Genomic DNA, 286,866 nt, shown 5'->3' with positions numbered 1-286,866 from the left:
GTGGAGCGGAAGGAAAAAGTGTGGTAGAAAAAGGTGCACAAGCAACCGGGATAACCGCAGCCTGGAAAGGATTGTTAAGAAAAGGCCATTCAGAAATGTGGAGGAGATTCACAAGGAGTGGACTGCTGCTGGAGTCATTGCTTCAAGAGCCACCACACACAGACGTGTCCAGGACATGGGCTACAAGTGTCGCATTCCTTGTGTCAGCCACTCATGACCTATAGACAATGCCAGAAGCGTCTTACCTGGGCCAAGGAGAAGAAGAACCGGACTGTTGTCAGTGGTCCAAGGTGTTGTGTTCAGATGAAAGTAAATTTTGCATTTCATTTGGAAATCAAGGTCCCAGAGTCTGGAGGAAGAGTGGAGAGGCCACAATCCAAGCTGCTGGAGGTCTAGTGTGAAGTCTCCACAGTCAGTGGAGCCATGTCATCTGCTGGTGTAGGTCCTCATCTCAACATGCTTAGCATGTCAATCTCCGCAAGGAAAAACAATACTTCTTGGATACAGATCCAACAATGCAGACGAGCTGAATGCTGCTATCAAAGCAACCTGGGCTTCCATAGCCCCTCAGCAGCGCCACAGGCTGATCGCCTCCATGTCACGCCGCATTTATGCAGTAATTGATGCAAAAGGAGCCCTGACCAAGTATTGAGTGCATTTACGGCACATACATTCCAGTAGGACAACATTTCAGATTTTACAATCATTTTTCAAGCTGGTGTTATAAAGTAATCTAATTTACTGAGTTAATGACTTTTCATTGGCTGTAAGCCATAATCATCAACATTAACAGAAATAAACACGTGAAATAGATCACTCTGTGTGTAATGACTCTATATAATATATGAGGGTCACTTTTTGTATTGAAGAATTGAAATAAGTTAACTTGTTGATGATATTCTTATTTTGTGAGAAGCACCTGTACATACGGAAGCTGGCAGAGCAGGGTATGGCAGGACGTCTCTGTACTACAGAGGGTTAATAGACCTCCAGTCCTCTTCCCCACCCATGTTCCCAGGCTCTGCAGACACCTTGGCCAGCAGATCATTAACCCAACTGCTCTTGACTTTTGGCCAAGACTCCTGCTCTGAGGGGGAAGGGAAGGAGCCGGCTTCCTGTGAGAAGTTGATTTTCAGGCAGAGTGGATAATAATCCCTGGAGTCACCTGAAGAGAGGCCCTGATATAACAGTGTCCTAAAGGTGAGGGAGCAGCCATGGTGGCCCTGCATGTGGTCAACAGCCATGTCCACAAGTGGGGGCAGATGACAGTATGAGATTGCCGCTTACACTAAAGTATTACTGCAAAAGTCTGCACTTATTTGCCCCCCACCCTATGTGTTTGGTCACATGTGGAAGCCGCAGCAAGTGACACTAACCTAAACTCAGGTCGGCGGAGTCCTCACCATAAATCTGCAGCAATGAATCTGCATGAAAATCAGAACGGGATACAGAAATCTACATCCACAGACGCCATATTACATACATACAGTGCCTTCTGAAAGTATTCGGCCCCCTGGAACTTATCAACCTCTTCCCACATATCAGGCTTCAAACATAAAGATACCAAATGTAAATTTTTGGTGAAGAAACACAATTGTGAAGTTGAATGAAATTTATTGGTTATTTAAAATTTTTGTGGAAATTCAAAAACTGAAAAGTGGGGCGAGCAATATTATTCGGCCCCTTTACTTTCAGTGCAGAAGTTCATTGTGGATCTCTGAATGATCCAATGTTGTCCTAAATGCCTAATGATGATAAATATAATCCACCTGTGTGTAATCAAGTCTCCGTATAAATGCACCTGCTCTGTGATAGTCTCAGGGTTCTGTGTGAAGCACAGAGAGCATCATGAAGACCAAGGAACACAACAGGCAGGTCCGTGATACTGTTGTGCAGAAGTTTAAAGCTGGATTTGGATACAAAATGATTTCCAAAACGTTAAACATCCCAAGGAGCACTGTGCAAGCGATCATATAGAAATGTAAGGAGTATCATACCACTGCAGATCTACCAAGACCCGGCCGTCCCTCTAAACTTTCATCTCAAACAAGGAGAAGACTGATCAGAGATGCAGCCGAGAGGCCCATGATCACTCTGGATGAACTGCAGAGATCTACAGCTGAGGTGGGACAGTCTGCCCATAGGACAACAATCAGTCGTACACTGCACAAATCTGGCCTTTATGGAAGAGTGGCAAGAAGAAAGCCATTTCTCAAAGATATCCATAAACAACAAGCCACCTGGGAGACACCAAACATGTGGAAGAAGGTGCTCTGGTCAGATGAAACCAAAATCAAACTTTTTGGCAACAATGCCAAATGATATGTTTGGTGTAAAGGCAACACAGCTCATCACCCTGAACACACCATCCCCAATGTCAAACATGCTGGTGGCAGCATCATGGTTTGGGTCTGCTTTTCTTCAGCAGGGACAGGGAACATGGATAAAATTGATGGGAAGATGGATGGAGCCAAATACAGGACCATTCTTGAAGAAAACCTGTTGGAGTCTGCAAAAGACCTGAGAGTGGGACGGAGATTTGTCTTCCAACAAGACAATGATCCCAAACATAAAGCAAAATCTACAATGGAATGGTTCTCAAATAAACGTATCCAGGTGTTAGAATGGCCAAGTCACAGTAGACCTCAAACCAATCGAGAATCTGTGGAAAGAGCTGAAAACTGCTGATCACAAACGATCTCCATCAAACCTCACTGAGCTCGAGCTGTTTGCCAAGGAAGAATGGGCGAGAATGTCAGTCTCTCGATGTACAAAACTGATAGAGACAAACCCCAAGGGACTTGTAATCGCAGCAAAAGGTGGCGCAACAAAGTATTAAGTTACAGGGGCCGAATAATATTGCACACCCCACTTTTCAGTTTTTGAATTTCCACAAAAATGTAAAATAACCAATAAATTTCGTTCAACTTCACAATTGTGTTCCACTTGTTGATTCTTCACCAAAAATTTACATTTGGTATCTTTATGTTTGAAGCATGATATGTGGGAAAAGCTTGAAAAGTTCCAGGGGGCCGAATACTTTCGCAAGGCACTGTAACTACTACAGATGCCATATTACATACATGCAAATCGCCTCTTCAGTGAAAAAGAGGACTTAACTCTATAGCGCCACCTGTTTGAAGTAGCGATTCTACAAGTCACAATCAACCCTTTAACGAGTCGTGCAATATGACTTAGGATAAAAGCCAAATCAGTATCTCAATTCGCAGACACGGTGTTTCGGGCTGTTGGCCCTCGTCAGTGCGAAGCATGAGAACTGATTTGGCTAGGAGACAGGCTCTGGACTGAGATCTAAGGGGTAACGTTTCTCCTTTTGGACAGTGACATACCAGCTCTGACTTGTCAAGGTAAGGAGGCTTATTTGCCGTGCAATGCTCCTCTGGGAAATTTAATATGCTAATTGCTTCTTCAGAGAAAAAGAGGACTTAACTCTATAGCGCCACCTGTTGGAAGCAGTGATCCTACAAGTCACAATCAACCCTTTAACGAATCTTACAATACATACATACACTACTACAGACGCCATAATACATATATACACTACCTCAGATGCCATATTACACACATAGACTTCTACAGGTGCCATATTACATACATAGACTACTACAGGTGCCATATTACATACATACACTACTACAGGTGCCATATTACATACATACACTACTACAGGTGCCATATTACATACATAGACTACTACAGGTGCCATATTATATACATACACTACTACAGATGCCATATTACATACATAGACTACTACAGGTGCCATATTACATACATAGACTACTACAGGTGCCATATTACATACATACACTACTACAGGTGCCATATTACATACATACACTACTACAGGTGCCATATTACATACATAGACTACTACAGGTGCCATATTATATACATACACTACTACAGATGCCATATTACATACATAGACTACTACAGGTGCCATATTACATACATACACTACTACAGATGCCATATTACATACATACACTACTACAGGTGCCATATTACATACATACACTACTACAGACGCCATAATACATATATACACTACCTCAGATGCCATATTACACACATAGACTTCTACAGGTGCCATATTACATACATACACTACTACAGGTGCCATATTACATACATACACTACTACAGGTGCCATATTACATACATACACTACTACAGGTGCCATATTACATACATAGACTACTACAGGTGCCATATTACATACATACACTACTACAGACGCTATAATACATACATACACTACCTCAGATGCCATATTACATACATACACTACTACAGGTGCCATATTACATACATACACTTCTACAGGTGCCATATTACATACATACACTACTACAGGTGCCATATTACATACATACACTACTACAGACGCCATAATACATATATACACTACCTCAGATGCCATATTACATACATACACTACTACAGGTGCCATATTACATACATACACTTCTACAGGTGCCATATTACATACATACACTACTACAGGTGCCATATTACACACATAGACTACTACAGACACCATATTACATACATACACTTCTACAGATGCCGTATTACACACATACACTACTACAGATGCCATATTACATACATACACTACTACAGATACCATATTACATACATAGACTACTACAGATGCCATATTACATACATACACTACTACAGATGCCATATTACATATATACACTACCTCAGATGCCATATTACACACATATACTACTACAGATACCATATTACATACATACACTACTACAGATGCCATATTACATACATACACTACTACAGATACCATATTACATATATACACTACCTCAGATGCCATATTACACACATATACTACTACAGATACCATATTACATACATACACTACTAAAGACACCATATTACATACATACACTACTACAGATACCATATTACATACATACACTACTACAGACACCATATTACATACATACACTACTACAGATACCATATTACATACATACACTACTACAGATGCCATATTACATACATACACTACTACAGATACCATATTACATATATACACTACCTCAGATGCCATATTACACACATAGACTTCTACAGGTGCCATATTACATACATAGACTACTACAGGTGCCATATTACATACATACACTACTACAGATGCCATATTACATACATACACTACTACAGACACCATATTACACACATACACTACTACAGATGCCATATTACATATATACACTACTACAGATGCCATATTACATATATACACTACCTCAGATGCCATATTACATACATAGACTACTACAGACGCCATATTACATACATACACTACCTCAGATGCCATATTACATACATAGACTACTACAGATACCATATTACATATATACACTACTACAGATGCCATAATACATATATACACTACTACAGATGCCATATTACACACATACACTATTACAGATGCCATATTACATATATACACTACTACAGGTGCCATATTACACACATACACTACTACAGATGCCATATTACACACATACACTACTACAGGTGCCATATTACATACATACACTACTACAGATGCCATATTACATACATACACTACTACAGATGCCATATTACATACATACACTACTACAGGTGCCATATTACATACATACACTTCTACAGGTGCCATATTACATACATACACTACTACAGATGCCATATTACATATATACACTACTACAGATGCCATATTACATATATACACTACCTCAGATGCCATATTACACACATACACTACTACAGATGCCATATTACATATATACACTACCTCAGATGCCATATTACATACATAGACTACTACAGACGCCATATTACATACATACACTACCTCAGATGCCATATTACATGCATAGACTACTACAGATACCATATTACATACATACACTACTACAGATGCCATATTACATACATACACTACTACAGATGCCATATTACATACATACACTACTACAGGTGCCATATTACATACATACACTACTACAGATGCCATATTACATACATAGACTACTACAGACGCCATATTACATACATACACTACCTCAGATGCCATATTACATACATAGACTACTACAGACGCCATATTACATACATACACTACTACAGATGCCATATTACATATATACACTACTACAGATGCCATATTACATATATACACTACCTCAGATGCCATATTACACACATACACTACTACAGATGCCATATTACATATATACACTACTACAGACACCATATTACATATATACACTACCTCAGATGCCATATTACATACATAGACTACTACAGACGCCATATTACATACATACACTACCTCAGATGCCATATTACATACATAGACTACTACAGATACCATATTACATACATACACTACTACAGATGCCATATTACATACATACACTACTACAGATGCCATATTACATACATACACTTCTACAGATGCCATATTACATACATAGACTTCTACAGGTGCCATATTACATACATACACTACTACAGATGCCATATTACATATATACACTACTACAGATGCCATATTACATATATACACTACCTCAGATGCCATATTACACACATACACTACTACAGATGCCATATTACATATATACACTACCTCAGATGCCATATTACATACATAGACTACTACAGACGCCATATTACATACATACACTACCTCAGATGCCATATTACATACATAGACTACTACAGATACCATATTACATACATACACTACTACAGATGCCATATTACATATATACACTACTACAGATGCCATATTACACACATACACTATTACAGATGCCATATTACATATATACACTACTACAGATGCCATATTACATACATACACTACTACAGGTGCCATATTACATACATACACTACTACAGGTGCCATATTACATACATACACTACTACAGGTGCCATATTACATACATACACTACTACAGATATCATATTACATACATAGACTACTACATATGCCATATTACATACATAGACTACTACAGGTGCCATATTACATACATAGACTACTACAGGTGCCATATTACACACATACACTACTACAGATGCCATATTACATACATACACTACTATAGGTGCCATATTACATACATACACTACTACAGGTGCCATATTACATACATAGACTACTACAGGTGCCATATTACATACATACACTACTACAGATGCCATATTACATACATACACTACTACAGGTGCCTTATTACATACATATACTACTACAGGTGCCATATTACATACATACACTACTACAGATGCCATATTACATACATATACTACTACAGGTGCCATATTACATACATACACTACTACAGGTGCCATATTACCTACATACACTACTACAGATGCCATATTACATAGATGTACTACTACAGGTGCCATATTACATACATACACTACTACAGATGCCATATTACATACATATACTACTACAGATGCCATATTACATACATATACTACTTCAGGTGCCATATTACATACATATACTACTACAGATGCCATATTACACACATACAATACTACAGATGCCATATTACATACATATACTACTACAGGTGCCATATTACATACATACACTACTACAGGTGACATATTACATACATACACTTCTACAAATGCCATATTACATACATTCACTACTACAGATGCCATATTACATACATATACTACTACAGGTGCCATATTACACACATACACTACTACAGATGCCATATTACATAAATACACTACTACAGATGCCATATTACATACATACACTTCTACAGATGCCATATTACATACATACACTACTACAGGTGCCATATTACATACATACACTACTACAGGTGCCATATTACATACATACACTTCTACAGATGCCATATTACACACATAGCCTACTACAGACACCATATTACTCACGTAGACTACTACAGGTGCCATATTACATACATAGACTACTACAGACACCATATTACATACATACACTACTACAGGTGCCATATTACATACATACACTACTACAGACGCCATATTACATCCATACACTACTACAGGTGCCATATTACATCCATACACTACTACAGATGCCATATTACATACATACACTACTACAGATGCCATATTACATACATACACTACTACAGGTGCCATATTACATACATACACTACTACAGACACCATATTACACACATAGACTACTACAGGTGCCATATTACATACATACACTACTACAGATGCCATATTACATACATACACTACTACAGGTGCCATATTACACACATAGACTACTACAGATGCCATATTACATACATACACTACTACAGGTGCCATATTACATACATACACTACTACAGGTGCCATATTACACACATAGACTACTACAGACGCCATATTACATACATACACTACTACAGGTGCCATATTACATCCATACACTACTACAGATGCCATATTACATACATACACTACTACAGATGCCATATTACATACATACACTACTACAGGTGCCATATTACATACATACACTACTACAGACACCATATTACACACATAGACTACTACAGGTGCCATATTACATACATACACTACTACAGATGCCATATTACATACATACACTACTACAGGTGCCATATTACATACATACACTACTACAGGTGCCATATTACATATATACACTACTACAGATGCCATATTACATATATACACTACCTCAGATGCCATATTACACACATACACTACTACAGATGCCATATTACATATATACACTACCTCAGATGCCATATTACATACATAGACTACTACAGACGCCATATTACATACATACACTACCTCAGATGCCATATTACATGCATAGACTACTACAGATACCATATTACATACATACACTACTACAGATGCCATATTACATACATACACTACTACAGATGCCATATTACATACATACACTACTACAGGTGCCATATTACATACATACACTACTACAGATGCCATATTACATACATAGACTACTACAGACGCCATATTACATACATACACTACCTCAGATGCCATATTACATACATAGACTACTACAGACGCCATATTACATACATACACTACTACAGATGCCATATTACATATATACACTACCTCAGATGCCATATTACATACATAGACTACTACAGGTGCCATATTACATACATACACTACTACAGGTGCCATATTACATACATACACTACTACAGATGCCATATTACACACATACACTACTACAGATGCCATATTACATATATACACTACCTCAGATGCCATATTACATACATAGACTACTACAGATGCCATATTACATACATACACTACTATAGATGCCTTATTACATACATACACTACTACAGGTGCCATATTACATACATACACTACTACAGATGCCATATTACACACATAGACTTCTACAGGTGCCATATTACATACATAGACTACTACAGGTGCCATATTACATACATACACTACTACAGATGCCATATTACATACATACACTACTACAGACACCATATTACACACATACACTACTACAGATGCCAGATTACATACATACACTACTACAGATGCCATATTACATACATACACTACTACAGATGCCAGATTACATACATATACTACTACAGGTGCCATATTACATACATACACTACTACAGGTGCCATATTACATACATACACTACTACAGATGCCATATTACATACATATACTACTACAGATGCCATATTACATACATATACTACTACAGATGCCATATTACATACATACACTACTACAGGTGCCATATTACATACATACACTACTACAGATGCCATATTACATACATACACTACTACAGATGCCATATTACATACATAGACTACTACAGGTGCCATATTACATACATACACTACTACAGGTGCCATATTACATACATACACTACTACAGATGCCATATTACATACATACACTACTACAGATGCCATATTACATACATAGACTACTACAGATGCCATATTACATACATACACTACTACAGATGCCATATTACATACATACACTACTACAGATGCCATATTACATACATACACTACTACAGATGCCATATTACATATATACACTACTACAGGTGCCATATTACATACATATACTACTACAGGTGCCATATTACATACATACACTACTACAGATACCATATTACACACATAGACTACATCAGATGCCATATTACATACATACACTACTATAGATGCCATATTACATACATACACTACTACAGATGCCATATTACATACATACACTTCTACAGATGCCATATTACATACATAGACTACAACAGATACCATATTACATACATACACTGCTACAGATGCCATATTACATACATACACTTCTACAGACACCATATTACATCCATAGACTTCTAGTGACGCCATATTACATCCATACACTTCTGCAGGTGCCATATTACATACATACATACATACACTTCTACAGATGCCATATTACATCCATACACCTCTGCAGGTGCCATATTACATACATACGTGCACTTCTACAGGTGCCAGAAACAAACACTGATGGGTGTACAGTCTATGCCTTGAGCAGGACGCTGCTTGAACAATGTATCACGATCCTTTGATAAAGCTACTGCGAAACCCGTGTCGGCGTCTGTGGGAAGTTCTGTTGGTGTACATGAGGGGTAAGTCATGGACGCTCTGTGATACACTGGTCATCTATTACCACCTGAATTCCTGAATTTGTGGCACAGATTGGTTGTCTAGTATGCAGCATTTACAGTTAGGTCCATATATATTTGGACAGAGACAACATTTTTCTTATTTTGGTTATAGACATTACCACAATGAATTTTAAACAAAACAATTCAGATGCAGTTGAAGTTCAGACTTTCAGCTTTCATTTGAGGGTATCCACATTAAAATTGGATGAAGGGTTTGGGAGTTTCAGCTCCTTAACATGTGCCACCCTGTTTTTAAAGGGACCAAAAGTAATTGGACAATTGACTCCAAGGCTATTTCATGGACAGGTGTGGGTAATCCCTTCGTTATGTCATTCTCAATTAAGCAGATAAAAGGCCTGGAGTTGATTTGAGGTGTGGTGTTTGCATTTGGAAGGTTTTGCTGTGAAGTAAACATGCGGTCAAAGGAGCTCTCCATGCAGGTGAAACAAGCCATCCTTAAGCTGCGAAAACAGAAAAAACCCATCTGAAAAATTGCTACACTATTAGGAGTGGCAAAATCTACAGTTTGGTGCATCCTGAGAAAGAAAGAAAGCACTGGTGAACTCATCAATGCAAAAAGACCTGGGCGCCCACGGAAGACAACAGTGGTGGATGATCGCAGAATAATCTCCATGGTGAAGAGAAACCCCTTCACAACAGCCAACCAAGTGACCAACACTCTCCAGGAGGTCGGCGTATCAATATCCAAATTTACCATAAAGAGAAGACTGCATGAAAGTAACTACAGAGGGTTCACTGCACGGTGCAAGCCACTCATAAGCATCAAGAATAAAAAGGCTAAAAAACATCTAAAAAGCCGCACAGGTCTGGAAGAACATTCTGTGGACAGATGAAACCAAGATCAACCTCTACCAGAATGATGGAAAGAGAAAAGTATGGCGAAGGCGTGGTCCAGCTCATGATCCACAGCATACCACATCATCTGTAAAACACGGCGGAGGCAGTGTGATGGCTTGGGCATGCATGGCTGCCAGTGGCACTGGGTCACTAGTGGTTATGGATGATGTGACACAGGAATGAATTCTGAGGTCTTCAGAGCCGCCATACTGTGTGCTCAGATCCAGCCAAATGCAGCAGAACTGATTGGTCGTCGCTTCATACTACAGATGGACAATGACCCAAAACATAAAGCCAAAGCAACCCAGGAGTTTATTAAAGCAAAGAAGTGGAATATTCTGAATGGCCAAGTCAGTCACCTGATCTCAGCCCAACTGAGCAGCATTTCACTTGTTAAAGACTAAACTTCAGACAGAAAGGCCACAAACAAACAGCAACTGAAAACCACCGCAGTGAAGGCCTGGCAGAGCATCAAAAAGGAGGAAACACAGCGTCTGGTGATGTCCATGAGTTCAAGACTTCAGGCAGTCATTGCCAACAAAGGGTTTTCAACCAAGTACTAGAAATGAACATTTTATTTACAATTATTTAATCTGTCCAATTAATTTTGGTCCCTTTAAAAACAGGGTGGCACTTGTTAAGGAGCTGAAACTCCTAAACCCTTCATCCAATTGTAATGAGGATACCCTCAAATGAAAGCTGAAAGTCTGAACTTCAACTGCATCTGAATTGTTTTGTTTAAAATTCATTGTGGTAATGTCTATAACCAAAATTAGAAAAATGTTGTCTCTGTCCAAATATATATGGACCTAACTGTATATCCCGGAGATGTACCATTATTATCATTATTATTAGGGATTTTCATGGCATTGTGACTTTATTATATTTTACTATCACAATTATTAACTCTCCTGCACTGATTATATTTATTATGGAATTACTACCATGAATATACTGCAGCGTATGGTTAATATTATCACTGTCTCTATGTAATAATCACTCATTTGTGGATTATTATCTTATTGATTGCTGCTTCTTTCAGATTATTTCATTTTATTATTATTAATTAATTGTTACGCTTCCTTTTTTCTCATTACGAGAATCCTTCTAATTGGACCTTTGTAATTATTTATATTTTTTTATTAATACGCACCGTTTCTATGCTACCTTTGGTAGTTTATGACTCCATATTTCTGTTTGTTTTTTTTTGCTTAGTATTAATATTTTCGTAATTTCCACTGTTTTTCTCCAGTAATTTTGTTATTGGGGGATTATGCTATTTATACAATGTCTGTAACATCGGGAGGGTGATATATACAGTATATCTCTGGGATACACGGATGTACACCACCCTATAGAAGTCAACGCCATTCCCTAGCATAAGCCACATGTCGGGATAATCCGGACCCCTCCTTTGCTCCAGGGCAGGTTGGGGGGTCTTCCACAGTATTAGTGCAGAGCTGGATGTGGAGGAATGTGCACGGTTATTGCCGGCTGTCAGGCTGTTATTGTTAGGGGCCACATATTGTGTATGTTATGTGTGATGTTCTGCAGCTGCCGGGGGTCTGGTCCTGGTGCACACTGGGGGGGGGGGGGAGAGGAACGAAATCTCCTGTACATCTGGAGCGTTGGGGGCTATGGTCACAAGATGGTGACCGGAGGGGCATGTGGTCAGTGTATGAGGGCCCACTAGGAGGTGATGTCACAGCGCTGATGACATCATAAAACACCACACCAAGAGGTGGCAGCGCTGTCATGGAACGACACAGGACTTCCGTGTAGATTTCCTCCCGCCATTTATGTGCTATTATAGGTCATGTGATATCGTGTATAGTGGGTGCCCTCCGTGTCCAGTATTATTTCCAGGTAGCCTTATGCCCTTAAAGCAACGCTGCACCTGTTCATCAATGTCAAACAATAGACGCCGTTGTACATATTATGCAATTTATTGCATCACATAGCTACTCTCCTGTGTAATATATGGGAATAGTGATGACATAATATACTCATGTCCGAGCTGCTGATTATAGGAGATCCTTTGTTATCATCCTGAATGAATTAAATGTGCACTGAGTTGCTGGAGATATGGTTGGGTTAAAGGGCAGCATGGGGTCATCATGAGTATGCCCCCTGTCGCATCCTGAAGACTGAAATTATGGCACTTTTCTACCAGTAGGAGACAGACCACATAAAGCAAAGCAGACAGGAAGAAGGAGGAGTGCAGTGCGGCACCATAGCTAGCTAGCAGTGGGGGTGAGTAACACTCACTATTGGGATGCGTTACCCTACAGAGGGCCACAGAGGAGCAAATAAGAGTCTCCGGCCTGAGCTGCAGTTGGTGTAGTTTACCCTGGGAGGAGGAGGAGATCGTCCCGCCTGGATGGGAGCAAGAGCATTACTGAGAGAGGTTCAGGTCTTCCAACACAGAGAGGACATAGAGAGGCTTATCTCTAAAGCAAGTAGGGCAGGTGTTTGTCTCTTTATTTCTGTGCAGGAAGTGGTGGTGGGTCTTTATCTCTCTACAGGAAGTGGTGGTAAGTTTTTTTCTCTACAGGAAGTGGGGAGAAGTCTTTGTCTCTCTACAGGAAGTGGGGGCAAGTCTTTGTCTCTACAGGAAATGGAGATGGGTCTTTATCTCTACAGAAAGTGGGAGAAGTCTGTCTCTACAGGAAATGGGGCGGGTCTTTGTTTCTCTACAGGAAGTGAGGGCAAGTCTTTGTTTCTCTAGAGGAAATGGGGGAGTCTGTCTCTTTACAGGAAGTGGGGGCAAGTCTGTCTCTATACAGGAAATGAGGTGGGTTTTTGACTCTCTACAGGAAGTGGGGGCAAGTCTGTCTCTACAGGAAGTGGTGATGGGTCTTTGTCTCTATAGGAAGTGGAGACAAGTCTGTCTCCCTACAGGAAGTGAGGACAAGCCTGTCTGTTTACAAAAAGTGGGGGTGCCGTTACAGGAATTAAGGGGGTGTCTTTGTCTCTGTAAATGAAGTGGGGATGAGTCTTTTTCTCTACAGGAACTCGGGGCAGGTCTTTGTCTCTGCAAGAAGTGGTGGTGTGTCTTTATCTCTAGAGGAAGTGGAGACAAGACTTTGTCTCTTTGTAGGAAGTGGGCATGTGTTTCTCTACAGGAAGTAGAGGCAGGTCTTTAGCTCTCAAAGGGAAGTTAGGCGGGCCTTTGTCTCTCTGCAGCAAGTGGGGCAAGTCTTTGTTTCTTTCCAGGAAGTGGGGGCAAGTCTTTGTCTCTCTTCAGGATGGGGTGGTGGGTCTTTATATCTCTACAGGAAGTGGAGGCAGGTCTTTATCTCCCAACAGGAGGTGGGGTGGTTCTTTGTCTCTCTACAGCAAGTAAGGCAAGTCTTTGTCTCTCTACCGGAAGTGGTGGTGGATCTTTATCTCTGCAGGAAGTGGTGGTAAGTTTTTGTCTCTCTACAGGAAGTGAGGGTGGGTCTGTGTCTCTCTACAGGAAGTAGGGGTGGGTCTTTATCTCTACAGGAAGTGGAGGCGGGTCTGTGTCTCTCTACAGGAAGTAGGGGTGGGTCTTTATCTCTACAGGAAGTGAGGGTGGGTCTGTGTCTCTCTACAGGAAGTAGGGGTGGGTCTTTATCTCTACAGGAAGGGAGGGTGGGTCTGTGTCTCTCTACAGGAAGTAGGGGTGGGTCTTTATCTCTACAGGAAGTGGAGGCGGGTCCGTGTCTCTCTACAGGAAGTAGGGGTGGGTCTTTATCGCTACAGGAAGTGAGGGTGGGTCTGTGTCTCTCTACAGGAAGTGGGGGTGGGTCTTTATCTCTGCAGGAAGTGGTCGTAAGTTTTTGTCTCTCTACAGGAAGTGGAGGCAGGTCTGTGTCTCTCTACAGGAAGTAGGGGTGGGTCATTATCTCTACAGGAAGTGAGGGTGGGTCTTTGTCTCTCTACAGGAAGTGATGGTGGATCTTTATCTCTGCAGGAAGTGGTCGTAAGTTTTTGTCTCTACAGGAAGTGAGGGTGGATCTGTGTCTCTCTACAGGAAGTAGGGGTGGGTCTTTATCTCTACAGGAAGTGGAGGTGGGTCTTTGTCTCTCTACAGGAAGTGGGGGTGTTTCCTTAGTTCTCTAAGTGAAGTGTGTGAGTGTTTTTTACTCTAGGAGAAGTGGTGGCAGGTGTTTTATTTTTCTACATGGATTGTGGTGGATCTTTGTTTCTCTACATATGATGGGGTGGGTCTTTGTCTCGGTACAGGAAGTGAGGAAGGGTCTTTGTTACCGTACATGGAGTGTAGAATTATCTTTTTTTCTGTACATGGAGTAGGGTGGATCTTTATTTCTATAGAAAACCTAGGGACAGATCTTTCTCTCTCTACAGGGATTGTGAGGATCTATGGATGAAGTGGGGAGAGTCTTTGTTTCTCTACATAAAGTGAGGGCAGGTCTTGGATGTATACATGCATAATAGAGAAGTGGGGTAAAAAAAAAGTTCTTGTACCTATAGTGCAGGCAGACTTCCGATGATGAAAAACCATCTACTGAAAAGATTAGATGGTGAATTATAGAGCACGAGAATGAGGAGAGTTCTTGGATATTTTAGGCTGCTAAGGTCTGTAAAGCAGTTTTAAGGGCACCAGAATGATGATTTTTTTGGGTAAAATGTGGCCTACACTTTAGCTAGACGTGGACTGATGGTTGAACAACAGTTGAACACACAATGGTCTGGTGAACACTCGTTACACATTTTAGTCCATACTGACCACTACACTTGTATAAACTGGTTCTACATATTCCGTGACACGGGAGACAGCCGAACAATGTTCCTCTCATCATTCTGGGAACATTCTTCCTTAGAAAGTTCTTTTGTGGATTAACAGCTGTCAGATGAAACTTTTAAACCCGCCTGACTCCATTCCAACCAAATTGATCGTTTGTTGTGTGAAGATTAATAGAGCGACGGTCATTTTTGCTGACCGATGGAACACATTAATTGTCAGATAGGAGTCTGCCATTTGCCAAATTGTCATCATATAGTCACTTATTGACAAACAATTCTATAGTCATTAGTCCAAGAGTGGTTTTCATTAGAGAACAATCGAAAAATACCAAAGACCAGAATTAAGGTATATTAACGAAGTTGGACTAGCACGGCACAAAGAACAGCAGAACTGGATGTACTGTTTGGCATCTATAATAACGGCAGTATATAATAATGGAGCTGGATATGCTGGATGACAAGTGTAACAGCAAAGAACAGTGGAGATGGATATGCCAAAATAAGTGGCACAGCAAGGAGCAGTGGAGATGGACATGCTGGACGGCATGCGGAACAGTAGAGCTGAGTGTGCAGATGAGCACTTTGGAACAGTAGAGCTGAGTGTGCAGATGAGCACTTTGGAACAGTAGAGCTGAGTGTGCAGATGAGCACTTTGGAACAGTAGAGCTTAGTGTGCAGACGAGCACTTTGGAACAGTAGAGCTGAGTGTGCAGATGAGCACTTTGGAACAGTAGAGCTGAGTGTGCAGATGAGCACTTTGGAACAGTAGAGCTGAGTGTGCAGACGAGCACTTTGGAACAGTACAGCTGAGTGTACCTACAGGCAGTGTGATACAGAAGCGACGCGTACACAGACAGGCACCTTCTTACAGCAGGACTGTGCAGGCACCTTGGATCAGCAGAGCCAAGTTTGCAGAGAGGCACTACCTGAAAACTCAGGTGACATCCTGATAATTTGCCTTAATCCTCCATGTGCCATGATTACTTATTCTATGCCGTGGAAATGAGTCCTGGCAGAACCTAACAGAAAATACAACCAAACACCAGTTCAGGGGGCCACAACTTCGCATGAATTACCACGTTTTATACCCTCATTGGTCCTTAACTTTGGAGATGATCCACTCTACAAGAAGGAGCTGATTCTGATAGTTCCCTTTAAAGTGGAAGTGGTGTCACCCCTTGTGGTTAAAAATGTTAGTTATGAAAGTAATAAAAAGGCTCAGCTGAACTACTGACGGCCATGGCATTTACACAGGCTCTGACTGTTAATCCCCCGATGGGCATTTGATGCATTATATACAGCCTGGGCACCTGCCATAGTATGAATATGTACTATCCTCCATAATCACCACCTCTGTGATCACTGAAGGTCCATAGTGATGACCTCCATAACCGCCACCTCTGTGATCACTGGAGGCCCATAGTGATGACCTCCATAACCACCACCTCTGCAATCATTGGAGGTCCATAGTGATGACCTCCATAACTGCCACCTCTACGATCCTCGCTTCGGTGGATGGGGTTCCACCAATTCAACCCCGCAGGCAACTTTCCATTTATGTTGGTGTAAAATCACACACAAAGGTAAGGTAATATTTGCATGTAGCTGTAGAGCAGCCCCCAGAATCCATGTTTCAGGTCGAGCCTCGACATCCCAGTCCGACCCTGCGTCTACACTGTATGGACTTCTAGGAGGTCATCACTATGGACTTCCAGTGATCGAATCTTTCAGTAATTCCTCTTTACTTCTTGAAATGGAGAACATATTCCTAAAAACAAACCCCGGAGAATTCTGTCCAAGCCTAGAGACAATGAGGGATCATGAGAGGGATCACATTACCGCACGGCTTTGTCTTAGGTCTTTTGACAAGAAAAGACCAGAGTTTGGAGAAGTTGACATTCCAGGCCCACGCCCTGCGCCCCAGACAATTGGGTCTGTAAACAAAGTCCTTGTTCTTCTGGAATACAGACCCTGACAGTCATTAATTCAGAATAAACACAGGTATGTGCCACAATCCCCTCTAATATTAACTCATTGTTTGCCAGAGGCTCCTCAGCCCCAGGACCTGTCCTGTTCATCTCCAGACTTGTCTGAAGCATCAGTGGAGGTCTGGGTGGGTCACTCAAAGACACATGATGAGCCAGTGAGATGTAGATATGGAGGAAATGAGGCTGTATGTAGGCAGAAGAGTATACAGACGTTACACACAAGATCATATATCCACCTGTCCGGAAAAGTGATGACGAGAAACCAGAGCACGTATGGTCAGATAGATGAGGCTGGCCATAGACCAAAAACAGGGATCAGGGGGAGAAGACGGAGACCTCTATCAACATCAAATTTCTGAGGAACATAGTTTCCAAAATGGGGTGACTTCTTCTGGATTTCTTTGGCACTGATACCTCAGGGGCTCTGTAAATACAACATGGCACCTGAAAACCAGGTCAAGAAGCGGACTAGATATAGGATATTTCTTCTCACTGCAGAATCGGGGATGTTCACGCGGAGCTGCGCTTCTTTGTTTTTAGGATTTTAAGATTGAACATTTACCTCCTCTTTGCCCGAAGAGGTCTCAGACGTCCTTAATGCTGCTTTATGGATGGGGTGATTAATGGCGCATTTCTAAAATAGCAGCCCCTCAGAACTGAACCAATCAGAAAAAAATCTGCTAAACCTAAAAACCTTTAACGCCCTAAAAAATAAATATGTTATTTATAAAATGCTGCGGCTGTAAAGTAGACGTCGGCTGTGTCCTGTGTGGAAGAGCAGAAAAATTGTACGTCTGAAAGCTGAAAATGTTTCCAACTGTTCTATAACTTACAAGTTTTTTTTCCTTTATAGGTAATCGCTAATTTACTATTAATGTAAAGTACAATGTGTCCTGAAAACACAAGAACTAAATCACTAAGATACGTCATGTGACACCATCAGGCGGTGTCTGATTGGCTCCAAATTTATTCTGCAGCTGGATAATGTCATGAAGAGCAAGGAGTCCCGTGGTCGGAAAGTGAACATTTCTACTACACACAGACGAACTGATCATCGCCTGCATGTAGCAGAAGCCATCAAAGTATTGCAGCTTCTATTGAAGCATGCAAAAAGTAACAATTTTTTTTTAAAAGAATATAAGGCTATGTGCACACGTTGCGGATTTCTGTGTGGATTTTTCCGCTCAGTTTTTGAAAAATCCGCAGGTAATACGGACTGCGTTTTACCTGCAGATTTACCGCGGATTTTAAGCATTTTTTGTGCAGATTTCTGGTGGTCACCAGATACTGATGATGGAGGTGACGGGCGGTCACCAGATACTGATCATGGAGGCAACGGGAGGTCACCAGATACTGATGATGGAGGGGACAGGTGGTCACCAGATACTGATGATGGAGGCGACGGGAGGTCACCAGATACTGATGATGGAGGGGACAGGTGGTCACCAGATACTGATGATGGAGGGGACAGGTGGTCACCAGATACTGATGATGGAGGTGGCGGGAGGTCACCAGATACTGATGATGGAGGGGACAGGTGGTCACCAGATACTGATGATGGAGGCAACGGGAGGTCACCAGATACTGATGATGGAGGGGACAGGTGGTCATCAGATACTGATGATGAAGCTGACGGGTGGATAAGTCTTCCTCTATTTTTTACTTTGTTGTCCTGCAGTGTTTCTCCCACCTGCCTATAACTTTTGCACATTCCGGTTTATATAAATTACATGACTGTTGTGAGTAGATATGATCGTGCATTGTGTCCTCATAATCTCCCGTCTTCTCCTCCCTCTGACTAACCACGTAGGAAAATCTATAATGCTCTCAGCAGCTATTAACATGCATTTCCTCCTGGAACCCTGCGCTGCTTAGAACAATGGCCATTAAGATGTCGGTTTCCTGCGCGTTGCCTGGTATAACCTCCCGCCGCCCCTCCTCCGCCGCCAGCCTTCATGTCATCTCAGTCCACTATTGAGGAGCATGACTCCGGTCACACAGACGCTGTAATGGAGACGGTTCCTGCACGGCGCTGATAAATAATACAGCAGACCCCACGTTACTGCGCAGACAGCGAATGTTAGCGCTTTGGAAGGTTTCCAGTCTTACAGATCTACTGCGCTGGTCACCAGGGGCGGCGGGACCCAGATTATGTATAGGGCAGATTTGGTCATCTGGTTGCCACATCTTTTGAGAATGTTCTGCACTTTTTTCTTCCTTTGACACAGATAATCACAGTATCTGGCTGCAAAAGTTCTCTAAAATGACCAAAAATTGGCCCATCTATGGCCGACAATTTTGAAAACTGGACTAGTTCTCTCCAGAACTCAACTTTATCCTGGCAGCCAAAAATGTCTTTCTTGGACAACCCAATAAGCCCATCCATACTCTCTGCCTTATCTGTGTCTCCAAAACAGCTACCGATCCCTTAGACTGGCATTTGTGACTGTCAGGACCAAACCACGGTCCATCAAGGTTGAGGGTGCTTGAAAACGCACAAAGTCAAGGTGTCCTGCAGTAGGGTTTCTGGGATGCTCACCGTCGCCACACCATAATTCCACAATCGGAGGATAATCATTGAGCAAAGAACTTCTGGAATCAAAACACGTGCAATATATTAAAGGTCCAATTCTCCATCCTTTGCTGTTCCAGGTAGGAATCTGCCCTCTCCTTCCGAAACATCTACTATTTCTTTTCATTTATTGCCCCTTACCCAACCATGTCAGCCAATTTTTTTCTACATTTTGCTTCACACTTGGCTCCAAGTAGACAGAAGGTGTACACAAAAATTATCATTGGGAAGAAGCACATTACCTCAGGTAACATCTAGAACAGGAGGGTATGAACGATCTTGTGAACCTCATGGTCATTATTACATGTACATGAAAGCAAACAAGCCGAACCATCTTCTCGATTGTCCATCCAGGCTCACTCTGAGCAAGTTATTGTTCCCTGTACAAGGACCTTACAGAGTGTTGTTTCATGTTGGAGACATAGCCCTCGCTTCTGCTTAGTCTCGATCTGACGATTCTTCAGGTTGTAGCAAGATATGTCGCACCAGAAGGTATCTGAGGAGACGTCCCTCACAATGATGGGAACCCCCTATAACTTATTGTTTTTGTGAGTCTATAAGTCGCCCTATCATCTCCAAACATTCCAAGGAACAATGCTTTCTCTGCAGTACATCAGCAGAAGGTGGAGAGGAAATCATGGTCCACATTGCATCTTTTTCACTTTTTGTAAAAAGTTAGAAGTTTGGGTCTCCTTCACTGTGTTCAGATTCCACCGGTTGGGTGAAGTCTTTTAAGAAACTAGTTTGAACCCTTGGTTTTCCAGTTCCAGGTTATCCAGTAAGTGTTGGTTTGGTTCAGGTTTTTCCTAAAATAGAGCATTATTCTGATGGTTTCATCCAATTTCTAGTTTTCAGCATATTCTAATATCCTTTATGGTCAGACCTTTTGTTTCTGACTTCGATCTTGACCAGTTCTGAGTACTCTCAAGCTGACTCCCAAGAGGCCTGATTACCAGCCCCCTAGAATCTGTCCACCTTCATTAGATTTTTTTGATTTCCAGGCCGAAGACACATCACATTACATTGTAATGGGCTGGGTGATGGAACCACAGTGTCAGGGACCAAGGAAAGCCTGGAGGGGCGTAACTACAAGTCTCAACTAATCCAACCTCGGATACACAGCAGCATATGATACCGAGAACCAAGGACAGACAAAGGAGGTGGACCAGGTGCTACACCAGGACTGACCTTGGGTAGATGGCAGCTGACCCCTAGCTGACTGGTAGCTGGGACAGCCCAAAAAAAGATTAACTATTGGAAGGTGCTGCTGGAACGGCTGACATGGAGATGAGTACTGTCAAGTGCAGCTGGACCGTCTGACATAGAGATGAGCACTGGCAGGTGCAGTTGGACCGGTTGACATAGAGATGAGAACTGGCAGGTGCAGCTGGACCAGCTGACATAGAGATGAGAAATGGCAGGTGCAGCTGGACCCGCTGATATGGAGATGTGCACTAGCAGGTGCAGGTGGGCACAGCTGAAAGACAGGCTGGCGAGAACGGTTGGTAGACAGGCAGCTATACAGGAATACAAGCACTGGTACCTCTAGAACTAAGTTTACCAGTTCTTGGAAGACAGCTGGGGCATTACAGAGTCTAAACGGCATGACGCGGTACTCGTAAAGGCTGTTGTGGGTGTCAAAGGCTGTCTTCCATTCATCTCCATGGTGAATCCGAATCAGATTATACGCCCCTCATAGGTTGAGTTTTGTGAAGACTCTGGAACCCTTAAAGTGCCCCTGTCAGCAGGACTGTGCTCAGTAACTACAGACAGTGTCAGGTCGGCGCTGTTATTCTGATTACAATGATACCTGGTGATGAAATCCGTCTTGTGGTTGTTGTGGAATCTTTATTTGTAGTTTTCAGCTACTGAGATTCTCGTGCTCTGGGGCGGCCTGTGGGTGGTGCTGTTGTCACATGTGGGTGGGGCTGTGGGTGGGGCTTTATGTGGTGCTCTGCTTACATATTCATCTGTATGACGGGTCACTAATCCCTCACTGACCTGCCTCCTATTTTACATACTGTATTTGTTTTTTTTGTTTTTTTTTAAATTACATTCATCATTCTGGCAGCTGTGCCATTTTGCTAGAGGGAAAAAAAAAATAGTCTCCACCAAGATGGCGTCGTCTGCACATGCGCAGTAGCATCTATCACCTTTCCGAATTATGCTACTGCGCAGGCACGGCCGATGCCATTTTGAGGAAGAATTTTTTTTTCTCAAGCAATTTATATCACTAAATAAAATAAAAATATGGAAATTATAGATCTGATCATGCTACAGCGTAGGTGCCGCCGCCAGCATGGTGAATGTGATTTTTTTAAAACCATAACAAATACAGTATCTAAAATAGGCTGTCATAAGCCATACAGATGAATATGTAAGCAGAAAATCACATAAAACCCCGCCCACAGCTCCGCCCCAGTGCACGAGCATATCATTAACTGAAAACTGAAAATAAAGATTAAACAACAACCACAAGACAGATTTCATCACCAGGTATCATTGTAATCAGTATAACAGCGCCGACCTGACACTGTCTGTAGGTTACTCAGCACAATCCTGCTGACAGGTTCCTTTTAAGAAGATCAAATAGCTTGGAGACGAGAGGCTGAGGATACTTATTCTTAACCGTGATTTGGTTAAGGCACCTATAGTCGATGCAGGGTCACAAAGAAGAACCCTGCTCCGGTCGGAGAGGAAGATTTCCGGATAAATCCCCTGGCAATGTTTTCTTCTATATACTCGGACATAGCACGACTCTCAGCCTGTAACAGGGGATAGATATGCCGTATGGGGGAAGTTGGAGGCCGGGCAGGACAAATACACACAAAAAAAGACTTAACCCCAGTGGAATACTTCTCTGGACTTCCAGTCCAGGACTGGCTTGTGTTTTTGCAGTCATGGCAGACCTAAAAGCCGAGGGTGAGACAAACTGGACAGCACATACAGAGGAATCTTTTCTTAGTGCACCATTCCTACCCAAAGTTCCACTGGTTCGGTCACGTAAAGGATGGCCACCGAAGAAACCATCAACGGATCCTGTAGACGTCGGACCGGGAACTTATATTGCTCCATGAGAGCCTGTTGGATGAAAGGTAGGCTGATTCAACGATGAGTAGCTGGATGGCCCTAAAGAAGGTACTGTAGATGAGGCAGGCACTGATGGAACAGCTTGACTGACTGACGTAGAGATGCGCACTGGTAAGTGCAGTTGGACTGGCTGATGTACAGATGAACACTGGCAGGTGCGGCTGGACTGACTGACGTAGAGATGCGCACTGGCAGGTGCAGTTGGACTGGCTGATGTACAGATGAACACTGGCAGGTGCGGCTGGACTGACTGACGTAGAGATGCGCACTGGCAGGTGCAGCTGGGCTGGCTGATGTACAGATGAACACTGGCAGGTGCGGCTGGACCGACTGACGTAGAGATGCGCACTGGCAGGTACAGCTGGGCTGGCTGACTTGAAGATGAGCACTGGCAGGTGCAGCTGAAGCGGCTGATGTACAGAAGAGATCTGGCAGGTGGGCACAGCTGATAGCCAGGCGGTCATGGTTGGTAGACAGGCTGACGGTCATGGCTGATAGACAGAGTACTGAGACCTGAGAATGAACAAGAGTGTTTAGGAACAAACTTACAACATTGCACAGGCACCTGCATGCTGGAGGAGGCACCTTAAATAGTAAGTGTCTTCCAACCATTGGCTTGGGACACTTTTAGGAGGATGCTCGCGGCCCCTTTAAGAGAGGGGAAGTGTGGGCGCATGCACTAGGAACAGTGCCCAGGGACTCGTGCGTGGTTTGCACACACTGGGTGACTGCAGACATGGAAAGAGGAGACAGAGCAGGACAGGAGCCGCGGGGGTGAATATGCTGGCGTCTCTACCGAGAGGGGCAGGAGGCAGAGACGCCGGCACTACAGACATCTTGGTATGACGGGCAGGGCTAGACTAAGTCCTTGCTTCAGTTATAAACTTGTGTCAGCTTCTTCCATGGCGCCAATCTGCACATGCTCCACCAGGATATGGGCGGATGACTCTGCACTGAGCATGTGCATCAGTAGGACATTAGCGGCGGCATTCCCACAACACTCCTGACATCGTCTCCTTGCTATAGGTCTTCATAGTCACATGATAACGGATAATTTATGTATAATGGAGGGAGTTTTATATAACGGGATACATTTTAATAAAAATATCTCGCTTCAGTCATTTTCTATCAGGTCTCCAGGGGAACAGGGGTTGATGAAGGTCCCGTCCCTCCAACCTGGTGTCTTACGTCTGCGCCCCATTAGTCCAGCTCTGTATATACTACATGACAGGCCAGATTGCCAAGAATTATGTAGCCATGTTCCTCTCAGCAGGGCCCCCCATGGAGAGATGACCTGCAGCTGCTTGATGGAGTCTTTAACCCTTCGACCTCTAGGCACCTCCTTGGGTGATGCTATCTGGAGATGACGGCGGCCATGCTCCCTGCAGTGATTGATGGGACAGACTCCCTTCCGTGTAATGGGAGATGCACTCAGCCATGTGACAGAGGCCTGAGGAAGAAGGGTTGGATCCTGTGTCCCCACCTGGGGCCTCCTGTACTAGCACAAATCTCACTCATCCAGTCACCATTTGTGGAGTCCAAAGGTCGTCCAACGTCACCTATCACCACACACGGTGTGATAATATCCTGCCCACGGGATCCTACATGGTGACCCCTGAGTATATACATTATGAGAGTGTGGGAGTGACAGAGGGTGTAAATGTAAAGCTGTAAGGGACAGAAGGTGTAAGAGAAAGACTCTTAGAGTCACAAGAGGGACAAGACGGTTTCTCTGGGACTTTGGAAGGATATGAAGCTGGAATTCAAAGACTGTGAGTGACAGAGGGTGTAAGTAACAGACTAAGTGGCCAAGGGTGAAAGTGAGTGATTGAATGTGAATCCACAACTGTAGCAGAAGATGCAAAAGAGGGGACTTGTGTGTGACACGTGAGCCCCTCTGACTGCGTGACATAAGCTGTGAGTGACAGTGGGTGAAAATGAAAGGATGTAGTAACAGAAGGTGTAAACGAGAGGCTCCGAGCACTACAGGGCACAAATGACAGGTTCTGTGGGACATTGTGACAATCTGTGAGTGAATGAGGATGAAAATGAAAATACTGTAAGTGACAGAGGGTGTAAATGACTGGGCGTAAATGAGTGCCTGAGACACAGAGAGGGTGCAAATGAGAAGCTCTGGAAGATGAAGCTTGAGAATGAGATGACCTGATAGAAAGGTGAAAATATAAGGATCTGAGTGACAGAGGGTGTAAAGGAGATGGCCTCCGAGAAGTGTCTGAGAGACAGAGGGACTACATGAGAGGGACCAGGAGACGGAGGAAACACATGGAGAGGGACCAGGAAACTGACGGACCGCATGAGAGGGACCAGGAGACGGAGGGACTGCATGAGAGAGACCAGGAGATGGATGGAGTACATGAGAGGGACCAAGAGACGAGGGAACACATTAGAGGGACCAGGAGATGGAGGGAACACATGAGAGGGACCAGGAGACGGAGGGACTACATGAGAGAGATCAGGAGATGGATGGAGTACATGAGAGGGACCAAGAGACGAGGGAACACATTAGAGGGACCAGGAGATGGAGGGAACACATGAGAGGGACCAGGAGACGGAGGGACTACATGAGAGAGATCAGGAGATGGATGGAGTACATGAGAGAGACCAGGAGATGGATGGAGTACATGAGAGGGACCAAGAGACGAGGGAACACATTAGAGGGACCAGGAGATGGAGGGAACACATGAGAGGGACCAGGAGACGGAGGGACTACATGAGAGAGATCAGGAGATGGATGGAGTACATGAGAGGGACCAAGAGACGAGGGAACACATTAGAGGGACCAGGAGATGGAGGGAACACATGAGAGGGACCAGGAGATGGATGGAGTACATGAGAGAGACCAGGAGATGGATGGAGTACATGAGAGAGACCAGGAGATGGATGGAGTACATGAGAGAGACCAGGAGATGGATGGAGTACATGAGAGGGACCGCATGAGAGGGACCAGGACATAGAGGGAGTGCATGAGAGGGACCAGGAGATGGAGGGAGTGCATGAGAGAGACCAGGAGATGGATGGAGTACATGAGAGGGACCGCATGAGAGGGACCAGGACATAGAGGGAGTACATGAGAGGGACCAGGAGATGGAGGGAGTGCATTAGAGTGACCGGTGGCTGAACTTAAATCTATTGGGCCCCAATGCAAACTCTGTAATGGAGCCCCCAACTATCATGAGTGTTCATTGTATTGGTCTATTCATGGGGACCTTTTCAGCTCTTGAGGGTCCGGGGCCCGGGTGCGAGTAGAACCCCTGCACCCACCGTAGATCCTGGGGGGACTGAGCAACAGAGGATGGAAATAAGAGGATTTTGGAGATAGAAGAAATGGCCTTGAGAGACAGAATGTCCCTGAGCCACCAGTAGTGAATTAGACAGAGGGGCGATGGGGACGATTTGGCACCGTGATCACCCAGTGTCGGAGAAAAAGTCAGGGCTAGCACTAAGTTCACATTGTGGTCATGGGTGGTGCTGGGGGTGTGGTTAAAGTATTCAGGGGTGGTGCTGAGGGTGTGGCCTAGGTAGTCAGGGGTGGGAAATGGGGAGGGGCTTGTATCACAGTTTAGAATCCTCTATAAATATACTATAAAATAATAGTTCACTGGAGTAGTCACAGCAACCAATCAGTGAAGGACAGAGAATGAAGCATTCTGGGATATCGGACATGCATCTCATTTTTGCCTATCCTGTGCCGTGTAACTGGGCTGTGAGGGAAAATTGCCACCAAGCATCTGACTCTGCCAGCGGCGTGTGACTGTTCTTCCCGCAGAATCCTGACACCTAGTGGTGGAGAAAGGCACTGCGGGAAATCATTTCATTACAACCAAAAGGAAAAATGGAGAAAAAACATAAAAAATAAATAATTATATAACAATTCTACTCACTGCACCATGTGACCACACAGGAGAGGATTAGATACACGGCTCAGCAGTCAGTATCACACAGGAGAGGATTAGATACACGGCTCAGCAGTCAGTATCACACAGGAGAGGATTAGATACACAGCTCAGTAGACAGTATCACACAGGAGAGGATTAGATACACAGCTCAGTAGACAGTATCACACAGGAGAGGATTAGATACACGGCTCAGTAGACAGTATCACACAGGGTAGGATTAGATACACGGCTCAGCAGACAGTATCACACAGGATATGATTAGATACACGGCTCAGCAGACAGTATCACCATACCTCCCAACTTTTGAAGATGGGAAAGAGGGACAAAGTTTGCGGTGCGCAACGCGCGCCGCGGCAAATTTTAGGCCACACCTCTGACCACACCCATTCATAATTAGTCACACCCATATCCACGTCCCAACCACACCCATTTAGCACTGCCGATCACACTGTTTCATATACAATAATTGTAAACAAAAAAATATGGCCACACAGTGCTCCATACTGTATGATGACCACACATGATGCTCCATACTGTATAATGGCCTCACATGATGCTCCATACTGTATAATGGCCTCACATGATGCTCCATACTGTATAATGGCCACACATGATGCTCCATACTGTATAATGACCGCACATGATGCTCCATACTGTATAATGGCCACACATGATGCTCCATACTGTATAATGACCCCACATGATGCTCCATACTGTATAATGACCCCACATGATGCTCCATACTGTATAATGGCCACACATGATGCTCCATACTGTATAATGGCCTCACATGATGCCCCATACTGTATAATGACCCCACATGATGCTCCATACTGTATAATGGCCACACATGATGCCCCATACTGTATAATGACCACACATGATGCTCCATACTGTATAATGGCCGCACATGATGCTCCATACTGTATAATGGCCGCACATGATGCTCCATACCGTATAATGACCCCACATGATGCTCCATACTGTATAATGACTGCACATGATGCTCCATACTGTATATTGGCCGCACATGATGCTCTATACTGTATAATGACCGCACATGATGCTCCATACTGTATATTGGCTGCACATGATGCTCCATACTGTATAATGGCCCCACATGATGCTCCATACTGTATAATGACCCCACATGATTCTCCATACTGTAATGACCGCACATGATGCTCCATACTGTATAATGACCCCACATGATGCTCCATACTGTATAATGACCGCACATGATGCTCCATACTGTATACTGGCTGCACATGATACTTCGTACCATATAATGGCCACACATAGCTACTCCTACACACGCGGCTGCGCTCCGTACACCTCGCACACACATGGCTCTGCTCCGTACACCTTGCACACACACGGCTCTGCTCCGTACACCTCGCACACACGGCTCTGCTCCCTACACCTCGCACACACATGGCTCTGCTCCGTACACCTCGCACACACACGGCTCTGCTCCGTACACCTCGCACACACACGGCTCTGCTCCGTACACCTCGCACACACACGGCTCTGCTCCGTACACCTCGCACACATGGCTCTGCTCCGTACACCTCGCACACACACGGCTCTGCTCCGTACACCTTGCACACACACGGCTCTGCTCCGTACACCTCGCACACACATGGCTCTGCTCCGTACACCTCGCACACACACGGCTCTGCTCCGTACACCTCGCACACACATGGCTCTGCTCCGTACACCTCGCACACACACGGCTCTGCTCCGTACACCTCGCACACACACGGCTCTGCTCCGTACACCTCGCACACACACAGCTCTGCTACATCCACACTGAACACCTCCTGACCCCACACAAGGCCTTACTTACCTCATCCTGCGGCTGCAGCACCATGTGGCAAGTTGGCAACCAGCACAGGCAGCCGAGTCCTGCAATCCACGGAGGTCCCGATCATGTGACCCCTGACTCCTCCCCTCCTGTGTCCTCATCACAGGTCCTGTGAACAGAAAGCAGGCAGCCATACGGAAGGGTAAGTGTTGTGAATTCTGCTTTTGGGTTCCCTCCGGTGGTAGTAGGTGGTAATGCAGTTGTCCCTGGGTTGCAGTCCTGGTCAGGTGTATCTGCTGATTGCAGTTCTGACTGGGGTATTTAGGTGTGCAGGATTCATTAGTCCTTGCCAGCTGTCAATTGTTGTTGGGAGGTGTGTGACCTCTTCCTGGTTCCTCCTGCCTTTCTGCCAAATCAGCAAAGATAAGTGTCTGGTTTTTTTTTTTCTGTGGGACACATTCTGTGTGCTTCATAATTCAGTGCAATTCTTTGTGTTTTCTTGTCCAGCTTAGATTGTGTCAGTATTTTCTCAGTCTTGTTGGATTCTCTGGGGTTGCAGATATTCATTCCACGTCTTTAGTTAGATTGTGGAATTTTTTGTATTATCTGCGGTGGATATTTTTGGAAGGGTTTTATTACTGACCGCCTAGTAATCTGTCCTATCCTTTCCTATTTAGCTAGAGTGGCCTCTTTTGCTAAATCCTGTTTTCTACCTGCGTGTGTCTTTTCTTCTCCTACTCAGTCATTATTCGTGGGGGGCTGCCTATCCTTTGGGGTTCTGCTCTGAGGCAAGGTAGTATTCCTATTTCCATCTATAGGGGTATTTAGTCCTCCGGCTGTGTCAAGGTGTCAGTAGTCAGTATCACACAGGATAGGATTAGATACACAGCTCAGTAGTCAGTATCACACAGGAGAGGATTAGATACACGGCTCAGCAGTCAGTATCATACAGGATAGGATTAGATATACAGCTCAGCAGTCAGTATCACACAGGAGAGGATTAGATACACGACTCAGCAGACAGTATCACACAGGATAAGATTAGATACACGGCTCAGCAGTCAGTATCACACAGGATAGGATTAGATACACAGCTCAGCAGACAGTATCACACAGGATAGGATTAGATATACAGCTCAGCAGTCAGTATCACACAGGAGAGGATTAGATACACAGCTCAGCAGTCAGTATCACACAGGATAGGATTAGATATACAGCTCAGCAGTCAGTATCACACAGGAGAGGATTAGATACACGACTCAGCAGACAGTATCACACAGGATAGGATTACATACACGGCTCAGCAGTCAGTATCACACAGGACAGGATTAGATACACGGCTCAGCAGTCAGTATCACACATGATGGGATTAGATACACAGCTCAGCAGTCAGTATCACACAGGAGAGGATTAGATACACGACTCAGCAGTCAGTATCACACAGGAGAGGATTAGATACACGGCTCAGCAGACAGTATCACACAGGATAGGATTAGATACACAGCTCAGCAGACAGTATCACACAGGAGAGGATTAGATACACAGCTCAGCAGTCAGTATCACACAGGAGAGGATTAGATACACAGCTCAGCAGACAGTATCACACAGGAGAGGATTAGATACACGGCTCAGCAGACAGTATCACACAGGAGAGGATTAGATACAGAGGCTCTTTGTTCTCAGTGTGGGGATTACTTAGACCTTTTCTGTTAGGATTCTGCCTCCACCCGGATGTGATTGTTATGATCCAGTCCTTCTCTGGTCATGTGATGTGATCCACCAGGATCTGCTTGGTTGCTGGGAGTCTGGTGGGATCTCATCTGCAGCTCTCTGAGGTTTTCCGGCTGCTGACAGTCAGTGATGGATGATCCCCCAGGATTTATGGGGCTCAGGGGAGGGGAGGCCCCTCATAGAGAGGATGTAGATGAATCTACAGGTCAGAGGTCACCGCCATCATAGGTTTTATCTGAAAAGCTACATGAAAGGGAAGGCAGTGAACTTCCTGCCAGTGACCCCATCAATATCGGTGTTTCCCTCCCCAGCGGGGGGGGGGGTTGGGGGGGGGTCAGTGCCGCCATCATGGCAAGGCCTCAGTCACATCCCCATAGTGTGAGCTGTGGGCACTGAGGATGAGGATGATGGAGAAACCCATCCCGAAAGTTCTGTGCCGAGACTCCACAATCCTTGTAGAGTGGCTGGGTGTGTGGACTTGTGCTCTGGGGGCCACAGGTAACCGATATGTTGTAAGGGGTCACAGAAATTGTTTAACGCCCCAAACATGTCCCGGTTCTACATGTCCTATGTTGTAAATAATGTCATGTACGTTATGCTGCTATATGTGTATTATAGTTCAGGTAAAGCGTAGTAATTTAGTAAGCCCACTAGAGGGGGGCATATTAGCTCACTTAGGATACGATAAGTAATAGTTAATTAAGGAGGGGTCAACTGGGATAAGTTAGTGAGCTTCCTGATTTTTTCAGCCAGTAGGGCCAGGGAGTTGTCTGTGATAAGTTAAAACTGGACTCTGTCTCTCTTTGTGTGGAGCCAGCAGGAGTGAACCCACAGCAGACTAGAGGGGACCCTGATGGTGCAGAAGACATTACAGAAGGTACGCTACAAATGGGACAGTGTATGCATGTGATAAAGGGCCAGGGGCGCTCCAGCAGCTATCAATGCGGGCCACGACTACGGCCCTGGACCCTCTAAAGGCCCCGTCTCACACAGCGACGCTGCAGCGATACAGACAACGATGCTGATCGCTGCAGCGTCGCTGTTGTGTCGCTGTGTGGTCGCTGGGGAGCTGTCACACAGACAGCTCTCTCCAGCGACCAACGATCAGGGGAACGACTTCGGCACCGTTGAAACTGTCTTCAACGATGCCGAAGCCCCCCTGCAGCACCCGGGTAACCAGGGTAAACATCGGGTTACTAAGCGCAGGGCCGCGCTTAGTAACCCGATGTTTACCCTGGTTACCAAAAAAAACAAACACTACATACTCACCATCTGTTGCCCGTCAGGTCCCTCGCCGTCTGCTTCCTGCTCTGACTGCCGCCGTACTGTGAGAGCAGAGCGCAGCGGTGACGTCACTGCTGCGCTCTGCTCTCACTTTACGGCGGCAGTCAGAGCAGGAAGCAGACGGCGAGGGACCTGACGGGCAACAGATGGTGAGTATGTACTGTTTGGTTTTTTTTACATTTACGCTGGTAACCAGGGTAAACATCGGGTTACTAAGCGCGGCCCTGCGCTTAGTAACCCGATGTTTACCCTGGTTACCAGTGAAGACATGGCTGAATACGTGTCACACACACCGATTCAGCGATGTCAGCGGGACCTCAACGACCAAAAAAAGGTCCAGGCCATTCCGACACGACCAGCGATCTCACAGCAGGGGCCTGATCGCTGGTACGTGTCACACATAGCGAGATCGCTACTGAGGTCGCTGTTGCGTCACAAAACTTGTGACTCAGCAGCGATCTCGCTATGTGAGACGGGGCCTTAACAGTGTCACAGATCACAGACCACCAGTCTGAAATAGGGGGGGTTATATACAGGAGACAGGGGGTACACAGACATTTCCTTCACAATACCAGTCACCACCAGAGCTGCACTCACTGTTCTGCTGTTACATCGTGTCTTATCCTCCAGGTCTTTTATTAAATAAAATAAAAATACTTTACATGACAATAACCAAGATACATTACAAATAAAACACAACAGAACAAAACATAAGAACAAAGCTCCAATCAGACGACAACAAACGACAAAAATCACAAAGAAATAAACCGGAAATGGAACAAAAATGGAGAAAGTTCATGACCTACAAATCAGGGACGAAAAAGGAAAAAAAACCAATAAAATAAAGAAAGCAAAAACAAACAAAATACCGTACTTATAACTTACATGAATACCTGTAAAAAATTATAAATAATAAATAGTATAAAATCATGTAAGACCCCCGGCCCAGCTTCATTCATACTACTCTATACAACCCAACTACATTCACACCGTCCTATATACAATATTATATACAATATATACACTATAAACACATTATACTAAACCAAACACTATACAACACCGCAAACACAACAAAACCCTACTGGTCCCACTGCCTCACCTTACAGCCCCCCCTTACACCACCACATTCACCCCACCACAAACCTAATCACAACACAGTGTACAAAATTAACATTTGTTTTTTTGTTTTTTTTTATTTATTAATTTTTAATTTTTTATTTTTATTTTTTTTAAATATATATACACACACCTACTCTAACTATCCCGCCACCCCTGATCCAGCTCTGGCCACAAAGTTCAGGAATTATCCGAGCTAGGATCAGGCCCCAAAGTTTTTCCCCAGGTGGGGCCTGGGCCAGGCCAGATCAGTCTCTTATCACCGCCGTTGAACCCCCCAATCCCCCCACCCAACCTAACTAAGACCCTCTATTATACACACTATATACAATATATACAATACACTATATACAACATATACATAAACCAACATCACAGAACACAACCTACATACTCACCACCCAAGGCTCAAGTTCGATGCCTGCAAACCTTCTATTCAAGGAACAGAAATACAAAACAAAAATCTAGGGTGTAAAGATATCAGCCCACCACCAGGATATAGGAGTGCTAACGGACTAAGGCACCCCGAAGGAGAAACCCCTCCAGAGATGGGCCGCCCTCCGCGCACCCAGTCTTTCGCACTCCAGAGAACGCACCTTCACCAGGGCACCTAGGATGCTGCTACAAACTTCATCTACACGGAGGATTTTACTCTGCGTCGAAACTAAAACTCGTGCGTTCCACGTGAAGTACCTGACCACTGCGCTGACTAAGAATAAAGTGGCTCGGTCCCTTCTCCCGAGGTCTCTGAACGCTCCATAGGCCCACTCGGCATAGGACAATGTGGCCAGCCGCGGCCAACCAATGGAAGCGCCCACCCTGTTGTACACCTCTGTATTAAAGGGACAATGAAGCGGGAAGTGCTCCATGCTTTCCAGCATGGTAGCGCAATCCTCACGGGGACAATTCCTGTCCACGGAGCTCCTGTGCTTCAAATTGTCCCTCACATACAACTTACCTTGGAAGCAGCGCCAAGTCAAGTCCGAATACTTCTTGGGGATCCTACTAGAATTTAACAAACTTAACCCAACATCTAGATCCCGACTCGGGCAGTCCCTGAGGACCAATGGTCTCTGAAAATGCGAAAGCAAGACCCGCATGTCGAGGAGTTTCCTCGGGAGGGACCTCACTTCCCACATTCCCAGACCCCACCGGCGCATCATTTTCAGAACCGGGGTAACATAAGCCGGGAGATGCCCGTGCGGTGTGCGAAGATCCTTCAATCTTCCCCCTGTCTCCCATTCCTGGAAGAAAGGCTGAAACCATCCTTTGCAGGAGAATACCCATGGAGGAGCCCTCTCTTTCCAGAGGTTTGCCACATTAACTTTCAAAAAGGTGTTCACTAGAAACACCACGGGGTTCACCATATTCAACCCCCCTAGTCTCCTCGTGCGATAAGTGACCTCCCGTTTGACTAGGTTTAGTCTATTCCCCCATAACATCTGGAAGAACAGACTGTAGACCCGTGTCCAGAGAGGCTCCGGCAAGACACAGACGCTGCCCAGGTAGATTAACAAGGGGAGCAGGAAAGCTTTGCACAGGTCAACCCTTTCCCTCAGGGTCAAAGACCAACCCTTCCATTGGTCCACTTTTTGGGCGACACCCTTGATTCTGCCTTCCCAGTTTTTTGTGGGGTAATCACCCTGGCCAAATTCGATGCCTAGGACTTTGGCATGTTCTTGGGGTTCGGGGAGGGTGTCCGGAAGATCAAACGTGGGATCCCCGCCTCCCAGCCAGAGACTCTCACACTTGTCCTGGTTGACCTTGGACCCGGATGCCTCCGAGTAGCTCTCCACTTCTGACATCACCACCATCGCCTCCTCTTGCGAAGAAACAAAGACAGTAACGTCGTCCGCGTAGGCCACTACCCTCAGGATAGCCTCTGGCGCCAACCCACCCATCCTCACCCCCGCCAACGGTCCACAATCAACCCTTCTGAGGAAGGGATCGATCGCAAAGGACTAAGAGGGCAGCCCTGGCGGACACCAGATCCCACCCCGAAAGGTTGTCCAATCCACCCATTTACCAGAGGGAAAGTCTCAGCCCCTGCGTACAAGGTCTTAAGCCAGTCCACAAACCCTCCAGGCAGACCATACCTCAAAAGAGTGGACCAGAGGTACTCGTGGTCGACCCGATCAAAGGCTTTTGCCTGATCCAGGGTCAGCAAGAACCCCTTCCAAAGGCCCGCCCTGCCTTGCTCCACGGCCTCTCGGACACCCAGAACAGCACTGAAAGTGCTACGGCCAGGAATGCAACAGTGCTGGGCCTCCGAAAGGAGCCGCGGTGCAAACTTCACCAGCCTATTGAAGAGTTTCTTAGCCAAAACCTTCCTGTCCACATTGAGAAGTGATATGGGATGCCAATTCTCAATGCGTGACGGATCCTTACCCTTTGACAAAATGATCAAAGCCGACCTCCTTAATGATCTCGGCAGAGTGCCCGAGGAGAGACACTCATTAAACACCTGAGTCAAGAGGGGGACCAAGGAGTCCCTAAAGGTCTTAAAGAACTCGGATGTTAAGCCATCCGGACCTGGCGATTTTTTGGGCCGGAGCCCATCGATCGCCAGTCTCACTTCCTCTTCTTTGATCGCTTCTGCCAAACCGCCCAGCGAGAGGTCAGCCCCTGGCTCAGGAACAGCTTCAGCCAGGAAAGCCGACATCCTGTCACGATCCAGTTCCTTCCTTCCCAAGAGGTGCGAGTAGTATGAACTGACGACCTCCAAGATCCCTGATCTGTACCTTCTCAGGGATCCCGTACTGTCCATCAGCCCGGTCACTATCTTACTATTCACTGACATCTTGCAGCTTCTGTAAGGGTTGGGCGAGTAGTACTTCCCGTAATCCCTCTCAAAAACCAAAGATGCGTGCCTATCGTACTGACACCTCTTTAGCAAGGATTTCACACTGGAGATCGCCTCGCAGCTACCCCCAGTCGAGACAAGTTGCTCGAGTTTCCTCCTCAGGCTCTGATACAGGCGATCCCTGTTCAGGCTTCTGAGGTTCGAGAGTTCCGTAAGAATCTCGCCACCCGATGTTTGAACATCTCCCACCACTCCGACTTAGTGTTACTTAGGCCCAGCAGCGGTACCTGGCTCTGAAGAAATTCCTCAAAGGACCGTCTTACAGCTTCTTCCTCAAGGAGTGACGAATTCAGCTTCCAATAACCTCTTCCCATCCGAGGAGTCTCTGTAACGCTCAGAGAAAACATAATCAAACAGTGATCGGAGAATTCCACCTCCACAACCAACAACGGCGAGGAGACAGCATCCTCCTTCAAATAAAACCTGTCTATCCTAGACCTGCACTGACTACCTCTAAAAAAGGTGAACCCCGCGTGGCCTGTGTTGTGCCATATGTGGACATCCACCAGGCGTGCCTCACTTACTATCCTATTTAGCGCGACGCAATCGTAAGCCAGCCGGTCTCCGGAACCTCCTCTATCACAGGGTCTCGTGACGTTGTTGAAATCCCCTCCAAAGACCACCTGCCGACTCGAAAATAAGAAAGGTTTGATCTTCATGAAGAGACACTTGCGGTCCCACTTGGACTGGGGACCGTAGATGTTAATGAGCCGAAGCTCCTGTCCCCCAATGGAGACATCTAGGATCAAGCATCTCCCCATTTCTAACTCGATCAATTGTCTGCATTCAACCGCTGCGGTCTTAAAAAGGACCGCCACCCCGCTATACGGCTCGGCCGCAAGAGACCAGTAGGAGGGCCCGTGCCTCCACTCCCGCTTTGCTTTATGCATGGTTGATAGGTCGGTCAACCTGGTCTCCTGCAAAAACAAAATGTCGGCGTCAAGATGGCCGAGAAAATGAAAGGCCGTGTACCTTGCCACATCTGACTTTATGCTGGCAACATTAATGGTTGCCAGCGTCAATGGGGTGGGTGCCGCCATCATGATTGATTGAATTAGATAGCCTTTTTCTTCCCACCCCCAACAGTTTCACCCTCTTCCTCTGACAATGATGAGTTTTTAGTGCGCTTAAGACAAACAGACTCATCCATTCTCTCCTTACATACACTCTGGCCCTTGTCTGGTGGTCCTGAGTTAGTCCCCCCCCCCCCAGAAGGCTTTGTATTTGCCCCCTGAGAAGAAGACCCAGCGACCTCCTGAGCCCCAACAACCTTGTCCGCAACCTCCGGCCCCGGGTCCCCATCGCCCCGCTCTGGAGGGGAGTCCTGGAGGGCCCGGAACCGGTTAGAGAGATCCACCAGAGGGGGGGCGGCTGGACCTTCCAATGGCACCTGGATCAGGGCTACGGAGTCAGAGGGGTCGCACTCCAAGGAGGAGGCTCGAGGCCCGGACCCCCTCTTATCCTTAGTTGTTTTCCTGTTACCCTTTTTCTTTTGCTGTGACCACTCCCCATCTCCCTCATCCAGACTGTCACCGGATGAAGGTTCCTGGGCAGACATGGCGTCCTTTTGCTCCTCCCTTTCAAGTCTCTTGACTTCCTCGCTCAATTCGCCGTCTTTAGGATCCTCAGCTGCAAGTGAAGCACCCGGGTCAGAGTTTAGGGTCATTACTCCCTGCCCCCTGTTCCCATAGCGCTGCTGCTGCCGCCTGATATTGGATGGCGGCAGCCTGCTCCTCACCGGTTCCCTGCCTCCTCCGCCTCTGCTGGTCCCTTCACCGGCGAGATTAGTCCCGGCTTTCGCCTGTCCCGCACTCGCCGCTTTCAGGACTGCATTGGCAAAGGAACGCGGACAGCGACTGAACGGGTGACCGAGGTCACCACACAGGTTACACCTAATCCTGCCACAGGGTGCGTTGGGGCGCTCTTGGAGGCGATCTAAGGCCACCTCCCCATTTACTCTTGGTAAGTGCTGCTCCTGTTGCAGATTTTGTACATGTAGACCATTTGGTCCTGATACAGATAGATTATATTTGGAGCTGGCTCTTCCTTTGTACTTGTTAACTATGTATTATGCATTTGTGGGGTATAGGTGGTGTCGTTGATCTAGCACATCATCCGGTTTTAGTCTTATTTTTGTGTAATATATATTGACATGGTTTTGTAATAAAATGTACTATTTTAACCCTGAAATACTCCTGCCTCCTCCGATTTTTCATGGTTATATGGAGTAGGGTCATTTGGCTCTTTATGGCGTAATTGTACGCAGTATTTAAAACACTATGTGGTTTTCTGGTATTGTGTTTGTACTAATCCTGCCACAGGTAGCAGCGAGATGGCCGAGGTCCCCAAACAGTGCGCATTTCTGGGTGGTACACTGCGCACTGAAGTGTGTGGGGCTGCCGCACCTGTGACAGACCTTAGGCTGCCCCCGGTAGAAAATCAAGATCCTGTCCCTCCCAAAAAATGTTGAGGAAGGGATATGGGTAACGGTGTTTCCTGAAACCTTAAATTTCACCATGAAGGTCCAGGCTCCTGACCAGATACCATGCTCATCGAGGGTCTTCTCGGGAATACCGACGATGTCGCCGTATCGTCCAACCCAGGTGGAGATGTCGACACAGGAAAGTGACTCGTTACTGGTCAAAACGGTCACCTTCCTGACTGAGTTCTGGCGGGATATTGCTACAGCGAGGAAACCCTGCCATTCGGGGCGACCCTGAGCCAGCTCATGGCGAGACCAGAAAAGCTCAAGGCCCTCCGGTCTCACGAAGCTGACATCGAAGTAGGAGGTCCCATAGGGATGGATCAAGGCGAAGATGTCATATGCCGCGAAGCCCATCCCCAGCAGGAGCTCAGCAACCTTTGACCGATCAGGACAGGCATCCTTACTTATCCACTGGAGACGGGCCACGTTCCTACGGTTACTCCTCTGCCCCGGTGTCGGCAGAGACCAGACAGTCTCTGCACCTCTATCTCGGAAGGCGGAAAGACCGTGTCTCTTGATCCAGAAAGACAGATCAACCTCCCTCCCCTCTACATTGATAGAACTCTCCCCTTTCCTCAGGGCGTCCAGGAAGCGCTGTTGCAAGTCACCATCCTCAGGGTCACCAGACAAGGGCGCACTACTACCCCCAGCAGTGACAGCTCCTGAATAGCTTGGGGCTGAAGCCCCCGCCACCGCTGGGGGGGCAGCGGGACCACTACCTGCTTCCCCTCCACCAACACCAGTAATGTTCTCCTCATTCACTCCGCCACTACTCCCATCATTCACTCCACCACTACTCCCATCATTCACTCCACCACTACTCCCATCATTCACTCCACCACTACTCCCATCATTCACTCCACCACTACTCCCATCATTGACTCCACCACTACTCCCACCATTCACTCCACCACTACTCCCACCATTCTCCACCACTACTCCCATCATTCCCCTCACCACTTCCCATCACTTTTTTACCAGTATTGTCACCACCATTTGTCCCAGTGTTCTCTGCACCTTCCACAGTAACATCCATTCCTTCCTCACTTGTGTCTGGCTTCTCTGCACTCACACCTGCTGGACCGGGGGAGGGGTGCAGCACCACACCTGTTTTCCCTTCATTGGTGTTTTGTTGTGTCTCTGGAGCGCCTTGCCCCCCTACTGCAGCAGTTTGTATTTTATTATTCTGGGCCCGCTGCTTGTTGGGGGGCGCCGCCTGCCCCGCACCCACAGACTTCGGGGTCCTGGTGTCACGTTTGGGTGCTGGAGCACTTTGTCCCCCCGTCACAGCAGGGCGCCCAGTGTTCCCTGCAGCTGATTTTTCCTGTTTTTTTTTTCTTTTTGGACTCGCTGCTCCCCCATCGCAGCCGCGTGCCTCTTCTCTGTTGAGGCACACTGCGCCCCTGTCACAACAGTGCGCCCCCCTTTCGCCGCACCAAGTTTCTCGGACCTGCCCCCCACAGCCCCGGCGTCGGCCGGCTCAGCCGTAGTGAGCAGGGATGGAGTCTGCCCACACCGTCCCCCTTTCGCAATGGCGTGGACATCCCCCTCGCCCCCCTCAGCCCCGGTGATAACCGGCTTAGCTGCAGAGGGCAGAGAGGGAAACTCCTCGGGGTCCCCTATGTCCGGCGCCGTGAGTACCTCCACAGCCTCGCCCCCTGCACTGTTCCCCGCACAGACGGCAGCACCGCCGGACGTCCTCCTCCTCTCCCCACCTTGCCTATGCCCCGGACCCACTGCAGAGCCCGTGCCTTTAGGTTTGGTGGGGTTTACACAGGAGGTGGTAGGTGTAACATCATCCATCAGTACATATCTGTAACTCACCACCTCCCGTGCAGTCTCCTTCGTTGTCTTCTTCCTCTTCTTTGTTTCCTCTGCTGGCTCGTCCTCACCAAAGGAGAAGCGGTCCAGGTTCACTGGAGACTCCAGCTGTCGGATCTCCTGTAGCAGACCGCCCTCCTCCTCTTCCTCCGCTGACACTCCAGCCTGTGCTGTCGGAGTCCTCTGCCGTGCCGGGAGGCCGCTTCCCTGTTGTCGGCTCTGCGACTCACTCTCCCGGCTGGTTCCAGCTTGTAGGACTCCAGTCACAACCACATCGGCGTCCTCCTCCTCCTCCTCGTCGCTTAGGACGCCGGCTGGCGGTTCTCCTGAGGTATTTAACCCCTTCATTTCTGAGAACCGCCGCTGGTTCTTAAACCTCTCCAGGAAGGGACCTGCACTTTTCTCAATCCCCTCCCGGAGGAGCACTAACCGGGCCACCTCATCTCTGAGGGCTCTGAACCTCTGGGAGGTCGCGGGTTTCTCCTTGTTAGAGGCTCGGGTGTTCAGGATCCGAGCCTCCCGCAGCTTCTCCTTCAGCCCGGTCAGTGCTTTGCCGGCGTCCTCGTACTCACGTAGCATGGCGACCACTCGGGAGGAGAAGGTACTCGTGGACTCGCCGGAGCTCCTCTCCCCCCAGGATGTTCCTGGGCTCTCCTTCCTGGGGCCTGGGGTGCCCCTGTCTCCCTCTCTGGGCGGACGATGAGCCGTCTCAGGGTTGGAGTAGGTGGGTATGTTTCTCCTCACCCGTCCCGACCTCCTCAGTCCCTCTTGGGCCGGTTGCTGCTGCTGCTCTCTGTCCCCCGCCGGCACAGACCGGGGAACAGAAGCCTGGGAAGCCATGCCGGCCTCCCAGGAAGCCTGCCTCTCCCTGGGGAGAAGAGAGGCAGACTCTGGGCCTCCTGCTGGAAGTGCTGGAGCTCACAAGACAGGTGCTGCGCCTAGCAGGGTGTGACTGATTGTGGGCACCTGTCCTCCAGTCACCCCCAGAGCTGCACTCACTATTCTGCTGTTACATCATGTCTTTTCCTCCAGAGCTGCACTCACTATTCTGCTGTTACATCATGTCATATCCTCCAGTCACTTCCAGAGCTGCACTTACTATTCTGCTGTTACATCTTGTCTTATCCTCCAGAGCTGCGGTCACTATTGTGCTGTTGCATCTTGTCTTATCCTCCAGTCAGCTCCAGAGCTGAACTCACTATTCTGCTGTTACATCGTGTCTTAACCTCCAGAGCTGCAGTCACGATTCTGCTGTTACATCTTATCTTATCCTCCAGAGCTGCACTCACTATTCTGCTGTTACATCATGTCATATCCTCCAGTCACTTCCAGAGCTGCAGTCACTATTCTGCTCTTACATCAGGTCTTATCCTCTGGTCCCCTTCAGAGCTGCACTCATTATTCTTGCACTGGGGACAGATATGGCGGCCTGTCTCAGACCATCACTATCCAGTGTTACGATGTAAAGACAGAAGCAGCAGGTGGCAGCTGAGAGTCAGGGTCTTCTCCTGAGAGCTAACAGAAAGGAAGCACATCAGGTGGTCCCAGTGACAGGAGAGCTCCCGCCAGGCACCATTGTGACGGGTACTGATTGGCGTGGGGTAACCGCAGCTTGTACCACCTTCGGGGGCTGCGGCGACCAGTGATATCTGTGTGCAAGAGAGACACAAATAGCCAGGGCCATGTTCATCGCTGACTAACAAGCTGTCACATCCACGCTGCTGCCGATCGCTGGCGGCCAGAACATCGAGTGCGATGGCTGTGGGGACCTATTTATAGGTCTGTGGGGGCTATTCTGTCAAATCTGAGCAAAACTCCAGAAAACTGGGTCAGAACTTGTAAATACTCCTCATGTTTTTCTTCCTGGTGAATGAACTCAGAGAAGGATCTGTGACTGCCATGATGGGAGCAGTGGCGCCTCCAGCAGTCAGCAGGCAGGCACTGCAGCCACAGAATGGCATGTTCAGACGACCTGTCAATCACAGCTGCAGCTCTGCCGCCTTCTGCAGCGCATCTCACCGGTTACCGTCGGTCCTCCTATCTCCTGTCGGTTAAGGCACATCCTCCCGCGTCTCTCCATATGAAATAGCGGCTTATATTTAGGGTTATCTAGATTGCCTAGGTCCTGATATCCGCCATGGCCCCCTGGTGCTGACGCCAGATCTCCTCCAGAGTCAGCGTCAGAGGATCAGCTCATCCACAGTAGCATGACCTGGGACAGTACAGACCTTGATGTGAGGGTCTGGAGGGGACACTTCTGCACCTGAACGTGCTCTTTGTATTATTTGCCAAACAGTGCACATGCATATGCAAACCAGTGTACACCGGGAACACCCCATGAGTCCCGCTGTATACCGGGAACACCGATGAGTCTTGCTGTATACTGAGTACACCACAGCAAGACCCACCGTATATTGGGGACCCCCACAAGACCCGCCGTATAACAGGAACATCCTACAAGTCCCTCTGTATACCGGGAACACAACACAAGTCCCGCTGTATTAGCAATCTAGAAAGAATAGACTGATATCTATATGTTGACTTTTGAATTTAAGCATTTCTTTATGGTTGGTCAAGAAAACAAACTTTTGGTTGTGTAATCCTGTAATATTGTCTTGTAAGTTGACATTTGTTATAACATTGTGCTCTTATCCTTGATGACTAGTGATGTTTACTGATATGCTAATTATGCATTGTGTAGGCTAGATAGTTTGTTGACTATGAAAACAGAGGAGGAAAAACTATGCAAATAAACTAAATAATCAATTAATGCTACTTGATCTCATCTACATTCTTACCTTTTATGTAAATACTTGATGAAGGACACTAGTTAAGTATAAAAATAGATTACATGCCTCTGTATAGAGAGACAGAGACAGACAGAGATTTAAGGCCCCGTCTCACATAGCGAGATCGCTAGCGAGATCGCTGCTGAGTCACTAGTTTTGTGACGCAACAGCGACCTCAGTAGCGATCTCGCTATGTGTGACACGTACCAGCGACCCGGCCCCTGCTGCGAGATCGCTGGTCGTGTCGGAATGGCGTGGACCTTTTTTTTGGTCGTTGAGGTCCCGCTGACATCGCTGAATCGGTGTGTGTGACACCGATCCAGCGATGTCTTCACTGGTAACCAGGGTAAACATCGGGTTACTAAGCGCAGGGCCGCGCTTAGTAACCCGATGTTTACCCTGGTTACCAGCGTAAATGTAAAAAAAAACAAACAGTACATACTCACCATCTGATGTCCGTCAGGTCCCTTGGCGTCTGCTTCCTGCTCTGACTGAGCCGCCGTAAAGTGAGAGCACAGCAGTGACGTCACCGCTGCGCTCTGCTCTCACTGTACGGCGGCTCAGTCAGAGCAGGAAGCAGACGGCAAGGGACCTGACGGGCAACAGATGGTGAGTATGTAGTGTTTGCTTTTTTTGGTAACCAGGGTAAACATCGGGTTACTAAGCGCGGCCCTGCGCTTAGTAACCCGATGTTTACCCTGGTTACCCGGGTGCTGCAGGGGGACTTCGGCATCGTTGAAGACAGTTTCAACGATGCCGAAGTCGTTCCCCTGATCGTTGGTCGCTGGAGAGAGCTGTCTGTGTGACAGCTCCCCAGCGACCACACAGCGACACAACAGCGACGCTGCAGCGATCAGCATCGTTGTCTGTATCGCTGCAGCGTCGCTGTGTGAGACGGGGCCTTTAGCCTTGACATCCAAACATCCAAGGGACCAGAGACAGGGCAGCAGCCAATACATCATGGCTCTATCACGAGGGACACGGATCTATCATTCTACAGGATACAACCTAGGGGACCTCGGCTCCGATTGGAAGAATAGAGATCTGCTCCATTGACCATCGCTGAATTATGGATACAATCTGAAAACCGGGATTGGGACCTGCCGGTCGCCTGGCTCCATGGAGATGTTTGGAGAAGCCAGGTTGTGACCCTTGGGTCAACTGGCCTTGCACCTCAATAAACTGTCATCTTTCTAACCTTGTTGTTACCTCCTCTGTGTGCATGCCACATGTGGGGTAGTTGACCTTGGAAGATGAAGCCAGGTTGTGATCCTCTAGTCAACTGACACTTGTACCTGAATGGACTGTCATCTTCCTACGCTTCTCATTGCCTCCTCTCTGCGTGCGTGTCACATGTGGGCTGAAGTAACAGCTGTCATTATCACGGTGAGTCAGTGGAAGGGTGAGACTCTCTAATGTGCACCATTTTGGGGTAATTTGCTGGGACTGTTCTACGTGTTATCTGCTTGTTGTGAAGTTCAATAAAGCGTTGCCACGCTGTTTTACCCTCACCTTGTGTTGTCTGAGTAGTGTTATGCCCAGTTTAAAGGGAGAGCAAGCGTTCGGTGGGACGATCCCTGGTCCATGCGGTTTAGGCTAGCGGACCTGGGCACTCGCCGACCCCTGTGACTCCACACCCGGCCTAAACCGGGAAAACCTCACAAGACCTGCCATACCGGGAACACCCCACAAGCCCTGCCATATACTGGGAAACCCATACAAGACCCGGCCTATACCAGGAAAACCCCACAAGACCCCCCATATACTGGGAACAGCCCACAAGAGCCACTGTATACCAGGAACATCCCACAAGTCCCATCGTATACTGAGAACCCCCCACAAGACCCACTGTATACCAGGACACCCCACAAGACCCTTCGTATACTGAAGATACCCCACAGACTTTACAAGTTTTATAACCCAGGAAGTAACTTTTGCTAGAAAACGTCTTATGTCTTCATATCTTGGGATCTTGTCTCGTCATCTGTCTGGACATTGGCCTCGATCAGGCTTTTCCTACATCTGTATCAGGAGTGCTTTCAGTGGCAGCACAGGGCAAAACTTCCCCAATGTTTCTCCCATTTCTGTTAATATTACAGAACTGCAAATCCAAACTGATGATCTGTGGTACAGAAGGCAGAAACACTACCAGTGAGCCACGAGCTGCACTTATATCTATTAGAGAAGTTTCTCTGCCTAAAAACTGGAATAGCATTTCTCCTGACAAGAATAATGCACTGATATTACAGGTAGATCACAGTATATTATAGATTAATAATGCAGAAACGTATTTCAGATTTTTTTTTTAATGAAAATGCAAAAAAAAAATTTTAAAAGTGTGAAAATAATAACAAAAATCATAACACACCTTTGAAATAAACATCACAAAATGGTAATAATGGTATCTCTGCAGTCATACCACATGAAGCAATTAATTCAAGGGGATCGGTAAATGGCGTTAATAAAAATGGCGCAATTGTTTTTTATTCTGTATTTAGCTGATAACAAAAGTGAATATTAATGTAACACTTATATGTTATGGCAAAATTGCGCCTCAAAAAAAAAAAAGACCCGACAATGAAAAGATTGTGGCTCCTGAATTTGGCGAAAGAAAATTATTCTGCTCGTCTGAACAGGGGCGTCGCCAACATTGTAAAAAGCATCATAACCTTCGTGGCATAGAGCCGACTTCACTCACAGCACATTTTTTTTCTTGCCAAGGAATGACAAACATGGAAAAAAAATATCAGGAGAATATTTCTATACCTTTTTTGCTCTTTTTACATATGGGTGAAAGGTTGTTTTTATTCTATATAAGTGTTAATTTGGGGTAATATCTATTCCATAAGTGTGTGCAATGTATACATGAATGTGTTTAGTGTGTGTGTAATGTGTGGCTTGCAAAAGTATTCACTCCCCTTGGCTTTTATTTTTCCCTATTTTGTTACATTCCAACCTGTGTGACCACACAGCATTTAATCTTAATTATCCAGACATAATTTCAGTAGGCCAGGAGACATAGGCTATTATCTTTATATTGACTTTTGAATTTGTGTGCCTTTCTTTGCTTAGGGTACTGTCTCACAGTGCAATTTTGATCGCTACGACGGCACGATTCGTGACGTCGCAGCGTCGTATGATTATCGCTCCAGCGTCGTAGACTGCGGTCACACGTTGCAATCACGGCGCTGGAGCGATGCCGAAGTCCCCGGGTAACCAGGGTAAACATCGGGTTACTAAGCGCAGGGCCGCGCTTAGTAACCCGATGTTTACCCTGGTTACCAGCGTAAACGTAAAAAAAACAAACAGTACATACTTACATTCCGGTGTCTGTCCCCCGGCGCTCTGCTTCTCTCCACTGTGTAAGCGCCATAGCCGGAAAGCACAGCGGTGACGTCACCGCGTCACCGCTGTGCTCGCTTTCCGGCTGGCAGGCGCTCACAGTGCAGAGAAGCTGAGACGCCGGAGGACAGACACCGGAATGTAAGTATGTACTGTTTGTTTTTTTTACATTTACGCTGGTAACCAGGGTAAACATCGGGTTACTAAGCGCGGCCCTGCGCTTAGTAACCCGATGTTTACCCTGGTTACAAGCGAACACATCGCTGGATCGCTGTCACACACAACGATCCAGCGATGTCAGCGGGTGATCAAGCGACGAAAGAAAGTTCCATACGATCTGCTACGACGTACGATTCTCAGCAGGGTCCCTGATCGCTGCTGCGTGTCAGACACAGCGATATCGTATGGATATCGCTAGAACGTCACGAATCGTACCGTCGTAGCGATCAAAATTGCACTGTGTGACAGTACCCTTAGGGTACCGTCACACAGTGCCATTTTCATCGCTACGACGGCACGATTCGTGACGTTGCAGCGTCGTATGATTATCGCTCCAGCGTCGTAGACTGCGGTCACACGTTGCAATACACAGCGCTGGAGCGATAATTTCATGACGTATTTGCGATGTAGAAGCCGTTGGTTACTGTGCGCACATCGTATACAACCTGTGTCACACAATGCAATCATGCCGCCACAGCGGGACACTAGACGACGAAAGAAAGTTTCAAACGATCTGTTACGACGTACGATTCTCAGCGGGGATCCGGATCGCAGTAGCGTGTCAGACACAGCGATATCGTAAATGCATCGCTGGAACGTCACGAATCGTGCCGTTGTAGCGATCAAAATTGCACTGTGTGACGGTACCCTTAGTCAAGAAGCACAGACTATTGTTCATACGAGCCTGGATATTGACGTTTGAGTTGCTGTTTGTTGCAACTTATTGTCTGTTATCTCTGCAGGACAGGGGTGCGGGTCATTGAATAATCAATATTTGATAAAACAGTATGATTGACCATTGTGTGGGATCCTGTGGCTTATTGCCTTGCAAAACAGAGGAGGAACTATGCATAGTGATGAAATACTTAAAGAATGCAAGTTAATCTCATCACACCCTCATATTGATGGCTTGAAGGACAACAGTTGTAAACTATACAAAGGGGATATGCCTCTGTAAGAAGAGATCCAGAGAACCAGAGACTCTACAAAACCACATCCAGGAACACTCTACAGAACAGCAGCCAGAACATCATGGCTACATCACAAGGGACACAGATTTGACACTCTTCAGGATGCCAGATTAGGGGACCACAGCCCTGGCTTAAATAATACAGATCTGCTCCATTGACCACCACTGAACCCATGGATGTTTGGGGTAGTCAGGATTTGGACCCAATGGTCACCGGAGCCCCATTGTATGTTTGGGAAAGCCAGGAATGGGACCCACCGGTCACCTGGTTCCAAGAACATGTTTGTAGAAGCCAGGCTGTGACCCTCTGGTCACCTGGTCTCATACCTCAATGGTGTTTCAGCTTCCTAAAGCTTGTCATTACCCCCTCTCTGTGTGTGCCACAGGTGTGGTAGTCAGCCCTGAAAGCTCCGAAGTCACAGCTGCTCTTATCCCAGTGAGTCAGCGGAAGGGAGACTGTAATGTGCACCATCTTGGGTATTTGCTGTGACTGTTCTGTGTTATTGTCTGTTTGTGGTTTAATAAATTACGGTATTTCCACACTGTTTTACACTCACCCTGTGTTGTCTGAGTAGTATTATGCCCATGGTAAAAAATAATAATAAATAATAATAATAATAATAATTTGGTGGGATGAGACCTAGTTCATGCGGTCTTGAGCCAGTGGACTAGAGCAACCACTGACCCCTGTGTCTCCACAACCTTTATGTAAATATTTTTGTAATCCGATTTGTGTGTGATGCATCAGCACTAAATAGTCTACGTTGATGAAGTGGTGAAAAAAATATAGGCATAAATTAAATTTATTGGATCAAATAACTAAAACTTGGCATATGCATATGTATATGTGACAATTACCTTCATAAGTCCCATGTTTAGTGACAGGACGTCCCCCTGTGTGCAATCTAAGTGTCACATGTATGTCACTATATACACTTTACCTTCTCTGAAAGGCCACAGAGGCTGCAACATCATTAACAAGAGGCACCAATAACAAAACAAACCATGCATGAAGACCAAGTAGATCTCCAAACAACACCATGAAGACCCAGGAGATCTTCAAACAACACCATGAAGACCAAGTAAATCTCCAAACTACACCATGAAGACCAAGGAAATCTCCAAACTACACCATGAAGACCAAAGATATCTCCAAACAAGTCAGGGACACAGTTGTTGAGAAGTACAAGTCTGTGTTGGGTCATAAAAAAATCTTCCAGTCTCTGATGATCCCACGGAGCACCATCAAATCCATTATCATCAAATGGAAGGAACATGGAACCACAACAAACCTGCCACCCAAAACTGCACCCACCAAAACTGTCAGCCTGGGCAAGGAGAGCATTAATCAGAGGCAGCACAGAGACCAAAGGTAACCCTGAAGGAGCTGCAGAGTTCCCACGCAGAGACTGGAGTATCTATCCATACAACAACAATAAGCCATACACTCCATAGAGGTGGCCTTTATGGAAGAAAAAAAGCCTTTACTTACACACAAAAACTGTAGGGCTCATTTTGAGTTTGCCAAAAGACATGTGGGAGACTCCTCAAATGTATGGAGGAAGGTGCTGTGGTCAGAGACCAAAATTCAACTTTTTGACCACCAAGGTAAACGCTATGGTGCCAAACCAACATAGTTTATCACCATCAACAAGAACACCATCCCCACAATGAAGCATGGTGGTAGCAGAATCATGCTGTGGGGATGTTTTTTGGCAGCAGGGACAGGGAAAATGGTCCGAGTCGAGAGGAAGATGGATGGTGAGGAATACAGGGATATCCTTGAGCAAAACCTGTTTCAGTCCGTCAGTGATTTGAGACTGGGATGGAGGTTCACCTTCCAACAAGAAAATGACCCAAAGCATACTGCTAAAACAACACTCGAGTGGTGTAAGGGGAAACTTGTTAATGTTCTTGAGTGGCCGAGTCACAGTCCAGATCTAAATCCACTGGAGAATCTGTGGTCAGACATGAAGATTGCTATTCACCAGAGGAAACATCTAACGTGAAGGAGCTGAAGCAGTTTTGCCTTGAGGAATGGGCAAAACTCCCAGTGACCAGAAGTGGAAATCTCATAGAGACTTATCCAAAGTGACTTCAGCTGGAATTGCTGCAAAAGGAGGCTCCACAAAGTACTGACTTTAGGGGGGTGAATAGTTATGCACACTGAAGTTTTCAGTTATTTTTTTTCTATTTGTTGTTTGCTTCACAATAAACATAAAACCAAATGTTCACAGTTGTCTGCATTTTCTTTAGATGGACTGATGCAAACTGAAAAAAACAGTGACATTCCTGGTTGTGAAGTAGCAAAACACAAAAGGGTGAACACTTTCACAAGCCACTGTATATGCATTTGAATATGTGTATTTCAAGTATGCGTGCATGTGTGTAATGTGTATGTACTTTATATTTATGTGTAATGTATATATACATTACATGTGTACCTCATATCTGAGTATCAGTGTGTATGTTTGTCATGTATGCATGAGTGGGTATTACATACAGTATGTGTGTACTATATATACACACGTGTGTGAATTTCATATACATTGTATACATGTTAGTTTGCATTTCATATACTGTATATGTGTGTAATGTGTGTATTTGCCTATTTCTTGTGTGTACTGTATACGTGTAATGTATGTATTTGATATAAAAGTCTGTTGCATATGTGGAAGGGACGTGATGAGGTCCTACACACAGGTCCTGCACAGGGGCCCTTTGCTGTACTGTACGTGTGAGGTCAGTGGCTGCAGAACTACAAACCCCAGCAGGCCCACTTGGAGAGATGCCAAACCCTGCATTATACGGGGGATGCAGCAAGCTCAATATGTATTCCAATGAGGGAAGCTGCAGATCGCTTGCGACCATTAGTTGGATACAGTGACAGTATACAGACGAGCACGTAGAATACAGGGGGCTCTCATGGGGTCGGTTCATGCTCCTTAGAGGACAGTGCGTTGGTGCGGTTCTCTATGTTCCTGTTTGGCAAATATCCTGACTTCTGGTCCACGACAGAAGCGCCTATAAAGCACCTGCCGGAATGCGTGGGACTCCCAGTAGTGCACACATACATCCATGATATGGTCCTTTGCATGGTGGATCACCTCACAGATCCCGTTACTTCTGACTTTTTTTACGAGAGGAAACTGAATCCGAGAGAGATCAGCATGACAGCTGCGAGGAGCCGCTCTGAACGTGTCAGGTCAAAGATGGGGCTTAAGGAAGCTGCTGAGAATACAGACCCCACAGCTGTGCCAAAGACCCTGACAACCCGGTGACAGACATGGATCTGGAGAATTCCTTGGAAGGGCAGGGAGTTCAGACCGAGACTGCAATACCCAAAATTACCAAGATTACATGGTGGTGGTGAAAAGTCTAACTGTTCCCAGAGACCCCAAAATAATGAAGAGCCTCAGGTAGCCTGAGGGTGATGATCCCAAGAATCTTCAGGTAGATTGAGGGATGTGATCCCAGGAACCTTGGGTAGTCTGAGGGTGATGATCCCATCTGAGAAACCTCCTGATGGACAGAGGGTGGTGATCCCAGGAACCTTGTGTAGACTGAGGGTGGGGATAACAGAAACCTCTGGATGGACAGAGGGTGGTGATCCCAGGTACCTCGTGTGGTCTGTGGGTAGTGATCCCAGGAACCTCTGGTAATCTGAGGGTGGTGATCTCAGGAACCTTGGGTAGACTGAGGATGGTGATCCTATCTCAGAAACCTCTAAATGGACAGATGGTGGTGATCCCAGGAATCTAGAAGTAGACTGAGGATGGTGATCAAGGGAACCTTGGGTAAATGGAGGGTGGAGGTCCCAGGAACCTCAGGTAGACTGTGAGTGGTAATCCCAGGAACCTAGGGTAGTCTGAGGGTGGTGATCCCATCTCAGAAACTTCCAGTTGATAAGAGGGTGGTGTTCCCAGGAACCTCGGGTAGACTGAGAGTGCTGATCCCAGGAACCTCTGAATAGACTGATGGTTCTGATCCCATCCCAGGAATCTCAGGTAGACTGAAGGTTAGGATTCCAGGATCCTAGATTGAGGCTAGCGATTCCAGGAACCCAAGCAGATTGAGGGTGGTGATCCTAGAATCCTCTGAATAGACTAAAAGTGGTGAACCCAGAGCCTTCAGATAGACTGAGGTTGGTGACCCCATCAAAAAACTCCGGATGGACAGAGGGTGGTGATCCCAGGATCCTCTGGCTAGAATGATGGTGGTGATCCCAGGAACCTCTGGGTAGATTCTTCTTCATCTGGTGTCTAGGTACTGGATACCTTCCCTTAAAACTCTAGTTGTAATATAGATAGACCCCGACCCCAAAAGAATGACCACTGCCAGGAATTCACTAGGGACTTTGTCAAAGTTTTAGTGTAGGGTGTGTACATTTATGCAACCGCACTATTTTACTTCTTTATTTTCTTCTACTCTAAAAGATTTCAGTTTGTTACAATGGATTTCTACAGATTATGGGCGACATTAAAGGGGGGAAAAGTTATGAAACTATTCTTCTTGGTAAGATTTTCTTACATGACAAATACTTGGTATTATAACAAGGGTGTGCAGACTTTTTTTATCCACTGTATTTAGGTAATTAAGCTTAGACCTGTGGGCAGCATGGTGGCTTAGTGGTTAGCATTGCAGCACTGAAGTCCTGGGTTCAAGCCCCACCAAGGACAACATCTGCAAGGAGTTTGTATGTTCTCCCCGTGTTTGCGTGGGTTTCCTCCGGGTACTCCAGTTTCCTCCCACATTCCAAAGACATACTGATAAGGAATTTAGATTGTGAGCCCCATTGGGGACAGCGATGATAATGTGTGCAAACTGTAATGCGCTGCGGAATGTTAGCGCTATATAAAAATAAAGATTATTATTAGACCTGCCTCCTTTTAGGGTCCACTATATGGTGGAGTACCAGGAAGATAACATTCTGCACTTAGGGGTGTAATATCTTGACATATGCCAAACTTAGACTAGGGAGCATGCGTGATCAGACAATGGGGGCATGCAATGGTCATAGTCATTAGCAACCCTCCCATCAAACCATTGATTGTAAGCAAAGGTGATTGGGGTCTGGTTGTGTGAGATGCCTCCATTCCCCGATAATCCATGAGTTCTTGTCTCCAGGAACTGTATCATGATCTTCTCTGGAAGGGAGCCAGGAGTGGTGTGAGGGACACGATGGAGGGTTCAGTGCCTGGAAGAAGCCGCATCTCAGATGTGTCACTTCCCAGATCTGTTACCTACTTGGATCAGCAGTAGAGAGCTTTGGGGAGCAGAGTTTGCCAGCTGGCAGAGGACAGTAGATTTCTTCCTTATTCATCCCCTTTGATCTTCTAAGAGCTCACCCTGGAGAGCTGAGTGGGGTCATTAATGGATCCAGTCGTGAAGTGTCATCACAGAGGAGCTCCTCCCATGTCTCATTGTGGACAAGGTCCTAATGGGGTACAGGACACGCCAACATTCGTCTTCCAATTTTCAGAGTCGTTAATAATCACTTGTCATCGTCAGATTGAAAAGATGAGACATCCGAGCCAGAGACACGACGACTGGTGCAAAGGCGTAAACTGCTCAGATTCAGCGAGGCGCATCCCCCAGGCTGGCAGCATTAACTCCTCCTGCCATGTGTCCACAAGACCCCGTATTGTTGTAGATATTAGGCCCCAACCAATCATATTACATGCATGTGACCGGCGGGAGTCACTGAGCAGATGATTGGTGCTTGGCGGGACGCCGAGACTTTCTGCTGGGAGAGCTGCCGCATTCACAGCCTGGACACAAAACTGGGGCTGACACATTACAGAAACATTGTATCGAACCCTTAAAGGGAACCTGTTGTAAATGGCTCCACCCTCTGAGTTGCATCCTTCTAAAATGAGTTTGCATGGAATAATTCAAAAAAATGGAATTTACTCCTGTCTCACAATAAGTGTAATTTGCGTCAAATGTTCTGAGGAGCCCTCCTGCGATGTTCTATATTGTCATGATGGATGTTGGTGATGCTATCGGCTTTATTGTCATCTCCGCTTCATCGTCCTCTATTCTCTGCCTCATCATCCTCTACTCCCCGTTTCATCGTCAGCTCCTCTCCTTTTCATTATCTGCTCTCCACTTCATCGTCCTCTACTCTCAGTTCATCGTCATCACCTCTCTGCTTCAGTCATCTCCTCTCAGCTTCATCCTCTATTCTCCGCTTCATCATCCTCTACTCCCCGTTTCATCGTCATCTCCTCTATCTGCTCTCAGCTTCATTATCTCCTCTCCGCTTCATCATCCTCTATTCTCCGCTTCATCCTCTACTCTCCATTTCATCGTCATCTCCTCTCAGCTTCATTATCTCCTCTCCGCTTCATCGTCCTCTACTATCTGCTCCATCGTCCTCTACTCTAAGCTTCATCGTCATCACCTCTCAGCTTCATCCTCTATTCTTCGCTTCATCATCCTCTACTCCGTTTCATCATCAGCTCCACTCCGCTATCTCCTCTCTGCTTCATCGTCCTCTACTCTCTGCTCCATTGTCCCCTACTCTCAGCTTCATCGTCATCCCCTCTGCTTCAGTCATCTCCTCTCAGCTTCATCCTCTATTCTCCGCTTCATCATCCTCTACTCTCCATTTCATCGTCATCTCCTCTCCGCTATCTCTTCAGCTTCATGGTCATCTCTTCTCAGCCTTGTCATCTTCCCTCCGCTTCATCGTCCTCTACTCACCGCTTCATCTTCATCTCTCAGCTTCATCGCCCTCTCCCCTCCGCTTCATCATCTCCTCTCTGCTTCATCAACATCTCCCCTCAGCCTTGTTATCTCCTCTCGGCTTCATAGTCATCTCCCCTCAGCTTTATCCTCTACTCTCTGCTTCGTCATCTCCTCAGCTTCGTCATATTCCCTCAGCTTTGTCATCTCCTCTCTGCTTCATCGTCATTTTTTCTCAGCTTCATCGTCATCTCCCCTCAGCTTCATTGTCATTTCCCCTCAGCTTTATCCTTTACTCTCCGCTTCATCATCTCCTCAGCTTTGTCATCTCCTCTGCTTCATCGTCCTCTACTCTCCACTTCATCGTCCTCTGCTCTCCGCTTCATCATCTCCTCAGCTTCGTCATCTCCCCTCAGCTTTGTCATCTCCTCTCAGCTTCATCGTCCTCTGCTCTCCGATTCATTGTCATCTCCTCTCAGCTTCATGGTCATCTCCCCTCAGATCGATCATCATCTACTCTCCGCTCCATCGTCATCACTAAGGCGCTGGCACATTACTGAGATGGTCCAGCGGCCCCGAATAAGTGACCCCAAAAGATAGGACAGAATGAGACCGTGATCGCCCTTCCTGGGTCCAGCGCAGACTCTGCACCGCTGCTCCTGACCATGTGTTTTGGTTGTAGCCAATCAATAAGATCAAGGGCCCATGCCATCCACTAAACTCAGTGATTGACTGCAGCGGTGATGTGCGCTGTAAAGAAAATGTCACTCTTGCAGTTAAAAGGGAGGAGAGTGCAATCATTTTTAAAAGTAAAAAAAAAACCTTTAAACAAAGCAAAGAGCAACTTACATAAAAGATGGAGAAGATGAGGAAAAGTCCCTGCAGCCGCAAAGAGAAGAGTCCGAGTCTGCAACCAAGAGGGCGAGGAAGGGAAGAAGTTCTGAAAAACCCACAAACCCCCCAGCAGCAGCCAGAAACCCGAGATTGTCCTCTCACAAAGAGAAGCTGCAGCTCCATCTCCCTTCTTTCCACCTTCTATTACTGATAGAATGCAGCTCTGGGTGTGAGTGGAGCAGAGGATGAGAATGCAGCTCTGGATGTGAGTAAGCAGAGGATTTTCAGTCTTTCCCTGGATCAGTGTTACTGCAGGGTAATCCTGTGGGAAAGGCCTCGGTGCTGCGGGGCCCGGTGCCAGGACAGCAGACTTGCTGGCACAGACCTCCTTCACAGGGGGGTAGTGTTACGGCGCAGGGCCAGAATCTGTAAGGCAAGATGCTGTGCCATCACAATGAGACACACTCTGCAGCTGCGAGACGGCATGGGAAAGGCTCTGCCGGGGATCAGGGGGTTCCTGTGACCTCCAGCTCCACCGCCAAACCTCACGGTATAGAAATCTCCGTGTAACGCAGAGCGGCACCGATCACTGTCATTACACTCCTGCTCCAGTTACAGCCAGAGCTGCGGTACAACCATCAGTGCGGTGCTGGCAGATGAAGCCATCTAGATGAGAGGCCCTGTGTGCTCCATGGGAATGCAGCTTTGGTTGTAACTGGAGGAAGCACAGACGTCTCCACATGGCGGATTAATCCAAGAGGCGGTGATGACTCAGCAGTCTACACTAAAGGCTGCTCCACCTGTACCTAAACGGCTCTATTTACACCGGAGGTCAGAGCTGAATGTCTCCCTAGGTGTCTGGTTGTGCGCAATCCCACGTGGCCGACTACGACTACCGGCCCAGAAAAGACACAAATTTGTGATGTCATCAGACAGGTGACATGACATCATCACTTGTCCTCCATGGTATTCTAAATGATGACATCATCCTTCATGCTCCTGGCCGATGACATCACTGAATAAGTCACATGACTGCTGACAGAATACACCTGCCACAGGAAGAATTTGTGACCTTCTGATGTCACCAAAAAAGACATAATGACTCCGTTACTATGCGGTGACATCATAGCACAGGTCAAGTGACCACTACTGTGAGATGACATCATAGCACACGTGTGATGACACAGCATTTTATCTTAACCAGATGTGTTTTATCAGTAAGCCAGGAGGAATAGACTGTTATCTATATGTTGACTTTCAAATTTATGTGTTTGTTCTTTGGTTGGTCAAGAAAACACAGACTTTTGTCCATATGAGCCTGTAATATTGACTCTTAAGTTGACTTTTGTTGTAACATATTGTGCGGTTATGCTGGATGACAGAGACCAGGATAATTGAACAATTTTTGCTGATATGTTCATTACACATTGTCTAGGCCAGCTAGCTTGTTGACTTGCAAAACAGAGGAGGAGAAGCTCAGCAAATACAGTGGCACCCAAAAGTTCAGCATTTTTTTTTTTTAAAGTATGATTACTTCTGTCTGGTTGTTTTGATGCCATTTTCCTGGGGATGAATTGAAAGTGTATGAAGTTGTCATCATAGAAGACCTTAATTTTAACCAAAATGCTTTAGAATATCTGTTAAAGAAAACTGTTGGCCAAAAGTTTTGTATCTACTATTTATTGATCACAACATAGAGAATATTTAATTGTTTCAATGCCATAACTTAGTATTTTGTAGCGTAACCTCTTGCTGTAATTACTGCACCCCACTGACGGGGCATTGAAGCCACTCGGGTATAAGACATCCTGAGGGATCTTGTTCCATTCCATTTGCAAACAATTTGTCTTTATTGCTCTGGGTACGGGACCCAACTTGTCACCATAACTCATCTCAAAGCTGCTCTAGAAGGGTGTAAATCAGGTGATTGGCTTGGAAATTGCAACAGGAGAACATTGTCTTTGCTGGAGTTTCCAGCCCCTGCCTATTTTGGTTTTACCATGTGGCAGAATTACATTCTCCAGTATATCCTTGTACATGGTAGCGTTCATATTTCCATCAATTCTATGCAGAGGGCCATCAGCAGATGCAGAAAGGCAGCACCAAACCATGACATTGCCACCACCATGATTCACTGTAGGCATTTGGTAGCTTTTGTTTTACAAATGGGTGGTAGATCTACTGCTTGCCATCACTACCAAACACATTGGACTTGGACTCAACCGACCACAACACCTTAGACCAATTTGACTCATTCCATTGGCCGTGTTCTTTGGCAACTAAAGTCGGACCTTCCCGTTGTTTGCAGAGAAGAAAGGCTTCTGGAGTGGACCTCGTGCATTCACCTACAGCTCTGAGCTGTCGCCCCACAGTTTGCGACTCACTTTGACCCCAGCACTTTTATGGACATCAGATACTGACTCTTAATAATGTGATCACCCTTGGAGGAAGTTTTCAGTAGTCGTCCACTTCTAGGTGTCAGCTGTTCCATAACTTTCTTTTCCTTTCTTTATTCTACGTGACACTTGATTTTGAGAGCAGTTGAATTCCATGGTTCCCTCTTTTTGTCTTTTGTCTGACTTCACTCTCAGAATAATTACCTTCCTGACATCTGGTGATAAATCTGTCTTTGCCATGATTTAACCGAAAAATACAAAAACAAAAAAAAAAAAAAATTTTTAAGCCAAAATTCGACTACCCATGTCAAAATATGCTAAACATTTGGCCCAGCAAATGTTTAAAACTAAAACATAAAGGGATAAAACAATGTCAAACACAATTTTCACGCTTATAGCTGACAACCATTTGCTTTTGTTTTTCTAAAATCACCAGAAAAATGTAATCACAACAACCAGACAGAAGGAATCACACTTTAAAAAAAATGCAAAACTTTTGGCTGCTACTGTAGATTAAATAATCAAACAATGAGACTTAATCTCATCACCTCTTCCCATTTACCTGTGAATAATGGCTTGAAGAACAGTTGTGAACTATAAAAAGGGGATATGCCTCTGTAACAAAACATCCAGAGATCCAGTAAAACCACATCCAAGAACACGCTACAGGACAGCAGCCAGAACATCATGGCTCCATCACGAGGGACGTAGATTTGACATTCTACCTGATGCCAGCTTAGGGGACCCCGGCCCCGGCTGAAAGAATACAGATCTGCTCCATTGGCCATCACTGAACCATTGATACGTTTGAGGTAGTCAGGATTTGGACCCACCGGTCACCTGAGCCACATGGATACGTTTGGAAAAGCCAGGAATGAGACCCACAGGTCACCTGGATCCATGTAGATGTTCGGAAAAGCCAAGTTGTGACCTACCGGTCAACTGGCTTTGTACCTGAATGGACTGTCATCTTCCTACGCCTGCCGTTACCTCCTCTCTCTGTGCTTGCCACAGATGGGGTAGTCGGCCCTGGAATCTCTGAAGTAACAGCTGCCATTATCCTGGCGAGTCAGCGGAAGGGTAAGACACTAATGTGATCATGTTGGGTATTTGCTGGGACTGTTCTATGTGTTATCTGTCTGTTTTGTGGTTTAATAAAGTATTGCCACACTGTTTTACCGTCAGCCTGTGTTGTCTGAGTAGTATTATGCCCATGGTAAAAGGAGAGTGGGAGTTCCTTGGGATGAGTCCTGGTCCATGGGGTCTCGAGCCAGCGGACTAGCGCACCCGCTGACCCCCCCGTATCTTCACAACACGTGACTGGTTCCAATTGGTGACATCACATATACAATGCTGTGTGCCGGATGGATGATGAGAGATATGAGCCCAGAGACAGACAGACACATTTATTATCTGTAAACATTGGAACATGAGATGTACCGCCTCTGTGAGGAGCGATGTGCCGCCTCTGTGCGGAGGACGCACCACATGACAGGATCCTCCGCATGTGCTTGCTCCACACGTGGAACACGCGATGGCCGGGGTCAGTGTCCCGTGCTGGGGGAGCTGCAGCCGTGTGCAGTCACAGTGTCTCAGTCTCTTCACTCACGACCAGCAGACACACGCACACACGCTCTGCTGCCCGGTCCGGTGCACGCATGTTGTATGTACAGCCGAGCATGCAGCATCCGGGCTCCGCCGTCACGTCTCCGCTGGCTGTGAAAACGTGACTTTCTGTTTTCATAAAGTACATGGATATAGGGGGCGCTCTGTGCCTGCAACAGAGAGAGAGCTGCAGTTACTGCACCCTCAGGGGTGGGACCTCGCTGCGGGGGCGACACTTACTTCAATCACCTCGATCTTCTGTAATGGTCACTTATCCTGGAACCAAAGACACAGAATCAGAAGAGATAACATACAATGAGGCCTGCAGCACATGACAGGGGGCTGCTGAGGCCGACGGACGGGAGAGGGGGCCGCTGAACCCAACAGATGGGACAGGGGGCCGCTGAACCCCCAGACGGGAGAGGGGTTCACATGCCAGACATAGAAGAGAGCGCTTCACATGCATGAGGTGGGGTGGACCGTCATGTTATGGCCCCGTCATACAGACCCCCGTTACCTCTGTCCTTCCCATTCTCCATCTTCTCCTCTTCGTCATTAGCTCCATCTTCAGCTATAAGGGAGGGAGGCACTTATGTGTACAGTCATGGGCACTCGAAAACACCGGGGGTACACTACGGACACGTACACCAGGGGCCGCTCCCTCCGGGGACACGTCCACTCACCTGAGTGTAGCTCCTTCACCAGGGAAGACATTGTGTTTGTGATGGAATCAGCTGCCACCAGCAGATCGCTGCGCAGATTTCTCCTGGTACCTGAGAAGTGCAGGACACAAGTCTGCAGTGTGGCTACAGATCAATGGTGGTGGCCACGAGCGGCTGGCTGCCCATAGCCCCGTCTATTGGGCTACTTCCCATCATATATGGCCACTCACCATGTGTAAACGCTTCCTGTACATCTCCCAGCCCGGCTATGGAGTCCTGAGGTCCGTGAGTCGGGGTGGAGCTGGCTGACGTGGAGCGCACTGGCATAGGCATGGAGCGATTGGCAACATGACTTGGAGAAGAACGAGGAGAGCCGGACGCTTGTGCCTACAATACAGAAGAAGATGGGACATATGGATGCTACAATGTGGTGTGCAGAGAAGGAGCTACAGGGGGTAAGAAACCAATACTAGAGGAGCGAGTCCGCGAGACCTCCGGGACTATGCACGAGTGTCAGGAACATGAGATATTTGATTGTGTATTATCACGCACACCGAGCTCTGCTACAACCAAGAGCAGAGAACAGACGCTGTGAGCCATTCCAACCTCCACTTTTCTCACTGTGCTATGTGTGTAATTCAAAACCCTCCCTAGAGTTTATGGCTGTAGCTGCAGATACCAGTCTTTGTGAAAACCACTCATTCCCCCCTCCCATCTAATACAAGTTGGAACTGGTGTAAAGCCCGGAGTTTCTTTGTTCGATTAAAGTTATATATAGTGGCACCAATTTGGGCTACAGAGATAAGAATTATATATTCTGGATGTCCATCGGTAGATCTATCACCTACTGAAAGCGCTAGAAGCTAGACGCAACGAGTGCAAAGTGCGGATTTCTCGGTAAGCGGTTCCGGTAATTGCTCCGTGTTCACACTTAAAGGTACGCCCCTGACTTGGGGAACATCATGAGCATGGTGTCATACTTATGCGAGGTTCACACAGCACGTTATGCATAAGAATAGTCACCACAGCTGTAAGTAAAGAGGAGGTTTCAGCTTCTAAGTGATGTCACCACAGGGGGAGTGCCTGGGTTTTGGGCTAAGAATATCTTAGTGAGACAGCATTCCAGCAGCATCTTGTGTCCAGAGTCCAGCTGCTTTCTACATATGTGCTATGCATCTAGATGTTTTTATCCTCCTAAGCCACAGGCCAGCCAAGAGGATACCATGACATAACGATCTGTAAGTGTTCTATTGAATTTTAATTCCTTTTTTATTTGTAATCTGCAATGTATATATGAATTGTCTTCTTTATAATATCTTTTATACTTTGTAAACACTGCCTACCATTTTATGGAGTAAAATATATAATTTACTAGCTTGTCTCTCCCTGAACTGTCGCTTCCTCTGAAGTGAATTACGCTACTGATTCGGGTTGGCTCCGGTCCCGTTAATCCTTAGGAAATCGGAGCTGGTGGCAGCATACTTTGTTCTGTGCATTTGGGAATCTTGCAGCGTCTATATGGGGATCTTGACATCAAGTCTGCTATATAGGAAGAATTGGACTCCATTTGAATCGTTAAGCACTATGTCATTTCCCATGTGTTTGTATAATTTTTCCCTTGCTCCAATCGTATTGTTGGACATGAGTGGGTCAGGTAGCTTATACGCTGTATATGCACCGCGCACGGTTTTTTGTCTGTTTTTAGGTCCATAGCGCACATTACCTGCTCTTTTTCATCTTGCCAGAACATCTTCCCTTGTCCAAGATGTCTGCCGCGATAGCGCGCATGCGCGGTGGCCTCTCAGGCAGACCGCGCCCCCTAAGGCATCAGCAAACAGCGACGCCCAGACTTCTGACGTCACGGGAGGTTTTCTCCTCTCTGTGCGTCGCTGTGATGGCCGGAAGAGGCGCGAAGTCTGGCGTGGGGACCCTCCCGCATGCGCCGCATATATCGCCGGGCAATTAGTTATGCATTAGCTGGGACCTATATAACCTCGGTATTTTTCAGTATCCACACAGCCCCCCGAGGAAGCACATCACGCGAAACGCGCGTCGGGGCTTCTTGTTGGATACTGACTGCACGGGAACGCACATATGGGTAAGCCTAACAGATGGTAGGTTGCAATAGCGCCTTTCTAGTTACTTATGCACTTTACAGGTACCACTGTAGTATGTAGGGATATATATTAGGGTTGGGGGCAGATATGTATGAGCCAGTGGCTGTTACACTTTTAATGCAAATGCCTTTTTTTGTCCCCTCCCTGGCAATACCCAGTACTATGCCTTGCTATTTTTCAGCGATATATTGATATACAGTGTTAGGGCTGCTCACTGGCTATACCCTTACCAATTTATGTGTACGTTCTCATGCGGTTGGTTTTCCTTGTAGTCATTCACCTCATTCCCATCATCCTTTTATACAATGTATCTTTAAATTTTGTATGAGATTTGTCAAATAAATTATTTCACTTGTTTATTCAATAAGTGTCATTTATTTTCATGGGGCATCAGGCTCTTGGTAGTGGATAGGATTCTAATCATTTGGGGAGTTATGCCCCTTTGTTTCCCGTATTGGAGTGCAATGGGCATTCCATGTGCATGGGATTGTTATATTTACTATTATATCCGTAGACTCGGTTTTTGTACAATATTTGGGAATCTTTGTAGCGACAACGGCATTGATAATTATTGTTCCTGCCTATGTGGGAGTAGTTATATCACCCTCGCTGCAGTGTGCCCAATAGCCAGTACATAGCAGGCAGCCTTTCTGGCGACTAATTACCCTAGGTGCAGTACCTAATCTGATCTGAGGGTAAAGGGGGCGCCAGAGAGCTGCAAGTTCCAAACCGGAAGTGGGAAGTGGGATATAGATAAATCCCCTTCAGAAGAAACCAGGGGCAATCAAACAACCCCAGTTCGTGACAAATTGGTGTGAGTAGTGGGGACGATAAAGGTATCCTCCCCGGGATCCCTGACATATTGTTGGGATCCGTGACATATTGTTGACAGCACGGTGTGAACCCTGACAACGAGTAAGGAAGGACATGTCAGGACTAGGAGAGTGTGGAACTACAGGAACACCATGATATGATCTGCGCGATACAGACAGATGGCGGGAACAGCAAACAGATCTGTAATAATGACAGCACGAGCCGATAATAACAAACACACAGATGGAGAGGAAAATACGGGAAGGCTTCCCAGCAAACAGGCGGAGAAAATCCAAGAGCGAGACCGGAGGATGAGAATGGCATCTAAAGAAGGAAAGAAGGATGACCGGGGGTCCTCCAGTGTACGGTATGAGGAGGGAAGGAAGGATGACCGGGGGTCCTCCAGTGTACGGTATGAGGAGGGAAGGAAGGATGACCGGGGGTCCTCCAGTGTACGGTATGAGGAGGGAAGGAAGGATGACCGGGGAGTCCTCCACTGTACAGTATAAGGAGGGAAGGAAGGATGACCGGGGGTCCTCCACTGTACAGTATAAGGAGGGAAGGAAGGATGACCGGGGGTCCTCCACTGTACAGTATAAGGAGGGAAGGAAGGATGACCGGGGGTCCTCCACTGTACAGTATAAGGAGGGAAGGAAGGATGACCGGGGGATCCTCCACGGTACGGTATAAGGAAGGAAGGAAGGAAGGATGACCGGGGGATCCTCCACTGTACGGTATAAGGAAGGAATGATGACCGGGGGGGTTCTCCACTGTATGGTATAAGGAAGGAAGGATGACCGGGGAGTCCTCCACTGTACAGTATAAGGAGGGAAGGAAGGATGACCGGGGGATCCTCCACGGTACGGTATAAGGAGGGAAGGAAGGAAGGAAGGAAGGATGACCGGGGGATCCTCCACTGTACGGTATAAGGAAGGAATGATGACCGGGGGGGTTCTCCACTGTACGGTATAAGGAGGGAAGGAAGGATGACCGGGGGATCCTCCACGGTACGGTATAAGGAGGGAAGGAAGGAAGGAAGGATGACCGGGGGATCCTCCACTGTACGGTATAAGGAAGGAAGGATGACCGGGGAGTCCTCCACTGTACGGTATAAGGAGGGAAGGAAGGATGACCGGGGGATCCTCCACGGTACGGTATAAGGAGGGAAGGAAGGAAAGATGACCGGGGGATCCTCCACTGTACAGTATGAGGAGGGAAGGAAGGATGACCGGGGGGGTTCTCCACTGTACGGTATAAGGAAGGAAGGAAGGATGACCGGGGAGTCCTCCACTGTACAGTATAAGGAATGAAGGAAGGATGACCGGGGGATCCTCCACTGTACGGTATAAGGAAGGAAGGAAGGATGACCGGGGGATCCTCCACTGTACGGTATAAGGAAGGAAGGAAGGATGACCGGGGGTCCTCCACTGTACAGTATAAGGAGGGAAGGAAGGATGACCGGGGGTCCTCCACTGTACAGTATAAGGAGGGAAGGAAGGATGACCGGGGGATCCTCCACGGTACGGTATAAGGAGGGAAGGAAGGAAGGAAGGATGACCGGGGGATCCTCCACTGTACGGTATAAGGAAGGAATGATGACCGGGGGGGTTCTCCACTGTACGGTATAAGGAAGGAAGGAAGGAAGGATGACCGGGGAGTCCTCCACTGTACGGTATAAGGAGGGAAGGAAGGATGACCGGGGGATCCTCCACGGTACGGTATAAGGAGGGAAGGAAGGAAAGATGACCAGGGGATCCTCCACTGTACAGTATGAGGAGGGAAGGAAGGATGACCGGGGGGGTTCTCCACTGTACGGTATAAGGAAGGAAGGAAGGATGACCGGGGAGTCCTCCACTGTACAGTATAAGGAGGGAAGGAAGGATGACCGGGGGATCCTCCACTGTACGGTATAAGGAAGGAAGGAAGGATGACCGGGGGATCCTCCACTGTACAGTATAAGGAGGGAAGGAAGGATGACCGGGGGTCCTCCACTGTACAGTATAAGGAGGGAAGGAAGGATGACCGGGGAGTCCTCCACTGTACAGTATAAGGAGGGAAGGAAGGATGACCGGGGGATCCTCCACTGTACGGTATAAGGAAGGAAGGAAGGATGACCGGGGGTCCTCCACTGTACAGTATAAGGAGGGAAGGAAGGATGACCGGGGGTCCTCCACTGTACAGTATAAGGAGGGAAGGAAGGATGACCGGGGGATCCTCCACGGTACGGTATAAGGAGGGAAGGAAGGAAGGATGACCGGGGGATCCTCCACTGTACGGTATAAGGAAGGAATGATGACCGGGGGGGTTCTCCACTGTACGGTATAAGGAAGGAAGGAAGGAAGGATGACCGGGGAGTCCTCCACTGTACGGTATAAGGAGGGAAGGAAGGATGACCGGGGGATCCTCCACGGTACGGTATAAGGAGGGAAGGAAGGAAGGATGACCGGGGAGTCCTCCACTGTACGGTATAAGGAGGGAAGGAAGGATGACCGGGGGGGTTCTCCACTGTACGGTATAAGGAAGGAAGGAAGGATGACCGGGGAGTCCTCCACTGTACAGTATAAGGAGGGAAGGAAGGATGACCGGGGGATCCTCCACTGTACGGTATAAGGAAGGAAGGAAGGATGACCGGGGGATCCTCCACTGTACGGTATAAGGAAGGATGACCGGGGGTCCTCCACTGTACAGTATAAGGAGGGAAGGAAGGATGACCGGGGGTCCTCCACTGTACAGTATAAGGAGGGAAGGAAGGATGACCAGGGAGTCCTCCACTGTACAGTATAAGGAGGGAAGGAAGGATGACCGGGGGATCCTCCACTGTACGGTATAAGGAAGGAAGGAAGGATGACCGGGGGATCCTCCACTGTACGGTATAAGGAAGGAAGGAAGGATGACCGGGGGATCCTCCACTGTACGGTATAAGGAAGGAAGGAAGGAAGGATGACCGGGGGTCCTCCACTGTACAGTATAAGGAGGGAAGGAAGGATGACCGGGGGTCCTCCACTGTACAGTATAAGGAGGGAAGGAAGGATGACCGGGGAGTCCTCCACTGTACAGTATAAGGAGGGAAGGAAGGATGACCGGGGGATCCCCCACTGTACGGTATAAGGAAGGAAGGAAGGAAGGATGACCGGGGGTCCTCCACTGTACAGTATAAGGAGGGAAGGAAGGATGACCGGGGAGTCCTCCACTGTACAGTATAAGGAGGGAAGGAAGGATGACCGGGGGATTATCCACTATACGGTATAAGGAGGGAAGGAAGGATGACCGGGGGTCCTCCACTGTACAGTATAAGGAGGGAAGGAAGGATGACCGGGGGATTATCCACTATACGGTATAAGGAGGGAAGGAAGGATGACCGGGGGTCCTCCACTGTACAGTATAAGGAGGGAAGGAAGGATGACCGGGGGATTATCCACTATACGGTATAAGGAGGGAAGGAAGGATGACCGGGGGATCCTCCACTATACGGTATAAGGAGGGAAGGAAGGATGACTGGGGAGGGTCCTCCACTGTACGGTTATAAGGATGATCGATGAGTCCTCCTCTCTATGGTATGAACACCGGGGAGTCCTCCTCTCTATAGTATAATGATGACCGGGCAAGTCCTCCTCTCTATCGTATGATAATGACTTGGGAGTCCCCCTCTCTATGGTATGATGATGACCGGGCAGTCCCTCCTCTCTATGGTATGAGGAGGACAGGGAAGTCCTCTCTACGGTATAAGGATACCCGGAGAGTCCTCCTCTCTATGGTATAATGATGACCGGGCAGTCCCTCCTCTCTATGGTATGATGACCGGGCAGTCCTCCTCTCTATGGTATGATGACCACCGGGGAGTCCTCCTCTCTATAGTATGATGATGATCGGGCAGTCCCTCCTCTCTATGGTATGATGACCGGGCAGTCCTCCTCTCTAGAGTATGATGATGACCGGGCAGTCGTCCTCTCTATGGTATGAGGATGATCAATGAATCCTCCTCTCTATGGTATAATGATGACCGGGGAGTCCTCCTCTCTATGGTATGACGATGATCAGGGAGTCCTCCTCTCTATGGTATGATGATGATCGGGCAGTCCCTCCTCTCTATGGTATGATGATGACCGGGCCGTCCTCCTCTCTATGGTATGAGGATGATCGATGAATCTTCCTCTCTATGGTATAATGATGACCGGGCAGATCCTCCTCTCTATGGTATAATGATGACCAGGCAGTCCTCCTCTCTATAGTATGATGATGATCGGGGAGTCCTCCTCTCTATGGTATGATGATGACCGGGCAGTCCTTCTCTCTATGGTATGAGGATGATCGATGAATCTTCCCTTCCTCTCTCTGGCATCTCACATAACATTGCGGCTGTAGTCGTCTGCTCCTCTTTATTACTGCCGCCTCCACAATGGAGGTTTCCTCCTGTAACTGTGCAGCACTACAGGATGAGATCACATGTGAGGAGCGCCACCTGGTGGCACTGTGAAGACCTGCAGATGACGGATGTTTTACGGTATTTTTCTTTCTGCAGATCACCAGCCGGACCTCCACCTTCACCTCCACACTTGCAGCTGTTGGTGGCCCGTCCTGCCAGATGTCCCCGGTGCCACGTGGCGCTCTCACGCTCCGCGCCGCAGCTCCCGGAGCCTCCTCTTCTCTTAGGTGTTTCTTATATTGATGGATAAAATCTGAAAAGGGCCCTAAAGTCTGTTCTCCAATCATGGGAGTGGAGCCAGCAGTGTAAAGCATGGAGGTTATGCTCCTTTGTCATTGGGGGGCAGGACGGAGGCGCTCCTATATATGACCCTCGATATATTCACTGCCTTAGACAATTCCTATAATCCGGCACCCAGTGCTCTGGAAATCCCCCGCTAGTCTCTCTTGGAGACCCCCCACATTTAGCCCCTGGGGAGATCAAGCAGGACATTGTGCAGCATTTTTACAATTCTGCGGATGCAGCCTGCAGTGTAAAGTATGGAGGTTTTCTTTATGGTTGCTGTGGCCATGTCCTGGATCATGGATCCGTATAAGAATGGGAGAGACCATTTTCATGGAGACAGACCATAGCCAAGAGCACTGGAGAGGAAACCTCCATGCTTTACACTGCAGGCTGCACTGACGTGAAAATGGTGCAAAATCCAGAGTGCTGAGAAGTAGGGACGCAAGGTAAAGCCCCGAGACTGCACCCACAAATATGGCAGGGGAAGGTAAGCACAGCCCCTCGCCAGCCGAGCAGCCCCCCGCCAGCCGAGCAGCCCCCCGCCAGCCGAGCAGCCCCCCGCCAGCCGAGCCCCTCATTAGCAGCGCCATATTATAGGAGAATAGGAGAAAGGCTCTAGTCACATCCAGAGCTGCATTCATACGTCTGCTGTAACCCTGTAATGTACAGCACGCTTCTGGCTGCAGCTCCCACAATGCACCACAACGGAGGAGGCTTTGGATGTGACCGGAGTAGGATATAAAGCGTACTGGGCTGCGGAGCATGCGGGGTGTCAGTGCAGTCACATGCAGAGCACAGCCGGCGGCAGCACTGGCGCGGGGTATGCGGTCACTTACTGCCTGCTTCTGCTCCTCCTCCTGCGGCGACAAAGAACAAACACAATCAGTGTCACAGAGGCGAAACCAGATCACGTCACCGCCTGCGGGGTACAACAACGGGGGGCAGGTCACAGGAGAATGAGGGGATCTGGTGTGGAGAAGATCACAGGACATGAGAATAAGGGGATCTGGTGTTCAGCGGATAACAGGACAGGAGAATAAGGGGATCTGGTCTGGAGCAGGTCACAGGATAGGAGAATAAGTGGAACTGGTGTGGAGCGGATCACAGGACAGGAGAATAAGGAGATCTGGGGTGGAGCGGATCACAGGACAGGAGAATAAGGAGATCTGGGGTGGAGCAGGTCACAGGACAGGAGAATAAGGGGATCTGGTGTGGAGCAGGTCACAGGACAGGAGAATAAGAGGATCTGGTGTTGAGCGGATAACAGGACAGGAGAATAAGGGGATCTGGTGTGGAGCAGGTCACAGGACAGGATAATAAGGGGATCTGGTGAGGAGCGAATCACAGGACAGGAGAATAAGGGGATCTGGTGTGGAGCGGATCACAGGACAGGAGAATAAGAGGATCTGGTGTGGAGAAGATCACAGGACATGAGAAAAAGGAGATCTGGGGTGGAGCGGATCACAGGACAGGAGAATAAGGAGATCTTACATAGTTATTAAGGTTGAAGGAAGACTGTAAGTCCATCTAGATCTGGTGAGGAGCGAATCACAGGACAGGAGAATAAGGGGATGTGGTGAGGAGCACGTCACAGGACAGGAGAATAAGGGGATCTGGTGTGGAGCGGATCACAGGACAGGAGAATAAGGAGATCTGGTGTGGAGCAGGTCACAGGACAGGAGAATAAGGGGATCTGGTGTGGAGCAGATCACAGGACAGGAGAATAAGGGGATCTGGTGTGGAGAAGATCACAGGACATGAAAATAAGGAGATCTGGTGAGGAGCGGATCACAGGACAGGAGAATAAGAGGATCTGGTGTGGAGAAGATCACACAACCTCATAATGATGGGATCGAATGTGGAGCAGACCACAGGACAGGAGAATAAGGAGATCTGGTGAGGAGCGAATCACAGGAGAGGAGAATAAGGAGATCTGGTGTGGAGCAGGTCACAGGACAGGAGAATAAGGGGATCTGATGTGGAGCAGGTCAAAGGACAGGAGAATAACAGGATCTGGTGTGGAGCGGATCACAGGACAGGAGAATAAGGGGATCTGGTGTGGAGCGGATCACAGGACAGGAGAAAAAGGGGATCTGGTGTGGAGAAGATCACAGGACATGAAAATAAGGGGATCTGGGGTGGAGCGAATCACGGGACAGGAGAATAAGGGGATCTGGGGTGGAGAAAATCACAGGACAGGAGAATACGGGGTTCTGGTGTGGAGCAGGTCACAGGACAGGAGAATACGGGGATCTGGTGTGGAGCAGGTCACAGGACAGGAGAATACGGGGATCTGGTGTGGAGAAGATCATGCAACCTCATAATGATGGGATCGAATGTGGAGCATATCACAAGACAATTAGGAGATCTGGTGTGGAGCGGATCACAGGGCAGGAGAATAAGAGGATCTGGTGTGGAGCAGGTCACTGGACAGGAGAATAAGGGGATCTGGTGTGGAGCAGGTCACAGGACAGGAGAATAAGGGTATCTGGTGTGAAGCGGATCACAGGACAGAAGAATAAAGGGATCTGATATGGAGCAGGTCACAGGACAGAAGAATATGGGGATCTGGTGTGGAGCGGATAACAGGACAGGAGAATATGGGGATCTGGTGTGGAGCGGATAACAGGACAGGAGAATAAGGGGATCTGGTGTGGAGTGGATCACAGGACAGGAGAATAAGGGGATCTGGTGTGGAGTGGATCACAGGACAGGAGAAGAAGGGGATCTGGTGTGGATCAGATCACATGACAGGAGAATAAGGAGATATGGAGTGGAGCAGATCACAGGACAGGAGAATTAGGGGATCTCGTGAGGAGCAGATCATAAGACAGGAGAATAAGATCTGGTGTGGAGGAGCAGACCGCACGATGCAGGATGTACATAACGAGAGGAGGAGCAGATCGTACGATGCAGGATGTACATAACGAGAGGAGGAGCAGATCGTACGATGCAGGATGTACATAACGAGAGGAGGAGCAGATCGTACGATGCAGGATGTACATAACGAGAGGAGGAACAGATCGCACGATGCGGGATGTACATAATGAGAGGAGGAGCAGATCGTACGATGCAGGATGTACATAACGAGAGGAGGAGCAGATCGTACGATGCAGGATGTACATAACGAGAGGAGGAGCAGATCGTACGATTCAGGATGTACATAACGAGAGGGGGAGGGAGGAGCAGATCGCACGATGCAGGATGTACATAACGAGAGGAGGAGCAGATCGTACGATGCAGGATGTACATAATGAGAGGAGGAGCAGATCGCACGATGCAGGATGTACATAACGAGAGGAGGAGCAGATCGCACGATGCAGGATGTACATAACAAGAGGAGGAGGAGCAGATCGTACGATGCAGGATGTACATAACGAGAGGAGGAGCAGATCGTACGATGCAGGATGTACATAACGAGAGGAGGAGCAGATCGTACAATGCAGGATGCACATAACGAGAGGAGGAGTAGATCGTACGATGCAGGATGTACATAACGAGAGGAGGAGTAGATCGTACGATGCAGAATGTACATAACGAGAGGAGGAGGAGCAGATCGTACGATGCAGGATGTACATAACGAGAGGAGGAGGAGCAGATTGTACGATGCGGGATGTACATAACGAGAGGAGGAGCAGATCGTACGATTCAGGATGTACATAACGAGAGGGGGAGGGAGGAGCAGATCGCACGATGCAGGATGTACATAACGAGAGGAGGAGCAGATCGCACGATGCAGGATGTACATAACAAGAGGAGGAGGAGCAGATCGTACGATGCAGGATGTACATAACGAGAGGAGGAGCAGATCATACGATGCAGGATGTACATAACGAGAGGGGGAGGGAGGAGCAGATCGCACGATGCAGGATGTACATAACGAGAGGAGGAGCAGATCGTACGATGCAGGATGTACATAACGAGAGGAGGAGCAGATCGTACGATGCAGGATGTACATAACGAGAGGAGGAGCAGATCGTACGATGCAGGATGCACATAACGAGAGGAGGAGTAGATCGTACGATGCAAGATGTACATAACGAGAGGAGGAGCAGATCGTACGATGCAGGATGTACATAACGAGAGGAGGAGTAGATCGTACGATGCAGGATGTACATAACGAGAGGAGGAGGAGCAGATCGTACGATGCAGGATGTACATAACGAGAGGAGGAGCATATCGTACGATGCAGAATGTACATAACGAGAGGAGGAGCAGCAGATCTCACGATGCAGGATGTACATAACGAGAGGAGGAGGGAGGAGCAGATCGCACGTGGCAGGATGTACATAACGAGAGAAGGAGCAGATCGTACGATGCAGGATGTACATGAGAGGAGGAGCAGATCGTACGATGCAGGATGTACATGAGAGGAGGAGGAGCAGATCGCACGATAAGGGATGTACGTAACGAGAGGAGGAGGAGCAGATCGCACGATGAGGGATGTACATAACGAGAGGAGAAGGAGAAGATCGCACGATGAGAGATGTACATAACGAGAGGAGGAGGAGCAGATCTCACAATGCAGGATGTACATAACAAGAGGAGGAGGAGCAGATCGCACGATGCGGGATGTACTGTTATGATCCGGTGACCTTGGAGCCGCATGAAACTTTCTCTGGAGTCAGTGGAACCTGTACTGACCGCAAATCCTGAACTAACACCGCAACTAGAAGTAGCCGTGGGGTGTGCCTAACAAACCCTAGACACCTCGACACAGCCGGAGGACTAAATACCCCTATAGATGGAAATAGGAATACTACCTTGCCTCAGAGCAGAACCCCAAAGGATAGGCAGCCCCCCACGAATAATGACTGTGAGTAGGAGAAGAAAAAGACACACGCAGGTAGAAAACAGGATTTAGCAAAAGAGGCCACTCTAGCTAAATAGGAAAGGATAGGACAGAATACTAGGCGGTCAGTAATAAAACCCTTCCAAAAATATCCACCGCAGATAATACAAAAAATTCCACAATCTAACTAAAGACGTGGAATGAATATCTGCAACCCCAGAGAATCCAACTAGACTGAGAAAATACTGACACAATCTAAGCTGGACAAGAAAACACAAAAGAATAGCACTGAATTATGAAGCACACAGCATGTGTGCCACAGAAAAAAAACCAGACACTTATCTTTGCTGATTTGGCAAAAAGGAAGGAGGAACCAGGCAGAGGTCCAACACCTCCCAACAACAATTGACAACTGGCAAGGACTAATGAATCCTGCACACCTAAATACCCCAGTCAGAACTGCAATCAGCAGACACACCTGACCAGGACTGCAACCCAGGGACAACTGCATTACCACCTGCTACCACCGGAGGGAACCCAAAAGCAGAATTCACAACAGTACCCCCCCTTGAGGAGGGGTCACCGAACCCTCACCAGCGCCCCCAGACAGATCGGGACGAGCCAGATGAAAGGCACAGACCAAATCAGCAGCATGGACATCAGAAGCAAAAACCCAAGAATTATCCTCCTGGCCATAACCCTTCCATTTGACAAGGTACTGAAGCCTCCGCCTCGAAAAATGAGAATCCAAAATCTTCTCAACCACATACTCCAACTCCCCATCAACCAACACAGGGGCCGGAGGATCAACAGAGGGAACAACGGGCACCACATATTTCCGCAATAAAGATCTATGGAAGACATTATGGATAGCAAAAGAGACCGGAAGCGCCAATCGAAAAGACACCGGATTAATAATCCCAGAAATCCTATAAGGACCAATAAACCGAGGCTTAAACTTAGGGGAAGAAACCTTCATAGGAACATGACGGGAAGACAACCAAACTAGATCCCCAACCCGAAGCCGGGAACCAACACACCGACGACGGTTAGCAAAACATTGAGCCTCCTCCTGAGACAACACCAAATTGTCCACCACATGAGCCCAAATCTGCTGCAACCTGTCAACCACAGAATCCACACCAGGACAATCAGAAGGCTCAACCTGCCCAGAAGAAAAACGAGGATGAAAAACAAAATTACAAAAAAAAGGCGAAACCAAAGTAGCCGAACTAGCCCGATTATTAAGGGCAAACTCGGCCAATGGCAAAAAGGCCACCCAATCATCCTGATCAGCAGACACAAAGCATCTCAAATAAGTCTCCAAAGTCTGATTAGTTCGCTCGGTCTGGCCATTTGTCTGAGGATGAAATGCAGAAGAAAAAGACAAATCAATGCCCAGCCTAGCACAAAAGGCCCGCCAAAACCTAGAAACAAACTGGGAACCTCTGTCGGACACAATATTCTCCAGAATACCGTGCAAACGAACCACATGCTGAAAAAACAACGGAACCAACTCTGAAGAGGAAGGCAATTTAGGCAAAGGCACCAAATGAACCATCTTAGAAAACCGGTCACAAACAACCCAGATAACCGACATCCTCTGGAAAACCGGAAGATCAGAAATAAAATCCATAGAAATATGCGTCCAGGGCCTCTCAGGGACCGGCAATGGCAAAAGTAACCCACTAGCACGGGAACAACAAGGCTTGGCCCGCGCACAAGTCCCACAGGACTGCACAAAAGAACGCACATCACGTGACAAAGAAGGCCACCAAAAGGACCTACCAACCAAATCTCTGGTACCAAAAATACCAGGATGACCAGCCAACACAGAACAGTGAACCTCAGAAATCACTCTACTAGTCCATCTGTCAGGAACAAACAATTTCCCCACAGGACAGCGGTCAGGTCTATCAGCCTGAAATTCCTGAAGAACCCGCCATAAATCAGGGGAAATGGCAGAAAGGACCACCCCTTCTTTCAGAATGCCGACCGGTTCAAGGACCTCAGGAGAATCAGGCAAAAAACTCCTAGAAAGGGCATCAGCCTTAATATTCTTAGAACCCGGAAGATATGAAACCACAAAATCAAAACGGGAAAAAAACAAGGACCATCGAGCCTGTCTAGGACTCAGCCGTTTAGCAGACTCGAGGTAAATCAGATTCTTATGATCGGTCAGGACCACAATACGGTGCTTAGCTCCCTCAAGCCAATGTCGCCACTCCTCAAACGCCCACTTCATAGCCAACAACTCCCGATTGCCGACATCATAATTGCGTTCAGCAGGCGAAAACTTGCGGGAGAAGAAGGCACACGGTTTCATCAAGGAACCAACAGAATCCCTCTGAGACAAAACGGCCCCTGCCCCAATCTCAGAAGCGTCAATCTCAACCTGAAACGGAAGAGAAACATCCGGTTGGCGCAACACCGGAGCAGAAGTAAATCGGCGTTTAAGCTCCTGAAAGGCAGAGACAGCCGCAGAGGACCAATTCGCCACATCAGCGCCTTTCTTCGTCAAACCGGTCAAGGGTTTAACCACGCTGGAGAAGTTAGCAATGAAACGGCGATAAAAATTTGCAAAACCCAAAAATTTCTGAAGGCTCTTCACGGATGTGGGTTGAATCCAATCATGAATGGCCTGAACCTTAACTGGATCCATCTCCATAGATGAGGGAGAAAAAATAAAGCCCAAAAAAGAAACCTTCTGCACCCCAAAGAGGCACTTAGACCCCTTCACAAACAAAGCATTGTCACGAAGGATCTGAAATACCATCCTGACCTGTTCCACATGAGACTCCCAATCATCGGAAAAAATCAAAATATCGTCCAAATATACAATCAAGAATTTATCAATATAAGTCTGGAAGATATCATGCATGAAGGATTGAAAAACAGATGGAGCATTAGTGAGCCCGAATGGCATCACAAGGTATTCAAAATGGCCTTCAGGCGTATTAAACGCAGTTTTCCATTCATCACCCTGCTTAATACGAACAAGATTATATGCCCCCCGAAGGTCAATCTTCGTAAACCAACTAGCCCCCTTAATACTAGCAAACAAATAGGAAAGCAAAGGTAAAGGGTATTGAAACTTGACCGTGATCTTATTCAAGAGGCGATAATCAATACAAGGTCTCAAGGAGCCATCCTTCTTAGCAACAAAAAAAAACCTGCTCCCAAAGGTGAAGGAGATGGCCGAATATGCCCTTTCTCCAAAGACTCCTTAACATAACTCCGCATGGCGGTATGTTCAGGCACAGACAGGTTGAAAAGTCAGCCCTTAGGAAACTTACTGCCTGGAATCAAGTCAATCGCACAATCACAGTCCCTGTGCGGTGGAAGGGAACTGGACTTGGGCTCATCGAATACATCCTGAAAGTCAGACAAAAACTCTGGAATTTCAGAAGAGGAAGAAGAGGAGATTGAAATCAAAGGAACATCATTATGAACCCCCTGACAACCCCAACTAGTCACAGACATAGACTTCCAATCCAACACAGGATTATGTACCTGCAACCACGGAAAACCCAGCACGATAACATCATGCAAATTATGCAACACCAGAAATCGACAATCTTCCTGATGGGCTGGCGCCATGTGCATGGTCACCTGTGTCCAAAACTGGGGCTTATTTTTAGCCAAAGGTGTAGCATCAATCCCCCTTAAAGGAATAGGGTTCTGCAAAGGCTGCAAGGGAAAACCACAACGCCTGGCAAACTCAAAATCCATTAAGTTCAAGGCGGCGCCTGAATCCACAAACGCCATGACAGAAAATGATGACAATGAGCAGATCAAGGACACCGATAACAGAAATTTAGGTTGTACAGTACTGATGGTAGCGATCCTCTTTGTCCGCTTAGGGCAGACTGAAATGACATGAGAAGCGTCGCCACAATAATAACACAACCTATTCTGACGTCTGAATCCTTGTCGTTCCGTTCTAGACAAAATCCTATCACACTGCATTGGCTCAGGACTTTGCTCTAAGGACGACGCCACAGCGCGCACAGTTCGACGCTCCTGCAAGCGCCGATCAATCTGAATGGCCAGAGACATAGAATCACTCAGACCGGAAGGCGTGGGAAACCCCACCATAACATCTTTAACGGATTCAGAAAGACCCTTTCTGAAAATTGCCGCCAAAGCATCATCATTCCATTTAGTCAACAGACCATTTTCTAAATTTCTGACAATACAATTCTGCCGCCTCTTGACCCTGAGAAAGGGTCAACAAGGTCTTCTCCGCTTGATCCACAGAATTCGGTTCATCATATAATAATCCTAAAGCATGAAAAAAGGAATCTACATTAAGTAAAGCAGGATTCCCAGATTCCAGGGAAAATGCCCAATTCTGTGGATCGCCACGCAGCAGGGAGATGACAATTTTAACCTGCTGAATGGAATCACCGGAGGATCGCGGTCTCAGAGCAAAAAACAGTTTACAATTATTTTTAAAACTCAAAAATTTGGACCTGTCACCAAAAAACAAATCAGGAGTAGGAATCTTTGGCTCTAAAACAGGAGTCTGAACAATATAATCAGAAATACCCTGTACCCTAGCAGCAAGCTGGTCTACCCGAGAAGCTAATTCCTGAACATCCATGCTGGCACAAGACTCCTCAGCCACCCATAGATAAAGAGGGAAGAAAAGACAAAGCAAACTGCAAAAAAAAAAATGGCTCAACACCTTTCTTCCCTTCTTCTGAGATGCATTTAACTCATTCTTGGCCAGTTGTACTGTTATGATCCGGTGACCTTGGAGCCGCATGAAACTTTCTCTGGAGTCGGTGGAACCTGTACTGACCGCAAATCCTGAACTAACACCGCAACTAGAAGTAGCCGTGGGGTGTGCCTAACAAACCCTAGACACCTCGACACAGCCGGAGGACTAAATACCCCTATAGATGGAAATAGGAATACTACCTTGCCTCAGAGCAGAACCCCAAAGGATAGGCAGCCCCCCACGAATAATGACTGTGAGTAGGAGAAGAAAAGACACACGCAGGTAGAAAACAGGATTTAGCAAAAGAGGCCACTCTAGCTAAATAGGAAAGGATAGGACAGAATACTAGGCGGTCAGTAATAAAACCCTTCCAAAAATATCCACCGCAGATAATACAAAAAATTCCACAATCTAACTAAAGACGTGGAATGAATATCTGCAACCCCAGAGAATCCAACTAGACTGAGAAAATACTGACACAATCTAAGCTGGACAAGAAAACACAAAAGAATAGCACTGAATTATGAAGCACACAGCATGTGTGCCACAGAAAAAAAACCAGACACTTATCTTTGCTGATTTGGCAAAAATGAAGGAGGAACCAGGCAGAGGTCCAACACCTCCCAACAACAATTGACAACTGGCAAGGACTAATGAATCCTGCACACCTAAATACCCCAGTCAGAACTGCAATCAGCAGACACACCTGACCAGGACTGAAACCCAGGGACAACTGCATTACCACCTGCTACCACCGGAGGGAACCCAAAAGCAGAATTCACAACAATGTACATAACGAGAGGAGGAGGAGCAGATCGCACGATGCGGGATGTACATAACGAGAGGAGGAGCAGATCGTACGATGAGGGATGTACATAACGAGAGGAGGAGGAGCAGATCTCACGATGCAGGATGTATATAACGAGAGGAGGAGGAGCAGATCGCACTATGCAGGATGTACATAACGAGAGGAGGAGCAGATCGCACTATGCGGGATGTACATAACGAGAGGAGGAGGAGCAGATCGTATGATGCAGAATGTACATAACAAGAGGAGGAGCAGATCGTACGATGCAGGATGTACATAACGAGAGGAGGAGGAGCAGATCGTACGATGCAGGATGTACATAACGAGAGGAGGAGCAGATCGTACGATGCAGGATGCACATAACAAGAGGAGGAGCAGATCGTACGATGCAGGATGTACATAACGAGAGGAGGAGCAGATCGTACGATGCAGGATGTACATAACGAGAGGAGGAGCAGATCGTACGATGCGGGATGCACATAACAAGAGGAGGAGCAGATCGTACGATGCAGGATGTACAAAACGAGAGGAGGAGCAGATCGTACGATGCAGGATGTACATAACGAGAGGAGGAGCAGATCGTACGATGCAGGATGTACATAACGAGAGGAGGAGCAGATCGTACGATGCAGGATGTACATAACGAGAGGAGGAGCAGATCGTACGATGCAGGATGTACATAACGAGAGGAGGAGCAGATCGTACGATGCAGGATGTACATAACGAGAGGAGGAGGAGCAGATCGTACGATGCAGGATGTACATAACGAGAGGAGGAGCAGATCGTACGATGCAGGATGCACATAACAAGAGGAGGAGCAGATCGTACGATGCAGGATGTACATAACGAGAGGAGGAGCAGATCGTACGATGCAGGATGTACATAACGAGAGGAGGAGCAGATCGTACGATGCAGGATGTACATAACGAGAGGAGGAGCAGATCGTACGATGCAGGATGTACATAACGAGAGGAGGAGCAGATCGTACGATGCAGGATGTACATAACGAGAGGAGGAGCAGATCGTACGATGCAGGATGTACATAACGAGAGGAGGAGCAGATCGTACGATGCAGGATGCACATAACAAGAGGAGGAGCAGATCGTACGATGCAGGATGTACATAACGAGAGGAGGAGCAGATCGTACGATGCAGGATGTACATAACGAGAGGAGGAGCAGATCGCATGATGCGGGATGTACATAACGAGAGGAGGAGGAGCAGATCTCACGATGTGGGATGTACATTACGAGAGGAGGAGCAGATCGCACGATGCAGGATGTACATAACAGGTACAATCAGGGAATCTATTGTGGAATCACTGGATCTAGTTTGAATGCAGTGTACAATATATGATCTATGTACTGCTATACACAGGATCATACAGACAATCTGCCGGCACCAGGGGGCAGTGTGTGACCGAAGTGTATAGAGAGGTAGAGCCATATACCAGGGGACGCCGTGACGTATCCGGGATCAGAGGTGGAAGCACCATATCATACCTGATGTGAGACCCCCGGGGCAGTGGATCCAGCGCACACTACAGAGGGTACATAACCCAGCCGCGCCTGCACTGTCTCATATCCAGTGGGAGCAGATATGATGTGTATCCACCTCAGGGACCCCATTGATGCCCCCATTATATACGAGATACAGGATAAATCTGCTGCAGGACATTTATATACATGTAATCTGGACCATGATGCACTGCAGTCGGGGGCTGTGGTGGCCGTAGGTTATCATTTTGCAGATGTAGAACATAGTTTGAGCCAAGATACATCATCGGTACGAGTCCTCAGCCCCCGCTGGCCAGACCGGAGGTCTCCCAGTGCTGCCTGCGGTCCGTCCCCATCACTGCATGCCATGGATTCCCTCATTTATCAGGATCGGTCCTAGTGGGCGTTGCCCTCATCCTAAACACCGGCTGACTCCGCCCCCGCGCTGTCATGTAATCACAGCCGACTGTCATGTGACGTGATATTCGGGATGCGGAGGGTCCTTACCTTCAGCAGCTTCATCAGCCCCTCCAGCTGCACCATGAGCTCCCGCCGGCTTTCCTGCAGAGCGGACATTCTCTGCTCCAGCTCATCCTTCCTCTGCCTGCGGACAGGACGGACACGTTAGTGCTGGAGGCTGACCCTGCTGAGGTTGGGACATGGCAGGAGTTAATAGATCATCGGGCCACAGATATCAGCCTCCGAGATCATATGCTCAGATATATGTGGTGGCAGATAAATGGTTAATAGCTTTCTATCTATAAGAGGCTAATAGACAAATAATGGGTTAATGCAAGTCCCTCCCACTGAAAATGGGCGTGGCTACAAATACAATGGCACGGTAGTTGCGGGGGTCACAAACGGCAGGTGACAGTGCCCCTCTCCCACTCACCGGAGCAGCCTCAGCTCGGCCAGCAGGGTGGGGTTCTGCTGCGCTTTCTCGGGGGTGGGCTGTGACGCCTGCTCGTGCTCCAGGCGCAGCCGCTGAATCTCCTGCAGGATCTCCCTGTAATGAGAGACGTCCATTACTCAGCAAAGCCGCCACCCTCGCGGAGCGTCGTCCACACGCAGATTGTACGGTCACATAATCCTCCTCCTGCTCCCTCCACGGGGCAACTTCGTAGTTTCCCACTGTCGGGCTGCTTCTGCCTGGTCCCTTCTTGGGGTCACCTCTGCCTGCAGACTGCTCCCTAACAGAGGCTGCTCCTAGTCCCCGCCTGCAGTCTGCTCCCTCCCTGGGGCCACCTCCGCCTGCAGTCTGCTCCCTCCCTGGGGCCACCTCCACCTGCAGTCTGCTCCCTCCCTGGGGCCACCTCCGCCTGCAGTCTGCTCCCTCCCTGGGGCCACCTCCACCTGCAGTCTGCTCCCTCCCTGGGGCCACCTCCGCCTGCAGTCTGCTCCCTCCCTGGGGCCACCTCCACCTGCAGTCTGCTACCTCCCTGGGGCCACCTCCGCCTGCAGTCTGCTACCTCCCTGGGGCCACCTCCACCTGCAGTCTGCTCCCTCCCTGGGGCCACCTCTGCCTGCAGTCTGCTCCCTCCCTGGGGCCACCTCTGCCTGCAGTCTGCTCCCTCCCTGGGGCCACCTCTGCCTGCAGTCTGCTCCCTCCCTGGGGCCACCTCTGCCTGCAGTCTGCTACCTCCCTGGGGCCACCTCCACCTGCAGTCTGCTCCCTCCCTGGGGCCACCTCTGCCTGCAGTCTGCTACCTCCCTGGGGCCACCTCCCCCTGCAGTCTGCTCCCTCCCTGGGGCCACCTCCGCCTGCAGTCTGCTACCTCCCTGGGGCCACCTCCGCCTGCAGTCTGCTACCTCCCTGGGGCCACCTCCGCCTGCAGTCTGCTACCTCCCTGGTGCTGCCCCCACCTGCAGTCTGCTCCCTCCCTGGTGCCTACCCACAGTCTGCTCACTCCCTGCGGCCACCCCAGCCTGCAGTCTGCTCCCTCCCTGGGGCCACCCCAGCCTGCAGTCTGCTCCCTCCCTGGGGCCACATCCGCCTGCAGTCTGCTCCCTCCCTGGGGCCACCTCTGCCTGCAGTCTGCTACCTCCCTGGTGCTGCCCCCACCTGCAGTCTGCTCCCTCCCTGGTGCCTACCCACAGTCTGCTCACTCCCTGCGGCCACCCCAGCCTGCAGTCTGCTCCCTCCCTGGGGCCACCTCCGCCTGCAGTCTGCTCCCTCCCTGGTGCTGCCCCCACCTGCAGTCTGCTCTCTCACTGGTGCTGCCCCCACCTGCAGTCTGCTCCCCCCCGGTGCCTGCCCACAGTCTGCTCACTCCCTGCGGCCACCCCAGCCTGCAGTCTGCTCACTCCCTGGGGCCACTTCGCCTGCTCCCTCTCCCAGGTTGCCCCATTCGGTTGCCTTCTTGTGGCCACCTGTGGCTGCTCCTCGCCCGCAGCTTGCTCCCTTTCCAGGGCCACCCGCAATCTGCTCCCACCCTGGGGCTACCCTCACTTGCAGTATGCTCCCGTGCGGCTCTCGCCTGTTGTCCGCTCACCCCCGTGTGGCTCTCGCCTGTTCTCCGCTCACCCCCGCGGCTCTCGCCTGTTCTGCCCTCACCCCAGTGCCACTCTCGCCTGTACTCCGCTCACCCCCGTGCCACTCTCGCCAGTACTCCGCTCACCCACCGTGCCACTCTCGCCTGTACTCCGCTCACCCCCAGTGCCACTTTTGCCTGTTCTCCGTTCACCCCCATGCGGCTCTCACCTGTTCTCTGCTCACCCCCAGTGCCACTCTCGCCTGTACTCCGCTCACCCCCCGTGCCACTCTCGCCTGTACTCCGCTCACCCCCCGTGCCACTCTCGCCTGTACTCCGCTCACCCCCGTGCCACTCTTGCCTGTACTCCGTTCACTCCCATGCCACTCTCGCCTGTTCTCCGCTCACCCCCTCCCGTACAGCTCTCACCTGTTCTTGTTCTCCAGCTCGGCAATCAGCTGCCGCTGCTGTTTGTTGGCATCGAAGTTAAAGCTGGGCTCAGTGGGTGGTCGCGGCTGTGGAGGAGAGAATAACATGGCTGATCCTCTAGTCACTTCTAGAGCTGCAGATACAAATCAATTCAGTCTCATTGTTAAAGAGAACCTGTCAGGTCAGATAGCGCTGTTATGCTGCAGATATGGGGTTAATCTACAGGTTAATAGCATAGCATTATAATGCTGTTGAGCTGCAGTACTGAACGCACGTGCGGCTTCTGGGAGAAAATGATCTTGATTCCATCGGGGAGCTGCTGGCTGTCAGTCACTAAACTGCTGTAAGCACGCTTTGGCACTATGAATGACAGCTGTCTCTGCACAGATGTGCTGCACTGTGAGCTGTCAATCATAGTGCCAGGGCGTACGAGCTGTCAATCATAGTGCCAGGGCGTACGAGCTGTCAATCATAGTGCCAGGGCGTACGAGCTGTCAATCATAGTGCGAGGGAGTACGAGCTGTCAATCATAGTGCGAGGGAGTACGAGCTGTCAATCATAGTGCGAGGGAGTACGAGCTGTCAATCATAGTGCGAGGGAGTAAGAGCTGTCAAGCATAGTGCCAGGGCGTACGAGCTGTCAATCATAGTGCCAGGGCGTACAAGCTGTCAATCATAGTGCCAGGGTGTACAAGCTGTCAATCATAGTGCCAGGGAGAACGAGCTGTCAGTCATAGTGCCAGGGCGTACGCTGTCAATCATAGTGCCAGGCAGTACGAGCTGTCAATCATAGTGCGAGGGAGTACGAGCTGTCAATCATAGTGCGAGGGAGTATGAGCTGTCAATCATAGTGCGAGGGAGTACGAGCTGTCAATCATAGTGCGAGGGAGTAAGAGCTGTCAAGCATAGTGCCAGGGCGTACGAGCTGTCAATCATAGTGCCAGGGCGTACAAGCTGTCAATCATAGTGCCAGGGTGTACAAGCTGTCAATCATAGTGCCAGGGAGAACGAGCTGTCAGTCATAGTGCCAGGGCGTACGCTGTCAATCATAGTGCCAGGCAGTACGAGCTGTCAATCATAGTGCCAGGGCGTACGAGCTGTCAATCATAGTGCCAGGCAGTACGAGCTGTCAGTCATAGTGCCAGGGTGTACGAGCTGTCAATCATAGTGCCAGGGCGTACGAGCTGTCAATCATAGTGCCAGGCAGTACGAGCTGTCAGTCATAGTGCCAGGGTGTACGAGCTGTCAATCATAGTGCCAGGGCGTACGAGCTGTCAATCATAGTGCCAGGGTGTACTTACGGCAGTATAGGGAGCGGTGCTGTATGTGGAGACTGCAGTCGCTCTGTGCTCCGCCCCATGACTGACAGCTGGCGGCTCCCGGGAGGAAATAAGATCATTTTCTCCCAGGTGCCGCATGTTCAGTACTGCGGCAGGGCAGCATTCTAACACTAATAACCTGCAGATTAACCCTATATCTGCAGGTTAATAGCGTTTTCCAACCCGCCAGGTTCCCGTTGATCATCGAACTGATTAGAATGTAAATTTTAATAAAGAATAAATTAAATTCTCTAAAATGATAAAAATATGGCAGTAATTCGTGCGTCGTCCCCTGAGGATCACATCCTAAAATCTTTGATCTGACTGGTGTCGAGCTCGGAGGGCCGGCCGACCCCCATGGTGGGGTAATACAACAATCAGTGGCGCTGTATGAACCTGACCCATCATTGACCCCAAAGGTTCAGCACTGTGCAGGATTTAGAACAGACCCCCACGTTTCACCCAAATAGCAGCTTCATCATGAGCGCGGTGCCCCATTCCCTGATGAAGCATGTATCTGGGCGAAACATGAGGAGGCCGGCTTTTACGTCGCTCTAATTACTGACACATTTTTGCCTTGTTACATGAGAGAAATTCATTATTAAAAGTTAAGTTCTAATCGATTTTGTAAATAGGGGAATTCTCTTCTTCCTGCTACAGGTATTGAGTTAGGAGGGCAGCTCTGGATGTGACTGGAGCAGAAGACATGATGATAATATGAGTAGAATAGAGGACGCAGCATGGATGAACTTTGCATTCGATGCAGCTCTGGATGTGGCTGGAGTATAAGGTCACTACACATGGAGACGACACACTGCCATGGTCAGTTACTCACAGAGTTCCCGGCCTCGGCGGCGAGCCTGGCGGCGTATCGAGCGATGAGACGATGCTCCTCGTCTAGCCGACTGGGACTGTCCAACACACTGCGGATGGAAACACAATCACTCCCATCATCCTCAGCAGCTGACAGTCTTGTATAGCAGGCGTCACTCCCATCATCCCTCAGCCAGCCCATATATGCAGTGTAGGAGACCTCCGAAGGCACCGACGAGACCCCCACAGAGGAGCCATGTGGGGTCAGGCAGAGAGGTGTGAGGACTTGTGGGGGCACCACCACCCTCCAGCACTTAATGGGCGCAGCCACGTCCCCTGGGGAGGATGGAGACCGGCGTCATACCGTGCCAGGACGAGGTGGCGTTACACACTGTGACGCCCCTGCAGCTCTGCACAGTCTCATCTGTATTTGATTCTAGGAGGTGCAGAATACACCAGGTTCTCCTTTCCCTGGGGTCAGACTGGTACTGCCGTCCAGACAACCAGTGTGCGGGGTTAATGACTAATCCTCCAGTCACAGCTAGAGCTGCGTCTAGAATTCTGCATGGCCGAATGAGAGCGGTAAAAGCTACATCTCCCACAATGCAGCCAGCAGCAGAATGGCGAGTGCAGCTCCGGATGTGACTGGAGCAGACCTGATGGGGTACATTTGGTGTAACAATGGGGGTGAGAACAGACATGCAAAAATAAACGTGACTGATAACATGATGGGCAAGACATGGCGCCAGCGATGGGGAGGCCCCGCCCCGTGACGGGCGAGACTGCTGCCAGATGGGTGACAATGACCGGACACCGTCCCTTTAAATATTGTTTGCAATGTGATGATCCGTAGACTCGCGACTGGGCGCCACCTATCACTGACCGTGTGCCGCTGCGGAGCCGGGCCACATAGTCCGCTATCAGGGCATGCTCGTCCGGTAGGCGGCTGCCAGTGTCCATGGTGTGCTGGGACCTGGGGGACAATATTAAAAGGAGGAGTGAGATGGGGGCCCCCGGGGGCCACGTGACGGCGGATAACACAATGGCATGCAATGTGGAGGCCCTGAGTGTACAATGAACCCGTGACTTTACCTCCTGCCACCACGGTGAAGAATCCCCAGCTTCGCCCTGACCCGTGGGTGGCAGTGACCCCATCACGGAGGAGCCCACACCCGGGTACGACTCTATGTGCGCCCCAACACCAGGCTGTGCTGCCATCACTGCCCCTCGACAGAGCACAGGCGGCCATCCTGAGAGCTAGCAGGAAAGCAGCAGAGGAGAGCGGCTATGGTGGGAGCTTTCACCACGGTGGGTGGCAGTGACCCCATCACGGAGGAGCCCGCACCCGGGTACGACTATGTGATGCCCCAACACCAGGCTGTGCTGCCCATCACTGCCCCTCCATAGAGCACAGGCGGCCATCCTGAGAGTTAGCAGGAAAGCAGCAGAGGAGAGCGGCTATGGTGGGAGCTTTCACCGCGGTGGGTGGCAGTGACCCCATCACGGAGGAGCCCGCACCCGGGTACAACCCTATGTGACGCCCTAACACCAGGCTGTGCTGCCCATCACTGCCCCTCCATAGAGCACAGGCGGCCATCCTGAGAGCTAGCAGGAAAGCAGCAGAGGAGAGCGGCTATGGTGGGAGCTTTCACCGCGGTGGGTGGCACCAGCATTGCCACAGTGGCCGCTACATAGGAGGGGCCGGGGCCAGCGACACACCATATCGGCCTCCCCAAAATATAACAGACCCCCAGTGCCATCTTAAAGGGCCAGCACAGACAGAAATAAACCAGTAATCACAGTGTGCTGGAGGAGGTTTCTCAACTCCCAGCTTGCCGCCAGCAAATGGAAACATCCAGAGGCTGAACACCCACCCCCCAAACACTTCTCACAGCTGAGGGTTTGTTACAGAGGATGGAGTCCGGACCACCAGGATAAACAACGAGAAGGTAGTGAGATCGCAAAACGCACAGGATGCTATAAAGAGCCTCCGATCGGCCCCGCAGAGGTCGGCCTACGCCGGACACAACTGTAACAAACCCTCCGCTGTGTAAAGTATCAGGTCAGGGCGCGACTTCAGCCTTTACATGCAAACCTGGCAGGGGGGTCCGTCCTTCACTCCTGTCCTCCATCTATCAGACCAACACCATAGTCAGACCATGTAAGACAGCTGATAACGGAGGACAATAACTCAGCCTGACAACAGACAAAAACAGAAGTAAAGCCCCCGTCTCACATAGCGAGATCGCTGCTGAGTCACTAGTTTTGTGACGCAACAGCGACCTCAGTAGCGATCTTGCTATGTGTGACACGTACCAGCGATCAGGCCCCTGCTGCGAGATCGCTGGTCGTGTCGGAATGGCCTGGACCTTTTTTTGGTCGTTGAGGTCCCGCTGACATCGCTGAATCTGTGTGTGTGACACCGATCCAGCGATGTCTTCACTGGTAACCAGGGTAAACATCGGGTTACTAAGCGCGGCCCTGCGCTTAGTAACCCGATGTTTACCCTGGTTACCCGGGTGCTGCAGGGGGACTTCGGCATCGTTGAAGACAGTTTCAACGATGCCGAAGTCGTTCCCCTGATCGTTGGTCGCTGGAGAGAGCGGTCTGTGTGACAGCTCCCCAGCGACCACACAGCGACTTACCAACGATCACGGCCAGGTCGTATCGCTGCTCGTGATCGTTGGTAAATCGCTATGTGAGACGGGGCCTTAAGATAATACACTAACAGTTGTTGTACCTTATAATACCAGGGGAGCAAAGACTTTTTTTTTTAATATCCACTGTAGTAAAGATGTATACAGTATACCTCCCACTATATATATATATATATATATATATATATATATATATATATACACACACACACACACACTGTATATATATATAAATATGCAATGCTGAAAAAAATAAAGGGAACACTAAAATCCCACTTCCTAGATATCACTGAATGAAATATTCCAGTTGTAAATCTTTATTCATTGCATAGTGGAATGTGTTCAGAACAATAAAACATAGCAATTATCAATGTAAATCACAACTAATATCCCACGGAGGTCTGGAGTTGGAATGATACTCAAAATCAAAGTGGAAAATGAAGTTACAGGCTGATCCAACTTCAGTGGAAATGCCTCAAGACAAGGAAATGATGCTCAGTAGTGTGTGTGGCCTCCACGTGCCTGTATGATCTCCCTACAATGCCTGGGCACGCTCCTGATGAGGCGGTGGATGGTCTCCTGAGGGATCTCCTCCCAGACCTGGACTAAAGCATCCGTCAACTCCTGGACAGTCTGTGGTGCAGCATGACAGTGGTGGATGGTGTGACACATGATGCCCCAGATGTGGTCAATCGGATTCAGGTCTGGGGAACGCGCAGGCCAGTCCATAGCTTCAATGACTTCATCTTGCAGGAACTGCTGACACACTCCAGCCACATGAGGTCTGGCATTTTTCTGCATTAGGAGGAACCCAGGGCCAACCGCACCAGCATATAGTCTCACAAGGAGTCTGAGGATCTCTACTCGGGACCTAATGGCAGTCAGGCTACCTCTAGCGAGCACATGGGGGCTGTGCATCTCCAAAGAAATGCCACCCCACACCAATACTGACCCACTGCCAAACCGGTCATGCTGAAGGAAGTTGCAGGCAGCAGATCGCTCTCCACGGTGTCTCCCGACTGTCACATGTGCTCAGTGTGAACCTGCTTTCATCTGTGAAGAGCACAGGGCGCCAGTGGTGAATTTTCCAATCCTGGTGTTCAGTGGCACATGCCAAGCGTCCTGCACGGTGTTGGGCTGTGAGCACAACCCCCATCTGTGGACGTCGGGCACTCAGACCATCCTCATGGAGTCGGTTTCTAACAGTTTGTGCAGACACATGCACATTTGTGGCCTCTGGCAGTGGTCCTCCTGTTCCTACTTGCACAAAGGCTGAGGTAGCAGTCCTGCTGCTGGATGGTTGCCCTCCTACGGCCCCCTCCATGTCTCCTGGTGTACTGGCCTGTCTCCTGGTAGCACCTCCAGCCTCTGGACACTACGCTGACAGACACCGCAAACCTTCTTGCCACAGCTCGCATTGATGTGCCATCCTGGATGAGCTGCACTACCTGAGCCACTTGTGTGTGTTGTAGAGTCCGTCTCATGCTACCACGAGTGTGAAAGCACAACCAACATTCAAAAGTGACCAAAACATCAGCCAGAAAGCATTGGTACTGAGATGTGGTCTGTGGTCCCCACCTGCAGAACCTCTCCTTTATTGAGGGTGTCTTGATAATTGCCAATAATTTCCATCTGTTGTCTATTCCATTTGCACAGCAGCATGTGAAATTGATTGTCAATCAGTGTTGCTTCCTAAGTGGACAGTTTGATTTCACAGAAGTTTGATGTACTTGGAGCTATAGTCTGTTGGTTAAGGGTTCCCTTTATTTTTTTGAGCAGTGTATATTCACCTATGTACATTGGCGCCCCCCATCTCCCACCCGCAGACGGTGGCGACTCCTCCATGCTTCTTCCTACCTCTTAGTTGGCGTCGGGGCTCCGGACGAGATGTGCGTGACCATAGCGTCGTTCATGTTGGATAGAGGGTGAGCCGGGCTGAACGGGATGGGAAGAAAGGAGAAATGTAAAAAAATAACAGAAACTGAAAATCCAGTATATCACAGCGCCATAAAGCGAGACATGATCCGGACCCCAACATATCAAAATGTGAAGAGAAAATTAGACCCCAAAATTCTGAGCCCCAGAAATGTTCAAAAGTAAGAAAGTGGGAGTGAAGGGAAGAAGAAGGATGAGGCGCGTCTCCCCCGACTACAGAACGTACAGCGGACGGCGGTCTCCGGATTAACCCCTTGTATCCTGCACGACAGCAGATGTCAATTCATACAAGTCAAATCTGGACAGGACTCAATGTAAAGGATATGAGGGGACAAACCTCACCCTGCAACACGAAGCTGGGGGACACAGCGACCCCCTCCATGCAGCCGACAGTACACAGCACAAACAGGGTTAATGACAATGCGGAGCACGCAGGGTTAATGATAACGGGGTCCGGGGGGGGACACTGACCTGGCAGCTGTGAGGACTCGCCGCTCCCTGCTCTCAGCATCCTACAGTACAGCGAGCGGCGTCTCTACGGAAACCACAGGTCATGTGACCACGGGGGCTCCATCAGGAGAGGAGAGAAAACCAGCATCACTGACAGGAGGAGCCGAGACCCCTATATACAGAGAGCAAAGACCACCTATATACAGAGAGCAAAGACCACCTATATACAGAGAGCCGAGACCACCTATATACAGAGAGCCGAGACCACCTATATACAGAGAGCCGAGACCCCTATTTACAGAGAGCAAAGACCACCTATATACAGAGAGCCGAGACCACCTATATACAGAGAGCCGAGACCCCTATATACAGAGAGCCGAGACCACCTATATACAGAGAGGCGAGACCCCTATATACAGAGAGCCGAGACCACCTATATACAGAGAGCCGAGACCACCTATATACAGAGAGCCGAGACCCCTATATACAGAGAGCCGAGACCACCTATATACAGAGAGGCGAGACCCCTATATACAGAGAGCCGAGACCACCTATATACAGAGAGGCGAGACCACCTGTATACAGTGAGCGGAGATCACCTTGATGCAGACATCTGAGACCACCTATACACAGAGCCTAGACCACCTACATACACAGAACTGAGACCACCTATGCAGTGACCACCTATATACAGAGAGCCGAGACCACCTATATACAGAGAGCCGAGACCCCTATATACAGAGAGCCGAGACCCCTATATACAGAGAGCCGAGACCACCTATATACAGAGAGGCGAGACCCCTATATACAGAGAGCCGAGACCACCTATATACAGAGAGGCGAGACCACCTATATACAGAGAGCAAAGACCACCTATATACAGAGAGCCGAGACCACCTATATACAGAGAGCCGAGACCCCTATATACAGAGAGCCGAGACCACCTATATACAGAGAGGCGAGACCCCTATATACAGAGAGCCGAGACCACCTGTATACAGTGAGCGGAGATCACCTTGATGCAGACATCTGAGACCACCTATACACAGAGCCTAGACCACCTACATACACAGAACTGAGACCACCTATGCAGTGACCCAAGACCACCTATATAAAGAGAGCCAAGATCACCTATACAGAGAGCCGAGACCACCTATATACCGACAGTCAAGATCACAGAGAGCAGAGACCACTTACAGTGGCATGTAAAAGTTTGTGCACCCCTGGTCAAAATAACTGTTATTGTGAATTTGTGAGCAGTTAAGCAAGCTGAAGATGAAATGATCTAAGAGGTCTAAAGTTACAGACGACACATTTATTTCCTGTGTATTGTAGGCAAATATATATAATTTTCAACTCTTACATTTTAAAAATTACAAAAAGTAAAATGGGCCGATGCACAAGTTTGGAGATTTGGCACCCTTGGGAATTTGTGAGCTCAGATAACTTTGACCAAAGTTTTAGACCTTAATTGGCCTGTTGGGGTTTGGCTTGTTCACCATTATGGTTAGGAAAGGCCGGTGATGAAAATTTCCCAGCTTTTTAAAAACCCAGACCCCTCTAACCTTGTGCCAAAAAAATAGCAGCCACGGGGTCTTCTAAGCAGGCCCACAAAGCAGTAGAAGGCAATAAGAAGATAGTTAAGTATTTTCAAGTTGCCCTTTTCTCAGTTCGAAATGTAATTAAGAAATGCAGTTAACAGGAACAGTGGAGGTCAAGGTAAAGTCTGGAAGACTAAGCAAAGTTTCAGTGAGAGCTTCTCGTAGGATTGCTAGAGAGGCAAAACAGAACCCTCGCTTGACTGAAAAATACCTTCAGAAAGATTTTGCAGACTCTGGAGTTGTGGTACACTGTTCTACTGTTCAGAGACATCTGCATAAATATGGCCATCATGGAAGAGTCATCAGAAGAAAACCTCTCCTGCGTCCTCACCATAAAATTCAGCATCAGCAGTATGCCAAAAACCATCTAAACAAGCCTATTGCATTTTGGAAACAAGTCCTGTGGACCAATGAGGTTAAAATAGAACTCTTTGGCCACAATGATCAAAGGTATGTGCGGAGAAAAAAGGGCACAGGATTTTATAGGAAAAGAACATCTAGCCAACCATTAAAGGTGTTGTCCACTACTAAGTCAGCCACTTCTTGATCAAAATGTTTGTCATCCATAAAATAATAAAGCTCATACTCCCCTCCGGTGTCGGCACTCACAGTCCCGGGGCTCACGTGTGGTTGTTGTGACGTTGGCACCCAATCGTCCTCACCTTAGGACAAATCGAACATGAGGGATGCAGCTGATCTCAGACTTCTTCTTTCTGCTCAATTCGACAGGAGGCTGGGACAGTGATACCAGGGTTGATTGGGCACCGGCATCACGTGTCACAACAACAGCATGGGAGCCCCAAGAGACAGAGTGCAAGAAAGGCACCGGCATGGGAAGGGAGTATAAGCTTTATTATTTTATGGGGGCAAGCGAGAGGTATTAGAAGAAGTTATCCAAGTAGTGGACAACTTCTTAAATCATGGGGGTAGATCAATCATGCTTTGGGGTTGTGCTGCAGCCAATGGCACGGGGGAACATTTCCCAGGTAGAGGAAAGAATGGATTCAATAAAACTTCAAGAAATTCTTAATGCAAACATAACACCACGTGTAAAAAAGCTGAATATGAAAAGAAGAAGATGGCTTCTACAAATCGAGAATGGTCCTACACACACGTCAAAATCCACAATACACGACCTCAAAAGGAGCAAGCTGAAGGTTTTACAATGGCCCTCACAGTCCCCTGATCAGGAATCATACAGAACAGGAGGAATTCTCCAAGGAAGAATGGAGGAAAATCCCTCAAGCAAGAACTGACTCGTGTCTGGCTACAAAAAGTGTTTACGAGCTGTGATATTTGCAAAAGGGGGCGCTACTAGATACTAACTGTGCTCTAGTCTGCTGGCCCTGCCGTCTTTAGAAAGACTCCCATGGACCAGGGCTCACACCACCGAACGCGCGCTCTCATTTCCCGTGGGCAGAACACTACTCAGACAACACAGGGTGAGGGTAACACAGTGTGTCAATAATTTATTGAACCGCAACACCCAGTAGCATACAGAACAGTCCCAGCAATTACCCCAACAGGGTGTAAATTACAGAATCTCACCCTTCAGCTGACTCGCCGGGATTAGAGATGCTTCCAGGGCCGGCTACTGCTAACAGTGGCACCCTGCTTTTGGCGAGCCCCAACAGAGAGGAGGTAACGACAAGCTTAGGAGCTAACCTAAAGCAGTGAGGTATGTGGCCAGGTGACCTGATTGTCCCACAGTGGATTCTTCAAGACGTGTCTGAGGGTTCAGTGATGGTCAATTGAGCAGATCTGTATTCTTCCAGCTGGGGCCGAGGTCCCCTAAGTGGATATCCCCACTTGGAACACAGGCAAAGTCTCCTTATATAGTTCACACTTGTGTCCTTTAAGCCATCATTTACAGGTTAAGGGGCAGATGTGATGAGGTTAACTAGCATTGTTTGATTGTTTATAGTTTTTCTTTCAATGTTTGCAAGTCAACAAACTGCATGGCCCTGGTGTTATGATTTGGTGGCCCAGGAGCAGCATTGGACATACTCTGGAGAAGGTGGTATCTATACTGACCGCGGATCCTGAACTTAACACCGCAACTATAAGTAGCCGTGGGATGTACCTACTGATCCTAGACACCTCGACACAGCCGGAGGACTAATTAACCCTATAGATAGAAAAGGGAAAACTATCTCACCTCAGAGAAAATTCCCAAAGGATAGGCAGCCCCCCACAAATATTGACTGTGAGAGGAGAGGAAAAAAAATATACAGGCTGAAAACAGGATTTAGCAAAGGAGGCCAATCTAGCTAAATAGGAAAGATAGGACAGAGAACTATGCGGTCGGTATTAAAATACTAGGAAATATCCACCACAGAAAATACAAAAATCTCCACATCTAACTAAAGATATGGAGGGTATATCTGCCTCTCCAGAGATTCCACCTTGACTGCATAAATCCTTACACAGATTAAGCTGGACAAGAAAAAACATGAAATGCACTGAACAATGAGGCCCACAACATGTGGGCTGCAAACCAGCAGAACTTATCTTGGTGAAAAGACCAGGAAGCAGGAGAAACCATGAAGGGATGTGAATCCTCCAGAATACAATGGACAACTGGCACTGACCAAAGGGTGAGGCCAGACTAAATAGCCCAGTCCAGAGTGGACACACCTGATAACTGCTGTGAAGGACAGACAGCAGCGCTACCACTTATAACCACCGGAGGGAGCCCAAGAACAGAATTCACAACAGTACCCCCCCCTTGAGGAGGGGTCACCGAACCCTCACCAGAGCCCCCAGGCCCATCAGGACGAGCCAAATGGAAAGCACAAACCAAATCGTCAGCATGAACATCAGAGGCAACAACCCAAGAATTATCCTCCTGGCCATAACCCTTCCAACTAAACAAGATACTGAAGCCTCCGCCTTGAAAAACGAGAATCCAAGATCTTCTCAACAACATACTCCAACTCCCCATCAATCAGCACCGGGGCAGGAGGATCAACAGAGGGAACGACAGGTACCACATATTTCCGCAACAAAGATCTATGAAAAACATTGTGGATGGAAAAAGAGGCTGGAAGGGCCAAACGAAAAGACACTGGATTGATAATCTCAGAAATCCTATAAGGACCAATAAACCGAGGCTTGAACTTAGGGGAAGAAACCTTCATAGGAACATGACGGGAAGACAACCAGACCAAATCCCCAACCCGAAGCCGGGAACCCACACGCCGCCGACGGTTAGCAAAACGCTGAGCCTCCTCCTGAGACAAGACCAAATTGTCCACAACATGAGCCCAAATTTGCTGCAACCTGTCAACCACAGAGTCCACCCCAGGACAATCAGAAGGCTCAACCTGCCCCGAAGAAAAACGAGGATGAAACCCAGAATTACAAAAAAAAGGTGAAACCAAGGTAGCAGAACTAGCCCGATTATTAAGGGCAAACTCGGCCAATGGCAAGAAAGCCACCCAATCATCCTGATCGGCAGACACAAAGCATCTCAAATAAGTTTCCAAAGTCTGGTTAGTTCGCTCGGTTTGGCCATTTGTCTGAGGATGAAATGCGGAAGAAAAAGACAAATCAATGCCCAGCCTAGCACAAAAGGCCCGCCAAAACCTGGAAACAAACTGGGAACCTCTATCGGACACAATATTCTCCGGAATGCCATGCAAACGAACCACATGCTGAAAAAACAACGGAACCAACTCAGAAGAGGAAGGTAATTTAGGCAAAGGTACCAAATGAACCATCTTAGAAAACCGGTCACAAACCACCCAGATAACCGACATCCTCTGGGAAACCGGAAGATCTGAAATAAAATCCATAGAAATATGCGTCCAAGGCCTCTCAGGGACCGGCAAAGGCAAAAGCAACCCACTGGCGCGTGAGCAGCAAGGTTTGGCCCGCGCACAAGTCCCACAGGACTGCACAAAGGAGTGCACATCCCGTGACAAAGAAGGCCACCAAAATGACCTACTAACCAAATCTCTGGTACCAAAAATCCCAGGATGGCCAGCCAACACAGAACAGTGAACCTCAGAAATCACTTTGCTAGTCCATCAATCAGGAACAAACAGTTTCCCCACTGGACAGCGGTCAGGTTTATCAGCCTGAAATTCCTGAAGAACCCATCGTAAATCAGGGGAGATGGCAGAAAGAATCACCCCCTCCTTCAGAATGCCGACCGGCTCAAGGACCCCAGGAGAATCCGGCAAAAAGCTCCTAGAGAGGGCATCAGCCTTAACATTCATAGAACCCGGAAGATACGAGACAACAAAATCAAAACGGGAGAAAAACAGGGACCATCGGGCCTGTCTAGGATTCAGCCGTTTGGCAGACTCGAGGTAAATCAGATTCTTATGATGGGTCAAGACCACAATACGATGTTTAGCCCCCTCAAGCCAATGTCGCCACGCCTCAAATGCCCACTTCATAGCCAATAACTCACGATTACCGACATCATAATTGCGTTCCGCAGGCAAAAATTTTCAAGAGAAGAAGGCACACGGTTTCATCAAGGAGCCATCAGAATTCCTCTGAGACAAAACGGCCCCTGCCCCAATCTCAGAAGCGTCAACCTCAACCTGAAAAGGAAGAGAAACATCCGGCTGATGCAACACAGGGGCAGAAGTAAATCGGCGTTTAAACTCCTGAAAGGCAGAAACGGACGCAGAGGACCAATTCGTCACATCCGCGCCTTTCTTCGTCAAATCGGTCAGGGGTTTAACCACACTGGAGAAGTTGGCAATGAAACGGCGATAAAAATTAGCAAAGCCCAAAAATTTCTGAAGGCTCTTCACGGATGTGGGCTGGATCCAATCATGAATGGCCTGAACCTTAACCGGATCCATTTCTATAGATGAGGGAGAAAAAATGAAGCCCAAAAAAGAAACCTTCTGTACTCCAAAGAGGCACTTAGACCCCTTCACAAACAAGGCATTATCACAAAGGATCTGAAATACCATCCTGACTTGTTTCAGATGAGACTCCCAATCATCCGAAAAAATCAAAATATCATCCAAATATACAATCATGAATTTATCAAGATAATTCCGAAATATATCATGCATGAAAGACTGAAACACAGATGGAGCATTAGAGAGTCCGAATGGCATCACAAGGTATTCAAAATGGCCTTCGGGCGTATTAAACGCAGTTTTCCATTCGTCACCCTGCTTAATACGAACAAGATTATATGCCCCCCGAAGGTCAATCTTCGTAAACCAACTAGCACCCTTAATCCTGGCAAACAAATCAGAGAGCAAAGGCAAAGGGTATTGGAATTTGACCGTGATCTTATTCAAGAGGCGATAATCAATACAGGGTCTCAAGGAGCCATCCTTCTTGGCAACAAAAAAGAAACCTGCTCCCAATGGTGAAGAAGATGGCCGAATATGCCCCTTCTCCAAAGACTCCTTAACATATCTCCGCATGGCGGCATGTTCTGGCACAGACAGGTTGAAAAGTCGGCCCTTAGGGAACTTACAGCCTGGAATCAAGTCAATAGCACAATCACAGTCCCTATGCGGTGGAAGGGAACTGGACTTGGGCTCATCAAAAACATCCTGGAAATCTGACAAAAACTCAGGAACTTCAGAAGAGGGGGAGGAGGCAATTGACATCAAAGAAACGTCATCATGAACCCCCTGACAACCCCAACTAGTCACAGACATAGATTTCCAATCTAACACCGGATTATGCACCTGTAACCATGGAAACCCCAGCACAGTAGCATCATGCAAATTATGCAACACCAGAAAACGACAATCTTCCTGATGGGCTGGCGCCATGCACATGGTTAACTGTGTCCAAAACTGAGGTTTATTTTTAGCCAATGGTGTAGCATCAATGCCCCTCAAAGGAATAGGACTCTGCAAAGGCTGCAAGAGGAAACCACAACGTCTGGCAAATTCTAAGTCCATTAAATTTAAAGCGGCGCCTGAATCCACAAATGCCATGACAGAAAATGACGATAATGAGCAGATCAGGGTCACAGATAACAGAAATTTAGGTTGTACAGTACTGATGGTAACAGAACTAGCGATTCTCTTGACACACTTAGGGCAATCAGAAATAACATGAGCAGAATCGCCGCAGTAAAAACACAACCTATTCTGACGTCTGAATCCTTGTCGTTCAGCTCTAGACACAATCCTATCACATTGCATAGGCTCAGGACTCCACTTGGAAGACAACGCCATAGTGTGCACAACTCTGCGCTCACGCAAGCGCCGATCAATTTGAACGGCCAGAGACATAGAATCACTCAAACCAGCAGGCGTGGGGAACCCCACCATAACATCTTTAATGGATTCAGAAAGACCCTTTCTGAAAATTGCCGCCAAAGCATCCTCATTCCACTTAGTAAGCACAGACCATTTTCTAAATTTCTGGCAATATGATTCTGCCGCTTCTTGATCCTGACACAGGGCCAACAAGGTCTTCTCAGCATGATCCACTGAATTAGGTTCATCATACAATAACCCAAGCGCCTGAAAAAAGGTGTCTACATTAAGCAACGCCGGATTCCCAGGTTCCAGGGCAAATGCCCAATCCTGAGGGTCACCACGCAGCAGAGATATAACAATTTTAACCTGCTGGATGGGATCACCAGAGGAACGGGGCTTCAGAGCAAAAAACAGTTTACAGTTATTTTTAAAGCTCAGAAATTTAGACCTGTCCCCAAAAAACAGATCAGGAGTTGGAATTCTAGGCTCTAAAACAGGAGTCTGCACGATATAATCAGAAATACCCTGTACTCTAGCAGCAAGTTGATCCACACGAGAAGCAAGTCCCTGAACATCCATACCAGCGTCAAACTCCTGAACCACCCAGAGGTAAAGAGGGAAGAAAAACAAACACAACAGAGTACAGAAAAAAAAAATGGCTCAGCACTTTCTTTCCCTTCTTCTGAGATGCGGTTAACTCATTGTTGGCCAGTTGTACTGTTATGATCTGGTGGCCCAGGAGCAGCATTGGACGTACTCTGGAGAAGGTGGTATCTATACTGACCGCGGATCCTGAACTTAACACCGCAACTAGAAGTAGCCGTGGGATGTACCTACTGATCCTAGACACCTCGACACAGCCGGAGGACTAATTAACCCTATAGATAGAAAAGGGAAAACTATCTCACCTCAGAGAAAATTCCCAAAGGATAGGCAGCCCCCCACAAATATTGACTGTGAGAGGAGAGGAAAAAACATATACAGGCTGAAAACAGGATTTAGCAAAGGAGGCCAATCTAGCTAAATAGGAAAGATAGGACAGAGAACTATGCGGTCAGTATTAAAATACTAGGAAATATCCACCACAGAAAATACAAAAATCTCCACATCTAACTAAAGATATGGAGGGTATATCTGCCTCTCCAGAGATTCCACCTTGACTGCATAAATCCTTACACAGATTAAGCTGGACAAGAAAAAACATGAAATGCACTGAACAATGAGGCCCACAACATGTGGGCTGCAAACCAGCAGAACTTATCTTGGTGAAAAGACCAGGAAGCAGGAGAAACCATGAAGGGATGTGAATCCTCCAGAATACAATGGACAACTGGCACTGACCAAAGGGTGAGGCCAGACTAAATAGCCCAGTCCAGAGTGGACACACCTGATAACTGCTGTGAAGGACAGACAGCAGCGCTACCACTTATAACCACCGGAGGGAGCCCAAGAACAGAATTCACAACAGCCTGGTACAATGTGTATTCAACATATTAGCAAACATCATTGTTCAGTGACCCTGCATCCCTGTTTTGCAAAGATAACCGTACAATAAACTGTAGGAGCTGTAAATAACAACCATTCGTCAATTTACAAATATCAATTCAACCTACAAGAATAGTCAGTACTTCAGACAACAGTCTATGATACTGGGTCTATGGAATTAACGTCTGGTATGATTAAGAAGAAATGCTGTGTTGTCACAATAACCATGCAGGGTGCTCAAATGTTTGCATTGACCCATTTTCCTTTTTGTAATTGTTAAAATGTCAAAGATCACAAAATATATTTTTTGCTTTAACTTTTGGCATTTTAGAGATAATTTCATCTTCAACTTGCTTAACTGTTCACAATAACAGTAATTTAGTCCAGGGGTGCCCAAACATTTACATGTCACTGTATATACAGAGAGCTGAGACCACCTATATACAGACAGCTAATACCAACTATACATAGAGAGTCAAGACCACATATATACAGACAGCTGAGACCACCTACAGTTGAAACCAGAATTTTCCATCCACTATATAAAAAGACACATGTGCAGGTTTTTCTCTATATCTGACATGAAATCAGAATAAACCTTGGGTACAATTTCCAGATACCTGAAGGTGCTTCGTTCATCTGTACAAACAACTATATGCAATTACAAATAAGAGGGGAATGTCCAGCCATCCTACCGCTCAGGAAGAAGACGGGTTCTGCGTCCAAGAGATGAACAGGCTTTGGTCCGACGTGCATTATCAACCACCCAAGGACAAAAGCAAAAGACCTTGTGAAGATGACGGCGGAAGCTGGTATGATTATGTCAATATCCACAGTGAAAGAGTACTGTATCAACATGGGCTGAAAGGCCACTCTGCCAGAAAGAAGCCATTACGCCAAAAGAAACAAATCCAGATTAATGTATGCAAATACACACAGGAACAAAGACATTTATTTTTAGACACGTCCTTTGGTCTGATGAAACTAAAATTTAACTTTTTGGGCATAATGACCATCGTTACGTTTCTAGGAAAAAGGGAGACGCTTGGAAGCCTAAGAACACCATCCCAACTGTGAAATATGGTGGTGGCAGCATCATGTTGTGGGATTGTTTTGCTGCAGAAGGGACTGATGCAGTGCACAAAATAGATGGCATCATGAGAAAAGAAGATTATGTAGTAATACTGAAACAACATCTCAAGACATCAGCCAGGTAATCCTAATTGACCTAAAACGTAAAGATTTATTCTGATTTCATGTCAGATATTGAGAAAAACTGCAGATGTCTTTATATATAGTGGATGGAAACTTCTGTTTTCAACTGTATATACAGACAGCCCAGACCCCCTACACACACCAGGGCAGAGACCACCTATAGTGCCATGAAAAAGTCTTCATACCCCGTGAAGTTTACCACATTTTTCACGTTACTGCCACAAACTTGCATGTATTTTATTAGGATTTTCTGTGATATAAAGTAACAGGTATTTGTAATGTACTCTACCGTTCAAAAGTTTAGGGTCACTTAGAAATTTCCTTATTTTTGAAAGAAAAGCACAGTTTTTTCCAATGAAGCCAACATTAAATGATTCAGAAATACACTCTATGCATTGTTAATGTAGTAAATGACTATTCTAGCTGCAAACGTCTGGTTTGTAATGCAATACCTTCATAGGTGTATAGAGGCCCATTTCCAACAACCATCACTCCAGTGTTCTTATGGTACTTTGTTTTTGCTAACTGTGTAAGAAGGCTAATGGATGGTGAGAATACCCTTGAAAATCATTGTGCAAGTATGTTAGCACAGCTGAAAACAGTTTGGCTGATTAGAGAACCTATAAAACTGACCTTCCTTTGAGCTAGTTGAGAATCTGGAGCATTACATTTGTTGGTTCCATTAAACTCTCAAAATGGTCAGAAAAAAAGAACTGTCATGTGAAACTCGACAGTCTATACTTGTTCTTAGAAATTAAGGCTATTCCATGAGAGAAATTGCCAAGAAACTGAAGATTTCCTACAACGGTGTGTACTACTCCCTTCAGAGGAGAACACAAACCGGCTCTAACCAGAGCAGAAAGAGAAGTGGGAGGCCCCGCTGTACAACTGAGCAGCAAGACAAGTACATTAGAGTCTGTAGTGTGAGAAATCGACGCCTCACAGGTCCTCAACTGGCAGGTTCATTAAATAGTACACGCAAAACGCCAGTGTCAACGTCTACAGTGAAGAGGCGACTCCGGGATGCTGGCCTTCAGGGCAGAGTGGCAAAGAAAAAGCCATATCTGAGACTGGTTAATAAAAGGAAAAGAATAATATGGGCAAAAGAACACAGACATTGGACAGAGGAAGACTGGAAAAAAGTGTTATGGACAGAAGAGTCCAAGATTGAGGTGTTTGGATCACACATCATTACTTCAAATAAAAATCTTTTTTTCGAGCCTTGTCAATGTCTGGACTAGATTTACAATTCGTTTGGCCACTCATTTGATTAATAAAAGTATGAGTTATCATGGGAAACACAAAATTGTCTGGGTGACCCTAAACTTTGGAACGGTAATGCATAAAGGTAGAGATACGGGGTTTCCAAGTTATCCAAATATAAATCTCAACATTGTTCCATGCATTAGTATTCAGCCCCCTGAGTCAGTACTTTGTAGGACCACCTTTCGCTGCAATTACTGCTGCAGGCTTTGGGGTCGGTCTCTCCAGCTTTGCACATCTAGAGGTGACATTTTGCCTCTTCTTCTTTGCACACTCGCTCTCGCTCAGTGACATAGGATGGAGACTAGAGATGAGCGGACACTTGGCTGTTCGGGTCCGGTGGGTTCGGCCAAACATTTACAAAATGTTTGGGTTCGGGTACCAGAACAGTACCCGGACCCCATTCACTTGAATGGGGGACCGAACATCCAGTGTTTGCCAGGCTGTCATGTGCATGACAGCGCAGCCAACACCGCTTCTGATCGGCGGTGAAATCATCCCCGCCGGTCACAGAGCCGCAGTTCCCACGCTGTCAAAAGACAGCATGAGCCAGCAGATGTGATCGGAGGTAAAAAGTTCATCTCTGGTAACTGGTGTCAGCTGATGGGACTACTGCTCCCATCATCCAACAGCTGATACCGGTAATAACAGGGAGAGCAGGAGTGGATGATGGGAATATTTATCAGAAAGGCGCCTGCGCTGTAAATAAATCATTAAAGGCGTGGGTTCCCCTGTATTTTTTGATAACCAGCCAGGCAAAACTCACTGATCTAACCCTCCATTGTAGCTCTGGCAGGATGTTTAGGGTCGTTCTCCTGCTGGAAGGTGACCTGAAGACCTGGAAGGTGACCTGAAGACCCAGTCTGACGTTGCCTTCATCCTCTAACAGGTTTTCCTCCAGGATTGCCCTGTATTTAGCTCCATCCATCTTCCCATCAACTCTGACCAGCTTCCCTGTCCATGCTGAAGAAAAGCTTCCCAACAGCAGGATGCTGCCGCCACGTGTGACGGTGGGGATGGTGTTTTCAGGATGATGTGCAGTGAAAGTTTTCCACCACACATAGCGATTTGTATTTAGCCTAAAAAAGTTCTCCTTTCGTCTCATCTGACCAGAGCTCCATCCTCCCCATACTCGCTGTATCCCCGTCATGGCTTTTTACAAACTGCAAATGAGACTTCTTATGGCTTTCTTCTTGCTGCTCTTCCATAAAGGCCAGACATGTGTAGTATACTAACTAATGGTTGTTCTGTGGTCAGATTCTCCCCCCTGAGCTGTGGATCTCTGCAGCTCCTCCTCAGTGACTATGGACCTCTTGGCTATTTCTCTAATCAGTGCTCTCCTTGCTTGGGATATCAGGTTGGGTGGACGGCCATGTCTCGGTACATTTGCAGTTGTGCCATACTCGTTCCATTTTTGGATGATGGATTGAACAGTGCTCCTTGAGATTTTCACAGATTGGGCTGCTTTTTTATAACCTAACCCTGCTATCCTCTTCTCCACAACTTTATCCCTGACCTGTCTGGTGGGCTCCTTGGATTTTGTGAAGCTGCTTGATCTCTAATGTTCTCACACAAACCTCTGAGGCCTTCACGGAACAGCTGTAGTTATACCAAGAAGAAATCACACCCATGTGGTCGCAGTGTACCAATTATGTGATTTCTGGGTACAACACAACACAAACCAAGGAGAACAACAGAAAAAGGCACAATAGATGCAAGAGCCAAATACATAAAATGCAGCAGAAACTCGAGGAGCAGAAGATACACAAAGAGCAAAAGCACAATGTAGGAAGCTGCGCGGTGCATCCCATGCAGCATACGGCAGAAAAGCCAATGTTGGACACACAATCATTGCAGTTTATTGTGGGGCTGATCACACACACAGCATAAATCACACGCCGACACAGTCCGTACACCCCGATTCCTATCACGCTGCCACCGCTCATCAAAGACACGGAAGATGAGTCCCCAAAATATGTTACTGTCAGACAAAAGGTCACACATTTTCTGAAGGGCTACAGATTCTTTTCGAGCATACAAAGTCAAACTTATTAGAGATTTTAAGCTTTAATATAAAAACATACCGTGCTCACAATAAATATATGGAAAGGTAAAAATAAAATGACACAAATATGCAAAACAGTTTTACGATAAAAATGGAGAAAGTACAGAAATACCTAAACGTTTCTATGTGCAGTTATCATCTGTTTTCCTTGAGGGAAGGAGAAGTGACTCATGGAGCACATCAGCCTCCCGGGCCGCCCTCACATGTGAACCATTTCGCTTTGTGCCACCGGGTTTTTATAGTCCAGACCACAGTCTCTAAGGCTACGTTCACATTTGCGGTCTGGGCCGCAGCGTCGGGCGCCGCAGCGTCGCCGCATGCGTCATGCTCCCCTATATTTAACATGGGGGCACATGGACATGCGTCGCACTTGCTTTTTGCGCCGCATGCGTCCCTGCGGCGCCCGCATCCGGGCGCAGAGGACGCAGCACGTTGCATTTTTGCTGCGTCCAAAATCAATGAAAAAAAGGACGCATGCGGCGCAAAACGCAGCGTTGTGCATGCGTTTTGCTGCGTTTTTGTTTGCGTTGTGCGTTGCGGCGCCGACGCTGCGGCGCACAACGCAAATGTGAACGTAGCCTTATATCCAGGAACTAAAAGCGGATAGGATCAGGCTCAACCACTGTAAGGTGTTCGGGGTAAAATGGCAGGACAATACAAAAAATCTAACCCTGGCATATTCCAAAAAAGTGAAGACCGAACTGTTGCTTTCAAAGTTTTTTTAAATATATCTTGTGCAAAAGAGAATGGTATCCAGGAAGACCCAGATTAACCCCTTTATAAGATGCTGTTTGTGACTGGATGACGGTCTGAGCTGTGGCATTAGAAATATCCTGAGTCTAGTACAGACCATGTGGCTAACTCCTCTGAACATCAGGGGTCCAGGAGCAGAGGAGCCATAGTGGGCACCTCCAGAAAAAGCCCCGCTGTGCTTACAGTACTGGTAAATCCAGTGTCACCCTTATGTCACCTAAATGGAACTCTGCTGCTGTTATGCTTTCCCTTGATTATATATTTCCTTCACACTCTATATAGGGCCGCTCGTCATCACGCACTGTACTGTACATAGGGACGCTCGTCATCACACACTGTACTGTACATAGGGACGCTCGTCATCACACACTGTACTGTACATAGGGACGCTCGTCATCACACACTGTACTGTACATAGGGACGCTCGTCATCACACACTGTACTGTACATAGGGACGCTCGTCATCACACCCTGTACTGTACATAGGGACGCTCGTCATCACACACTGTACTGTACATAGGGACGCTCGTCATCACACACTGTACTCGTCATCACACACTGTACTGTACATAGAGACGCTCGTCCTCATCAGGGGTTAATCTGACTGGGGGCTCAGCAACAGCTTAAAAGAGTTTTTGTTGTTTGATTGGTTCCTGCTATCTCTCCTCATGAACAGGTCTGATATGATTGGCCCAGAGCAAAGGCGCCAAAATGTAAACTATAAATAGATCCTGTGAATGGTCAAAAGCGCACCATGACTTTACGGACACACTGTAGACGCCCCCATCACACACACTACTGTATATAGGGACGCTCGTTGTCATCACACACTGTACTGTTGGTAAAATATGTGAAGGATTTCTGAGGGATGTTATTCTGGATTATCTCAGAGAATAACTGTGTAACTCCATATCTGCATGGGTTTATGAGGAATCGCTCCTGTCTACTTTAATGAAGTGGTAATCAATAGACTGGACCAAGGTGAGTCATTGGACATGGAATATCTTCATTTTTCCAAAGCGTTTGATGCCGTGCCACACAAGAGGTTGGTACACAAAATGAGAATGCTTGGTCTGAGGGAAAATGTGTGTAAATGGGTAAGTAACTGGCTTAGTGATAAAAGCAGAGGGTGGTTATAAATAGTATAACTGGGTCTCTGTGACCAGTGGGGCCTGGCAGGGGTCGGTGTTGGGACCTCTTCTCTTCATCACATTTATTAACGATCTGGTAGAAGGTTTACACAGTAAAATATTGATATTTGCAGATGATACAAAACTATGTAAAGCAGTCAGTACAAGAGAAGATCGTATTCTGCTACAGATGGATCTGGATAAGTTGGAAACTTGGGCCGAGAGGTGGCAGATGTGGTATAACAATGATAAATGTAAGGTTATACACATGGGAAGAAGGAATCAATATCACCATTACACACTGAACGGGAAACCACTGGGTAAATCTGACATGGAGATGGACTTGGGGATCCTAATTAATGATAAACTTACCTGGAGCAGCCAGTGCCAGGCAGCAGCTGCCAAGGCAAACAGGATTATGGGGTGCATTAAAAGAGGTCTGGATACACATGATGAGAGCATTATACTGCCTCTGTACAAATCCCTAGTTAGACCGCACATGGAGTACTGTGTCCAGTTTTGGGCACCGGTGCTCAGGAAGGATATAATGGAACTAGAGCGAGTACAAAGGAGGGCAACAAAATTAATAAAGGGGATGGGAGAACTACAATGCCCAGAGAGATTAACAAAATTAGGATTATTTAGTCTAGAAAAAAGACGACTGAGGGGCGATCTAATAACCATGTATAAGTATATAAGGGGACAATACAAATATCTCTCCGAGGATCTGTTTATACCAAGGAAGGTGACGGGCACAAGGGGGCATTCTTTGCATCTGGAGGAGAGAAGGTTTTTCCACCAACATAGAAGAGGATTCTTTACTGTTAGGGCAGTGAGAATCTGGAATTGCTTGCCTGAGGAGGTGGTGATGGCGAACTCAGTCGAGGGGTTCAAGAGAGGCCTGGATGTCTTCCTGGAGCAGAACAATATTGTATCATACAATTATTAGGTTCTGTAGAAGGACGTAGATCTGGGGATTTATTCTGACGGAATATAGGCTGAACTGGATGGACACATGGCTTTTTTCGGCCTTGCTAACTATGTTACTACATTACTGTACATAGGGACGCTTGTCGTCATCACACACACACCACATATTATTACACAGCATTATATTGATTATACCTCCACGATTTGAATTAACCCAATGAACACTGGCAGCAGTGAGTGCTGTGTGGCCGCTCAGCTGTCTCTTCCTCCTCCGGAGGTCTCGCCCCGTCTCACCTTTCCGTCTTAGTGTTTCCCCCTACAGTCGGAGTGACGCCTCCAGTCAAAGTCTACCTGCACAGGTAATATTTTACAGACACCGTCCTCCTTATTCCAGCACATAATGACAGCTCAGGGTGTTGTTTATGTGCGGAGCACTGGTGACAGGAGAGGATCTGGTGCAGTGTGTCAGTGCTATACTACCCTGCATGACCCCACAATCCCAGGCAGCTCTCCCTCCCAGATCACAGCGTCCTTATACAGAGGGAAGGTCATTCGTCCGCTGGGTATAAGGAGCCCGAGTCGTGTCTCCCGCTGATGTTTAATGTGACCGCCATATACAGGGGTGGTCTTATCTCACTGCTTGTCACTGACCGGCCGGGCATAAAACGGGCACAAATTGGTCATGTGCGCTCTGAGAACGATACAACGTAACACAGGAAGGAATCGTAACCTTGTGCTACTCCAGTCACATCCAAAGCTGCACTCACAATTCTGCCACCGGCCATCACTATACTCCCATAATACTTCCTGTGGTGTTACACGGTGCGGATGCATTTTTCTACAATGGACTATTTGGGGTTAGACTGGGATCTGCTGTGTATAGGTGCACTGTTCTGGGGGTAATGTAGGGGTCTATATGTACAGGAGAATCTGCTAGATTATCTACAAATAGGTGAAGGGCAGCAAACCCATCCTCCAATGTTCCACGTGGGAGGCACAAGACGGCCATACTAAATATATGTGTGGGAGTCACTAACAACGGACTGACGAAGAGTCACTAATCTGATGGGTCGTGTATAACCTACCATCTATAGATAGAAGGCAGATGGACTGATGACCCCACTCTTCACAGAAGGACCCCCATCATTAACATGTACACATACAAACTGGATGGAAAGTTGTGGAAACAGAGGTTGCATACAGCAATGAGAGCGGTCCTGATGTCTGAGATTTTTGGAAAGGTCTTGATGTCAAAGGATGCAAATCTAGAACTTAACCGAGAAAAGATATCAGACCCTAAAGATAAAAATCTCAGAAATAGAGAGGAATCTGCTCCCTCCACATCACATATCTTAAGACTAGAAAAACAGGGGTGTAGTGAGACCCCATTACAGTCCCTTTCTAAGACCATTAATATCCTTATCCTATTCCCACTGATCCCCCTTCCTATTTGCACTTTCTTTCCCTTCCTTCCTGAGCATTAGAGCCCCCTTCCTACTCCCCATTAAAGCCCCTTTAAGTTTATTATCTTCTCTTTATGCATATTAATATTTCCTTCCTGTATCCAGTACCTTACCATTCTTATGCCCACTACAATCCCCTTCCTATATCTAGTAACTTCCCTTTCTTATACCAATTACCTTCTACTTTTACAAAATGACCCCTTACAATTTACAGTACCTTCCTCTTATGCTCATAATGGTTCCCTTCATATACCCATGACCTTCTCCTTATACATATAAATGTCCTCATCCTATACTCATTACAGCCACCATCCTTTGCCCATTATTGCCCCCTTCACTCCATTACCTTATATTTCCTACGCCCATTACGGTCTTCTCACCTTCTTACACCCACAACGGTTCCCTTCCTATATCCATTACATTTTCCTTATGCATACTAATGTCCCTTTCCTATGCCCATTTCAACCCCCATCCTATGCCTATTACATCGCCCATCCTGTGCCCATTACTGCACCCATCTCATGCCCATTAATGGGTGTTCCCGGGATACGGCAGCAGGCCTTGTGGGGTGTTCCTAGTATACGGCGGGCCTTGTGGGGTGTTCCTGGTATGCACTGTGGCAGCTTCTTGCAGTAATTTTGTTGTTCGGACCCTGGACAGGTCTCGTTTTGAGTACGCGGCTGTAAACGAGACATCCTGGGATACAATTATATCATAATATAAGGGTCGGAGTCTCTGAACCTGGGGAGGAGGGGGTCCGTCATCTATCAGTGCGAGGGTCACGCTGTACAGAAACAGGACAGATCCTGAGTTTGCAGCAGAGATCAGAGTGCAGTCACCATCTATAGGGGACTGGAGACCCCGGAACAGAGCCCCCCCAGTCAGGGCCAGCGTCCTGTACTCACACTATGTGGGAGAGGTCCAGTGGTTTTTCGGGGTGCTCTGGGAACACCGGATGAGGCAATTCTCTCGTTGGGACGCAGCCAAGTGATTTACTGATCGCGTGACTTAACTTCTTCGCTGGCGACTTCTGTAGACAGAAAAACCACAAAGGAAACGTCACAATATGCGAGTACTACTACCCCCACCAGACACTGCCTCACCTACCACTTATATCAGCTGTCACTGGGGCGTGGGACATGGGACCCCACCGGAGAGAGGGACAGGGGACCCCACCGGAGAGAGGGACAGGGGACCCCACCGGAGAGAGGGACAGAGGGCCCCACCGGAGTGATGGACATGGGGCCCCACCGGAGAGAGGGGACAGGGGGCCCCACCGGAGAGAGGAGCGAGGGACAGGGGGCCCCACCGGAGTGATGGACAGGGGGCCCCATCGGAAAGAGGGACAGGGGGCCCCATTGGAAAGAGGGGCAAAGGATATGGGACCCCACCGGAGAGAGGAGGCAGGATGGGTGATCGTACATAACAGGACACAGGGGTAATAGTTCTTGCACATGGCGGCCCACTGAACCCCTGAAGTTTTCCTGTGATAGTGTTCTGCTGCCGCTTGCTCCCCGCCTGCAGTGTGTCCCTGACATCGGGAGCCGATCACACATCGAGGAGGAGGACAAGGAGGAGCACAAAGAGGAGGATGAGGAACGCTGCCAGTCACATGAAGAGAGCAGAGATAGCACAGAGAGGAGAGTGAGAGCACCCCGCCGGTCAGAAGTGTGCAGAGAGCGCCCCCAGCTGGTGACAGGCATGCAGTAGAAATGACAGCGGCCGTCACTTTACAGAAACATATAACTAATCCACGTGGTCCTGGAGGGGCTCCTGACTGTACTCGCCCCACGTCCTGAGAGCATCTCACCTACTCCTGCACTACACTGTATTCTGCAGGCAGAACATTAACCAGAACATTTTTATATTTTGTGCTTTCATTTTTTCCTCCTCTTCTTTCAGGAGCCATAACCTTGTTATTTTCCCTCCACCGCGGTGACAGAAGACTTTGTTTTGTGGATTGAATTATAAATGTGAACGACGGCAAATAACTTATGAAATAACAGAAAAATCCACAGAAAAATCCACAATTCAGCTGGTGATTTATGCCATTAATTCTGGGGTAAAAAGGATTCTCCATGTCAAAGATTACAGCAGGTCTTGTGTGGTGTCCCCAGTATAAGGCGGGTCTTGTGGGGTGTCCCCGGTATACGTCGGGTCTTGTGGGGTGTCCCCGGTATACGGCGGGTCTTGTGGGGTGTCCCCGGTATACGGCGGGTCTTGTGAGGCGTCCCGGTATACCGGGTCTTGTGGGGCATCCCGGTATACGGCAGGTCTTGAGGGGCGTCCCCGGTATACGGCGAGTCTTGTGGGGCGTCCCCGGTATACGGCGAGTCTTGTGGAGTATCCCCGGTATACGGCAGGTCTTGTGGGGTATCCCCGGTATACCGCGGGTCTTGTGGGGTTCTTCCCGGTATAAGGCGGTGTGAAGAAATCAGAGAATATTAATTGTTTTTGCAAACCAAGAAGAACTGACTTATCTGTATATTGACTTGTGGATTTAAGTGTTTCTGTCTGGTGGTCAAGAAGACAGACTTGCAAACTGAAATACTATTTAACATACTGTGTAAGTCTGTAATAGTGACTTGTACATAGTGTGTGTTTATCTTTGTTTATTGTGTGCTGATAATTGTGTATTGTATTCTTTAACCAGTTTGATGACTTCGAAGGTCGATAGGGAAAGGCTGTGAGGGCGACTGAAGCACACTGGATAATTCTAAAAAATAGCTTACAGGCCTCGGTTATAAAAAGACTCAGAGGGCAGATCTCAAAAACACAGAGCCCGCTAGTCGCCTTGTTCCATGGATATGGTCAGATAAGCCAAGTGGTGACTCTCGTGTCAACTGGCTTTGCACCTTGTATGGACTCTATGGACTGTTCTCTGTCATCTCCTTATGCTTGTTATTACCTCTTCTCTATGTGTGTATCACAGGTGGAGTAGTGACCCTGGGAGCTCTGGCGTAACATCTACCATTATCCCGGCGAGTCAGCGGAAGGGTGAGACCCTGTAATGTGCACCATCTTGGGGTAATTCCTGGGATTGTTCCGTTTGCTATTGTGTGTTGTGGTTCAATAAAGTATTGCCACACTATTTTACTCTAACCCTATGTTGTCTGTGTAGTGTATTACCCACCGGGAGAAGATAGAGCGGGCGTTCAGTGGTATGAGCCCCGGTCCATGCAGTCTTGCTAAAGGCAGCCTGGCCAGCGGAAAAGAGCACCCACTTACCCCCGTTTCTCCACAGACGGGTCTTGTGGGGAGTCCCCGGTATACGGCGAGCCTTGTGGGGTGTCCTCGGTATACGGCAGGTCTTGGGTGTCCCCGGTATACGGCGGGTCTTGTGGAGTGACCCCGGTATACAGCAGGTCTTGTGAGGGAGCTCCCAGTATATGACAGGTCCTGTGGGAGGCTCCCTGTATAAGGCAGGTCCTGTGGGAGGCTCCCCGTATATGGCAGGTCCAGGTGTATGGCAGGTCCTGTGGGAGGCTCCCCGTATACGGCAGGTCCTGTGGGAGGCTCCCTGTATTCGGCAGGTCCTATGGGAGGCTCCTCGTATACAGCCAGTCCTGTGGGAGGCTCCCCGTATACGGCAGGTCCTGTGGGAGGCTCCCTGTATTCGGCAGGTCCTATGGGAGGCTCCTCGTATACAGCCGGTCCTGTGGGAGGCTCACCGTATACAGCAGGTCCTCTGGGAGGCTCACCGCATACAGCAGGTCCTGTGGAAGGCTCCCCATATACGGCAGGTCCTGTGGAGGGTTCCAGGTGTACGTCAGGTCTTGTGGAGGGTTCCAGGTGTATGGCAGGTCTTGTGGGAGGCTCTCTGTATACGGCAGGTCCTGTGGGAGGCTCCCCGTATACGGCAGGTCCTGTGGAGGGTTCCAGGTGTATGGCACGCCCTGTGGGAGGCTCCCCGTATACGGCAGGTCCTGTAGGAGGCTTCCTGTATACAGCAGGTCCTGTGGGAGGCTACCCGTATACGGCAGGTCCTGTAGGAGGCTTCCTGTATACAGCAGGTCCTGTGGGAGGCTACCCGTATACGACAGGTCCTGTGGAGGGTTCCAGTTGTATGGCAGGTCTTGTAGGAGGCTCCCCGTATACGGCAGGTCCTGTGGAGGGTTCCAGGTGTATGGCACGCCCTGTGGGAGGCTCCCCGTATACGGCAGGTCCTGTAGGAGGCTCCCCGTATACGGCAGGTCCTGTAGGAGGCTCCCCGTATACGGCAGGTCCTGTAGAGGGTTCCAGTTGTATGGCAGGTCTTGTAGGAGGCTCCCCGTATACGGCAGGTCCTGGAAGGGCTCCCGGTATATGGTGTGCGGGGGCTTTCCTCCATCACACCAGTTCAGAAGGGACAGGACTTTCTTACACGTCACGTTCAGTTGCCATTTTCTACTTCTCTTTTTGCTTTCAGGGAGTTGAAACACCCAGACACATTGTAACAAATCTGCAGCTTTGAGTAGAAAGAGTGCAGCCTGGAGTCCAGGACCGGACAGAGCGGATGATGGAGCCGATAGGGCACGGTGGGAGGAAGCCTGGAAATGCCCCGAAGAAGCCACTAATATTGCACGCTAGTTAACCCCTTTCTGCAGGCACCAGGGAGGGGTCACAGATTATGGGCCCCAAAGTGACATGTGGCCCCCCCCGAAAGTGCACAGAGGACGACTCACCCAGGACGAGTGCTCCTTCATCTGGTGCTGGTTGCTGTGCGGCCCTCTGGCGTGGCCCCTCCAGAAGCAGCTCTGGCACAGCTGGTAATGGTGGCACTGCTGGCAGCGATAGCGGAAGCCCATCATACTCTCACAGCGGCAGTACGAGCACTCCACCGGATGGAAGACTGCGGGCAGGAGAGAGGGGGTTAACGGGGCGGAGCCAGACAGAGCAAAGGTCCGCCGCACAGTATGAGGGGCAGAGCTAGGGTCTGCCATACAATAGCCAGCGTAGAGGGGGCAGAGCCGGGGACCGCAGAGGGGGCAGAGCCGGGGACCGCAGAGGGGGCAGAGCCGGGGACCGCAGAGGGGGAAGAGCCGGGGACCGCAGAGGGGGCAGAGCCGGGGACCGCAGAGGGGGCAGAGCCGGGGACCGCAGAGGGGGCAGAGCCGGGGACCGCAGAGGGGGCAGAGCCGGGGACCGCAGAGGGGGAAGAGCCGGGGACCGCAGAGGGGGAAGAGCCGGGGACCGCAGAGGGGGCAGAGCCGGGGACCGCAGAGGGGGCAGAGCTGGGAACCGCAGGATACGCAGAGGGGGCAGAGTTGGGGACCGCAGAGATGGCAGAGCCGGGGACCGCAGAGGGGGCAGAGCCGGGGACCGCAGAGGGGGCAGAGCCGGGGACCGCAGAGATGGCAGAGCCGGGGACCGCAGAGGGGGCAGAGCCAGGGACCGCAGAGGGGGCAGAGCCGGGGACCGCAGAGGGGGCAGAGCCGGGGACCGCAGAGGGGGCAGAGCTGGGAACCGCAGGATACGCAGAGGGGGCAGAGTTGGGGACCGCAGAGATGGCAGAGCCGGGGACCGCAGAGGGGGCAGAGCCGGGGACCGCAGAGGGGGCAGAGCCGGGGACCGCAGAGGGGGCAGAGCCGGGGACCGCAGAGGGGGCAGAGCCAGGGACTGCAGAGGGGGCAGAGCAGGGGGCCGCAGAGGGGGCAGAGCCAGGGACCGCAGAGGGGGCAGAGCCAGGGACCGCAGAGGGGGCAGAGCCAGGGACAGCAGAGGGGGCAGAGCCAGGGACCGCAGAGAGGGCAGAGACGGGGACTGCAGGATACACAGAGGAGGCAGAGCTGGGAACCACAGGAAACGCAGAGGGGGCAGAGCCGGGGACCGCAGAGGAGGCAGAGCAGGGGGCAGCATAGGGGGCAGAGCAGGGGGTCAGAGGGGGCAGAGTAGGGGGCCACAGGATACGCAGAGGGGACAGAGCCGGGGACCGCAGAGGGGGCAGAGCCGGGGACAACAGGATACGCAGAGGGGACAGAGCCGGGGACCGCAGAGGGGGCAGAGCCGGGGATCGCAGGATACACAGAGGGGGCAGAGCTGGGAACCACAGGAAACACAGAGGGAGCAGAGCCGGGGACAGCAGAGGAGGCAGAGCAGGGGGCCGCATAGGGGCCACAGAGGGGGCAGAGCCGGGGACCACAGGATATGCAAAGGGGGCAGAGCTGGGAACTGCAGGATACGCAGAGGGGGCAGAGTCGGGGACTGCAGAGGGGGCAGAGCAGGGGGCCGCAGAGGGGGCAGAGCAGGGGGCAGCAGAGGGGGCAGAGCAGGGGGCCGCAGAGGGGGCAGAGCCGGGCCTGCAGAGCTGGGAACCGCAGGCTATGCAGAGGGGGCAGAGACGGTGGTCACAGGCTACCCAGAGAGGGCAGAGCTGGGAGAAGCAGAGGGGACAGAGCCGGGAACAGCAGAGGGGGCAGAGCCGGGAACAGCAGAGGGGGCAGAGCTGGGGACCGCAGCCATACAAGTACTTGCTCCACTACTTCCAGCAGCACAGAGTATTGTCAGCACTGGTCTCACTCACCGTTCTCTACATGGGCCAGCCGATGCATCAGAGGTAGCCAGACGAGGCACTGAGGAGGGGGGTCGGCCATGACGGTGTCTAAGAACATGTTCAGGGCGATCTTCTTCTGTGAGACACGAGAGCAATTTACTGACTGATAGAGGCAGAAACACTCAGACATATAAGCCACGCCCCCTGATACACACGCACCCCCCCCATACACACACCACACCCCAGTATACACATCGCGCACCTCGTATACACACCGCATCCCCCATATACATGCCGCGTTATATCACTGTGACGACACAGCACTTTATCTTAATTAACCAGACGACTATTTTCAGTAATCCAGGAGGAATAGACTGTTATCTATATGTTGACTCTAGAATTCATGTTTGTTCTTCAGTTGATTAAGAACCATACACTGTTGTCATACAAGTCATTGATTTGTGATATTTTTGAATGGCTGATGTTTGCCTCTTATATCCCCTCCTACAGCTTATTGTCTGCTGTCTCTGCAATACAGTGATGCAGGGTCATTGAGCAATGGATGTTTGCTTAATACGTTGAATGACCATTGTGTGGGTCCTATGGCTCGTTGACTTGCAAAACAGAGTCAAACAGTCAAACAATGCAAGATAATTTCATCACATCTTCCTCTTGACCTTTGGATGCTTGCTTGAAGAACAACAGTTGTGAGCTATATAAGAGGGATATGCCTTTAACAGATACAAAGAATCAGACTCTTTACAAAACCACAGCCAGGAACAGTCTACAGGACAGCAGCCAAGACATCACGGCTCCATCACGAGGGATGTAGATTTGACATTCCACAGGATGCCAGCTTAGGGGACCACAGCCCCAGCTGGAAGAATACAGATCTGCTCCATTGACCATCACTGAATCCCCAGACACGTCTTGAAGAATCCAGGCTGGGACAACCGGGTCACCTGGCCACATATCTAACTGCTTTCGGTTAGCTTCCTAAGCTTGTCGTTACCTCTTTTCTGTGGGGGAAAGCCAAAAGCGAGGATCCACTGGTGGGGGTAGTTGGCCCTGGAAGCAGCTCTAATCCCGGCGAGTCAGCAGAGGGGTGATAACCAAGATCGAGCAGATTACAGAGTATTTGCTGGGACTGTTCTATGTGTTATTGTCTGTTCATGGTATAATAAAGCATTGCCACACTATTTTACCCTCACCCTGTACCCTCACCACTGACTGCCAGTAAATAGAGATCACACCTTGCAGTTTCACGTCCTGACAGGAAGCAGAGATCCTGACACCAGAGAAGCAGTGCTGTGGAGCCGAGCATTATACCGCCATTAAGCTCCATGTACGCAGAGCTAACGTGGTCATTTAAAAGGGAACGCTGCTGTGACGACACAGCATTTATTCCTAATTATCCAGATGTATTTCATCAGTAGGCCCAGAGACATGAGCTATTGTTCTTATCACACTTTTATTGTCAAGTGAATTAATGTTTGTTGTCTGGCTGCTGATTTGCTATTGTATCTGTCCTAGTATTGTTCTACTATCCTTGGGAAACAAAGGCACAGGATAATTGAACAATGTTTGTGAATATGTTGATGACCCATTGATGCTCTGCAAATATGAAGCACAATCTATGCATGTTGTTTGAACACTCCAGCAGTGAGGGAGGGCCTCCTTCCACCTTCCCCCAAGCCTGCGGAAAAATGCCCGAATGAGAGTTGTGAACTATAAAAAGGAGGATCTGACTTTATTTAGAGAGACTCTACATTACAGTAGCCATGACATCATGGCTCCAACTGAAGAAACACAAAGAGCCCTCAAAGAGGTTTGGAGAAGCCAGGTTGTGACCCTCAGGTCACCTGGTCTTGTACATCAATGGACTGTCAGCTCCCTAAACTTGTCGTTACCTCGTCTCTCTTTGCATGCCACAGGTGTGGTAGTCGGCCCTGGAAGCTCTTAAGTAACTGCCATTATCCCGGCAAGTCAGCGGAAGGGTGAGACTCTAATGTGCATCATCTTGGGTATTTTGCTGGGACTGTTATGTGTTTTTGCCTGTTTTGTGTTTCAGCACCCATGCACAGCTCTGGCCCCAGCACCCCTGCACAGCTCCAGCCCCAGCATCCCTGCACAGATCCAACCCCAGCACCCTTGCACAGATCCGACCCCAGCACCCCTGCAGAGATCCAACCCCAGCACAGATCTGAACCCAGCACCCCTGCACAGATCCGACCCCAGCACAGATCTGACCCCAGCACAGCTCCAGACCCAGCACCACTGCACAGCTCAGACCCCAGCACAGCCCTGGCCCCAGCATCCCTGCACAGCTCCAGCCCCAGCATCCCTGCACAGATCCAACCCCAGCACCCTTGCACAGATCCGACCCCAGCACCCCTGCAGAGATCCAACCCCAGCACCCCTGCACAGATCCGAACCCAGCACCCCTGCACAGCTCCGCCCCAGCACCCCTGCACAGATCCGACCCAGTACAGCCCTGGCCCCAGCACCCTGCCCAGCTCCGGCCCAAGCACCCCTGCACAGCTCCGGCCCCAGCACCCCTGCACAGCTCCGGCCCCAGCACCCCTGCACAGCTCCGACCCCAGCACCCCTGCACAGCTCCGGCCCCAGCACCCCTGCACAGCTCCGGCCCCAGCACCCCTGCACAGCTCTGGCCCCAGCACCCCTGCACAGCTCTGGCCCCAGCACCCCTGCACAGCTCTGGCCCCAGCACCCCTGCACAGCTCTGGCCCCAGCACCCCTGCACAGCTCTGGCCCCAGCACCCCTGCACAGCTCTGGCCCCAGCACCCCTGCACAGCTCTGACCCCAGCACCGCTCCAGACCCAGCACCACTGCACAGCTCCGACCCAGTACAGCCCTGGCCCCAGCACCCTGCCCAGCTCCGGCCCAAGCACCCCTGCACAGCTCCGGCCCCAGCACCCCTGCACAGCTCTGGCCCCAGCACCCCTGCACAGCTCCGACCCCAGCACCCCTGCACAGCTCCGACCCCAGCACCCCTGCACAGCTCTGGCCCCAGCACCCCTGCACAGCTCCGGCCCCAGCACCCCTGCACAGCTCTGACCCCAGCACCCCTGCACAGCTCTGGCCCCAGCACCACTGCACAGCTCCGACCCAGTACAGCCCTGGCCCCAGCACCCTGCCCAGCTCCGGCCCAAGCACCCCTGCACAGCTCCGGCCCCAGCACCCCTGCACAGCTCCGGCCCCAGCACCCCTGCACAGCTCCGACCCCAGCACCCCTGCACAGCTCTGGCCCCAGCATCCCTGCACAGCTCCGGCCCCAGCATCCCTGCACAGCTCTGGCCCCAGCACCCCTGCACAGCTCTGGCCCCAGCACAGCTCTGACCCCAGCACCCCTGCACAGCTCTGGCCCCAGCACCCCTGCACAGCTCCGGCCCCAGCACCCCTGCACAGCTCTGGCCCCAGCACCCCAGCACAGCTCTGACCCCAGCACCCCTGCACAGCTCTGACCCCAGCACCCCTGCACAGCTCCGGCCCCAGCAGCCATGCCCAGCTCCGGCCCCAGCACCCCTGCATAGCTCCGGACCCCCTGCACAGCTCCGACACCCCTGCACAGCTCCGACCCCTCGCATTCAGCTCCCCTTACCTGCGGAGGGAAGCAGGACCGCGCTGAGTGCTCCGTGTAACCGAAGGACGGACCCTCGAACACGGTGGTCGGGAGCTTTAGCACTTCCCTCAGGAACTGGTCGAACTTGGTGAAGACCATGAAGCCGCTGGAGTCGGACACTTGGGAGAATATGTCTGAGGACACAAGAAGGGAGGAGGCGGGGTCATGTGCTAGCTCCTCCCACAGTGGCGGGTTAGTACGCCCCCCTCTTGATCACCGGGTGTCAGTAAGGCGTCCAATCATCTGCTGCCTCCTCCAGTCACAGCTAAAGCTTGAAAGTTCCCCATTTAGATCATGTCTTCTACTCCAATCACAGCCAAAGCTGCAGTCACAATGGTGGTGACCCCAACTGGCCCCATGGTGACCTGCGGGCGTTAATCACTACCTGGATGACTGGAGGAGAAGGCACGATGCCATTCAGGATCTGCATGAGGGTAAGGAGGGATTTGGTGCAGCTTTGGCTGTGACTGGAGCAAACGTGATCTTTTAGGATTAGTATCAGTGGGATTAGATCTGACGTGGGGTTAGAGGGCAGAGCCTTGCAGCTTTGGCTGTGACTGGAGCACAGAACTGACGGGCGGGATAATGTTAATTGTATCTAGCGGTTATCTAAGGCGGCGGCGATGCCTTGAGTGCAGCTTTGGATGTGAGTTGAGTAGAATCAGATGACAGGTAGTAGCTCCCGTCCTGGACCACTGGGACGCCCCCTACAGGTAGAAAATGGACACAACATTGAGAGCCCCTTAGTGGAGGTCGTGCACGCCACACAGAGGCCGGACCCCCGGACCGCAGCCCCCACAGGGGCCCGGACCCCCAGACAACAGCCCCCACAGGGGCCAGACACCTGGACCACAGCCCCAACAGGGGCCGGACCTTCGAACCACAGCCCCCACAGGGGCCGGACCCCCAGACCGCAGCCCCCACAGGGGCCGGACCCCCGGACCACAGCCCCTACAGGGGCCGGACCCCGGACCGCAGCCCCCAAAGGGGCAAGACACACGGACCGCAGCCCCCACAGGGGCCGGACACCCGGACCACAGCCCCCACAGGGGCCGAACCCTCGGACCGCAGCCCCCACAGGGGCCGGACCCTCGGGCCGCAGCCCCCACAGGGGCCGGCCCCCGGACATCAGCCCCCACAGGGGCCGGACCCTCGGACCGCAGCCCCCACAGGGGCAAGACCCCCGGACGGCAGCTCCCACAGGAGCCGGACCCTCGGATCGCAGCCCCCACAGGGGCCGGACCCTCGGACAGCAACCCCCACAGGGGCCGGACCCTCGGACAGCAGCCCCCACAGGGGCCGGACCCTCGGACAGCAGCCCCCACAGGGGCCGGACCCTCGGACAGCAGCCCCCACAGGGGCCGGACCCTCGGACAGCAGCCCCCACAGGGGCCGGACCCTCGGACTGCAGCTCCCACAGGGGCCGGACCCTCAGACTGCAGCCCCCACAGGGGCCGGACCCTCGGACAGCAGCCCCCCCAGGGGCCGGAACCTCGGACCGCAGCCCGGACCCCAGCTCCCATAGCGGCAGGACCCTCGGACAGCAGCCCCCACAGGAGCAGGACCCTCGGTCCGCAACCCCCACAGGGGCCAGACCGCAGCCCCCACAGGGGCCGGTGAGATTATCAGTGTCTGTACCAGTATAATGCCGAATTATCAGTGTCCGTACCTGTATGATGCCGGATTATCAGTGTCTGTACCTGTATGATGCCGGATTATCAGTGTCTGTACTTGTATGATGCCGGATTATCAGTGTCTATATCTGTATAATGCCAGATTATCAGTGTCTGTACCTGTACGATGCTGGATTATCAGTGTCTGTACCTGTATGATGCCAGATTATCAGTGTCTGTACCTGTATGATGCCGTGTTATCAGTGTCTATATCTGTATAATGCCGGATTATCAGTGTCTGTACCTGTATGATGCCGGATTATCAGTGTCTGTACCTGTATGATGCCGTGTTATCAGTGTCTGTACCTGTATGATGCCGTGTTATCAGTGTCTATATCTGTATAATGCCGGATTATCAGTGTCCGTACCTGTATGATGCCGGATTATCAGTGTCTGTACCTGTATGATGCCGGATTATCAGTGTCTGTACTTGTATGATGCCGGATTATCAGTGTCTATATCTGTATAATGCCAGATTATCAGTGTCTGTACCTGTACGATGCTGGATTATCAGTGTATGTACCTGTATGATGCCGGATTATCAGTGTCTGTACCTGTATGATGCCAGATTATCAGTGTCTGTACCTGTATGATGCCGTGTTATCAGTGTCTATATCTGTATAATGCCGGATTATCAGTGTCTGTACCTGTATGATGCCGGATTATCAGTGTCTGTACCTGTATGATGCCGGATTATCAGTGTCTGTACCTGTATGATGCCGGATTATCAGTGTCTGTACCTGTATGATGCCGGATTATCAGTGTCTGTACCTGTATAATGCCGGATTATCAGTGTCTGTACCTGTATGATGCCGGATTATCAGTGTCTGTACCTGTATGATGCCGTGTTATCAGTGTCTATATCTGTATAATGCCGGATTATCAGTGTCTGTACCTGTATGATGCCGGATTATCAGTGTCTGTACCTGTATGATGCCGGATTATCAGTGTCTGTACCTGTATGATGCCGGATTATCAGTGTCTGTACCTGTATGATGCCGGATTATCAGTGTCTGTACCTGTATGATGCCAGATTATCAGTGTCTGTACCTGTATGATGCCGTGTTATCAGTGTCTATATCTGTATAATGCCGGATTATCAGTGTCTGTACCTGTATGATGCCGGATTATCAGTGTCTGTACCTGTATGATGCCGGATTATCAGTGTCTGTACCTGTATGATGCCGGATTATCAGTGTCTGTACCTGTATGATGCCGGATTATCAGTGTCTGTACCTGTATGATGCCAGATTATCAGTGTCTGTACCTGTATGATGCCGTGTTATCAGTGTCTATATCTGTATAATGCCGGATTATCAGTGTCTGTACCTGTATGATGCCGGATTATCAGTGTCTGTACCTGTATGATGCCAGATTATCAGTGTCTGTACCTGTATAATGCCAGATTATCAGTGTCTGTACCTGTATGATGCCGGATTATCAGTGTCTGTACCTGTATGATGCCGTATTATTGTCAAGGTGAAAATATATTTTCTTATATACCTTTGTACTTTTATATATTTTATACTGTGAAACAATAAGTTTTCCCCTGCTAATGCAAATGTAATTGTATTTAAAGATGGCCGCCAGTGTTCAGTTTCGTTTCAGTTTAGTGTCCGAAGGCTTAAGATTCATTTCCTCAGAAACGAAACTTAAGGAATGTGAAGAAAAGGAGGAATCCACCAGAAGACGTCAGAACAAATCAGAAAGACTGGATGCTAGCTTAAACCCCGCCTAATGCACGCCTTCCCCTAACACTCAATACAGTATTGTGTATTTTAGAATAAAGTCAGTTGTTGTGACCGTTGCAGACATGAGTAGATGCACGGGCATTCAATTGAGATTGAATCAGCACCTTGTCTGAGTCATTCTTACCCGGTACCAAATGCTCGGCTCATACTTTAATTTGGAATGACTGGTGAAGGAAGGGTATTTGTCGTTACGACCCCGACATTATCAGTGTCTATATCTGTATAATGCCGGATTATCAGTGTCTGTACCTGTATGATGCCGGGTTATCAGTGTCTGTACCTGTATGATGCCGGGTTATCAGTGTCTGTACCTGTATAATGCCGGATTATCAGTGTCTGTACCTGTATGATGCCAGGTTATCAGTGTCTGTACCTGTATGATGCCAGGTTATCAGTGTCTGTACCTGTATGATGCCGGATTATCAGTGTCTGTACCTGTATGATGCCAGGTTATCAGTGTCTGTACCTGTATGATGCCAGGTTATCAGTGTCTGTACCTGTATGATGCCAGATTATCAGTGTCTGTACCTGTATAATGCCGGATTATCAGTGTCTGTACCTGTATGATGCCGTGGTTATCAGTGTCTGTACCTGTATGATGCCAGGTTATCAGTGTCTGTACCTGTATAATGCCGGATTATCAGTGTCTGTACCTGTATGATGCCGTATTATCAGTGTCTATATCTGTATAATGCCGGATTATCAGTGTCTGTACCTGTATGATGCCGGATTATCAGTGTCTGTACCTGTATGATGCCGGATTATCAGTGTTTGTACCTGTACGATGCCGGATTATCAGTGTCTGTACCTGTATGATGCCGGATTATCAGTGTCTGTACCTGTATGATGCCAGGTTATCAGTGTCTGTACCTGTATGATGCCAGGTTATCAGTGTCTGTACCTGTATGATGCCAGATTATCAGTGTCTGTACCTGTATAATGCCGGATTATCAGTGTCTGTACCTGTATGATGCCAGATTATCAGTGTCTGTACCTGTATGATGCCGGATTATCAGTGTCTGTACCTGTATGATGCCAGATTATCAGTGTCTGTACCTGTATGATGCCAGATTATCAGTGTCTGTACCTGTATGATGCCGGATTATCAGTGTCTGTACCTGTATAATGCCAGATTATCAGTGTCTATATCTGTATAATGCCAGATTATCAGTGTCTGTACCTGTATGATGCCGGATTATCAGTGTCTGTACCTGTATGATGCCGGATTATCAGTGTCTGTACCTGTACGATGCCGGATTATCAGTGTTTTAGCATCCGTTGATATAGAGATACAGTACGATGCCGGTTTATCAGCATCTGCATCTCTATATTCCCAGATTATTGGTGTCTCCGTCTCTATATTGCTGGATTATCACGGTGTACACAGTCCAGGCTGCAGGTGTTGGCACCGTGAAATTGTTCCAGTAAATTATTACAATTCCCCATGTTTTCTTATACACAGGTTTATTTCCTTTGTGTGTTTTGGAACAACAGAAAAAATAGAAAAAAAAGACAAATTGAAGATAATTTCACACAAAACCCCAAAAATGGTCCGGACATAAATTGTTGGCACCCTCCTCAATATTTAGTTGCCCCCTTTGCAATAAATAACTGCAATCCATCGCTTCCTAGAACCATCCACAAGCTTCTTCCTCCTCTCAGCCGGGAACTTGGACGTCTCTTCTTACAATCTGCTCCCGGTCTCATATTTTGTCTTCTCCCAACAGCGATTGTAAGATCTCTCCACAGGGGATCTATGGGCTTTAGATCCCGTCTCATTGCTGTCACTTCACAACTCTCCAGCGCTTTGTTTCCATCCATTTCTGGGGGCTTCATGAAGGATGTTTGGGGTCATTGTCCTCCTGGAAGATCCATGATCTAGGACACAAACCCAGCATTTTTACACTGTGCACTACATTGCCACCCAAAGTCCTTTGGTAGTCTTCAGATTTCATGATGTCTTGCACACAGTCAAGGCCCCCAGTGCCAGAGGCAGCAAAACAACCCCAAATCATCTGTGAACCTCCACCATATCTGACTGTAGGTACTGTGTTCTTTTCTTTGCAGGCCTCATTCTGTTTTTGGTAAACGGTAGAATGATGTGCTTCACCAAAAAGCTCCACAGAGATTTGTTAATCACGTACATTTTGCCATGGGTTGTAAACTTCTAGGTTATGTTGTGCACCATGGACGAAGGAACATCACGATATCTGGAGATGGATTTGTAACCTTGAGAATAATATTGCTCAACAATTTTGGTTCTCGTGTCCTCAGACAGTTCTCTTCTCCTCATTCTGTTCTCCTCAAACCGTTCTCTTCTCTTCTTTCTGTTCTCCTCAGACAGTTCTTTTCTCCTCTTTCTGTTCTCCTCAAACCGTTCTCTTCTCCACTTTCTGTTCTCCCCAGAGTTCTCTTCTCTTTCTGTTCTCCTCAGACAGTTCTCTTCTCCTCTTTCTGTTCTCCTCAAACCGTTCTCTTCTCCACTTTCTGTTCTCCTCAGAGTTCTCTTCTCTTTCTGTTCTCCTCAGACAGTTCCCTTCTCTTTCTGTTCTCCTCAGTTCTTTTCTCTTTGTTCTCCTCAGCCAGTTCTCTTCTCTTTCTGTTCTCCTCAAACCGTTCTCTTCTCTACTTTCTGTTCTCCTCAGAGTTCTCTTCTCTTTCTGTTCTCCTCAGAGTTCTCTTTTCTTTCTGTTCTCCTCAGACAGTTCTCTTCTCTTTCTTTTCTCCTCAAACCGTTCTCTTCTCTACTTTCTGTTCTCCTCAGAGTTCTCTTCTCTTTCTGTTCTCCTCAAACCGTTCTCTTCTCTACTTTCTGTTCTGTTCTCCTCAGAGTTCTCTTCTCTTTCTGTTCTCCTCAGACAGTTCTCTTCTCTTTCTGTTCTCCTCAGAGTTCTCTTCTCTTTCTGTTCTCCTCAGACAGTTCTCTTTTCTTTCTGTTCTCCTCAGAGTTCTCTTCTCTTTCTGTTCTCCTCAGACAGTTCTCTTTTCTTTCTGTTCTCCTCAGAGTTCTCTTCTCTTTCTGTTCTCCTCAGACAGTTCTCTTCTCTTTCTGTTCTCATCAGACAGTTCTCTTCTCTTTCTGTTCTCATCAGACAGTTCTCTTCTCTTTCTGTTCTCCTCAGACAGTTCTCTTCTTTCTGTTCTCCTCAGACAGTTCTCTTCTCTTTCTGTTCTCCTCAGACAGTTCTCTTCTCTTTCTGTTCTCCTCAGACAGTTCTCTTCTCCTCTTTCTGTTCTCCTCAGACAGTTTTCTTCTCTTTCTGTTCTCCTCAGACAGTTCTCTTCTCTTTCTGTTCTCCTCACACAGCTCTCTTCTCTTTCTGTCTCCTCAGACAGTTCTCTTCTCCTCTTTATGTTCTCCATGCTTAGCACACAGACGCACAATACAAAGACTGAGTCAACGTCTTCCCTTTTTATCTGGTTTCAGGTGTGATTTTCATATTGCCCACACCTGTTACTTGCCACAGGCGAGTGTGAACAAGCATCACCGGCTAGTAAAAAAAAAAGTTGTTTAGCCACAATTTTGTCTGGCTCTTTATGTCTAATTTTCCTGTTTTTTTCTCAGTTTTTTTTGTGTATAACAAAACACGGGGACTTCCAATAATAATATGGGAGAAATACTTCACTTAATGGGTTCGGGGGGTCTCCCGGGTTTGGGGCCCCTGACGTTTGGGGGGAGTCTCCTGTGTTACGTGGTTACGGAGCAGAGATGGTGAGGTTAGTAGCGGATTATTAGCGACTCTACGCACCAACCTGGCAGCGCCGCGTCCAGCAGAGGGCGCTCTGGAGTCTAATGGGAGATAAAATAGCAGGTGAGAGGTCAGCGACACTACACAGGAGGGAGGGGAACTACAAGACCCAGGAGGTGCTGACTGGAGACTCTCACCCATCAAGATGAGATCAACAGTGACTGTGGCTGCTGAGACATGCTTGGACTTGTAGTCCGACAGTTCTCAGCCCCGGGGCGGATTGTGGCCCCTACATGAGACGTACCGGCAGCGCCTCCTCCTGGACTCATCATGTACTGATCATGAGTTACTCCGTGCCTACTCCAGTCCCTGCCAGAGCTGCACGTCAGGCCTTTTACTCCGTTCACAGCCAGAGCTGCACTTTAACTTGTGCTTGTACATTCATTCACAGCTGCGTTTACAATTCTGAAGTGATGTCATTACTGCAAGAGCTGCGCTCAGCGACTACAAATACCTTCTACTCCATTCACAGCCTGAGCTGCAGCTATAATTTTGCAATCAAGTCTTTGACTTCACACAAAGTCAGAGCTGCACCTCTGCAATCACGACTTCTACTCTAGTCACTACCAGAGCTGCACTTACCATTCTGCTCCCATATGGTCCATTATTCTCTAGCCATAACCAGAACACTCTGCAGACTTACATTTCACCACGTTCACGCCAAAGCTGCACCTACAATTTTCCTGTTAGATTATGCAGATCATGCATAATGCTCCAGTTGCATCCAGAGCTGCACTCCCAGTTCTGCCAGTGTCCTCACAGCTTTCTGGTATCTGCCACTCCCCATACTTTATCCAGAACTTTCCTACTTGAAGTGTTCAGTGCCGTGCGACTGAGGCTGCAGAGTTGCGGGTGCAGCTCTGGCTGTGACTGGAGTAGAGGACCGCATGTAGATCAGGATCAGCACAATCAGAGGAGGTGGCGGAGAATATCGGACCTGTAACTGCCGGTAGTCATACCCTGTGCTGCCACCAGAGGGCACCTGTGAGCGGACACCACTACATAGGGGGGCACCGCACGCTCTCGCTCACTCACATCTCAACTTGTCCAGGATCTTCCCGCCACACATGGTCGCCAGGATCGCCTTCACCGAGAAAACCGTCAGCTTCCCGTGTCCTTCACTACAACAGAGCACAAGACCGTCACCGGGCGGGATGGATCCCACAGAGTCAGATCCCAGATTACAGCCCCCCAATCATGTTCCCCTTCCACATCCCATGCACCGCCTCCTGGGGGCCTCGCTGTGTCTAACCCCTTTAGATGCTGCAGGTGTCATTTAAGGGGTTAAGCTGTGAAGATCGGTGTGACCGTGAATCTGACACTCGCGCATGTCGCACACGTATGCAAAGCATCATGGGACTCAGTGACTGACCTGTCGTAGGCAGCGATCATGAAGTTGAGCAGAAGGCTGATCGACTGATCGACGCTGATCTGGTGGGTGGACGGGAGCCGCTTGTTCAGCTGGTAGTAGATGGAGGAGATGATGGTCTCCAGCCGCGACACGTTCATCTCCGCCATGTGATCCAGCGTGTTCAGACCGTTGTCCCGGAACGCCTCAATCATGTTCCAGATATCAACCAGGTGAACTGTGAGACGGGAAAAAGCAACAGGTGAGCGAGAAGGATGGAGCGAGCGTGCACAGTACAGGAGATCGAGGAGGATGGAGCGAGTATGCACAGTACAGGAGAGCGAGGAGGATGGAGCGAGTGTGCACAGTACAGGAGAGCGAGGAGGATGGAGCGAGTGTGCACAGTACAGGAGAGCGAGGAGGATGGAGCGAGCATGCACAGTACAGGAGATCGAGGAGGATGGAGCGAGTATGCACAGTACAGGAGAGCGAGGAGGATGGAGCGAGTATGCACAGTACAGGAGAGCGAGGAGGATGGAGCGAGTGTGCACAGTACAGGAGAGCGAGGAGGATGGAGCGAGCATGCACAGTACAGGAGGCGAGGAGGATGGAGCGAGCATGCACAGTACAGGAGAGAGAGGAGGCGGGGAGGATGGAGCGAGTGTGCACAGTACAGGAGAGCGAGGAGGGATGGAGCGAGCGTGCACAGTATAGGAGAGCGAGGCGGGGAGGAGGATGGAGCGAGCGTGCACAGTACAGGAGATTGAGGAGGATGGAGCGAGCGTGCACAGTACAGGAGATCGAGGAGGATGGAGCGAGCGTGCACAGTACAGGAGATCGAGGAGGATGGAGCGAGCGTGCACAGTATAGGAGATCGAGGAGGATGGAGCGAGCATGCACAGTACAGGAGAGCGAGGAGGCGGGGAGGATGGAGCGAGTGTGCACAGTACAGGAGAGCGAGGAGGGATGGAGCGAGCGTGCACAGTACAGGAGAGCGAGGCGGGGAGGAGGATGGAGCGAGCGTGCACAGTACAGGAGAGCGAGAAGGATGGAGCGAGCGTGCACAGTACAGGAGAGCGAGGAGGCGGGGAGGATGGAGCGAGCGTGCACAGTAAAGGAGAGCGAGGAGGCGGGGAGGATGGAGCGAGCGTGCACAGTACAGGAGAGCGAGAAAGCAGGGTGGATGGAGCGAGCGTACACAGTACAGGAGAGCGAGAAGGCAGGGAGGATGGAGCGAGCGTGCACAGTACAGGAGAGTGAGAAGGCAGGGAGGATGGAGCGAGCGTGCACAGTACAGGAGATCGAGGAGGCGGGGAGGATGGAGCGAGTGTGCACAGTACAGGAGAGCGAGGCGGGGAGGAGGATGGAGCGAGCATGCACAGTACAGGAGGCGAGGAGGATGGAGCGAGCATGCACAGTACAGGAGAGCGAGAAGGATGGAGCGAGCGTGCACAGTACAGGAGAGCGAGGAGGTGGGGAGGATGGAGCGAGTGTGCACAGTACAGGAGAGCGAGGTGGGGAGGAGGATAGAGCGAGCATGCACAGTACAGGAGGCGAGGAGGATGGAGCGAGCATGCACAGTACAGGAGAGCGCGGAGGCGGGGGAGGATGGAGCGAGAGTGCACAGTACAGGAGAGCGAGGAAGGATGGAGCGAGTGTGCACAGTACAGGAGAGCGAGGAGGATGGAGCGAGCATGCACAGTACAGGAGGCGAGAAGGATGGAGCGAGCATGCACAGTACAGGAGAGCGCGGAGGTGGGGGAGGATGGAGCGAGAGTGCACAGTACAGGAGAGCCAGGAGGCGAGGAAGGATGGAGCGAGTGTGCACAGTACAGGAGAGAGAGGAGGATGGAGCGAGCATGCACAGTACAGGAGGCGAGGAGGATGGAGCGAGCATGCACAGTACAGGAGAGCGAGGAGGAGAGGAAGGTTGGAGCGAGTGTGCACAGTACAGGAGAGCGCGGGGGAGGATGGAGCGAGCGTGCACAGTACAGGAGAGCGGAGGCAGGGAGGATGGAGCGAGTGTGCACAGTACAGGAGAGCGAGGAGGCGGGGGAGGATGGAGCAAGCGTACACAGTACAGGAGAGCAAGGAGGCGAGGAAGGATGAAGCGAGCGTGCACAATACAGGAGAGCGCGGAGGCAGGGGAGGATGGAGCGAGCATGCACAGTACAGAAGAGCGAGGAGGCGGGGGAGGATGGAGCGACCGTGCACAGTACAGGAGAGCGAGGAAGGATGGAGCGAGTGTGCACAGTACAATAGAGCGAGGAGGCGGGGAGGATGGAGCGAGCGTGCACAGTACAGGAGCGAGGAGGCGGGAAAGGATGGAGCGAGCGTGCATAATACAGGAGAGCTAGGAGGCAGGGGAGGATGGAGCGAGCGTGCACAGTACAGGAGAGCGACAAGGCGAGAAGGATGGAGCGAGTGTGCACAGTACAGGAGAGTGAGGAGGCAGGGGAGGATGGAGCGAGCGTGCACAGTACAGGAGAGCGGGGAGGATGGAGCAAGCGTGCACAGTACAGGAGAGCGACGAGGCGGGGAGGATGGAGCGAGCGTGCACAGTACAGGAGAGCAAGGAGGCGGGGGAGGATGGAGCGAGCATGCACAGTACAGGAGAGCAATGAGGCGGGGGAGGATGGAGCGAGCGTGCACAGTACAGGAGAGCGAGGAGGCGGGGGAGGATGGAGCGAGCGTGCACAGTACAGGAGAGCAAGGAGGCGGGGGAGGATGGAGCGAGCGTGCACAGTACAGGAGAGCGAGGAGGCGGGGAGGATGGAGCGAGCGTGCACAGTACAGGAGAGCGAGGAGGCGGGGAAGGATGGAGCGAGTGCACAGAACAGGAGAGCGAGGAGGCGGGGGAAGGATGGAGCGAGTGCACAGTACAGAAGATCGAGGAGGCAGGGAGGATGGAGCGAGCGTGCACAGTACAGGAGAGTGGGGAGGATGGAGCAAGCGTGCACAGTACAGGAGAGCGACGAGGCGGGGAGGATGGAGTGAGCGTGCACAGTACAGGAGAGCAAGGAGGCGGGGGAGGATGGAGCGAGCGTGCACAGTACAGGAGAGCAAGGAGGCGGGGGAGGATGGAGCGAGCGTGCACAGTACAGGAGAGCGAGGAGGCGGGGGAGGATGGAGCGAGCGTGCACAGTACAGGAGAGCAAGGAGGCGGGGGAGGATGGAGCGAGCGTGCACAGTACAGGAGAGCGAGGAGGCGGGGAGGATGGAGCGAGCGTGCACAGTGCAGGAGAGCGAGGAGGCGGGGAAGGATGGAGCGAGTGCACAGTACAGGAGAGCGAGGAGGCGGGGGAAGGATGGAGCGAGTGTGCACAGTACAGGAGGGCGAGGAGGCGGGGGAGGATGGAGAGAGTGTGCACAGTACAGGAGAGCGAGGAGGCGGGGAGGATGGAGCGAGTGTGCACAGTACAGGAGAGCGAGGAGGTGGGGAAAGGATGGAGCGAGCGTGCACAGTACAGAAGATCGAGGAGGCGGGGAGCATGGAGCGAGCGTGCACAGTACAGGAGAGTGAGGAGGCGGGGGAAGGATGGAGCGAGCGTGCACAGTACAGGAGAGCGAGGAGGTGGGGGAAGGATGGAGCGAGCGTGCACAGTACAGAAGATCGAGGAGGCAGGGAGGATGGAGCGAGCGTGCACAGTACAGGAGAGTGAGGAGGCGGGGGAAGGATGGAGCAAGCGTGCACAGGACAGGAGAGCGAGGAGGTGGGGGAAGGATGGAGCGAGCGTGCACAGTACAGAAGATCGAGGAGGTGAGGGAGGATGGAGCGAGCGTGCACAGTTCAGGAGAGCGAGGAGGTGGGGGAGGATGGAGCGAGCGTGCACGGTACAGGAGAGCAAGGAGGAGGGGGAGGATGGAGTGAGTATGCACAGTACAGAAGAGCGAGGAGGTGGGGGGAGGATGGAGCGAGCGTGCATGGTACAGGTGAGCGAGAAGGCGGGGGAGATGGAGCGAGTGTGCACAGTACAAAAAAGCGAGGAGACTGGGGAAGGATGGAGCAAGTGTGCACAGTACAGGTGAGCAAGAAGGCGGGAGGAGGATGGAACATGTGTGCACAGTACAGAACAGCGACGAAGCAGGGGAGGATGGAGTGAGAACGCACACGACAGGTGAGCAAGGAGGCGGGGACTCGGGAGGATGAAGCAAGTGTGCATAGTACAGGAGAGTGAGGAGGTGGGGGAGGATGGAGCAAGCGTGCACAGTACAGGAGAGCGAGGAGGTGGGGGAGGATGGAGCGAGCGTGCACAGTACAGGAGAGCGAGGAGGTGGGGGAGGATGGAGCGAGCGTGCACGGTACAGGAAAGCCAGGAGGTGGGGGAGGATGGAGCGAGTATGTATAGTACAGGAGAGCGAGGAGGTGGGGGGAGGATCGAGCGAGCGTGCACAGTACAGGTGAGCGAGAAGGCAGGGGGAGAATAGAGCGAGCATACACAGTACAGGAGAGTGAGGAGGCGGGGGAGGAAGGAGGAAGTGTGCATGCGACAGGTGAGCAAGGAGGCGGGGAGGATGGAGCGAGCACGCACAGTACAGGAGAGCGAGGATGTGGAGGAGGATGGAGCAAGTGTGCACAGTACAGAAGAGCGATGAGACAGGGAGGATGGAGGGAGCGCGCATGCGACAGGTGAGCGAGGAGGCGGGGGTGGATGGAGCGAGTGCGCACAGTACAGGAGAATGAGGATGTGGAGGAGGATGGAGCGAGTGTGCACAGTATAGGTGAGAGAAGGTGGGGGGAGGATTGAGCAAGTGTGCACGAAACAGGTCAGAGAGGAGGTGGGGGGAGGATGGAGCAAGCGTGCACGGTACAGGTGAGTGAGCAGGTGGGGGAGGATGGAGCGAGTGTGCACAGTACAGGAGAGCGAGGAGGCGGGGAAGATGGAGTGAGCGTGCACAGTACAGGAGAGCGAGGAGGCGGGGAGGATGGAGTGACCATGTACAGTACACGTGAGTGAGAAGGTGGGGGAGGATGGAGTGAGCATGCACAGTACAGGAGAGCGAGGAGGCGGGGAGGATGGAGCGAGTGTGCACAGTACAGGAGAGCGATGAGGCGGGGAGGATAGAGCGAGTGTGCACACTACAGGAGAGCGAGGAGGATGGTGTGAGTGTGCACAGTACAAAAAAGCGAGGAGGCGGGCAGGATGGAGTGAGCGTGCACAGTACAGGAGAGCGAGGAGGTGGGGGAGGATGGAGCGAGAGTGCACAGTACAGGAGAGCCAGGAGGCGAGGAAGGATGGAGCGAGTGTGCACAGTACAGGAGAGAGAGGAGGATGGAGCGAGCATGCACAGTACAGGAGGCGAGGAGGATGGAGCGAGCATGCACAGTACAGGAGAGCGAGGAGGAGAGGAAGGTTGGAGCGAGTGTGCACAGTACAGGAGAGCGCGGGGGAGGATGGAGCGAGCGTGCACAGTACAGGAGAGCGGAGGCAGGGAGGATGGAGCGAGTGTGCACAGTACAGGAGAGCGAGGAGGCGGGGGAGGATGGAGCGAGCGTGCACAGTACAGGAGAGCAAGGAGGCGAGGAAGGATGAAGCGAGCGTGCACAATACAGGAGAGCGCGGAGGCAGGGGAGGATGGAGCGAGCATGCACAGTACAGAAGAGCGAGGAGGCGGGGGAGGATGGAGCGACCGTGCACAGTACAGGAGAGCGAGGAAGGATGGAGCGAGTGTGCACAGTACAATAGAGCGAGGAGGCGGGGAGGATGGAGCGAGCGTGCACAGTACAGGAGCGAGGAGGCGGGAAAGGATGGAGCGAGCGTGCATAATACAGGAGAGCTAGGAGGCAGGGGAGGATGGAGCAAGCGTGCACAGTACCGGAGAGCGAGGAGGCGGGGGAGGATGGAGCAAGCGTGCACAGTACAAGAGAGCGAGGCGGGGAGGATGGAGCGAGCGTGCACAGTACAGGAGAGCGAGGAGGCGAGAAGGATGGAGCGAGTGTGCACAGTACAGGAGAGTGAGGAGGCAGGGGAGGATGGAGCGAGCGTGCACAGTACAGGAGAGCGGGGAGGATGGAGCAAGCGTGCACAGTACAGGAGAGCGACGAGGCAGGGAGGATGGAGCGAGCGTGCACAGTACAGGAGAGCAAGGAGGCGGGGGAGGATGGAGCGAGCATGCACAGTACAGGAGAGCAATGAGGCGGGGGAGGATGGAGCGAGCGTGCACAGTACAGGAGAGCGAGGAGGCGGGGGAGGATGGAGCGAGCGTGCACAGTACAGGAGAGCAAGGAGGCGGGGGAGGATGGAGCGAGCGTGCACAGTACAGGAGAGCGAGGAGGCGGGGAAGGATGGAGCGAGTGCACAGTACAGGAGAGCGAGGAGGCGGGGGAAGGATGGAGCGAGTGCACAGTACAGAAGATCGAGGAGGCAGGGAGGATGGAGCGAGCGTGCACAGTACAGGAGAGCGGGGAGGATGGAGCAAGCGTGCACAGTACAGGAGAGCGACGAGGCGGGGAGGATGGAGTGAGCGTGCACAGTACAGGAGAGCAAGGAGGCGGGGGAAGGATGGAGCAAGCGTGCACAGGACAGGAGAGCGAGGAGGTGGGGGAAGGATGGAGCGAGCGTGCACAGGACAGGAGAGCGAGGAGGTGGGGGAGGATGGAGCGAGCGTGCACAGTTCAGGAGAGCGAGGAGGTGGGGGAGGATGGAGCGAGCGTGCACGGTACAGGAGAGCAAGGAGGAGGGGGAGGATGGAGTGAGTATGCACAGTACAGAAGAGCGAGGAGGTGGGGGGAGGATGGAGCGAGCGTGCATGGTACAGGTGAGCGAGAAGGCGGGGGAGATGGAGCGAGTGTGCACAGTACAAAAAAGCGAGGAGACTGGGGAAGGATGGAGCAAGTGTGCACAGTACAGGTGAGCAAGAAGGCGGGAGGAGGATGGAACATGTGTGCACAGTACAGAACAGCGACGAAGCAGGGGAGGATGGAGTGAGAACGCACACGACAGGTGAGCAAGGAGGCGGGGACTCGGGAGGATGAAGCAAGTGTGCATAGTACAGGAGAGTGAGGAGGTGGGGGTGGATGGAGCAAGCGTGCACAGTACAGGAGAGCGAGGAGGTGGGGGAGGATGGAGCGAGCGTGCACGGTACAGGAAAGCCAGGAGGTGGGGGAGGATGGAGCGAGTATGTATAGTACAGGAGAGCGAGGAGGTGGGGGGAGGATCGAGCGAGCGTGCACAGTACAGGTGAGCGAGAAGGCAGGGGGAGAATAGAGCGAGCATACACAGTACAGGAGAGTGAGGAGGCGGGGGAGGAAGGAGGAAGTGTGCATGCGACAGGTGAGCAAGGAGGCGGGGAGGATGGAGCGAGCACGCACAGTACAGGAGAGCGAGGATGTGGAGGAGGATGGAGCGAGTGTGCACAGTACAGAAGAGCGATGAGACAGGGAGGATGGAGGGAGCGCGCATGCGACAGGTGAGCGAGGAGGCGGGGGTGGATGGAGCGAGTGCGCACAGTACAGGAGAATGAGGATGTGGAGGAGGATGGAGCGAGTGTGCACAGTATAGGTGAGAGAAGGTGGGGGGAGGATTGAGCAAGTGTGCACGAAACAGGTCAGAGAGGAGGTGGGGGGAGGATGGAGCAAGCGTGCACGGTACAGGTGAGTGAGCAGGTGGGGGAGGATGGAGCGAGTGTGCACAGTACAGGAGAGCGAGGAGGCGGGGAAGATGGAGTGAGCGTGCACAGTACAGGAGAGCGAGGAGGCGGGGAGGATGGAGTGACCATGTACAGTACACGTGAGTGAGAAGGTGGGGGAGGATGGAGTGAGCATGCACAGTACAGGAGAGCGAGGAGGCGAGGAAGGATGGAGCGAGTGTGCACAGTACAGGAGAGCGAGGAGGATGGAGCGAGCATGCACAGTACAGGAGGCGAGGAGGATGGAGCGAGTATGCACAGTACAGGAGAGCGAGGAGGTGGGGGGAGGATGGAGCGAGCGTGCACAGTACCTGAGAGTGAGGAGGCAGGGGAGGAAGGAGCAAGTGTGCATGCGACAGGTGAGCGAGGAGGCGGGGGGAGGATGGAGCAAGCGTGCACAGTACAGTGAGCGAGGAGGCGGGGGAGAAAGGAGTTAGAGCGCACGTGACAGGTGAGCAAGGAGGCTGGGGAGAATGAAATGAGCACTTGCGACAGGTGAGCAAGGAAAGGAGGGAGAGCTCGTTAGGTGAGTGAGGAGGCGGGGAAGGACTGAGCGAGCGCGCATGCAACAAGTGAGCGAGGAGACTGGAGGGGGGGGGGGGTTGAGCAAGCGCACATGCGGGGGAGGATCCTGACAGTTGAGGAGGAAAGGGGGGAGAGTGCGACAGGTGAGGAGGAAAGGAGGAGAGCAGGACAGTGGAGAAGGAAAGGGAGAGAGCGTGACAGATGAGGGTGGAAAGGGGGAAGACTGCGACAGGTGAGCGTGGAAAGGGGGAGAGCGCGAAAGGTGAGGAGGAAAAGGGGGAGAGTGCGACAGGTGAGGAGGAAAGGGGGAGAGCACGACAGGGGAGGAGGAAAGGGGGAGTGTGCGACAGATGAGGAGGATAGGGAGACAGCACGACAGGGGAGGAGGAAAGGGGGAGTGCGCAACAGATGAGGAGGATAGGGAGAGAGCACGACAGATGAGGGTGGAAAGGGGGAAGACCGACAGGTGAGCGTGGAAAGGGGGAGAGCGCGAAAGGTGAGGAGGAAAAGGGGGAGAGTGCGACAGGTGATGAGGAAAAGGGGAGTGTGCGACAGATGAGGAGGATAGGGAGAGAGCACGACAGATGAGGAGGATAGGGAGAGAGCACGACAGATGAGGTATAAAGAGCGGAGAGCGCAACGAAAGGTGTGAGAGTGTGATGTGAGATGGAAAGGAAGGAGAGCGTGACAGGTGAAGTGGAATGGGGGAGAATGCGACAGGTGAACAAAGAAAGGAGGGAGAGAACGATAAGTGAGCGAGGAAAGGTTGGAGCACGTGCAACAGGTGAACAAAGAAAGGGGGAGGGTGGAGCGCGTAACAGGTAAGTGAGTAAAGGGGGGTGGAAGGCAGGGCAAGAGCGCATGACAGGAGAGTGAGACCTAATACTTCTCACAGCTGGAGATTTGTGACAGTTTTGTCCAGATATCAGTGCACACATCTCCCTCCGGTGCAGATGGTTTGTTACACTGTATCAGTGCAGAGTTCAGGCTCTTCTGCTCAGAGCATTTTCGAAATTGGATAAAACTGTAACAAACCCTCAGCTGTAAGAAAACAAGGTCAGGACAAGTTATCGACCTCTGCTTGACGTCAATGAATATAAAGTCTGCATCCAGAGAATGGAGCAGAATTAGGCAAGAAGAGGCCACGCTCAGAGCCTCAAAGTTACTGATACTCACGGTTACACCTCTTCTGCACGAATCGCAGCTTGCACGCCGTCCGGTAGGTGGACAGACGAATCACGTCAAAGTTCTGAGCCCCTAGGAAAAAACAGGGCAGATGTCAGCAACAGGACCGTCCTCCGGGGGGGAAGAGTACAGGATAAGACGAGACAGGACCGGTCTCCAGGGGGCAGAGCACAGGACAGGACAAGATGGGACCATCCTCCGGGGGGCAGAGCTCAGGACAGGACGAGACAGGACCGGCCTACGGGGGGCAGAGCTCAGGGCAGGACAAGACAGGACCGTCCTCCGGGGGGCAGAGTACAGATTAAGACGAGACAGGACCGGCCTCCAGGGGGCAGAGTACAGGATAAGACGAGACAGGACCGGACTACAAGGGGCAGAGTACAGGACAGGACAAGACAGGACCGGCCTCCAGGGGGCAGAGTACAGGACAGGACAAGACAGGACCGGCCTCCAGGGGGCAGAGTACAGCATAAGACAACACAGGACCGTCCTCCAGGGGGCAGAGTACAGGACAAGACGAGACAGGATCGGCCTCCACGGGCAGAGTACAGGACAGGACAAGACAGGACCGTCCTCCGGGGGGCAGAGTACAGATTAAGACGAGACAGGACCGTCCTCCGGGGGGCAGAGTACAGGATAAGACGAGACAGGACCGGCCTCCAGGGGGCAGAGTACAGGATAAGACGAGACAGGACCGGACTACAAGGGGCAGAGTACAGGACAGGACAAGACAGGACCAGCCTCCAGGGGGCAGAGTACAGGACAGGACAAGACAGGACCGGCCTCCAGGGGGCAGAGTACAGCATAAGACGACACAGGACCGGCCTCCAGGGGGCAGAGTACAGGACAAGACGAGACAGGATCGGCCTCCACGGGCAGAGTACAGGACAGGACAAGACAGGACTGTCCTCCGGGGGGCAGAGTACAGATTAAGACGAGACAGGACCGTCCTCCGGGGGGCAGAGTACAGATTAAGACGAGACAGGACCGTCCTCCGGGGGGCAGAGTACAGGATAAGACGAGACAGGACCGGCCTCCAGGGGGCAGAGTACAGGATAAGACGAGACAGGACCGGACTACAAGGGGCAGAGTACAGGACAGGACAAGACAGGACCGGCCTCCAGGGGGCAGAGTACAGCATAAGACGACACAGGACCGGCCTCCAGGGGGCAGAGTACAGGACAAGACGAGACAGGATCGGCCTACAGGGGGCAGAGTACAGGACAGGACGAGACAGGACCAGCCTACAGGGGGCAGAGTACAGGATAAGACGAGACAGGACCGGCCTACAGGGGGCAGAGTACAGGACAGGACGAGACAGGACCGGCCTACAGGGGGCAGAGTACAGGACAAGACGAGACAGGTTCGGCTTCTACGGGGCAGAGAACAGGACAGGACGAGACAGAACTGGCCTACAGGGGGCAGAGTACAGGACAGGACAAGACAGGACCGGCCTACAGGGGGCAGAGTACAGGACAGGACAAGACAGGACCGGCCTCCAGGGGGCAGAGTACAGGACAGGATCGGCCTCCACAGGGCAGAGTACAGGACAAGACGAGACAGGACCGGCCTCCAGGGGGCAGAGTACAGGATAAGACGAGACAGGACCGGACTACAAGGGGCAGAGTACAGGACAGGACAAGACAGGACCGTCCTCCGGGGGGCAGAGTACAGGACAAGACGAGACAGGACCGGCCTCCAGGGGGCAGAGTACAGGATAAGACGAGACAGGACCGGACTACAAGGGGCAGAGTACAGGACAGGACAAGACAGGACCGGCCTCCAGGGGGCAGAGTACAGCATAAGACGACACAGGACCGGCCTCCAGGGGGCAGAGTACAGCATAAGACGACACAGGACCGACCTCCAGGGGGCAGAGTACAGGACAGGACAAGACAGGACCGGCCTCCAGGGGGCAGAGTACAGCATAAGACGACACAGGACCGGCCTACAGGGGCAGAGTACAGGACAGGACGAGACAGGACCAGCCTACAGGGGGCAGAGTACAGGATAAGACGAGACAGGACCGGCCTACAGGGGGCAGAGCACAGGACAGGACAAGATGGGACCATCCTCCGGGGGGCAGAGCTCAGGACAGGACGAGACAGGACCGGCCTACGGGGGGCAGAGCTCAGGGCAGGACAAGACAGGACCGTCCTCCGGGGGGCAGAGTACAGATTAAGACGAGACAGGACCGGCCTCCAGGGGGCAGAGTACAGGATAAGACGAGACAGGACCGGACTACAAGGGGCAGAGTACAGGACAGGACAAGACAGGACCGGCCTCCAGGGGGCAGAGTACAGGACAGGACAAGACAGGACCGGCCTCCAGGGGGCAGAGTACAGCATAAGACAACACAGGACCGGCCTCCAGGGGGCAGAGTACAGGACAAGACGAGACAGGATCGGCCTCCACGGGCAGAGTACAGGACAGGACAAGACAGGACCGTCCTCCGGGGGGCAGAGTACAGATTAAGACGAGACAGGACCGTCCTCCGGGGGGCAGAGTACAGGATAAGACGAGACAGGACCGGCCTCCAGGGGGCAGAGTACAGGATAAGACGAGACAGGACCGGACTACAAGGGGCAGAGTACAGGACAGGACAAGACAGGACCAGCCTCCAGGGGGCAGAGTACAGGACAGGACAAGACAGGACCGGCCTCCAGGGGGCAGAGTACAGCATAAGACGACACAGGACCGGCCTCCAGGGGGCAGAGTACAGGACAAGACGAGACAGGATCGGCCTCCACGGGCAGAGTACAGGACAGGACAAGACAGGACCGTCCTCCGGGGGGCAGAGTACAGATTAAGACGAGACAGGACCGTCCTCCGGGGGGCAGAGTACAGATTAAGACGAGACAGGACCGTCCTCCGGGGGGCAGAGTACAGGATAAGACGAGACAGGACCGGCCTCCAGGGGGCAGAGTACAGGATAAGACGAGACAGGACCGGACTACAAGGGGCAGAGTACAGGACAGGACAAGACAGGACCGGCCTCCAGGGGGCAGAGTACAGCATAAGACGACACAGGACCGGCCTCCAGGGGGCAGAGTACAGGACAAGACGAGACAGGATCGGCCTACAGGGGGCAGAGTACAGGACAGGACGAGACAGGACCAGCCTACAGGGGGCAGAGTACAGGATAAGACGAGACAGGACCGGCCTACAGGGGGCAGAGTACAGGACAGGACGAGACAGGACCGGCCTACAGGGGGCAGAGTACAGGACAAGACGAGACAGGTTCGGCTTCTACGGGGCAGAGAACAGGACAGGACGAGACAGAACTGGCCTACAGGGGGCAGAGTACAGGACAGGACAAGACAGGACCGGCCTACAGGGGGCAGAGTACAGGACAGGACAAGACAGGACCGGCCTCCAGGGGGCAGAGTACAGGACAGGATCGGCCTCCACAGGGCAGAGTACAGGACAAGACGAGACAGGACCGGCCTCCAGGGGGCAGAGTACAGGATAAGACGAGACAGGACCGGACTACAAGGGGCAGAGTACAGGACAGGACAAGACAGGACCGTCCTCCGGGGGGCAGAGTACAGGACAAGACGAGACAGGACCGGCCTCCAGGGGGCAGAGTACAGGATAAGACGAGACAGGACCGGACTACAAGGGGCAGAGTACAGGACAGGACAAGACAGGACCGGCCTCCAGGGGGCAGAGTACAGCATAAGACGACACAGGACCGGCCTCCAGGGGGCAGAGTACAGCATAAGACGACACAGGACCGACCTCCAGGGGGCAGAGTACAGGACAGGACAAGACACAGGACCGGCCTCCAGGGGGCAGAGTACAGCATAAGACGACACAGGACCGGCCTACAGGGGCAGAGTACAGGACAGGACGAGACAGGACCAGCCTACAGGGGGCAGAGTACAGGATAAGACGAGACAGGACCGGCCTACAGGGGGCAGAGTACAGGACAAGACGAGACAGGTTCGGCTTCTACGGGGCAGAGAACAGGACAGGACGAGACAGAACTGGCCTACAGGGGGCAGAGTACAGGACAGGACAAGACAGGACCGGCCTCCAGGGGGCAGAGTACAGGACAGGATCGGCCTCCACAGGGCAGAGTACAGGACAGGACAAGACAGGACCGGCCTCCAGGGGGCAGAGTACAGGACAGGACGAGGCAGGACCGGCCTCCACAGGGCAGATTACAGGACAGGACGAGACAGGACCGGCCTACAGGGGGCAGAGTACAGGACAAGACAGGATCGGCCTCCACGGGGCAGAGTACAGGACAGGATGAGAGAGGACCGGCCTCCACGGGGCAGAGTACAGGATAAGACGAGACAGGACCGGCCTACAGGGGGCAGAGTACAGGACAGGACGAGACAGGACCGGCCTCCAGGGGGCAGAGTACAGGACAAGACAGGATCGGCCTCCACGGGGCAGAGTACAGGACAGGATGAGAGAGGACCGGCCTCCACGGGGCAGAGTACAGGATAAGACGAGACAGGACCGGCCTACAGGGGGCAGAGTACAGGACAGGACGAGACAGGACCAGCCTACAGGGGGCAGAGTACAGGATAAGACGAGACAGGACCGGCCTGCAGGGGGCAGAATACAGAACAGGACAAGACAGGAATAGAATTCAGGGGACAAAGTACAGGAGAAGACGAGACAGGAACAGCCTCCAGAGGACAAAGTACAAAACAGGAAGAGAGACAGGACCGGCATCCAGGGTGCAGAGGACAGGACAAGAAAGGACCGGCCTCCAGGGGGCACAGTACAGGTTAAGATGAGATAGGACCAGTCTCCAAGGGGCAGAGTACAGGAAAGGAAGAAACAGGACCGGCCTCCAGGGGGCAGAGCACAGGACAGGACTGGCCTACAGGGGGCAGAGCACAGGACAGGACGAGACAGGACCAGCCTCAAGGGGGCAGAGTACGTGACAGGACAAGACAGGAAAGCTTCCAGTACAAAAACAGGACTTGACAGGACCAGCTTCTGGGGGGCAGAGCACAGGACAGAACGAGACAGGACCGGCCTCCAGGGGGCACAGTACAGGTTAAGACGAGATAGGACCAGTCTCCAGGGGGCAGAGTACAGGAAAGGACAAAACAGGACCGGCCTCCAGGGGGCAGAGTACAGGACAGGACGAGACAGGACCGGATTCCAGTACAAAAACAGGACTTGACAGGACCAGCCTCCAGGGGGCAGAGTACAGGACAGTACAAGACAGGATCGGCCTCCAGGGGGCAGAGTACAGGACAGGACCAGCCTCCAGGGGGCAAAGTACAGGACAGGACCGGCCTCGAGGGGGCAGACCACAGGACAGGACCGGCTTCCAGGGGGCAGAGGAAAGGATGAAACAGGACCGGCCTCCAGGGGGCAGAGTACAGGGCAGGACGAGACAGGACCAGTCTCCAGGGGGCAGAGTACAGGACAGGACGAAACAGGACAGGCCTCCACGGGGCAGAGTACAGGACAGGATGAGACAGGAACAGCCTGCAGGGGGCAGAGTACAGGACCGGACGAGACAAGACCAGCCACTAGGGAACAGAGTACAGGACAGGACGAGACAGAACCGGCCTACAGGGGGCGGAGCACAGGACAGGACGAGACAGGACCGGCCTACAGGGGGCAGAGCACAGGACAGGACCAGCCTCCAGGGGGCAGAGTACAGGACAGGATGAGACAGGACCGGCCTACAGGGGGCAGAGCACAGGACAGGACCAGCCTCCAGGGGGCAGAGTACAGGACAGGACCGGCCTACAGGGGGCACAGGACAGGACGAGACAGGACCAGCCTCCAGGGGGCAGAGTACAGGACAGGACGAAACAGGACCAGCCTCCAGGAGGCAGAGTACAGGACAGGACGAAACAGGACCAGCCTCCAGGAGGCAGAGTACAGGACAGGACGAAACAGGACCAGCCTCCAGGGGATAGTGTACAAAACAGGACGAGACAGGACAGAGCCTCCAGGGGCAGAGTACAGGACAGGACAAGACAGGACCGGCCTCTAGGGGGCAGAGTAATAGATAAGAAGAGACAGAACTGGTGGTCTCCAAATGTGGCGCCTGCACTTACTCATCTCCATGAAGAGCTGGCGCTTCTCTGCCATCGTCCTCCTGCGTCTTCCGCTCTCCTCAATCATCCTGCAGAGTAATCAGAGTCACAAGTTACACAGTGGCACTGCAAAGTACACAGTATATACACATCACAAGGGCTGTGGATATGAGATCACAACCTCCCCCTCCATCAGTGATGCTAAAAGTTCCCCATCATCCACACACAACAGTCACATCACACAGTCCTGATCCCGCCTGCGATGACATCACACACTCCTGATTCCTCCTCTGATGACATCACACACTCCAGACCCCTTCTCTGATGACATCACACATTCCTGATCCCTCCTCTGATGACATCACACACTGCTGATCCCTCCTCTGATGACATCACACACTCCTGATCCCTCCTCTGATGACATCACACACTCCTAATATCTTCTCTGATGACATCACACACTCCTGATCCCTTCTCCGATGCCATCACATACCTGAGATGTCACACCAGCTCTGATCATCGGGATTTCATAGGGCTGTGCGGTATGTATGATACCGCACCGTGCGCTCACAAGCCTATGTAGGTTCGTGTCTACATTCGTTACCAGCCCCGAACTGTCCCAGTGCTCTGACAGGACACCAGTAGCTCTGCTAGTGGAAGGAGGGTGTAATGGAAAATGAGCTAGTGTTTATCCAGAGATGAAAGTCAGACTCAGCCCTTCATGTGTCCTGACACTGATCCGTGGGCGCTCAGGCTCTGCACCGCTCTCTGTGACGTATGGAAAACTAGATGGATAAAGTGACAGACCGAGATCACCACCAAGAAAAAAGTAAATCTGAAACAAGTGACATCACAGAGAGAGAATGACCCCATCCCTGCACCAGTGACACAGGGACAGAGAGAGAACCCACTCCTATATACAAGAATATAACTACTATAATACTGCACCTATGTACAAGAATATAACTACTATAATACTGCCCCTATGTACAAGAATATAACTACTATAATACTTCCCCTATGTACAAGAATATAACTACTATAATACTGCACCTATGTACAAGAATATAACTACTATAATACTGCCCCTATGTACAAGAATATAACTACTATAATACTGCTCCTATGTACAAGAATATAACTACTATAATACTGCCCCTATGTACAAGAATATAACTACTATAATACTGCTCCTATATACAAGAATATAACTACTATAATATTGCTCCTATATACAAGAATATAACTACTATAATACTGCTCCTATGTACAAGAATATAACTACTATAATACTGCCCCTATGTACAAGAATATAACTACTATCATACTGCTCCTATGTACAAGAATATAACTACTATAATACTGCCCCTATGTACAGGAATATAACTACTATAATACTGCACCTATGTACAAGAATATAACTACTATAATACTGCCCCCTATGTACAAGAATATAACTACTATAATACTGCCCCCTATGTACAAGAATATAACTACTATAATACTGCCCCCTATGTACAAGAATATAACTACTATAATACTGCCCCTATGTACAAGAATATAACTACTATAATACTGCCCCTATGTACAAGAATATAACTACTATAATACTGCCCCTATGTACAAGAATATAACTACTATAATACTGCCCCTATGTACAAGAATATAACTACTATAATACTGCTCTTATGTACAAGAATATAACTACTATAATACTGCACCCATGTACAAGAATATACCTACTATAATACTGCTCCTATGTACAAGAATATAACTACTATAATACTGCTCCTATGTACAAGAATATAACTACTATAATACTGCCCCCTATGTACAAGAATATAACTACTATAATACTGCCCCCTATGTACAAGAATATAACTACTATAATACTGCCCCTATGTACAAGAATATAACTACTATAATACTGCCCCTATGTACAAGAATATAACTACTATAATACTGCCCCCTATGTACAAGAATATAACTACTATAATACTGCTCTTATGTACAAGAATATAACTACTATAATACTGCACCTATGTACAAGAATATACCTACTATAATACTGCTCCTATGTACAAGAATATAACTACTATAATACTGCCCCTATGTACAGGAATATAACTACTATAATACTACTCCTATGTACAGGAATATAACTACTATAATACTGCCTCCTATGTACAAGAATATAACTACTATAATACTGCCCCTATGTACAAGAATATAACTACTATAATACTGCCCCTATGTACAAGAATATAACTACTATAATACTGCCCCTATGTACAAGAATATAACTACTATAATACTGCCCCTATGTACAAGAATATAACTACTATAATACTGCCCCTATGTACAAGAATATAACTACTATAATACTGCCCCTATGTACAAGAATATAACTACTATAATACTGCCCCTATGTACAAGAATATAACTACTATAATACTGCTCCTATGTACAAGAATATAACTACTATAATACTGCCCCCTATGTACAAGAATATAACTACTATAATACTGCCCCTATGTACAAGAATATAACTACTATAATACTGCCCCTATGTACAAGAATATAACTACTATAATACTGCCCCCTATGTACAAGAATATAACTACTATAATACTGCTCTTATGTACAAGAATATAACTACTATAATACTGCTCCTATGTACAAGAATATAACTACTATAATACTGCCCCTATGTACAAGAATATAACTACTATAATACTGCCCCTATGTACAAGAATATAACTACTATAATACTGCCCCCTATGTACAAGAATATAACTACTATAATACTGCCCCTATGTACAAGAATATAACTACTATAATACTGCCCCCTATGTACAAGAATATAACTACTATAATACTGCTCTTATGTACAAGAATATAACTACTATAATACTGCACCTATGTACAAGAATATACCTACTATAATACTGCTCCTATGTACAAGAATATAACTACTATAATACTGCCCCTATGTACAAGAATATAACTAGTATAATACTGCCCCTATGTACAAGAATATAACTACTATAATACTGCCCCCTATGTACAAGAATATAACTACTATAATACTGCTCTTATGTACAAGAATATAACTACTATAATACTGCCCCTATGTACAAGAATATAACTACTACTAGATTGTGGCCCGATTCTAACGCATCGGGTATTCTAGAATATGCATGTCCCCGTAGTATATGGACAATGATGATTCCAGAATTCGCGGCAGACTGTGCCCGTCGCTGATTGGTCGAGGTAACCTTTATGACATCATCGTCGCCATGGCAACCATTATGACATCTACGTCGATACTGTGCCCGTCGCTGATTGGTCGAGGCCTGGCGGCCTCGACCAATCAGAGACGCGGGATTTCCAGGACAGACAGACGGAAAAACCCTTAGACAATTATATATATAGATAATACTGCCCCTATGTACAAGAATATAACTACTATAATACTGCCCCTATGTACAAGAATATAACTACTATAATACTGCCTCTATATACAAGAATATAACTACTATAATACTGCCCCTATGTACAAGAATATAACTACTATAATACTGCCCCTATGCACAAGAATATAACTACTATAATACTGCCCCTATGTACAAGAATATAACTACTATAATACTGCCCCTATGTACAAGAATATAACTACTATAATACTGCTCCTATGTACAAGAATATAACTACTATAATACTGCCCCTATGTACAAGAGTATATCTACTATAATACTGCCCCTATGTACAGGAATATAACTACTATAATACTGCCTCTATATACAAGAATATAACTACTATAATACTGCCCCCTATGTACAAGAATATAACTACTATAATACTGCCCCCTATGTACAAGAATATAACTACTATAATACTGCCTCTATATACAAGAATATAACTACTATAATACTGCCTCTATATACAAGAATATAACTACTATAATACTGCCCCTATGTACAGGAATATAACTACTATAATACTGCCTCTATATACAAGAATATAACTACTATAATACTGCTCCTATGCACAAGAATATAACTACTATAATACTGCCCCCTATGTACAAGAATATAACTACTATAATACTGCCCCTATGCACAAGAATATAACTACTATAATACTGCTCCTATGTACAAGAATATAACTACTATAATACTGCTCCTAGCTACAAGAATATAACTACTATAATACTGCCTCTATGTACAAGAATATAACTACTATAATACTGCCTCTATGTACAAGAATATAACTACTATAATACTGCCCCCTATGTACAAGAATATAACTACTATAATACTGCCCCTATGCACAAGAATATAACTACTATAATACTGCTCCTATGTACAAGAATATAACTACTATAATACTGCTCCTAGCTACAAGAATATAACTACTATAATACTGCTCCTATGTACAAGAATATAACTACTATAATACTGCCTCTATGTACAAGAATATAACTACTATAATACTGCCCCCTATGTACAGGAATATAACTACTATAATACTGCTCCTATGTACAAGAATATAACTACTATAATACTGCCTCTATGTACAAGAATATAACTACTATAATACTGCTCCTAGCTACAAGAATATAACTACTATAATACTGCCTCTATGTACAAGAATATAACTACTATAATACTGCCCCTATGTACAAGAATATAACTACTATAATACTGCCCCTATGTACAAGAATATAACTACTATAATACTGCCCCCTATGTACAAGAATATAACTACTATAATACTGCCCCTATGTACAAGAATATAACTACTATAATACTCCTCCTATGTACAAGAATATAACTACTATAATACTGCTCCTATGTACAAGAATATAACTACTATAATACTGCTCCTATGTACAAGAATATAACTACTATAATACTGCCCCCTATGTACAAGAATATAACTACTATAATACTGCCCCTATGTACAAGAATATAACTACTATAATACTGGCCCTATGTACAAGAATATAACTACTATAATACTGCCCCCTATGTACAAGAATATAACTACTATAATACTGCCTCTATGTACAAGAATATAACTACTATAATACTGTCCCTATGTACAAGAATATAACTACTATAATACTGCCTCTATGTACAAGAATATAACTACTATAATACTGCCCCCTATGTACAGGAATATAACTACTATAATACTGCCCCTATGTACAAGAATATAACTACTATAATACTGCCCCTATGTACAAGAATATAACTACTATAATACTCCTCCTATGTACAAGAATATAACTACTATAATACTGCTCCTATGTACAATAATATAACTACTATAATACTGCCCCTATGTACAAGAATATAACTACTATAATACTGCCCCCTATGTACAAGAATATAACTACTATAATACTGCCCCTATGTACAAGAATATATCTACTATAATACTGCTCCCTATGTACAAGAATATAACTACTATAATACTGCCCCTATGTACAAGAATATATCTACTATAATACTGCTCCTATGTACAAGAATATAACTACTATAATACTGCCCCCTATGTACGAGAATATAACTACTATAATACTGCCCCTATGTACAAGAATATAACTACTATAATACTGCCCCCTACGTACAGGAATATAACTACTACAATACTGCTCGGTTCACACGGGTGAATGGTGACTGCAGCTCTGGCAGTGACTGGTGCACAGGACATGTTGTACTGGTGTTGCTGGGAGCTGTGGGACGAGAGGTTTCCTGTTTCGCGCTGTCACTTCCTCCCGGTAATTACATTAGATAGAAGAGGAAGTAACATTCGCAGTGTGGGGGGTCACTGTCACCTTCGCTGCGGACGCCCCCTGTCTTTTGCCCACTACCAGCTCAGACAGCCCACAAGATGACAACATGGCAGACAGGACCGCACATAGCGCCCACTTCTCCTTTCTACATTCCTTGCACATCGACTCTACGACTAAGTCCCCGGACAGATGAGACCGCTCCTTTCTGGCGCCTCTGTCCTCACCCCGGACATCACGTGTTTTGTGCCAGTTACATAAAGAAATTTCTCTATGAAGCAATTATACAGATGGAAAGAGTGCGGTTCATGTCCTTCTTCAATATCACAATCTCGTCACATCTGACAACTGTTCATTAAAAGTATGTGAACCCCTGCCAACGCCGGTCCTCCAGGTTACACTATATACACAGCACACACTACATACATCAGATATACACTATTTATATACAGCGCAGGAAATGCAGCTCTGTAAACGGTCCAAAAGTCATGGGACAATTATCTCAGAAGCTCTTTAATGGGCTGCATGGGCTTCTCCCTCGTTAACCCATCATCAGTTAAGCAGGTAAAAGGTCTGGAGAGGATTCCAGGTGTGGCATTTGCATTTGGAATCTGTTGCTGTGAACCCACAACAGGGGTCAGAGGGGCTCTCAAATAAGAAATAGACCATCATGACGCTGAACGAAAGAAGAAATCCATCAGAGATCAGAAATGTTAGGAACAGCCAAATGAACAGTCTGGCATATTGTGCAAAAAAAAAAAAAAAATAGAGCTCCCTGGTGAGCTGGCAACTCAAAAATGCCTGGATGTCCCCAGAAGACTACAGTGGTGGATGATCGAAGAATCCATTGCATGGTGAAGATAAACTCCTCCATAACATCCACCTAAGTGAAGACCACTCACCAGGAAGTCGGTGTCTCAGAATCAAAGTCTACCCCAAAGAGAAGACGTCATGAGAGCAAATCCAGAGGGGCCACCATAAGGTGCAAACCATTAATGAAATCGAAGGGAATGATGTGCACTCTGGAAACAAAAGTAGAAAGGTGCAGGCTGAACGAAAAGTCCCAATGTTCATGAAAAAACAGCCGCACTCAAGGAGTTTGAAGATTTAGGCCAAAAATATTAGATCTTTATTTGTGCGTACAGACATCACCAGGTGCTTTAGGACGTAGATGGGTTGCGGACAATAAGGTTAACGTTTCGACCGGGGGCGGTCTTTGTCCAAACCTCACTTGTGGTAAGGGTGCAGAGAGGAAAAAAGGAATCAGTCCAATAAAGGCGGTGCCTGTAAGAGCGTGGGGAAGCTTTGTACCTATGTCTGCACCATTACCACAAGTGAGGTTTTGACAAAGACCGCCCCCGGTCGAAACGTTAACCTTATTGTCCACAACCCATATAAGTCATAAAGCACCCAGAGCACAAGAATCTCATTGACTGAAATTAAATATTAATCAACCACAAGACGGATTTAATCTCCAGGTATCAGTGTAATCAGTATAACGGCGCCGACCTGACACTGTGTGTAGTTACTGAGCACAATCCTGCTGACAGGGGCACTTTAAACAACACAATGTAACTCCAAGTCAATCACACTTCTGTGAAATCAACCTGTCCAGTTATGAAGCAAACCTGATTGCGAATGAACTTCTCCTGTTGTTGTGCAAATGGAACAGACAACAGGTAGAAATGATCGGCAATTAGAAAGACAACCCCTATAAACGGAGCGGTTCTGCAGGGGGTGACCACAGACCATTTCTCTGTTTTTATCCTTTTTGGCTATTATTTTGGTCACTTTTGCATTTTGTCATTGCTCTCTCCCCCATAGGTCCTGTACAGTAGGATGAGGCGATGTCTTCCACCCGCAGAAGATGCTCAGGTAGTGCAGCTCATCCAGGATGGCACATCAATGCGAGCTGTGGCAAGAAGAGTAGCTGTGTCTGACATCACAGTGTCCAGTACACCAGGAGACGTGGAGGGGGCCGTAGGAGGGCAACAACCCAGCAGCAGGACCAATACCTCCTCTGTTGTGCAAGGAGGAACAAGAGCAGTGCCAGAGCCCTGCAGAATGACCTCCAGCAGACCACTAACATCCATGTGTCTGCACAAACTGTCAGAAACAGACCCCATGAGGGTGGTATGATGGCATGACATCCACAAGTGGGTGCTGTGCTTACAGACCAGTACCGTGAAGGGCGATTGGCAGATTCGACATTGGCACCCTGTGTTCTTCATGGAGCAGAGCAGGTTCATACTGAGCACATGTGACAAAAATAATAGTCTGGAGATGCTGCGGAGAACGTGCTGCCCCCTGCAACATTCTTCAGCATGTCCGGTTTGGCAGTAGATCAGTAATGGTGTGGGACACATTTCTTTGGAGGGCCACACAGCCCTCCATGTGCTTACCAGAGGTAGCCTGACTGCCATTAGGTACTAGGATGAGATCCTCAGACCCCTTGTGAGACCATATGTTGGTGCACTGGGCCCTGGGTTCCTTCTGATGTATGACAATGCTAGGCCTCATGCTGGAGTGTGTCAGCAGTTCCTGCATGATGAAGACATTGAAGCTATGGACTGGCCCGCCCGTTCCCCAGAACGGAATCCAATCGAGCACATCTGGGACATCATGTCTCGCTCCATCCACAAACGTCACATTGCACCACAGACTGTCAAGGAGTTGGCGGATGCTTTAATCCAGGTCTGGGAGGAGAGCCCTCAGGAGAAAAGCCGCCACCTCACCAGGCGTTGTAGGGAGGTCATACAGGCACATGGAGGCCACACACACTGCTGAGCATCATTTCCTTGTCTTGAAGCATTTCCACTGAAGTTGGATCAGCCTGGAATTTGATTTTCCACTTTGATTTTGAGCATCATTCCAACTCCCGTGTATTACAAATTCACAAAGGCAAATAATCCCTAACTGAGGCCAGTAAGTTTTTTTTCCGGCATGCGCAATTTGCGCTGCCCTTCGAAATTACAGTGCATGCACCGGGGGACGGTCAGGAAGGAAATGGAGGCTGCGCCCGGAGGCCCTGAGTGACGGCTGGGAGGCGTTTGTGTCAAGGGGGAAAAGACCTGCCCCCTTGACAAATTCAGGTATGAGGGGCACATTATAAAAGCGATTATTGCAGCGTTTGCAGGGACCCGAACTAAAAGAGCCACCTTGACAGAATTTTTATTATTATTATTATTATTTATTTATATAGCACCATTAATTCCATGGTGCTGTACATGAGAAAGGGGTTACATACAGGGTTTTAGATATCATTTACAGTAAACAGGTTTACAGTGACAGACCGGTACAGAGGGGAGAGGACCCTGTCCTTGCGGACTTACATTCTATGGGATAGTGGGGAAGAGACAGAAGGTAGGGGTGAGGCGGCGGCGGCTCTGTCGGTGGTGAGGCGGCGGCTCGGTTATTGTAGGCTGTAGGCTTTCCTGAAGAGATGGGTTTTCAGGTTCCGTCTGAAGGATCTGAGGGTGGTGGATAATCGGACGTGTTGAGGCATGGAATTCCAGAGGATGGGGGATATTCGGGAGAAATCTTGGAGGCGATTGTGTGAGGACCGAATAAGTGTGGAGGAGAGTAGGAGGTCTTGGGATGAACGAAGATTGCAGCATTAGTCCTGCACAAGGTGGCTCTTTTAGTTAAAAACGACTGGGGGGGGGGATGACAGATTCCCTTTAACTTTTAATAATGCTATTAAGAAAATTATGATTAAAAACCTGCACTAGTCAGTGTGTATAATTGGACACAAGTGTACTAGTTATTAAACTCACGTCTTTACAGGTGCTCACAGTCCTAATCCTTATAAGTATAGTATTCAGGGGTATGGGGTGAGGAGCGGCTGCTACCTATATCCCCTCAATATTCCACACTACAAAATCACTGGCTGGTGCCATTAACATTTGCTCCTAAGCCTCCCCAACATGTTTCGCCAGCTAGACTGGCGTCATCAGGGGGTTGAGGCTACAAAGGTTTTATGCTGCAGAGTTGTGTCTCCTTGACAAACTAATGGTAGTGGTGGGATCTGCGACCCCTCAGCTGCGTATATTTCATATATGTTCAACCCCTTTAGTTAAGCCTGAAAGTCTCCACTTCAGTAGTATCTCAGCTGTTTCACTGTAAATCCAAAGAGCTGAAATCACGAAGATTTTGTCACAATCCGAATATGTATACGTACACCGCATAAACTATATACAGTCATTGGCAGAAGTGTTGGCACCCTCAGGTTAATATTTGGTTGCGGCCTTTGGAATAAATAACTGCAATCAATTGCTTCCTATAACCATCCATAAGCTTCTTCCACCTCTCAGCTGGAATTTTGGACGACTTCCTACAAACTGCTCCCGGTCTCTCACATGTGAAGGCGTCTTCTCCCAACAACTATTTTGAGATCTCTCCACAGGTGATCTATGGGATTTAGATCCAGACTCATTGCTACCACTTCTAAACTCTCCAGCACTTTGTTTCCATCCATTTCTCGGGGCTTCTTGAAGTATGTTTGCCGTTATTGTCACGCTGGAAGACCCATGACCTAGGACACAAACCCAGCTTTCTGACACTTGACACTTTTCATTATGTCTCGCTCACAGTCAAGGAACCCAGTGCCAAAGGCAGCAACACAACCACAAAACATCTGTGACCCACCACCATATCTGACTGTAGGTACTGTGTTCTTTTCTTTCTAAACCTCACTCCGTTTTCAGTAAATGGTAGAATGATGTGCTTTACCAAAAAGCTCTATCCTGGTCTTATTTGGCCACAAGACACATTTTGGCAAACTGCAGACTAGTTTTTGTTTATGTCTCTGTGTCAGAAGTGGGGTCCTCTTGGGTCTCCTGCCATCGCGTTTCATTTCATTCACATGTGGACGGATAGTTCGTGCCGACAGTGATGCACACAGCCTGCAGGACAGCTTGGATTTCTTTGGAACTTGATTGGGGCTTATCAACCGTCCTGCGTTAAAACCTTACATCAATATTTCTCTGCCGCCTACGTCCAGGGAGATTAGCTGCAGTGGCCGGGGTTGTAAACTTCTTGATTATGTTGCGCACACTGTGGACAAAGGAACATCAAGATATATGGAAATGGACTTGTAACCTTGACATTGTTGATATTGTTAAAAAACGTTGGTTCTCAAGTCCTCAGACAGTTCTCTTCTCCTCTGTCTGTTCTCCATGGCTGCCAGACACTTAGGGTACCGTCTCACAGTGGCACTTTGGTCGCTACGACGGCACGATCCGTGACGTTCCAGCGTCGCTTGATTATCGCTCCAGCGTCGTAGACTGCGGTCACACTTTGCAATGCACGACGCTGGAGCGATAATTTCATGACGTATTTGCGATGTAGAAGCCGTTGGTTACTGTGCGCACATCGTATACAATATCGTGCACACCTTTGTCACACGATGCAATCATGCCGCCACAGCGGGACACTTGACGACGAAAGAAAGTTTCAAACGATCTGCTACGACGTACGATTCTCAGCGGTGTCCCTGATCGCAGTAGAGTGTCAGACACAGCGATATCGTATGGATATCGCTGGAACGTCACGGATCGTGCCGTCGTAGCGACCAAAGTGCCACTGTGAGACAGTACCCTTAGTGTATGGGAGATATGCATCACAGAGGTGCATGTCATCTGTGATATAAACCTGGAGTATTGGTCTAGTACTCCTAGTACGAAGAGGGGTTTATGAGCCATGTTAGGGCCTGGTCTTATTGTGATCAGCTGAATGGTTAGGGCGGAACAGCTAAAAAAAGCTTGACTCTAAACCAAGTGGGCGAACCCGCACTATTGTATTGACTCTCTAATTTATGTTTCTCTTTGTGCCGGACCAGTACTTTATTTCAGTTTTCCTGTGTTGTGGTTTATTAGGACTGAAATAAACCAACTGGTTCCTGTGATACCTCAGATCACTACCAAAACGATCATTCCAAAATCAGTAGCATTGTTACAGTGTATATAACTAAACATATGTAAATGCAATTGCATTCTGGGGAATATACTTCATTATCTGGAACAATTTCAAGGGTGCAGGCACCTTTGGCCATTACTGTCCATGGGTGTGATGTTATGTGGGTATCACTTTGTGTCTATTTATATTTTACTGATTTTCATAATGTTCTCTTGTTGCCCTGTATCATTCCGTGTATTCCCCATATTGTCTAGTCTCAATTATCTTCCAAAAGGCTGATAATTGAGTTAGCTCACTGAGGGTACTGTCACACTCTGCAACTTTCCAACGATCACGACCAGCGATACGACCTGGCCGTGATCGTTGGAAAGTCGTTGTGTGGTCGCTGGGGAGCTGTCACACAGACCGCTCTCCAGCGACCAACGATGCCGAAGGCCCCGGGTAACCAGGGTAAACATCGGGTTACTAAGCGCAGGGCCGCGCTTAGTAACCCGATGTTTACCCTGGTTACCATCGTAAAAGTAAAAAAAAACGTACATACTGACATTCCGGTGTCCTTCAGGTCCCTTGCCGTCCGCTTCCCGCTCTGACTGAGTGCCGCCGTAAAGTGAAAGCAGAGCACAGCGGTGACGTCACTGCTGTGCTCTGCTTTCACTTTACGGCCGGCAGTCAGTCAGAGCGGGAAGCAGACGGCAAGGGACCTGACGGACACCGGAATGTGAGTATGTACGGTTTTGTTTTTTTTACTTTTACGATGGTAACCAGGGTAAACATCGGGTTACTAAGCACGGCCCTGCGCTTAGTAACCCGATGTTTACCCTGGTTACAAGCGAACACATCGTTGGATCGGTGTCACACACACCGATCCAACGATGACAGCGGGAGATCCAGCGACGAAAGAAAGTTCCAAACGATCTGCTACGACGTACGATTCTCAGCAGGGTCCCTGATCGCTGCTGCGTGTCAGACACAGCGATATCGTATGGATATCGCTGGAACGTCACGGATCGTACCGTCGTAGCGATCAAAAGTGCCACTGTGAGACGGTACCTTACTGTCTGCAGACTGACTGTATCTATGGCTCTTGATGACCCCCTGCTGTGCCTTAATCCCCAAGGCACCTTTGTCAGGTCTGGGAAGTCTGAAAACCGCCCCAACACTTACAATGATGGTCTCAACCCCATCTATAAGGCAAGAAATCCCACTTATTAAACCTGACAGGGCACACCTGTGAAGTGAAAACCATTCCCGGTGACTACCTCTTGGAGCTCATCAAGAGAATGCCAAGAGTGTGCAAAGCAGTCATCAAAGCAAAAGGTGGCTAGCTACTGTGAAGAACCTAGAATATAAGACATAATTTCAGTTGTTTCACACTTTTTTGTTCAGTATATAATTCCACATGTGTTAATTCATAGTTTTGATGCCTTCAGTGTGAATGTACAGTTTTCATAGTCATGAAAATACAGAAAAATCTTTAAATGAGAAGGTGTGTCCAAACTTTTGGTCTGTACTGTACATCAGATATACATTATATATACACACAGCACACACTATATACATCAGGTATACACTACATATACACAACACACACTATATACATATATACATTAGGTAAACACTATATACACACACAGGACACACAATGTACATCAGGTAAACACTATATATATATATATATATATATATATATATATATATATATATATATATACAGCACACACTATATACATCAGGTAAACACTATATATACACAGCACAGACTATATACATCAGGTACATACTATATATACACACAGCACACACTATATATGTCACGATAATGTGAATATGCCATGTTTGAGTATCTGCCTAGCTTTACAAGACACATGCTGCAGGCTATTCCAACCCCCCTTCTTTCCTTTCCCACTGCCTTCGCTGGTATAGGCACAAACCCCTATGGCCGAGACCCTGTGTATCTTGAAACTCCAGTGTGGGGCTCTGACCCTCCTCACTCCTTCCATCCTCCCTCCCGTAGGAATTTCTTTGTCTCCAACCACCTGGGCTTGCTGCGTGTGGGGGAGATATTAAAGAAGCCATAATGCGATGCCAGTGTATGATAGAAATATGACAGATACATATTTGGAACGTGCTTTGATAAGAGCTTCGCTACAGGGGCTTTTGCTAAAATCTAGCACCAAGAGAACCATAGAAATGGATTTCTCCTAAACAGAGTGGAATAGCTAGCCTGAGTTTAGACTCATTAGAAAGCTAATTTCAATATAAGATGAGTGATGTGTGTGCCGTTATTCTGCTAGATTTTCAAGCTCAGTTAGGAGTATTACAAGTTTTCTTACCAAAATGTGCACCCGGGCAGCTAGAGGAGGGTGCAGGTAAACCAGCCCCTTTAGTGATGTCACAAGCCCAGAAGTATAAGTTACTGCACTGAGCCCAGCCTTCAGTCTTGCCTGAGAAGCTGTTGCACCAGGACCCTCTGATGAATTGGGATGTCTGGCTCCTCCCACCAGCAAGGTTAGCTAGAATGATCTAAGCAACCTGTGAGTGTTTATCTTCTTTAATCCCTGTTTACTTGTAATTGCTTGTACATACTTTGATTGTCTGGTATTGTAAAATCTTTTTACACCTTCTGTAAACACTGCCTAACTTTTGGAGTAAACTATAAAATTACTGGTTCGTCTTCTCCATGTTCTATAGCGAATTTACACGTGCCTGAAGTTAATTACGCTACTAATTTGGGTTGGCTCGAACCCCTCTCTGTAAGGAATCTGAGCTGGTGGCAGCGAAGTGTGTTCTGGGGGCTAGGTGGGTAAAGCTGGCAGCAACGGAAAGGGGTTTTATAATCTATTGTCTGGCTGCGGCCTGAGCATTTATAATTCCCTCGCTGCAGCGTGCCTGCTAGCCAGTCCACAGTGAAGCGGCCCATCCAGCGACTAATTATCCCAGGTGCAGTTCCCTGACTGACCTGAGGGTAAGGGGGGCGCCAGAGAGCTGCAAGTTCCGAAGCGGAACTGGAAGGCCATGTGCACACGTTCAGGATTTTTCGCTATAAAAACGTGATAAAAACGCTTACATATGCCTCCTATTATTTACAGGGTATTCCGAATTTTTTGTGCAAATGTTGCATTTTTTTCCGTGAAAAAATCGCATCGCGGAAAAAAAAAGCAACATGTTCATTAAAAATGCGGAATTGCGGGGATTCCGCACACCTAGGAGTGCATTGATCTGCTTACTTCCCGCACGGGGCTGTGCACACCATGCGGGAAGTAAGCAGATTATGTGCGGTTGGTACCCAGGGTGGAGGAGAGGAGACTCTCCTCCACGGACTGGGCACCATATAATTGGTAAAAAAAAAGAATTAAAATAAAAAAGTGAAATACTCACCCTCTGATGGCCCCCGAAGTGTTCCAGCCTCTCCGGTGCATGCTTTCTCTTCCGTTCCTATAGATGGTGTGGTTCAGGACCTGCGATGACGTCGCTGTCTTGTGATTGGTCGCGTGACCGCTCATGTGACTCACGCGACCAATCACAAGCCGCGACATCATCGAAGGTCCTGCACACATACACCATCTATAGGAACGGACGCCGCTGAGGAGATTGCCTGTCTGCAGAGGGTGAGTATAACCATTTTTTAATTTTTTTTATTATTTTTAAACATTCTATCTTTTACTATAGATGCGGCATAAGCAGCATCTATAGTAACAAGTTGGTCACACTTGTCAAACAGTATGTTTGACAAGTGTGACCAACTTGTCAGTCAGTTTTCCAAGCGATGCTACAGATCGCTTGGAAAACTTTAGCATTCTGCAAGCTAATTACGCTTGCAGAATGCTAAAAAAACCGCGAAAAAAACAAAAAAAAAACCGCAAAAAAAAATATGCGGATTTCTTGCAGAAAATTTCCGGTTTTCTTCAGGAAATTTCTGCAAGAAATCCGGACGTGTGCACATACCCGAAAGCGGGATATACATAAATCCCTGCAGTTCGTGATATTGTAGCAGCAGTGGGATAACTAAAATAAGCTCCTGCGGTAAATTGATAGGTCAATAGCCTTCTTTGTGTTTTCATCACATTGTAGCAGTGGTGGGATAACTAAGATAAGCCCCCCTGCACATGTGGTAGCCGTGTGCTGGCCAAAGGTCACCTCCCCTTTTCGTGACAATATACATCAGGAATACTATATATATATATATATATGTGTGTGTCTCAATGACATGTATATATATATATATATATATATATATATATATATATATATATATATATATATATATATATATATATATATATATATATACACTCACTGGCCACTTTATTAGGTCCACCTGTCCAACTTCTTGTTAACACTTAATTTCTAATCAGCCAATCACATGGCGGCAACTCAGTGCATTTAGGCATGTAGACATGGTCAAGACAATCTCCTGCAGTTCAAACCGAGCATCAGTATGGGGAAGAAAGGTGATTTGAGTGCCTTTGAACGTGGCATGGTTGTTGGTGCCAGAAGGGCTGGTCTGAGTATTTCAGAAACTGCTGATCTACTGGGATTTTCACGCACAACCATCTCTAGGGTTTACAGAGAATGGTCCGAAAAAGAAAAAAAATCCAGTGAGCGGCAGTTCTGTGGGCGGAAATGCCTTGTTGATGCCAGAGGTCAGAGGAGAATGGGCAGACTGGTTCGAGCTGATAGAAAGGCAACAGTGACTCAAATCGCCACCCGTTACAACCAAGGTAGGCCTAAGAGCATCTCTGAACGCACAGTGCGTCGAAGTTTGAGGCAGATGGGCTACAGCAGCAGAAGACCACACCGGGTACCACTCCTTTCAGCTAAGAACAGGAAACTGAGGCTACAATTTGCACAAGCTCATCGAAATTGGACAGTAGAAGATTGGAAAAACGTTGCTTGGTCTGATGAGTCTCGATTTCTGCTGCGACATTCGGATGGTAGGGTCAGAATTTGGCGTAAACAACATGAAAGCATGGATCCATCCTGCCTTGTATGGAGCATCTTTGGGATGTGCAGCCGACAAATCTGCGGCAACTGTGTGATGCCATCATGTCAATATGGACCAAAATCTCTGAGGAATGCTTCCAGCACCTTGTTGAATCTATGCCACGAAGAATTGAGGCAGTTCTGAAGGCAAAAGGGGTCCAACCCGTTACTAGCATGGTGTACCTAATAAAGTGGCCGGTGAGTGTATATATATATATATATATATATACAGTGGGGCAAAAAAGTATTTAGTCAGTCAGCAATAGTGCAAGTTCCACCACTTAAAAGGATGAGAGGCGTCTGTAATTTACATCATAGGTAGACCTCAACTATGGGAGACAAACTGAGAAACAAAAATCCAGAAAATCACATTGTCTGATTTTTTAACATTTTATTTGCATATTATGGTGGAAAATAAGTATTTGGTCAGAAACAAACAATCCAGATTTCTGGCTCTCACAGACCTGTAACTTCTTCTTTAAGAGTCTCCTCTTTCCTCCCCTCATTACCTGTAGTAATGGCACCTGTTTAAACTTGTTATCAGTATAAAAAGACACCTGTGCACACCCTCAAACAGTCTGACTCCAAACTCCACTATGGTGAAGACCAAAGAGCTGTCAAAGGACACCAGAAACAAAATTGTAGCCCTGCACCAGGCTGGGAAGACTGAATCTGCAATAGCCAACCAGCTTGGAGTGAAGAAATCAACAGTGGAAGCAATAATTAGAAAATGGAAGACATTCAAGACCACTGATAATCTCCCTCGATCTGGGGCTCCACGCAAAATCCCACCCCGTGGGGTCAGAATGATCACAAGAACGGTGAGCAAAAATCCCAGAACCACGCGGGGGGACCTAGTGAATGAACTGCAGAGACCTGGGACCAATGTAACAAGGCCTACCGTAAGTAACACACTACGCCACCATGGACTCAGATCCTGCAGTGCCAGACGTGTCCCACTGCTTAAGCCAGTACATGTCCGGGCCCGTCTGGAGTTTGCTAGAGAGCATTTGGATGATCCAGAGGAGTTTTGGGAGAATGTCCTATGGTCTGATGAAACCAAACTGGAACTGTTTGGTAGAAACACAACTTGTCGTGTTTGGAGGAAAAAGAATACTGAGTTGCATCCATCAAACACCATACCTACTGTAAAGCATGGTGGTGGAAACATTATGCTTTGGGGCTGTTTCTCTGGAAAGGGGCCAGGACGACTGATCCGGGTACATGAAAGAATGAATGGGGCCATGTATCGTGAGATTTTGAGTGCAAACCTCCTTCCATCAGCAAGGGCATTGAACATGAAACGTGGCTGGGTCTTTCAACATGACAATGATCCAAAGCACACCGCCAGGGCAACGAAGGAGTGGCTTCGTAAGAAGCATTTCAAGGTCCTGGAGTTGCCTAGCCAGTCTCCAGATCTCAACCCTATAGAAAACCTTTGGAGGGAGTTGAAAGTCCGTGTTGCCAAGCGAAAAGCCAAAAACATCACTGCTCTAGAGGAGATCTGCATGGAGGAATGGGCCAACATACCAACAACAGTGTGTGGCAACCTTGTGAAGACTTACAGAAAACGTTTGACCTCTGTCATTGCCAACAAAGGTTATATTACAAAGTATTGAGATTGAATTTTGTTTCTGACCAAATACTTATTTTCCACCATAATATGCAAATAAAATGTTAAAAAATCAGACAATGTGATTTTCTGGATTTTTGTTTCTCAGTTTGTCTCCCATAGTTGAGGTCTTCCTATGATGTAAATTACAGACGCCTCTCATCTTTTTAAGTGGTGGAACTTGCACTATTGCTGACTGACTAAATACTTTTTTGCCCCACTGTATATATATACACACACACACACACTAGATGGTGGCCCGATTCTAACACATCGGGTATTCTAGAATATGTATGTATGTATGTGCGTTGCGCTTAGCACTGCCACGGAGTATATAGCACAGCCACGGAGTATATAGCACAGCCACGGAGTATATAGCACAGCCACGGAGTATATAGCACAGCCACGGAGTATATAGCACAGCCACGGAGTATATAGCACAGCCACGGAGTATATAGCACAGCCACGGAGTATATAGCACAGCCACGGAGTATATAGCACAGCCACGGAGTATATAGCACAGCCACGTAGTATATAGCACAGCCACGTAGTATATAGCACAGCCACGTAGTATATAGCACAGCCACGTAGTATATAGCACAGCCACATAGTATATAGCACAGCCACATAGTATATAGCACAGCCACATAGTATATAGCACAGCCACATAGTATATAGCACAGCCACATAGTATATAGCACAGCCACATAGTATATAGCACAGCCACATAGTATATAGCACAGCCACATAGTATATAGCACAGCCACATAGTATATAGCACAGCCACATAGTATATAGCACAGCCACATAGTATATAGCACAGCCACATAGTATATAGCACAGCCACATAGTATATAGCACAGCCACATAGTATATAGCACAGCCACATAGTATATAGCACAGCCACATAGTATATAGCACAGCCACATAGTATATAGCACAGCCACATAGTATATAGCACAGCCACATAGTATATAGCACAGCCACATAGTATATAGCACAGCCACATAGTATATAGCACAGCCACATAGTATATAGCACAGCCACATAGTATATAGCACAGCCACATAGTATATAGCACAGCCACATAGTATATAGCACAGCCACATAGTATATAGCACAGCCACATAGTATATAGCACAGCCACATAGTATATAGCACAGCCACATAGTATATAGCACAGCCACATAGTATATAGCACAGCCACATAGTATATAGCACAGCCACATAGTATATAGCACAGCCACATAGTATATAGACAAGGACGGCCACCAAATCCCTGGTACCAAAGATTCCAGGATGACCAGCCAACACCGAACAATGAACCTCAGAGATAACTCTACTAGTCCATCTATCAGGGACAAACAGTTTCTCTGCTGGACAACGGTCAGGTCTATCAGCCTGAAACTCCTGTAGCACCCGCCGTAAATCAGGGGAGATGGCAGACAAAATCACCCCCTCTTTGAGAATACCAGCCGGCTCAGGAACTGCCGGAGAATCAGGCACAAAACTCCTTGAAAGGGCATCAGCCTTCACATTCTTAGAACCCGGAAGGTATGAAACCACGAAATCGAAACGGGAGAAAAACAGTGACCATTGAGCCTGTCTAGGGTTCAACCGCTTGGCAGACTCGAGATAAGTCAGATTCTTGTGATCCGTCAAGACCACCACGCGATGCTTGGCGCCCTCCAGCCAATGTCGCCACTCCTCGAATGCCCACTTCATAGCCAACAACTCCCGATTGCCAACATCATAATTACGCTCAGCAGGCGAAAACTTCCTAGAAAAGAAAGCACATGGCTTCATCACAGAGCCATCAGAACTTCTTTGAGATAGAACAGCCCCTGCTCCAATCTCAGAAGCATCCACCTCGACCTGAAAAGGGAGCGAAACATCTGGCTGACACAACACAGGGGCCGAAGAGAAACGACGTTTTAACTCCTGAAAAGCCTCAACGGCCGCAGAGGACCAATTCACCACATCTGCACCTTTCTTGGTCAAATCAGTCAACGGTTTAACCACACTAGAGAAATTAGCGATGAAGCGACGGTAAAAATTAGCAAAGCCCAGGAACTTCTGAAGGCTCTTCACAGATGTAGGCTGAGTCCAATCATAAATGGCCTGAACTTTAACAGGATCCATCTCGATAGTAGAAGGGGAAAAAATGAAGCCCAAAAATGAAACCTTCTGAACTCCAAAGAGACATTTAGACCCCTTCACAAACAAGGAATTAGCACGAAGGGCCTGGAACACCATTCTGACCTGCTTCACATGAGACTCCCAATCATCCGAAAAGACCAAAATATCATCCAAATATACGATCATGAATCTATCCAGGTACTTTCGGAAGATGTCATGCATAAAGGACTGAAACACAGATGGGGCATTAGAAAGCCCGAATGGCATCACCAGGTACTCAAAATGGCCCTCGGGCGTATTAAATGCTGTTTTCCATTCATCGCCTTGTTTAATACGCACAAGATTATACGCCCCTCGAAGATCAATCTTGGTGAACCAACTAGCCCCCTTAATCCGAGCAAACAAATCAGACAGCAGAGGCAAAGGGTACTGAAATTTGACCGTGATTTTATTGAGAAGGCGGTAATCTATACAAGGTCTCAGAGAACCATCCTTCTTGGCCACAAAAAAGAACCCTGCTCCCAATGGTGACGACGACGGGCGAATATGCCCTTTCTCCAAGGACTCCTTTATATAAATCCGCATAGCGGCGTGTTCCGGCACAGATAAATTGAAAAGTCGGCCCTTAGGAAACTTACTACCAGGAATCAAATTAATAGCACAATCACAATCCCTATGAGGAGGTAGGGCACTGGATTTGGGCTCATCAAATACATCCCGGTAATCCGACAAAAACTCAGGGACTTCAGAAGGAGTGGAAGAAGAAATTGACAACAATGGAACATCACCATGCACCCCTTGACAACCCCAACTGGACACAGACATTGATTTCCAGTCCAATACTGGATTATGGACCTGTAGCCATGGCAAACCCAACACGACCACATCATGCAAATTATGCAACACCAAAAAGCGAATATCCTCCTGATGTGCAGGAGCCATGCACATGGTCAACTGAGTCCAGTACTGAGGTTTATTCTTGGCCAAAGGCGTAGCATCAATTCCCCTCAAAGGAATGGGATACTGTAAAGGCTCCAAGAAAAAACCACAGCGCCTGGCAAACTCCAAGTCCATCAAATTCAGGGCAGCGCCTGGGTCCACAAATGCCATAACAGAGTAGGATGACAAAGAGCAAATCAGAGTAACGGACAAAAGAAATTTAGGCTGTACAGTACCAATGGTGACAGACCTAGCGAACCGCTTAGTGCGCTTAGGACAATCAGAGATAGCATGAGTGGAGTCACCACAGTAAAAACACAGCCCATTCTGACGTCTGTGTTCTTGCCGTTCAGCTCTGGTCAAAGTCCTATCACATTGCATAGGTTCAGGCCTCCGCTCAGAGGGTACCGCCAAATGGTGCACAGTTTTGCACTCACGCAAGCGCTGATCGATCTGAATGGCCAAGGACATAGACTCATTCAGACCAGCAGGTGTGGGGAACCCCACCATAACATCCTTAAGGGCTTCAGAAAGACCCTTTCTGAAAATTGCAGCCAGGGCACACTCATTCCATTGAGTAAGCACAGACCACTTTCTAAACTTCTGACAATATACCTCCGCTTCATCCTGACCCTGACACAAAGCCAGCAAGTTTTTCTCTGCCTGATCCACTGAATTCGGTTCATTATAAAGCAATCCAAGCGCCAGAAAAAACGCATCTACATTAAGCAATGCAGGATCTCCTGGCGCAAGGGAGAATGCCCAGTCTTGAGGGTCGCCACGCAACAAAGAGATAATTATTTTTACTTGCCGAATGGGGTCACCAGAGGAGCGGGGTTTCAAAGCAAGAAACAGTCTACAATTGTTTTTGAAATTAAGGAACTTAGATCTATCCCCAGAAAACAAATCAGGAATTGGAATTCTAGGCTCTAACATCGGATTCTGAACTACATAATCTTGAATGCTTTGTACCCTTGCAGTGAGTTGATCCACACAAGAGGACAGACCCTGAATGTACATATCTACACCTGTGTCCTGAACCACCCAAAGTTTAAGGGGAAAAGGAAGACAAAACACACTGCAGAGAAAAAAAAATGGTCTCAGAACTTCTCTTATCCCTCTATTGAGATGCATTAACACTTTGTGGCCAGTTGTACTATTATGGACCTGGTGGTTAGGAGCACCCGGAATGACCTGATGGTTAAACTGTAGAACAGGACAAGCTCTGGGAAGTGGGAGCTCTGCTGACCGCAAACCCTAATCCCATCACACACACTAGAAATAGCCGTGGAGCGTACCTAACTCTGCCTAGACGCCTCTTCACAGCCTAAGAGCTAACTACCCCTAAAGATAGGAAATTAAGCCTTACCTTGCCTCAGAGAAATTCCCCAAAGGAAAAGGCAGCCCCCCACAAATATTGACTGTGAGTTAAGAGGAAAGTCACAAACACAGGAATGAAACAGGTTTTAGCAAAGGAGGCCAGACTTACTAAACAGACAGAGAATAGAAAAGGTATCTTTGCGGTCAGCACAAAAAACTACAAAATGCCACGCAGAGTGTGCAAAAAGACCCCCGCACCGACTCACGGTGCGGAGGTGCCACTCTGCATCCCAGAGCTTCCAGCTAGCAAAGCAATATCATAATAGCAGGCTGGACAAGAAAACAATGAACAACAAAATAACTAGCAGGGACTTATCTTCTGCTGGAGTAGACAGGTCATCAGAAAGATCCAGGAGAGATCTGAACCAGTACTAAGACATTGACAGCTGGCATGGAGTAACGATCTGAGTGGAGTTAAATAGAGCAGCCAGCCTAGCCCTAAACGAGGGCAGCTGGGGAAGGAATCTCAGAACCAGCAGCTCCACTCACAGCCACCAAAGGGAGTCCACGGACAGAATTCGCCGAAGTACCATTCATGACCACAGGAGGGAGTTCGAGAACGGAATTCACAACAGCACACGTAGTATATAGCACAGCCACGTAGTATATAGCAGTCAGGTAGTATATAGCAGCCACACAGGGTGGATAAAAATCAATGTTTTTTTAAAAAAATCAAAAAAATCGGATTTTTTTTATTTAAATCGGATTTTTTTGATTTAAATCGGATTTTTTTCAATAAACTGCTTTTTGAGGAAAATATTTTACCATCCAAAGGTTCTTCCATCATGAGATAAAGCTGAGTTGTTTAACTCAGTAGAATAAAGGCTGTATATGTGTAACATTCACAATGCCATGCTCTTCCAGAGGTTTCTGTAGGATGCTGACTATCCAACAAGTTTGGGCATGTCAACTGAATGGAAAAAGAAACTAAACCAAAAGTGAAACCAAGCTAGAAGTGTGGAATTAAAGGGGCAGTATGAACAAAATGTGGAGGCTATTAATAGTTTATACAATTAAGACATGCTGCTTTTAAACACCTACCTATTGCCATATAGTAAAACAAAAAAGATTTTTACTTACTTTGGGGTCCCCCCCTCACCCTGGCGTTAGATCGTTGCCCCTAGTTTCGTCCGTGTAACTATGGGCGCACATGCGCACTGCTCTCACTTCTCATTTTAATCGTGATTTATATTAAAAAAAACCTTTTGATTTAAATCAGTGATTTAAATCATGATTAAAATCATGATTTAAATCGATCCGATTTAAATAGAAAAAAATCTTTTGATTTAAATCGTGATTTAAATCATGATTTAAATCGGCGTGATTTAAATCAATCCACCCTGCAGCCACATAGCATATAACACAGCCCACACAGTATATAACACAGTCCATGCAGTATATAACACAGCCCACGCACTATAACACAGCCCACGTAGTATATAACACAACCCACGCAGTATATAACACATGCCACGCAGTATATAGCACAGCCACGTAGTATATAACACAGTCCACACAGTATATAACACAGCCCACGTAATATATAGCACAGCCCACGCAGTATATAACAGCCCACGTAGTATATAACACAACCCACTTAGTATATGACAACCCACGTAGTATATAACACAACCCACTTAGTATATGACAACCCACGTAGTATATGACACAACCCACGTAGTATATAACACAGCCCCCGCAGTATATAACACAGCCCACGTAATAAATAGCACAGCCCAAGCAGTATATAACACAGCCCATGTAGTATATAACACAGCCCACGTAATAAATAGCACAGCCCATGCAGTACATAACACAGCCCACGTAGTATATAACACAACCAATGCAGTATATAACACAGCCCACGTAGTATATACAGTAGCACAGCCACGTAATATATAAGAGAGTCCACGCAGTATATAACACAGCCCAAGTAATATATAGCACAGCCCACGCAGTATATAACACAGCCCACGTAATATATAGCACAGCCCACGTAGTATATAGCACAGCCCACGTAGTATATAACACAGCCCACGCAGTATATAACACAGCCCACGCAGTATATAACACAGCCCACGCAGTATATAACACAGCCCACGCAGTATATAACACAGCCCACGTAGTATATAATACAACCCATGCAGTATATAACAGCCCATGTAATATATAGCACAGCCCACGTAGTATATAACACAGTCCACACAGTATATAACACAGCCCACGTAATATATAGCACAGCCCACGCAGTATATAACAGCCCATGTAGTATATAACACAACCCACGTAGTATATAACACAGGCCACGCAGTATATAGCACAGCACATGTAGTATATAGCACAGCCCACGTAGTATATAGCACAGCCCACACAGTATATAACAGAGCCCACGTAATATATAGCACAGTCCACGCAGTATATAACACAGCCCACGCAGTATATAACACAGCCCACGCAGTATATAACACAGGCCACGCAGTATATAACACAGGCCACGCAGTATATAACACAGCCCACGCAGTATATAACACAGCCCACGCAGTATATAACACAGCCCACGCAGTATATAACACAGGCCACGCAGTATATAACACAGGCCACGCAGTATATAACACAGGCCACGCAGTATATAGCAGTGTGGGCACCATATCCCTGTTAAAAAAAAAATAAAAATAAAAATATTTATATACTCACCCTCCGGCGTCCAGCGAAGCTGTTTGGATGCGCACGATGCTGCCGCCAGCTTATGTTCTGTTCTCGCGAGACCGCTAAATCATCTGGGTAATTTCGCAATGCATCACTGGGAACGGAAGCTGGCGGCAGCATCGCGCGCATCGGTGGATGGCAGAAGGTGAGAATAGCACCATTGTTTATTTTTTTTAACATTATATCTTTTTACTATTGATGCTGCATAGGCAGGGCGACACACTGGCACTGAGTGGAGGAGAGTAGGGAGGGGCCAATTCGCGGCCGGACTTAGTCTACGTTCACATTAGCGTTCGGCGCCGCAGCGTCGCCGCATGCGCCCCTATATTTAACATGGGGGCGCATGGACATGCGTTGTGCTGCGTTTTGCGACGCATGCGTTTTTTTGGCCGCAAGCGTTGGGCGCAGATAACGCAACAAGTTGCATTTTTTTTGCGTCCAACTTTTGGCAGAAAAGGACGCATGCGTCGCAAACCGCAGCGTTTTAGCGTGCGTTTTGTTGCGTTTTGCGTTGCGTCGCCGACGCTGCGGCGCACAACGTAAATGTGAACGTAGCCTAAGCCGGCCGCGCCCGATCAGTGACGCGGGATTTCCGTTACAGACGGAAGTGACCCTTGGACGATTATATAGATAGATATCGCACACATCATATACACACACTATACATATCACACAGACACACACTATACACACAGTATATATACACTATAGATATTGCACACATCATATACACACACTATACATATCACACACTATATACACATCACACTATAAACACATCATACATATCGCACACATCACACACTATACACAACATACACACACACACTATATATATATATATATACACACACACACACACACATACACACTATATATACACACTATACATACACACACTATGTATATATACACACACACACACACACACTATACACATCACACACACTCCCTCTCTCCGCTCTGCGGTCTCCGCCGTGTCCGGCAGGTGAGGGCTATGTGGACTGTACCAATAATCACCGCTGGGGGGAGGACACACCGGGATACAGGATGATGGGGGGGAGCCCACACATAACGGGATGTACCACTGCGCAGACAGGATGGGGCGGCGCACACGCGGTGTGTGATGGGGGCTCAGTTCTGCACTCAGCCCTTCTCACCTTTCTCCGTTCCCGTTCTCCGGTGCGCGCTCTCAACCGTTTAGCCCCGTCCGGGAGCGCGCTCCCTCTTCCTGCCCCGGAGGCGCGTTCTGTCTGCGCGTTCTCGTAAGCCCCGCCCACACCCTTTGCCAGTACGTCCTGCGTGTGGCTCGTCGGCCGCCATCTTTAGTATTGGCAGGCTGTGCCAGGTTGTGAGGTCCCGCAGCTTGTTATATCAGGCCGTCAGTCATTTTCAGTAAAGCGCGGCTTGTCCCAGCAGCTGTGCACTGTCCACGGCGGGGGAGGGGAGAGCGACTGCGAGTGGGCCGCCCCTAGTAACCCCGCCCCCGAGTAGCCCCGCCCACGCACACTTTTCCATTCTTCCTCTGTACAGGGAGGGCGCTGTTCTCCGGTGTCCGTCCCGCCTCTTGTTTCCCGTATTGGTGCGGTATGAGCGGCCCGGTCACATGACCCTCCGCTCAGTGCCATGGCGCAGACACTAAACCTGTTTGTATTTTTGTTTCTGTTTATTCCCTTTTTTAGTCGCCGTTACCTGAGACCTTCTGTTCTTTCCGTCCGTGGGGCGTTCACCATTCGGGTCGTTTTACGCCTTGTGAGATCGGACTCCGTCCGGCGACACTGAGTACGATTAGTTTATACATTTCATTATTTTTGGCACCAGTGGGATGACACTGTTACTTTTATACATTTTTTTTGCTTTTCTCTTCATCTTCAGCACTTAGAAGGCAGCGATCAGACCTGGGTCCCGCAGACGCCGCTCCTCATTCCGCCCCTGAAGTGATGGCGCCTCCGTCCACCGCCGCGGGACCGCTGAGGTCAGGTGACGACTCGGGCAAATCTGGCAGATATGAGATGGGCTACACGGATGGTGATTCTGCTACCGGCTCCCGACCCATCACTTACCCCGGCGGCCTACAGGATACTTTTACTTTTGGGGACGTTATGCCTTGTGGTGATGTCACTGCATCGCTCTGCCTGAGCCGCCCCCCAACACAAGAAGAGATGGAGGCTCTGGTGGGGGGGAGCCTGGATTACACAGGGGTACATTTTTGATATATCCTTTTATTATTGGCACTGGGGGTTGAGCAGTGTAGCATCATACTGTATGGGGGGCATCATACTTTATGGGGGCTCTGGGACACATCATACTGTATGGGAGGCATCATACTGTATTGGGGCTCTGGGACACATCATACTGTATGGGGGGCATCATACTTTATGGGGGCTCTGGGACACATCATACTGTATGGGGGGCATCATACTGTATTGGGGCTCTGGGACACATCATACTGTATGGGGGGCATCATACTTTATGGGGGCTCTGGGACACATCATACTGTATGGGGGGCATCATACTGTATTGGGGCTCTGGGACACATCATACTGTATGGGGGCATTATACTGTATGGGAGCTCTGGGACACATCATACTGTATGGGGGGCATCATACTGTATTGGGGCTCTGGGACACATCATACTGTATGGGGGGCATCATACTTTATGGGGGCTCTGGGACACATCATACTGTATGGGGGCATCATACTTTATGGGGGCTCTGGGACACATCATACTGTATAGGGGGCATCATACTTTATGGGGGCTCTGGGACACATCATACTGTATGGGGGGCATCATACTTTATGGGGGCTCTGGGACACATCATACTGTATGGGGGGCATCATACTGTATGGGAGGCATCATACTGTATGGGAGGCATCATACTGTATTGGGGCTCTGGGACACATCATACTGTATGGGAGGCATCATACTGTATGGGAGGCATCATACTGTATTGGGGCTCTGGGACACATCATACTGTATGGGGGGCATCATACTGTATGGGGGCTCTGGGACCCATCATACTGTATGGGAGGCATCATACTGTATGGGGGCTCTGGGACACATCATACTGTATAGGAGACATCATACTGTATGGGAGCTCTGGGACACATCATACTGTATGGGAGGCATCATACTGTATGGGGGCTCTGGGACACATCATACTGTATGGGGGGCATCATACTTTATGGGGGCTCTGGGACCCATCATACTGTATGGGGGGCATCATACTGTATGGGGGCTCTGGGACACATCATACTGTGTGGGGGGCATCATACTGTATGGGGTCTCTGGGACACATGATACTGTATAGGAGATATCATACTGTATGGGGGCTCTGGGACACATCATACTGTATAGGAGATATCATACTGTATGAGGGCTCTGGGACACATCATACTGTATTGGGGGCTCTGGGACACATCATACTGTACAGAAGGCATCATACTGTACAGAAGGCATCATACTGTGTGGGGGCTCTGGGACGTATCATACTGTATAGGAGACATACTGTGTGGGGGCTCTGGGACGTATCATACTGTATAGGAGACATCATACTGTATGGGGGGCTCTGGGACACATCATACTGTATGGGGGGCATCATACTGTATAGGGGCTCTGGGACATATACTATATAGGAGGAGAGTCGCGCACCAGGGCAGTGGGGATACTCGGTACCAGGTCCGGTCGCAATTAAAGGGTTGGTCACGGTGGCAGCGACCCGGTCCGTGGCCCTGGGCGCCCAAGTAAAAGGGACGGTCTTTAAAGGGGTTGTGGAAATAGTGAAAGTTTGTGACGCCACCTGTAGTTCTCAGTCAGAGGGGACTGACGCTGCTTAAAGGGGTCCTCTGGGGGCGATGGTGCTGCAGCAAAGATGGTGTCACTTCCCACAGGTGAAGCGGGGTCCCCAGGGCTCCCGGTGTGCTTGGCAGGGATGGTGAATGCCGGCAAATAAATGGAGGACACAGGGTTGCAGTCTTTACCTGGTTTACTGATGTTGAACAGCCTCAGTCCAGGGTACCGGCACCAGGTGTAGATGGAGTCCAGGCAGCCTGAAGACAAGTGGAAATCCCTTTGACAGGTCAGTTTGGGAGCCTTCCACTATGCGCTGGTCTGTGGTGCCTTGCTGCCTGTAGTTGTCTAACAAGGACCTCTTTTTTCCCCTGTCCAGGGACAGTACCTGCACGGTAGGCAACTGAGCCGTCTCTTTGGGGTCTCTGTGCACGATGACTCCAGGCTGATTGTTGCTGTACCTCAGGTATTATGTGGGCAAGTCCCTTTTAGTTTCCTGCCCTCCAGTTCTGCCGTGGGACCTGTAGTTCCTCACGACCTTAGAGAGGCCCAGTCGCAGCCCTCCTCTAGCTCCTAAGTCCTTCTGTGCTCCTCCACTGTCTGCTACCAACTGTCAACTGCCTGCTTGTCTGCACCAGACTAACTGACTCCTCCTCCAGACCAGGATGTATATAGGGAAGTTCCCTTTAAACCGGGTTTAGAGCTCCCCCTTCTGGCCTGGAGTCAGAATGTGTTGCATGTAAGGTTACCTGCCAAAGGGATTCCTCCTGTCTCCAGGCATGGAATTACCCTCCCCGGGAGGAAGGCAATACCATTGTGGTACCTGAACTCCTGGGGTTCCACATTGACATCATACTGTATTGGGGCTCTGGGACACATCATACTGTATAGGAGGCATCATACTGTATGGGGGCTCTGGGACTCATCATACTGTATAGGAGACATCATACTGTATGGGGGGCTCTGTTGTGAACACCGTTCTCGAACTCCCTCCTGTGGTCATGAATGGTACTTCGGCGAGTTCTGTCTGCGGGCTCCCTCTGGTGGCTGTGAGTGGAGCTACTAGTGCTTGAGGTTCCTTTTCAGCTGTTCTCGTTTGTGGCTACTGGCTGCTCTATTTAACTCCACTCAGATCGTTAGTCCTTGCCAGCTGTCAATGTTCTAGTATTGGTTCAGTCCTCTCTTGGATCTTGCAGATGACCTGTCTACTCCAGCAGAAGCTAAGTCCTGCTAATTCATTTGCTGTTCATTTTTGTACTTGCTATTTTTTATTCCAGCTTGCTATCCTGATATTGTTTTGCTAGCTGGGAGCTCTGGGAGTGCAGAGTGGCACCACCGCACCGTGAGTCAGTGCGGGGGTCATGTTTTGCACACTCTGCATGGTTTTTTGTAGTGTTTTGTGTTGACCGCAAAGATCCCTTTTCTATCCTCAAATCTGTTTAGTTAGACTGTCCTCCTTTGCTAAAACCTATTTCATCCTGTGTTTGTGATTTCCTCTTATCTCACAGTCAATACTTGTGGGGGGCTGCTTTCACCTTTGGGGAATTTCTCTGAGGCAAGTGAGGCTTTGTTTCCTTCCTTTAGGGGTAGTTAGTTCTTAGGCTGTGAAGAGGCGTCTAGGCAGAGTCAGGCACGCTCCACGGCTATTTCTAGTGTGTGTTGATAGGAGTAGGATTTGCGGTCAGCAGAATTCCCATTTCCCCAGAGCTCGTCCCGATTCTGTGTTTAACTATCAGGTCATTCCGGGTGCACCTAACCACCAGACCCACAACAGGGCTCTGGGAAACATCACACTGTATAGGAAACATCATACTGTATGGGGGCTCTGGGACTCATCATGCTGTATGGGCGGCATCATACTGTATGGGGGCTCTGGGAAACATTGTACTGTATAGGAGGCATCATACTGTATTGGGGCTCTGGGACACATCATACTGTATAGGAGGCATCATACTGTATATGTATACATATATTAATAGATTCCATCAAGAGTGTAGACACAGCTACACGTTTCAAACATCTATTGCTTTCTTTAACTCTGATAGCTGTGTCTACACTCTTGATGGAATCTATTAATATTTTTTAATCCAATACATTTTTGCAACCTTGGAAGATGGATCCTCTCCTATTTCATTTCCACAAGTGGTTCCTTGCAGATCCGTACACCTCTGCTCTCCTCTTGCTGAGCTGGAACACCTCTGCTTCTTCTCCTCTTCCTGTGCTGGCACACCTCTGCTTCTTCTCTTGCTGTTCTGGCACCCCTCTGTTTTTTCTTCTCCTGCTGCATCGGCTCACCTCTGCCTCTTCTGCTGCACCAGCTCACATCTGCCTCTTCTGCTACGTTTGCTCACCTCTGCCTCTTCTCCTGTATCGGCTCACCTCTGCCTCTTCTCCTTTATCGGCTCACCTCTGCCTTTTCTCCTGCTGCACTGGCTCATCTATGCCTCTTCTCCTGCTGCATCGGCCCACCTGTGCCTCTTCTCCTGCTGCAGCAGCTCACCTCTGTCTCTTCTTCTGCTGCACCAGTTCACCTCTGCCTCTTTTCCTGCACCGGCTCACTTATACCTCTTTTCCTGCTGCACCGGCTCACCTATGCCTCTTCTCCTGCTGAAGCGGCTCAACTCTGCCTCTTCTCCTGCTGCGCTGGCTCACCTCTGCCTCTTTTCCTGCTGCTGCTCTGGCTCATCTCTGCCTCTTCTCCTGCTGCATTGGCTCACCTCTGCCTCTTCTCCTGCTGTGCTGGCTCAACTATGCCTCTTCTCCTGCTGTGCTGGCTCACCTCTGCCTCTTCTCCTGCATTGGCTCACCTCTGCCTCTTCTGCTGCACCAGTTCACCTCTGCCTCTTTTCCTGCTGCACCAGCTCACCTCTGCCTCTTCTCCTGCTGCAGCGGCTCACCACTGCCTCTTCTGCTGCATCGGCACACCTGTGCCTCTTCTCCTGCTGCACTGGCTCACCTCTGCCTCTTCTCCTGCTGCAGCGGCTCACCACTGCCTCTTGTGCTGCACCGGCTCACCTCTGCCTCTTCTCCTGCTGCATTGGCTCACCTCTGCCTCTTCTGCTGCTGCACCAGTTCACCTCTGCCTCTTCTGCTGCACCGGCTCACCTGTGCCTCTTTTCCTGCTGCAGCTGCTCACCTCTGCCTCTTCTCCTGCTGCAGCAGCTCACCTCTGCCTGCTCTGGCTCACTTGTGTCTCTTCTGCTGCAGCACTTCACCTCTTCCTGCTCTGCCTCTTCTCCTGCTGCTCCGGCTCACCCTGCCTCTTCTCCTGCTGCATCGGCTCACCTGTGCCTCTTCTGCTGCACCAGCTCACCTGTGCCTCTTCTCCTGCTGCGCTGGCTCACCTCTGCCTCTTCTCTTGCTGCATTGGCTCACCTCTGCCTCTTCTCCTGTTGCAGAAGCTCACCTCTGCCTCTTCTCAAGCTGCACCGGCTCACCTCTGCCTCTTGTCCTGCTGCACCGGCTCACCTCTGCCTCTTGTCCTGCTGCACCGGCTCACCTCTGCCTCTTGTCCTGCTGCACCGGCTCACCTCTGCCTCTTCTCCGGTTGCATCGGCTCAACTGTGCCTCTTCTGCTGTGCCGGCTCACCTCTGCCTCTTGTCCTGCTGCATCGGCTCACCTGTGCCTCTTCTCCGGTTTCATCAGCTCACCTCTAAGCAGGTGTGGGGGCTTTATTATTAGCCTCTATCTGCACTGGCGCACCTCTTCTTTCTCCTGCACCTGCTGCACTAATGAACCTATGTCATCTCCATTCTTTCTGCACTGGCGCCCTTCTGTTTTTCCTGTGCTGGCACACCTCTGCTTCTTCTGCTCTTTCTGTGCTGGGACACTTCTGCTTCTCTTGTTGTGCTGGCACACCTCTGCTTCTACTCCTCTTGCTGTTCTGGCACACCTCGGCCTCGCCACTTGTTTTTCTGATGTACTTATGCCTCTTTTTCCGACAATTTCTGTATCAGCACATCTTCTTCTGCACCTCTTGCACTGGTACACTTCTGCCTCTTCCATTTTTCCTGGTTCAACTCTGCCTCATCTAAAGCATAGCCGCATCACTGCTTTCCCGGCTGCACTTGTGCACCTCTGCTTCTTCTCCTGCTGCACTGATGCACCTTTATCTCTTCTCCTGTATGGCTGTATCAGCTCACCTCTGCCTCCTCTCCTGCTTCCCCGGCTCAGCTCTGCCTCTTGTTGCATCAGCTCACCTCTGCCTATTCTACTGCTACATCGGCTCACCTCCGCTACTTGTCCTGCTGCGCCAGCTCACCTCCGCCTCTTATGCTGCTGCATCGGCTCACCTCTGTCTCTTGTGCTGCTGTGCCGGCTCACCTCTGCCTCTTGCCCTACTGTGCCGGCTCACCTCTGCATTTCTAACACCCCAGGAAGCCGGTTGTTACAATTGTGTTGCCTTCCTTTCGGGGAGGGTGATGCCATGCCTGGAAGCGAGGAGGATCCCTTTAACAGGTGATACATGCACGCAACATGTTCTGATTCCAGGCCAGAAGGGGGAGCTCTAAACCTGGTTTCAGGGGATCTTCCCTAGATATATGCTCTGGCTTGAAGGAGGAGTTAGGCAGTCTGTAGCAGACAGTCGGAGGAGACAGTTGGAGGAGAGTGAGCAGAAGAGCTGGAGCCGTGCAGCCATGTGGTGCTGCAGCTCCAGACCAGAGAGGAAAAGCAGACAGCATTGCATCTGTAGAACGTGCCAGAAGGAAGAAGCACAGGAGAATTAAGGAGCTGGAAGGAAGCTGCGACTGAGCTCCTTCCATGCTGAGGTGCAGGAACCGGGAGCCCAAGCTGTGTGGAACTGTATGTCCCACAGCAGAACCGGAGGGCAGAAGATTATAGGTCAACTGTCCGCACCCACACCCGAAGGTACAGCAATATACAGAGCCTGGAGTAACCTGAGAGACCCCTGTAAAAAGGCTCTCGTTGCCTACCATGCGGGTACTGTCTTATGACAGGGAAAGAGAGGACCTTGTGAGGAGCCATAGGCAGCAAGAAACTCGCCTTACAGCACAAGAAGGAAGGCTTCCAACCTCACCTGAAAGGGGGATCTATAATCGATTCCAGGCCGACTGGACCTCAGCGCCTGTTACCGGTACCCTGGACTGTGGCTGTGAATCACCAGTAAACGGGTAAAGAGTCTGCAACTTTGTGTCCTCTGATTCTTTCTGGCACCACACCATCTCTGCCAAATACATCGGGAGCCCTGAGGACCCAGCTTCACCTGTGGGAAGCCATACCATCCTTGCTGCAGTGCCATTACTCCCCAGGGGACTCCTTTAAGCAGTGTAGGTCACCTCTGACCGAATACCACAGGTGACATCACGAACATTCTTATTTCTAATAACCCCTTTTAAAACCTTTCCTTTAATTTGGACACCCAGGGCCACAGACCGGGTCGCTGCCACTGTGACCTCCCCTTTAATTACCATCGGACCCGCTAACGAGTAACCCCTGGCGGGCGTTCCACATCTTCTCTTGCTGCATCAGCTCACATCTTCCGCTTCTGCTACACTGACTCAGCTTTGCCTCTTCTCCTGCTGCATCATCTCACCTCTGCCTTTTGTCCTGCTGCACCAGCTCACCTCTGCCTCTTCTCCTGCTGCATCGGCTCACCTCTGCCTTTTGTCCTGCTGCATCTGCTCACCTCTGCTTCTTCTCCTGCTGCATCAGCTCACCTCTGCCTTTTGTCCTGCTGCACCAGCTCACCTCTGCCTCTTCTCCTGCTGCATCGGCTCACCTCTGCCTTTTGTCCTGCTGCACCAGCTCACCTCTGCCTCTTCTCCTGCTGCATCGGCTCACCTCTGCCTTTTGTCCTGCTGCATCAGCTCACCGCTGCCTCTTCTCCTGCTGCATCGGCTCACCTCTGCCTTTTGTCCTGCTGCATCTGCTCACCGCTGCCTCTTCTACTGCATCGGCTTACCTCTGTCTCTTCTCCTGCTGCGCCGGCTCACCTCTGCCTCTTCTCCTGCACCGGCTTACCTCTGCCTCTTCTCCTACTCTACCGGCTTACCTCTGCCTCTTCTCCTGCTGCACCAGCTCACCTCTGCCTCTTCTCCTGCACCGGCTTACCTCTGCCTCTTCTCCTACTCTACCGGCTCACCTCTGCCTTTTCTCCTTTCTCGGCACTGTGCAGCACTGGTGACGCACTTTTTGGGCATTGACAGAGTCTTCAGACTGAAGACACAGTCTCCAGGCCGTTGATTATCTGCTTGTTTCTTTGACAGAGAGAACAGCAAAAGCAAGTGACCCTCTTAGTGCATTGGGGGCATGTGGACCCTCTTAGTGCATGTGCCCAGTTTGCCCCCTCTAACACCAGCTTTGTGCAGTGTGTGCAGCGCCATTATAACATTACTTTCTCCATTCAATGCTGCCTGTGAGCTACACCCAGGTCATCACCGACCAGTAATATCCGGGCGTAGGGCAGTGCCGACCGTCACTGAGGCGACAGGTTGCTGTCTTGTGTCCCTCATCAGCGCCTTTATTACCTGCGGTGCAGACATCTCTGCACTTGCGCTGAGCACAGACAATGAGGATCCATAAAGTGCAGCACCCCGGGACTCTCACAGATGAGCTGTCAGATTACTGCTGAGTTCACCCCTCGGCTGCTGGATCAGCGCCTCTCGTTATAGCTGATCTGTAATAAGCACCTCGTGTCGTCCTGGAAAATCTGCAAGTCCTGGAAGAGAGGAGGGAAGAGGCTGGAGAGGAAGAATAATGGAGTAGAAGGGGAGGAAAGCAGCTGAAAATGGCAAAATAACAAGGGAGAAAAGGAGGAAAGTGACTGCAGATGGGAGAATAACTGGTGTAAAAAGGAGGAGATAAAAGGTAATCAGCTGCAGAGGAAGAATAACTGAAGAAAAGCAAGAAAGAAAAGGATGAAAGCAGCTGCAGATGAAGGAATAATGGGAGCGAAAAGGGGAAAAGCGGCTTCAGATGGGAGAATAACTTGGGAAAAAAAGAGGAAAGCAGCTGGAATTACAGGGAGAGAAAAGGAGGAAGGCAGCTGTAGATGGGAGAATAACTGGAGAGAAAAGGAGAGAAGCAGCTGCAGAAGAAGAATAACAGGAGAGAAAAGGAGAGAAGCAGCTGCAGAAGAAGAATAACAGGAAAGAAGCAGCTGCAGAAGAAGAATAACAGGAAAGAAGCAGCTGCAGAAGAAGAATAACGGGAGAGAAAGGGAGAGAAGCAGCTGCAGAAGAAGAATAACAGGAGAGAAAATTAGAGAAGCAGCTGCAGAAGAAGAATAACGGGAGAGAAAGGGAGGGAAGCAGCTGCAGAAGAAGAATAGCAGGAGAGAAAATTAGAGAAGCAGCTGCAGAAGAAGAATAACGGGAGAGGAGGGAAGCAGCTGCAGAAGAAGAATAACAGAAGAGAAAAGGAAAGAAGCAGCTGCAGAAGAAGAATAACAGGAGAGAAAAGGAGAGAAGCAGCTGCAGAAGAAGAATAATGGGAGAGCAAAGGAGAGAAGCAGCTGCAGAAGAAGAATAACGGGAGAAAAGCAGCTGTAGATGGGAGAATAACGGGAGAGAAAAGGAGGGAAGCAGCTGCAGAAGAAGAATAACGGGAAAGAAAAGGAGAGAAGCAGCTGCAGAAGAAGAATAACGGGAGAGAAAAGGAGAGAAGCAGCTGCAGAAGAAGAATAATGGGAGAAAAGCAGCTGTAGATGGGAGAATAACGGGAGAGAAATGGGGAAAGTGGCTGCAGAAGAAGAATAACGGAGAAAAAAGGAGAGAAGCAGCTGTAGATGGGAGAATAATGGTAAAGAAAAGGAGAGAAGCAGCTGCAGAAGAAGAATAACGGGAGAGAAAAGGAGAGAAGCAGCTGCAGAAGAAGAATAACGGGAGAGAAAAGGAGAGAAGCAGCTGCAGAAGAAGAATAACTTGGGAGGAGAGGAGGGAAGCAGCTGCAGAAGAAGAATAACGGGAGAAAAGCAGCTGTAGATGGGAGAATAACGGGAGAGAAATGGGGAAAGTGGCTGCAGAAGAAGAATAACGGGAGAGAAAAGGAGAGAAGCAGCTGTAGATGAAGGAATAATGGGAGCGAAAAGGGGAAAAGCGGCTTCAGATGGGAGAATAACTTGGGAAAAAAAGAGGAAAGCAGCTGGAATTACAGGGAGAGAAAAGGAGGAAGGCAGCTGTAGATGGGAGAATAACTGGAGAGAAAAGGAGAGAAGCAGCTGCAGAAGAAGAATAACGGGAGAGTAAAGGAGAGAAGCAGCTGCAGAAGAAGAATAACAGGAGAGAAGCAGCTGCAGAAGAAGAATAACGGGAGAGAAAGGGAGGGAAGCAGCTGCAGAAGAAGGATAGCAGGAGAGAAAATTAGAGAAGCAGCTGCAGAAGAAGAATAACGGGAGAGGAGGGAACAGCTGCAGAAGAAGAATAACAAGAGAAAAGGAAAGAAGCAGCTGCAGAAGAAGAATAACAGGAGAGAAAAGGAGAGAAGCAGCTGCAGAAGAAGAAGAATGGGAGAGAAAAGGAGAGAAGCAGCTGCAGAAGAAGAATAACTTGGGAGGAGAGGAGAGAAGCAGCTGCAGAAGAAGAATAACGGGAGAAAAGCAGCTGTAGATGGGAGAATAACGGGAGAGAAAAGGAGGGAAGCAGCTGCAGAAGAAGAATAACAGGAGAGAAAAGGAGAGAAGCAGATGCAGAAGAAGAATAACAGGAAAGAAGCAGCTGCAGAAGAAGAATAACGGGAGAGAAAGGGAGAGAAGCAGCTGCAGAAGAAGAATAACAGGAGAGAAAATTAGAGAAGCAGCTGCAGAAGAAGAATAACGGGAGAGAAAGGGAGGGAAGCAGCTGCAGAAGAAGAATAGCAGGAGAGAAAATTAGAGAAGCAGCTGCAGAAGAAGAATAACGGGAGAGGAGGGAAGCAGCTGCAGAAGAAGAATAACAGAAGAGAAAAGGAAAGAAGCAGCTGCAGAAGAAGAATAACAGGAGAGAAAAGGAGAGAAGCAGCTGCAGAAGAAGAATAATGGGAGAGAAAAGGAGAGAAGCAGCTGCAGAAGAAGAATAACTTGGGAGGAGAGGAGAGAAGCAGCTGCAGAAGAAGAATAACGGGAGAAAAGCAGCTGTAGATGGGAGAATAACGGGAGAGAAAAGGAGGGAAGCAGCTGCAGAAGAAGAATAACGGGAGAAAAGCAGCTGCAGAAGAAGAATAACGGGAAAGAAAAGGAGAGAAGCAGCTGCAGAAGAAGAATAACGGGAGAGAAAAGGAGAGAAGCAGCTGCAGAAGAAGAATAATGGGAGAAAAGCAGCTGTAGATGGGAGAATAATGGGAGAGAAATGGGGAAAGTGGCTGCAGAAGAAGAATAACGGAGAAAAAAGGAGAGAAGCAGCTGTAGATGGGAGAATAATGGTAAAGAAAAGGAGAGAAGCAGCTGCAGAAGAAGAATAACGGGAGAGAAAAGGAGAGAAGCAGCTGCAGAAGAAGAATAACGGGAGAGAAAAGGAGAGAAGCAGCTGCAGAAGAAGAATAACTTGGGAGGAGAGGAGGGAAGCAGCTGCAGAAGAAGAATAACGAGAGAAAAGCAGCTGTAGATGGGAGAATAACGGGAGAGAAATGGGGAAAGTGGCTGCAGAAGAAGAATAACGGGAGAGAAAAGGAGAGAAGCAGCTGTAGATGGGAGAATAATGGTAAAGAAAAGGAGAGAAGCAGCTGCAGAAGAAGAATAACGCGAGAGAAAAGGAGAGAAGCAACTGCAGAAGAAGAATAACGGGAGAGTAAAGGAGAGAAGCAGCTGTAGACAGGAGAATAACTTTAGAGAAAAAGAGAAAAGCAGCTGCAGATGGGAGAATAACGGGGAGATAAAGAGTAAGCAGCTGCTGAGGAAGAATAGAGAATAACATTTAATGAGGCTGCAGAAAGGAAAATAATGGGAGAAAAGCAGCTGCAGATGGAGTATTAACTCGGGAGAAAAAGAGAGAAACGGCTGTAGAAAGAGGAATAATGAGGGAGAAATGGAGGAAAGTGACTGCAGACTGGAAAATAACGGGGAGAAGAGGAAAAAGCAGCTGTAGATGGAGGAGTGACGGTGACGGCTGTGTTGGCCGGCTTCTCCGGTACGGCGCCTCTAGTGACCCCAGGAGCAGACCACGGAGGATCGATCCTCCAAAATTATTCAGGGGAGAATTCATCGACCTGAAGAGGGAAATCACTGACCGCAGCGGTCACTGCGTTGTCATAGCAACACACTGCTGCAAATAATGGGCGATCAATAGAATGAAGGACGGACGCATCCAACTGTATGTGAGAGCGTATCACACATCATAGGCTGAGATACAGCAGGGAGTATCACACATCATAGGCTGAGATACAGCAGGGAGTATCACACATCATAGGCTGAGATACAGCAGGGAGTATCACACATCATAGGCTGAGATACAGCAGGGAGTATCACACATCATAGGCTGAGATACAGCAGGGAGTATGTCACAGACTGAGATACAGCAGGGAGTATCACACATCATAGGCTGAGATGCAGCAGGGAGTATCACACATCATAGGCTGAGATGCAGCAGGGAGTATCACACATCATAGGCTCAGATACAGCAGGGAGTATCACACATCATAGGCTCAGATACAGCAGGGAGTATCACACATCATAGGCTGAGATACAGCAGGGAGTATCACACATCATAGGCTGAGATACAGCAGGGAGTATCACACATCATAGGCTGAGATGCAGCAGGGAGTATCACACATCATAGGCTGAGATACAGCAGGGAGTATCACACATCATAGGCTGAGATACAGCAGGGAGTATCACACCTCATAGGCTGAGATGCAGCAGGGAGTATCACAGATCATAGGCTTAGATGCAGCAGGGAGTATCACACATCATAGGCTGAGATACAGCAGGGAGTATCACACCTCATAGGCTGAGATACAGCAGGGATTGTCACACATCATAGGCTTAGATGCAGCAGACAGTATCACATCATTGGCTTAGATACAACAGACAATATCACACATCATAGGCTGAAATTCAGCAGACAGTATCACACATCATAGGCTGAGATACAGCAGGGAGTATCACACATCATAGGCTCAGATACAGCAGGGAGTATCACACATCATAGGCTCAGATACAGCAGGGAGTATCACACATCATAGGCTGAGATACAGCAGGGAGTATCACACATCATAGGCTGAGATGCAGCAGGGAGTATCACACATCATAGGCTCAGATACAGCAGGGAGTATCACACATCATAGGCTCAGATACAGCAGGGAGTATCACACATCATAGGCTGAGATACAGCAGGGAGTATCACACATCATAGGCTGAGATACAGCAGGGAGTATCACACATCATAGGCTGAGATGCAGCAGGGAGTATCACACATCATAGGCTGAGATACAGCAGGGAGTATCACACATCATAGGCTGAGATACAGCAGGGAGTATCACACCTCATAGGCTGAGATGCAGCAGGGAGTATCACAGATCATAGGCTTAGATGCAGCAGGGAGTATCACACATCATAGGCTGAGATACAGCAGGGAGTATCACACCTCATAGGCTGAGATACAGCAGGGATTGTCACACATCATAGGCTTAGATGCAGCAGACAGTATCACATCATTGGCTTAGATACAACAGACAATATCACACATCATAGGCTGAAATTCAGCAGACAGTATCACACATCATAGGCTGAGATACAGCAGGGAGTATCACACATCATAGGCTCAGATACAGCAGGGAGTATCACACATCATAGGCTCAGATACAGCAGGGAGTATCACACATCATAGGCTGAGATACAGCAGGGAGTATCACACATCATAGGCTGAGATGCAGCAGGGAGTATCACACATCATAGGCTCAGATACAGCAGGGAGTATCACACATCATAGGCTCAGATACAGCAGGGAGTATCACACATCATAGGCTGAGATACAGCAGGGAGTATCACACATCATAGGCTGAGATACAGCAGGGAGTATCACACATCATAGGCTGAGATGCAGCAGGGAGTATCACACATCATAGGCTGAGATACAGCAGGGAGTATCACACATCATAGGCTGAGATACAGCAGGGAGTATCACACCTCATAGGCTGAGATGCAGCAGGGAGTATCACAGATCATAGGCTTAGATGCAGCAGGGAGTATCACACATCATAGGCTGAGATACAGCAGGGAGTATCACACCTCATAGGCTGAGATACAGCAGGGATTGTCACACATCATAGGCTTAGATGCAGCAGACAGTATCACATCATTGGCTTAGATACAACAGACAATATCACACATCATAGGCTGAAATTCAGCAGACAGTATCACACATCATAGGCTGAGATACAGCAGGGAGTATCACATATCATAGGCTGAGATGCACCAGACAGTATGAGACATGATGGGATCAGATACAGCAGACAGTATCACATGTGGTAGTATCAATGTCATAGAAAACATTAAAATCCATAAGTCAGCTCCAGAAGTAGAAATAACTTACTGACATATGGGGTAAAGGACATTAGTGGTACAAGTGACAAAACTAATTAAAACTCCTTTTGAAGCCCAGACCTTCTGCCATTGACAGGTAATTACATCAGAATGTCTATTGTGAGAAGAAATCATAAAGACTGAGATTTGGACATCTGCAACTACACATTTAGGCACTGATGAAAAGTTATGAAGATTGGGGTTTGTATAGATCCAGTAATGATGGAACATACATTTTTAATTTCAGGACTAATAGGGGAAGAATACAGATTCAGAAAGCATAAATACCCAATCTCAGCCAGAAGCATTGCTATAACTGCCTCTCCATCAGTATTCAACAAGTTCAAAAAGGTTAGTGGACAATTATGTCATATTAGCAAAAAATGAGTAACCAGTACTCACAGACCACTACAACACCAGAAAAATAAAATCAATAAAGTTTATTGAAAATTTGTTTAAAAATATATCATAGCATATGAGGATCTCAAAAAGACACAAACAAAGTTCCATATTAAGCAGCGATGATGTATCAACATGTGTCACTTAGCATTGCAAATTTCTATATATTAGTCTCTGTCCCACATGAAGCTCCCAAAAACACCCTCTAAGGTTACTGTTCAATGTATAATTACCCGGATGATGAGAACTCAACATGAGGGACAACTTGAAAGTTTATAAAAGTAATTCAATGCTTACCCATTCTGAAAGAAAGTGCCGCTGCAAGGCACACCCCGACGCGCGTTTCGCCCTCGTGCTTTCTCAAGGGGAGTGTGTTCCTTACCCCCACCTTACCTCATTATATATCCCTCAAAGTTACAGGCTAGCCAGTAGGATGCTTCGCATGCGGATACGTTCCACCCCACTCACAGGTGCATCGAGTCCGGTACTCATTCCCGTGAGCGTTTGGAGGAAATACCTCTTAGACATCATTTAACGCTCGCCGGAAATTCAAAGAGACCTTTGTCGGTGCAGGAGAAAAGGGTGAACGAGTGCGCATGCGTATACCAGCGCCATTTTTAAGAAGTCCTATGGAGGATACCATATTACGTTCGCCGATAAGTGCGCATGCGTATATTAGCGCCATTTTAAAGAAGTTCTACGGAAGGTACCATAATTGTTCAGCCCATAGGGGAATAATAAAGTGCGCGTGCGCACATAGGCGCCATCTTTAAGAAGTGCAATGGGAAATGACCTGATTCTTATTACTATGCGAGTTAACTCATCATCCACGCAAAGAAACACCGAAAACACTATGTGCTGGTTGCAAAAAACATGATACATGGTAAGTGTTGAGGAGAGTATATGTGCATGAAATATAATAAAATAACTAATGAAGTGAACGAATATATATATATATATATCACAACGTTATCTTCAAGCAGTCCCAAGAGAGGATACCACATGGATACCACTCTCAGAGACCCCAAAGAAGAAGGTCAATATATTTACTGTAACAATTATACTACGAAATAAGTGAATACATCAAAATATATATAATATACAATAATCTTATTTAGAATATTATTACGAAATAAATTACAAGTGACAAACACCAAAATCTTTGAATTTTACTCTTTTCCTTTTTTCTTCATTTTTTCTTTCTTTATCTTTCTTTATGTAAAAACATATGTGCAGAATCATCTCAAATACTCCGTACAATTTCCCACAGCTGATAATTGCTCACGTATTTAATCAGTCCTCTGGCGCACAAAAATTGAGGGAAAGAAGAGGTTGGGGATAGTTCTTCTTTGGATAAGGACTAAAGCAAGGATCACCAATATCTCATATGTAGAACGGAAAGATGGTCTTACTACTAATATAAAAGATAAATAAACAAAGAAGAAAGTTAAAAACACACAAGAAGCATGTATTAAAAAACAGGGATTACAAAAATGGCACGAAACTAATTTTTTCATTTGATCCATCAGGCGACATGGTCCCCAGTTCAATAATCCATTTGGATTCCATTTGGGCTAGAGTCTGTTTAATATTACCGCCCCTAACCCCACAATGGATTGTATCAATTCCTCTAACCTTGAATCCTCTTGGATCAGATTTATGGTGAACCTTGAAATGTTTAGGTATTGTTTTCAACAGTGAAAGATCATCCACCTCTCCTGCCGCAACAATATCTCGTACGTGTTCTCTAGTCCTGATACGCAATTCCCTCGATGTTAATCCAATATACACTTTTCGACATGGACAAACTGCATGATATATAACATATGATGTACTACAGGATATGTAGCTGGTGACCGCAAAGGACCGAGTCCCATCAACCGCAGAAAAAGAATTACCTCTCACTATATTACCCTTATTGCATGCGAGACAATCTCCGCACGGAAAGCATCCCCACCTTTGTTTACCGGCACCAAAAGGATTTTTAATTTTTGCCGTGTAATGACTCCTGACTAAATGGTCCTTTAAATTTTTGCTACGTCTAGCCGTCATCAATGGAGTTGGTGAGATCTCTCTTTGCCGTACAGGGTCGGTCATCAAAACTTTGTCATCTTCACACACACATGCAACAAAAAGAGCTATCCCCATTGGCCAGTATTTAAGGGCAAAACGTACTTGCTCTACTGAGACTAGGTTTGAATCACAAGCCCCAGATTTGAAAGAAAGATTTTTAGAGAGGGGCTATAGTCATAGAATGATAAAACAAGGATATTGCAGAGCAAAAAGTACCCCTAGAGAGAAACTTCTTGTCACAACTCGAAAAGCGAAAGAAGATGATTTCAAAACCAGATTTATCTCAACCTTTAATTGCCGTTGGCATTCCATCCGGCAAATCCTGGCAAAACACTGGCCAGTTTTGATGACCGACCCTGTACGGCAAAGAGAGATCTCACCAACTCCATTGATGACGGCTAGACGTAGCAAAAATTTAAAGGACCATTTAGTCAGGAGTCATTACACGGCAAAAATTAAAAATCCTTTTGGTGCCGGTAAACAAAGGTGGGGATGCTTTCCGTGCGGAGATTGTCTCGCATGCAATAAGGGTAATATAGTGAGAGGTAATTCTTTTTCTTCGGTTGATGGGACTCGGTCCTTTGCGGTCACCAGCTACATATCCTGTAGTACATCATATGTTATATATCATGCAGTTTGTCCATGTTGAAAAGTGTATATTGGATTAACATCGAGGGAATTGCGTATCAGGACTAGAGAACACGTACGAGATATTGTTGCGGCAGGAGAGGTGGATGATCTTTCACTGTTGAAAACAATACCTAAACATTTCAAGGTTCACCATAAATCTGATCCAAGAGGATTCAAGGTTAGAGGAATTGATACAATCCATTGTGGGGTTAGGGGCGGTAATATTAAACAGACTCTAGCCCAAATGGAATCCAAATGGATTATTGAACTGGGGACCATGTCGCCTGATGGATCAAATGAAAAAATTAGTTTCGTGCCATTTTTGTAATCCCTGTTTTTTAATACATGCTTCTTGTGTGTTTTTAACTTTCTTCTTTGTTTATTTATCTTTTATATTAGTAGTAAGACCATCTTTCCGTTCTACATATGAGATATTGGTGATCCTTGCTTTAGTCCTTATCCAAAGAAGAACTATCCCCAACCTCTTCTTTCCCTCAATTTTTGTGCGCCAGAGGACTGATTAAATACGTGAGCAATTATCAGCTGTGGGAAATTGTACGGAGTATTTGAGATGATTCTGCACATATGTTTTTACATAAAGAAAGAAAAAGAAAGAAAAAATGAAGGAAAAAAAGAAAAGAGTAAAATTCAAAGATTTTGGTGTTTGTCACTTGTAATTTATTTCGTAATAATATTCTAAATAAGATTATTGTATATTATATATATTTTGATGTATTCACTTATTTTGTAGTATAATTGTTAAAGTAAATATATCGAGCTTCTTCTTTGGGGTCTCTGAGAGTGGTATCCATGTGGTATCCTCTCTTGGGACTGCTTGAAGATAACGTTGTGATATATATATGTATATTCGTTCACTTCATTAGTTATTTTATTATATTTCATGCACATATACTCTCCTCAACACTTACCATGTATCATGTTTTTTGCAACCAGCACATAGTGTTTTTGGTGTTTCTTTGCGTGGATGATGAGTTAACTCGCATAGTAATAAGAATCAGGCCATTTCCCATTGCACTTCTTAAAGATGGCGCCTATGTGCGCATGCGCACTTTATTATTCCCCTATGGGCTGAACAATTATGGTACCTTCCGTAGAACTTCTTTAAAATGGCGCTAATATACGCATGCGCACTTATCGGCGAACGTAATATGGTATCCTCCATAGGACTTCTTAAAAATGGCGCTGGTATACGCATGCGCACTCGTTCACCCTTTTCTCCTGCACCGACAAAGGTCTCTTTGAATTTCCGGCGAGCGTTAAATGATGTCTAAGAGGTATTTCCTCCAAACGCTCACGGGAATGAGTACCGGACTCGATGCACCTGTGAGTGGGGTGGAACGTCTCCGCATGCGAAGCATCCTACTGGCTAGCCTGTAACTTTGAGGGATATATAATGAGGTAAGGTGGGGGTAAGGAACACACTCCCCTTGAGAAAGCACGAGGGCGAAACGCGCGTCGGGCGTTCCTTGCAGCGGCACTTTCAGAATGGGTAAGCATTGAATTACTTTTATAAACTTTCAAGTTGTCCCTCATGTTGAGTTCTCATCATCCGGGTAATTATACATTGAACAGTAACCTTAGAGGGTGTTTTTGGGAGCTTCATGTGGGACAGAGACTAATATATAGAAATTTACAATGCTAAGTGATACATGTTGATACATCATCGCTGCTTAATATGGAACTTTGTTTGTGTCTTTTTGAGATCCTCATATGCTATGATATATTTTTAAACAAATTTTCAATAAACTTTATTGATTTTATTTTTCTGGTGTTTTAGTGGTCTGTGAGTACTGGGTACTCATTTTTTGCTAATAGGGGAAGAATATGCATATTTTCTCATTGCTGTGAGACATGCCAATCAGCCACAAATTAAAGGGAACCTGTCACCCCCCCCCCCCCCCCCCCCTCAGTCGTTTCAAACTAAAAGAGCCACCTTGTGCAGCAGTAATGCTGCATTCTGACAAGGTGGCTCTTTTAGTTCTGGGAGCTGTAACTTGAGAAATAATCCGTTTTATAATTAGTCTGAAATACCTGCTCCTCAGTCAAGTGGGCCGGCATTTCCCCCCCTGCTTCCCACTTAAAAAGATGAGAGAGGCCTGTAATTGACATGATAGGTAGATCACACCTATGAGAGTCAAAATGAGAAAAGAAATCCAGATAATCACCTTTTCTGATTTGGCAAGATTTATTTTGCAAAATATGGTGGAAAATAAGTATTTGGTCACCTAAAAACATGCAAGATTTCTGGCTCTCACAGACCTGTAACTTCTTCTTTAAGAGGCTCCTCTGTCCTCCACTCATTACCTGTAGTAATGGCACCTGTTTGACCTTGTTATCAGTATAAAAAGACACCTGTGCACACCCTCAAACAGTCTGACTCCAAACTCCACTATGGTGAAGACCAAAGAGCTGTCAAAGGACACCAGAAACAAAATTGTAGCCCTGCACCAGGCTGGGAAGACTGAATCTGCAATAGCCAACCAGCTTGGAGTGAAGAAATCAACAGTGGGAGCAATAATTAGAAAATGGAAGACATACAAGACCACTGATAATCTCCCTCCATCTGGGGCTCCACGCAAGATCTCATCCTGTGGGGTCAAAATGATCACAAGAACGGTGAGCAAAAATCCCAGAACCACATGGGGGACCTAGTGAATGACCTGCACAGAGCTGGGACCACCGTAACAAAGGCTTTCATCAGTAACACACTACGCCACCAGGGACTCAGATCCTGCAGTGCCAGACGTGTCCCCCTGCTTAAGCCAGTACATGTCCGGGCCCGTCTGAAGTTTGCTAGAGAGCATTTGGATTATCCAGAAGAGTATTGGGAGAATGTCATATGGTCTGATGAAACCAAAGTAGAACTGTTTGGTAGAAACAAAACTCATTGTGTTTGGAGGAGACAGAATGCTGAGTTGCATCCAAAGAACACCATACCTACTGTGAAGCATCGGGGTGGCAACATCATGCTTTGGAGCTGTTTCTCTGCAAAAGGACCAGGACAACTGATCCATGTACATGAAAGAAAGAATGGGGCCATGTATCGTGAGATTTTGAGTGCAAACCTCCTTCCATCAACAAGGGCATTGAAGATGAAACGTGGATAGGTCTTTCAGCATGATAATAATCCCAAGCACATCGCCATGGCAACGAAGGAGAGGCTTCTTAAAGGGAACCTGTCACCCCCAAAATGGCTGGTGAGGTAAGCTCACCGGCATCAGGGGCTTATCTACAGCATTCTGTAATGCATTCTGTAATGCTGTAGATAAGCCCCCGATGTTACCTGAAAGAGGAGAAAAAGACATTAGATTATACTCACCCAGGGGCGGTCCCGGTGCGGTCTGGTCAAATGGGTGTCTCCGGTCCGCTCCGGCGCCTCCCATCTTCATTCCATGACGTCCTCTTCGGGTCTTTACGCCGCGGCTCCGGCGCAGGCGTACTTTGTCTGCCCTGTTTAGGGCAGAGCAAAGTACTGCAGTGCGCAGGCGCTGGGCCTCTCTGACCTTTCCGGCGCCTGCGCACTGCAGTACTTTGCTCTGCCCTCAACAGGGCAGACAAAGTACGCCTGCGCCGGAGCCGCGGCGTAAAGACTCAAAGAGGATGTCATGGAATGAAGATCGGAGGCGCCGGAGCGGACCGCAGACACTCATCCGACCAGACCGCACCAGGACCGCCCCTGGGTGAGTATAATCTAACGTCTTTTTCTCCTCTTTCAGGTAACATCGGGGGCTTATCTACAGCATTACAGAATGCTGTAGATAAGCCCCTGATGCCGGTGAGCTTACCTCACCAGCCATTTTGGGGGTGACAGGTTCCCTTTAAGAAGCATATGAATGTCCTGAAGTGGCCTAGCCACTCTCCAGATCTCAACCCCATAGAAAACCTTTGGAGTTGAAAGTCCATGTTGCCCAACGACAGGCCCATAACATCACAACTCTATAGGAGATCTGCATGGAGGAATGGGCCAACATACCACCAACAGTGTGTGCCAACCTTGGGAAGACTTACAGATAACGTTTGACCTCTGTTATTGGCAACAAAGGATATATAACAAAATATTGAGATGAACTTTTGTTAATGACCAAAAATTTATTTTTCACCATAATTTGCAAAATAAATCTTACCAAGTCAGACAAGGTGATTTTCTGGATTTGTTTTCTCATTTTGAGTCTCATAGTTGTGATCTACCTATGATATCAATTACAGGCCTCTCTCATCTTTTTAAGTGGAAGAACTTGTACAATTGGTGGCTGACTAAATACTTTTCCCCACTGTATATGATCTCCACACTGCTCCCTCCTTTCCATACTGGGCCCCCTCTTCACACTGTGTTCCCCCTATAGGGCCCAGTCTCTATACTATGCACCCCTCACACTCCCCCTCCCTGGCTGTGAGCTTACACTGTCCCCTCATGCTATCCCCTTCACTACTCAGTCTTTATTCTATGCCTACTCACACTTTTCTCCACCCATACTGTCTCCTCACTCATTTCCCCCTCCCTCCTCATGCTGTCTTCTCTCACTTCCCCCCTGCTCACCATACTGTCTCCTCACAAATCACCCCCAACTCCCCATACTTTGTCTGCACCCATCCCCCTTCACTCCCAATACTGCGTTCCTACCCATACTCCCCATTCTGTGTCTGCACCAGTCCCCCCACTCACCATACTGTGCCTGCACCCATCTCTCTCCATCAACATACTATGAATGCACCCACCCCCCCATAACATTTCCTCATACATGCTCTCATCTCCCCACTTGCCCCTCATACTGTGGTTTCAAATCTTTCCCGTTCTCCATATTGTGTCTGCACCTGTCCATCCCTTGCTCCCCAAACTTGTGTCCTGAAATCTTCTCCCCATTTCATTAAATCTTCCCCCACAGAATAAATCCCCCCACAGTTATATTTGATCTTTACTGTCTTCAGCTCCAGTGTGGAGTGCTTAACACCGATGCTGTTCGCACTTCTGGGAGCTGGTGAGTGACGTCAGCAGCGTGATCACATGACCTGATCACATGACCTGATCACATGACCTGATCACGCTGCTAATGTCTCTCTCACCTGGCGGTCAGAGCCTCATTTGTACTCATGTCTGTACGATGCGAGAACAATTGATCTCTGGGAGCCGGCGCGCTGCAGCTTCTCTGTGCCGGCTGTCAGCTTAACAGCCAGGTCAGACAATGGCCGAGTCGCAGTCCAGGGGACGGCAGAATGCAGCCTCCGGGGAGGCACTGTGAACCACCGCATTAGGCGGCCCGACTGCACCCTCGTGACAGCAGCGCCCAGGGCACATGCCCCGTCTTCCCCCCGTACATACGCCTCTGCGTTTTGCTGCAACTTTCATGATTTTTCCCCACTCATTAATATGCATGAAATCTGCACCAAAAGCGCTGGAAGAATCGACAAAACAAATATAAATCTGCTGCAAATCTACAAGGAAAACATAAGCCCTGTGTGCACGAGACTTCAGGGATCTCATTCACTTTGCTGGGACTGGTAAACCCTTCAGGTTTTGTGACAAACCTGCAATGAAAAAAAGCAGCAAAAATGCAACGTGTGCACACAGCCTATAGGTCAGAAACGCATTTCCTGGGCCAGGTCTGCACTCTGCTATCGCCATGGCCTGGATTCTGTATGACGTTCCCAGACATTAATGTTGGTCATATAATCAAAAAAAGCATTTAGATTTTATTTAATGGAAAATGCGTGTTTGGCCGTAACATGGATCCTTTATGCTGTTTGTATGTATTCCTAGGCTGTGTATAGTGATGATGTCACCAGTCATGGGTTTTTCACAACAGAGAGGAGCCAGAAGACCCCAGCATCTGATTTCTCCTACTCCTGCACTGATTAGAAGCACTTCACCTTCTTATTAAATGGTGCAGGTTTCTTTTTAGCAGTGTAGGGGCTAATCTGCTCAGTTGAGAACTCCTTGAAGCTTTCCTGCATTAAGGCTCTCAGCTGTTCATTGTTAGCCACTCCAATCTCCTACAGTACAGACCAAAAGTTTGGTAAATTGTAAATTCACACTGAACGCATCAAAACTATGAATTAACACATGTGGAATTATATACTTAACAAAAAAGTGTGAAACAACTGAAAATATGTCATATTCTAGGTTCTTCACAGTAGCCACCTTTTGCTTTGATGACTGCTTTGCACACTCTTGGCATTCTCTTGATGAGCTTCAAGAGGCAGTCACCGGGAATGGTTTTCCAACAATCTTGAAGGAGTTCCCAGAGATGCTTAGCACTTGTTGGCCCTTTTGCCTTCACTCTGCGGTCCAGCTCACCCCAAACCATCTCAATTGGGTTCAGGTCGGGTGACTGTGGAGGCCAGGTCATCTGGCGTAGCACCCATCACTCTCCTTCTTGGTTAAATAGCCCTTACACAGCCTGGAGGTGTGTTTATGGTCATTGTCCTGTTGAAAAATAAATGATGGTCCAACTAAACGCAAACCGGATGGAATAGCATGCCGCTGCAAGATGCTGTGGTAGCCATGCTGGTTCAGTATGCCTTCAATTTTGAATAAATCCCCAACAGTATCACCAGAAAAGCCCCCCCACACCATCACACCTCCTCCTCCATGCTTCACGGTGGGAACCAGGCATGTAGAGTCCATCCGTTCACCTTTTCTGCATCGCACAAAGACACGGTGGTTGGAACCAAAGATCTCAAATTTGGACTCATCAGACCAAAGCACAGATTTCCACTGGTCTAATGTCCATTCCTTGTGTTCTTTAGCCCAAACAAATCTCTTCCGCTTGTTGCCTGTCCTTAGCAGTGGTTTGCTAGCAGCTATTTTACCATGAAGGCCTGCTGCACAAAGTCTCCTCTTAACAGTTGTTGTAGAGATGTGTCTGCTGCTAGAACTCTGTGTGGCATTGACCTGGTCTCTAATCTGAGCTGCTGTTAACCTGCGATTTCTGAGGCTGGTGACTCGGATAAACGTATCCTCAGAAGCAGAGGTGACTCTTGGTCTTCCTTTCCTGGGGCGGTCCTCATGTGAGCCAGTTTCTTTGTAGCGCTTGATGGTTTTTGCCACTGCACTTTAAAGTTTTCCCAATTTTTCGGACTGACTGACCTTCATTTCTTAAAGTGATGATGGCCACTCATTTTTCTTTGCTTAGGCTAGTTTCACATTAGCGTTTAGCACGGCTGCGGAGGGATGTGGACTTCCTCCGTGAAGCTCTGCCCACTGCCGTACCTCTTCATTCAGCTCCGCATACGGCTGCATGCGGCGTGTGCACCCTATCTTTAACATTGGGTATGCAGGCTATGCCGCTGTATGCAGATGCCTCCGCATGCGTCGTTTTGACGGTGCAATGACCTGCGCCGAACGCAACGAGTTGCAATTTCGTGCAGATGCCACACCGTCAAAACGACGCATGCAAAGGCATCCGCATACAGTGGCATGGCCTGCGTACCCAATGTTAAAGATAGGGTGCACACGCCGCATGTAGCCGTAGGCGGAGCTGAATGAAGAGGTACGGCAGTGGGCAGAGCTTCACGGAGGAAGTCCACATCCCTCCGCAGCCGTGCTAAACGCTAATGGAAACTAGCCTTAGCTGCTTTTTTCTTGCCATAATACAAATTCTAACAGTCTATTCAGTAGGACTATCAGCTGTGTATCCACCAGACTTCTGCACAACACAACTGATGGTCCCAACCCCATTTATAAGGCAAGAAATCCCACTTATTAAACCTGACAGGGCACACCTGTGAAGTGAAAACCATTCCCGGTGACTACCTCTTGAAGAGTGTGCAAAGCAGTCATCAAAGCAAAAGGTGGCTACTTTAAAGAACCCAGAATATAAGACATATTTTCCCATAGGTTGTAAGTCTGCAAGGACAGGGTCCTCTCTCCCCTCTGTACCGGTCTGTCATTGTAAAGTTGTTTACTGTAAACAATATTTATAACCCTGTATGTAACCCCCTTCTCATGTACAGCACCATGGAATTAATGGTGCTATATAAATTAATAATAATAATAATAATAATAATAATAATAGTAATAATGATAGTTTCAGTTGTTTCACACTTTTTTGTTAAGTATATAATTCCACATGTGTTAATTCATAGATTTGATGCCTTCAGTGTGAATGTACAATTTTCATAGTCATGAAAATACAGAAAAATCTTTAAATGAGAAGGTGTGTCCAAACTTTTGGTCTGTACTGTATATACCGTAATCTGGGCCCTGGCTAGCACTCATTGTCAGAGTAGCTTACGCTGCATGGCTGCATGCATGGTTAATGGTTTTTTATTGGAGAAGGTGTTTGGTGTGTTTATCCCTGACTGTTGTTAGGTTTTGAGTTTGTGATAATTCCTTTTCTTCTCCTACTTCGGTTTAACCCCATCGTCCACTCCCCGGTGCATTCCTCTGTTATATGTGTGTGTATATTTGTATGTTTGGTATTTTACGTTAGCCCTATTTGTATTACCTTGTTAGTCCGGTTGGTATACTGTAGTACACTACTACTCCTCTCTTCTCTGTGTGGGGGAAGGGTACAGACTGAGAGCGGATTCAGGAGCTAAGGAAAGGTACGTGGCCCCGGCATCTTCACCATCAGAGGTAAACCGGGGAACAGTGCAACCTATGGCGCCCCTAGCGTTAGGGATAGAAAAGGAGCCCCTGGTCCCGGAACACTAGACAACAGAGCCGTTTGACATCACACAACATATAACATGTGAAACTGAATACCATGAGGAAGCTCAAAGTTCAAATTTGAGAACATGTACTTGATATAACGAATGCTAAAAACAGATGACATGAGGCAACTGAAGCCTTTGCTGCATCACTTTAAGATGAAGCATGATTGTGACGCAAACAAGATCCTCACCGACAACAGAGGGGACGATGGGAAGAAGAGTCTATTACAGCTGGAGACTAGAGGGATCTGGCGACTGAATCCTCTGCGCCCACATGATGGCCTCAATGGCGTTCTTAGGATCTGGCGACTGAATCCTCTGCGCCCACATGGCCTCAATGACGCTCTTAGGGATCTGGCGACTGAATCCTCTGCGCCCACATGGCCTCAATGACGTTCTTAGGGATCTGGCGACTGAATCCTCTGCGCCCACATGGCCTCAATGACGTTCTTAGGGATCTGGCGACTGAATCCTCTGCGCCCACATGGCCTCAATGACGTTCTTAGGGATCTGGCGACTGAATCCTCTGCGCCCACATGGCCTCAATGACGTTCTTAGGATCTGGCGACTGAATCCTCTGCGCCCACATGGCCTCAATGACGTTCTTAGGATCTGGCGACTGAATCCTCTGCGCTCACATGGCCTCAACGACGTTCTTAGGGATCTGGCGACTGAATCCTGTGCGCCCACATGGCCTCAATGACGTTCTTGGCTTCTCCCCTTTCCTATGAGGTGGGTGATAGGATTTATTTTTCTCCCAATTTTTTTTTTAATAATTTTTTTTTATATCTTTAATTAGTTTTTGACTTTTCTTGCAGAATTATCTGAAGCGGTTGTGGGATCGATTATGTCCAATACTTCCCCATCCTTCTCCGTGAAAACGACGTTCTGGATCCCGTTTATGGTCTGTGTAATTTCCTCTTCCTTCCATTCCATGAGGGAATTCAGGTCCCCTAGGGAACGATGCGGGGATAATATAAAGGTCGGGGACTTTTTTTTGTTTGTGTTTTCTTCCTTCTTCGTTTAGGTGATGCAGAAGATATTTCGAAATGACGATCATAATCGTAAGTGTGAATGGGAGGTAAGGAAATAGGAGCTATAACTATGTCCTTCATGGATCTCTCCTTGGATCCATACGATACTCACTATGGATATAGGAAAAAAAGATTAAAAAAAAGAAAGACGCCTCCCGGGGGCGTCTGTGGGAGGGACGGGACGGGATGGCGTGTGACGCCGAGAACCTGGACTTCATGTGTGCTCAGAGACTCCACGTGTGTGCTCACATCTTCCGGGGTCTCATAGGGGGGTATGTGCTCAGATCCACCACTCCCTCCACCGTACATTGGGGATGGATGGTGGGTGGGATGGACCAGAATGCCGCGTGACGCCATGACTGTGCTCCTCCGCTGGTTGGGAACTACAACCGATGGATTTTTACCTGCTGAATTTCTCCCATGCTGGATTAAGTGATCCTGATAGGTACACGATTGGTTGCCCGGCCATAATCCACCCCAACCCTTCTGAAGAAGCTGATTGGCGAAACACGTGTTAAGAGGACCAGTGGTAATTATATCTTTCTCTATAGTCCATGTGTCTGATATTTAGGCTTTTTAGTTTATCTGATGGTTCTAATAGGTTTATTTGGTATATGATTTTTGATAAATGAAATATCCATTTGATTATCCTTTCTGTATAATGTATCTTCTATCCGTGCAGTTATATCCAGTGCCCTATAGACATACAGTTGTGGCCAAAAGTATTGACACCCCTGCAATTCTGTCAGATAATACTCAGTTTCTTCCTGAAAATGATTGCAAACACAAATTATTTGGTATTATTATCTTCATTTAATTTGTCTTAAATGAAACAACACAAAAATAATTGTTCTAAAGCCAAATTGGATATAATTTCACACCAAACATAAAAAAGGGGGTGGACAAAAGTATTGGCACTGTTCGAAAAATCATGTGATGGTTTTCTAATTAGTGTAATTAACAGCCCCTGTAACTTACCTGTGGCACCTAACAGGTGTTGGCAATAACTAAATCACACTTGCAGCCAGTTGACATGGATTAAAGTTGACTCAACCTCTGTCCTGTGTCCTTGTGTGCACCACATTGAGCATGGAGAAAAGAAAGACCAAAGAACTGTCTGAGGACTTGAGAAACCAAATTGTGAGGAAGCATGAGCAATCTCCAGGCTACAAGTCCATCTCCAAAGACCTGAATGTTCCTGTGTCTACCGTGCGCAGTGTCATCAAGAAGTGTAAAGCCCATGGCACTGTGGCTAACCTCCCTAGATGTGGACGGAAAAGAAAAATTGACAAGAGATTTCAACGCAAGATTGTGCGGATGTTGGATAAAGAACCTCGACTAACATCCAAACAAGTTCAAGCTGCCCTGCAGTCCGAGGGTACAACAGTGTCAACCCGTACTATCCGTCGGCCTCTGAATGAAAAGGGACTGTATGGTAGGAGACCCAGGAAGACCCCACTTCTTACCCCGAGACATAAAAAAGCCAGGCTGGAGTTTGCCAAAACTTACCTGAAAAAGCCTAAAACGTTTTGGAAGAATGTTCTCTGGTCAGATGAGACAAAAGTAGAGCTTTTTGGGCAAAGGCATCAACAAAGAGTTTACAGGAGAAAAAAAGAGGCATTCAAAGAAAAGAACACGGTCCCTACAGTCAAACATGGCGGAGGTTCCCTGATGTTTTGGGTTGCTTTGCTGCCTCTGGCACTGGACTTCTTGACCGTGTGCATGGCATTATGAAGTCTGAAGACTACCAACAAATTTTGCAGCATAATGTAGGGCCCAGTGTGAGAAAGCTGGGTCTCCCTCAGAGGTCATGGGTCTTCCAGCAGGACAATGACCCAAAACACACTTCAAAAGGCACTAGAAAATGGTTTGAGAGAAAGCACTGGAGACTTCTAAGGTGGCCAGCAATGAGTCCAGACCTGAATCCCATAGAACACCTGTGGAGAGATCTAAAAATGGCAGTTTGGAGAAGGCACCCTTCAAATATCAGGGACCTGGAGCAGTTTGCCAAAAAAGAATGGTCTAAGATTCCAGCAGAGCATTGTAAGAAACTCATTGATGGTTACCAGAAGCGGTTGGTCGCAGTTATTTTGGCTAAAGGTTGTGCAACCAAGTATTAGGCTGAGGGTGCCAATACTTTTGTCTGGCCCATTTTTGGATTTTTGTGTGAAATGATCAATGTTTTGCTTTTTGCTTCATTCTCTTTTGTGTTTTTTCATTTAAGACAAATTAAATGAAGATAATAACAACAAAGAATTTGTGATTGCAATCATTTTCAGGAAGAAACTGAGTATTATCTGACAGCATTGCAGGGGTGTCAATACTTTTGGCCACAACTGTATAATGTTCTATCATTAGCACTTTCCATACACCAGTATATTTCTGTTATTATTTTTCTGGATCGGTCTCTGCTCCCATCACTATTAGTCATTTTCGGCTACAATTTATTGATATTACACTGCGGTCATCACTTCACATATGGAGCTTGATGGATGAGTGATGGCGCCTTCATTCTTTGTCCACCAGGTGGCGGCAGTGTCCTGTGTAGATAATGTCTCTCTCCTATGGTGCTCACACTGGGGTAGGACCAGTCTTTGTCCACCAGGTGGCGTCAGTGTCCTCTGTAGATAATGGCTCTCTCCTATGGTGCGCTTATACTAGAGCTTTAAGGTATGTGCACATGTAGCATGGTCCACTGCGGATTTGTCCTCAGCAGATTTGATAAATCCACAGGGCAAAAACACTGTGTTTTTCCTGCGGATTTATCGCAGATTTACTGTGGATTTACCGCGGTTTTTGTGCGGATTCCACTGCGGTTTTACACCTGCGGTTTTCTATTATGGAGCAGGTGTAAAACCGCTGTGGATTACGCACAGAGAATTGACATGCTGCAGAATGTAAACTGCTGCGTTTCCGCGCGTTTTTTTCCGCAGCATGTGCATTGCGGATTGCGTTTCCCATAGGTTTACATTGTACTGTAAACACATGGGAAACTGCTTCAGATCCGCAGCAACATCCGCAGCGTGTGCACAGAGCCTTACTGTTCATAGTATGTAATTGTTTGATGTTTCCTCATAAAATACCAGACCAATATTGGGGATTGACCCCTTCACCCCCAAGGGTGGTTTGCACGTTAATGACCGGGCCAATTTTTACAATTCTGACCACTGTCCCTTTATGAGGTTATAACTCTGGAGCTTCAACGGATCCCGGTGATTCTGAGATTGTTTTCTCGTGACATATTGTCCTTCATGATAGTGGTAACATTTCTTCGATATAACTAGCGTTTATTTGTAAAAAAAAATGGAAATTTGGCGAAATTTTGAAAATTTCACAATTTTCGCAATTTTCCAACTTTGAATTTTTATGCAATTAAATCACAGAGATATGTCACACAAAATAGTTAATAAGTAACATTTCCCACATGTCTACTTTACATCAGCACAATTTTGGATCCAAAATTTTTTTTTGTTAGGGAGTTATAAGGGTTAAAAGTTGACCAGCAATTTCTCATTTTTACAACACCATTTCTTTTTAGGGACCACATCTCATTTGAAGTCATTTTGAGGGGTCTATATGATAGAAAATACCCAAGTATGACACCATTCTAAAAACTGCACCCCTCAAGCTGCTCAAAACCACATTCAAGAAGTTTATTAACCCTTCAGGTGTTTCACAGGAATTTTTGGAATGTTTAAATAAAAATGAACATTTAACTTTTTTTTACTTTATTAAAGTTAGATGGCGCTTTATGTTATATATCTGCACACGGGACGTGAATACCTAAAATAATACTCTGGACTGATTTGAAGCAACATAACATAACTTAGATAACATAAAGTGCCATCTTCTTGTGTCACCTCCGGTCTTTTTTGGAGGTCCCACCTTTTCCATCATCTCTGTCTTTTTAAATACATATATTCTATTTTAAATATTTTGTTAATAAAGGAAAATGCTTTTATATATTCTATCTTTCCGTCACTTCCTACCTAATTAGGTAATCTATGAAACTACTGAAATGTATGATCAGTAAATGCCCTCAGTACTTGGTCGAGGCTCCTTTTTCATCAATTACTGCATCAATGCGGTGTGGCATGGAGCGATCAGCCTGTGGCACTGCTGAGGGGTTATGGAAGCCCAGGTTGCTTTGATAGCAGCCTTCAGCTCGTCTGCTTTGTTGGGTCTGGTGTCTCTCATCTTCCTCTTGACAATACTCCATAGATTCTCTATGGGGTTAAGGTCAGGAGAGTTTACTGTCAATCAAGCCCAGTGATACTGTTGTTTTTACACCAGGTATTGGTACATTTGGCAGTGTGAACAGGGGCCAAGTCCTGCTGGAGAATGACATTTCCATCTCCATAAAGCTTGTCGGCAGAGAGAAGCATGAAGTGCTCTACAATGTCCTGGTAGACGGCTGCGCTGACTTTGGTCTTGATAAAACAAAGTGGACCTACACCAGCAGATGACAGGGCTCCCCAAACCATCACTGATTGTGGAGACGTCACACTAGACCTCCAGCAGCTTGGATTGTCGCCTCTCCACTCTTCCTCCAGACTCTGGGACCCTGATTTCCAAATGAAATGCAAAATTTACTTTCATCTGAACACAACACCTTGGACCACTGACCACAGTCCGGTTCTTTTCTCCTTGGCCCAGGTAAGATGCTTCTGGCGTTGTCTATTGGTCATGAGTGGCTGACACAAGGAATGTGACACTTGTAGCCCATGTCCTGGATACGTCTGTGTGTGGTGAAGCAATGACTCCAGCAGCAGTCCGCTCCTTGTGAATCTCCAACATATTATTGAATGGTCTTTTGTAACGAATGGAAACGGAGGCACAGATGGTGAAGTTCACATTTGTTGTTATTGATATTTTTTGTGGAACCTCGGGACCACGGTCCGGGCGGCTCTGAAGGGGGCGTGACGTGAGCCCCAGACACCCGTGGTATGTCCCCTCGGACAGGGTTAAATTGTAATGCCTGGGGGACACGGGTGCTACCTCCAGTTAGACCCCAGACTTGTAGCAGCTTTCCCAGTGGGACAGACGGACAAGCAGAGTTAGCAGATGATGTGGAGCTGACCGGTGGGTTCCGGGGTACGGGTAGGAGCTGGTATCGGTGGTACTTGTGTTGTCCTGAGGTACGGATGGCAGAATGGTGGGACGAGACAGAGCAGACGTCGTCCAGGGTAGCCGGGTAACAGGTAGCTGATTGTCTGCGGAGACAAACAGTATAAGCGGAGCACTGACAGAGAACTTCAGTAACAGAAGCACTCACTGGCTGAAATGGGAAGCTACCAACAGAGGATACTTGTTGCTCTGGCACCCTCCCTATGGTGGAGGGGCTAGAAATAGTAATCACTAACATGCCATTGGTCAGAAGTAGTTTTTGAAAAATGCGTGCTGTCTCTTTAAGAGACCGGGAGCGAGCCCAACCTAAGTACTCTACTCGGTAGCCTGCTGGCCACACGCCAGGAAGCAGGAGAAAGAGGGGAAGCAGAGGCTGCAGCAGGACGGCGTGGGGCCGGCACAGAGCAGGAGTCCCGACAGGGACCCCGCTAAGGTACGGGACCGGGACTGTGTGTATCACCTTTTCTTAACAATCCTTTCCAGGCTGCGGTTATCCCGGTTGCTTGTGCACCTTTTTCTACCACACTTTTTCCTTCCACTTTCCATTAATATTCCTGGACACAGCACTGTGTGAACAGCCGGCTTCTTTACCAATGATCTTTTGTGGTTCCCCTCCTTGTGGAGTGTGTCAGTGACGTCAGATACAATGTCTGGCCCCATAATGTGCCACGTTCCAGAGGTTTGTTACTTTCCATCATTTCGGATCCCCAGTAATTTCAGCATTCACCCGTGTGGATGAGAGCACAAGTGATGGCTCAGACGGTGCGATCAGAGTCACAGGAGCGACATTAGTAATTGGAAATGCTTGGTCTTGTCAGTGTTATCGAGTGTTCACTTTCCGCTGCACCCCCCTGGCCTCAAGGACCCCTGGAGGAGCTCTCTGCCCTGTGCCCAGCCTCAAGGACCCCTGGAGGAGCTCTCAGCCCTGTGTCCAGCCTCAAGGACCCCTGGAGGAGCTCTCCGCCCTGTGTCCAGCCTCAAGGACCCCTGGAGGAGCTCTCTGCCCTGTGTCCAGCCTCAAGGAGCCCTGGAGGAGCTCTCTGCCCTGTGTCCAGCCTCAAGGACCCCTGGAGGAGCTCTCAGCCCTGTGTCCAGCCTCAAGGAGCCCTGGAGGAGCTCTCTGCCCTGTGTCCAGCCTCAAGGACCCCTGGAGGAGCTCTCTGCCCTGTGTCCAGCCTCAAGAACCCCTGGAGGAGCTCTCCGCCCTGTGTCCAGCCTCAAGGAGCCCTGGAGGAGCTTTCCGCCCTGTGTCCAGCCTCAAGGACTCCTGGAGGAGCTCTCAGCCCTGTGTCCAGCCTCAAGGATCCCTGGAGGAGCTCTCAGCCCTGTGTCCAGCCTCATGGAGCCCTGGAGGAGCTCTCTGCCCTGTGTCCAGCCTCAAGGAGCCCTGGAGGAGCTCTCTGCCCTGTGTCCAGCCTCAAGGAGCCCTGGAGGAGCTCTCCGCCCTGTGTCCAGCCTCAAGGACCCCTGGAGGAGCTCTCTGCCCTGTGTCCAGCCTCAAGGACCCCTGGAGGAGCTCTCCGCCCTGTGTCCAGCCTCAAGGACCCCTGGAGGAGCTCTCCGCCCTGTGTCCAGCCTGATTGGGGTCTTGGCTGAGGTGCAGGGAGACAAGTGGCGCCCATGGTGGACCCTCAACTGGGACTGGATCCATTCTCTCTCTTCCTCATTGCTTCACTTTCTTCCTCCTTTTTTTCCCTCCGGCTGCAGATGGCACGGGCACAACGCCTGAGCCATCCATGAGACGTAACTGTACGCCAGACTATGGGTGATTGTCTGCAATCTACACGGACCCTGATATTCATTTGCAGGATGGGGTTAAAGTTGATTGTGTCAGGAAACAAAGAGTCTGAAAAAGCAAAAATTGCAATAAAACCCAATAGCAAAAATTATTTTTTTGGTCCAAAATGCATGCAATTACGTAAAAAATGCAAAAAATAATTGCCCTAAAAGGCGTCCATCTCGTTTGAAGGGAATCTGTGAGCAGGTTTCAGCGATTTAATCTGAGTGTAGCATCATACAAGGCAAGTGTGCCTGATTTCAGTGATGTATCACTTAGTCTACTGGGTGCAGCAATTGTGACCAATCAGAGATTTTAGCTGCGGCGGCGCCAGGTCTCATCTCCTCTAAGGCTACTTTCACACTTGTGTTTTCTGCCATCCGTCGTTGTGCAGCAAAATGACGTATCGACGGACATCACGAAAATAGGGAAAAACGTGTGTGATGCAACGGTTAAAAAACGGTTACTTTTTAAGCCCAGAGACACAGCTCAATCTACAGTGGGGCAAAAAAGTATTTAGTCAGTCAGCAATAGTGCAAGTTCCACCACTTAAAAAGATGAGAGGCGTCTGTAATTTACATCATAGGAAGACCTCAACTATGGGAGACAAACTGAGAAAAAAAAATCCAGAAAATCACATTGTCTGTTTTTTTATCATTTTTTTTGCATATTATGGTGGAAAATAAGTATTTGGTCAGAAACAAACAATCAAGATTTCTGGCTCTCACAGACCTGTAACTTCTTCTTTAAGAGTCTCCTCTTTCCTCCACTCATTACCTGTAGTAATGGCACCTGTTTAAACTTGTTATCAGTATAAAAAGACACCTGTGCACACCCTCAAACAGTCTGACTCCAAACTCCACTATGGTGAAGACCAAAGAGCTGTCAAAGGACACCAGAAACAAAATTGTAGCCCTGCACCAGGCTGGGAAGACTGAATCTGCAATAGCCAACCAGCTTGGAGTGAAGAAATCAACAGTGGGAGCAATAACTAGAAAATGGAAGACATTCAAGACCACTGATAATCTCCCTCGATCTGGGGCTCCACGCAAAATCCCACCCCGTGGGGTCAGAATGATCACAAGAACGGTGAGCAAAAATCCCAGAACCACGCGGGGGGACCTAGTGAATGAACTGCAGAGAGCTGGGACCAATGTAACAAGGCCTACCATAAGTAACACACTACGCCACCATGGACTCAGATCCTGCAGTGCCAGACGTGTCCCACTGCTTAAGCCAGTACATGTCCGGGCCCGTCTGAAGTTTGCTAGAGAGCATTTGGATGATCCAGAGGAGTTTTGGGAGAATGTCCTATGGTCTGATGAAACCAAACTGGAACTGTTTGGTAGAAACACAACTTGTCGTGTTTGGAGGAAAAAGAATACTGAGTTGCATCCATCAAACACCATACCTACTGTAAAGCATGGTGGTGGAAACATCATGCTTTGGGGCTGTTTCTCTGCAAAGGGGCCAGGACAACTGATCCGGGTACATGAAAGAATGAATGGGGCCATGTATTGTGAGATTTTGAGTGCAACCTCCTTCCATCAGCAAGGGCATTGAAGATGAAACGTGGCTGGGTCTTTCAACATGACAATGATCCAAAGCACACCGCCAGGGCAACGAAGGAGTGGCTTCGTAAGAAGCATTTCAAGGTCCTGGAGTGGCCTAGCCAGTCTCCAGATCTCAACCCTATAGAAAACCTTTGGAGGGAGTTGAAAGTCCGTGTTGCCAAGCGAAAAGCCAAAAACATCACTGCTCTAGAGGAGATCTGCATGGAGGAATGGGCCAACATACCAACAACAGTGTGTGGCAACCTTGTGAAGACTTACAGAAAACGTTTGACCTCTGTCATTGCCAACAAAGGATATATTACAAAGTATTGAGATGAAATTTTGTTTCTGACCAAATACTTATTTTCCACCATAATATGCAAATAAAATTATAAAAAAACAGACAATGTGATTTCCTGGATTTTTTTTTCTCAGTTTGTCTCCCATAGTTGAGGTCTACCTATGATGTAAATTACAGACGCCTCTCATCTTTTTAAGTGGTGGAACTTGCACTGTTGCTGACTGACTAAATACTTTTTTGCCCCACTGTATATATCCTTTTTGCACTCTAATTGAGACTGTTTCTTACCTAAATTTCCACCTCTGATTCCCAACATTACTTGATCAATCCCTTTAATACGTAGAGAGATGCACTGATGAAGTATTTTAAAGATGACATGTAATTTCCTAGGTTTTGCTTCCATCAGAATGTAATTGATCCTTGTACACATCAATTAGACATGTTGTTGTCTTGAATTTTGTGAAATAGTAATTTGGGACATGAGCTCCGTCAGCAATTATTGAATTTATTCTTTGTCCTAATTTTTTGTATTAAAAAAAATGTTTTCTATTAGCAATTGCAAGGCACCGCCATGGGGACTATCTGTGCCCCCTGTTATGCAAATTTGTTTTTGGGGGCATGGGAGAGATGCAGCCTCATGACGCATCCTGTTCTGGGCATTCAGCAGGCACAGAGATGGATGCGATACATTGATGATATTTTCTTCCTCACAGAAGGCTCCTCCTCGTTGTAGATTTTTATTGCAGGAACTAAATAACAACATTAATGTCAGATTGACTTACAATAGTGGTAGAGATGTTGATTCCTTGACGTGCACATCAAGATCACTGATGAAGGTAATTTGGAAACAGTTGTATTTCAAAAAGCAATAGCTGTTAGTTTGTTGTCTGCATTTCCTACCACAGTGTGACAAATTCCAGTGGGACAACGTTTGAGAGTTGAAAGTGACAGATTTACAGCCGACTTATTTGAAAACCAATCCTGAGATCTTGCATTTCGTTTTCAGGAAAGAGGATACAGTAACTATCAAATAAAAAAAGGATATCACCGGTCTTGACAGGTATCTAGACATAAACATTTATGTACAAGCGTGGAAAAAAACATTAAGTCAAGAATTCAATCAAATACGACTGATAACGAGATATAATGACCAGTGGAAAGAAACGTCCGATATTCATAACAAACAGTAACAAGTGTTACTATCGGATCCTATTTAGCATAAATGTCTTCCATCATCACCAAAAATTACAACTCGGAGGTCCCAAAGTTTGAAAGACATTCTGGTTCCTAGCCGCCATATCCTGCCCAAATAATCCAGGTTTTAAACTTTGGGACAAGACAAGAGATTTTTCCCATGTGGTGACTGTAAAGTTTTTCGCAATTTGGATGGAGTGACTATATTTGTAAATTCTGATGGAAGCAAAACAAATGAAATTAGTGGTCAGCATTCCTGCAGTTCAACAGGAGTAATTTCATTATTAAAATCTACTAAATCCAACTAGAAAAAGAAAGCTGGTGTCTCCAGTAAATTAATTTCTTGCTTTACTCAAATTCCATTAACAGGTCCTCATAACAGGACAGTAGTTGAAGTATTTTGACTTTATAATCTTAATAATAACATATTCCCTGTATGTTATCCATTCATTTATAAGACCATTAAACACTCCCTCATCATGATATCGTACAACTGATTAATTATATTAAGGGGAATTGTCATGGTTCCCAATGGCAAGGGAACGTAAAAAACACATAAGTAACGAACGAGCTCTCGGGTGATGGAAACTCGAGTTGACCGTGAGCTAAATCTACCACACAACTAACAGTAGCCAGGGAGCATACCTACGGCTTCCTATATGCCACGCGCCAGCCGGAGGACTAACTACGCCTGGTAGAGGAAGAAACAGACCTGGCTTACCTCTAGGGAAATACCCCAAAAGATGATAGCAGCCCCCCACATGTAACAACGGTGAATTAAGAGGAAAAGACATACACAGTATGAAAGTAGATTTAGCAAAGAGAGGTCCACTTACCAGATAGCAGAAGGATACAAAAGAGGACTTCACGGTCAACTGAAAACCCTTTCAAAAACCATCCTGAAATTACTTTAAGACTCCTGTGTCAACTCATGACACAGGAGTGGCCATTTCAGCCCACAAGAGCTTCCAGCTACAGAGGATTACAAAAACTGCAAACTGGACAAAAGGTACAAAACAAAAGGACAAAGTCCACTTAGCTGATCAGCAGACTAGGAGCAGGAACATGCAACCGAAGGCTCTGGTTACAATGATGACCGGCAAGGAAATGACTGGAGAGCAAGGCTAAATAGGAAACTCCCAAACACTGATGGAAGCAGGTGAACAGAAGAAGCAAAGTGCAAACAAGTCACCAGTACCACCAGCAACCACCAGGGGAGCCCAAAAAGCGGATACACAACAGTACCCTCCCCTTAAGGAGGGGGCACCGAACCCTCACAAGAACCGCCAGGGCGATCTGGATGAGCCCTATGAAAGGCACGAACCAAATCCGAGGCATGAACATCAGAGGCAGTTACCCAAGAATTATCTTCCTGACCATAGCCTTTCCATTTAACCAGATATTGAAGTCTCCGTCTGGAAATACGGGAGTCCAAGATCTTCTCTACGACGTACTCCAATTCACCCTCCACCAGCACAGGAGCAGGAGGTTCAGTAGAAGGAACCACCGGTAACTCATATCTCCGCAACAACGACCGATGGAACACATTATGGATAGCGAAAGATGCCGGGAGGTCCAAACGAAAGGAAACAGGGTTAAGAATCTCCAAAATCCTATAAGGACCGATGAACCGAGGCTTAAATTTGGGAGAAGAAACCCTCATAGGGACAAAACGGGAAGACAACCACACCAAGTCCCCAACGCGAAGGTGGGGACCAACACGACGACGACGGTTAGCAAACTGCTGAGTCCTCTCCTGGGACAATTCCAAATTATCCACCACTTGTCCCCAAATCCGATGCAACCGATCCACCACCGCATCCACTCCAGGACAATCCGAAGATTCAACCTGACCAGATGAAAAACGCGGATGAAACCCTGAATTGCAAAAGAAAGGAGAAACCAAAGTGGCAGAACTAGCCCGATTATTAAGAGCAAACTCCGCCAACGGCAGAAAGGCAACCCAATCATCCTGATGCGCAGACACAAAACACCTCAAATAAGTCTCCAAAGTTTGATTAGTTCGCTCCGTCTGGCCATTGGTCTGAGGATGGAATACAGACGAAAAGGACAAATCAATGCCCAACCTGGCACAGACTGCCCGCCAAAATCTAGACACGAACTGGGTACCCCTGTCAGAAACGATGTTTTCCGGAATACCATGCAAGCGAACCACATTTTGAAAAAACAGAGGGACCAACTCAGATGAGGAAGGCAACTTAGGCAATGGCACCAAATGAACCATTTTAGAAAAACGGTCACACACCACCCAGATGACAGACATCTTCTGAGAAACAGGGAGATCTGAGATAAAGTCCATAGAGATGTGTGTCCAAGGCCTCTTCGGAATAGGCAAGGGCAACAACAACCCACTAGCCCTAGAACAACAAGGCTTGGCCCGAGCACACACATCGCAAGACTGCACAAAAACACGCACATCTCGAGACAGGGAAGGCCACCAGAAGGATCTAGCCACCAAATCTCTGGTGCCAAAAATTCCCGGATGACCTGCCAAAGTAGAAGAATGAACTTCCGAGATGACTCTAGTGGTCCACTCGTCAGGAACAAACAGTCTACCAGACGGACAACGATCAGGTCTATCCGCCTGAAATTCTTGCAAAGCACGTCGCAAATCTGGAGAGACAGCAGACAAAACCACTCCATCCTTAAGGACACCAGCAGGTTCAGAATTCCCAGGAGAGTCAGGCTCAAAACTCCTAGAAAGAGCATCTGCTTTCACATTCCTAGAACCCGGTAAGTACGAGACCACAAAATTAAACCGGGAAAAGAACAACGACCAACGTGCCTGTCTAGGATTCAGGCGCCTGGCAGACTCCAAATAAATTAAATTCTTGTGATCAGTCAAAACTACCACCTGATGTCTGGCACCCTCAAGCCAATGACGCCACTCCTCAAATGCCCACTTCATGGCCAAAAGCTCCCGATTACCAACATCATAGTTTCGCTCGGCGGCCGAAAATTTTCGCGAAAAGAACGCACAAGGTCTCATCACTGAGCAGTCGGAACTTTTCTGCGACAAAACCGCCCCCGCTCCGATCTCGGAAGCATCGACCTTAACCTGAAAGGGAAGAGAAACATCAGGCTGGTGCAACACAGGGGCAGACAAAAAGCGGCGCTTAAGCTCCCGAAAGGCCTCCACGGCAGCAGGGGACCAATTGGCAACATCAGCACCCTTTTTAGTCAAATCCGTCAGAGGTTTAGCAACGCCAGAAAAACCAGCTATAAATCGACGATAAAAATTAGCAAAGCCCAAGAATTTCTGGAGACTCTTCAGAGAAGTAGGCTGCGTCCAGTCGTAAATAGCCCGAACCTTGACAGGGTCCATCTCAATAGAAGAAGGGGAAAAAATATACCCCAAAAATGAAATTTTTTGAACCCCAAAAACACACTTTGAACCCTTTACACACAAAGAATTCTCCCGCAAAACCTGAAAAACCCTCCTGACCTGCTGAACATGAGACTCCCAGTCATCAGAAAAAATCAAAATATCATCCAAGTACACAATCATAAATTTATCCAAATATTCCCAGAAAATATCATGCATTAAGGACTGAAAGACAGAAGGTGCATTAGAAAGGCCGAAAGGCATTACCAAATACTCAAAATGGCCCTCAGGCGTATTAAATGCGGTCTTCCACTCATCCCCCTGCTTAATTCGCACCAAATTATACGCCCCACGAAGATCAATCTTAGAGAACCACTTAGCCCCCCTTATGCGAGCAAACAAATCAGTCAGCAAAGGCAACGGATACTGATATTTGACTGTAATTTTATTCAGGAGACGATAATCAATACAAGGCCTCAGAGAGCCATCCTTTTTAGAGACAAAGAAAAAAACGGCTCCTAAAGGTGATGAAGAAGGACGAATATGTCCCTTTTCCAGGGACTCCTTAATATACTCGCGCATAGCAGCATGTTCAGGTACAGATAGGTTAAACAAACGACCCTTTGGAAATTTACTGCCAGGAATCAGATCTATGGCGCAATCACAATCCCTGTGAGGAGGGAGTGAACCAATCTTAGGCTCTTCAAAAATATCACGATAATCAGACAAAAATGCCGGAATCTCAGATGGAATAGATGACGAAATGGACACCATAGGAGTGTCCCCATGAGCCCCCCGACATCCCCAGCTTAACACAGACATAGCCTTCCAGTCAAGGACTGGGTTATGAGACTGTAACCATGGTAATCCAAGCACCAAAACATCATGTAAATTGTACAACACAAGGAAGCGAATCACCTCCTGATGGTCTGGAGTCATACGCATAGTCACTTGCGTCCAGAACTGTGGTTTATTACAAGCCAAAGGTGTAGAATCAATACCCTTCAGAGGTATAGGGACTTCCAGAGGCTCTAAATCAAACCCACAGCGCCTGGCAAAGGACCAGTCCATAAGACTCAGAGCGGCGCCCGAGTCCACATAGGCATCCACGGTAATAACTGATAATGAACAAATCAAGGTTACAGACAAAATAAATTTGGACTGTAAAGTGCCAATTGAAATGGACTTGTCAACCTTCCTAGTACGCTTAGAGCATACCGATATAACATGAGCAGAATCACCACAATAGAAGCATAACCCATTTTTACGCCTATAATTCTGCCGCTCGCTTCTGGACATAACTCTGTCACATTGCATTTTCTCTGGCGTCTCTTCAGAAGATACCGCCAAATGGTGCACGGGTTTGCGCTCCCGCAAACGCCGATCAATCTGAATGGCCATTGTCATGGACTCATTCAGACCTGTAGGCGCAGGGAACCCGACCATAACATCTTTAACGGCATCAGAAAGGCCCTCTCTGAAATTTGCCGCTAAGGCGCACTCATTCCACTGAGTAAGCACAGACCACCTACGAAATTTTTGGCAGTATATCTCCGCTTCATCTTGCCCTTGAGATAGGGCAATCAAAGCTTTTTCAGCTTGAATCTCCAAATTAGGTTCCTCATAAAGCAACCCTAAAGCCAGGAAAAACGCATCCACATTGAGCAACGCAGGATCCCCTGGTGCCAATGAAAATGCCCAATTTTGAGGGTCACCTCGCAGCAAAGAGATTACAATCTTAACCTGCTGGACAGGATCTCCTGAGGAGTGAGGTCTGAGAGAAAGGAATAATTTACAATTATATTTGAAATTCAAAAACCGAGATCTATCTCCGGAAAACACCTCTGGTGTAGGGATTTTAGGTTCAGAAATAGGAGCATGTATAACAAAATCTTGTAAATTTTGAACCTTCGTAGCAAGATTATTTAAACCTGCAGCCAAACTCTGGACATCCATGTTAAACAGCTAAGGTCAGAGCCATTCAAGGGTTAAGAGGAGGTAAGAAGCAGCTAGACAGCAATTAAGGGCTAGGCAGCAAAACTCTGAGGGAAAGAAAAAAAAAAAATTTCCCTTCAACACTTCTTTTTCTCCTGCTTCAGCCCAAACAATTAACACTTTGTAGGCCGGTCATACTGTCATGGTTCCCAATGGCAAGGGAACGTAAAAAACACATAAGTAACGAACGAGCTCTCGGGTGATGGAAACTCGAGTTGACCGTGAGCTAAATCTACCACACAACTAACAGTAGCCAGGGAGCATACCTACGGCTTCCTATATGCCACGCGCCAGCCGGAGGACTAACTACGCCTGGTAGAGGAAGAAACAGACCTGGCTTACCTCTAGGGAAATACCCCAAAAGATGATAGCAGCCCCCCACATGTAACAACGGTGAATTAAGAGGAAAAGACATACACAGTATGAAAGTAGATTTAGCAAAGAGAGGTCCACTTACCAGATAGCAGAAGGATACAAAAGAGGACTTCACGGTCAACTGAAAACCCTTTCAAAAACCATCCTGAAATTACTTTAAGACTCCTGTGTCAACTCATGACACAGGAGTGGCCATTTCAGCCCACAAGAGCTTCCAGCTACAGAGGATTACAAAAACTGCAAACTGGACAAAAGGTACAAAACAAAAGGACAAAGTCCACTTAGCTGATCAGCAGACTAGGAGCAGGAACATGCAACCGAAGGCTCTGGTTACAATGATGACCGGCAAGGAAATGACTGGAGAGCAAGGCTAAATAGGAAACTCCCAAACACTGATGGAAGCAGGTGAACAGAAGAAGCAAAGTGCAAACAAGTCACCAGTACCACCAGCAACCACCAGGGGAGCCCAAAAAGCGGATACACAACAGGGAATTAAAACACAGCGCCGTTATTTAATGGCGCTGTGGAAAAAGTGTATAGAGCCCCCCAGAGTCGGATTTTCTCCTGGGTCTCGGCTGCCGGGGTTAGCCAAGACCCAAGAGAACATGATTCGGGTCAGTTTTTACCAACCCCGATTTTGCGATCGCCGCTACTAACCATATAGCTGCGACAGCAAAAACAAAAGTCTGATGTGCCATCTAATTTCTCTCTCCTCTGATGTGATTGCACATCAGGAGAGAGAAATAGGGTCCCCGATCTCCCCCCGGTAACTCCCGGAGCTCCTCCACCCTCCTTCCCTCCATGGGCGCCGCCATCTTCATCCGGGAAGAAAATGGCGGGAGCATGCTGTTGTGAATTCTGTTCTGGAGCTCCCTCCTGTGGTTGCTAATGGTATTTTTGTGAGTTCTGCCCTTGGGCTCCCTCTGGTGTTTTCGAGTGGAACTGCTGCTCCTTTAGGTGGCTGTAGCAGCTGCCTCCCCTGATCGCCTTGCCTGGGTTTGTTATTTAAACCTGCTCTGGGCTTTAGTTCATGCCAGCTGTCAATGTCTTAGGTTGGATTTGGTTCTCTCCTTGGATTTCTCATATGGCCTGTCCTTGTCAGCAAAAGATAAGTTTCTGCTAGTTCTTATTTGTCCATCTGCTGTGGACTCTATTGCTTTGCAAATATGTCCTTTTTTGTCCAGCTTGTCACTATGTCATATTCAGGCTAGCTGGAAGCTCTGGGGAAGCAGATTTGCCCCTCCACACCGTGAGTCGGTGTGGAGTTCATTTTTTGTAAACTCTGCATGGATTTTTGTAGTTTTTAATACTGACCGCACAGTATCCTTTTCTCTCTGTCTATCAAGTTTAGTAATGGCCTCCTTTGCTGAAAACTGATTTCATTTCTGTGTATGTCATTTCCCTCTCCACTCACAGTCAATATTTGTGGGGGGCTATCTTTCCTTTTGGGGTTTTCTCTGAGGCAAGATAGCTTTCTATTTCCTTCTTTAGGGGTAGTTAGTTCTTAGGCTGTGAAGAGGTGTCTAGGGAGAGTCAGGAACATCCCACGGCTATTACTAGTGTTGTTGTTAGGATTAGGGACTGCAGTCAGTAGAGATACCACCTCCTCAGAGCTCGTCCCATGTTGTGTTTTAGCCACCAGGTCATATCAGTGTGGCCTCTTAACCACCAGGTCATAACAGTACAGCTGGCCCACAATGTGTTAAATGCATCTCAAAAGAGGGAAAAGAAAGTTATGAGTCATTTTGTTTTCCTGTTTCAGCCTGTTTTGTCTTTTTTTTCCCCTTAATCTCTGGGTGGTTCAGGATTTTGGTGCTGATATGGAGGTTCAGGGTCTGTCCTTGCGTGTGGATCAACTCGCTGCAAGGGTACAGAGTATCCAAGATTATGTTGTCCAGACTCCGGTATTAGAGCCTAGAATTCCTATTCCTGATTTATTTTCTGGGGATAGATCTAAATTTTTGAACTTTAAAAATAATTGCAGGTTGTTTTTTGCTCTGAGACCCCGTTCCTCTGGTGACCCCATTCCGCAGGTGAAGATTGTTATTTCTTTGCTGCGTGGTGACCCGCAGGACTGGGCATTCTCCCTTGAGCCAGGAAATCCTGCATTGCTCAATATTGACGCATTTTTTCAAGCGCTCGGATTGCTGTATGACGAGCCTAATTCTGTGGATCAGGCAGAAAAAACTTTGATGGCTCTGTGTCAGGGTCAGGAAGCAGCAGAAGTTTACTGCCAGAAATTTAGAAAGTGGTCTGTGCTCACATAATGGAATGAGTATGCCCTGGCAGCGATTTTCAGAAAGGGTCTTTCTGAAGCCCTTAAAGATGTTATGGTGGGGTTTCCCACGCCTGCTGGTCTGAATGAGTCAATGTCTTTGGCCATTCAGATTGATCGGCGCCTGCGCGAGCGCAAGGTTGTGCACCATATGGCAGTGTCCTCTGAGCAGAGTCCTGAGCCTATGCAATGTGATAGGATTTTGACTAGAGCAGAAAGGCAAGAGCACAGACGTCAGAATGGCCTGTGTTTTTACTGTGGTGATTCTGCTCATGCTATTTCTGATTGCCCTAAGCGTACTAAGAGGGTCCCTAGGTCTGTTACCATTAGTACTGTACAGCCTAAATTTCTTTTGTCTGTTACCCTGATTTGCTCATTGCTGTCCTTTTCTGTTATGGCATTTGTGGATTCTGGCGCTGCCCTGAACTTAATGGACTTAGAATTTGCCAAGCGCTGTGGTTTTTCCTTGGAGCCTTTGCGGAGCCCTATTCCCTTAAGGGGGATTGATGCTACGCCATTGACCAAGAATAAACCTCAGTACTGGACACAGTTAACTGTTATGACCCCAATGGCAGAGGGTCTCAAAAGTAAATACCAAGTCTGCAAACACAAAAAAACAGCTCATAGGGCAGTGGTAACTGGGCTGACCGTATATCTAATCCTAGCACCACAAATAGCAGCAGCCGGGGAACGTGCCTACGTTGGTTCTAGACGTCTCGCGCCAGCCGGAGAACTAACTAACCCTAGAAGGGAAAAGATAGACCTTTCTTGCCTCCAGAGAAAAGACCCCAAAAGTTGGATACAAGCCCCCAACAAATAATAACGGTGAGGTAAGGAGAAAAGACAAACGTAAGAATGAACTAGATATTTAGCAAAGAGAGGCCCACTGACTAATAGCAGAATATATTAAGATGACTTATACGGTCAGCAAAAACCCTATCAAAATTTCCACGCTGGATATTCAAGAACCCCCGAACCGTCTAACGGCCCGGGGGGAGAATACCAGCCCCCTAGAGCTTCCAGCAAAATCAGGAATCACATTTAGTACAAGCTGGACAAGAAATAAGAGCAATGCAAATAACCAAAAAACAAAGAAGCAGGACTTAGCTTAATTTTGCAAGAACCAGGACCAGCAGACAGGAGCAAACAGAAAGGAACTGATTACAACGATGCCAGGCACCAGACTGAGAATTCAGGAAGTTTATATAGCAACACCCCTGGACTAACGACCCAGGTGGGTGCCAAACTGAGGAAAGACAATCCCAGAGTCATATCACTAGTGACCACAAGAGGGAGCCAAAAAAGTCTAATTCACAACAGTACCCCCCCTTTAAGGAGGGGTCACCGAACCCTCACCAAGACCACCAGGGCGATCAGGATGAGCAGCGTGAAAGGCACGAACCAAATCGGCCGCATGCACATCAGAGGCAACCACCCAGGAATTATCCTCCTGACCATAGCCCTTCCACTTGACCAGATACTGAAGCCTCCGCCTGGAGAGACGAGAATCCAAGATCTTCTCCACCACGTACTCCAACTCGCCCTCAACCAACACCGGAGCAGGAGGCTCAACCGAAGGAACCACAGGTACAACGTACCGCCGCAACAAAGACCTATGGAACACGTTGTGAATGGCAAACGACACCGGAAGATCCAAGCGAAAGGACACAGGATTAAGGATTTCCAATATCTTGTAAGGACCGATGAAGCGAGGCTTAAATTTAGGAGAGGAGACCTTCATAGGAACAAATCGAGAAGACAGCCATACCAAATCCCCAACACGAAGTCGGGGACCCACACCGCGGCGGCGGTTGGCAAAACGCTGAGCCTTCTCCTGTGACAACTTTAAGTTGTCCACCACATGATTCCAAATCTGCTGCAACCTATCCACCACGGAATCTACCCCAGGACAGTCAGAAGACTCCACATGTCCCGAGGAAAAACGAGGATGGAAACCAGAGTTGCAAAAAAATGGCGAAACCAAAGTAGCGGAACTAGCCCGATTATTAAGGGCAAACTCAGCCAACAGCAAGAAGGTCACCCAATCATCCTGATCTGCAGAAACAAAACACCTCAAATAAGCCTCCAAAGTCTGATTAGTTCGCTCCGTTTGTCCATTAGTCTGAGGATGAAAGGCAGACGAAAACGACAAATCAATGCCCATCTTAGCACAAAAGGATCGCCAGAACCTGGAAACAAACTGGGATCCTCTGTCAGACACAATATTCTCAGGAATGCCATGTAAACGAACCACATTCTGAAAGAACAAAGGAACCAGATCGGAAGAGGAAGGCAGCTTAGGCAAAGATACCAAATGGACCATCTTGGAAAAGCGATCACATACCACCCAGATGACAGACATGCCCTGAGACACCGGAAGATCTGAAATGAAATCCATGGAAATGTGTGTCCAAGGCCTCTTCGGGACAGGCAAGGGCAAGAGCAACCCGCTGGCATGAGAACAGCAAGGCTTAGCTCGAGCACAAGTCCCACAGGACTGCACAAATGACCGCACATCCCGTGACAAGGAAGGCCACCAAAAGGACCTAGCCACCAAATCTCTGGTGCCAAAAATTCCCGGATGCCCTGCCAACACCGAGGAATGAACCTCGGAAATTACTCTGCTGGTCCACTTATCAGGAACAAACAGTCTGTCAGGTGGACAAGAGTCAGGTCTACCAGCCTGAAATCTCTGCAACACACGTCGCAAATCCGGAGAAATGGCTGACAAGATAACTCCCTCTTTAAGAATACCAACTGGTTCTGCGACTCCAGGAGAGTCAGGCACAAAGCTCCTTGAAAGAGCATCAGCCTTCACATTCTTTGAACCTGGTAAATACGAGACCACAAAGTCAAAACGGGAGAAAAACAATGACCAACGGGCCTGTCTAGGATTCAGGCGTTTAGCAGACTGGAGATACATCAGATTTTTGTGATCAGTCAAGACCACCACACGATGCTTAGCACCCTCGAGCCAATGACGCCACTCCTCAAATGCCCACTTCATGGCGAACAACTCCCGATTGCTAACATCATAATTCCGCTCAGCAGGCGAAAACTTCCTAGAGAAAAAAGCACATGGTCTCATTACAGAGCAACCAGGGCCTCTCTGCGACAAAACGGCCCCTGCCCCAATCTCAGAAGCATCCACTTCAACCTGAAAGGGAAGTGAGACATCAGGCTGGCACAAAACAGGCGCCGAAGTAAACCGGCGTTTCAACTCTTGGAAAGCTTCCACGGCTGCAGGAGCCCAGTTAGCAACATCAGAACCTTTCTTGGTCATATCCGTCAAAGGTTTAACAACGCTAGAAAAATTAGCGATAAAATGACGGTAGAAGTTAGCAAAACCCAAGAACTTCTGAAGACTCTTAACTGACGTGGGTTGAGTCCAATCATGAATAGCTCGGACCTTGACTGGGTCCATCTCCACCGCAGAAGGAGAAAAAATAAAACCCAAAAAGGGAACCTTCTGTACTCCAAAGAGACACTTTGAGCCCTTAACAAACAAAGCATTCTCACGCAAAACCTGAAACACCATCCTGACCTGCTCTACATGCGAGTCCCAATCATCAGAAAAAAACAGAATATCATCCAGATAAACAATCATAAATTTATCCAGATACTTCCGGAAAATATCATGCATAAAGGACTGAAACACTGAAGGAGCATTAGAGAGCCCAAAAGGCATCACCAAGTACTCAAAATGACCTTCGGGCGTATTAAATGCAGTTTTCCATTCATCTCCTTAATGCGCACAAGGTTGTATGCACCACGAAGATCTATCTTGGTGAACCACTTGGCACCTTTAATCCGGGCAAACAAGTCCGACAACAGAGGCAAAGGATACTGAAATTTAACAGTGATTTTATTCAGAAGCCGATAGTCAATACAAGGTCTCAAAGATCCGTCCTTCTTGGCCACAAAAAAGAATCCCGCACCAAGAGGGGAAGAGGATGGATGGATATGCCCCTTCTCCAGAGATTCCTTGATATACGAACGCATTGCGGTATGCTCAGATACAGACAGATTAAATAATCTTCCCTTAGGAAATTTACTACCTGGAATCAAATCTATAGCGCAGTCACAGTCCCTATGAGGAGGAAGAGCACTGGACCTGGACTCACTGAATACATCCTGATAATCAGACAAATACTCAGGAACTTCCGAAGGAGTAGAGGAAGCAATAGACACCGGCGGGGAATCACCATGAACTCCCTGACAGCCCCAACTTGACAGACATTGCCTTCCAATCCAAGACTGGATTATGGGTCTGTAACCATGGCAGACCCAAAACGACCAAATCATGCATTTTATGCAGAACAAGAAAACGAATCACCTCCCGATGTTCAGGAGTCATGCACATGGTTACCTGTGTCCAAAACTGCGGTTTATTTTCCGCCAATGGCGTAGCATCAATACCTCTAAGAGGGATAGGATTTACCAATGGCTCAAGAACAAAACCACAGCGCTTGGCAAATGACAGATCCATAAGACTCAGGGCAGCACCTGAATCCACAAACGCCATAACAGGGTAGGAGGACAATGAGCAAATTAAAGTCACAGACAAAATAAATTTAGGTTGCAAATTACCAATGGCGACAGGACTAACAACCCTTGTTGGGCGTTTAGAGCATGCTGATATAACATGTGTAGAATCACCACAGTAAAAACACAACCCATTCTGACGTCTATGATTTTTCCGTTCATTTCTAGTCAGGATTCTATCACATTGCATTAAATCAGGTGTTTGTTCAGACAACACCACCAGAGGATTAGCGGCTTTGCGCTCCCGCAAACGCCGGTCAATTTGAATAGCCAGCGCCATGGAATCATTCAGACTTGTAGGAATGGAGAAACCCACCATCACATTCTTAATGGCTTCAGAAAGGCCATTTCTGAAATTTGCGGCCAGAGCAAACTCATTCCACTGAGTAAGCACGGACCATTTCCGAAATTTTTGGCAATACACTTCAGCTTCATCCTGGCCCTGAGAAATAGCCAGCAAGGCTTTTTCTGCCTGAATTTCAAGATTGGGTTCCTCGTAAAGCAATCCGAGCGCCAGAAAAAACGCATCAATATTCGCCAATGCCGGATCTCCTGGCGCTAGCGAGAAAGCCCAATCCTGAGGGTCGCCCCGTAAGAAAGAGATAACAATTTTAACTTGCTGAGCTGAGTCTCCAGATGAACGGGGTCTCAGAGATAGAAACAATTTACAATTATTCCTGAAATTCCTAAACTTAAATCGGTCTCCAGAGAACAGTTCAGGAATAGGTATTTTAGGTTCAGACATTGGACTACTGGTAACAAAATCTTGTATGCCCTGCACACGAGCAGCAAGCTGATCCACACTTGTAATCAAAGTCTGGACATTCATGTCTGCAGCAAGCACAAGCCACTCAGAGGTAAAGGGGAGGAAAAAAGAGAGGAAAAAAAAAACAACTCAGAATTTCCTTTCTTATTATCCCACTTCTGCAATGCATTAAACATTCAACTTTGGCCTGGCATAGTGTTATGACCCCAATGGCAGAGGGTCTCAAAAGTAAATACCAAGTCTGCAAACACAAAAAAAACAGCTCATAGGGCAGTGGTAACTGGGCTGACCGTATATCTAATCCTAGCACCACAAATAGCAGCAGCCGGGGAACGTGCCTATGTTGGTTCTAGACGTCTCGCGCCAGCCGGAGAACTAACTAACCCTAGAAGGGAAAAGATAGACCTTTCTTGCCTCCAGAGAAAAGTTGGATACAAGCCCCCAACAAATAATAACGGTGAGGTAAGGAGAAAAGACAAACGTAAGAATGAACTAGATATTTAGCAAAGAGAGGCCCACTGACTAATAGCAGAATATAGTAAGATGACTTATACGGTCAGCAAAAACCCTATAAAAATTTCCACGCTGGATATTCAAGAACCCCCGAACCGTCTAACGGCCCGGGGGGAGAATACCAGCCCCCTAGAGCTTCCAGCAAAATCAGGAATCACATTTAGTACAAGCTGGACAAGAAATAAGAGCAATGCAAATAACCAAAAAACAAAGAAGCAGGACTTAGCTTAATTTTGCAAGAACCAGGATTAGCAGACAGGAGCAAACAGAAAGGAACTGATTACAACGATGCCAGGCACCAGACTGAGAATTCAGGAAGTTTATATAGCAACACCCCTGGACTAACGACCCAGGTGGGTGCCAAACTGATGAAAGACAATCCCAGAGTCATATCACTAGTGACCACAAGAGGGAGCCAAAAAAGTCTAATTCACAACAGTTAACCATGTACATGGCTCCAGCACATCAGGAAAATATTCGCTTTTTGGTGTTGCATAATTTGCATGATGTTGTTGTGCTGGGTTTTCCATGGTTACAGGTACATAATCCAGTGCTGGATTGGAGATCTATGTCTGTGACTGGTTGGGGTTGTCAGGGGATACATAGTGATATTCCTTTGATGTCCATTTCCTCGTCCCCTTCTTCTGAAGTTCCTGAGTTTTTGTCGGATTTCCAGGATATATTTAATGAGCCCAAGTCCAGTTCCCTGCCTCCTCATAGGGACTGTGATTGTGCCATTAATTTGATTCCTGGCTGTAAGTTCCCTAAGGGCCGACTTTTCAATCTGTCTGTGCCAGAGCATGCCGCTATGCGGAGTTATGTAAAGGAGTCCTTGGAGAAGGGGCATATTCGCCCATCTTCGTCACCGTTGGGAGCGGGATTTTTTTTTGTTGCCAAGAAGGATGGCTCATTGAGACCCTGTATAGATTATCGCCTTGTCAATAAGATCACGGTCAAATTCCATTACCCTTTACCTTTACTTTCTGATTTGTGTTCCTGGGGCTGTGGGAGAGGGATCTATTCACGTCAGATCATGGTACATCGATGGAGCGGGTCATATTTTGGACCCGCTACATCGATGACATATTTTTGATCTGGCGTGGTACACAGTCTGAGTTAGATTCTTTTTTTCAGAATTTGCACAAGAATGAGTATAATATTCATTTAACATACAAGCACAGCTTTGAGCAGGTCGAATTTCTTGATGTTTTGGTCAAAAGGGACTCTAATGGTCTGTTGGTCTCCGATGCCTTCCGTAAGGATACTGCTGTGAATTCAGTCCTAGATGCCAGCTCCTCTCATCCGTCTCATGTAATTAATGCAGTACCATACGGCCAGTTTCTTCGGATTAGAAGAATTTTTTCTACTATGGAGGATTTTGAAAATCGTGCATTGGAAATGAAGGAAAGATTCCTGGAGAGGGGTTATAGTCGAAGAAGTATAAAAAGAGCATACAATCGTGCTAGAAATACAGAACGTGAACATCTTCTGTACTCCTCTGTTAAAAAAGCTGCATCCAATCAGGTAAGACTTGTGACAACTTATAACTCCCAATGGGATAAATTGTTTGAAAGTGTGGCCAAACATTGGTCTGCCTTGCTGGCGGATCCAGTGCTTAAACAATATCTGTCACAGAAACCCTCACTCACTGCACGAAGATCGAAGAATTTGAGGGATATTTTGGTTAGGAGTCTGTATGTTCCAATAGAACGCTCACTATTTGGGTCACAAAGGCAGCAGTCGAGGTCACCATGGGGTTGTAAACCCTGTGGGAAGTGTGTGGTGTGCCCTAACATGGATACAGCAACTGAATTTATGTCCTCTGATGGACGTGACTTCAAAATTACGCACACGATAACGTGTACTACCACTGCGGTGGTGTACTATGCGTACTGTACATGTATGAAAATCTATGTGGGATTGACCACAAGAGCTTTAAAGATACGAATTAGAGAGCATGTGAGGGATATCCTTGCTGGTAAGGAAGAGAAAAATCTGGATGTGTTGAAAAGTATCCCTAGACACTTCAAACAATTTCATGCTAGTGATCCTTCCTGTTTGCGGGTTAAGGGTATTGATTGTATCCCTTCTAATCCGCGGGGTGGGAATGTGAGTAAAATTCTGGCTCAAAAAGAATCCCGCTGGATTTGGGAACTTCGGACTTTGAAACCGGACGGTCTAAACGAAACTCTGAGCTTCGCACCCTTTCTGTAATATGTTTGCTTTTTTAAAATGTGTGTGGTTCATTGGATTTTATTGTTTGGTTTTAATGTTGATTTTAACTTGATTTTGTTATTTTTCAGCCCTCACTATATACTGTTTCCCTTTTATGAATGTGAAGAAAGTCGGACAAGTAAAAGACGAGTTCTCCATGTTATGCACTTTAATATAATAGCACTTTATATATTAATGTATGTGTTTTTATATACATATATATGGATATGTGTTCACTATATAATGTTATTTATGAATTTTTATTGAAATGTTTTCTTTGAATTTCTTTGAATTGTGTGTAATTCATAGAAAAAAGGTTTCTCTGTCTTTTTATGTACTCTGATTCTTGTGCACATCACTATCTTTGTTTACACAATTTTTGTATACTAATTATGACTCTGTATGTTTATATGTATTATATATTCTTATTGTATATGGTATTTTTGTCCGGTCCCAATTATAACATCCTGGGTAGAATGTATATATACCTTTGAGTAAAGGGTTCATGAGGGCGGTATCCCCGTATGTGGTCTCCTCCTGTGCGCGTGCGCGTCCTACGTCACTGGGCTATGCGTCGCTCACTGGCGTCTTCATCGGATGCTGCGCTCACGTGTTTGCCCAGCTGGGCGTTCACGTGGGCATCGCTATCTGATGATGCCTTGGGCGACTCGGGCCTCTTGGCGGCGGACGGCGCATGCGCCGCTTGTAGGCGGCGGCTATATGACGGGGTTTTTTAAGTGTATGTGATAGGATGGCGGTACTTTATAATCAAGCTTGGGTTCTGATGTTGCCACTCCCCCGGAAGAAGGCCTACGCGGCCGAAACGTGCGTAGGGGTCTCTGGCACCGTTAGACCTGAGGTAATTGCTGCATGTGATCTAATATGGTCTTTGTTATAATTTGCCTCATTGTGTGTTAACATGGTCTCCCACTGTTTACTATCAGGCCACTGGGCGTAATAGATTGTTGAGCCATGGCAGGGTGTAATAATGAGGTATTCGTGATATTTACAATTAGCATGCCTCAGGTTTACGGTGCCTGATCATTGGTACTTATCTTCATCATGGTTGTCCTTTTGCTGTTGTTTTAATCCAATAAAGTTTTGTATTATTTGTACTTTGAGGTTTGACTCGTGCAATTCATTATAGGTTATATATATTTATTTGTACGGGACCGTTATGGTATAATTGTTTCCCTACGGACACAGGTGTTGATACACCCTGTGTATTGTTTGTCCTATTGGTAATTGCTCGGATTAAGGGGGCTAGTTGGTTTACTAAAATCGACCTTCGAGGGGCGTATAATCTCGTGCGTATTAAACAAGGTGATGAATGGAAAACAGCATTTAATACGCTCGAAGGCCATTTTGAATATCTTGTGATGCCATTCGGGCTCTCTAATGCTCCATCGGTATTTCAGTCCTTTATGCATGATATCTTCCGGAATTATCTGGATAAATTCATGATTGTGTATTTGGATGATATTTTGTTTTTTTCCGATGATTGGGAGTCTCATGTGAAGCAGGTCAGGATGGTATTTCAGGTCCTTCGTGCTAATGCGTTGTTTGTGAAAGGGTCTAAGTGCCTCTTTGGAGTTCAGAAAGTTTCTTTTTTGGGTTTCATTTTTTCTCCCTCGGCTATTGAAATGGACCCTGTGAAAGTCCAGGCCATTTATGATTGGACTCAACCTACATCTGTAAAGAGCCTTCAAAAATGTTTGGGCTTTGCTAATTTTTATCGCCGCTTTATTGCTAATTTTTCTAGTGTGGTGAAGCCTCTGATCGATTTGACGAAGAAAGGCGATGATGTGATGAATTGGTCCTCTGCGGCTGTTGAGGCCTTTCAGGAGCTTAAACGTCGTTTTACTTCTGCCCCTGTGTTGCGTCAGCCAGATGTTTCTCTCCCTTTTCAGGTTGAGGTTGATGCTTCTGAGATTGGGGCAGGGGCCGTTTTGTCTCAGAGAAATTCTGATGGCTCTTTGATGAGACCATGTGCTTTCTTCTCCAGAAAGTTTTCGCCTGCTGAGCGTAATTATGATGTCGGCAATCGGGAGTTGTTGGCTATGAAGTGGGCATTTGAGGAGTGGCGACATTGGCTTGAGGGAGCCAAGCATCGCGTGGTGGTCTTGACTGATCATAAAAATTTGATTTACCTCGAGTCTGCTAAGCGGTTGAATCCTAGACAAGCTCGGTGGTCTCTGTTTTTCTCCCGTTTTGATTTTGTGGTCTCGTATATTTCGGGATCTAAGAATGTGAAGGCTGATGCCCTTTCTAGGAGTTTTTTGCCTGATTCTCCGGGAGTTCTTGAGCCGGCTGGGATCCTCAAGGAGGGGGTGATTCTTTCTGCCATCTCCCCTGATTTGCGGCAGGTACTTCAGGAGTTTCAGGCTGATAAACCTGACCGCTGTCCAGTGGGGAAACTGTTTGTTCCTGATAGATGGACTAGCAGGGTAATTTCTGAGGTTCATTGTTCTGTGTTGGCTGGTCACCCTGGGATTTTCGGTACCAGAGATTTGGTGGCTAGGTCCTTTTGGTGGCCTTCCTTGTCGCGGGATGTGCGTTCGTTTGTGCAGTCCTGTGGGACCTGTGCTCGGGCTAAGCTTTGCTGTTCCCATGCCAGTGAGTTGCTTTTGCCTATTCCTGAGAGGCCCTGGACGCATATTTCCATGGATTTTATTTCTGACCTTCCTGTTTGTTGCCTAAGTTGCCTTCCTCCTCTGATTTGGTTTCATTATTTTTTCAGCATGTGGTTCGTTTGCATGGTATTCTGGAGAATATTGTGTCTGACAGAGGTTCCCAGTTCGTTTCTAGGTTTTGGCGGTCCTTTTGTGCTAGGATGGGCATTGATTTGTCTTTTTCTTCAGCATTCCATCCTCAGACAAATGGCCAAACGGAGCGAACCAATCAGACCTTGGGAACCTATTTGAGATGCTTCGTGTCTGCTGATCAGGATGATTGGGTGACCTTTTTGCCGTTGGCCGAGTTTGCCCTTAATAATCGGGCTAGTTCGGCTACCTTGGTTTCGCCTTTCTTTTGTAACTTTGGTTTTCATCCTCGTTTTTCTTCAGGGCAGCTTGAGCCTTCTGACTGTCCTTGTGTGGATTCTGTGGTGGACAGGTTGCAGCAAATTTGGACTCATGTGGTGGACAATTTGACGTTGTCTCAGGAAAAGGCTCAACGTTTTGCTAACCGTCGTCGGTGTGTTGTGTTCTCGTCATGTTCCTATGAAGGTTTCTTCCCCTAAGTTCAAGCCTCGCTTTATTGGGCCTTATAAGATTTCTGAAATTATCAGTCCGGTGTCTTTTCGTTTGGCCCTTCCAGCTTCTTTTTCCATTCATAATGTGTTCCATAGATCCTTGTTGCGGAGATATGTGGTACCTATGGTTCCCTCCGTTGATCCTCCTGCTCCGGTGTTGGTTGAGGGGGAATTGGAATATGTGGTGGAGAAGATTTTGGATTCTCGTTTGTCGAGACTGAAGCTTCAGTATCTGGTCAAGTGGAAGGGTTATGGCCAGGAGGATAATTCTTGGGTTGTTGCCTCCGATGTTCATGCTGCCGATTTGGTTTGTGCTTTCCATTTGGCTCGTCCTGATCGGCCTGGGAGCTCTGGTGAGGGTTCGGTGACCCCTCCTCAAGGGGGGGGTACTGTTGTGAATTCCGTTCTGGAGCTCCCTCCTGTGGTTGCTAATGATATTTTTGTGAGTTCTGCCCTTGGGCTCCCTCTGGTGGTTTCGAGTGGAACTGCTGCTCCTTTAGGTGGCTGTAGCAGCTGCCTCCACTGATCGCTTTGCCTGGGTTTGTTATTTAAACCTGCTCTGGGCTATAGTTCATGCCAGCTGTCAATTCCTTAGGTTGGATTTGGTTCTCTCCTTGGATTTCTCATATGGCCTGTCCTTGTCAGCAAAAGATAAGTTTCTGCTAGTTCTTATTTGTCCATCTGCTGTGGACTCTATTGCTTTGCAAATATGTCCTTTTTTGTCCAGCTTGTCACTATGTCATATTCAGGCTAGCTGGAAGCTCTGGGGAAGCAGATTTGCCCCTCCACACCGTGAGTCGGTGTGGAGTTCATTTTTTGTAAACTCTGCGTGGATTTTTGTAGTTTTTAATACTGACCGCACAGTATCCTTTTCTCTCTGTCTATCAAGTTTAGTAATGGCCTCCTTTGCTGAAAACTGATTTCATTTCTGTGTATGTCATTTCCCTCTCCACTCACAGTCAATATTTGTGGGGGGCTATCTTTCCTTTTGGGGTTTTCTCTGAGGCAAGATAGCTTTCTATTTCCTTCTTTAGGGGTAGTTGATTCTTAGGCTGTGAAGAGGTGTCTAGGGAGAGTCAGGAACATCCCACGGCTATTACTAGTGTTGCTGTTAGGATTAGGGACTGCGGTCAGTAGAGATACCACCTCCTCAGAGCTCGTCCCATGTTGCGTTTTAGCCACCAGGTCATATCAGTGTGGCCTCTTAACCACCAGGTCATAACACATGCGCAGTGTGCCCGCTGAGATCTGCCAGCCGGCACCCGGCAACAATAGGAAGATTTTTCCTATTGGTTCATTTTGGGCACTGTGATAAGGTCTATCACAGTGATCAAAATAAAAAAAATAGTAAATAAACCCCTCTTTATCACCCCCTTAGATAGGGAAAAATAATAAAATAAAGAAAATGTATTTATTTCTATTTTCCCATTAGGGTTACAATTGGATAAAAGTTAGGGTTGGGGCTAAAATTAGAGTTAGAGTTGAGATTAGGATTAGGGTTGGGATTAGGATTAGGGTTAAGGGTGTGTTGGAGTTAGGGTTGGGATTAGGGTTAAGGTTGGCATTAGGGTTAGGTGTTGTGATCTGGTGACTTTGGAGCCGCATGAGACTTTCTCAGGAGAAGTGGAATCTGTACTGACCGCAAACCCTGAACTTAACACCGCAACTAGAAGTAGCCGTGGGGTGTGCCTAACAAACCCTAGACACCTCGACACAGCCGGAGGACTAAATACCCCTATAGATAGAAATAGGAATACTACCTTGCCTCAGAGCAGAACCCCAAAGGATAGGCAGCCCCCCACAAATATTGGCTGTGAGTAGGAGAGGAAAGACACACACACAGGCAGAAAACAGATTCCAGCAAAAGAGGCCACTCTAGCTAAACAGGGAAAGATAGGACAGAATACTAAGCGGTCAGTATTAAAACTCTAAAAATATCCACAGCAGAAAATACAAAAAGTTCCACAATCTAACTAAAGACATGGAATGTATATCTGCAACTCCTGAGAATCCAACTAGACTGAGAAACTACTGATACAATCTAAGCTGGACAAAAAAACACTGAATAGCACTAAATCATAAACACACGGCATGTGTGCCAAGAAAACCAGACACTTATCTTTGCAGATTTGGCAGCAAGGCAGAGGAACCAGGCAAGGACAAAACCTCCAAAAACAATGGACAACTGGCAAGGACTAATGAATCCTGCTAACCTAAATACCCCAGTCAGAACTGCAGTCAGCAGAAACACCTGACCAGGGCTGCAGCCCAGAGACAACTGCATTACCACCTACAACCACCGGAGGGAGCCCAAAAGCAGAATTCACAACAGTTAGGGGTGTGTTGGGGTTAGAGTTGTGATTAGGGTTATGGTTAGGGTTGGGATTAGTGTGTGTTGGGGTTAGGGTTATTAGGATTATGTTTAGGGTTGGGATAAGGGTTTGGAGTGTGTTGGGGTTAGGGTTGGACTTAGAATTGGGGAGTTTCCACTGTTTAGGTACATCAGGGGGTCTCCAAACATGACATGGCTCCACCATTGATTCCAGCCAATTTTGCGTTGAAAAAGTCAAATGGTGCTCCCTCACTTCTGAGCTCTGCGGTGCGCCCAAACAGTGGTTTACCCCCACATATGGGGCTTCAGCATAGTCAGGACAAATTGGACAACAACTTTTGGGGTCCAGTTTCTTCTGTTACCCTTGGGAAAATAAAAAAATTGGGGGCTAAAAAATCTTTTTTATGGAAAACAAAGATTTTTCATTTTTACGGCTCTGCGTTATAAACTTCTTTGAAGCACTTGGGGGTTTAAAGTTTTCACAACACATCTAGACAAGTTCCTTAAGGGGTCTACTGTTGTGAATTCTGCTCTTGGGCTCCCTCCGGTGGTTATAAGTGGTAGCGCTGGATTCCAGCAGTCATCAGGTGTGTCCACTTATTGCAATTCTGACTGGGCTATTTAGTGTTGCTTGACCCTTTAGTCAGTGCCAGTTGTCAATTGTTCCTGGAGGATTCACATCCCTGCTTGGTCTCTCCTGCTTTGCTGTTCATTTCAACAAAGATAAGTTCTGGCTTTGTTTTTTGCAGTCCACATGCTGTGGGCCTATAGTTCAGTACATTTCCATGTTTTGTCTTGTCCAGCTTGGTCTGTATAAGGATTTGTTCAGCCAAGCTGGTATCTCTGGAGATGCAGATATACCCTCCATATCTTAGTTTGATGTGGAGATTTTGTATTTTCTGTGGTGGATATTTTCTAGTCTTTTAATACTGACCGCATAGTACTCTGTCCTATCCTTTCTGATTAGCTAGAGGTGCCTCCTTTGCTAAAACCTGATTTCAGTCTGTATATGTTATTTCCCTCTCCTCTCACAGTCAATATTTGTGGGGGGCTATCTATCCTTTGGGGATTTTCTCTGAGGCAAGATAGAAACGGAAAACTATCTCTAGGGGTATTTAGTCCTCCGGCTGTGTCGAGGTGTCTAGGGAGAGTCAGGTACATCCCACAGCTACTTCTAGTTGCGGTGTTAAGTTCAGGGTCTGCGGTCAGTACAGGTACCACCTTCTCCTGAGTACGTCTCAGCTTGCTCCTAGGCCACCAGATCATAACAGTCTACTTTCCAAAATGGAGTTACTTGTGGGGGGTTTCCACTGTTCAGGCACATCAGGGGCTCTACAAGCGCGACATGGCATCCGATCTTGATTCCAGCCAATTCTGCATTGAAGAAGTCAAACAGCGCTCCTTCCCTTCCGAGCTCTGCCGTGCGCCCAAACAGTGGTTTGTTTACCCCCACATATGGGGAAGTGCTGTATTTATGACAAATTGCACAACAAAGTTTGTGGTTCATTTGCTCTTTTTACACTCGTGAAAATTAAAAAAAAAATTGATTCTGAAGTAAAATGTTTGTAAAAAAAAAAAAAAGTTACCGTATATACTTGGGTATAAGCTGAGAATTTCAGCCCATTATTTTAGGCTGAAATTGCTCCTCTCAGCTTATACTCAAGTCATTCCCAGGCGTCGGCGGGGGAGCGGGGGCTGTGTGATCATACTCACCTGCTCCCAGCGCAGTCCCTGCACGTCCCTGGTTCTCCAAGTACTGACAGCTTCTTCCTGTAGTGAGCGGTCACGTGGTACCGCTCATTACAGTAATGAATAAGGACCCGACTCCACTCCCATAGGGGTGGAGCCGCATATTCTTTATTGTAATGAGCGGTACCATGTGACCGCTCACTACAGGAAGAAGCTGTCAGCGCTTGGAAAACTAGGGACGTGCAGGGACCGCGCCGGGAGCAGGTGAGTATTACGCAGTGCGCGATATTCACCTGCTCCCCGTTCCACCGCCGTCAGCGCCGCTCCGTCTTCCCCGTCCTCTGCAGTGACGCTCAGGTCAGAGGGCGCGATGACGCGATTCAAACGAATCATATAATGCATCTTGAGAAAAGTATCTACACTGCTGGGATTTTTCCATAAATGATGGCAGCCATGGTTAGATGGGAATAATGAATGTGGTGTTAAACCAGTACTGCTACCTTCCATAACACATTAAATTATCTAATATTTATTATGGAATGTATAATGTTAGAATAGAATTCAAACTCTGAAATGAGAGGAAAAAAAAGGGGGAAGTTTCTTTAAAACAATTATTTACATTACAAAAAAGAACATATTGCATGAAAAAGGGAAATGGAGGCGACGCAGATTCATCTTCATGATTCCTATAAGCTGCTGAGAAGACAGGGCTGCGGAATTCGATGTGATGAAGAATCAAAGGAATCCATAAAATGATATTCAAGCATCGTGAATCCCATCCACACCATAGGAAAGAAGGAACGCCCCAACCCACACACAGAGAGACTGCAGCTTCACCTCCCTCCTCCCTGCACTGATGGAGAAGCTTCTGAACATTCACACAGACCTGCAGAACGGAGACCCCAATAAAGTCTTTCGAAGCTTCAAGTAATCACATCTGTGCAAGCATAGAAAAATAGAACAGCTTTGGTTACAAATGACCCCACCGTTTTGTGTTCACAGCTCTCCTGAAATATAACATTGATTCCAAACTCCCTGAGTCTTTTATAAAGGCAGAACAGCAGCATTTACACATAATAAGTTATACAGGCGGTGTCCTCCAGATCACGAGAACCGTCCACGGGGCGCAAGGCGTAAAGTGAGGACCGGGCGTCTCCTGGAGAGTAGAAGAGCAGGAAAAAGAGAGTGTTAGACGAGAAGGGGCATAACCCCGACCCAGGCACAGATACAGACCCCGACACAGATACAGACCCCGGCACAGATACAGACCCCCGGCACAGATACAGACCCCCGGCACAGATACAGACCCCGGCACAGATACAGACCCCCGACACAGATACAGACCCCGGCACAGATACAGACCCCCGGCACAGATACAGACCCCCGGCACAGATACAGACCCCCGGCACAGATACAGACCCCCGGCACAGATACAGACCCCCGGCACAGATACAGACCCCGCCACTGATACAGAACACAGATACAGATACAGACCCTGACACAGATACAGACCCCCACACAGATACAGACCCCGGCACAGATACAGACCCCCGGCACAGATACAGACCCCCGACACAGATACAGACCCCCGGCACAGATACAGACCCCCGGCACAGATCGGCACAGATACAGACCCCCGGCACAGATACAGACCCCCGGCACAGATACAGACCCCCGGCACAGATACAGACCCCCGGCACAGATACAGACCCCGCCACTGATACAGAACACAGATACAGACCCCCGACACAGATACAGACCCCCGGCACAGATACAGACCCCCGGCACAGATACAGACCCCCGGCACAGATACAGACCCCGCCACTGATACAGAACACAGCACAGAGCCCCAGACCCCAGCACAAAGCTCCTGACCCCCCCCCTGGCACAGACACAGACCCCGACCCCAGCACAGAGCCCCAGACCCCTTGCACAAAGCTCCTGCCCCCCCCCCCCCCCGGCACAGACACAGACCCCAGCAAAGAGCCCCAGACCCCAAGCACAAAGCTCCTGACCCCCCCCACAGACACAGACCCCAGCACAAAGCTCCTGACCCCCAGTACAGATACAGACCCCGGCACAGAGTTCAAAACCTTCAGCATAGATAGAGACTGACACAGTTACAGCCCCAGATCCCCAGCACAGACACAGACCACTGTCACAGAGCACAAGACCCACAGACAATCATTGCAGAGTTCAGCAGATAAAGACAATCCATCGCTACACAAAAATACACCTTATATACACTGTACATATAAAGGAGCATATAGTGGAAATACTCCTACATGGAGAACATCTACATGACAGCCCACACCTCCATCATAGGAGACCCCAATGTACGGAGGGAGAACATCCACAGGACAGCCCACACCTCCATCATAGGAGACCCCAATGTACGGAGGGAGAACATCCACATGACAGCCCACACCTCCATCATAGGAGACCCCAATGTACGGAGGGAGAACATCCACAGGACAGCCCACACCTCCATCATAGGAGACCCCAATGTACGGAGGGAGAACATCCACAGGACAGCCCACACCTCCATCATAGGAGACCTCAATGTACGGAGGGAGAACATCCACAGGACAGCCCACACCTCCATCATAGGAGACCCCAATGTACGGAGGGAGAACATCCACAGGACAGCCCACACCTCCATCATAGGAGACCTCAATGTACGGAGGGAGAACATCCACAGGACAGCCCACACCTCCATCATAGGAGACCCCAATGTACGGAGGGAGAACATCCACAGGACAGCCCACACCTCCATCATAGGAGACCTCAATGTACGGAGGGAGAATATCCACAGGACAGCCCACACCTCCATCATAGGAGACCCCAATGTACGGAGGGAGAACATCCACAGGACAGCCCACACCTCCATCATAGGAGACCTCAATGTACAGAGGGAGAACATCCACAGGACAGCCCACACCTCCATCATAGGAGACCACAATGTACGGAGGGAGAACATCCACAGGACAGCCCACACCTCCATCATAGGAGACCCCAATGTACGGAGGGAGAACATCCACAGGACAGCCCACACCTCCATCATAGGAGACCACAATGTACGGAGGGAGAACATCCACATGACAGCCCACACCTCCATCATAGGAGACCACAATGTACGGAGGGAGAGCATCCACAGGACAGCCCACACCTCCATCATAGGAGACCTCAATGTACGGAGGGAGAACATCCACAGGACAGCCCACACCTCCATCATAGGAGACCACAATGTACGGAGGGAGAACATCCACAGGACAGCCCACACCTCCATCATAGGAGACCACAATGTACGGAGGGAGAACATCCACAGGACAGCCCACACCTCCATCATAGGAGACCACAATGTAAGGAGGGAGAACATGCACAGGACGGCCCACACCTCCATCATAGGAGACCCCAATGTACGGAGGGAGAACATCCACAGGACGGCCCACATCTCCATCATAGGAGACCCCAATGTACGGAGGGAGAACATCCACAGGACAGCCCACACCTCCATCATAGGAGACCACAATGTAAGGAGGGAGAACATCCACAGGACAGCCCACACCTCCATCATAGGAGACCACAATGTACGGAGGGAGAACATCCACATGACAGCCCACACCTCCATCATAGGAGACCACAATGTACGGAGGGAGAGCATCCACAGGACAGCCCACACCTCCATCATAGGAGACCTCAATGTACGGAGGGGTATACATCCACAGGACAGCCCACACCTCCATCATAGGAGACCCCAATGTACGGAGGGAGAGCATCCACAGGACAGCCCACACCTCCATCATAGGGGACCTCAATGTACGGAGGGAGAACATCCACAGGACAGCCCACACCTCCATCATAGGAGATCACAATGTACGGAGGGAGAACATCCACAGGACAGCCCACACCTCCATCATAGGAACCCCAATGTACGGAGGGAGAACATCCACAGGACAGCCCACACCTCCATCATAGGAGACCTCAATGTACGGAGGGGTATACATCCACAGGACAGCCCACACCTCCATCATAGGAGACCACAATGTACGGAGGGAGAACATCCACATGACAGCCCACATCTCCATCATAGGAGACCCCAATGTACGGAGGGAGAGCATCCACAGGACAGCCCACACCTCCATCATAGGAGACCCCAATGTACGGAGGGAGAACATCCACAGGACAGCCCACACCTCCATCATAGGAGACCTCAATGTACGGAGGGAGAACATCCACAGGACAGCCCACACCTCCATCATAGGAGATCACAATGTACGGAGGGAGAACATCCACAGGACAGCCCACACCTCCATCATAGGAACCCCAATGTACGGAGGGAGAACATCCACAGGACAGCCCACACCTCCATCATAGGAGACCTCAATGTACGGAGGGGTATACATCCACAGGACAGCCCACACCTCCATCATAGGAGACCACAATGTACGGAGGGAGAACATCCACATGACAGCCCACATCTCCATCATAGGAGACCCCAATGTACGGAGGGAGAGCATCCACAGGACAGCCCACACCTCCATCATAGGAGACCCCAATGTACGGAGGGAGAACATCCACAGGACAGCCCACACCTCCATCTTAGGAGACCTCAATGTACGGAGGGAGAACATCCACAGGACAGCCCACACCTCCATCATAGGAGACCACAATGTACGGAGGGAGAACATCCACATGACAGCCCACACCTCCATCATAGGAGACCACAATGTACGGAGGGAGAACATCCACAGGACAGCCCACACCTCAATCATAGGAGACCACAATGTACGGAGGGAGAACATGCACAGGACGGCCCACACCTCCATCATAGGAGACCCCAATGTACGGAGGGAGAACATCCACAGGACGGCCCACATCTCCATCATAGGAGACCCCAATGTACGGAGGGAGAACATCCACAGGACAGCCCACACCTCCATCATAGGAGACCACAATGTAAGGAGGGAGAACATCCACAGGACAGCCCACACCTCCATCATAGGAGACCACAATGTACGGAGGGAGAACATCCACATGACAGCCCACACCTCCATCATAGGAGACCCCAATGTACGGAGGGAGAACATCCACAGGACAGCCCACACCTCCATCATAGGAGACCACAATGTACGGAGGGAGAACATCCACAGGACAGCCCACACCTCCATCATAGGAGACCCCAATGTACGGAGGGAGAACATCCACAGGACAGCCCACACCTCCATCATAGGAACCCCAATGTACGGAGGGAGAACATCCACAGGACAGCCCACACCTCCATCATAGGAGACCACAATGTACGGAGGGAGAACATCCACAGGACAGCCCACACCTCCATCATAGGAGATCACAATGTACGGAGGGAGAACATCCACAGGACAGCCCACACCTCCATCATAGGAACCCCAATGTACGGAGGGAGAACATCCACAGGACAGCCCACACCTCCATCATAGGAGACCTCAATGTACGGAGGGGTATACATCCACAGGACAGCCCACACCTCCATCATAGGAGACCACAATGTACGGAGGGAGAACATCCACAGGACAGCCCACACCTCCATCATAGGAGACCTCAATGTAAGGAGGGAGAACATCCACAGGACAGCCCACACCTCCATCATAGGAGACCTCAATGTAAGGAGGGAGAACATCCACAGGACAGCCCACACCTCCATCATAGGAGACCTCAATGTACGGAGGGAGAACATCCACAGGACAGCCCACACCTCCATCATAGGAGACCTCAATGTAAGGAGGGAGAAAATCCACAGGACAGCCCACACCTCCATCATAGGAGACCCCAATGTACGGAGGGAGAACATCCACAGGACTGCCCACTCAGGCTCCCCATCTCTAGATTTCCTGGATGGTACAGAACATTCCGGAATATTCCGCAGATAGAAGATAAGACACGTACGTGAGGAGCGGAGGGTCGGGAGACGTCTATGTCTGCAGACAGATGAACCAGCGCGGCGTGAGACACTCCATCTGTACGAATCCGTGGTCCGTGTTGTAGATGAAGCAGTCGCCATCGTTCCTGCAGGAGAGAAGAAGTCTGGAGCATAAAGCGAAACCCCGGGAGCGGGATGTACCACTGTAGGCCTGTCCCACACGTCCAGATAATTCCGGTACCGGAAAATCGGTACCGGAGTTATCCGTGTCCGTGAGCTCACGTGGCACATCAGTGTGGCACACGTGCGGCAGCCGTGTGCCGACTGGGTACCACACGGACCGTGCAGGAGACAGCGCTCCACGTGGTGCCGCCCATTACAGTGATGAATATGCGGCTCCACCTCCCATAGGGGTGGAGCCGCATATTTATGACAGTAATGGGCGGTACCACGTGACCGCTCATACAGGAGAAGCTGCGGCGCGGAGAGGAGCAGCGAGGGAGCCGGGTGAGTATTTCATTAACAGCGGGCGGGCGCACAGGGATCTTTATTTTAAACACAAAAAAAAAATGATTTTTCATATCTTCTCTCCAGCGAACGCTGCTGGAGAGAAGAAATGAATGGCGGCTTCAGCACCACGCTGGGGGGACAGCGCTTATTGTAGTGCTGTCTCCTGCACGGCACACGGACTGCACACGGACAGCATCCGTGTGCGGTACGTGTTTTACACAGACCCATTGACTTTAATGGGTCCGTGTAATCCGTGCGCTCCCACGAACACTGACATGTCTCCATGTTTTGCACACGGACACACGGTCCGTGAAAACACGCTGACATGTGCAGAGACACATTGATTTTAATATGTCTACGTGAGTCAGTGTCTCCGGTACGTGAGAAAACTGTCACCACACGTACCGGAGCCACTGATGTGTGAAACCGGCCTTATATGGGGAGTAATGGCAGCGGGCTGTACCACTGTACATAGGGGGGTGACGGGGAGCGGCCTCTACCACTATACATGGGGGGGTGACAGGGAGCGGCCTCTACCACTGTACATGGGGGGGTGACGAGGAGCGGGCTGTACCACTGTACATGGGGGGTGACGAGGAGCGGGCTGTACCACTGTACATGGGGGGGGGTGACAGGGAGCGGCCTCTACCACTGTACATGGGGGGGTGACGAGGAGCGGGCTGTACCACTGTTCATGGGGATGACAGGGAGCGGCCTCTACCACTGTACATAGGGGGGTGACGAGGAGCGGCCTCTACCACTGTACATGGGGGGTGACGAGGAGCGGGCTGTACCACTGTACATGGGGGGGGGTGACAGGGAGTGGCCTCTACCACTGTACATGGGGGGGTGACGAGGAGCGGGCTGTACCACTATACATGGGGGGGTGACAGGGAGCGGCCTCCACCACTGTACATAGGGGGGTGACGAGGAGCGGCCTGTACCACTGTACATGGGGGGGGTGACAGGGAGCGGCCTCTACCACTGTACATGGGGATGACGGGGAGCGGCCTCTACCACTGTACATGGGGATGACGGGGAGCGGCCTCTGCTACTGTACATGGGGGGTGACGTGGAGCGGCCTCTACCACTGTACATGGGGGGTGACAGGGAGCGGCCTCTACCACTGTATATGGGGGGTGACAGGGAGCGGCCTCTACCACTATACATGGGGGGGTGACAGGGAGCGGACTCTACCACTAGACATGGGGGGGTGACAGGGAGCGGCCTCTACCACTATACATGGGGGTAACGGGAGCGGGCTGTACCACTGTACATGGGGGGGTGACAGTGAGCGGCCTCTACCACTATACATGGGGGGGTGACAGGGAGCGGACTCTACCACTGTACATGGGGGGTGACAGGGAGCGGCCTCTACTACTATACATGGGGGTAACGGGAGCGGGCTGTACCACTGTACATGGGGGGTGACAGGGAGCGGCCTCTACCACTGTACATGGGGGGTGACAGTGAGCGGCCTCTACCACTGTACATGGGGGGTGACAGGGAGCGGCCTCTACCACTGTACATGGGGGTGATGAGGAGCGGTCTCTACCACTGTACATGGGGGGTGATGGGGAGCGGCCTCTACCACTGTACATGGGGGGTGATGGGGAGCGGCCTCTACCACTGTACATGGGGGGTGATGGGGAGCGGCCTCTACCACTGTACATGGGGGTGACGGGGAACGGCATGTACCACAGTATATGGGGGGGGTGACGAGGAGCAGGGATCGACAACAGCTGTTTCGCGCTATTCCAGCGCTTCTACAGGTCTGTAGAATAGCGCGAAACAGCTGTTGTCGACCCCTGCTCACTTCCTCCATGTCCGCACTCCCCCGAGCCGTGAACACGCTGGTATGAATTTTGTATCTTTAATAAAGGACTGAACCACGTCATCTGGTGAGTGCTGCCGCTTATTTTCTTTTGTATTTCTACTGGAATGTCTTTTTTCATGCGAGCACCTCCAGCTACTGAAGTTTCAACCAGAGAAAAAAAACACCCACAATTGACTGTGATTTATCTGCGCTCAGTTCAGAGGCAGCGCTACATTTTTTCTTGACTGCTGGTCTCTACCACTGTACATGGGGGGTGACAGGGAGCGGACTCTACCACTATACATGGGGGGGTGACAGGGAGCGGACTCTACCACTATACATGGGGGGGTGACAGGGAGCGGACTCTACCACTAGACATGGGGGGGTGACAGGGACCGGACTCTACTACTATACATGGGGGGGTGACAGGGAGTGGACTCTACCACTATACATGGGGGGGTGACAGGGAGCGGACTCTACCACTATACATGGGGGGGTGACAGGGAGCGGACTCTACCACTAGACATGGGGGGGTGACAGGGACCGGACTCTACTACTATACATGGGGGGGTGACAGGGAGCGGACTCTACTACTATACATGGGGGGGTGACAGGGAGCTGACTCTTCTACTATTACATGGGGGTGACAGGAAGTGGCCTCTACCACTGCACATGGGGGGGTGACAGGGAGCGGACTCTACCACTATACATGGGGGGGTGACAGGGAGCGGACTCTACCACTATACATGGGGGGGTGACAGGGAGCGGACTCTACCACTAGACATGGGGGGGTGACAGGGAGCGGCCTCTACTACTATACATGGGGGTAACGGGAGCGGGCTGTACCACTGTACATGGGGGGGTGACAGGGAGCGGCCTCTACTACAATACATGGGGGGGCGACGATAGCGGCCTCTACCACTGTACATGGGGGGTGACGTGGAGCGGCCTCTACCACTGTACATGGGGGTGACGTGGAGCGGCCTCTACCACTATACATGGGGGGTGACGGGGAGCGGCCTCCAGCACTGTATAATAGGCATATAATAAGGGAGGACACTACCTGCTGACAGGAGCCGCCCAGAAGTCTTCTCCCCGTGTTATACAATGCGCTGCTGTCTGTAAGGAGAGGAGACGTGAGGTAAGTACCAGCACCGGGTGACATTACTAATGATCGGCAGGAGGCCGCAGCCCCATGATACAGACGGAGCACTCACACGGACCCCAATACCTGCCCTAATAATATGGGGTGAGCCGGACACTGTGCACTACACGTACCTGTGTGACTGGTGCCGTACACTGGTCTTATCCGTGTGCAGTTATAGTATGAGGCCGTCGTCCTCCATGAATGGTCGGGGTGACCGGTCCTACCATCTGCATTATGACCTGTGCTGCCTTCATTATGTGATGGCCGTATCCTGCAGTGCAGTGTTATTAGGCAATATGGCCACTTCTCCTGTAATATTCGTTAATGTTCTGTCCTGTCAGCACCTCTGGATGTATCTCACCTACAATCCTTTACATCTGACTTATTGATTGAGTGCAGGAAATAAGAATTCATTCACCACTGCCTGCAGCCATGTTACAGGGGTCGTCCACTACTAGGACAGCCTCGTCTTACACTAAATGTCGGCCATGATAAAACAATAAAGCCTGTACTCTGCCCCGGTGCCAGAACCTGTGGTCCCGGGGCTGTGATACAGTGGAATGACATGTGATGCCCGGCGCCCAATCAGCGCTGCCGTCACTGTCTCCTGGCAAACTGAACATGAAGAGGAAGTCAGAGATCAGCTGCAGCCGGACTGCAACTTCATGGTCAGTTTGTCCGAAGGCGGAGACAGTGAGGTCAGTGCTGATTGGGCGCCGGGCATCACATGTCATTCCACCGCATCACAGCCCCGGGACCGCGAGTGCCAACACCACAGGAACGAAGCGGTACAGGAGGTGAGTATAGTATAGGCTTTATTATTTTACCAGGCCGAACATTTAGTTTAAGAAGGGAATGTCTTAGTAGTTAAAACCCCTTTAAAGTATACAGCGAACCATGCGCCATGACAGTCCCAGCACTGTGTACAGCCAACTATGCACCATGACAGTCCCAGCACTGTGTACAGCCAACTATGCACCATGACAGTCCCAGCACTGTGTACAGCCGACCATGCACCATGACAGTCCCAGCACTGTGTACAGCCAACTATGCACCATGACAGTCCCAGCACTGTGTACAGCCGACCATGCACCATGACAGTCCCAGCACTGTGTACAACCAACTATGCACCATGACAGTCCCAGCACTATGTAGAGCCGACCATGCACCATGACAGTCCCAACACTGTGTACAGCCAACCATGCACCATGACAGTCCCAGCACTGTGTACAGCCAACTATGCACCATGACAGTCCCAGCACTGTGTACAGCCGACCATGCACCATGACAGTCCCAGCACTGTGTACAGCCAACTATGCACCATGGCAGTCCCAGCACTGTGTACAGCCAACCATGCACCATGACAGTCCCAGCACTGTGTACAACCAACTATGCACCATGACAGTCCCAGCACTGTGTACAGCCGACCATGCACCATGACAGTCCCAGCACTGTGTACAGCCAACCATGCACCATGACAGTCCCAGCACTGTGTACAGCCAACCATGCACCATGACAGTCCCAGCACTGTGTACAGCCAACTATGCACCATGACAGTCCCAGCACTGTGTACAGCCAACCATGCACCATGACAGTCCCAGCACTGTGTACAGCCGACCATGCACCATGACAGTCCCAGCACTGTGTACAGCCGACTATGCACCATGACAGTCCCAGCACTGTGTACTGCCAACTATGCACCATGACAGTCCCAGCACTGTGTACAGCCAACAATGCACCATGACAGTCCCAGCACTGTGTAGAGCCGACCATGCACCATGACAGTCCCAGCACTGTGTACAGCCGACCATGCACCATGACAGTCCCAGCACTGTGTACAGCTGACCATGCACCATGACAGTCCCAGCACTGTGTACAGCCGACCATGCACCATGACAGTCCCAGCACTGTGTACAGCCGACCATGCACCATGACAGTCCCAGCACTGTGTACAACCAACTATGCACCATGACAGTCCCAGCACTATGTAGAGCCGACCATGCACCATGACAGTCCCAACACTGTGTACAGCCAACCATGCACCATGACAGTCCCAGCACTGTGTACAGCCAACCATGCACCATGACAGTCCCAGCACTGTGTACAGCCGACCATGCACCATGACAGTCCCAGCACTGTGTACAGCCGACCATGCACCATGACAGTCCCAGCACTGTGTACAGCCGACCATGCACCATGACAGTCCCAGCACTGTGTACAGCCGACCATGCACCATGACAGTCCCAGCACTGTGTACAGCCGACCATGCACCATGACAGTCCCAGCACTGTGTACAGCCGACCATGCACCATGACAGTCCCAGCACTGTGTAGAGCCGACCATGCACCATGACAGTTGCTACTCTCACAATACAGGAGGTCACACAGTCATCACCTTTGTGTCCTCCTCATTTAGGAGTCTGGAGTTTCTGGTCCTGCAGTAATCTGCGCTGCCGGAGAACGTCTCCTTCCTCTCATATATAACACAATTGCCTGCAATAGAGAAGTAGAAGGAGATTATACTGTACGAGGGGTCCTGAGATGGCAGGGGGCGAGGAGCCTGGTCAGGGCATATGTCACGTGTGGCGCAGAGGGGCCCACCTGCTCTAATACACTGGTCAGTGTATAACATTGAGGGCCACACCTGTCACTTTCCTTCTAGGCTACGCACAGTCGACTATACACAGCCATGAGCTACAGTATAGCTAAGGGTCAGAACCAGTATGTGAGGAGATAGCGGACCAGGAACCAGGGAACGGTGGAAACCAAAAATGCACCACATGTAGAATGGCCGCTCCTGGAAGCTGAGGAGGACCCCTGCCCACTGCCATGAAATGCCCCCATACCGGGCCTGTGACCCTCTATAGGAGCTGGTAAAATGTGAACTTACTGGTCATAGTGGGGGAGGATGATGGACCCATACTGGAGGCTCTGGATAGAAGACCCTATAGAGGAAAGAGACCAGTGGTGACGTCAGTGATGGGGTCTTCTCTATCAGTGTAGTATGTACATTGTGGGGGTGATAATCAATGACCACAGCACAGACCGGACCCTTCATATCATTACATAATGATATTGACACTTTATATATTATTTTAGGAGAGTCTTCCCCCCTGAATCATGAACAATCACCTGGGGGTCTTCATTTCTGGCACCTGATGAAGAAACAGACACAGGACAGTTCATTACCACCGGAAATCCTACAAACAAATAATGAAGCATCACTGATCTGTGTCCAGACCCCCGAGATGTCAGCTGCCCCCGCACCCCGATATAACGGAGAGCGTCTATCACCTGGATTATGGAGGGTCCCTCTGAGCACTAGCACCAGGATGGCGACTACAAGGACTCCTCCGCCTGCCAGGACGAGCCGCGTGGTGCAAAGCTGTAAGACAAGAGGAGAAGATGGAGTCTCAGGTGCCGGGGTCTGAGCTGTGTGTGACCGGGGTCCAGCGCTGACCCTACTGACAGCGGCACAACCCCAGAAGACGCAGCGTGACACATGTATCACTAGGACAGACATGTAGAGAAGGTGGGACACCGCTACTAGAGAAGAGGGGACACCGCCACTAGAGGAGATGAGACTCCGACACTAGAGAAGGTGAGACACCGCCACTAGAGAAGGGGGGGGACACCGCCACTAGAGAAGGGGGGGACACCGCCACTAGAGGAGATGAGACTCCGACACTAGAGAAGGTGAGACACCGCCACTAGAGAAGGGGGGGACACCGCCACTAGAGAAGGGGGGGGACTCCGACGCCAGAGAAGGGGGGACACCACCAGGAGATGCAGCCACAATCGGATCACAGGCTTCCCACTAACATGGGTCACTGAGGTCTCTGCGGTCAGTGGTGTCAGGAGCCATGACGTGTCGTCCATGGATTGTGTCCGCTGACCCCTCACTGCACGCGGCTCCGCTGACACTTACCTCCGGCCTCCATTGTTTTCTCTCTGGTGTTGCAGGAATTGTAATTTCTGTCCGGAGCTCGGATGGGTCACTCATCTGGAAGGAAACGGAGAAACTCCGCTAAGTGCAATCACAGAGACAGTGACATCAGCGCGCGATGTGTGATGTCACCGGGGGACCCAGGACATAGGTCCTCCATCATCATCTAGCATCATATATGGTGGAGACCCCCATCATCATCATCCATCATCATCTATGGGAGAGACCCCATCATCATCATCCAGCATCATCTACGGGAGAGATCCCATCATCATCATCCAGCATCATCTACGGGAGAGATCCCATCATCATCATCATCCAGCATTATCTATAGGAGAGACCCCTCCATCAATAATCAATGATCATCATCCATCTTCGCTTCTCACCAGGTCCGGTGTGTGACAGCGCAGGCAGGAGGCGGAGGAGCAGTGAGCGTGAGGCTGAGTGCTGAGAGCCTCCACGCCTTATATACCGCTGACACATCGCTCAGCGCCGCCCCTTTCCCCCATTCATCCTCCTGCAGAGCACGGCAGCGGTCGCTGACGCACATATTGGTTCGCACAGCTTGTTGCGGTTTGTCCCTGACTGGGAGGAGCCGACGTACAGCCCTGTGTGTACAGGCGACTGGGCTCCTCCCACATGAGCTCATACAGGACTGTGATTGGTAGTGAGTGCAGTTCCAGTCACTGGAGGCTGTTGATTGGCCGCTGCAGGATGCGGTGAGGATTTCACCTCACTCATTCATTCATTTCATAATATGAAGCACGTGTGAACCAAACACATCACATCCTTCACAGCAGTAACCGCGCACACGCCCTATGTAACAACCTTACACAATTGAGTTTTCAGACTGCAGGAACCAACCCCTGTCTACTTTTTTTCCTTAACCCCTTAGTGACAGAGCCAAAGTTGTGAAATCAGTGTCACTTTATGTGGTAATAACTCTGGAGCTTCGACAAATCCCAGTGATTTTCAGATTGTTTTTTCGTGACGCATTACACTTTATGATAACGGTAAATTTAGATCGATATCTTTTGTGTTTATAAAAAAATATCAGAAATTTGAAAAAATGTTAATAAATTAGCAATTTGCAAACTTTGATTATCCCGTTAATCCAGATAGTCACACCACAGCGAACCATTAATAAATAACATTTCCCACATGTCGGCTTTACATCAGCACCATTTGTAAAATGTTTATTTTGTTTACATTTTGGGAGGTTTAAAAATGTAGCAGCAATTTTTCATTTTTTCAAGGAAATTTACAAAAAACATTTTTTAGGGACTTATCCATGTTTGCAGTGACTTTAGGGGTCTCATATATTGGGAAACCCCCAAACATGATACCATTTTATAAACAGCACCCCGACATATAGAAAACTGCAGTCAGGTAGTTTATTAACCCTTCAGGTGCTTCACAGGAATTAATGCAAAGTGGTATGACATGAAAATGTGCATTTTAACCACCTAAATGCCTCTAACTTCTGAGCAGATTACTACAGCCATCAGACTGTAAGGCCGCTATTTGGTCGTGAATTGCCGGCAAACATCAGGACCACACAATCGTGACCTGAGGGCACCAATTTGGATAAAGAGGAAGCCCCCACACTCTGTTAACCATTTATAATGATGTAGTCACTATTGACAGCAGCATCTAAGGGGTTAATCAGATTTTTACAGTGCAAACACTGATCATGGCTGATACAGCAAGTTGTCAGCTATAGTGGACAGCCAATGGCTGCGGGATTGTCACCTGTATGGGGAGGCTATTCTCTTATATCTCAGGTCAGTAAGGGGTTAAGATCCGCATAGATCCACATGTGTCTTCGCACCTATGCGTTCTGTGCAGATGTGTCCCCATGTGACGTTTTGATGTGTTCGGCAGGCACAGAACGCATGTCCCTGCGTACAAACAGAGGTACGGAAGACACATGTGGATCTTAAGGAATCAAGTATGCAGACGTCCGCTGTGGACTGAGAGGCAAGTGTGCAACCATGGAGTGCTACTGTTTATTTCCTGCTCTTTCTTTTTTCCTGCTGGAGTAAGTGACGGAGTCAGCGGCTTTGTGTTCCTTCACAACTGTTAGCAGTCTGGGTGTCTTGAGAACATTGATTCTGTTAACAACGTTGCAGACAAGGCAGCCCACAACCAGACCGGCCCTTCTTGCATTTGCCAGAATTACCAGATGGCCAGTCCGGCCCTGTGTCTGCCCCATCAGTACCACACAGACAGCCGGCAGGGAAGAAGCGTTACAGTAAGCGCTGTTCCCCGGCGCCGGGTGAAGAACACAGCTCTCATCATTGTCCCCTGCCGGCGATCGGTGTCAGCAGGGGAGAATGATGAGATTTAGGCCGGGGTCACACTCGCGAGTGCAATGGGAGAAACTCACGCATTAAGTCCCTTCACTGCCGCTGGCACTCAGGATCGGAGCATGTATTTCTATGCAGCTCAACGCTCCGGTCCCAAATGCCAATTCTATCTATCTATCTATGTTCTATCTATCTATCTATCTATCTAGTGAAAAAAAGGGGAACAGCACAGATATACTTATCTTTGGGTGCAAGGCCCCCAGATAACCAGTCCACCGATCATCCAAGTTCAAATATAATCAAAAGAAGAGGCAGCACTCCATATTCCAAAGTGAAAAAAATGTGCAGGATTTAATCACATCTCAAGGCGACGTTTCAGCTTGCAATGAGCTTTTCTCAAGCAGTGAATATGTCCATGTGCTCCATCTTTATACATATCTTAACTATCCTCAATTACTACAAGGTGCTTTTCATTACAAATTAAAGTGCCATTGTGCATGTGTTATTGTGCTAATTAGAAACATATTAAAAACATATTACTTTCTCTTTTCATAGACCTGTACAGTTCTTAACAGGTATAACATTTTTACTTTACCCTTGTGGACGCATGTTCGGCGTGGGGGACGCCATTCTGTTTGTTCGGCGTCTAGTGAAACCTACTGCGCATGTCCAATGCGTCACCGCTGTGAACTAACTGGCCGGCCAATCAGCCGTATTGTGTGTCATTCGCTGACTGCGCCTGCGCGCGTCGTATCCACACCGCCATATTTGTTGTGGCTATTTCCTTATTACTTTTTTAATGGCAATATTAATCGCTTCATCTTTCCATATATAATCTAATCATCGCCTTATGGACTTCCTCTAGTTCCCCTTTTTTTCACTATATCCATGTCTGGAAATTTTTGCACAGTGAGATTTTGTATAATTTTTTATATACTTAACATCCTTAAGCCATTTTTTGGAGACATGGAGGAACACTCCATGGATCCAGGAGTCTTCAATTACACTGTTGAGGATGAGGAACGCATACTAAATAATATTGAGGGAGATGCTGCCTTCCTAAAGAAACCATCAATAATAGTGATGAAGCATATATATGAAAATGACAATAAGCGGCTGATTAGCTCACAACTGCATCTTACTACTTTGGGTCAATATTATAAGGAACATAAAATACCAAGAGGACTGAGGTCCAATATAAGACCTAATTTATTTATGAACAATTCTACCTTTTGCACCAGATTTACTATGATATCAAATAAATATGCAATGGATGTGATGTTGCTTAATATTGAATACTTACAACTGGAGGTGAAAAAGCTACAATTGAGCGTGAATGAGAAAGAAAAAAAGATACAGGAAATACTTAATAAAGAGGACTGGATTATGTTCAAAGAGAAAGTGGAAAAAGATTTTTGCAAATTTCGGAGTGATCTTGAGGAAACAAAAAGAAAAAAATGGAGTAGGGACACAAGTGACTATGAAAATGGCCAGGTGTACACATGGCAGAGTGATAATGCCAGGATGCCATGGAGGAAGAGAAGTCATTCTGAGAACAGAGGGACATGTAATATTAACAATGTATGGTCTGGTAATAAATTTGTTTTTAATAGATCTGACGGATGGAGTGGAAAACGCAAAAGAAGGGGAGGCAAGCGCCACCACCGGAACAAAAAAGAAAATGGAAAAGAGCAAGCCTCAAAGACCACCGAACCTCAGGAAGAGGGATCTGAACTAGTAATCAACATTTCGCATAAGGTATTGACAGATATGGAGGTAGCGGTACTTAGCAAGGGACTATCATTTAGCCCAAGCTCACATGTGGACTGGTTTGGGCTACAATTAGACTTGGGACAATTCTTTAGGAGAATTAAACTGAAGGAATGGTTCTTTGATAAGGATCTCTCAGGGAAAGAAAAAACAAGTGAATTTGATCTTAAGGGAGTTGAGTTGAGGAAGGAGAGTAATTTTAGTCCTCCAACAAGTTCCAGTGTAGTGGAGGCATTTGAAAAGGCAGTGCTTATGGACGTTGAGACTTTGAGGAGTAAAACTGTAAAGGGATACAAGTATCCTAATATCTTGAAAGAGGAATATGCAGCATTGCAGGATCTTGTCCATGACGGCGACATCGTAGTCAAACCCGCGGATAAGGGGGGCGCTGTCGTCGTCATGGACAGGACAATGTATGTAAATGAAATTAGGAGACAATTACAGGATGAGAGTGTGTATTGTCAAATGGAGCATGACCGCAAATATAATATAATATTGGTAGAGAGATCAAAATGATACTAAAAGAAGCATTGGAAGGAGGCATTATAGATCAGGATTTACAAGAGTACTTATTAGTTGAAAACCCACGGACTCCAGTCCTATACGTAATACCGAAAATACACAAGACCTTAGACAACCCACCTGGTCACCCGATTATATCGGGGGTAGGGTCAATTTTTAACAAAATGTGTATCTTCTTAGATAAAGTATTCAACCCCATTGTGAAAAATGGAAAGTCATATGTAAAGGATACAACAGACTCCCTTAATAAATTAGAAGGGGTTAAATTGGACCAAGAGGTAATTTTAGCCTCCTTTGACGTTGTATCATTGTATACATCTATAGACCATGAACGGGGATTAAAGGCGATAGAAAAGAAGTTAAATATAGCTGAATATACCACAGAAGGAAGGACGTTCATATTGAAACTACTGGAAACTATACTTAGGCGAAATTATTTTTTATTTGGAGATGTTTTTTATATGCAAAAACGAGGAACAGCAATGGGGGCCAACATGGCCCCCTCGTATGCAAATTTGGTGATGGAAGTGCTGGAGGAGGAGCACATCTACACGTCCAGCCACTTCCAGCATGTGCTGGTCTGGTGGAGATACGTGGATGATGTGTTCCTCCTCTGGACGGGATCACAGGATACTTTGGAGGAATTCCTCAATTTCCTAAATACTATAGACCAGACGATCAAATTCACGTTGGTGTCGTCTGGAGTAGAAATACAATTCCTGGACGTACTAATTAAACAAATACAGAATAAATTGATTACCACCTTGTTTGTAAAAAGTACCGATAGAAACAATTTGCTAACATACGACAGTCAACACCCACGCAGCATGATCAGGTCCATACCACTTGGCCAGTTGCTTAGAGTGCAATGAATTGTTCAGAGTGAAGATGAGGTGGATATGGTAATGGATTCCCTCTTAAGAAAATTTCAGAATAGGGGATATCCAAGAGAACTTCTGGTGAATACTAAGGAGAGGGTTTTAAAATTGGATAGAAAAGAATTGATTAAAAAGAAAACAAATAATAGGAGGGTAAAAAATTTGGAACGGATACTGTAGCGCCCCCACTGCCGCAGGACCGAGGGGAACCCGGTACCGGGCCTGCGAGTCTCTGCTCTGGGGTTGTCACGGCGGCTAGGCCCAGTCCGTGACCCTGCCGTGGGGCGCACAGTGAAAGATATGATGGATAATGGTGGTGGTAGTGATGTTGTAGTAGTGAGGCTGTGGTGGTGCGGTGCAGTAAATAACGAGGACACCAAGTTGCAGTCTCTTTACCTCTTTACTGAAGATCTCTGGGTCCTCAGTCCGGAACACGGTTCACCAGGCTGCGCAAGTCCGGCCGGTCCAATGGCACCTCCAGAGTTCTCTTCACAGGTGGAAATCGGTGCCTTCCTTCTAGCGCTATGTGTTGTGGTCCTTTCCTGCTGTGCTTACGGAAAGTCCCCCACAACTGTTGTGTCTGTTTCTTAAGTTCCCTCACAACTCGATTAGATGATGTTCTGCTAATCCTCCGTCCCTCCCTGGTTTTCTGGTTGGAACGGCACCCGTTTGACGGGTAGGCTCGGAGCTCTTCCGGGACCCTAGAGTCGCCCCTCTCCACAGGTTGCCCCCCAAGACTGCATAGGTGATTTAGGTGAGACAGCCCGCCTTTAACTGACTGTCCTGCCGCTGTTTGAAGTATTGCTTGAAGCTGAATGTTATGATACTCCCTCGGCGTTCCGGCCACCGGTAGTGCGCCTCAGTAGGATGTTGCTTCGGTCTTACAGCACGACTCCTACTGGTATTTCTCCTTTTGCGTGATCTCGTTTCTCACTCAGCACAATCTATCTCGCTTCTAGTCCTTCCTTGGGCACCGCCGCTATGCTGAGCAGGCACGGTCCCGTTACGTTCGTTCAAGTTGCCAAGCCTCTGTCAGGATCCCACCCCTGACAGAGACCCTACTGTATCTTCCCCCACAACACCCTCTGCCACAAGGTGTTGCCTGGTTCCAACCCAGTCAGCTTTCTGATCTAACTTCCTGCCTGACCCCCAGTTTACCCTCTATGGTGGGGAGTGGCCTAGTGAATAGAACCCTTAGCTCCCCCCGGAGGCCCGGCTGTGAAATGTATTGGTGTCTGTGATACCTGATCAGATGAACTCCTTCAGTGCCATCAGACGCACCATAGCTCCCCATAGTGGCGGAGCCACAGTACTGCAACGACCAGGACTCTGGGGCGCTGCACTCCCCCCTGGTTAAACACAGTACTCCGGGACTGGGAAGAAAACAACAATACAAGTTAGCAAAAAGACATACAGTTTTGTTGAGTGCAATAACAATAAGTATACTTGAACAGGCTTCCCTTTATGGGAGGTAAGGACACTTGAACGTTACAAACATGGTTAACGTTATAAATTACAGGCTATAAATAACTCCTGTTACCCAACCGGGTATTCTATTAAGTGCAAAATTGTTGAACAATAATTTAACATTGCCTTTAAGGACATACACTCTAAATCCACTAAAGACCTTCCTATAATCACATTATAAGGTAGTTTAACTTTTTCATTCTCCTTCTTTAGATCTGCAGGACCGCCTGTCATATCGGCACCAGACCTTCTGCCTCTCCTTTCGGTTACAGGACCGCCCCTGTCATGGTTCCCAATGGCAAGGGAACGTCAGAAACATATAATTAACGAACGAGCTCTCGGGTGATGGAAACTTGAGTTGACCGTGAGCTAAATCTACCACACAATTAACAGTAGCCAGGGAGCATACCTACGACTTCCTAGATGCCACGCGCCAGCCGGAGAACTAACTACGCCTGGTAGAGGAAGGAACAGACCTGGCTTACCTCTAGTGAAATTCCCCAAAGATAATAGCAGCCCCCACATATATTAACGGTGATTTCAGATGAAAAGACATACCCAGAATGAAAGTAGATTTAGCAAAGAGAGGTCCACTTACTAGATAGCAGAAGGATACAAAAGAGGACTTCACGGTCAACTGAAAACCCTTTCAAAAACCATCCTGAAATTACTTTAAGACTCCTGTGTCAACTCATCACACAGGAGTGGCAATTTCAGCCCACAAGAGCTACCAGCAACAGAAAATGACAAAACTGTACACTGGACAAAAATACAAAAACGATAAGGACAATGAGTCCACTTAGCTGATCAGCAGACTAGTAGCAGGAACATGCAACCGAAAGGCTCTGGTTACAATGATGACCGGCAAGGAAATGACTGGAGAGCAAGGCTAAATAGGAAACTCCCAAACGCTGATGGAAGCAGGTGAACAGAAGCAGCAAAGTGCAAACAAGTCACCAGTACCACCAGCAACCACCAGGGGAGCCCAAAAAGCGGATACACAACAGTACCCTCCCCTTAAGGAGGGGTGTTATGATTTTCCCAATGGCAGGGAAATCAAAATAACAACGGACTAGCTCTCGGATGATGGGAACTAAAGTGACCGTGACCTGAACCTGACACAACACTGGAAGTAGCCGGGGAGTGTTTCCTACGATGCCCTAGACACCACGCGCCAGCCGGAGATCTAACTACCCCTATCAGAGGAATATACAGGCCTGCCTTACCTCCAGAGATGAACCCCAAAAGGAGATAGCAGCCCCCCACAGATATTGACGGTGAGTCAAGAGGAAAAGACATACGTAGGATGAACAGCAGATTTAGCACAGTGAGGTCCGCTTACTAGATAGCAGAAGTACAGGAAGGAGTCACTTCACGGTCAACTTCAAAACACTACTCAAAAACACCATCCTGAAATTACTTTAAAACTCCAGTGACAACTCATGCCACTGGAGTGGCAATTTCAGTCCACGAGAGCTTCCAGCTACAGAGAGTCACATTGCAAATAGCTGGACAAAAATAGCATTAACTAGAAACAAAATTCAACTTAGCTGAACAGGATCTTGAGGCAGGAGAATGCAACAGAATGCTACTGATACATTGTTGGCCGGCATCGGACCAGCAGCCAAACAGCCTTAAATAGGAAACTCCCCTAATGGGTGTCAACAGGTGATCAAGGATAGAAGAAGGCAAATAAGTGGCACTACCATAAAACACCACCGGGGGAGCCCACAAACAGAATTCACAACAGTACCCCCCCCTTAAGGAGGGGGCACCGAACCCTCACCAGAACCACCAGGGCGATCTGGATGAGCACTATGAAATGCACGAACCAAATCAGGAGCATGAACATCAGATGCTGTCACCCAAGAATTATCCTCCTGACCATAGCCTTTCCACTTAACCAGATACTGAAGTTTCCGTCTGGAAACACGGGAGTCCAAGATCTTTTCCACCACATACTCCAACTCACCCTCAACCAGCACAGGAGCAGGAGGATCAGCAGACGGAACAACCGGCACCTCATACCTCCGCAATAATGACCGATGAAAAACATTATGAATAGTAAAAGATGCTGGGAGGTCCAAACGAAAGGACACAGGATTGAGAACCTCCAGAATCCTATAAGGGCCGATAAACCGAGGCTTAAACTTAGGAGACGAGACCTTCATAGGAACAAATCGAGAAGACAACCAAACCAGGTCCCCAACACAAAGACGAGGACCGACACGCCGATGACGATTAGTGAACTGTTGAGTCTTCTCCTGGGACAACTTCAGATTGTCCACAACCCGTCCCCAAATCTGATGCATTCTATCAACCACAGCATCTACTCCAGGACAATCCGAAGACTCCAATTGACCGGACGAAAAGCGAGGGTGAAACCCTGAATTACAAAAAAATGGAGAAACCAAAGTGGCAGAACTGGCCCGATTGTTAAGGGCAAACTCTGCCAATGGCAAAAAATCAAGCCAATCGTCCTGATCAGCGGACACAAAACACCTCAAGTAAGTCTCCAAGGTCTGATTAGTACGCTCAGTCTGGCCATTAGTCTGAGGATGGAATGCAGACGAAAAAGACAAGTCGATGCCCATCCTGGCACAGAACGCCCGCCAAAATCTAGACACAAACTGAGTACCCCTGTCAGACACTATATTCTCAGGAATACCATGCAAACGCACAACATTCTGAAAAAATAGAGGGACCAGCTCAGAGGAGGAGGGCAATTTGGGCAAAGGTACCAAGTGAACCATCTTGGAAAAACGGTCACACACCACCCAGATGACGGACATCCTACGAGAGACAGGAAGGTCAGAAATAAAGTCCATAGAGATGTGCGTCCAAGGCCTCTTAGGAATAGGCAAGGGCAACAACAACCCGCTGGCCCGGGAACAGCAGGGCTTAGCCCGAGCACAAACATCACAAGACTGCACAAAAATACGTACATCTCGAGACAAGGAAGGCCACCAGAAGGACCTAGACACCAGATCCCTGGTGCCAAAAATTCCAGGATGACCTGCCAACGCGGAAGAGTGAACCTCCGAAATAACTCTACTGGTCCAGTCATCAGGGACAAACAGTCTACCAGGCGGACAGCGATCAGGCCTATCCACCTGAAACTCCTGCAAAGAGCGCCGCAGGTCTGGGGAGACAGCTGACAATATCACCCCATCCTTCAGGATGCCAGTAGGTTCGGAATCACCAGGCGAGTCAGGCTCAAAACTCCTAGAGAGGGCATCCGCCCTCACATTCTTAGACCCAGGCAGATATGAAACCACAAAGTTAAATCGAGAGAAAAACAACGACCAGCGCGCCTGTCTAGGATTCAGACGCCTGGCTGACTCAAGATAAATTAGATTTTTGTGGTCAGTCAAGACCACCACCTGGTGTCTAGCACCCTCAAGCCAATGACGCCACTCCTCAAATGCCCACTTCATGGCCAAGAGCTCCCGATTTCCAACATCATAATTTCGCTCAGCGGGCGAAAACTTTCGAGAGAAAAACGCACATGGTCTCATCACTGAGCAGTCAGGACCTTTCTGCGACAAAACTGCACCTGCTCCGATCTCGGAAGCATCTACTTCAACCTGGAACGGGAGCGAAACATCAGGCTGGCGCAACACAGGAGCAGAAGAAAAGCGGCGCTTAAGCTCCCGAAAGGCCTCCACAGCCGCAGAGGACCAATTAGCAACATCAGCACCCTTCTTGGTCAAATCAGTCAAAGGTTTAGCAATGGCAGAAAAACCCGCTATGAATCGGCGATAGAAATTAGCAAATCCCAAGAATTTCTGAAGACTCTTTAGAGAAGTAGGTTGTATCCAATCACAAATAGCCTGAACCTTAACAGGGTCCATCTCCATAGATGAAGGGGAAAAAATATATCCCAGAAAGGAAATTCTCTGAACCCCAAAAATACACTTTGAGCCCTTCACAAATAGAGAATTAGCTCGTAAAACCTGAAAAACTCTCCTGACCTGTTGAACATGAGATTCCCAGTCCTCCGAAAAAATCAAAATATCATCCAAATACACAATCATAAATTTATCCAGATATTCACGGAAAATATCGTGCATAAAGGACTGAAAAACGGAAGGGGCATTCGCGAGACCGAAAGGCATTACCAAGTATTCAAAATGGCCTTCAGGCGTATTAAATGCGGTCTTCCACTCATCCCCCTGCTTAATCCGCACCAAATTATACGCACCACGTAGATCGATCTTAGTGAACCACTTCGCCCCCTTTATGCGAGCAAAAAGATCAGTCAGTAAAGGTAACGGGTACTGGTATTTAACTGTAATCTTATTCAGAAGTCGATAGTCGATACAAGGTCTCAATGAACCATCCTTTTTACCCACAAAGAAAAACCCTGCCCCCAGTGGAGACAAAGAGGGGCGAATATGACCCTTTTCCAAAGATTCTCTGATATACTCCCGCATAGCAGTATGTTCAGGTACAGACAAATTAAACAAGCGACCCTTAGGAAATTTACTACCGGGAATCAACTCAATAGCACAGTCACACTCTCTGTGAGGGGGGAGAGAATCAGTTTTAGGCTCCTGAAAGACATCATAAAAATCTGACAGAAATGCTGGGATCTCAGAGGGAGTAGATGAAGAAATGGGAACCAAAGGTGCATCCCCATGAATCCCCCGACATCCCCAGCTCAGCACAGACATTGATCTCCAGTCCAAGACTGGATTATGAATTTGTAACCATGGTAATCCAAGTACTAATACATCATGTAGATTATATAACACAAGGAAACGAATAATCTCCTGATGGTCTGGGGTAAGATGCATAGTCACTTGTGTCCAATATTGTGGTTTATTGCTAGCCAAAGGTGTAGAATCAATACCCTTCAGGGGTATAGGGACTTCCAGAGGCTCCAAATCAAACCCACAACGCTTGGCAAAGGACCAATCCATGAGACTCAGAGCGGCGCCAGAATCCACATAAGCATCCACAGTAACAGATGATAAAGTACAAATCAATGTCACGGACAAAAGAAATTTAGACTGCAAGGTACCCATAGAAAAAGATTTATCAACCTTTTTATCAACCTTCTTTATGCGTTTAGAGCATGCTGATATAACATGAGCTGGATCTCCACAATAGAAGCACAACCCATTTTTGCGCCTGTAATTCTGTCGTTCGCCTCTAGACAAAACACTATCGCATTGCATATGCTCTGGTGCCTTTTCAGAGGTCACCGCCAAATGATGCACAGGTTCTTGCTCAGAAGATACCGCCATATGGTGCACAGGTTTTTGCTCAAAAGATACCGCCATATGGTGCACAGATTTTTGCTCAGAAGATACCGCCATATGGTGCACAGATTTGCGCTCCCGTAAACGCCGATCAATCTGGATAGCCAATTTCATGGCATCATTCAGACCTGTAGGCACAGGGAACCCCACCATGACATCCTTCACGGCATCAGAGAGACCTTCTCTGAAATTAGCTGCTAGAGCGCACTCATTCCATTTAGTAAGCACCGACCATTTACGAAATTTTTGGCAGTATATCTCAGCTTCATCTTGCCCTTGGGAAAGAGCTATCAAGGCTTTCTCAGCCAAAATCTCCAAATTAGGTTCTTCATAAAGCAACCCCAAAGCCTGAAAAAACGCATCTACATTTAACAACGCAGGATCCCCTGGCGATAATGCAAATGCCCAACTTTGTGGGTCGCCGCGCAGTAGAGAGATAACAATTTTAACCTGTTGCGCAGGATCACCAGCAGAGTGAGATTTCAGAGACAAAAACAATTTACAATTCTCTCTGAAATTCAAAAAACGGGATCTGTCTCCGGTAAAAAATTCAGGCATAGGGATCTTAGGTTCAGACATTGGAGCACGTATAACAAACTCTTGTAAGTTCTGGACCTTTGTAGCCAGGTTATTCAGACCTGCAACCAAACTCTGTGGATCCATGATTCAAACAGGTGTAACCAAAGCCATTCAGAGATTAAGAGGAGAGGAAAAAAAAAAAGGCTGAAGACTGCAGTTTAAGCAAGGAGTACAAATAAGCACTAAGGTGCACTTTCCAAACACAGAAGGAAAAAAAAAACCTTTTCATATCCTTTCCTGCTTTAGTGCATAGTTTTAACACATGTGGGCCGGCCAAACTGTTATGATTTTCCCAATGGCAGGGAAATCAAAATAACAACGGACTAGCTCTCGGGTGATGGGAACTAAAGTGACCGTGACCTGAACCTGACACAACACTGGAAGTAGCCGGGGAGTGTTTCCTACGATGCCCTAGACACCACGCGCCAGCCGGAGATGTAACTACCCCTATCAGAGGAATATACAGGCCTGCCTTACCTCCAGAGATGAACCCCAAAAGGAGATAGCAGCCCCCCACAGATATTGACGGTGAGTCAAGAGGAAAAGACATACGTAGGATGAACAGCAGATTTAGCACAGTGAGGTCCGCTTACTAGATAGCAGAAGTACAGGAAGGAGTCACTTCACGGTCAACTTCAAAACACTACTCAAAAACACCATCCTGAAATTACTTTAAAACTCCAGTGACAACTCATGCCACTGGAGTGGCAATTTCAGTCCACGAGAGCTTCCAGCTACAGAGAGTCACATTGCAAATAGCTGGACAAAAATAGCATTAACTAGAAACAAAATTCAACTTAGCTGAACAGGATCTTGAGGCAGGAGAATGCAACAGAATGCTACTGATACATTGTTGGCCGGCATAGGACCAGCAGCCAAACAGCCTTAAATAGGAAACTCCCCTAATGGGTGTCAACAGGTGATCAAGGATAGAAGAAGGCAAATAAGTGGCACTACCATAAAACACCACCGGGGGAGCCCACAAACAGAATTCACAACAGAGGGGGCACCGAACCCTCACAAGAACCGCCAGGGCGATCTGGATGAGCCCTATGAAAGGCACGAACCAAATCCGAGGCATGAACATCAGAGGCAGTTACCCAAGAATTATCTTCCTGACCATAGCCCTTCCATTTAACCAGATATTGAAGTCTCCGTCTGGAAATACGGGAATCCAAGATCTTTTCTACCACGTACTCCAATTCACCCTCCACCAGCACAGGAGCAGGGGGTTCAGTAGAAGGAACCACTGGTACCTCATATCTCCGCAACAACGACCGATGGAACACATTATGGATAGCGAAAGATGCCGGGAGGCCCAAACGAAAGGAAACAGGGTTAAGAATCTCCAAAATCCTATAAGGACCGATGAACCGAGGCTTAAATTTAGGAGAAGAAACCCTCATAGGGACAAAACGGGAAGACAACCACACCAAGTCCCCAACACGAAGGTGGGGACCAACACGACGACGGCGGTTAGCAAACTGCTGAGTCCTCTCCTGGGACAATTCCAAATTATCCACCACTTGTCCCCAAATCTGATGCAACCGATCCACTACCGCATCCACTCCAGGACAATCCGAAGATTCAACCTGACCAGATGAAAAACGCGGATGAAATCCTGAATTGCAAAAGAACGGAGAAACCAAAGTGGCAGAACTAGCCCGATTATTAAGAGCAAACTCCGCCAACGGCAGAAAGGCAACCCAATCATCCTGATCCGCAGACACAAAACACCTCAAATAAGTCTCCAAAGTTTGATTAGTTCGCTCCGTCTGGCCATTGGTCTGAGGATGGAATGCAGACGAAAAAGACAAATCAATGCCTAACCTGGCACAGACTGCCCGCCAAAATCTAGAAACGAACTGGGTACCCCTGTCAGAAACGATGTTTTCCGGAATACCATGCAAGCGAACCACATTTTGAAAAAACAGAGGGACCAACTCAGATGAGGAAGGCAACTTAGGCAATGGCACCAAATGAACCATTTTAGAAAAACGGTCACACACCACCCAGATGACAGACATCTTCTGAGAAACAGGGAGGTCCGAGATAAAGTCCATAGAGATGTGCGTCCAAGGCCTCTTCGGAATAGGCAAGGGCAACAACAACCCACTAGCCCTAGAACAACAAGGCTTGGCCCGAGCACACACATCGCAAGACTGCACAAAAACACGCACATCTCGAGACAGGGAAGGCCACCAGAAGGATCTAGCTACCAAATCTCTGGTGCCAAAAATTCCCGGATGACCTGCCAGAGTAGAAGAATGAACTTCCGAGATGACTCTAGTGGTCCAATCGTCAGGAACAAACAGTCTACCAGACGGACAACGATCAGGTCTATCCGCCTGAAATTCTTGCAAAGCACGTCGCAAATCTGGAGAGACAGCAGACAAAACCACTCCATCCTTAAGGACACCAGCAGGTTCAGAATTCCCAGGAGAGTCAGGCTCAAAACTCCTAGAAAGAGCATCAGCCTTCACATTCCTAGAACCCGGTAAGTACGAGACCACAAAATTAAACCGGGAAAAGAACAACGACCAACGTGCCTGTCTAGGATTCAGGCGCCTGGCAGACTCCAAATAAATTAAATTCTTGTGATCAGTCAAAACTACCACCTGATGTCTGGCACCCTCAAGCCAATGACGCCACTCCTCAAATGCCCACTTCATGGCCAAAAGCTCCCGATTACCAACATCATAGTTTCGCTCGGCGGCCGAAAATTTTCGCGAAAAGAACGCACAAGGTCTCATCACTGAGCAGTCGGAACTTTTCTGCGACAAAACCGCCCCCGCTCCGATCTCGGAAGCATCGACCTCAACCTGAAAGGGAAGAGAGACATCAGGCTGGCGCAACACAGGGGCAGACAAAAAGCGGCGCTTAAGCTCCCGAAAGGCCTCCACGGCAGCAGGGGACCAATTGGCAACATCAGCACCCTTTTTAGTCAAATCCGTCAGAGGTTTAGCAACGCCAGAAAAACCAGCTATAAATCGACGATAAAAATTAGAAAAGCCCAAGAATTTCTGGAGACTCTTCAGAGAAGTAGGCTGCGTCCAGTCGTAAATAGCCCGAACCTTGACAGGGTCCATCTCAATAGAAGAAGGGGAAAAAATGTACCCCAAAAAGGAAATTTTTTGAACCCCAAAAACACACTTTGAACCCTTTACACACAAAGAATTCTCCTGCAAAACCTGAAAAACCCTCCTGACCTGCTGAACATGAGACTCCCAGTCATCAGAAAAAATCAAAATATCATCCAAGTACACAATCATAAATTTATCCAAATATTCACGGAAAATATCATGCATAAAGGACTGAAAAACTGAAGGTGCATTAGAAAGGCCGAAAGGCATTACCAAATACTCAAAATGTCCCTCAGGCGTATTAAATGCGGTTTTCCACTCATCCCCCTGCTTAATTCGCACCAAATTATACGCCCCACGAAGATCAATCTTAGAGAACCACTTAGCCCCCCTTATGCGAGCAAACAAATCAGTCAGCAAAGGCAACGGATACTGATATTTGACTGTAATTTTATTCAGGAGTCGATAATCAATACAAGGCCTCAGAGAGCCATCCTTTTTAGAGACAAAGAAAAAACCGGCTCCTAAAGGTGATGAAGAAGGACGAATATGTCCCTTTTCCAGGGACTCCTTAATATACTCGCGCATAGCAGCATGTTCAGGTACAGATAGGTTAAACAAACGACCCTTTGGAAATTTACTGCCAGGAATCAGATCTATGGCGCAATCACAATCCCTGTGAGGAGGGAGTGAACCAATCTTAGGCTCTTCAAAAATATCACGATAATCAGACAAAAATGCCGGAATCTCAGATGGAATAGATGACGAAATGGACACCATAGGAGTGTCCCCATGAGCCCCCCGACATCCCCAGCTTAACACAGACATAGCTTTCCAGTCAAGGACTGGGTTATGAGACTGTAACCATGGTAATCCAAGCACCAAAACATCATGTAAATTGTACAACACAAGGAAGCGAATCACCTCCTGATGGTCTGGAGTCATACGCATAGTCACTTGCGTCCAGAACTGTGGTTTATTACAAGCCAAAGGTGTAGAATCAATACCCTTCAGAGGCATAGGGACTTCCAGAGGCTCTAAATCAAACCCACAGCGCCTGGCAAAGGACCAGTCCATAAGACTCAGAGCGGCGCCAGAGTCCACATAGGCATCCACGGTAATAACTGATAATGAACAAATCAAGGTTACAGACAAAATAAATTTGGACTGTAAAGTGCCAATTGAAATAGACTTGTCAACCTTCCTAGTACGTTTAGAGCATGCCGATATAACATGAGCAGAATCACCACAATAGAAGCATAACCCATTTTTACGCCTATAATTCTGCCGCTCGCTTCTGGACATAATTCTGTCACATTGCATTTTCTCTGGCGTCTCTTCAGAAGATACCGCCAAATGGTGCACGGGTTTGCGCTCCCGCAAACGCCAATCAATCTGAATTGCCATTGTCATGGACTCATTCAGACCTGTAGGCGCAGGGAACCCGACCATAACATCTTTAACGGCATCAGAAAGGCCCTCTCTGAAATTTGCCGCTAAGGCACACTCATTCCACTGAGTAAGCACAGACCATTTACGAAATTTTTGGCAGTATATCTCAGCTTCATCTTGCCCTTGAGATAGGGCTATCAAAGCTTTTTCAGCTTGAATCTCCAAATTAGGTTCCTCATAAAGCAACCCTAAAGCCAGGAAAAACGCATCCACATTGAGCAACGCAGGATCCCCTGGTGACAATGAAAATGCCCAATTTTGAGGGTCACCTCGCAGCAAAGAAATTACAATCTTAACCTGCTGGACAGGATCTCCTGAGGAGTGAGGTCTGAGAGAAAGAAATAATTTACAATTATATTTGAAATTCAGAAACCGAGATCTATCTCCGGAAAACACCTCTGGTGTAGGGATTTTAGGTTCAGAAATAGGAGTATGTATAACAAAATCTTGTAAATTTTGAACCTTCGTAGCAAGATTATTTAAACCTGCAGCCAAACTCTGAGGATCCATAATTAAACAGGTGAGCTCAGAGCCATTCAAGGATTATAAGGAGAAAAAGGCAAAGGCTGTAATTAGAGCCGAAATGCAACTGATCCAACTATGGAGCAAGCATAGGGGAAAAAAAAAAAAAAATTTTTTACAGACTTCTTTTTTCTCTCCTTTCTTCTGCCAATAAGTTTAACACATGGCCGGTCATACTGTCATGGTTCCCAATGGCAAGGGAACGTCAGAAACATATAATTAACGAACGAGCTCTCGGGTGATGGAAACTCGAGTTGACCGTGAGCTAAATCTACCACACAATTAACAGTAGCCAGGGAGCATACCTACGACTTCCTAGATGCCACGCGCCAGCCGGAGAACTAACTACGCCTGGTAGAGGAAGGAACAGACCTGGCTTACCTCTAGTGAAATTCCCCAAAGATAATAGCAGCCCCCACATATATTAACGGTGATTTCAGATGAAAAGACATACCCAGAATGAAAGTAGATTTAGCAAAGAGAGGTCCACTTACTAGATAGCAGAAGGATACAAAAGAGGACTTCACGGTCAACTGAAAACCCTTTCAAAAACCATCCTGAAATTACTTTAAGACTCCTGTGTCAACTCATCACACAGGAGTGGCAATTTCAGCCCACAAGAGCTACCAGCAACAGAAAATGACAAAACTGTACACTGGACAAAAATACAAAAACGATAAGGACAATGAGTCCACTTAGCTGATCAGCAGACTAGTAGCAGGAACATGCAACCGAAAGGCTCTGGTTACAATGATGACCGGCAAGGAATTGACTGGAGAGCAAGGCTAAATAGGAAACTCCCAAACGCTGATGGAAGCAGGTGAACAGAAGCAGCAAAGTGCAAACAAGTCACCAGTACCACCAGCAACCACCAGGGGAGCCCAAAAAGCGGATACACAACACGCCCCGTTCAGCCCGGGCCTACTGCCTTTTCAACTACTATACACAGTATAGAACATAACATTACTTTCAGTTTAAGAGCACTGAGCCATCTCTACATGACTCCTATGAGGACTCAGGGTTTACCTTCTATCCTAACTATCTATCACATTATCAAAACATTTTCTATTGAACATTAAGCCTTCTCATTATCTTTTTTTCTATCATGCATGCTGGACACCACGTCTATCCCTACGGGCCCACTGCATCCTTCCTTTATCTTTCACCTTTTTCTTCTCAGAGGACATCGTCAGTATTTCTTCACAATCAACTAATTAAATACATACAACTTTTCATGTAAACATTATCATCTCTTTCTTTGGTCAAGACATTATTGCTTCCAGTCTTAAAGCAATATCACGGTTTAAGCGCAACAAATGAACCCTCCCCTTTAAGAGGGGATCAAGTCTCTATGAGGTAGCACGCCTTCTCAAGCTACCAGTCCATACTCAGCAAAGGTTCCAGTGTGGTATCTTCACAAAGAGTCCTTCTTTAAGTAAAACCAGTAGGGAGCACCTTTAATAAGGTGCAAACTATATACAAGAAGTTCAGATCATGCACTGTTCATGATTTCAGCAGTTCTGGAAACTTATGCAACAAAACTTCAGAAGAATGAACAAAAAACAAAACAATAGGGATCCCAGGTCCACAGAAGGATCCCCTTAAGAGTTAACCCTGGACGGGTTCAGCAGCAAAAATCAGGAACCAAACAGTTAAAAACTATGTACATATTCATGGTATCGAGGTTTACTCTTCCAAGTCTGGGGGTGGCTTCCGTGAGCACCGCCCTCCTCCTGCCACCACATAAAGGGCGTCTGCACCCCGGATTGGGGTCTGGGTACTCACGGTTCTCCTTGGGGTGATGGTCCGTAAGCATTTAGCACACAAGGAGATTGGGGGGATGACCGCCGGCCTCAGTGAATCATCGGAGGATGGTACTGTCACTTCTGGCTTATATCTGCGCACATGCAGGGCATACCACCCCTTATCTCCCCAGTGGCGAGTGTACCGAACTCGGTCTCCCGGGTAAAGATCCCGGCCTGGGTGTCCCTCAACGAGGTGCGCCTCTACATCCCGCCGGTTGACGAATACTTCCAAAGCAAGCCTGGGTTCCTTAATGAAGCCCCAACCTCCCTGCAGCCGGAAGGTGCTGATCATGCCATGGCACTGCGGGCCCCAGTTCTCCTCAGCGGCCTGCCTGACCTGGGCTTTGATTTGGAGGTCCTTCTCCCGCTCAGCCTGACGCCGGAGTTCCTTCTTGCGGGCCCACTCCTCTTCTTGCTGGCGCAGCTGCTGGCGGTATTCCCTCTGGCGAATGACCTCGATACTCTCCCCTTCCTCCTGGGCATTCCCCGGAAACCCCCATCAGGTTGGTGGTGGCCGCGCGGGTCCACTTGAAGGTGACCCATTCTCCCTGGAGCTGCGGGGACTGCTTGATGGGTCGCAGGGGTTTATCGGCTGTCTGCAGGGTTTCCCAGGGCCTCTCGCACTCAATGCGGCTACACACCCGTCCGGGTGGTCGTGGTGGGGGCGAGTCTACATCTACCAGCAGGGGCTCTTCAATCGCCACACCCGGGTCGGCGCCGTTACCTGCTTCCGCCGCATCTCCGGTGCCGGTCTCCTCTGTAGTTGGCTGTGGGATCGTTGCCTGGTGCAGGTGCGACTCCTCACCAGGGACGGTTGCTCGCTGACAGAGACTCCGGAACTGCCGGCACAGCTCCTCCACCTCTGCCCCGAGGAGCTCCTGATTAGCGCAGCCTGGCACGAACTCCGTCGGCTCCCATTGGCGGGGCCTGGTACGGGTCTCCTCTCCCTCTCCGGGGTGACTTCCGCGCTCCATGCTGCCAATCGGATTCTGCCTCGTGGCATCCAGAGGCTCTGGCTCCTCCCCGTCCGGAGGAGGCCTTTCTCTCCTCCACCATCCCACACTAGGAGGCGGGCCCTTCTCCTTGATGGGCAGATTTTCTGAACATAGTAGTATCTGTGAGGTGTGGGCTCCATCTTCGCGCCGCTCTTCCAAGCTACGCCCACGATGACACGCCCCATGTTCCCTGCGCGCCACATATTATTATAATGGCGACGGTTTTGGCGGGAAATGTCATAGCACAGTCTTTGCAACATAATACAGTCCTAGCACAACAAATCTCAGTTCCAAGGCACACATGACCTGATTCTTCAGGCTTAAGTAGATCCTGTTCATGACGCCAAGTTTGTAGCGCCCCCACTGCCGCAGGGCCGAGGGGAACCCGGTACCGGGCCTGCGAGTCTCTGCTCTGGGGTTGTCACGGCGGCTAGGCCCAGTCCGTGACCCTGCCGTGGGGCGCACAGTGAAAGATATGATGGATAATGGTGGTGGTAGTGATGTTGTAGTAGTGAAGCTGTGGTGGTGCGGTGCAGTAAATAACGAGGACACCAAGTTGCAGTCTCTTTACCTCTTTACTGAAGATCTCTGGGTCCTCAGTCCAGAACACGGTTCACCAGGCTGCGCAAGTCCGGCCGGTCCAATGGCACCTCCAGAGTTCTCTTCACAGGTGGAAATCTGTGCCTTCCTTCTAGCGCTATGTGTTGTGGTCCTTCCCTGCTGTGCTTACGGAAAGTCCCCACAACTGTTGTGTCTATTTCTTAAGTTCCCTCACAACTCGATTAGATGATGTTCTGCTAATCCTCCGTCCCTCCCTGATGTTCTGGTTGGAACGGCACCCGTTTGACGGGTAGGCTCGGAGCTCTTCCGGGACCCTAGAGTCGCCCCTCTCCACAGGTTGCCCCCCAAGACTGCATAGGTGATTTAGGTGAGACAGCCCGCCTTAGACTGACTGTCCTGCCGCTGTTTGAAGTATTGCTTGAAGCTGAATGTTATGATACTCCCTCGGCGTTCCGGCCACCGGTAGTGCGCCTCAGTAGGATGTTGCTTCGGTCTTACAGCACGACTCCTACTGGTATTTCTCCTTTGCGTGATCTCGTTTCTCACTCAGCACAATCTATCTCGCTTCTAGTCCTTCCTTGGGCACCGCCGCTATGCTGAGCAGGCACGGTCCCGTTACGTTCGTTCAAGTTGCCAAGCCTCTGTCAGGATCCCACCCCTGACAGAGACCCTACTGTATCTTCCCCCACAACACCCTCTGCCACAAGGTGTTGCCTGGTTCCAACCCAGTCAGCTTTCTCACTAACTTCCTGCCTGACCCCCAGTTTACCCACTATGGTGGGGAGTGGCCTAATGAATAGAACCCTTAGCTCCCCCCGGAGGCCCGGCTGTGAAATGTATTGGTGTCTGTGATACCTGATCAGATGAACTCCTTCAGTGCCATCAGACGTACCATAGCTCCCCATAGTGGCGGAGCCACAGTACTGCAACGACCAGGACTCTGGGGCGCTGCAATACCAATGGTAACAACTTATGTAGAAGAGAGTAGGGAAATTGGTAATATCATAAAAAAGCACTGGGGGATGTTAACAAAATGCCTCCCAGGCATAAATGAATTTAAAAAACCACCTCTATTCTCATATAGGAAAAATAAAAACATTAAAGATTACCTAGTCAAATCAGACATAGGATCGTTCAAAAGAGGTACCCAAATAACCCTGACAGGTAAAAATAGAGAGGGGTGTTTTCCATGTTTGGGATGCGTTAATTGTGTGCACATGATAAAAGGGTCCACATTCCAGCATCCAGAAACAAAAAAAGTGTATCGGATCAAGCAATATCTAATGTGTAATGCAGACCATGTTATTTACTTACTAATGTGCCCGTGTAATCTATGGTACATAGGAGAGACTACATGTGAGTTTAAAGTCAGGATGAATCAACATAGGTACACAATTAGAAAGAAAAGAACAGACCTTCCTGTTCCCAAACACTTTACAGAGTATAACCATTCTGAGAAGGATCTTAAATGCAAAATAATAGATGCAGTACCTATCCAAAGGAGAGGTGGCGATAGGGAGCAAATTTTAAAGAAAAAAGAACTCACGTGGATTTATGAGTTAAATACCCTTAAACCTAAGGGGTTAAATGTGGATTTTAACATAAATGCCATGTATTCAAGATAAATATGTGTTCCTTATTGATCGGTTGATGTGAAGATTTTTTGGTATTATATTAGAGATATTTCCTGTTACGGAATATTTTTTAATTAGTATACATTTTGTTTTTATTCTTTAGATGTACCAACTTTTGAAGACGTGTACCATGTGGAACATACCGGTGTGGGGGATGGATAAAAATAAAAAATTATATTTAAAGAGATTTACTATCTTTAATAAAATAATATATAATAGAAAGAAATTTATGAGTTTGTCATTTCTTAATTATTATAGTATACCGCATGTGAACTGAAGGCGGCAAGGCCAAGTAAGATATATTGTAATCATAATAAAATAGAACTAGGACTAAGGTGTTACTACCTTATGTAGTATTGCTGCGGTATATGGACCTGAAGAGGTTAATTGCCGTAGGCAAATTACTACATGACTCCCGGAGACAGCCTGAGTAAGGTGCCGTCCGGAGTGTCAGGGTGGGAAACTACACCTAGAAGAAGTCCATAAGGCGAGGATTAGATCACATACGGAAAGATGAAGCGATTAATATTGCCATTAAAGAAGTAATAAGGAAATAGCCACAACAAATATGGCGGTGTGGATATGACGCGCGCAGGCGCAGTCAGCGAATGACACACAATACGGCTGATTGGCCGGCCAGTTAGTTCACAGCGGTGACGCATTGGACATGCGCAGTAGGTTTCACTAGACGCCGAACAAACAGAATGGCGTCCCCCACGCCGAACATGCGTCCACAAGGGTAAAGTAAAAATGTTATACCTGTTAAGAACTGTACAGGTCTATGAAAAGAGAAAGTAATATGTTTTTAATCTGTTTCTAATTAGCACAATAACACATGCACAATGGCACTTTAATCTGTAATGAAAAGCACCTTGTAGTAATTGAGGATAGTTAAGATATGTATAAAGATGGAGCACATGGACATATTCACTGCTTGAGAAAAGCTCATTGCGAGCTGAAACGTCACCTTGAGATGTGATTAAATCCTGCACATTTTTTTCACTTTGGAATATGGAGTGCTGCCTCTTCTTTTGATTAGATTTGAACTTGGATGATCGGTGGACTGGTTATCTGGGGGCCTTGCACCCAAAGATAAGTATATCTGTGCTGTTCCCCTTTTTTTACTATACTGTATATAGACTATATATGTAGACTGTATATACTGTATATATATTATATATGTAGACTGTATATACTGTATATATATTATATATGTAGACTGTATATACTGTATATATACTATATATGTAGACTGTATATACTGTATATATATTATATATGTAGACTGTATATACTGTATATATACTATATATGTAGACTGTATATACTGTATATATACTATATATGTAGACTGTATATACGGTATATAGACTATATATGTAGACTGTATATACTGTATATATACTATATAAGTAGACTGTATATACTGTATATAGACTATATATGTAGACTGTATATACTGTATATATACTATATATGTAGACTGTATATACTGTATATATACTATATATGTAGACTGTATATACTGTATATATACTATATATGTAGACTGTATATACTGTATATAGACTATATATGTAGACTGTATATACTGTATATATATTATATATGTAGACTGTATATACTGTATATATATTATATATGTAGACTGTATATACTGTATATATACTATATATGTAGACTGTATATACTGTATATATATTATATATGTAGACTGTATATACTGTATATATACTATATATGTAGACTGTATATACGGTATATAGACTATATATGTAGACTGTATATACTGTATATATACTATATAAGTAGACTGTATATACTGTATATAGACTATATATGTAGACTGTATATACTGTATATATACTATATATGTAGACTGTATATACTGTATATATACTATATATGTAGACTGTATATACTGTATATAGACTATATATGTAGACTGTATATACGGTATATAGACTATATATGTAGACTGTATATACTGTATATATACTATATATGTAGACTGTATATACTGTATATATACTATATATGTAGACTGTATATACTGTATATATACTATATATGTAGACTGTATATACTGTATATATACTATATATGTAGACTGTATATACTGTATATATACTATATATGTAGACTGTATATACTGTATATATACTATATATGTAGACTGTATATACTGTATATATACTATATATGTAGACTGTATATACTGTATATATACTATATATGTAGACTGTATATACTGTATATATACTATATATGTAGACTGTATATACTGTATACAGTGTGGCAAAAAAGTATTTAGTCAGTCAGCAATAGAGCAAGTTCCACCACTTAAAAAGATGAGAGGCGTCTGTAATTTACATCATAGGTAGACCTCAACTATGGGAGACAAACTGAGAAAAAAAAATCCAGAAAATCACATTGTCTGTTTTTTTTATCATTTTATTTGCATATTATGGTGGAAAATAAGTATTTGGTCAGAAACAAAATTTCATCTCAATACTTTGTAATATATCCTTTGTTGGCAATGACAGAGGTCAAACGTTTTCTGTAAGTCTTCACAAGGTTGCCACACACTGTTGTTGGTATGTTGGCCCATTCCTCCATGCAGATCTCCTCTAGAGCAGTGATGTTTTTGGCTTTTCGCTTGGCAACACGGACTTTCAACTCCCTCCAAAGGTTTTCTATAGGGTTGAGATTGGAGACTGGCTAGGCCACTCCAGGACCTTGAAATGCTTCTTACGAAGCCACTCCTTCGTTGCCCTGGCAGTGTGCTTTGGATCATTGTCATGTTGAAAGACCCAGCCACGTTTCATCTTCAATGCCCTTGCTGATGGAAGGAGGTTTGCACTCAAAATCTCACGATACATGGCCCCATTCATTCTTTCATGTACCCGGATCAGTCGTCCTGGCCCCTTTGCAGAGAAACAGCCCCCAAGCATGATGTTTCCACCACCATGCTTTACAGTAGGTATGGTGTTTGATGGATGCAACTCAGTATTCTTTTTCCTCCAAACACGACAAGTTGTGTTTCTACCAAACAGTTCCAGTTTGGTTTCATCAGACCATAGGACATTCTCCCAAAACTCCTCTGGATCATCCAAATGCTCTCTAGCAAACTTCAGACGGGCCCGGACATGTACTGGCTTAAGCAGTGGGACACGTCTGGCACTGCAGGATCTGAGTCCATGGTGGCGTAGTGTGTTACTTATGATAGGGCTTGTTACATTGGTCCCAGCTCTCTGCAGTTCATTCACTAGGTCCCCCCGCGTGGTTCTGGGATTTTTGCTCACCGTTCTTGTGATCATTCTGACCCCACGGGGTGGGATTTTGCATGGAGCCCCAGATGGAGGGAGATTATCAGTGGTCTTGAATGTCTTCCATTTTCTAATTATTGCTCCCACTGTTGATTTCTTCACTCCAAGCTGGTTGGCTATTGCAGATTCAGTCTTCCCAGCCTGGTGCAGGGCTACAATTTTGTTTCTGGTGTCCTTTGACAGCTCTTTGGTCTTCACCATAGTGGAGTTTGGAGTCAGACTGTTTGAGGGTGTGCACAGGTGTCTTTTTATACTGATAACAAGTTTAAACAGGAGCCATTACTACAGGTAATGAGTGGAGGAAAGAGGAGACTCTTAAAGAAGAAGTTACAGGTCTGTGAGAGCCAGAAATCTTGATTGTTTGTTTCTGACCAAATACTTATTTTCCACCATAAAATGCAAATAAAATGATAAAAAAACAGACAATGTGATTTTCTGGATTTTTTTTTCTCAGTTTGTCTCCCATAGTTGAGGTCTACCTATGATGTAAATTACAGACGCCTCTCATCTTTTTAAGTGGTGGAACTTGCACTATTGCTGAATGACTAAATACTTTTTTGCCCCACTGTATAGACTATATATGTACACTGAAGGTGGCTTGTAGAAAAACGAATGTCGCCCAAAATGTTAGAGAAGGGGGCAGTATTGATCTATACGCGGACTGTGTCATTTACAATAAATAAATAAAAGAGAACTGATTTGGAGCAGAGGACGCAAAAAGCGTCTCAGTATATTGCTTTATAAACCATTAAATTTAAGAAAAACACATTCCGGAAGAAATAATAATAATCTTTATTTATATAGCGCCAACATATTCCGCAGCGCTTTACAATTTAACAGTTTCAAACACAATCATAGGTAACAATGTTAACAATACAATAATTAAAGCACAATAAGCCGCCCCTGCTCGTGAGAGCTTACAATCTACAATGAGGTGGGGAGATACAAAGTACAAGTGTGTATTTACAGTGATGTATTTACAATGATGGTCCAGCCATCTTCAGGGGGTGGGGTATAGATGGGGATAGTGAATGGGCTACACACACACAAAGATAAAATGGCTTTGATTAGGGAACGTGTGTTTTGAGCGAGCGCCTAAAACTATGCAAGTTGTGGATGGTCCTAATATCTTGGGGTAGAGCATTCCAGAGGATTGGTGCAGCACGGGAGAAGTCTTGGAGTCGGGAGTGGGAGGTACGGATTAGTGCAGAGGTTAGTCGAAAGTCGTTTGCAGAATGCAGAGGTCGGTTAGGCCGATAGACAGAAATGATGGAGGAGATGTAAGGGGGTGCCGCACTGTGGAGAGCTTTGTGGGTGAGAACAAGTACTTTGAATTGTATCCTGTAATGAATGGGCAGCCAGTGTAACGACTGGCGAAGAGTGGACACGTCCGAGTAACGATTAGCCAGATGGACAACCCTTGCTGCCGCATTAAGGATAGACTTGAGAGGGGAAAGTCGAGTGAGGGGGAGGCCAATTAATAGAGAGTTACAGTAGTCCAGGCAGGAGTGGATTAGGGTGACAGTGAGAGTTTTTGTTGTCTCTATGGTGAGAAAAGGACGGATTCTACAGATGTTCTTTAGGTGTAAGCGGCACGAGCGGGCAAGAGATTGTATGTGGGAGGTGAAGGAGAGATCGGAGTCAAACATAACACCAGACAGTGCGCCTGTTGCCGGGGTGTTATTATTGTGCCACCGATGGAGAGGGAAATGTCAGATTTAGGGAGGTTAGAAGGCGGGAGAAGAAGAAGTTCAGTTTTGGAGAGGTTGAGTTTCAGATAGAGAGCGGACATGATGTTGGAGACTGTGGACAGACAGTCAGTGGCGTTCTGTAGTACAGCGGGGGTAAGGTCAGGGGATGACGTATATAGTTGTGTGTCGTAGGCATAAAGATGGTACTGAAAGCCAAATCTGCTGATGGTCTGTCCAATTGGGGCCGTGTAGAGGGAGAAGAGAAGAGGGCCAAGGACTGAGCCCTGAGGTACCCCGACAGTGAGAGGAAGAGGAGATGAAGAGAACGGAACACTGAAGGAGCGGTCAGAAAGATAGGAGGAGAACCAGGAGAAAGCAGTGTCCTTAATGCCTAGTGACTGGAGCCTAGAGAGTAAGAGAGGGTGGTCAACAGTGTCAAAAGCTGTAGAAAGGTTGAGAAGAATGAGCAGAGAGTGGTCACCGTTACATTTTGATGTCAGAAGGTCGTTGGTCACCTTGATGAGTGCAGTTTCTGTCGAATGTAGGGGGCGGAAACTGGACTGTGAAGGGTCTAGGAGGGAATGAGTGGAGAGGTAGCGGGTAAGGTGGGAGTAGACTAGGCGCTCCAGGAGTTTAGAGATGAAGGGGAGATTGGAGACCGGTCTGTAGTTGTTTGTGCAGGATGGGTCGAGGGTGGGTTTTTTAGTAATGGAGTAATGATAGAGTGTTTGATGGAGGAGGGGAAAATGCCAGAGGAGAGGGAGAGATTAAAGATTGCAGTTAGGTGAGTTGTGATGACTGGAGAGAGAGACTGGAGGAGGTGTGAGGGAATGGGGTCAGTAGTGCATGTAGTCGGACGAGAAGAGGAGAGGAGCTTGGAGACTTCTTCTTCTGTGATGGGATCGAATGTGGAGAGTGAGCCAGGGGAGATGCAGGGAGGAATGGGAGTCATTGCACTTGGTGTCTGGGAGCGGATTTCCTGCCGGATATTGTCTATATTCTCTATAAAGTGGGAGGCCAGGTCATCAGCACAAATGTCTGTGATAGGGTCTTGTGCTTTTGGCCTGAGGAGGGAGTGAAAGGTGTCAAAAAGTTTCTTGGGGTTGTTGGATAGTGAGGAGATCCGGGTGGTGTAGTAGGACTGTTTGGCAAGGTGAAGGGCAGAGTTATAGGTCCTTAACATAAATTTGAAGCGTATGAAGTCTTCTGGGGTGCGTGTTTTCCTCCATAAGCGTTCAGCACTCCTAGAGCATGGCTGGAGAAATCGGGTTTGCGATGTGAGCCAGGGCTGTTTCACTCTGTGTTTGGAGGTTCTGAGGGTGAGGGGAGCTACTTGGTCAAGGGTGCTTCTAAGAGTGTCGTTGTAGTGATGTACCGCCAGATCAGGGCAGGAAAAAGAGGAGATTGGGGACAGTGATGAGTGTAAGGAGTCTGAAAGTGTGTGAGGGTTAATAGCATGTAGATTTCTGAATGTGTGGTAGGTAGGAGGGTGCTGGGGTGGGCGAGGAATTGTGAGCGTGAAGGAGAGAATGTTGTGGTCAGAGAGGAGAAGTGGTGAGTTATCTAGGTGGGAGATTGAACAGAGCCGGACAAAGACCAGGTCCAGGGTGTTACCGTCTTTGTGTGTTTCAGAGGTTGAGAGCTGTGAGAGGCCGAGAGAAGTGGTTAGTGATAGAAGCTGGGATGCAGATGTGGAAGTGGGGCTGTTTATGGGAATGTTGAAGTCTCCCAGGATAAGGGTTGGTAGTTCTGAGGACATGAAGTGTGGCAGCCAGGCAGAGAAATGGTCCAGGAAGTGGGTGGGTGAGCCTGGGAGCCGGTATATGACCGCTACTCTGAGGGACAGGGGACGGAAGAGCCTGATGGTGTGGACCTCAAAAGAAGGGAATGAGAGTGATGGAACTGGGGGTATAACCTGGAACCCTGCATTGGGGGGGACAAGAGTATGCCGACTCCACCACCAGGTCTGTTAGTGGGTCTTGGGGAATGTGAGAATTGTAAGCCACCATGGGAGATGGCAGCAGGGGAGACAGTGTCAGAGTCCTGGATCCAGGTTTCAGTGAGGGCCAACAGATTGAGAGAGTTGTTCACAAAGTAGTTGTGCAGGAAAGGAAGCTTGTTACATACAGACCGTGGATTCCAAAGGGCACAATTGAAAGGGAGAGATGAGGGGGTGCAAGTAATATTAATAAAGTTAGTATGGTTTTGATAGGAGGTAGGGTAGCAGTTAAGGTTGGGGGATGGGGCACCAGGGACGGGGGATATGTCCCCCGAAATCAGTAGAAGTAGGAAGATAAAAAGCAAGAAATTTTTGGAATTGTATGAAGTTTTTTTGTGCAGTGTGTTTGGGCAAGACGGACTGAGATTTTTCAGGAAGGTGAGAAGTGCATGGGAGCTGTACATGGGAGAGGGAAGCAGTGAGGAGCTGATGTGTATGAGTCGTGGTGGAGGGGGGATTGGCAAGGGAACATGGGAGGATAGAAATAAAGCACAAGGATATAAGGGAGAGCAGAGTGTGGATTACCTGACTCCTGCCCTGACTGCCATGGAATAACTGCTATAACTTGATGCTTTGCTGAATGCGTGCGACCCCACACATCTGTGCACCCCTAAGAATGAATCTAAGTTTATAGGCCCCCAGTACAGGGAGAGGAGAGTAAGATTATGGGAGCTGTTTAGTTATAAATTAGGGATAGCTGCTCAACACATCCTGGCAGGGCTGGTGTCAGCACCCGGCATACTGGGCAAGTGCCGGGGCCCTGACGAGACAAGGGGGCGCATTCAGGGCCGACGTTAGGGGCAGGCAGCTGCCAGTGCCTAGGGCCCCCGTCCCCCCAGGGGCCCTCAGCTAGCGGCACATCACGCAGCTGCTATGGGGCCCCTTAGAGGCAGAGGGGCCGGCCTGTCGCAAGCACGAACTCCCCCGCCGCTTTGAACTTTACCGGCGTCTGCCGGTAAAGTTCAAAGCAAATGATGGAGGAGAGAGCATCACCTGATGCTCCCTCTCCCATCATTCCCCACTCTGACACTGCCGCTGCGGGTGCGCGATGACGTCATCGCGCACTCGCTGCGTCAGGCAGTGCAGCGGCAGCCACCAAGACCAGAGCAGGGACGGAGCAGCGCGGCGTGGGAATGTTGAAAGGTGAAGAGTGTTTTTTTTTGTAACTATAATAGAGACAGTGAGTACTGGACTATGGGGCCATTCTTGGGGGAGGGGGGCTGTGCTGTATACTACATGTCTGTGCTATATACTACATGGCTGTGTTATATACCGCGTGGCTGTTCTATATACTACATGGGCTGTTATATACTGCGTGGGCTGTGCTACATGGCTGTTCTATATACTACGTGGGCTGTGTTATATAATATGTGGCTGTGCTATATACTACGTGGCTGTGTTTTATGCTATGTGGGCTGCTATATACTACGTGGGCTGTGCTATATACTACATGGCTGTGTTACATGCTATGTGGGCTGCTATATACTACGTGGGCTGTGTTATATACTACATGGCTGTGTTATATGCTACGTGGGCTGCTATATACTACGTGGGCTGTGTTATGTACTACGTGTCTGTGCTATATGCGATCACGAATCGTGGTATGTGTTAAAGGGGGGGCCCACTGAGACTCTTTCGCCCGGGGCCCTCAAAAACCTGGAGCTGGCTCTGCATCCTGGTGTGGATAGATGATCAAAGATGCAGTCCTGATAACATCTCCATACTAACACCTCTTCTGTGATAAGCATCTACAGAGACCCCCCCCTTCCCCGGAGCTACAACAGTGAGTACTGAAAACCATGTAACTGATGATGAATTCTACCAAAGGAGATGAATGACATGAAAGTACCATTCAGGGTGCTTGCTGACATACAGAAAATCATTGCAAAATACAAAGACATTCAGGATCCAGGGAGGGCTGGGGATATTCACTGCATACCATTCAGTAGTGTGTAATACTATAAAGCCCACCTGGGGCAAGTGAACGTGTGTTCAGGCGACTTCAAGGCTACAATGTAGCAGGTAAACAACAATGGCGGCCAAAAGAGGGAATAAATGAATATACCAAATGCCATATTGTGTGTGTGCAAAGATGGTTTGAAGCAAGCCGATATTACCGGAGTGTGGGGGGTGGAAAGGGTGAAGCAGCGTGGAAGCAGAGTAGTGTCACCTCCTGCGCCCGACGAGCGCCGTTTCGCGTTACCGGTTCTTCATAAAAGGGGGCGTGGTGCGTGTAAATGACACAGCCCGCGTATTGATAAATACTCCCCCCTTCTCTAACATTTTGGGCAACATTTGTTTTTCAGTCTACATATCGATAGCTTTGTGTTTGCAATTTACCGACACTCTTTCTAATCTACTTGGCTGCCATCTAGTGGTCATTTTGGAATATAATCATTGATTTAGCTGCTATGTGTCATATTGCAATTTTTGAACTGTTCTTTATGATTGATGACCTGCTTGTTATGGGAACAAGGGTGTTTTTTCCAGTTTTCTGTATTTTTTTCTCTTTAAAGGACTGTAAAGTTGAACATTGAGTCGCTATTCACGTCCACCTGCTTCAAATCAGTCCAGAGTATTAATCTAGGAATACACTTCCCGTGTGCAGATATATAACATAAAGAGCCATCTTCTTGTGTCACCTCCTGTCTTTTTTGGAGGTCCCATCTTTTCCATCATCTCTGTCTTTTTAAATACATATATTCTATTTTAAATATTTTGTTAATAAAGGAAAATGCTTTTATATATTCTATCTTGCGTCACTTCCTACCTAATTAGGTAATCTATGAAACTACTGAAATGTATGATCAGTAAATGCATTCAATACTTGGTCGTGGCTCCTTTTGCATCAATTCCTGCATCAATGCGGCGTGGCATGGAGGTGATCAGCCTGTGGCACTGCTGAGGGGTTATGGAAGCCCAGGTTGCTTTGATAGCGGCCTTCAGCTCGTCTGCATTGTTGGCTCTAGTGTCTCATCTTCCTCTTGACAATACTCCATAGATTCTCTATGGGGTTAAGGTCAGGGGAGTTTGCTGCCAATCAAGCCCAGTGATACTGTTGTTCTTACACCAGGTATTGGTACTTTTGTCAGTGTGGACAGGGGCCAAGTCCTGCTGGAGAATGACATTTCCATCTCCAAAAAGCTTGTGGGCAGAGGGAAGCATGAAGTGCTCTACAATGTCCTGGTAGACGGCTGCGCTGACTTTGGTCTTGATAACACACAGTGGACCTACACCAGCAGATGACATGGCTCCTTGTTGTGAATTCCGCTCTTGGGCTCCCTCCGGTGGTTGTAAGTGGCACTTTTGTGAGTTCTGCTCTTGGGCTCCCTCCGGTGGTTTTGAGTGGAACTGCTGCTCCTTGGATTTAGCAGTCAGCAGCTGCTTCCACTGATCGTCTATTCTGGCTCGGCTATTTATCCTGGCTCTATCCTTCAGCCTGGGCCAGTTGTCAATGGTTCCTGCTTGGATTCACATCTCTGCTTGGATTTCCCTGATATTCTGACCAGTTCAGCAAAGATAAGTCCTTGCTTGTTCTTTTGCTGTCCACATATTGTGGACTTAATTGTTCAGCTCTTTCTATGTTTTTTCTAGTCCAGCTTGTCAGTATGGATTTATTCAGTTAAGCTGGAAGCTCTGGGAAGCAGATTTACCCTCTACACCTTTAGTCAGGTGTGGAGATTTTTGTAAACTCTGTGGTGGATTTTTCTAGTTTTTTTATACTGACCGCACAGTATTCTGTCCTGTACTATCTATCTAGCTAGACTGGCCTCCTTTGCTACATTCTGATTTCATTCTGCATTCAAAAGAACGAAAAAAAAGTTCTGAGCAATTTTTTTTTTTGCAGTCTGTTTTGTCTTTTTTTTTCCTCTTAATCTCTGGGTGGTTCAGGATTTTGGCGCTGGCATGGATGTTCAGGGTTTGTTTTCTCGTGTGGATCAACTTGCTGCAAGAGTACAGAGTATCCAAGATTATGTTGTCCAGACTCCGGCTTTAGAGCCTAAAATTCCTACTCCTGATTTGTTTTATGGGGACAGATCCAAGTTTTTGAACTTTAAAAATAACTGCAAATTGTTTTTTGCTTTGAAACCCCGTTCCTCTGGTGATCCCATTCAGCAGGTTAAGATTGTCATCTCTCTGCTGCGCGGTGACCCTCAGGACTGGGCATTCTCCCTTGAATCAGGGAATCCGACATTGCTTAATGTAGACGCATTTTTTCAAGCGCTCGGATTATTGTATGACGAACCTAATTCTGTTGATCATGCAGAAAAAACCTTGTTGGCCCTGTGTCAGGGTCAGGAAGCGGCAGAATTATACTGCCAGAAATTTAGAAAATGGTCTGTGCTCACTAAATGGAATGAGGACGCTCTGGCTGCAGTTTTCAGAAAGGGTCTTTCTGAAGCCCTTAAAGATGTTATGGTGGGGTTCCCCACACCCGCTGGTTTGAGCGAATCTATGTCTTTGGCCATTCAGATTGATCGGCGCCCGCGCGAGCGCAAAGTTGTGCACCATATGGCAGTGTCCTCTGAGTGGAGTCCTGAGCCTATGCAATGTGATAGGATTTTGACTAGAGCAGAACGGCAGGGATTCAGACGCCAGAATAGGCTGTGTTTTTACTGTGGTGATTCTGCTCATGCTATTTCTGATTGTCCGAAGCGTATTAAGAGGGTCGCTAGGTCTGTTACCATCAGTACTGTACAGCCTAAATTTCTCTTGTCTGTTACCCTGATTTGCTCATTATCATCCTTTTCTGTCATGGCATTTGTGGATTCAGGCGCTGCCCTGAACTTAATGAACTTGGAATTCGCCAGGCGCTGTGGTTTTTCCTTGCAGCCTTTGCAGAGCCCTATTCCTTTGAGGGGCATTGATGCTACACCGTTGGCCAAGAATAAACCTCAGTATTGGACTCAGCTGACCATGTACATGGCTCCAGCACATCAGGAAGATTGCCGTTTTCTGGTGTTGCATAATTTGCATGATGTTGTTGTACTGGGTTTTCCATGGTTACAGGAACATAATCCGGTGCTGGATTGGAAATCTATGTCTGTGACTAGTTGGGGTTGTCAAAGGGTACATAGTGACGTTCCACTGATGTCAATTTCCTCTTCCCCCTCTTCTGAAGTCCCTGAGTTTTTGTCGGATTTCCAGGATGTATTTGATGAGCCCAAATCCAGTTCCCTTCCTCCACATAGGGACTGTGATTGTGCTATTGACTTGATTCCTGGCTGTAAGTTCCCTAAGGGCCGACTTTTCAATCTGTCTGTGCCAGAGCATGCCGCCATGCGGAGTTATGTAAAGGAGTCTTTGGAAAAGGGGCATATTCGTCCGTCTTCGTCACTGTTGGGAGCGGGATTCTTTTTTGTTGCCAAGAAGGATGGCTCCTTGAGACCCTGTATTGATTATCGCCTCTTGAATAAGATCACGGTCAAATTCCAGTACCCTTTACCTTTGCTTTCTGATTTGTTTGCTCGGATTAAGGGGGCTAGTTGGTTTACTAAAATTGACCTTCGGGGGGCATATAATCTTGTTCGTATTAAACAGGGTGACGAATGGAAAACTGCGTTTAATACGCCCGAAGGCCATTTTGAATACCTTGTGATGCCATTCGGGCTTTCTAATGCTCCATCTGTGTTTCAGTCCTTCATGCATGATATCTTCCGCAATTATCTTGATAAATTCATGATTGTGTATTTGGATGATATTTTGATTTTTTCCGATGATTGGGAGTCTCATGTGAAACAGGTCAGGATGGTATTCCTGATCCTTCGTGATAATGCTTTATTTGTGAAGGGGTCTAAGTGCCTATTTGGTTTTATTTTTTCTCCCTCGGCTATAGAAATGGATCCTGTTAAGGTCCAAGCCATTCATGACTGGATTCAAACCACATCTGTGAAGAGCCTACAGAAATTTTTGGGCTTTGCTAATTTTTATCGCCGTTTCATTGCCAACTTTTCCAGTGTGGTTAAGCCCCTTATAAGATTTCTGAGATTATTAATCCAGTGTCTTTTCGTTTGGCCCTTCCAGCCTCTTTTGCCATCCATAATGTTTTCCATAGATCTTTGTTGCGGAGATATGTGGTGCTCGTTGTTCCCTTGGTTGATCCTCCTGCCCCGGTGTTGGTTGAGGGGGAGTTGGAATATGTGGTGGAGAAACTTTTGGATTCTCATTTTTTGAGGCGGAGGCTTCAGTATCTTGTCAAGTGGAAGGGCTATGGCCAGGAGGATAATTCTTGAGTCGTTGCCTCCGATGTCCATGCCGCCGATTTGGTTCGTGCCTTTCACTTGGCTCGCCCTGATCGGCCTGGGGGCTCTGGTGAGGGTTCGGTGACCCCTCCTCAAGGGGGGTACTGTTGTGAATTACGCTCTTGGGCTCCCTCCGGTGGTTGTAAGTGGCACTTTTGTGAGTTCTGCTCTTGGGCTCCCTCCGGTGGTTTTGAGTGGATCTGCTGCTCCTTGGATTTAGCAGTCAGCAGCTGCTTCCACTGATCGTCTTTCTGGCTCAGCTATTTATCCTGGCTCTATCCTTCAGCCTGGGCCAGTTGTCAATGGTTCCTGGTTGGATTCACATCTCTGCTTGGATTTCCCTGATATTCTGACCAGTTCAGCAAAGATAAGTCCTTGCTTGTTCTTTTGCTGTCCACATATTGTGGACTTAATCGTTCAGCTCTTTCTATGTTTTTTCTTGTCCAGCTTGTCAATATGGATTTATTCAGTTAAGCTGGAAGCTCTGGGAAGCAGATTTACCCTCCACACCTTTAGTCAGGTGTGGAGATTTTTGTAAACTCTGTGGTGGATTTTTCTAGTTTTTTTATACTGACCGCACAGTATTCTGTCCTGTTCTATCTATCTAGCTAGACTGGCCTCCTTTGCTACATTCTGATTTCATTCTGCGTATGTCATTTCCCTCTCCACTCACAGTCAATATTTGTGGGGGGCTGCCTTTCCTTTGGGGATTTTTTCTGAGGCAAGATAGCTTTCCTGTTTCCATCTTTAGGGGTAGTTAGTCCTCCGGCTGTGACGAGGTGTCTAGGGAGTGACATGAACATCCCACGGCTTCTTCTAGTGTTGTGATAAGCTCAGGAACTGCGGTTTCTACAGGTACCACCTCCTCCAGAGCTCGTCCCATGTTCCTCCTAAACCACCAGTTCATAACAGCTCCTCAAACCATCACTAATTGTGGAAACTTCACACTAGACCTCCAGCAGCTTGGATTGTGGCCTCTCCACTCTTCCTCCAGAATATGGGACCTTGGACCACTGACAACAGTCCAGTTCTTCTCCTTGGCCCAGGTAAGACGCTTCTGGCCTTGTCTATTGGTCATGAGTGGCTGACACAAGGAATGTGACACTTGTAGCCCATGTCCTGGACACGTCTGTGTGTGGTGAAGCAATGACTCCAGCAGCAGTCCTCTCCTTGTGAATCTCCTCCACATTTCTGAATGGCCTTTTGTAACGAATGGAATCAGAGGCACAAATGGTGAGGTTCACATTCGTTTTTATTGATTTTTTTGTGGAACCTCGGGACCACGGTCCGGGGGGCTCTGAAGGGGGCGTGACTACGTGAGCCCCAGACACCCATGGTATGTCCCCTCGAACAGGGTCAAATTGGAATGCCTGGGGGACACGGGTGCTACCTCCAGTTAGACCCCGGAATTGTAGCAGCTTTCCCAGTGGGACAGACGGACAAGCAGAGTTAGCAGATGATGTGGAGCTGACCGGTGGGTTCCGGGGTGTGGGTAGGAGCTGGTATCGGTGGTACTGGTGTTGTCCTGAGGTACGGATGGCAGATTTACGGGACGAGACGGAACTGGAGTAGACAGAGCAGACGTCATCCAGGATAGCCAGGTAACAGGTAGCTGATAGTCTGCGGAGACAGACAGTATAAGCGGAGCACTGAAAGAGGACTTCAGTAACAGAAGCACACACTAGCCGAAACAGGAAGCTAGCAACAGAGGATACTTCTTGCTCCGGCACCCTCCCTATGGTGGAGGGGCTAGAAATAGTAATCACTAACACTTACAAGACAATTACACTGCCATTGGTCAGAAGTAGGGTTGAGCGACTTTTCCTTTTTTGAGGTTGAGTCGGGTTTCATGAAACCCGACTTTCTCAAAAGTCGAGTCGAGTGAAATCGGCCGATCTTCTTGAAAAGTCGGGGTCGGGGATCGGCCGAAACACGAAACCCAATGCAAGTCAATGGGAAATCTATATATTTTTATATTTACTTCAGCGCGATATATGTGAAAAGCCGGTAATTCAATTGCCGGCTTTTCATTTCTCCTGCCTAAACCCGACATGATGAGACATGGTTTACATACAGTAAACCATCTCATATCCCCCTTTTATTTGCATATTCCACACTACTAATGTTAGTAGTGTGTATGTGCAAAATTTCGGCGCTGTAGCTATTAAATTTAAGGGTTAAATCTCTGAAAAAATTGGCGTGGGCTCCCGCGCAATTTTCTCCGCCAGAGCGGTAAAGCCAGTGACTGAGGGCAGATATTAATAGCCTAGAGAGGGTCCATGGTTATTGGCCCCCCCCATGGCTACAAACATCTGCCCCCAGCCACCCCAGAAAAGGCACATCTGGAAGATGCGCCTATTCTGGCACTTGGCCTCTCTCTTCCCACTCCCTGTAGCGGTGGGATATGGGGTAATGAAGGGTTAATGTCACCTTGCTATTGTAAGGTGACATTAAGCCAGATTAATAATGGAGAGGCGTCAATTATGACACCTATCCATTATTAATCCAATTGTATGAAAGGGTTAATAAAACACACACACATTATTACAAAGTATTTTAATGAAATAAAGACACAGGTTGTTGTAATATTTTATTGCTCTCTCAATCCACCGGAAGACCATCGTTCTGTAACAAAGGAAAAATAATAAAACAACAATATACATACCTTCCGATGATCTGTAATGTCCCACGATGTAAATCCATCTCAAGGGGTTAAAATATTTTACAGGCAGGAGCTCTGCTATAATGCAGCTGTGCTCGTGCCTGTAAACCCCGGGGAATGAAGGTAATGTAGGTCAATGACCTATAGTTACCTTCATTCGCGGTGATGCGCCCTCTGCTGGATGTCCTAATATGACGTCGAGCGTGGGAAAAAGTTCCCAGGCTGCAGTTCATGAGGACATCCAGCAGAGGGCGCATCACCACGACTGAAGGTAACTATAGGTCATTGACCTACATTTCCTTCATTCCCCGGGGTTTACAGGCACGAGCACAGCTGCATTATAGCAGAGCTCCTGCCTGTAAAATATTTTAACCCCTTCAGATGGATTTACCTCGTGGGACATTACAGATCATCGGAAGGTATGTATATTGTTGGTTTATTATTTTGCAAAGCGAGGGTCTTCAGGTGGATTGAGAGAGCAATAAAATATTACAACAACCTGTGTGTTATTTCATTAAAATACTTTGTAATAATGTGAGTGTGTTTTATTAACCCTTTCATACAATTGGATTAATAATGGATAGGTGTCATAATTGACGCCTCTCCATTATTAATCTGGCTTAATGTCACCTTACAATAGCAAGGTGGCATTAACCCTTCATTACCCCATATCCCACCGCTATACGGGAGTGGGAAGAGAGTGGCCAAGTGCCAGAACAGGCGCATCTTCCAGATGTGCCTTTTCTGGGGTGGCTGGGGGCAGATGTTTGTAGCCAGGGGGGGCCAATAACCATGGACCCTCTCCTGGCTATTAATATCTGCCCTCAGTCACTGGCTTTACCACTCTGGCGGAGAAAATTTGCGCGGGAGCCCACGCCAATTTTTTCCGCGATTTAACCCTTAAATTTAATAGCTACAGCGCCCAAATTTTGCACATACACACTACTAACATTAGTAGTGTGGAATATGCAAATAAAAGGGGATATGAGATGGTTTACTGTATGTAAACCATGTCTCATCATGTCGGGTTTAGGCAGGAGAAATGAAAAGCCGGCAATTGAATTACTGGCTTTTCACAGATATCGCGCTGAAGTAAATATAAATATATATATATATATATATATATATATATATATATATGTGTCTCAATGACATATATATAAAAAAATGAAACCCGACTTTGGAGCGAAGATCGCCGACGGCCGACCCGATCCCACAGTGAGATCGGGTCGTGTTTCACAAAACCCGACTTTCCCAAAAGTCGTCGACTTTTGAAATTGGCCGATCTGTTTCGCTCAACCCTAGTCAGAAGTAGTTTTTGAAAAATGCGTGCTGTCTCTTTAAGAGACCGGGAGCACGCTCGCAACCTAAGGACTCTACTCGGTAGCCTGCTGGCCGCGCGCTAGGAAGCAGGAAAAAGAGAGGAAGCAGAGGCTGCAGCAGGACGGCATGGGGCCGGCACAGAGCAGGAGTCCCGACGGGGACCCCGCTAAGGTACGGGACCGGGACTGTGTGTATCACCTTTTCTTAACAATCCTTTCCAGGCTGCGGTTATCCCGGTTGCTTGTGCACCGTTTTCTACCACACTTTTTCCTTCCGCTCCACTTTCCATTAATATTCTTGGATCCAGCACTCTGTGAACAGCCGACTTGTTTACCAATGACCTTTTGTGGCTTCTCCTCCTTGTGGAGTGTGTCACTGACGCCTTCTGGACATGTCAGGTCAGCAGTCTTCCCCATGATTGTGGAGCTACTGAAACAGACTAAGGGACCTTTATAAACGCTCAGGAAGACTTTACAGGTGTTTATTGTTAATTATTCTAATTTACTGAGATAATGACTTTTGGGTTCTCATTGGCTGTAAGCCATAATCATCAACATTAACAGAAATAAACATGTGGAATAGATCACTCTGTGTGTATTGACTCTATAGAATATAGGAGATTCACTTTTTATATTGAAGAACTTAAATAAATTCACTTTCTGATGATATTCTAATTTTGTGAGAAGCTCCTGTATATGTGAGGATCCTGCAAGATGAGTTACTTTGTACACCCGAGTGCTATGGGTATGAGAAGGAGGACATAGTGTTCCTACAGGAAGCAAACATGGAGATTGGCGAGGAAATGGTTCAATGACCATGAAGTAGAGGTGCTGGATTGTCCCCGCAGGCCCCAGACCTCATCCTAATCTATCACTTGTCAGTAGAGGTGAGGAAAGAACTGTAATATACCTACGCGAGTGAGGCGACCAGTGTGCACCAACATGGGAACGAGCAGAAGACACCTGGAATCAGAGTGCAGATGACCTACAGGTATGCGCGAATCTCACGGAGAGCAGGAGGATCCAGACCGTGGAGAAAGCCAAAGGTGGGATTACAAAATGCTAAAAAAATCCTAAAAATAAAAATGTAGCAAAACAGTAACAATGCAGTGTCATGACGAGAATCTGCATAATTAATCATCCATATGCTGTATCACTGTAAGTCACATTTATGTATGAGATAGCCCAGATGATTGTCTACAAAATGATGGCAGTCTCACGATCACGGCAGTAGTGGACGGTGAGATCTGGAGCCTGAAAGTCAGAACCTTGTCACCTTCTGCTCTTCACTGTAGATGAAAACACGACAATTCACACTCGGCATAAAAAACCCCTCTGTGTATAACAGTAGTAACCATGCACCCAGGCTGGAGTAGAAAGCCGTGTAATAGTGAGGTCATTCCTCCCTTTCGGCCCCCTGTATCGCGGTGATGGCCCGGTAGGTGCACCTCGTCCCACCTCACCTCCTCTCTTAGGTTTCTTTCATTTCTCATTTCCTCTGATTTGTAATGAACGATTATTACCAGAACGACGTCCGATACAATGTCTGGCCTCGTAATGTGCCGCGTTCCAGAGGTTGGTTACTTTCCATCATTTCGGATCCCCAGTAATTCCCCTTTCAGCATTCACCTGTGTGGATGAGAGCACAAGTGATGGCTCAGACACCGCGATCAGAGTCACAGGGAGCGACATTAGGAATTGGAAATGCTTGGTCTTGTCAGTGTTATCGAATGTTCACTTTCCGCTACATCCCCCTGGCCTCAAGGACCCCTGGAGGAGCTCTCCGCCCTGTGTCCAGCCTCAAGGACCCCTGGAGGAGCTCTCCGCCCTGTGTCCAGCCTCAAGGACCCCTGGAGGAGCTCTCCGCCCTGTGTCCAGCCTCAAGGACCCCTGGAGGAGCTCTCCGCCCTGTGTCCAGCCTCAAGGACCCCTGGAGGAGCTCTCCGCCCTGTGTCCAGCCTCAAGGACCCCTGGAGGAGCTCTCCGCCCTGTGTCCAGCCTCAAGGACCCCTGGAGGAGCTCTCCGCCCTGTGTCCAGCCTCAAGGACCCCTGGAGGAGCTCTCCGCCCTGTGTCCAGCCTCATGGACCCCTGGAGGAGCTCTCCGCCCTGTGTCCAGCCTCAAGGACCCCTGGAGGAGCTCTCCGCCCTGTGTCCAGCCTCAAGGACCCCTGGAGGAGCTCTCCGCCCTGTGTCCAGCCTCAAGGACCCCTGGAGGAGCTCTCCGCCCTGTGTCCAGCCTCAAGGACACCTGGAGGAGCTCTCCGCTCTGTGTCCAGCCTCAAGGACCCCTGGAGGAGCTCTCCGCCCTGTGTCCAGCCTCATGGACCCCTGGAGGAGCTCTCCGCCCTGTGTCCAGCCTCAAGGACCCCTGGAGGAGCTCTCCGCCCTGTGTCCAGCCTCATGGACCCCTGGAGGAGCTCTCCGCCCTGTGTCCAGCCTCAAGGACCCCTGGAGGAGCTCTCCGCCCTGTGTCCAGCCTCAAGGACCCCTGGAGGAGCTCTCCGCCCTGTGTCCAGCCTCAAGGACCCCTGGAGGAGCTCTCCGCCCTGTGTCCAGCCTCATGGACCCCTGGAGGAGCTCTCCGCCCTGTGTCCAGCCTCAAGGACCCCTGGAGGAGCTCTCCGCCCTGTGTCCAGCCTCAAGGACCCCTGGAGGAGCTCTCCGCCCTGTGTCCAGCCTCAAGGACCCCTGGAGGAGCTCTCCGCCCTGTGTCCAGCCTCAAGGACCCCTGGAGGAGCTCTCCGCTCTGTGTCCAGCCTCAAGGACCCCTGGAGGAGCTCTCCGCCCTGTGTCCAGCCTCATGGACCCCTGGAGGAGCTCTCCGCCCTGTGTCCAGCCTCAAGGACCCCTGGAGGAGCTCTCCGCCCTGTGTCCAGCCTCAAGGACCCCTGGAGGAGCTCTCCGCCCTGTGTCCAGCCTCAAGGAACCCTGGAGGAGCTCTCCGCCCTGTGTCCAGCCTCAAGGACCCCTGGAGGAGCTCTCCGCCCTGTGTCCAGCCTCAAGGACCCCTGGAGGAGCTCTCCGCCCTGTGTCCAGCCTCATGGACCCCTGGAGGAGCTCTCCGCCCTGTGTCCAGCCTCAAGGACCCCTGGAGGAGCTCTCCGCCCTGTGTCCAGCCTCAAGGACCCCTGGAGGAGCTCTCCGCCCTGTGTCCAGCCTGATTGGGGTGAGGTGCAGGGAGACAGGTGGTGCCCATGGTGGGGCCTCAGCTGGGACTGGATCCATTCTCTCTCTTCCTCATTGCTTCACTTTCTTCCTCCTTTTTTTCCCTCCGGCTGCAGATGGCACGGGCACAACGCCTGAGCCATCCATGAGACGTAACTGTACGCCAGACTATGGGTGATTGTCTGCAATCTGCACGGACCCTGATATTCATTTGCAGGATGGGGTTAAAGTTGATTGTGTCAGGAAACAGAGTCTGAAAAAGCAAAAAATTGCTATAAAACCCA

General features: G+C 48.0%; 2 protein-coding genes across 13 annotated transcripts; both read right to left on the bottom strand.

The window, feature by feature from the left end:
- Window positions 1-59,704: 59,704 nt before the first annotated feature.
- DTNB (dystrobrevin beta) lies at window positions 59,705-169,046 on the bottom strand. 11 transcript variants are annotated; one of them, XM_077291879.1, is made up of 21 exons: window positions 168,861-168,976; window positions 142,247-142,314; window positions 136,194-136,274; window positions 126,888-127,101; window positions 126,551-126,636; window positions 118,322-118,476; window positions 114,729-114,834; window positions 112,891-113,057; window positions 109,132-109,256; window positions 89,594-89,671; window positions 85,963-86,052; window positions 85,102-85,189; window positions 82,949-83,034; window positions 80,941-81,054; window positions 80,556-80,652; window positions 69,063-69,083; window positions 60,819-60,975; window positions 60,610-60,699; window positions 60,444-60,497; window positions 60,167-60,202; window positions 59,713-60,096 (listed from the first exon to the last, which is right to left on the bottom strand). In XM_077291879.1, the coding sequence occupies exons 2-20, from the start codon at window positions 142,311-142,313 to the stop codon at window positions 60,198-60,200; spliced, it is 1,881 nt and encodes a 626-aa protein (XP_077147994.1). In that variant the 5' UTR covers window position 142,314; window positions 168,861-168,976; the 3' UTR covers window positions 59,713-60,096; window positions 60,167-60,197. The 11 variants fall into 11 exon arrangements, with proteins under 11 accessions (XP_077147995.1, XP_077147994.1, XP_077148002.1 ...); XM_077291880.1 differs by lacking the exon at window positions 69,063-69,083 and having other exon boundaries at window positions 59,705-60,096; XM_077291882.1 differs by lacking the exon at window positions 60,444-60,497 and having other exon boundaries at window positions 59,958-60,096.
- A 61,405-nt stretch (window positions 169,047-230,451) lies between these two features.
- Window positions 230,452-243,831, bottom strand: LOC143808813 (uncharacterized). 2 transcript variants are annotated; one of them, XM_077291875.1, is made up of 9 exons: window positions 243,713-243,831; window positions 243,309-243,383; window positions 242,675-242,765; window positions 242,513-242,580; window positions 242,271-242,325; window positions 241,776-241,873; window positions 239,298-239,353; window positions 235,935-236,054; window positions 230,452-231,165 (listed from the first exon to the last, which is right to left on the bottom strand). In XM_077291875.1, exons 2-8 carry the CDS (start codon window positions 243,381-243,383, stop codon window positions 235,961-235,963), a joined length of 537 nt encoding a protein of 178 aa, XP_077147990.1. In that variant the 5' UTR covers window positions 243,713-243,831; the 3' UTR covers window positions 230,452-231,165; window positions 235,935-235,960. The 2 variants fall into 2 exon arrangements, with proteins under 2 accessions (XP_077147990.1, XP_077147991.1); XM_077291876.1 differs by having other exon boundaries at window positions 230,525-231,165; window positions 242,513-242,535.
- Window positions 243,832-286,866: the final 43,035 nt, after the last annotated feature.

The sequence above is a fragment of the Ranitomeya variabilis genome, chromosome 2 (assembly GCF_051348905.1).
Source record: "Ranitomeya variabilis isolate aRanVar5 chromosome 2, aRanVar5.hap1, whole genome shotgun sequence".
NCBI lineage: Eukaryota > Metazoa > Chordata > Amphibia > Anura > Dendrobatidae > Ranitomeya > Ranitomeya variabilis.
The sequence above is the reverse complement of the archived record's forward strand: the minus strand, read 5'-3'. Positions and strand labels throughout refer to the sequence as shown.

What these genes read in the sequence shown, in the direction of transcription:
- DTNB (XM_077291877.1), bottom strand. Translation starts at nt 142,313, where the DNA reads ATGATTGAGGAGAGCGGAAGACGCAGGAGGACGATGGCAGAGAAGCGC. An exon ending in GGTCCTGCTTCCCTCCGCAG is followed by an intron (nt 114,835 to 118,321) that starts GTAAGGGGAGCT and finishes CGTGTCTCACAG; the next exon opens with AAGAAGATCGCCCTGAACAT. An exon ending in TGAAGGAGCACTCGTCCTGG is followed by an intron (nt 109,257 to 112,890) that starts GTGAGTCGTCCT and finishes TTCTGTCTACAG; the next exon opens with AAGTCGCCAGCGAAGAAGTT.
- LOC143808813 (XM_077291875.1), bottom strand. Translation starts at nt 243,383, where the DNA reads ATGAGTGACCCATCCGAGCTCCGGACAGAAATTACAATTCCTGCAACA. An exon ending in CCAGAAATGAAGACCCCCAG is followed by an intron (nt 242,326 to 242,512) that starts GTGATTGTTCAT and finishes TTTCCTCTATAG; the next exon opens with GGTCTTCTATCCAGAGCCTC. An exon ending in TGGGCGGCTCCTGTCAGCAG is followed by an intron (nt 236,055 to 239,297) that starts GTAGTGTCCTCC and finishes TCTCTCCTGCAG; the next exon opens with GAACGATGGCGACTGCTTCA.